Source organism: Amyelois transitella, chromosome 13 (assembly GCF_032362555.1).
Source record: "Amyelois transitella isolate CPQ chromosome 13, ilAmyTran1.1, whole genome shotgun sequence".
NCBI lineage: Eukaryota > Metazoa > Arthropoda > Insecta > Lepidoptera > Pyralidae > Amyelois > Amyelois transitella.
Genome location: NC_083516.1, coordinates 7,603,277 through 7,891,634, shown reverse-complemented (window position 1 = coordinate 7,891,634; position 288,358 = coordinate 7,603,277). Strand labels below are relative to the sequence as shown.

Below are 288,358 nucleotides of genomic sequence, written 5' to 3'. Positions count from 1 at the left end.
TAATCTATATAAAATAAATAAATATATACGACACAGTTTGCACACCCTTGAAGTAATTTCGAGATGGAATTGGATCATGGTTACACATTCAGTTGCCTGAATGTGCAGCTTTTCTCGTGACGTTTTTTTCCTTATCTAAAGAGCATCGGTTATCACTCAAACTAATGTAGACAGCTCATTCAAAGAGGGAAGCCACCCGTATATCAAGACGTCATCTTAGAATTTGGATAGATTGATTTGTTGCTGACTATACTTATATTAATAATTATGTGATCCAACTTTATCTTTGTATTATATTCTGTGGAGACATGAGAGGCTGGGGTTCCAAATGTTGTCTCAAAACAACGGGCGTCATTGCCAATGATGTAATTAATTTATGTTTGCTTTGGAGTACTGTTTTCATACAGGTCGACGTATGATAAATTAATGTATGATTAATTGAAAATTATTGTGCCTGTATTTTGTTGTGAAAAGTTGATTCTGTGCTAAAGTCATGAAAATCAGAATAAAGATGATGAATTGCACGCATTGCATAAAAATATAAATATATCACGTATTTATCCCTTAGGTACGGAGTAGAAAAAGCCAACAGCCTTGAAAAGACTGTAAATGCCCATTAAGCTGGATGGGTTAATGATGGAGTTGAGATTCAGTGCCGTGTGGTTCCCGGCACCAATACAAAAAAGAATAGGACCACTCCATCTCTTTCCCATGGATGTCGTAAAAGGCGACTAAGTGATAGGCTTACAAACTTGGGATTCTTATTTAGGCGATGGGCTAGCAACCCGTCACTATTGAATCTCAATTCTATCATTAAGTCAAATAGCTGAATGTGGCCATTCAGTCTTTTCAAGACGGTTGGCTCTGTCTACCCCGCAAGGGATATAGACGTGACCATATGTACGTAGGTATGTATGAGATTCAGATAATAACAGGTTGCGACTGTACTCGTATCACCAATCAAAACAAGAATGCCAAATATATGAAAAGACAAGTGAGACAAATTTTTGTCAGAAACTTAGTTCCCATAGAAAAAGTTCAGAATTGCTAATTTTATTACACTGTATCGTAAAGTATTTATTGTTCTACAATTGCATTAGGATTAGGGTTTATCGATGACATGGTGATGTATAAGTACACAATTTTTGTGTTTAAAAATAGAAATGTAAAACATAATAAAAAAAATAAAAATTTCAATGTATAAGTACACAATTTTTGTGTTAATAAATAGAAAGGTAAAACATAATAAAAAATCATATAGGTATATTTACAAAGTTTCCCTATTTTGTTTGTGATATATATACATTTAATAATTAAACATAACTCACAATAAGAGTCTGTTTTCGAAAACATTGAAACAATTTTAGAAGTTATAATGTTTTACCAAACTCTTTCTTACCCGAGTTAAATCCCCCTGAAAATTTATGAAGTTATACGCAAGTAATAAAATAACCTTGTAAGCAGTTTCCCCAAAAACTTGGACTTAAACGATGATAAAGTCCCAAAATATTAAACTAATGTTGGCTATGATAAAATTAAAAACTTTTAATGAGGTTCTGTAGTAAATTTGTAAATTCACAAAGTTTAAAAAATATTAAGGTACACAAAAAGTCTTTATCGACGCGACGACACCAAGGCATCACGTAGTTCCTATAGGATATTATTAAAACGATCAAGGGATACAATAACTTAAATACCTCTCGAACTATTAAATAACTAGTAATAAAAAATTAAGAGCATTTAAAATTAAAAACGAAAACCTCATACGAAAATTAATATTAACCAATCTACCGATAAAGGATAATTTAAAAAATATATAATACTTCGGAATAAGCACTTGGTTTTTTAATTTTTTGTGTGTAATTTGTGTGCATGGCATCGCAGTACCCAAATCATCACCTATAAACTATTTAAAACATACTTACACAAATACATACTTATATCACGCCTCTTTACCACATATTTCCACTTGGCACGGTCCCGGCATACAACATACATATGATTATGTCTATATCCTTTGCGGGGTAGGCAGAGCAAACAGTCTTGAAAAGACTGATAGGTCACGTTCAACTGTTTGGCTTGATGTTAGAATATATACAAATACATACATTAAATCACGCCTCTTTCCCGGAGGGGTAGGCAGAACCTACCTCTTTACACTTGCCACGATCATCTTGCCATGTTAGAATTGTGATTCAAATAGTGACAGGTTGCTAAAAGAAGAATCCCAAGTTTATAAGCCTATATACTCCAAAGCTAAACATAGTATTAGATATTCGCTTAAGCCAGCTGTACTAATACCACTGCCAATTATAAACCAATATAGTTATGCATATTTGGATGTTCAATGAATTCGACGGAAAGCTGCACGCATTGGAAATTAAGCTGAATTCGATAAGTCCATGCTTTGAGCGAATCATGTAATGAAATTGGGACACAACTCTGTGGTTAACTGGATTGGAGTAAATTTACGATATTGCGGTTAGTACGCAAGTGGAAATTAGCAAGTGGAAGTGAAAACTAACTGAAGTGGAATAAACCAAATATTATTAGTATCTTCGTTTTCATATATGGATGTGAATTACAGCAAAATCAATAGATTTTGAAAACAAAAAAAGAGAAACTACATAAATGTGTGATCCTCAATAATAAAAATTTGGGGTGGGTTCAGTAATTCTGGAAATCAAATTTTCTGAAAGTTGATAGATCAGACTTTCCTTTTTCATACCACAACCATCGACCTTAGCTGATCTTGAACCCAGACTTTCCATTTCAAAGTTCATAACTTGCCACGGACGCTCTTAGTATAAATATTGGCACGTTTCCTTTCTCCGCCCTTAAAAACTTTGAATTCCCAGACGAGAGTCGGAAATGTTCGCGAATGGAAATTAATTGTCAGCGAAATAATTTCCTATGTTTCGGGCCCGGCTGTTGCTCGACGCCAAGAAATCTTATTATGTGTTTGCGTGTTTGTTCGTAAATATTTGTCCGCGAAGGAAATTGCAGGCGATATTAGATTTTAAAAGCAATTTTTACTGAATGTATTAAGGCGAGGTGGGAAAATATAATTTGAGGGTACACGTTATTTTTGCTTTAGAATGAAGGGAGCAGAAAGGCTGTTCTAAACGGGCTTAATATTGACAAGGATAAAAATTTATTTGCTTACAGAAAATTTTAGAAATTTTTAAATTAGCAATGTTTTGGTTCTCAATTTAACCATAGACGTGAGCTGACCAAGATATTCATCTAAGACTATTCGCTGATACCCTGTCTTTATTCAGAATGAATGAAACCCCAGATACAATGGACAAGATAAACCTAGTACTCATTAGATCTAGATAATAGACAAATAGGCACAACAGCTCATCCCATTTAAAGAGGAATTCGAATATTCTCGATAACCCAAATTATTTTCAACAAAATCGTACACAGCAAATTTTGCCAATCAAAGTCGCAGCAAAATCGCTAGCTCAAGTTGATCGTATACGAAGTCAATATATCACGGTCTTGCAATTTCACAGTTGTCGTCTCATGTTCCTGATCTCGCGTCCTTATTACGATACACCTGAGAAGCCGTCTGTATCCAGTTGCACCCTTTACTACGGTAATCAATCGAGTACGGACATTTTTCTAACACGTATACTTGAAATACGACGCTGGTTGTATCGAGTTTCTAGACTTGATTCATAGATCGAAGGACGATTACTAGTAATGAATCTCAAGGTGGGAGAAATTGAATTAAAGTTTTCATACTTAAACAATGTAACATTTAGGGGAATCTTGAGTATTCCTGAGCACATGATTATGATATCGACTATGATTTTATAGGCTTTTATTATTTAAATTTCGTATAAACTAATTAATAATAACAATGTTTTCTCTCGTCCACATTTCTATTCTAAGTTTGGAATTTTTTTTTTTTTTTGTTGTTTCAACTTTCTGCTGTGATTTTACCGGGAACCTTTTAAAATTATCATCGCAATAGTCCCAGTTGCACCTTCACATCACCAGAGCTCGGGATCTGGCCACAAGCCTACAAAATGAGCTTATTAAAAAATCCTAAACATTACTTTCTAATCAAATATAACTCTTTTATATAAACAACGTGGTGAGGGCGCCCACTGAATAATGTACCCGCTTTCTTTCAAATCTGCTAAGTCATAATATATCTTACTAAATTCAAAAACTGAAATGGTAGGGGCAATGCACCACCGGTTACAGTGCGCGCGAAATTTCAGCTAAAGTAAACTATTGCGACGTCGCAGATCGCGATGTATACACACAACTAGCTTTATCTTGAAACGGAATTTGCCTGGATTCTAATGTTGGTGACGTGGTAGAAAATCGATGGTATTAGAATTACTTTATCCTCTTTGTGTTAGTAAAGTACCGTGTGGTTCCCGGCACCAATACAAAAAAGAATAGGACCACTCCATCTCTTTCCCATGGATGTCGTAAAAGACAACTAAGGGATAGGCTTACAAACTTGGGATTATTTTTTAGGCGATGGGCGAGCAACCTATCACTATTTGAACCTCAATTCTATGATTAAGCTCTTAGATGTTAGCTCTGTCTACCCCGCAAGGGATATAGACGTGACCATATGTATGTATGTATGTCTTTGTGTTAGTACAAGATCATCTCTTTAGAGAGGAGCTCAAGGTACGATTGTGACCATAATCTTGGAAAGAGTATGTCAGGTATAGGAAACAACTTTCGGCTGACCTTCGTAACTTGGGCAAGGTTTCCCAGCATAGTTGCTTCAGTGTTTTCTTTTCAGTTGTAAATGGCTAATTATTTAACTGTTTGTACTTCTTGAGTAATGTAAAAGCTTGTTCTTTTTTTAAAAGAAGCCACGTCAAGCTCTTGTTATTGACATTTTATTATTATCATGAGTCACAAAGACTCAACAGCTTAATAAAGTGGACTCGTGTGAGATGCAAATCACACGGAATCCGAGATAAGCACTTGTAACGCTTTATTCCCATCGATTTTCTGCTGTATTTTTCAGTCACGCGATGCGGCAATAAGGCAAGAAAGTATTTTTTCCAGTCGAATGCGAAATTTGTTTTATTGGTCTACGTGGAAACTGAACCAAAGACTAAAATGTATTTTGTGATATGAATCTAACTGCTGAAACACATTTAGTATATATTGCGCACTGCGTAGAATTTCAACGCATGTTTTTTTTTTTTTTTTTTTTTTTTTTTTTTTCAATCAAGGCAAAATTCAAGAGTCAACTGGCAGCAGATCACGATCACTTGTTTCCTGAACATCATCAACTAGTGACTCGTTACAATCTTGACATAGTGATTGTCATCGCTGATTTTCTCCCACAGATGTATAAAGGTCTATCTGTAGGGTGATCCACTGCGTGATCCGGTCCTGGGGAAAACTATTTCTTTGCTGTGACTTAAAAAAGAAACTTTACATTTGAATGTTAATAAAAAACGTTTTTATCCTGTCCATGTGGCAATGAGGTTTTGTTTCCGCAAAGTCGCGTCGCTCGTTAGACTAAAACGAAACGACGCTACCAAACAAAATGACAAAAGTTAGAAGCAAGTAACTTTAATTAAATCCATTTATCTAACACAAAATAGTACAAACAAACAGATAAAAACAAACATGAAAATAAAAAAGTATTACCAGCCCTGGCATATGAGCTTGGAGCTCTAAACTGGTGCATGTACGACAGGAATCGTCTGATAGCGAATATTTAGTGTTCTTGTTGTACTTAAAAAATCCGAACGCATTTTCCAACCAATACAATTAGACCTCTCCGTCTCTGTTAGTTTGTATCTCTCAAGCGCATTAGAGAGAACATTTCGAACTTACCCCGGATCAGGTAGAAATGGTTTGGTAATTCTAACAAATTGGTTAACGTGTATGACAGAAATGGGTCGTTTGACTCGCGTAGTAACGTGAATGCTGAGTTTCATATTTTTCATTGCGATATTGACGATTTGTATTTTACGAGGAGTAAAGTTAGTTGCCAGGAGAGACGACAGTTAGTTGAATTTTAAATTACAATAAACTAGACTTTTGTCTCTCTTGAGAATTTCCGAAAAAGGAGATAAACTATGATCTTAAGAGACTGAGTATGAAGAGTCCTTTTTACTTTCAATTATCTAGTTGGCCTATTCAAAACAGGTGATATTAAAAATATATACTTATTATACACCAATACTTTTGCGTTGGTCTTTAATGCATGAACAGATATTTAAATAAAATAGATATTTTAAGGTACCTAGATTATAAATATTCCACTGAAATCTAAGAACTAATAAATAAAATCTATTGAATTCAAAACTGTGATTCTCCTGAAGTTTTAATAATCTATAATTGCCAATGTTGAGAGAGAAAACTAGATAGAATGAGTTTATAATAAAATTAAAATATGTTTAAAACATTTGTTTTATAAATTTTTTATATTAAACTAAAATTGGTAACAATAAAGACTGAGGAATAAGTAGATTGTAAATATGAATGAATAATCATAACATTTTACACCTAAAGTTGTTAAATTCAATAAACTTACGTGTTAACAACCTCGTCGGAAAGTCAAATGAAGGGGTTTCAACCAGACATGAAATATTTTAATTAAAGCGACACAATCGCCCGAGTTTATCAAAAAACTACTCGTACTTACTTCTTAGAATTTCATTAAAGTTATCTGGCACGAACTGCATTTTAACAAAGTTGGGCCGTAAGTCACCCTCGAATGAGTACCCGCGTTTTATGATAATATATAATAGCTTTCATTTCACACCTAGTTCTTTCATTTAGCTTCGGTTTCAGGCTACGTTTTATTAAATTGAATAGACTTTTAAACAATTTAATACCCTTGTAGATACCCATTTCAGTAACATTACCACCTCAGCTATAAGAAGTCTAATGATGGACCCCAGATCTTTGCCAAAGATTTATATTTAAACCTTTAGAATTGTAGCATCACACGTATTTTTTCAACCTACCCCGGGACTGCGAGTAGGAGGTGATAGTATTGCTAAGACTTTCGGCGATTTGATCTACCAACTTTCTTTTATTGGAATGAGCAATTGACCACCATATTGTGTAGTAGCCAGTTTTGAATTCGATAAATTTTATTTATTAGTAGTTCTTAGATTTCAGTGGAATATTTATAATCCAGGTACCTTAAAAATCTATTTTATTTTAATATCTGTTCATGCATTAAAGACCAACGCAAAAGTATTGGTGTATAATATATATTTTAGTGTCACCTGTTTTGAACAGGCCAACTAGATAATTGAAAGTAAAAAGGACTTTTCATACTCAATATCTCAAGATGTACTGGAAGCTCATTTATCCTGATATTGTAAGACTTTACACTGTTATAATATTTTTTACTCTTAGATTAAACCCTTTTAAATTTATAAATCATGATAATAATGTTGAAATCCCGGTTTCAAATTAATGTATTTATGAATACATGCGATGTGAAGGCACCTTTTGTCCTGGTGTCATGCGCATTGGGATAATTCGAACCACGCAAGCGTTGACACCAATGGCGTCAAACAAATGACAGTTTTGACAGTCAACCAAGGGGGTAACAACTATACCATAATTTTAACAAAAATATAGTTTTACTCCTTGATTTTATCTATATTTAGCCCCGTGTATAAAACACCGATAGTGCCGTGGATTATTATTGAATTTGTGTGAAATATTCATGGTGTTTTCAACGTACATTTTGATAGTGAAGTTTTTAGGTTAGTCTCAGGATATTGTTGTTTATATTTTGTAAATATTGTTTTGTGTGTGAGTGCTGTGCTCTTTTATTTTATTTGTTGTTTTGAAGTTAGTGTGAGTGCATACAGACAGCGGTTAAAAAGGTAAGTTTATGTACTAATTTATTTTAGGGCATAAATAAGTTAAGGGGAAGACTATTGTCGTAGGTATTTAAGTAAGTAAACGAAACATTTCAAATTAGCTTTTACATAGTTACGGTCGACCAAGCAAAGCTCGGTGTTTAGAAAAACCATAAAAAATAGGTATTTTGTTATTCTCATAAAAATAAAACACAAGAAAAACAAACTACTTCCAGTCGGGAATAGAACCTGGAGCACCAAATGTGATATGCAAACACACTGACTAATGGACCAACAGTTCATTCAACTCTATATCAGATTTTAAGGCCATACAACCGAAAGCTTAGCCATACCAGTCTTCTCGAAATTATGGGCTCTGTCTACCCCGTAAGGGATAAAGACGTGTTTATATGTTAAGATCACTGGCTCGCGAATAATATCTGGTGGTTGGTTTCTACCAATTGGTTCAGTTACTTAAAGCTGGTCACATAAACCAGGAATGGTTCAAACAACATCAACCCATGGTTCTACCAACCTCTCGTACATACGAGACGGATCACAATTCAGTGATTTGGCGCTTACTTCATGCCTCTAACAGCGCAATTTTTCTTTACTCCTTACAAGTTCTCGTAAGTGTCCCTTTATCTCTCACGGGGTCACCAGAGTCAATATTCTCGAAAATACTTTAAGGCCCGTTTCGCTCAAGCTCAATTAAAAGTTATAAATATTAGTTTAGTGACGCGTTGCTACTCGTAGCCCATCCCCTAAAAGATTTATCTATCTCACTTAGCCCATTGATTTGTCCCATTGTTAGACAAGTGGGACAATTTTATTCCAGTAGTCTAATGGAACAAGTGACATCAGATTTGAACGTGGCTATGTCGACCCCGTAAAGGATAAAGACATAAAATATGTACCTATCCTAAGTTTATAAGACTAATTAATAATACTTACTAGAGGGAGAAGTGGGTTATGTTTTTTTATACCTCTGTGTCGCAGCGGTAGTCCGTTTGTCTGTGACACCGGAGGTCCCGAGTTCGAATCCCGGCCAGGTAATGATGAGAAACGTTCGTTGACTTAGTATCTCGTAATACAAGCCTCAAACATACTTCGAGGCTAACTCTATGTGTGTAATCTGTGTAAGTATATTTATTATTTTATACCTGATTTCATATATACGAGTACGTTACTCTCTATATGAGTACTTACTAGGTAAATATTTATTATATGTTTGAACAATTGACATGGCTGCTAGCCGCAAACGAATGTGAACCAATTAACTGGGTCATTGCATTAATGCGAATATATTCGGCGATAAAATTACCTCAATTTACTACATTGTACGAAACGTGAAATTTTATCATTGATGAGGTTTTATTTAAGTCAGCGTTATTACTAACTTGACAAAGAGTTTTCCCAATATACATTCTCATGTTAAGTCTTTTAATATGTTTTGACGTCCTGTAAAAGTGAATTTTTCTAAGTCGTGATAAACTGTTTTAGAATGTTTGTCTAAAACTATAGCCGAATTTGGATTCTTAAATTTTATTAGATATAGTTTTGGTGATTTGTCGGGTAGATATTCATAGAATAAGTTAAATTAGTATAGTTTGTAGTGATCTGTTCTACTCTGTCGGCAAATACACTACAACATGTTTTATGTCAATGACATGTGTCTTACATGTTCTTTTTTGCAAACTCCGATCTTTGATATTCCTCCTCACCTCTTTTTGGAAGAGCCCGGGTACCGCCTAGACTACGATTCTAAATTGAGGAAGTCAGGTTTTTCACAGAAGCGACTCCCGTCTGACCTCCGTAACCTTTGCAGAGTAACCTTTGAATTACGCTCTTATATTCGACAATCCTTTCAACAACCGACAATCAGGAACACTTCTTAGGTATTGAGAAACATTTTAATTAGTGTTTATAATAAAACGAATTGCTTTGATGCTCATGATATTTCTTGGCGAAATTGAGTACTTACAGATGTCTACGACGCTTCATCCTCTTAAAAATAAAAATATTAATTAAGAATTCATTACGCCAAGAGCAACTGGTAGCCCTTTGAGTCTAAAACATAGATTTTAATAGACAGGTCTTGTCTTGAAATTACTGATTTCAAATTTTATTTCATTTATTTTGAAATAAAATAAAGAAATTGCTTTGTGTTGAAAAGGCTTTCAAGGCATCAGTTTTATAATACCGTAGCGTTCGCCGGTGATTCTGTCTGCATAAAAAGAAAAATACAGGTAATTTACTCGTATGTTCCCGCGTCAATTTCGGGAAATCCTAAAGGATTTGATTAATTATAATAATAAAATGATAACTTTATGATTCACATATTCTTACGGTAAATCTTTTCTATTCTAATACACGTGTGTTTACTTTTGTAGCCATGATTTCATAAAGTAAGATTGCGTTCAGCTATTGAGGAGGCGCGCAAACAAACGTACCTATGTTCATAAAAGTTTTCGGCGGTCATGTTCGTATTGATATCCAAACTCGTAATGATTATGATAAATTAAAATGTAATAAAAAAAACCATTATATATTGAAAAAGTTAAAATAAAGATTAATAATATACAAAAATTGTGTACGAAGTGTCATGGATTTGAGATTTAAATAGTGACAGGTTGCGATATCAATATAGCTCACCCCAAATTTATTAGCCATACCCTTGATTGACTTTTAAAACCTATACGGAAAGAGAAGCAGAAGGCTCACACTATGTATTTTCTTCGCAACCAGACCAGCATGGAAGCTTGCACCAGATGAATGTGCTCATATTCTCTTAGTCGTCTTTTACGACATCCATAGGAAAGATTTGGAGCGGTCCTAGACTAAAGTGCCGAGTACCACACGGCACAAATCCTGATTAGAAACTATCCAATTTCTACTTTGTATATTTTAGGATTTCTGTTTATATAGGATTACTTGGTATGTAATCTTAAATGAGAAGGCTGCGGGCACAATAGGCTCTCACTAATTAAGTGAACAAGTGACGGATTTGATTAGATCTAGGGTATTAATATGTCTGTGGTGATATAACAATATTGCAAATTAGTACAGATTACTACGACAATAATGTTTACTTTTATGTACCATCGGCAGAGATATAAAAGCAGTTCAAAGCTGCAGACGGGAGACGTTTCGTGGAAAAACTTGACTTACCTAATTCAGAATCCATGACCAAAGACATACCCCGGGCTCCTCTCCAGAGAAGTGACGCTGCAACCTGGACTAAAGCTAGGTGGAAGAAGAAATTCGATCGATATGATTGTCGATTAATATGATTCAGTAAAACTTACACTAATCCCACAGATCTCGTACCATTTTTAAATGTTTTTGTGTTCAGTAAAAACCAAGAATTGATGAAAAATACTTTATCTTAATAGATAAAGTAGTTGAGAAACCTAATTGCTTAATATCTTTTTTGGACTACTTACTAATGCTCTACTTTACCTATCACTACTTATATGAATGAACACATTCGGTTTCGAACCGAATGTGGTCTTTCAGTCTTTTCAAAACTTGGCTTTGCCTATCTCGTTAGTGATGTAGACGTTATTATAATTATGCTTGTATTTTTTTTTTCATGCGGTAATGATAATAGTCATCTAAATCTTATGATTAGATTCATATAACATTTTTTTGAAACTTTGAATTTGGAATCTTTTCTGGTTATATCATTCAGTCTGTTAATAATCAGACAGTCGATCGTATGTGATAAAATAGATCTCGTTAATATTTCAAATCCATTGGACGATTCAAACTCTGAATATAGAGAGTCTAAAACTGAATGCGCGTTTAGTAATTCATCGCGTTAAGTAATTCATAATGGATTCCATAAAATGGTACTCAAATGTGACAAATTTATATTTCAAATTTTATTCACATATCTTTATAATGAAATTCGCCATCTTTCCTAATGGTGGATATAGTGCATATATTTGGATACATTCATACATATAATCACGTCTATATCCCTTGCGGAGTAGTCAGAGCCAACAGACTTAAAAAATGGAAGATGGAATCGAGATACAAAAAGTGACAGGTTGCCCACAAGAGGAATCCCAAGTTTATAAGCCCATCTTTTAATTGCCCTTTACGTCTTTGGATACTTACTAAAATAAAGGTAAACAATCATTAAATATTTTTGAATCAAACATTACCATTCCTAAAATATTTTTTTATAGAATAAGTGATTTAATTTGAAATCTGTTATTCCATTACATATTATTTTGTCTTGTCATGGTTGTCAAACCATTTATAAAATATAAATGTACTAGATTTTACGCGGGCTTCGCTTTTGTGGGAAATTGCAGAAAAAAGTAGCCTTAATCACTCCCTAAAGTCTATTCTATATTTTTGAATTTATTCGTTACAAACATACAAAAATTCAAATCTTTTATCTTTATAATTAGTGTGGATTTTTCAATTAAAAGACGTTGTTTACTTTTATTTCAGTAGAAAAAAGAAATGGACTAATTGGACAGTTTGATGATGTTAACATTCACAGATAGTAACAGGTTCCTATCACAGTAACTAAAAGAAGAATCTCAGGTTGATAACTCTTTTTTTGATCTTTTACATTCTGCACAAAAAGAAAAGATCAGTTCGTCTTTTTCGATATATTTATTTGCTATCAGACTAAAATAAGAAACTCTTTATTATCGCTATCACAACATAGTATAAGGCAAAGTTGCTTCCCGCGTCTGTCAATATATATCTGTATGTATGCTTAGATCGTTAAAACTAAACAACGGATTTTGATGCAGTTTTCTAAATTGATAGAGTGATTCAAGAGAAAGGTTTATATGTATGAATGCTACCCGTGCGAGCAGCCGGGGCGGGAAGCTAGTCACTACATATTATAAAGTCCCCCTATTTTCTCTGTCCGTATGTATGCGCTAATTTCGGAAAGTTGTGGACGAATTTTGTTCCTGTTTAAAATGTTGGAAAGAGTTTCTGAGGTGAGGTTTATATATATAAATGTTACCCGTGCGAAGCCTGGGTGGGCCGCTAGTATCTTTTGTATCGCTTTAGAGTTATAAAATATTGCTTACAATGACTTTAAAAACATTTGATACAAATATTTCATTTTAAATTTGGCTTTTTAATATACCGTATATTTATTTTGGCACAATTATGTTTAATTAACTCCTTTGTCTTTAATTTAGCATGTTTAATGAATAATGTTGTAATGAGGAACGTGCGGTTCCCGGTTAAAAGGAAAAAGAATAGGACCACTCCATATCTTTCAACGGGCTAAATATACTTACCTAATATCATCTCAAACATATTAAATCTCTCGGAAATCTATATCGTAACACTCGAGCGAGTTACCTGCTCAAGAAAGCATTTTTAGAGCTTGCCATTATTATGCGCATGAATTTTCCATGAATAAGAGAATTCCCCAGACAGCCCATTTTCGTCTTACGAATGTTCAGATGACGTTTTATAATACTTTAACTGACATAAATCATGCTACATTACCGTTGGAACTACATTTAGAATATCTTTCTAGGGTTCCGTATTCAATCAGGCACATTTAAATATCGCCATTGTTTGTCTGTATGTCCACAGATCAAAATCTATCGCAGGTAAGAGAAATGAGAGATTATTTAAAAACCCATTGAATAAGACAACTTTTATTAGGCTTCGTTATAAAAATTTTAAGAGGGCGTGGGTTTAGCTATAGACACGAGATCCAGCAAGTAGCCGCCAGAGGATAGCGAGCTTAGCTTAGCTTAGCGACATAACTTGGTGAGCACTGAAGTAGTCCAAAGGCGAAGACCTGGGGAGCGCGCGCGCACTTATTTAGGGCTCCCGGGCTATGAGAGGGGTACAGGGGAGACCGCAGTGGCACGACGTCACACTATGTACCAGTGACTCCTTTCTGAGTCTGAGACTCCTCTTGCGTTGAGTGAAACCAGTGTGAGGAAAGTTCCACTTTCAAGCAACTGGAAGTGTCACCGAGCCCAGCAAAGATTGTGGAGGTCAGTTGGGAGTCTGAAACCTGGATCCAGAATTACATGTACGTTTTAATTGTCTGGAGAAAAGTTAAACGTAGTTGAATTGTTTAAAAAATACTCATTGTTGACCTTATAACGTAATGTTTCAAGATACAATATTGATTGTTATACCATGATCGGTAACTTCGGAAGCCTACACTCTGCTTGGCCCGATACGCACTTGACCACGTATTTTTCAAGAAAAAGGAATAGAATAAAATTAAATATTTGATTCCGTAATGTTAATCTTCTTCTGTATCATGCTTGAGGGACTTGACGGTCGCCTCAAGTCGTGCAATAATCTCTTTGTAAGCGGTCTTATTCGAAAGGAGGTATAATGCCCCCAGAGGGATGATTAAAAGTACTCTTCAGAATTATGTAGTTCACCTTGTGGTACAGGCCTTTACTTTTGCGTTTAAAGTTGTTTTCGTTAGCACATTAGCTTGGGTTGGTGAGCAAAATTTGTCGTTAATTTATTTATGTACATAAAAGAACATTTAACACCTAAATTGTAGTATAAAGATGCTACTTATTTCAATTGAAATGTCTTCCAGTTGTTTACTTTTGCTTGTTTGAAATTTGATTTTTTAATTTTAGACTAGGTACATACATATATATGAACAAGCCAATGCACATAATGAATCCACTCCGTGTGAGATCCTTCTATTTTATCAAGTTCCATTATGAATCCGCGTCAGGAGCCACTTTTGAACAATTTCCTCTGAATTTGCATAATAAATCTAACCAATTAAGCCATCAGCAGATGGTACACGAACTAGCTAGCAACGATTGCATTAGCCGTCTTAGCAACTTTATCCATTCGGTTTGTGTACTCTTGCCGGCGCGCGGGAGTAGAATTTTAACACCAATTTAAGGTGATGGCGAAATGTGTAATATTAAGATAGTTAATTGTTTTTTATGTCATTTTATACATAGAAAATTGGATGTGATTTATTTATGTGTGAGAGGGGCTTGGGTAAGGTAATGCATGTTTGTTATAAGTATTATTTGCATAGAATTTATTTTTAAAAATAAGTATTGTTATAGTAGTAGTAATTTATACCCACTAATAATACAATAATGTTTTCTTTAAATCTGTTATGTGCAAAATAGATTTTCATACTAACACAAAATATCCTATATATATACTTAGTGTTTTATTGACTAGAATTTTAATTATATTATTGTTATTCTAGAAAACTTCCTTTTATAATAACTTTAATTTTTCATTTTGTTGTATATTTATTTTAGCTCTGCGTAAAAATGTCACGTTACAATGATCATCTTCAAAAAATTTAATTTCATAAAAAAACAGCGCGCAAGACCGACTTAAATCCGACATAATGAGAGTTGATAGGTTCTAACACATTTTATCTCGGAACTTTCCTCAAACCGTCGCCTTAACGTAAATTTAATACGACGAAAATTTCGTTTCTGTAATATTCTTGTAGCTTTGTTTATTTATTGTCCGTGCTGATGAACTAATTAATACCAACAAGAATTAATTAATACTTACTTGAGATGGAATTGCGATCGCGGAGTGGGATTTGTTTTTGTTTGACTACAGTTTGTTTATGTTAGGTACTTTACTGTATTGTTACTGTTATTCTTGGCTGAAGTACCATCTCTTGAACGAAACAATAGTAGGCTTCTCTTCATTATAATTAGTTTAAGATGCTACTTTGCCGTCGAGTGTTTATTATGGTCTCGGTACAATTATATGAATTGCTACTTTTTCTGAACTTTCGACTCGATATGAATGAGCACAGAGCGGCTGTGCTCATTCATATCGAGTACTCAAATAATTTTAACTTTTTATTGTTTAATTATTCTATACAATTAATTTCGTATAATGTTTTTCTCGTTTGTCTTGGGCTATTTTATTCTTTGTAGAGCTATAAGAAAGTTCATTATTAAAAAAAAATACTTGCTTAAATTGGCAAGTATATAGTTAACAGCATGAGAATATCCTATTTAGTGTTTCATTATTTTAATAGTCCAACCTCTTCTCGTTTTATTTAAAGCCACACACACATATTTACTCAATAGCAAGTCTGTTTACCTTTTCACAATTAAACCTTTAAACCGGTCTTCTTGACACATTGCATACTGTAGGTAATATACGGAGAAGAATAAAGGGAACATTTACGTGGGTAAAGCATAATCAGCCATAAATATTTCGAAACAAGAATGCTGTCAAAAATCGTAAGATGTAGCTCTAATTATTTAGAGCATCGTTTCTACATTATTGTAGAAATTCCGACCAAATAACAAAAGAAAGATGTTTCCTAATAAAATAGAAACAAACTAACATTATGTACGCATTCCCAGCTGAATAATTTATCCGATCGTTCATCCCCCACGGCTCGTAATGATCCACATTTGTCCCTCGTCTTTAATAAATAATAAGTAATCAAACCATTGATCCATCTGAATTTCAGTTGACTGATGTACTTTTTCTGCAATTACTTAATACTTACCGAGTGATGGTTTGACAGTCAACATACAGACGAAAATACTGGGCGTAGGAAGTTGAAATTTGGTAAGTAAGTTCTTTGGAGAGTGTAGGTGAGTTTAAAAGGAGGATTTCCCAAAATTCCCGCGGGAACAGAATTAACGGGATTTTAAGATTTACGCGGGCGGATATATCATCTTCTTGGCGTGTCGACATCCACAAAAATATTCTGCCATTTTAGCAGCCTCATCAGTGATTGTCATTAGGTTATCCCGAGTGGTGGTGTAAGGGCAAAGTAAGACGACAGGTGCTCCATTGTTTAAGTAGAGGCATCACATACTCGCAAAAATTTTGAGAGTATAAATCCTCGTCTAGTCAAGCTGTTTTTACGTCGACCCATTTGGGTTCGCAGTCTGTTGAGCGTCTTCAAATAAGCCCTAAGCAGATTGCACTAATTAGATACCTATATCTAATTAGTGCAATCTGCTTACGTACCCTAGTAAGAATACGTATGCTTGCCCCCGTCGCATGAAACGTGCGACGCCATTTTTATCGCTGTCCTGGTTCACGTCATAATAAAAAGCGAAACAGCGATAGTTTTTCGCGCGATAAGAACTGCGTCGCGCGAGCCCTGATACTGGCGCTGGAATCTTAAACAACATTTTAAGTTGAAGATCATTTAAAAATTTAGATTTTCATAATTTCGAGAGCTAGCGAGTCCTGGTTTTTTGTAAATACTTATTTTCTCGAACAGCGACACGCTGATAGTATTATTTATTCATCAGCTATGCAATGAAAGGAAAATAACGAGAGGAACGGCCATCCAGGACACCGTGCATGTCGGTTTTATCACGAAAACGATCAAACATTACGATCCCATTTCACACGGCACATTTCCATATGCGCAATAAATAATGCCGGTTACCTTCCATTCAAATATAGGGATACGCAAGGATATAAATTTCAACTGGATAGTGTATGCGAATAAATCGCGTCGTGGCAAATTTTATCGGATACCTACATTTTAAATTGTGTTGCAAGTGGTGTGTGTATTGTAATTATAATTTCGTGTAATAGGTACACTAATTTCGTAATAAAGTTTCCTTAGCTTTTTTTGCAAATAGTACTTCATTGTTGGTAAAAAGTGCAATAGTGAAGAAGAGTGCAGGTTGTAAAGTCTCCAAAAAAATTCATGACGTGTATACTATTTCAGTTTTTCGTCATAAAATACTCCCAAATACCAAATATACTACTCTGTCAAGAAAGTAGCAGGAAAAGATCAATAATACACAAACTGTTTGTTATTTATCCAAATTTATTTTATCACCTTCAAAATATGCTCCTTTAGAAACGATACACTTACGCCAACGAATAATCCAATCATCAAAACATTTTTTAAACGCTGTTTCCGGAATTGAGGTCAGTTCTCGCCGCGAATTCTCTTTTATGTCTTCTACCGATTGAAAACGGGTGCCACGAAGTGGTAATTTGAGTTTAGGAAAAAGAAAAAAGTCGGCTGGAGCCATATCTGGTGAATATGGTGGTTGCTCGATGGTATTTGTTGAGTGTTTGGTTAAAAATTCGTTCACAATGATGGCCTTGTGCGAAGGTGCATTATCATGGTGCAAAATCTAAGAATTTTCTTTCCACAAATCTGGCCTTTTTCGTCGGATTTGCTCTCTTAAACGCCGCATAACACTCAAATAATATTCCTTATTTACCGTTTGACCTTCCGGCAAGAATTCCGAGTGCACAACACCGCGATAGTCAAAGAAAACAGTCAACATGACTTTGACTTTTGAACGACTTTGGCGTGGTTTTTTCGGTTTCGGTTCAGTTGGAAGGCGCCACTCCGAAGCTTGTTGACTAGTTTGCATGTCAAACTCGTAAACCCACGTCTCGTCACCAGTAACAATGCGTTTCATGAATGTTGGGTCGGAATTGACTCGTTCTAGCATGTCCTCAGCGACTCACATGCGATTGAGTTTTTGAAAAAAATTCAGGTCTTTTGGGACTAGCCGAGCGGCAACATGTTTCATACCCAAATTATTAGTTAAAATGGTACGGATCGACTCGTGAGATACATAAAGTTCGGTGGCTATCTCTCTCAAAGTTGAATGAGGATTTTCAGTCACTATTTCCTTCACTTTTGCGATGTTAACTTCAGTTGCAGACGTTGATGGCCTACCAGAGCGAGGCAAATCTTCCATCACATCTCGACCGCTTTTGAACGCTTTATACCACTCATAAGCACGAGTTTTTGATAAAGTCGATTCACCGTAAGCCTTCTGTAACATTTTCAGTGACTCCGAACACGATATTCCATTGGCAATGCAAAATTTAAGACAAACTCTTTGTTCGATGTTTTTATCCATTATGAAATTAGCAATACACACTAGATATGATATAACTAAAAATAGCACTGTATTTAATGTAAACAACAGATGCAACTCAAACTCCGCGCCAAAATGGAAAACAGTTGTGCCAATCTAACAACAACAAAAAAAACAAAAATTTGAATTTGGAACCATAAATAAATAATCCATTCCCGATACTTTTCTGACTGAATGTATTTCAATGTAACAGTTTCCACAACTTAAGTCATAACATTTAAAATATTTAAATGTAAATTGAGACACATTGCGCCGCGTGCACTGTTTAATGGCAAGTTCTGTCCCCTCGGATAATGGATATCTACTGCGAATGCTGTAAGAGGCTGCATTTGCGGGTTGACCACGTTTGTGAGAATGTTTCCACATACCAATATGACCTATGGTTTAGACTAGATTTGTGGTCACAGTAGTATAAAATGTCCGAGATAAAAGTTGAAATTTTAGCGCAAATCTTTGTCGAGGTAAATAATGTCGCTGAAATGTTTCAGTACATCTTATACATATGTATATGTATATTATGATAAGTATATAAAATTATCTTATATATATGGGGACAGCGGCTGTCTTACATCGCTGAATACATGGCTAAGAATATATGGGCTACACACGTTTGTAGGAATGTTTTAAAGAATACTGTGGCTTAGATCATAGGTCACAATAAGTAGTCGAATGTTGTACCACACCGAACTTCTTTTCTTCAATATAATTTATAACACATCTAGTAAAAATAAAAATAAATCTTATTATTTCCGCGCGGGCACTAACCGAAAAATGGGTGTTTAGATAAAAAACAACAAAACCCCAAGACGATGCCGTCTCACGTGCCGATCCCCACTAGAATATGCACAGAAAACGTTTATGACAATCGTTCAGGACCCATTGCGTTAAAACCAGAGGGAACTTTTCCGGTTAAAGTGGCGGTTTCAACGGGGACGTGGAATTTATATACATTCATACGCAGATAGTTAGTGTCTCAAAAAGGCTGAAAGTCCACGTACAGTTGTAGATATGGCTTAATGATGGAATTAAGATTCAAATAGGTTGCTGGCCCATCGCATTGTAGAAAAGTTATAAGTTTGTCTCCCTTGGTTGACTTTTGCAATCTGTATAGGAAGGAAGCAACTGGCACTATGCTTTTTATAAGCTAACAAGTATAAACCAAGACAGTGTCGAATTTTATTTAAAATTCCAGTCCAGATTCAGATATTTTTTTACGTTAAGCAAGTTGTGTAAAATTTATAATAGAACAACTTATCTGTTGTATTATTTTAGCAAGTAATTTATAATTACATATTGTACTTATAAGTAGACAAATAGTATGTACGGCAGTCACGCAAAAACACCTTTGAATACGGCATACCATGGATCCTTTCAGCATGATTTATGAAAGCAAGAAGTGTCCTTTAATTATAACGGTATTTCATATGTGGCTTATATTACTATGCCCCCTTAATGATAGTGATGTAATTATAAACAAGCGAGCGTATGATTTCGTGTTTTGCCCCCGTGGGAATTACTTACAACGTAACAAAAGTGCAGTTGGTCCAAGAGTCCCTTTATTTCAAATTAAGGGCCTTATAACTTATTTGGGAAGTAAATATACAGCGATAGGCTTTACTAAATAAAGATAAGGTATTAAAATAAACGAAAACATTTTGTGCTAAAAGCTCGTCAACAAACCATAATAAGGATTACAAAAAAATTGGATAACTGACTGAAGTTAACTTTTAAAATGTACCTACCAACATTTCAATATAAGGTATTTGAAGCTAAAACAAAATAATTTTAATCATGAATTATAAATACCCGTCACCTTAATACGTTAACCGAACTGTACAATATAGGCATAATGTATTTAGCGCAGCGTATTCTGTTTGCTAAGTCGATTAGTTTGTATGCACAGCTATACTAAACCATTAGCATATTTACTGTATTGAAACAACGTCGTCTGGATCGCATTATGACCAATAATTGGTGTTCGATGGACCATCCGAGTGGTATTAATTTGTGTACTAATTGTGGCATTATGCCTTTATACATAGGATACACGGTTAATGACCAAATCGTGTAGATCGCTAATGGATATACATATGTGTCTATCACTTAATGTCATGATCTTCTAAGACATACATTACATCCCGATGCTCATACAGTGAAGGAAATTTAACATTCAGGCGATAAGTGCCGTGTGGTTCCCGGCAGTGCCGTGTGGTTCCCGGCACCAATACAAAAAAGAATAGGACCACTCCATCTCTTTCCCATGGATGTCGTAAAAGGCGACTAAGGGATAGGCTTACAAACTTGAGATTCATTTTTTAGGCGATAGGCTAGCAACTTCACTATTCGAATCTCAATTCTATCTTAAAGCCAAATAGCTCCGCTCAGGACTGTTGGCTCTGTCTACCCCGCAAGGGATATAGACGTGATTATATGTATGAATGTAGGCGATAAGATGTGTAACCATGATCGAATATGGGGTAGGTTCCCCTGTAGTGCTTTCGAAGTTAGATGGGAGACGCGTCGTGTAAAACCTGAGACTTAAAACTTTTATGGAAACGCTCTAAAAAGGAGGAAATAACAATTTTTTAAAATTGTATCTATCAACTTATGGTTATATGTATAATACTGTGTGTCTGAAGTGTATTATAATATTCAATTAATATGATAATAAAAGCTTGTTTCGAGACTATAATTATGGTCAAAAGGCGCCCCGGGAGAAAAAAGAAGAAGAATTTAATGACAGTCTGCAGCTTTTTAATATAGATCGCTAAAGGATGATTACTTAAGGGTATTTTGTCATAATCTTATGAGAATTTCTCACTCATTATAACTTTATCATTCAAGCGATATTTTTACCTTTTATGATCATGATCTTATTATTTGCGGGAACATTATGTTGTCACAATTTTCTATACAAAAGAGCTGTAGATGAACATAAAGCGAAAGAAATAATGTAGGGATCATGGCAAGTGGAAAGATGTAGTCTTTGCCTACACTTCCGGGAATATAAGATGAGACCCCTCCAGTAAAACCGTGATTTTTGTGTATGTTAAATTTCAACATTTGCGTAATATACTATAGTTGGGTACCTACGTACTGATATTTATGGATTCAATAATGCCATTCCCTTTCCGGGTCGTCTGATTTTACGACTTAATTTCAAACCCTTTAGCCGAGGTGTTATTTAAACTCACAGACCTATCTAAGTGTTAGGGAGTGATTGAATCACATCATTTTTTAGGACGGCAATGGCAGCGTATAAGTTAGGCGTTATTATAATCTATATTTGTTTGCCTGTTTTTTTGTAATATTATTATTACACAGAGATTTAAACAGTTAAAATAAATAGAACATAGTTATAAAATAAATAAATCACTTGCAATTGGCGGACTTATCCCATGAAGGGATCTCCAAGTTATGGAAGTTCTTACTTTTCACCATGATCTTTTTACACCTGTGTGTAGTGTAGTGTTGTAGTTATGTTAATATCAGTAAAATCATATTCACTTTTTATACTATTAAACACCTGATTTCTGAAGCCTTTGCTTTTTTATATTACAAGTTTGAATGAAGTATAAAAATACTTGTATTTGATTTTTTTTCTGAAGGGAACGCCTTTTTCGTGTTATCCATCGGATCTTTACTAAGAGTGTGAAACCCCTGGCAATAAAATTAAAAATAAATAGATTTATATCAAATAAAACGCCTGACATAAATCCACAAGCAAAAATTTCGACAAAAAACACTCTTTTAAATATACATATCCTATGAAATGGCTGTTGCATTTTAAAATTTCAGCTGGAATACGGCTGGTTCGTAAAACACTGATTGCGATCCGTTTCCCGCAAAATCAGTTTCGGAATCCACTCAATATTACACGGTTAACTATTGAGATACGTTCGGTTACACGCCACATGCATCTACTGTGAAATTGGTTGATTTGGGAGTTAAGTTTATTTACAGCGCTAATTACTTAAGTTAGAAATTGAAGGTTTGAGAACATTTAATAATTTGTCTAATTCTTTCTTTGCCCTTACCTTTTCCAACTTTCTACGTGGGATCGGCACAGTATGTTAGTTTTTTCCAGTTACTTCTGTCTGGTAAAGGGCAGGTCAAGAGTACCCGAAACCGCCGAGCTTGCATGAAGAGAGTTATGAATGTGGATGAAGCGAAGGAAGTGTGCAGAGATCGTGGCAAGTGGAAAGAGGTAGTCTTTTAGCGTAGCATTACTACCGTATTTTCAAGTCTGTGTTTAGTGCGTCGGCTGTTGCTTAATAAGACTGCTCGATAGATCTTAATATTCAGTAGAAATACCTATAACTAATACAATATTCTTCTTTATTGGAGTGTAGTAACTCCCTTGTGTGGTAGACAGAGCCAACAGTCTTCAAAGGACTGAAAGGTCACCTTCAGCTGTTGGGCTTAAAGGCAGAATTGACATTCAAATAATGACAGGTTGCTAGCTCATTGCCTAAAAGAAGAATCCTAAGTATATAAGCATATCCCTTAGTCACCTTTTATGAGATCCATTGGAAAGACAAAGAGCGGTCCTATTCTTTTTATATTAGTGCCGGAAACCACACGGCATCAGAGGTACTCTTAAGATATTCTCCTATGACATGCGTGTAGGTACGATACAATATGAGTCATTGAATCGAGTAAATTGTGTTGGTAACAAGACAAAATATCTCCTTTGACAACAGTGTGTATTAAATTCCTTTACAAAGTATAGTACAGGGTTATTGAGGCGGAGGAGTCTCTAAAATTGAATAATACGACACAGGTACCTTGTTGCATACTACTTATAAGGTTATCTTTAAAAAAAATACATTGTGGCTTTGAGTTTTAAGGAAAAGAGGTGGAGTGGTTCCGTTTTAAAGTGTTAGGAATTGTCCAGCAAATTTTCATATCTAGATATATTACACCTTTTTCTGATTGGCCTGGGTCTTGGATGTTTATCTATACAAGTATTTATTATAAAATATAGTATCGTTGAGTTAGTATCTCGTAACACAAGTCTCGAACTTACTTCGAGGCTAATTCAATCAGTGTAATTTGTCCGGTATATTTATTTATTATTATTATTTATTAAAAATATTAAAAATGCGCATGATTAACTGTTATATCTATACATAAGTACGTAGTTTAGGGGAACACTAAGGATTTCTTGAAATCCCGCGGGATGGGCATTTAACGGGTTTTATTACAGCTATTTTTTTTTAACAATATACTTACCAACAATTTAAGGACAAAAGAAAAGAAAAATAGTACAAAGGTTCAGCTTATTAAAAATAAAATCTCTTCCAGTAGACCCGTGAGTGGAGATGTTCAAAGTAAGGCAACAAGCGTGTGCATAAAAAATGGCGCTAGTTCTCTAATATATTATGTAAATACTAGCTTTCCGCCCGCGGCTTCGCCCACGTGTAATTCGGTTATATATAGCGTTTTTTAATGATCTCGACAGGGCTTTTTCTTCCACAGGCTGAAATCTTGTTACAACTGGAATTAAATATAGCCTGTGTTACTCAGGGATGATGTAGCTTTCTAATGGTGAATGTTTGAAATCGATTCAGTAGTTTCGGAGTTTATCGATTACATGTGTAAACAAACAAACATATACAAAAATAGATTGTTCCTCTTTATAATATTAGTATACATACAAATCTATATAGAAAAAGTAAAGCGAGACAAAATCATCGTCTCAAAAGAAAAAAAAAACAGGATTTATAGGACGAAGAGGCCTTACAGGATTTCCTTGTAAACAATATTTTTAGTTGTTTTATTATTTACTCTCCCTTCCGTTCCACCCAGAGCGGGAGAGGTCATTTGATGATTTCCCATCCTTAAAAAAAAAAAGACTTTGTATGACTAAAACCCACCTCGTTCCTTCAGTTGCCCTTTGCGTTCCGGGGCCACGATATCTCGTTAGAACTTTCCCGCAGGCCCGGCTCAGTTTATCCCGTTTCCCCCCCTTGGGGGTTGACATTCAAAAATCCCTTCTTAGTGCTCACTTATGTTACTAAAGGAACCTCTGTTCAAAATCTCAGACTCCTATACCGAGCGGTTTCGGCTGTGCGTTAATAAATCAGTCACCCAATCGCACCCCCTAAATCACGATTGGAGGGTAGTTTGAAAAAACTTATAATGTCAAACATATTTACTTGCCTATGTACGTGTTCATGCCAAGTTTCAAGTTTATAAACCCAAGGAATAAGATTTTTCATAGAAACGTTTTTACCCCTTTTCCCCCCCTTGGGGGTTGAATTTCCAAAAATCCTTTCTTAGTGCTCCCCTACATATCCCAAGGAACCTACATTCCAAATTTCAGCTGTCTACGACCAGTAGTTTCGACTGTGCGTTGTCTGTCAGTCAGTCACTCAGTAACGGAAGAGTTTTATATATATAGATTGGCGTAGTATCTCAATTCGATCGGCGTAGTATAAAATATGTGTTTTGAAATTTGTGTGTGAAAGTATTATCGAAGGTTTTTATTAACTTAAATGGTGCTATACCTATGTAGTGAAAAACGGTTAAAATTTTAAATAAATTTTGAATTTTTGATATGATATTTTTAGCTCAATTAATAAAAACCAAAGTAGCGAATAGTATGTAAATAAATTGGCTGTGACAAACACAAATGGCCAACACGGATTTCGTTTTTGTCACGTTATCCTGAAATACACTGGCTTAAATTGTAAACATCCAAAAGTTTCATATAAAAATGAAATAAACGAAAGATTTCGGAGTCAAAAATAAGCCAGCTTTTCGCAACGCAAACTCAAGCAAAACAAATCTGCTAATGCTGAACCACAGAGGTAGTAGGTACCGTCTATTGTTTTAACGAGAATGCGCATTATTACTTACGAGTAATACTATGAATATTTTTACTCTTCTTTGTACTAAAATTAAAGATTTCTTATAAGTAGGCTTAATTATCAGTTCGATATTATTGACGGTACGATTTTTTATTTATTCATTGAGAAGAACACATTAAAGTTTATTAGCTCATCATTCGCTGTTTTCTGTGAGTTACATATCTAGTCGTAGTTAAAATGAATCAAGAATAAAAAAATTAAAGCTAATCTAACTTACCCATCAAATGTACAATATACAATATGTTGTATACCTACAGTATATTGTTAAAAGAGAATCTTTAAAAAATAAAATCTCAAAATCATATCTGAAATACTATGCAATTTGTTATTGTCCATTGAATGACAGAAAATGTCAGGAAATTAAGCAGTTGAACTCAAAGAGTCCTACACACCGTTTTTTTTCCAAGTTGCTTATGTCACCAGACATTAAACCAAATGCGCGCTCTCCCTACAGCGGATACCCGATGAGCTAAACTGAAACAGATAAAAAGTGTCGCGTGGCTTAATGAACGTGGCTATTCGCCATCCCGCTATATAATGGAGTCTTTTAGACATTTTAAGACAGCACTTTGGCTTAATGAAGTGCCATAATTCATTTTGACGCTCCCGCCAGCTAGTTCAAACGAGGGTAATTAGATCTACGTGGAGGTATTGATTTTTGTGTTAAGACAATGTGTGATGCTGCACGTTGTATGAATTTATAGAAAGAATAAGAGGTAACTTTGGAATAATACTTGAAAATACAAGATATTTATTTGAAAAAAAAAAAACATATGTATAAGGTAGGTACTTACATTTACACATGAAAAAAACCGATTACAACGCAATATATAAAAATAAGTGATGAAGGTGTACGTTGCGTTTATTTTTTTTTTAATATTATCAGAATACTACTCTTTTTACGAGTATTTTAATAGTCTGCCACAGGCCTGTACCTTAATTCCTTAGAAGTGCAATTAACATAAGCATGAAGGTTCAGCAGGGAGCATGGCACGCGCGACGACTTTTTTTTATCACGCGATAAACTATCGCTTTCTCGTTTCACGTCGTAATAAGAAGCGAAACAGTGATAGTTTATCGCACGATAAAACGGCGGCGTCGCGCGTGCAATGCTGGCACCATACGTCTAAAAGGCCTTGAGATTTATAAACAGTCAATGCATTAGGTAATAGAATAAGCACTTATCTATATATAAAGGGACAACTAAGTTGTATCTATAATTATTCGTACTTATTTATTGACGGCATAAGGATTTATTATTGACATGTTATTAACTTAATTCTTAGAAAAATCTTAGTAAAATTATTTAAACAGACTTGGCGTGGGGCGTGCAAATTGTCTTAAGAGCGAGTGTAATGTAAGAATGGCCTTTTTTAACGAAGCTACTCTGAGTAGGTAGCTAATATAGCTTCTAAGATAACAATTTATTTTTACGAGTGCTTTAAAGATCTTCTGTTTCAGTACTATCTTGTGCAGTGTAAGAATGTACGTAGCTATATTATTGCGCCGGAGTGTGCAACTAGGAACATATAAATATCAGAGAGAAAGTAATTAAAATACATTAATATATCACGCCTATATCCCTTGCGGGGTAGACAGAGGCAACAGTCTTGAAAATACTAACAGGCCATGTACAGCTGTAATTAACAACAAATCTTCCCTTGAGTACTTAAATTATTTTTTAGTGTCCATTTTTCATATTTGTTTTTTTTTTTGTTGCATTTGAGTGCCGTGTGATTCCGGCATCAATAAAAAAAATAGGACCACTTTCCTTCTTTACCCATGGATGTCGTAAAATACGACTATGGGATAGGTTTATAAATATGGGATTCTTCTTTTGGGAGATGGGCTTGCAACCTGTCTCTATTGGAATCTCAATTCTATCATCCAGTCAAATATCTGAACGTGGCCTATCAGTCTTTGCGACTGACTGATGGCTCTGTCTACGTCGTAAATGATATAGACGTGACTTATGTATATATGTAGAATTTGAGTGCGTTTGGCCTAGAACTGCCTAATAGTAAGCAAGATGGTAACCTAAGGTGGCACGTATGATCCAAATAATGCCTAATTACTCTTGCATTGAAAATCCCTAAGTTGTAGTTATTAAATTTGTAACACTGATTAGACCAAGGCAATTTCACCCATTAAGGTAATATAACCTGAAAGTTAATTTAAAAATGCAGACCCCTGTGTAAAAAGAGGTCGTAAAATACTTACCTTAACGGCCCTTTAGATTGCTGATAAGGAGCAATGATAACAGACTTTTACGCGATATACAATCAGTGTCAAAGAAAATTTTTAAAAGTAGGTCGAGTTTTATAAGAGCAAAATGTGGGTTTGTCCCTAAAATTAAGAAGAAAAAAAAAGAAGTAGCTAAGCGGAAAAAAAAATTATACGTGTAATTGTTTTTATTTTTAATTCTACACGTTTAGAGTTTCTTATAGTTTTTAATAATGTCTTATATATTATTCGTCCGCTACCAAGTATTCGAGATTCGAAGATTCTAATGATTTAAAAAGAGTTAGCTTTTATAAGATAGATTAACTTTGACAAATCTTCGCCTCAATATCGGGATGTATCGATCCGTCTGCGCAAATAGACCAAATGCAAAATAGATTGGACCACGCTATGAAATAATAATGTGTGCGAACACACTACTTAATAGAAGTCCTCTCTGCATTTAAATTAGTAATGATTTTATTTGAAACCTTATTAATACTGGATAATTCATGAGATCTGCAGAGAAAGGCACATTGTACACTAAACACACTAGACACAAGAAGTATTCTTAAAATTGCTTTCGTGATCATGTAAAGAAGAAATTTCAACAAACTCAATGTCACAAGTCAAGTCTTTGCGAGACTGTTATCTTTGTCTACCTTGTAAGTTATAAAGATGTGATTATATGTATGTAAACGTATACAAGTTAAATAATCTCAGTCTGACTATCGTCCATTACTTTAGGTAGGTACTTAAATAATGGGTAAACAGTCATCAACTATCATTAAATCTATACATATAATAAAACGGTAAAATATTTTGTCTGTACATTTAGTATTTTGACTGAAACGAATAGAGAATTTTTTTTACATTATTCGTCTATCTGTATGATCAAGATTCAACTCGAAATTTACGCGGACGAAGTCGCGGGCAACAGCTAGTAAACAATGAAATCTTAAATAGACTATGGATAATAGCAAAAGCATTATCCAATACCTACATGACTGATATAAAATACAAACATACAAAAACATAACCCAACAATAACCGCCCCTGTGGCGGTGGGACAAGCAAAAAGCGGGATTAATTTCCGTCAGTGCAGTATTGTGGACAGACGGCCACGTACACTTTTTACGTTAGTTAGCTACCCGATGTTTGCCCGCCGACGAACGCACTCTGTGCATGCGGTATTTACTCTGTGAAATTAACTGATGGGTGCGCTCTTGACATTTGATAGTACGATTGATTTTGTTAATTTTTGTGTGTTTTAATTAAATTTATAAAATGCAATTGAGCTTACAATTTAATCTTCTCGTAAAATGTAAGGTTTAGTTTTATACGTAAGCAATTTTAATTAATACATTTTATAGATTAACAAGGGAGCGCCCGCGGCTCCGGCCGCGTAAAACGAAAAATCGCCTTTCACGAAATCCTCTATTAGAGCACCATAAGATCAGGTCAAGAATACCCTTAACCGACAAGCTTGTATAGAGTATTGAATGTGGTTAAAGCGCAAGAAATATGTAGTCACTGCCTACCCCTCCGGGAAAGAGGCGATTTTTATATATGTGAGTATATACGTAACATCTATTGAAACATGTTTTAATTAGCATATGAATACGTATCCGATGGCATATTGCTTATTGCTCGGACGGGGTTGAAGAGGCTTTCAATTGACACGGCATAATTTACAATTACCTCCTATCTACCATTCCTCTAATCACTCTATTGTAATTTGCCATAATCGATGACGTCATAGCTCAAAACACAGACTTATATCACCAAGAGTATAGAAAACAAGCAAATCGAAATTTTCCTTTTTGTATACGCAGTACAAATCTTGTGTTTTTCACAGAACTTCTTGTTTACATATTTTATTTTAATATATTAATTAATAAAAAATAATTATATATTAAATCGTATATTTATATATATCTTACTGTCGATACTTATTAATAGTGTGACATCACGCGACGCTATCAACCAATAACAGCGAAGAGTCTTGATGGCGCAAGCAAAGATCTCATGGATGAGCAAATATACAACTTCCGATACAACATCGTCGGAGCCGCCGCGGTTCCCCAGGCATAACACCTAGCCTGGCGGAAGATCTTCCCTTTAGCGGCGGTCGAGCCGAATCATCGTTCCCGCTACTATATCTTAAAATATCAATGTATTAATAAAATAAATAAAAATACTAAATTTGCTATTTCCACTAAGAGGTGCGCCAAAGTAAAAGTAATGAAATGAATAAAAAAAAAAGATTTAGTATTTTTGTGTATTGTTTTACACACGCTATTCTCTCTTTTTCGTTATACACTCAAAGGCACGACACGGATATTCTAACAAGCTTCTGTGTTATAATTTAATCTTGTTTGCAACTTGATCTCTGTATTTAACCCGTTTACAGTACAGACGAGCAAATTGAAGCCACGAATTTGTAATGAAGCAATTAAGTGCTCGCCGAGCGTCCAGCGCTGCCTTTTGTGCTCGCTTGAATTATGACGATTGTTTGCTTGCAGGATTGCAGAACGTACTCAAACTACAGACGCATTTGGAACATCCACGTTCAGTCTTATTCTGGTCATTCAATATGGCACTGATTCCAATGCAGCAAATGGAATTGTTAACGTTTGACATTCTATGCTATATAGTGGAATTAGCTTAAAAGTACCTATTTGTTAGCAAGTTATTACGATAGAAAAATACAAAAGGCACGATCAGTTGTTAATACAAAAACCCAAAACATTTTCAACAAACCGCTCAATTTTCCGCCGAAACGTTGAGAAGTTCGAGTGTTCGAATATTCTCCCCTTTGAAGCTCTACCTCGACAAGTTGGAACTTAATGAAGTTGTGTAATCCAAGGCTGGGTATGAGGGGCGGTGGAGCCTAGATCTTGCTGCCTGCGCCGCAGTGGAACTTGTTATTAATAGCGTCGTAAATTCACTTGTACACATTTTAGTTGAAGTTTGGTTTAATGACTTTCCGGTGACTTAGAGCGTGAATGCGAGAAAGCCAGTGTCTGAATGTTATGATGGACTGAACCAACCTGATGTTCTTTGGGAACAAAAACATTAATTGTTTAAAGAATTGACGCTAGATATGAACTCTAGATGCTGAAGATTTACATTTCCGAGCGAAGACAATCAAAAACAAAGTTTCGTACGATAGTTACCCGTATAAAACGTAAATACCCAAATTTGGTTTTCGTCACACACAGAAAACTTTCATTTTAAATTAACGGCACTTTAATAATTCTACAAAATCTCAATTATCTAAACAATCAGACGGCCATTCACAATGACAAACATGGCAATATAAAGAGATGTAACGAATAAAAATACAAAATTGCTGTTATTACGCGATAGTTATCAGACTTTGTTCGAAACTGTCGAATGTTGTTCTGTAATGGAATAAAGTGTTTTTTTTTTTACAACTTTTGCTTAATTGAATACTGTTTGTAATTTGTTGATGGTTTACAGGGAACAATGAAAGTGGTTCACTTGGAAAAGATACTCCTGTGTATTTATAAGAAGTATGCAGGGATTGTGGCGAGTGGAAAGATGTATTCTCTGCATTACCCTAGGGAAAAGAGGCGTGATTTTATGTTTGTATGCATATGATGTTTTGGTAATTATTTCGTTTTACTTTTCTCGCCCTTGGCAAATGGTTTACAAATGTAAGCTTATAGATTGTAAACTTACACGGAACAGCCTGTTTTGAGCAATAGGACCACCCAAGGTGGCAGTTACCGTTTCGTGTCTTTAAAGCAAGGGTAGCTGCTACGGAACAGTTGTTCAACAAACCGTTTTACTGCCAGATAGAGATGTCATTGGAACTAGCACCGTATAATTTTTGATGCAAACGATGGAGTCAAAAGTGGCTACACATTCAGCTTTTTGAAGCTAGGCAAACGAAGGTCATTGCTTAATTTAAATATAGAACTCCATTTATTATATTGTTATACCAGCCCTTCTGACGTTTCTGGTGGCCTACGTGGCGTAGCAGTAGTGCGTTTGTATGTGACACCGGATGTCTCGGGTACGAGTCCCGGCCAGGGCATGCTGAGAAAAAAACATTCTCTGATTGGATGTTTTGTGGTTCTTGGATGTTTATATATATATAAGTATTTATTACAAAATATAGTATCTTTGTCTTTGAGTTAGTATCTTGTAACATGTGTGTTATTTATCCCATAGATATTTATTATTTTCGGAAAACTTTTTTTATCGGAGGCTTTCTGGTGAAAGGTGTATGCAGCACTATACAGGGAAGTGGGACTTTAGCCTCTGCTTACCCCTTCGTGGGAGAGGATCAATTAACATATTTATTTTTGCATCAAAAACAGATATTCTTCAAAATAAAAGCCACAACGCCATCTCATTTTGTAATGACATTTTCAATTAACAATAATTCATTTTGCGCAATCGTTACTTGCAAAAACAGATTAATTAATTATCAAACAAACTGATGCCGCATTTATTATAATGAATGAATGGTGGTGACGACAATGACGAATCGAATCGATTGTATCGATTTCATTACATCGAACACTTAATCGAGGATTGCATTCATTGACTCGGTTTCGCCTTTCTGTAATAACATGGAGTCCTATTATTTAATGTAAATATTCTTACATACATACACACATATAGTTACGTCTATATCCCCTGCGAGGCAGACAGAGCCAACAGTCTCGAAGAGACCGAAAGGCCACTTTTAGTTGTATGGCCTCATGATGGAATTGAGATTAACATAGAGGCAGGATGCTAGCCAACTGCCTACAAGAGGAATCTCAAATTTATAAATGGATCTCTTAGCTTTTTACAACATACACGGGAAAGAATGTGAATGGTTGTATTCTAAGGTGCCGAAAACCACACGGCGCTTATAATCTTTATTCGAGCGTATAGTCTTTGAAAGTTATACTTTTTCGAGAAACTATATTTTATAAATAAAATTACATTGTAAACAATTAAAGTACATAAAATTAACTCCGATGAAAAAGAAAAGGGATGTCATGTGTATAAAGTCTCTGTGAAACCGAACCGATTAAGATTTATAAATATCTCTTTTGACACGACTCCCTCAATATATATTATGTATCGAATAAAAATGCTTGAGTAGTCGAATACTATCCATACACTTTATTCTTTTTTAAATAAATATATAGCGGGGCAAATTACAGAGATTGAGTTAGCCCTGAAGTAAATGAAGAAATAGTAACATTTGTGTCTATTTTTATTATTTTTTTCTATTGTTTTCTATGTAAATACTTAATCAATGGTTGTATTCGCGCCTGTTACAACTGTCAGTCCTAGGCGCAGGTTTTGTACTGACGGAGTAATAACCACAATGACTCAATTACGACCATTCGATTCTCACGATATTTGTAATCGATTGTTTTAAGGCTACATTGGATCAATCAGAGCTTTTTTGTTTAGAATCGGAATTCACTAAAATTCGAACTAATAACGTTTCGACGAGAATCTTAAAATATTACGTCTTCTTTAATACCTAACTCCAATTTTTTTATATTAAATTTATTTTCTTTCAGATAAATAAACTACTTATATCGTTTGCAGTCTTAGAAGGCAATGTTTATCAATGCATACTTTTTACGAATTTATATTATTTATTGTATCGTCAGTTTAACGGGGCCTATCAGACTTTTCAAGACTGTTGGCTCTGTCTTCCCCGCGAGTATAGACTTGATTATGTGTATGTATGAATGAATGTATATCTGTCTGTCTGTATGTCTAGTGTTAAGAGTAAAGTACTTTGAGAGTGCCTTCATTCATAATAAATACAATCTTTACTATTTTTCTAATTACTTACTCGAATATTCTCAAGAGAAAAGACTTAATCTTGTTTCTAAAAGGCTTGTATAGAGTTTAAGAAGTGAATGAGGCTAATTTTTTTTTTGATTCCGACATCAGTGAAAAATGTCTTCGACATTTTTTAATTAAAAACAAGAGGAATAATAAATTACATAGTTGAGATAAAACTACTCTCAACGATGCGATGATCATCTCAAAATCAATTATCACTTCACCTAACAAATCATTACCATCGAAATCGCCTAATTACGTTTAGAGATCGGGGGTTAAAAGGGGAGGCTGGATAAAGGCTACGGGACAATTGGATCTTGATTTACTCGATCCAGATAACCGAAGGGACAATAAGATTTGGACAGATTATCTTTTCATATTAGAGGTAGCGAATAAGTACTAAATAGTATATGAGTAGTAAATATTATGCCAAATATAGTTGGGAATTTACAAATTTCCTTCAAAGAGAACTTGTGATATCAATAGACGAAATAAATTCCAGCGAAATAGTTTAGCAGTTCAAGATATAAATAGAGCATTAGGTACCTACTTGCAAAATTATTTTCATTTATAATTTATACATACATAAAATCACGCCTCTTTCCCGGAGGGGTAGGCAGAGACTACCTCTTTCCACTTGCCACGATCTCTGCATACTTCTTTCGCTTCGTCCACATTCATAACTCTCTTCATACAAGCTCGGCGGTTTCGGGTACTTTTGACCTGACCCTTTACCAGGACGTCCTTAATTTGATCAAGATACGTTCGTCTAGGTCTTCCCACTCCGACCTTTCCCTCCACACTCTCCTTGTATATCTGCTTAGTCAACCTGCTTTCATTCATCCTCTCCACATGACCGAACCATCTTAATATACCCTTTTCTATTCCTGTAACTACATCTTCTTTCACATCACAACATTCCCTTATCACGCTGTTCCTTATCCTGTCACTCAATTTCACACCCATCATACTCCTTAACGCTCTCATTTCCACTGCATTTATTCTGCTTTCATGCTTCTTTTGCCATACCCAACTTTCACTCCCATACATTAATGTCGGGACCAACACGCCCCTGTGCACAGCCAGTCGAGCCTTTTTGGATAGTTTCTGACTGCTCATAAAGGCATGCAAAGCTCCATTCACCATGTTCCCCGCGTTCACTCTCCTTTCAATATCACTATCATACTTGCCATCTGATGTAAACTTTGATCCTAGATATACAAACTCTTTCACTTGCTCCACTTTTTCTCCTCCAATCAAAATATTACATGCTGTCATTTCTTTCTCCATTTCAAAAACCAGTGTTTTAGTTTTACTTACGTTCACTTTCATTCCTTTCTCTTTTAAAGCTTCATGCATACAGTTTACCATCTCCTGTAACTCCTCCGCTGATGACGCCAGTATAACCTGATCGTCGGCATAGAGCAGACATTTGACGAGTAACTCATTCATCCTTAATCCACTTTTAGACTCTTTCAAATCTGTCAAACAGCTATCCATAAATAGGTTGAACAGCCACGGTGACGCAACACATCCTTGCCTAACGCCTTTCTCAATCTTAAACCACTCAGTGTGCGCTCCGTTTATCCTGACACAAGCACTCGAATCCTCATATAAGGATTTCAGTGCTCGTATTAAGAGACTGCTCACCCCATGCATAGAAAGTGCTGACCACAATTCATTCCTCTCAACTCTGTCATAGGCCTTTTCCAGATCTACGAATGTGCAATAGACTTTTTGACTCTTGGCCAAAAACTTTTCGGCTATGCACCGCAAGGAAAAGACCTGATCAGTACATCCCATTCCCTTTCGAAATCCCGCCTGAGCATCCCATATTTTGTCATCAGTTTCATTCCTGACTCTATTAATCAATACCTTAGCATACTAAACCAGTATACATATCTGAGAGTCTTTCTTCAAAAACCAAAAAACTATTTTATTTGGCCAGGTATGCAGCATCGGCCAACGGATATAAGTTCTGCTGGGTCTATAATGGCAAGGTCTTTCTTCGCAAATCCGAGGGTTCACCGCAGATACGCATAGGGTCAGAAGAGGATCTCAATTGTGCAATCACACAATAGTTTTTGTCCTGCTCGTTCATTACATCAAGAAAAACACTAGTTAGTGTTTTTCTTTTTATTATTATTTTTGTTTTGTGTACACTATACTACGTGTTATTTACTTAACATTTTGTAATCACTCCACACGCTCGGGAAAGAGGTATCTCCTTCGGGGTTGATTTGTTCTGCAATTAATTAATCAGAAAAAAACTAGTAAACATATTAAATTTATTCGTTTCCCTACACCTTTGCATTTGCCTATATCTTCTTTTAGCATTATATATATATCTTCTCTTTCTAATTATAATAACTCTTATACAATGGAGGAAGTTCTTAACCAAATAGATGAACTTTCAATAGCTAGGGCCGTAACGTGTAGTCCCGAACAAGTGTCTAATACCATCTTGAGCTCAAATAACAATCTAACTGTACTTACCCAAAACATACGTAGCATTTCTGCCAACTTCTCCCAATTTTTGGTACTCTTAACAAGGATGGGTATAGGAATGGATGTTATTGTGCTCACTGAGTGCTGGCTTTTGTCCAATCCCCTCATTCCCAGTCTAGAGGGTTATTCACACTGGCTTAGTACTAACAATACCCTGCAAAACGATGGAGTCGTTGTTTACGTCAAAAACTCCCTATCAAATGTAGTGACTATGTCATTCGACTTACTTGATGCAAACAATGTGATCATTAGATTGGGGCAGCATACTGTAATAATGGCGATATATCGGTCTCCGTCATTTCAAGATACTACAAACTTCCTCCTTTCTCTAGATAACATTCTCACTAAACTAAGTTCCTTTAAAAACATTATTGTCGTTGGTGATATAAATATTAATATTGCAAATAGCCATGATGAAAGGGCGTGCAAATACTTGGATCTCTTAGCATTTCACGGTCTTCTACCGGGCCACAGTATTCTAACACGTGTTGATTCGTGCCTAGACCACATCATGCTTAAAACTTGTTCTCCTGCCGTAACTATGGTGGTGGATTCTGTGATAACAGATCATCATCCAGTACTACTCGCCCTTTCAACAAAAAAGTCATCTAACTCCAAGTCAAAGCGAATTAATATTAACTACTCAAAGCTTGCTTCTGAAATTTCCAACATAGATTTTACTTCATTATTTGATTCATCTGATCCCGATTTCGCGGCTTCCTATTTAATCAACATTTTAAAGCAATGTATCAACTCCAGTTCAAAATTAATTTCTATTTCATGTCGCAGACGCCCTTTAAAACCGTGGATCACTCCAGGATTAGTCAGATGTATGCAAAACCGGGACAACATGCACAAAAGCCTGAAACTTAATCCTAATAACGAATCGCTTAAAATAACTTACATAAGATATAGGAACTATTTATGCAATCTAATAAAAAAGTTAAAAAGACAGCATGATAAGGAAGAAATAAGAAAAGTTGGTTCAAATTCCAAGAAGCTTTGGGAGGCAATACGTAGGGCAACGGACATGAGCAAACAGACCAACCAATCTGAATCTCTTTTGTCTATAAATTCAACGCCTGGAGAATCTGTAAACTTTGTCAATGAATACTTTTCAGGAGTTGGAGCAACATTGGCATCGAAAATCACTCCAAATTCTCCATCCTTAATTTTGCCAACAACTGCTATGTTAAACTCCTTTGTTCTATCCAGCGTCGACGAAATAGAAATATGCAGCATTATTGACTCTTTAAAAGCAGATGCCACCCCGGGATGGGACAACATCTCTTCTAAATTGCTCAAAAAATTTAAAAAACAATTAGCCCCAGCTATCACACATATTTGCAATCTGTGCATTAAAAAAGGTTATTTTCCTAAGTCGTTCAAAATTGCTGTAATTCACCCAATTCTCAAGTCCGGAGATAGTGATCTTGTTGATAATTACCGCCCTATTAGTATTCTTACAGCACTCTCTAAAATCATGGAACGTATTATTCATAACGCCTTAATTAAATACCTAGAACGAAATTCCGTTCTATCTAAAAACCAATTTGGTTTTCGTCACAACTCATCCACTTCTGAAGCTGTAAACTCGGTGGTTGGTAGTGTTGCTCAGGCATTAGACTCAAAGTTAAAGTGCGTGGTATTATTCCTAGATTTTAAAAAGGCCTTTGATACCGTGTCCGTTCCATTGCTGATCACCAAGCTGGAGAGGATCGGTATCAGAGGCACACAACTCAATTTGTTCAGGGAATATCTAACTGATCGTGTTCAACGTGTGAAGATTGGCATGTACACAAGTTCAGACCAGAGCGTCAATTATGGGGTTCCTCAGGGGAGTATATTGGGTCCTTGTCTGTTCTTGATATATATGAACGATCTGTGCAATCTCCCACTTCATAACGGTAAAATCGTGTCATTTGCTGATGACACAGCCCTTGTTTTTACAGGCACGAATTGGTCAGAAACTTTTAGATCTGCACAAACGGGTTTGGATTGTGTAAAAATGTGGCTAAATGATAATTATTTGACACTGAATGTTACTAAAACCAATTATATTGCTTTTACTATTAGAAATGTAAACCGACCAAACCCCGTTGAGCACTGCTTGATTGCACACTGTCACAAGTCTTCCCAATGCAATGATAACTCATGTCAATGTCCCAATTTGAAAAGTGTGAGCACCACCAAGTACCTTGGCATCACCATTGATCAACATTTGAGTTTTGAAACCCATATCGTATTACTAGCTAAACGTACAAGAAAACTTATATATATTTTCAAAAAATTACGCTATGTGGCAGATGCGAAGGTCCTCCGTATGACATACTTGGCTCTATGTCAGTCCATCATTGCTTACTGCATCACTTCCTGGGGTGGTGCATCTAAATCCCACATTCTTCTTCTCGAAAGGGCCCAAAGGGCTGTATTAAAAGTATGTACCTTCAAACCATTTAGATATCCCACTTCCGATCTCTATAAATTATGTGGTGTCCTTACAGTAAGGCAGCTTTTTATTCTTGCAACTGTCATGCTACAACACTCTCGGCTTCCTTACGTACCCCAACCGGAAATTAGGAACAGAAGGCTCAGACTTCCGTTGCCAGACGTTGAAACCCAATTTGTAAAGAAATTTTTTCACTATCTCGGACCATATCTTTATAAGAAAATTCATTCTATTACCAATATATATAGTCTCAACAAATTTAATTGCAAAAAAACTGTAAGCGTCTGGTTACAAACCCTCACTTATGACGAGACTGAGGATCTAATGATCTCATTGTCTTAGTCTTAGTCCAATCTTTGTCCATGTCAGTGATATGTCCCCCTATTGTCTAGACTCCTATATATATATATTTTCGTTGATATCCCTTGAGCACAGACACAGTTGGGTTACAGTTTTGTCTGTGTACCTATTGAGCAACCATGGTGCTTGTGTGTGCTCACACAGTAACCAAAAGTTATTTTATAATAATAATTTTCTCGCCTGGCCAGGCCATACGCAACACATACACTCCACATACTTTAGAATACATCTGAATAAGTACTAACATAGATTAGTCTTAACTTAATTACTGGGTGAGACCTGGTGACCCGTAACACAGGATCTTCGGAGCCTAGCACGGGCACCAGTCTCCACTCCTACATGTTTTGAATTATTTACTGTAACTAGGTTAATACTTTGTTTATTGTGGAGAAAATAAATAAACTTTTATTATTATTATTATTATTATACAATTTGCCGACGACGCTAAGCAGGCTTATACCACGATAATTTTTGCAGTCCAGCTGTGACCCTTTTCCTTTGTAAAGTGGCACGATAACAGCCTTACACCAATCTTTTGGTACTCGGCCGCTTCTCCAACACAAATTGAAAAGGCAGTACAACTGACTAGCTACTACGCCTTTTCCTGCTTTAAGCATCTCGACCGACACTCTATCACACCCAGCAGCCTTTCCCGCTTTCATACTCTTAAGTGCTTCCACAATTTCGAACATTTCAATTTCGCCTTCCATCTCATTCTCTTTTTCTTCGCTATAGCAGAAATCTTTCTTATTTCCTTCCTTTTTTTCAAATAAACTTTCAAAATAGTCCTTCCATATCTTTAGTACACATTCTTCTCCTTTCACAACGCTACCATCCTGGCATCTGATCCTAGTCAGCTCTCTGGTTATAGTATTTCCTCGGGCTGACCTTACGGATTTCCAGAATACTTTCAGATTTGACTGAAAGTCTTCTGATAGCCTTTTATCAAAATCCTCTTTATACTCCTCTTTCTTTCTAATCACAGCTTTCTTAACCAAATCTTTCATTTTCTTATATTCCTTACGTGCTTCATTCACATCTTCATCTATAACCTCTTGCATTCTTAAGTTAGCTTTTGCTGCTAACAAATCCAGCCATGCTTTCTTCTTTAATCGCACAAGTTCTTGCACATCTTTACTCATCCACGCATTTTTGTGATTTTTTCCTTTCCTTCTTCTACTTACACCACACACTTCAACAGCTACTTTCACAATTCTTTTTTTAAATTCCTTCCATCCATCTTCAATATCGCTCATTTCCTCTAAATCTTCAAATTCATCCTTCAGTCTATTAATATACTTCTTACCTACATCCATATCTTGCAAATTTTCTACTTTTACTCTTTCCAAAGCGCTGGTTTGCTCCCTTACCCTGTGCCGCCAGCGATTGAAGATACCCCTTATCCGGGATATCACCAGTAAATGGTCCGAGTCAATGCCAGCACCGCGATATGCATATAATTTGCATATAATTTATTATTAAAATAAACGTTCAATGAGCGTCGATAGTTAAAAAGTTTAAGCATCGGACTTAAAAAGTGTGATACAAAAGTTTGCTTAATTTTATATGAACTGAGAACCACTCCATATCTTTCTTATGGATTACGTAAAAGGCGACTAAGGGATAGTCGTATAAACTTGGGATTCCTCATGTAGGCGATGGGCTAGCAACCTATTTGAATCTCAATTCCATCATGAAGCCATACCTATAGCTAAACGTAGCGTTTCTGTCTATTCGAGACTGTTGGCTGTGCCTACCACGCAAAGAATAAAGACGTGACTATATGTACACCTGACACTATGACACAATTTACTTAATCCAATAAGTAGACTGTTCAAAGCATCAAAAGTTCGCACAAATGAATGGGATTTAGGAAAGGCAGATTTAAGTCATTTCGGTCAGCGCATCGACCCGTGAAATTTTTAATCACGGTACCAAACAAGATCTCTAAATTGGCGGAGTGGTACTCGAATTGTGTCTAAATCGCACCCTCATACCCATTTGCCATCAAAAATACATTTACCACAGCCAAATTTAATTTTCAAAGCAAGTGTGAATAATTATTAAAGAGGATTAGGACAAGTACGACTGAAGTTTGTACTCAAACAAGATTCATATTTCAAGTAAAGAGAAGTAGTTTTCCTTATTTAGTTAGTATTTTAAAAAGTTACTGGCGCCAACTGATTGAAAATTGCTTTATGTTAAAAATCATTTGATTAAAAAAAATAATCAAAAATGAGTTACTTCGAACGCGTGGGTGCGGAACCACTTTGCTTCAATAAAATTTCATAGCCAACTGTTATATAATGCGATTCTGAATAATTTATCTGTATTATTCATTACTGTGGAACCCTTTCGCGAGCCAAGCAAACGGGAACTTGGAAGTTTTATTGTTTACACCGCTTCTCTTTGGAAACTCGACGCAATTGTTTCTTTGTTCTATTCTTACCGAAGATATTGTCATTTTCCATCCTTGTCTGCCGTACGATTGCTGTACTAACGCGCCGCATTCCCTTTCAGCTTTTTATTGAATTGATATCGCGCGGTTATGTTTTTTTTTCTTCTTCTCTTTAATAAATTGGGCGCGATATATTTTCTAGGACGTTTTTCGGGTCAAATTGGGTTACATTTCTTTTTATTCAGTTTGTGAGTTGTCTTCCTTATTAATTTTGATATTACTTATGTTGGATTGGATAACATGGTTTTCAGATATCATGTTTTGATGTCTGGTATCTCTTGATGGTTAGGAGAAGTGAAAAACCTTGTTCGGAACGCTGTAATTTTTTTAGGGGCATTTATTAATAATTTCTAGTACTGCCACCTTGATATTACAAAATTAGGCTTTTGCAGTGGCAGTTTTGTAAACAGTAATAATACGAGAGTATAAGGAGTATTGATCATACTACCCACTATTTTTTCACTATCTTTTAAGTAATAAAATAATAGAACATAAAATTAACGTTCAATTCACCTTTTTATCTGACTTCGGTAAAGAATGTGTAAATATGAAGTGCTGTTACGCAAAATCGAGTTTTCCGATTTTTATCGCGGTTATAAACATTGCTGTGACACGAATATTGTTCAAGTTCTAGTGACTGAGTTTCAGGGTATTTTCGTTCGACATAAGTAAAATAAGATAATATTTTCTAGATTCCAGATCTAATTCACTGGTCTTTCTTTTGGCTGTGACTCTTGTCTGATCTCCGCAACCTTGCAGATGAACCTTAGATAACCTTTTTGAGTCATGGTAACACATCTGGTTGCCTGAATGTGTGTGTCTTCTCACATTTTTTTAAACCGTAAGAGCATCGGTTATCAATTAAACTAATGTTTCTTCTTTAAAAATAAGTTATTTGGTGTATACATGGCCGTGGTAGCAATCGAACCTGTGACCTTTGGAATCTGTACGAGTTTTGAAGTCGCATTCATTACCGACCGATTACCGACGCTGTTTATGTTATGTCATGAACTTATCTGCATCTAAGAATAATTATGATTTCTTAAAATATAAAGTCTTTCCTCTATAAAGGGAGATAATGACTCGAACTTTGGTATCAGTTACGGTGTTTAGGAAAAACTTTTTTTGTAAAATTCCTCACTCATACACATACTCGCATACATGATTTTCTTGTAACACACCGGTCAAGCATGACTTGATTTCACACCTAAAATTCTACATTCTGTCATGAACGTTGAACAAAATACCTACCATCCGTGAAAAATTGTAAATTGTAATCGAAACATTTAATTCTTTAACTGTAATAGGTATTGTCATGTATTTATTTGAACAAAAAAAAAACTGTGATCCAATGGGCAGAAAGCAAAGAGTGAACGAAATGTAGTGTTAAGCCACAGATTATTTATATTAAAAAATATGGATCTAATAAAAAAAGAATTAAACCCAAAGTTGTATATATGTAGGATATTTTTTTTTTCAAATATACTAAATGAAATATAAACATTATCACATACCTACACTCTCGACGAGTTAAAACATTATCTCGTCAAAAACCAATCAATGTTTTACAAATACGACAAACGTACAAAAAATCGGGACCAGGTAAAATTGGATACTGAACAAACAGATAAGGCTAGGCTCACACTTATTTTATTTTGGTATATATATCTGACGTGTTTTAGACAATAAAGTTAATCATTTGACTGAAAAATACTTCATTAGGTAAGCTTTATAATAATACCTACAGCTTAAACCTGCAGCTCTCTTCACTAAAGTTTGTTATTTATGACAAATACCTTGAGAACAATAGTTTTGTTTTTGTTATCAAGGTACCACTGTTTCATTTTTAATTTTCCTTACTTTAACAATTTCAAATGTTAAGAAGTTTGGTAAAGGAGGAAAGCTTAAAGGGGTAACAAAAAAAAAATGTACAAACACATTTTCGCATTGGTGATACGTGCGGGGAACGAAAGTGATATATGGTGGTCCTAAGTAACGATCCTAAGTAAATGTTTGTTGTTAAATAATGGATCCTCTTTTAGGAGTCGATACCCATCAAACGCATACTAATATGAACATCATCACTTTGGCTACAAGATATTGAGAGCGTCGGTGGTCGAGTGGTTAAGTTTGGTTTCTTATCAAAGATGGATCCCAGGTTCCTCTCCAGGTTGCAACTGGAACTAATGTCAGGCGAATGATAATTACCTCAGCCACTAGTCCACTGCTGAACATTGACTTGGGTAAATAAATGTGAAGTTAAATTAAATTAATGCAGTTTGTAGTGTTCATCTAAGTATGTGTACGCTTTGGAAGCAGAAGGTAGAAGTGACTTTAATTTATTAAATAAATTACATATGTTTGATGTCTTAAAGTGAAACCTTGTATCCATATGTTGAATATATATGTATATATGTATTTTGAAAATAATTAAGAATTATTATTAAAAAATTATAAGTCAAAATTTAATGCAGTCTGATGCGTTAAATTTGATAATAGGTACCTATACACACGTTCCATCCCTCTCGGCATGTTAGGTCCTATTACCGGAATGTCTCGTCGGTTTCTAAAGGCAGTAATCTAAAGTTAAATTTCTAAAGTTTAGTTACCCGAATATCTATAGGTACTTCCCCAACAGCACACGTGTAATCATTTTTCTGGTGCGTTTGTTCTAATTGCTCCTTGTCTGAGGAAGATCTGGGGTCCGACGTTTCTATACTCATATTACAAATGTGAAAGTAAGATTATTTCTCCGTCTTTCACTTCCAAAATTACCTACTGAACCGACTTCCATGACATTTTGGAAAAAATTTAGTGTGGGGCACGGAGAAGGAAGTATGGTACTTTACTTAAGGCGGAATCTAGTAATATGATATGTAGATATGTAGGTACCTACTTCACTAAAAAGCATATGGGTTGTTGATTTTAACAACTGATCCCGAACCCAAACCTACATTAACTTACCTAGGAATTTTAACTGCACAAAACGGTCATAATCGTTAACAGCCCGACGGACATACAAATAGTTGTCTGTTAGGTAGATAAGGGAAGTATATTGATAACAATGCATACCAAACATAATACCTACGTACTATTATTACATACATTAAATGACGCCTCCCAGGGAGGTAGTCAGAGACAACATCTTTCCACTTGCTGCGATCTCTGCATACTTTTAATAATATTTTACTTTTTTTTAATAACATTTCGATGTACTGGCAGAGACAAATTTACAAAAGTTTATTAAAAGGTAAATGAAATCCAAAATGTGTGCCTAAATCAAGCTCAATCAAGTCTTTACAATCTGCGCGCATTAAGAAGCAATTAGAATATAAGATAAAAATGATTTTGCAGCAAGGATTTCAAAGTTAACAGCCGGCAAATGTGATGAATAGTAAATTCCTACTACGCCAAAATGACTTATTTCTAAATGTTCCGTATAGAGAGATTTTAGCTGTAATTATTATTAATGTTATAACCGTCAATGAATCAACTGTATGCAGGACATTGACAGAATACTGTGCGCGTTATCAAGTGGGCACTTCCCTTATCAACAAAGCACATGTGTGAGTGCCGCAGACATGTATTAAGCTAGACATTAACTGAATCGTGACAAATCCCATAGTTGAAATTAACACTTTATAAACCAAGAATGTGACAAACATTTTTCAAAACTATTACTTTTAAAACTATTTCTATAACTTTATAGCGAGTAAACGAAGCCTAAAAGCCAGCAACATGCATATAGATTTTTTTTAAATAAAATTAGTAAAAGTGCCTTTATTTGCCTATTGACTAATAACCATTTAATCAAAATAATAAAAAGAGGTAATACAAATCACAAAGCATTTAAATGAGATAAAATCTTTTTTCAAATAATACATTTTTATTATTATGACCATTACCACGTTCGAGAATAGTTTCCTTAATTTTATCACCTTGCTTATAGTAAAACCCAAAAAGGCTCTTTAAAACAGGGGTTTCCTCTTTCTTTCGCTCTGTTGATTTCGCAGTAAGGTTTTATACCTTGCTGCGAAATATATATATTTATATTCCCACTTGGTTCTTACACAGATGGGTGAACTTGCGGTGTCTAGTTTAATCTATGTCTATGGTGAGTACCAATGGTACATACTACAGTTGGCAGTTAACATTATACATATACAGTACAGCTGTACCGCATTTGTTTGTTCAAGAGAGTTGGCGTTCTGTCAATATTCAGTTTCTAGTCTGTGATGTGTCAACGTTTACCAAAATTATAATTGCTAAGTTACAATTTCTTTGAGACTTCATTAATATCCGCGTTTTCATCCGCATCTCTTATTCACAATGTTCGCTAAAAAAAACCAAAAAAAGATATTGTGAATAATTAGGTATTACATACATATGTACATACTTGGTATTGACTTTAAAGTAAAAAAACTTATTTAGTTTAGTCTTTTTAAGGAAATAGGTATAAAAACAATTTGGTTCCTTTTCGAAATATGAAAATTAAACACGGTCACACAGTTTCCTAGAGGAAAGTTTTTTAGTTTCTCAAAGCTCAAAATCAATGCATGGGTCGGCCGGTATAAACTACAAAATATAATTTTAAATTAAATTGAACACGTGTATATTTATCACTGTAATACGATCTCAAACAAAAACCTTCTTTTGACTTATCAAAAACAAATCCGACAGATAACACAATCACAGATAATGATACCGTGATTAAATAATTATCACAATACTACAGTCGTGTTCGTAGATGCGTCACAAATTCTTCTGTAGTTCCAAAAGATAAAGAGTCCGTTCCATAGCGCAATTTTTTTTTATCAAACGTGTCGAACGGAAGCTAGGCGATGCGCACATCTCTTGCCGCATCCCGTTTCACTCCGTCCTCCAATCGCCTCCGACCTCCGACCAAACGGACCTCCATACCTCAGGTCGCCCTCAGTGTGAGTTTACGCGTCGCGACGCACGGACGTACGCTCCCTCCCGACGATTTCACTTCGCGAGCTTTCGAATTTACCTGTGGATTTTCAGTGACCAGTGTTACATCAAATATTTTTGTGCCACACATTTTACTGGATTAGTCCCGTTCCACATCGACGGCGGAGCAAACATCTTCGCCAATTTTCAAGGTTGGTGCATATGCTTTGCGAATAGTAATGCGATTCGATGCATTCGGAATGTCACTTAGCCGGTCTTATGATGATGGTGTGAAGAGGTTCTTGAAGCGGGGAATTTTCAAGTTCATCCAACGGGTTCATTGACTCAACGGCTGGAGAGTTTTTTAATTGTTTTTTGTTGTTAGACCGGTGTGCGGCGTGGGAGGAGATTCTGCGTATGGGCAGTTTACCGGTTCATAAAGAACAATGGGCAAAGTTGAAGACCTTTGCCATAAACGATGTGCATATCCTGATGATGTCAAGATTAACATTGCTTTAGTTCCAAGCATTACTCTTAACTCAGCAAGGATTGATGAGTCATTCGTCGGAATATACTATTCAATTTACTTTGCAAAGTTCAACAACAAGGTTATTCCGGGTGTACTCTTAGCCTATTTGTATGGAAGTAATAACAGCTATTAGATTAAAATGTACTAGAATGGGTTCGCAGGTATTAATTTGATACAATTCCATTAGTTCAGCTATATCAACGACATCTAGAATGTTTTTTTATTTTACGAAACAGCCATCAAACTTACATTTTGAATTTCAAATTAGCCTTTTTATGGTTAGATATTGAATATTTATAGCTCATACGAGTTTTGTAGTCGTATGTAGGTATGTAAATTTATAGCTTATCCAGTTAGGTTTTCTTATATTTGCTTGGATATTTATTGATATTCTTAAGTTTTGGATCAGAGTAGTATAAAAGAAAGCTTTTTCTTAAAAAAATATCTACTTTTTACTCTTTTTTTTTAATTTTTTTTATTTAAGATGTTACTGACACCTACCAACATAAGTATTTCATTAAGTTCATAATAGGAGTTTCTTTTTAAATATCGCAATAAATTTCCAACTAATGAACCCGTCTCTTCTTTCCCATTACACTTGAACCAACGGTTACCTACTTAATTGCATAATTCAGCACCATTGTCTAATCTAATATCAAGATACGTAACATCCGTATCTTCTTGGACTTTCGAGATGCAAAAGGTCAATCGAGATGAGATAACAATGGAGTTACAATGAAAAAAGGAATGTACACTATAATTATTGATCTACGGATCGTTAAATGAAATGTTGATGAAATCATTTATCACATCTTAGAAATAGATGATAATCAGTTCTATTATACGCATGATCGTGACTATTTCATATTCAACAACTGCCTAATCGTAAACTGCGTCAGGCTGAACACACAAATCATAAACCATTGTTGGTTATTCCACAGGTTTATTGTCCAAAACGACGCTAACTAAATACTAGGAGATTACTGTGATTACACGGCCTATGCGCTGGCACACAATAAGCTATATGGAGGTTACAGCTGTGTCAAGGAATATCGAAATAACATGTCATAAGTCATTTTTGGTATTTACAATTGATACTTCTGCTGTGAAATTTATGAACATTTATTATTGGCAATGTTTTTATATTTTTTGTTGTACTTACACGATATAAATATGCATGACAAGTATGAGTATGGTGGAGTTTTCCGCTTAGAATTAAAAATGATATCTAAAATCAATATAAAACTAGCAGAGATAACTAAACAAAAATAATTTTACTCAAATTACCTATAGGCAAAATTAAAAATAGAATCCATTTGAAACTACATAAATTTCATTACAATTTTGCTGATAGCTTCAAGATTGTCAAAATAAACTGGAACGCTTCCGCAAAGTCGTTAATTAAAATTTTGAACTACTCGAGAGGCTTCAAACGAATCGTGAAAGTGGCTATTCCTTTTGCTTCATTATCCTGAAAACTTTGAAATACCAGTCATTACTTGAACCACTAGAAAATTAGATTTACGAAGTTGCCAAGGGGCTGAAGATTAGCAACCGAATAGTTTGTAAAACTTCCTAAAATGTGAAGGGCCTTGGGGCTATAGCTAATTATAAAGGTGAGATGGTGTGAGTCATCGACTCGTGTCGGATAGCTGTGGGCTTCCGTCAAGGAGAGGATGCTGGTAAAATTTGTGGACGTCAATTGCAAACTCATGGTAGGAAAGTCGTAAAGAAAACGTAAACATAATTGCTACTGTTGAAGCAGTTTCTACGCCAATCCATGTAGATTGTACGAGAGCGGTTCCACTTGTTGAGTACTTATTTATAAAGAATTTTTAAAGATTTATTTTACATGAATTAGAAACTAATTATAACATTTAAATTTCTTAAAAGCCAGACACGCTACTTTAAATTCATTGATCTTTGTTCACAATTGAATAATTGTAAATTTTAGATATTCTAAAGAAAATCTTATGTTTAGTAATATAAAATGGCCTTGGTTAATGTCATTGACTCAAAAAACCACAAAGTTTACTTCAGTAATGTCAAGTAAGGTTACACATTACACCAGCTCAAGCTTGGCTATGTACATTAAAAATTTAGACATTGATTACATTGACAACCAATTAAACTCATACTAGTACATAGAAAATAATAAAAAAGATTTTCCTGAACTAAGCAACTATGAATCCAAATATGTAAATGTGAAGGACGAACCAGCATCGTTTTAAAAGACGATCTTTGCAACCAGTCACTTCTGTATGCATGCATCTTACGTTCCTGACATTTATTATTAAATGTCATGTATTTTGCATGCATTAAAATACACGGTTTTTTATGATCAGTCTTCTACATCGACAGTCAATTTATTATTCTTTTTTAAAACAACGTTTTTTATTACATACGTGGATTATTGGACGTTAAGGGTTCGTTTAACAGCACGGCATTAACCGACTTGCGCCATGTGACCTAAGTGCTGGTACAATGGTAAACATAAGAGCCTTTGTTTAAGTGGCAATCAAAATAATGTATGCTTTATGGCGTCGGTTGGTTCCAAAACTTACGGAGTTGTATTTTATAGAAATGCATTTAACCGAACATTTTATTTGGGACTGTTGGTACGTTTCAATTTGGAATGTGTCATTCCGTGGAAATATCAATACAATTAACATCATCTTTTTTCTATTTTTTCTATTTTTTATAATAATAACGAATGTATTAAGTACCTAGTACGTTAGGAAGTTAGTTTACCTTCTGAAAAGTTTTTATTTTAGGTCTGCAATATATTATTCAAATATATTTTTTCAAAAACTCTGAGAAAATTTATAATATACAAAGAGATACAACGCTTATAAGTGATTTATGACAGTGGGTGGAAATAAAGCGGTGATCTGCTAAACTTGCATGAAGAGAGTTACGAATGTGGATGAAGCGAAAGAAGTATAAAAGGATCGTGGTAAATGAAGGGATGTAGTATCTGCCTACACCTCTGGAAAGAGACGTGTTTTGTATGTATGAATGTATCTGCAAAACTGAGAGCGTTCAAAGCACAACATTCATAAGTCACTCATAGCCATGTGCGAGGCATATTCAGTCTTAGTTTGTTTGCCCCTTGTTTGTCAAACCTACCATTGTTTCCTGAATCGGTTAGGTAACTAGAGATTATTGTTTTGTTAGTAGAGGTAGCTACGGACTGCGCTGCAAACGAAGTAAGATTTGAAATGGTTAATTGTGTCTTAAGAAATGTGGGAATAAATCTATAAACTGTATGTTTTATTTTAAAATGGCGTCGTAAAAATTAAAATTTATAAATTATTATATAATTATGAAAACTGATATAATAATTTGAAATAAATTAAATATTCTTCTTGCAAGTAATTTTAAAGCCTCAGACGCATACATTTTATAATTAATCAAAAAGTAAGTACATTTTATAATGAATTAAAAAGTACTTAAATTAGACATGGTTAAGTAAGAAATTTGATGAGCTAACCGCGTCTACTTAGAATACAATAACAATAAAGTTGAAAGCCAAGGCACCGTTTGGCGATGCAAATTTTATCGTATCCCAAGCTGATACGTTTCACGTACGTAACGCTCCGAAATTTGTTTCTTAAGAGTATGATGAAATTTAATTATTCCCAGCCAAATTCGGTTTTAACTTTTAAGTCAGTTCAGACTTGTTCATATTTTGTTTCATGCGTGTTAGATGAAATTCGTGGAAATAATGTTTTTTTTTTACTATGTTATGGATTCCTTATTTGTATGTAACCGTTGATAAATTCTGTTTTGCGGTACACATTTAAGAATGTTTTATTTAAAGTTTATAGAAAGAAGGTGCGATTTTGCCGTGTGGTCCCCGGCACCAATTCAAAAAGAATAGGACCACCCCATCTCTTTTCAATGGATGTCGTAAAAGGCGACTAAGGGATAGGCTTACAAACTTGGTATTTTTTTTTAGGCGATGGGCTAGCAACCTGTCACTATTTGAATCTCAATTCTATCATTAAGCCAAATAGCTGAATGTGGCCATTCAGTCTTTTCAAGACTGTTGGCTCTGTTTACCCCGCAAGGGATATAGACGTGACAATATATGTATGTAGGTGCGATTTAAGAGTGTATTTGATTTGATTTCATGGCAATATTGGGTTTTAAGTATTGCAAGCAAACAAAAATTATTACCTACATTCACTCTTGCCTTAAAAATCTCTGAGTTGTATGTATGTATTGGAGAAAAAGACGCGAAGTGGGAATTACAAATGAACGCGAAGTGCACTGGGTGGAAATGATCTAAAATTTAGTATGCCATTCATAATGCGGAAGAATTTCTCTACAGCCACAAACGCATCCCACCAGATTTTTGTGGCAATGAAGCGCTTCTTTCTGGATTGCGATAGCAAAATTATAGGTCAAAGAGTGCAATGATCGATACAATATGTTGGCAATATGCCAGTTCATTCAAGTACACGGCGAAGAAAGGAAAACAATCCAATCAGACCACGTGATTGGAAATATTCTAAAAATAGTCCGGTAAGATTAAGAATTCCTACATCGGTAATATTATGGGCAAGTCTGGTGTTATTCTCATATAGAATAGATAACTCAAATTAAACCGGTTTTAAAAACAGTAGATGCTAATTCTAATCAAGTTTAGCTTTTAAGTAATTTTGTACTGAACTTCTGAATTATTAAGTAGGAACGTGTTACAATAATTGAAAAACTGGCGTCAGTGCTATCAACACAACTGTAAAAAATTTCTAAGGTGTTAACTTGGAAAGATGAAGAGAAAATAAAAGAACAATTACATTATCACATGGTTTTCTATGTTCGCATGAACGCGGTTAAGGGTCAAAGGCTTTTAACCCTTGTGGACAGGTAGAGATGACAAGTTGTGAATCACTCTAATTGGCAGGTGACGCAACAAGTTTTCTCGCGTATGCTAGTGATAAGTGCTTCTATTCTGTACTTTCCGTTTTTTCATGTGAGAAATAATAATGATATCTATGTGATTTTATTTATTTAACTGGGAGACTAGATTCATAAATTACCAATTAAGCCATCCAGCTGAACGAAACCTTTCTGTCTTTTCGATGCTATTATTACCTTTGTCTTCTCTATAACGGATATATAGACAGCATATCGTTTACGTATGTATAATTATATTTTTGAGTTATTTGTTTAATTTTGCTCTATTGCTTATGTTATATTAGTATATAGTACAGTTGTACTTCACTATAAATTAATTTATTAATTAATAGCATTCATTCTGTACATTCATATAATAATAATAATATATAATAATCACAAATATATAATGCATAAACATACAAAAGCAACCCGCAATCAGATTGTTTCTGCGTTAATCGTGTGTTTGCACTTGCCTCAAACATTAAGGGAAGTATAGAAATCTTAACTTGTAGAAATATTTACCTACTTCACCACCGTCATCATTTTATGGTGACAATATTTTAATTTTATCGACCAAAATTCAAAAGGCTATTAAACAATAGCAGTTGAACTTAGTGCTAATAGTTTGACTAATCAACTATTTGTAAAACAGGTATCATCTAAGTTATTGAGAACGACTTGCTTATGTAGTTGAAACTATGAAATAAAAAAAAAAACTCAAATTTGCCGAAAAAAATGCTGCACGAATGACCTATCTTTCTGCATCCTCTTTAAGGAGGTTATCATACGAAACAATTAGTTTGTGGTCAATAACACAAGCAACATTATCACGTGTGCACACTATAAAGTTCTAAGTTGTTGACTTGTATAACTAGAGTCAGTTAATTTTCATTTTGTCATAACATTTAAAACAAAATATATCTTTATTTTTTCCAAAGGATCATAGTGTGTACTTTCATTGTAGATTTTACTTGGGATTCCTACAAACTTGATATGATTTTTTTTATATTGATTGATTAACATTTTAATTCATGGATCAAGAGACAAGACGTTTTGTCAACAATGAATCTACTCTTTCAGTATTTTTTTTCCTTGAGAAATTGAGAAAATTGTCAAGCAAAAATTGTAATCAATGTGCGTGGGTTTATTTAATGTCCGTAAATAAAAATAACACATAATCAACAATTAAATATTTCAAGCGTAATTTAACGCAAAATGCAAAATAAAAATAGAATTTGTAAAAACAAAAAATCAGTATAATCGCGTAATGATCTGTGTAAACTCAGCAAAACTTGAAACAATCGATTAGTATGGTTCTTGTTTGACTGGATCTTAACTTGTGTTTGTTTTTTGCATGTAATGCTTAATTAGTTATGGCTACGGTAATTTTTTTTTTTTTTAATTTATTCATTCCCAGGCATCAAAGGCCCACTGTTACATACCAAATAGACATAACTTAAATATAAAAAATGGCGTCGCGGGTGCTACGGGGGATGGATGACATGAGACAGTGACAGGTTGCTAGCCCATTGCTTAGAAGAAGAATCACACGTTTATTAGTTTTCCATAATTGGCTCCTATAATCTGAGTGGGAAGAAGCAGCTAAAAGTGCCAAATACACACCTTCATATAATCACGTCTATATCCCTTGCGGGGTAGACAAATCCAACAGTCTTGATAAGACCACGGTAAAGTTGTATGATTTAATACTGGAATTGAGATTCAAATTGTGACAGGTTGCTAGCTCATCACGTACAATAACATATAAAAAAATATAGAATTTGTCGACAAAAAGCTATTATCTTCAAGCGATGAATGCTCCTTCAAAATTCCTACTCTAGCACCAATAGAAAATAGAATAGGATCACTCCATCTCTTCCCTATGAATGTCGTAAAAGGCGAGTAAGGGATAGCCTTATTAATTTGGGATTCTACTTTTGGGCGACGGGCTAAGCAACCTGTCACTACTCGTATTTGAATCTCAATTTTATCATTTAGTTTAGCGGAACAGTTGAACGTAGCATATCAAGATTTTCCAAGGCTGTTGGTTCTGTCTACCCCGCAAGGGATATAGATGTGATTTTATGTATGAATTTTTGTAGGTACTACTCATTGTTTTCAGAATAGAAAGTCACTTTCCTTGAGTCTGCGCTACATGCCTGACCTCTGGTGTTTGGCAGGGAAAGTAAAAATATTCCAAATTATGCAGTGTTAGAAGTTTCTTAAATTAAGATGTATGGAATACAAAAAATAGAAATACTGTGAACTCGAAACGAAATAAGTGAAATTATCGATGATTTGGTAATTTTATTTATTTATTAACGTAAAAAAGGCTTGTGAGGTTCATAAACTAACGTCAACGAAAGTTCTGGTATTCCTCACACTCTTCTGATATCAATACATATATGAAAACAGTAAAAAAAATTGTCTTTACATTGAGTATATTTAAAAAAAATAATTTATAACGATTAAGAAATAGTAACCAAGCATGAATTTGAAAAAAAAGTCTGTTTGTTTGTACACGCTAATCTCCGGAACTACTGAACGGATTTGAATGAAACTGTTTTTGTTGTAAAGCTCTTATGCCTGGCCAACATATAGAGTATAATTTTGAAATCTGGAACAGCTGCTTCTGATCCCGTACATATTGTAAAAGTCAATCAAGGTAGTGGCTAGCAAGCTGTCACAATTTGTATCTCAATTCCATCACTAAGCTAAACAGCGGTGCGTGGCTTTTCAGCATTCAAAACCGTTGGCACTATCTACCCCGTAATGGATTAAGACGTGATTGTATATGTAACGCCCGATGCATTCGTCTATTGTCTATCAGATGTATGTACGTCACAAGGAAGCTAGCAGCTGCCTATCTTTCTGCGATCTCGAATGTGAGGGTCGAGACGAAGGTTTTTGTTTTAAAGCCCATTGTTACGTCAATCTGAAGCCGTGTTCGATAACCTACAGGCTGCTCAAGGTAAAGTGATTTAAAGCTAGGAAAATAAAGATAGGTTTAAAAGAAGAGACATTAAAATTCAGCCGTAGTTAAATCAATTATGAGAGCCTCTAGATTTGCTCTGGAATATGATGTAGGTACACGTGGAATTGATCAAAAACAATGCTTGATTTTACTAGAAGGTCGGTAATGTATAAAAAGAATTATCTTCTTAAGCTTAAATAAAAAGATATTTAACTATCCCTTCTAACAAACAGCTCACTTATCTGAATAAATTTCGCTGGTATTAGAGAAAATTTGTTTTTAACTTCTCAGTTACTTATAAGCTTCTAAATCTGTGATAAGCTAAAGTTATCAGACAGTTAACTAACCTTTGTGTTATTCGGGAAATTAAGATAACAATTTCACTAAATTTATATGAAGCAATAAGTAAAGTTTCAGTCATTTAATCACATCCTATAGAGTTCATAACGAACGGTCTGGAGTAGTATCTGGAATAAAAACCAGTTCTATTCTATTTTGCCGGAAACCACGTGGTAGGCAACCATTAAAAAAATATTGATTAAATTTTGTAACCAATTTTCTACCAGCGAGTTTATGCGTGATAGTGTGTAAATAAAACATAGATACCTAAAGATAAGATATGAATGTGTTGAAATGATTTAAGCAGCTTATTTTTGTCGGGTAAAATAACAGGAAGTAGTATTTGATTAGACTTCTACATTAAATTACACTATTATGAAAATGTCTGTTTAAATAAAATGAAGAATTGTAAAAACCCGTCTTCAAAAGAATCGCGCTAAACTTGGCTTTTCAGTTTAAGAGATTGTTGGCTCTGATCTACGTGCTAAGTGTTTGCAATGTACTCGTATGATAATCAAATAGTATTCTCTTTTTAAGAGAAAATTCACTTATCATCTTTCTATGTTTCTTTATATGAAACATATTGTTGGTTGCGCTAAGAACTGCTTTTTGCCAACACTGCAGTATGCAATTAAAAATATATAAAGATTGCCTTAATTGTTTAAGATTAAAACAAAACATCGTTCTTCACTTAGTATATTTATTTATTTACTTAAGGTGTACACTTGTTGGTGTATATGTGTATTTGTTACAATCGAAAACATTGTCTAAATAAATATAAACTAATTAATATTAGTATTCGTGTTGTTAAGGTGCTCAGCATTGATATACTAATATATCAACTATGTAGCCAACTGTTATCTGCAACACCATAGTCCACATTTAAAAAAAATGCAACCACTCGCATCAAAATAATTGAGTAGGACAATTGTGCACAAAAAAACATTACCTGAAAATATTTGCCGTCCAATTACGTGGAATGGGTTAAGCCAAGCACACACTGACAATGATATAAATATTATTATCTTTTAGACTTACCATTGTTTTGTAAGAAGATTGCATGTATATCATCATGTCACTTTGGGCAAACAAAGTCTTAGACAGCCTATTTACATGTCTGTAGGTAGATTCTTATGCTGTCAAAACTATTAAAGATATACCTAGTAGATAAATGTGATGACTACGCGACAGTAGACTACACAACATTTGTTCTTTGAGTGGAAGAATGCGTCAAAGGCGCACCCCGGGCTCCTCTCTCGAAAAATTATGTTGTAACCGGGATCTAACCGGGACTAATTAGAAAAAAAAATGTGATATAATAAATATGTAGTTTCAAATAAGTCAATATTTTCGCCATTCGTATGAGGCTGGCCTTATTTAAATATAAAATTCCACCGTGATTCCAGGAAGCGCCACAGACGACTAATAGAGTGGAGTAAACGTACCAATTGTTGTTCGTAATCGTGCTGGATGTAAAATGCTACCGTATTATATTTCCGATGCTGATGCGAGCTGTAATGGAGTAGGCTTTTGTTTTAAAATGGCAGGATATTTGTGTTGGGATATTTTGAGTTCCCGGTTTTAAATAATGGGAATATTAATAAATAATTATGACTTGCATAATTTATTAAATCCTCAATTTTTGTATTCTACGCACGCATACACAACACATATTTTATCTTTAAGGGGGTAAACATTCTATGTTTTAATATTTTAAGTCTATCTCATGACGTATGATGAAATAAATATGTTTTCAGACGATTCAAAGTAATTAATACTTGTAAAAATAGGACAATCATTAAGGCTTCCTGTTAGATATGGTTTTGTAATTTTCGGTAAGTATTTATAAATAAACGTACTAAATAAAACCACTAAAAGTCAGTCAAGTAAAATTTTTCTTCCTGCTTTTCACAACCTGGATAAATGAAAAAATCATTAAACTAACAAAAATAAAATTTATCTATTACATTTTTAAGAAAATCTGGTACACTTTCATCTAAAATACTTCAATAATAATATTTCTATAAGCAGATAAAGTAAGTTAACGAAAGCAAATGACTATGACGACCTAGTTTCCGAATAATCTTTGATACTTACTGAACTATAAAATCACGCTTAGCCGACCAAGAAATACGTCAGATTACACAAGCAGACGTACAGACAGACGCAGCCCAAGTGTTACACACGTGTTGAATACGTCACTTACATTTATTACGGCTTGCTTGATGCTCATCATACGTCCTTAATATTTTTTTATTGGTTTAAACTGTGTTAGGTAATCGGTTTGTAATACATTATGTATACTACTTAAACACTGTTCAATAAATTAAGAAAATAATTTCTGAATTTAAGACACTAAGCGGAAATTAAACTTGCATGTACAAATAATATTTTAGGGCTTCTAAAATTTTGTGTAATGTTGTACTATACATATATCATAGCTGCCCAAGTTTTTCCTTAGAGGTAGACAGAGATTTCGTCTTTCTTCTTGTCACGCTGTCTGGAGAAAGTGGTTATTGTGTATAGGCCAACACATTAATACATAAATGACGCCATTATCCCGGAGGATTATACAGTATTTATTGTAATAACTGTCATAATCTACAATACTTTTATCCTGTGTAATCTATCCCGAATGTATTTTTTTTGATATTTTTTAAATTTATTTCCACCAAGGTTGCTTCTGTTTGCTTCACAAACAGTGATATTGAAGAAATAAATTCTCACATTTACAGCATCGCGGTACGAGACTTTCATAACATTAGCATGACAAAATTCATCCTACCAAGTGTCCGGAGAGACGTGTGAATTACGCTTTCGATTTTACCACGCACTGTTGAAATATTTTTCAACGTATCAACGATGTTTTACAATAGTAAAAGTCACCAGTTATCATGAAACATGCGACATATCCGCTTTAGATTACGCCCACACGACCACCACATCGGCGGTATAAAAAATGGCCGCCAATAGTTTCACGCTGATTCTGAACGAAAGCCGTTATCTGTGCTATTTATCTTCGTCCTTGCAATTTCACTTTCTGTTACCGATACCGTACAGTCGGTTAGTTTGTAATCTATTTATTTATTTATCGGTGGAAATGCGATATGTAAAAATTAAATTAGAATTTTGGTCTCGTGTTTAATATTTGGTTAATTTAAATTATGGTAATAAATAAAAAGTATATTTTCTTTAATAACAATTTCAATGGAAGTCTGAACTTTCTGCGCTAGTTATGTTCTGAACCAATTTGATAAAAAAATATTTTTTTGAAATAATTTCACTGGAGTGTTTTTTTGCCGCGTCAATTTGATAAATTTAAGGTTGTTTATTATTGAGACAAGCATAGGTTCTTTTTTTCTAAACTTTTATAGGTAGCTGTGTCTTATTTTAACTTGGTGATTTTCAAGGCAAGAGCGAATAGGCATTATTTGAGTTTGCGTGCACCACCTTCAGCCTCATCTTGCTTACCATCAGGCTGATTGAGGTAAAACGCATTCAAATTATTATATAAAAAAAAAACTTCCCAATATCCACTAAAGCTATAGTGAAATAAATGACGGTTCCATTTTGAAGTAGCAGTTATTCTTGTCTGCTAAATTAGACTAATTTGGCGAACCATTTCGGACATCATAGCAAAACATGCCGAAGTTTAAACTTAATTACGAAGTTAGTGAAAATAGCCCGGGGGACTGTCATAACAGCGGACTTGCTTGCAACTTAGAACTACAATTAAACGTTAAACTAACAAGGAGTTTTTCTTATCATTGAGTTTGAAGTGGAAAGATACCTTGATTTGAAATTATCTGATCTTAAATTTCAAATCTTCTGTTTGTTTATTTATGTAGTGTATAGTTTCATTTATTTTAATAAAATAAGATTGTAAACTCTTACAAACTTTTGCATTTTGCATTACTTTTCAGGGAGGTGTGAGGTGTTCAGACTTATCTCAATTACTCACATCTGTATTTGACACAAAACGTGACAAGACCTAATAAAAATAATTTGAACGCAACTTAACAACATTTCACCTCATAAAATGTACTACTTACCAGTATAGTTATACTTTAAGGGTATATAAGACAATTATAGTTTTACTACAAGATTATTATAAGGGACGATACGTTAGACATGATAACAAAAAGTTGTCGTAAAATAGGTCGTAAACGTACGTACATTACGTTTCCGAGTTTTATGGTACCATCGTAAATATACTCGTATTTTACCGTTCGTGCTAAGTACTAATTAACATGTTATATTTACTATTTTATTTTTATGGTTTTTTAAAACATACTTTTTTAAGTATCCGTTTTATGTCTATTTGCCACTTTATGATGAAATAATTATGGTTTATGTATTTTTTTATTTGCAAGATCCGAGCATTTTAACGATGGGCAGGTACTAACTGTTTTCCACATCCGCTTCCCCCAAAATTGTAATACTAGACTCTTGGCAGATTTTCATTGATTTCTAATTAATATTGCTTACTTTTACAATAGAGATGACTGTATAAGTCGTTCAAGTCTGATGTTACATTAATCAAACAAAGACTTTAATTGTTATTTTAATATAAACTTTTTTTCTTGAGAAGTGACAACTGCTCACTCAAAATTTTCCTATGATTAAAACGAAACGAACGTGCCGTGTGGTTCCCGGCACTATTACAAAAAAGAATAGGACCACTCCATCTCTTTCCCATGGATGTCGTAAAAGGCGACTAAGGGATAGGCTTATAAACTTAGGATTCCTCTTTTAGGCGATGGGCTAGCAACCTGTCACTATTTGAATCTCGGTTCTATCATTAAGCCAAATAGCTGAACGTGGCCATTCAGTCTTTTCAAGACTGTTGGCTCTGTCTACCCCGCAAGGGATATAGACGTGATCATATGTATGTATGTATGTTAAAACGAAGAATAGTCATATTTTTCTTTGTTTTCTTTCTGAACGATTACATAATAATTGTTTTGTGTTACTAAATGAAGTAGTACGCTTATAAATAAGTATTTTTGTTAAATCTCGCTGTTAACGGTTTAAGGCTGTTATGACTAGCAAATTGTTCCAATTGAGGTCAAGTTTATTTACGCTGGCAGTGATTTTTACCAGAGTTATTATGTTAATTTGTTCTCAACTCAAATTAATTCTTGAATGAAATCAAAAGTGCTAGTCAGTTCGTTTATTTAAATTGCATTATTCATTATTTGATGTCTGGATTTAATCGAACTCTCGTTTTGTGCAATGTTTATAATTTTTCTTTATTATTTATAGTGAAGTGATACACGTAAATTCGCATGGTTCGGCTCGAAAAAAAATTAATAATCGACAGCAGATCTATACGTAATCACATACCGCAGATAATTGAAACCTCGTTCGCACGTTTTTCTTTGTGGAGTAATGATTAATTAATTAGAACACTTTTTGCGTAGCTACCAAGTGAATTGGGATCTCCTAACATTATATCTGTTGCCTAATTGATTTATTACACCTCGTATTTTTACCTCTTAGAATAGGTTAAAATTTTTAGTTATTTATTAAAATAAATATTTTTATTTATCAGTTGTCATTGAATAACAATAAGGTATTAGTTAGCACACAAAAATTATTTATTAATAGTTTCCTATTATATATACAATATTAAGACTGACCTTTCGAAATATTAAAAAATTGTATGTCACAGTGTTGTGTAATATAGTCTTACGTAATATTTGAAATTCATATAAGCTAATTAGTAAATTACTATGTAAACACCCACCAAAATACATACAGTGTATCACCCACATATTTTCAAAGGTCTTATGTTACCTAAATGGATTAAAGACTGTATGTTATATTTTTTTAAGAATTTTACACATCAAAGAACAAGGCTACCAACTTCTCTATATCAACATATGGTGCTTTGAAATCACGTTGGATACATTTTATTTTATAGGTACAAGTAGTCATGTAGGCATAAGTTAAACAAGATTCATTATGGTAGAATAATAATTCGTCTTCTTCTTAAATTTAACTACTAACTCTTATTTGTTGGTAATAACATATGTTTTTCGTTTGCTTTTTGCTTTATTTGATCAAAATATTTTGCCACTCCATGTAAATAAGTAATGATTTTAAGCCTATCGGCTGTATAGCAGCTTCATTTTGTCTGAATCTCAATTCTTTCACTAAGCTATCCATCTGTACTCGGCCATTCAATCTTTTCAAAACTGGTAAGAAACAAAACGTAGGTACTTACCTTATATATATGACAGGTTAAAAAAATCTTGAGATTTTTAACATGACTTTTTATATGCATTGTCAAAATACTTAGAGTTCAACCATTGTTCACATAATAGGAAATGATTTTTTTTTATTGAAGTATCACTAGATTACCCCTTCTTATGTAAAATTGTAAGTGATTATAAAATCGTGTGGTTCCCGCCATTTTAGAATATGAACACTACATATTTTTCCACGAATGTCGTAAAAGGCGACTAGGGGAAGGGCTAATAAACTTGGGGTTCTTTTTGTATGCGATGTCACAATTTGAATCTATTCATACAGCTGGACATGGACTCCAGCCTTTCCAGACTGTTGACTCTGTCTACCCCGAAAGGGACAAAGACGTGATTATATGTATGTAATTATAAAACTTAGTAAAAGGTCGATGTCCGGCCTAACATCTGCTTTGGATGTACTCAAAGCATTTATTATGTATCCAGTATACATTATTATTCAGCTATTAAGTCGACATGAGAAATGAATGGGTACTCAAAGTGTAATATGAAAGTGTTTTGTTCTTCTGCGCGCTAATTGTTCGTCCTTTTGTCGAATTAACTTATGAAATTTATAATTTTGACTCTAATTTGTAATACCTAAGTTAGTGCTTAAATAAAGTTCTTGGATTTATTGATTTATTATTCTCTTAGGAATTTAAGCTGTAGATTTCTTAATACGTTGAATTATTAAATAATTGTGCATCGGCCTATCAAAAAGAGCGTTTCTACATTTGTCTATGTTAATGTAAAGTTAGGCCCTAATATCGTTTTTTAACATTCACATTTTTACATCCGCACCATTCACACTACTGGACTCAAAACCTTGGATAAAATGGGAACACATCCTCAATGCGTATGCGTCGAACAGGTTCCGTCTTAGCCTCTTACCACGAGTCGTTCCGAGCGATTAGCGATGACAGCATCGAGTCTTGTTCCTATGAAACCGATCGGCGAAAACTGTAGACAGGTGTCGCGTGGTAGCGGTAAGCCATAGAGTACGTAGACTCAATCGAGTTCCCATTAAAATATAGCGCGTAATTGGCTTGCAGACTTAGTTGTCTTGAGCACCAGTGTCAAGAAACTTAGGTGCAGGCTTATTTGTCTGCATTGTTACATACATATATAAAATCACGCCTCTTTTCCGGAGGGATAGGCAGAGACTACATCTTTCCACTTGCCACGATATCTGCATACTTCCTTCGCTTAATCCACATTCATTACTCTCTTCATGCAAGCTCTTGTTGACTTAAGGAATGTATAAAATATTCCTAACTCAATTAAGTTTATTATTAAGTAAAATAAAGAAATTATAATTATTAACTTGCTAATGAAGAAACACATTATAAAAAAATTAGGTGTCGATATGAAATTTTGCAACAGAGTGGTTTATCGATACAGATGCATGGCACCGAACCGTATTTTTTTATACGTACGAGAATTGCTCGCGCCTCTTTTACGCACTTAATGCGCACTTTTGTCCAAACGTATGACTGCCTCTGCGGTAAACTCCGATGTCACTTGGCTTGGAGCCGAGCGGTCAAGTGTACATACCCGTTTAACCGCATATGCACGTTAATAGTTTCTTGTTATTTCCTTCTCGTTTCGATTTTAATGCGTCCTGCTCGAAGACTGGAATTGCGAAATACTTGTTGTGTTGGTACTCAGCTTTTTATGGGCTATAAAATATCGTAGACGTGGTACGCTTGGGAAAAAGAGGTTGAACCTCAATTAGAAACAGTAATACGATGTAATGTTTACTATTTGAAGTAGGTATGTCCAAAGAAGAGCCTGGTGGTATTTTTGATAAAGCTATCGGGTCTTAGCCAAAGATATCAGAGCCAAAGATATCTCATTACTACAAAAAAATTATTTATATACTACGTATGTTGAATATATTATCTACCTAAGCAAAGCACTGTCTAGAAAATGGTCTTTGTTGTGTTCAAATTAAACAGGAGTATTACTCGTTACTGATCAAGTGTGTCATTCGATACATAAGATTATTTTGTAGGTAACAACATGAAAGTCCTCTAAGATAGTATTCAATTTATACATATATTTTCGTTATATGACTACCTAAACAAGTTTTATTATTTGCCAGTCTGTTGGTTGAAACAGTATGTTGTAGTTTTACGGTTTTAATGTCGGCTGTGTGTCTGACCAGCTACCTACATCCGTTCTTTTAACATACATTAGGACTTATAAAAAAATTGTCTTTGCTCTATCATGAAATTTTATAGGTCTTAAACTTAGTCTTCAGACCTACTACTACAGAATCATCTTTGAATTTAATATTATTTGCAAATGTTTCAATAACAATTTTCAAAGTAGCGTAACGTTTATTTAATATCGTTTATATTATTATATATTGTGCGTAAAACGAATTGTTTCAACACGATGTTTTGAATCGAATCCGTATCGATAACTACATCCATATCAAAATGGTACGTTGTAAAATTTCGATTAAATGCACTCGTGCGCATTGTAACGTAAAACTACAGCTATTGTACCGTACTTAAGATTATTCGATACTTTGTAAGATTTTGAGAGTAAAATGGTATTTTTGTTGTTATGGAAAGTTCTGAGATAGAATATGGAAAAATATTGTACAGCTTAAAAGAACGTATGGGTCTGTGGTGCGTTTTCACTAAACTTAATTAGGATGTGATGCATGTAGGTATATTTCCTTCAGCTTTAAAACAAATTTACATAAAAAATTAAAACATATATCTCACTCTTTTCTCCGAAGCGTGGGCAAAAATTACATCTTTCCATTTAACATGGATTTATTACGATCCGGAAATAGTAAATCAAATCTTCATGACATGAGTGTAATTATAGATGTTCACTAACTTCACACTTCTCGTACCCTCAAACCTCAACCTTTACTCGAAATCTAGCTGTAGTACATAACCAAACCATTTACAAACTAACTAACAATGAACTGAATGGTCTTAAGGGAATATAAATGTCAGAGTTTACAAACACAGCCATTGGGAAACTCAAACATGCATGGGATAGATTTAAACTACATGTCGTGTTCCGATTATAACCGTATTGTGGGTAGCAAGTTTCAAATATCACAAATTTTAAGTTACATTTAACAGTGACCCGTTAGTATTACAGAACTTGTTAAGTCCATAATGATAAATTATGTGGGCGAGACATTTATCACTTAAATGCTGGCTGCTTTATACTTAGGTATAGGTATGTAGATGCAAAATAAAATAAAAAAATTATATATATCAAATTTATGAGGCCTTCAAATTATGTGACTATCAAATTGGCTTTGTCTAGTAAGGGATGGAGACTTAGCACAGCACTATTTTGTTAAACTATTAAAGCTTTAAATTTCAATAAAGTTAAAAAAATTTAACCGAAGAATTCATAGATTTTCATAGGTACATGTAAAAAGGTACGATATTGTACACGTTTAATTAATGGAGAAAAGGAAAATATATTCATAGCACAAAATATGAAGAGCGAAGTTGCAGAAGGGCAATCTTTTTATAAAATACTGCGGCATTATCATGTCCTGTTACAAATTAAATTCTTCTTATCATGACGTCCCTTATTAAGGAAAACGTTTTATTAAAGCAACAGGCCTATTTGAGTCCAGTTTATTTCCTTTATACCAAGCAGTTTTGTCGCATTTTTGTAATGAGGTTATTTTATCACGATATTTCGGTACGCATCTTTCATAAAAATATTATATTTATAGGTTCTCTTGTTAAATCAAAGCTTTATTTGATATAAAACTACATTTACTTGTGTTTTATTTGTTACTATGTACCTACTTGAGGACTCAGTTCTCTTAGGAATTCAATTCTTTTTAAGCCGATTTCTGCAAGCGAAATTCTAAATTTCAGTTATACTACATTATGATTGACGTTTCCTAGATAATATTTTCTAAATGTAATAAAAAAATACATTTTTTTAATGCCAAAATAACTTATTTATTTGAAATGTTTATATTAAAAGTTAAGTGATTTTGTGTACTTACTTACCAACATTTAAGAATGATTCTTATTTTTTTCAGGTAACCATCACTTTCTATCGAATCAGATTGCTTCGATGATACTAATGTAAGTACGGCAAACATCTAAATCAAATTAAGTCACTTTAAAAGTAAGTCTCCCCATTCTTGCTGTAAATCTTGTAGGTAGGTACTTGTAATAAAAAAAAAAAATTTTTGTTGGTTACTGTTTCATTGCAGTTTATTAACATTAACCGCACATATACCTAAATACAGATTAAAGGAATCCCTAATCGTACATTAAGCCGGAACTTACCTAATCCCCGGCTTAACTCCACTAAAACCTAACAACGTAACTAAAACGAAATTTTGCGTCAACTGACGCAGAGCGCTTTTCCATTATACTAGTATATATCCGTTCTTAACTTACTAATATTATAAATGCGGATTTCTGTCTGAGTCTCACGATTTCACGGCTAAATTGCATCACTGATTTTAATGAAATTATGTGTGAAGTGTGTGATGTAGTAAGTCTGTCATTCTAGGAAAAATTCTAGAAGCTTCAAGCATAAGCATTTCTGTTGAACATGGGCGAAGCTGCAGAAAAAGGGTTGTTTATTATACCTCTCGTTTCATCATCATTCTTTAACGTAGGTTAAGTGAAAAAATAGTAATCGTGCCAAGTGTAAAGTTGTAGTCTCAGCCCAACTTACACGAAAAGGAGAAAACAGGCGTGATTTTATTATATACTAGCTGTTGCCCGCGACCACGTCCGCCTTAAATCTTATAAAAAAAAACATAAAAATCCGTACGTAGTTTTCAAATGAAAGAGTGACACACACACACATACACATATTACAAACTTTCGCATTTATAATAAAAGTAGAATAGGATAAGTAGGACAAGTAACCGCGTTTTTTTTTACCATTATCACAAAAATATCGTGTCGTCACTCGCAGTGGAAACAAACGAGTGTACTACCGCGAGATTCAGCGGGACCAATTACCAGCTACATTACTTCCCAACCACGGCCCCGGTGGTCCTAAAATATCTACCCTTTGGAACCATTAGTGGCCCGTTTCATCCGATAAGCCATATTTGCCTGTTACGAGTAGGTATATGTGATGTTACGGCAATGATTTTAGAAGCGTATGACTATTTGCGTTTGGGACGTTTAATTGAAAGTTTAATAGCAATTGATAACTGTTTGTTTGTTTGTTTTTAGTGGTCAATAAAGGGTATCACAGAAAACTGACACCCTTTAATGTCGATACTGATTGATTTTATTTGATTGATTGATAGCTATTATAGAATTTAAATTAAAATAATTCATACGTACATATAATTATGACTAGTCTTGCATACAAAAATACTGTTTATCAAGCTAATTTTTATTTATTGTTTCTGATGCGGGTGGATAGACGTAGGTACGTATCAGGTATAATATTAAAAAAAATTATGAACATATAAAAGTTTTATACATTTTCGTACCATAATGATTTGAAATTCTATTAAAGTTTAATGAACTTCCAATCCAATAGATGGGGAATTTCACGAAAAAATAATTGCTTTTTAATGTTTTATAATGTCGTTAAGTAGGTATGTATATGAATAGGCAATTTATAAAATACCGTTTTAAATATAATATGCAAAAACCTAATCAGCTTTACAAAACTGTTATTTTTTTTTACCAATTAACTGGTAACGGTATTGTTAAGAAAATAAAATTCAATCATAAAATTTTGAAGAAATATATATTCCTACGGGACATATAAATACATCAGCAGATAAACATTAGCTTCTAAGTTCAAAACAGTTAAAAGTTCAATAAAACTACATTTTAAACAGAACGTGTTCAAAATGTATGTAGTTTTATTTTTTACATGTGTACTTTGTATCTCACAGAAAAAAAGACAATATGTGTATATTCTTTGTCCTTCCGCGCTTGTGTATTAGTGAAGAAAAAACATATTGTAAAAGTCAATCCAATCAAAGAAAGCTCATAAACTTGGGATAATTCTTTTAGGCGATAATACAATGACTATCTATAAAAAATACTTTCCAATGCCAACACATGAGAGGTCAAAGGTCGCATTCACACCAGCAGTCGCTGACCGCCAATTACATTGATTGTTTAGAGTTGTCTCATCCAATCTTATCCATTGTTCGCGCTCGCCGAAGATTGTTTGGAAATAATGACTCACTAGCCATATTGTGTGAATGTACCTTGCTATTATTATTAGTACTTTATTTTGTTTTTCCGTTCTTTATTTCGTCATGTCGTTTATTATTTATTATTTTGTTTCAATCGCCTTTAAAAATAGAGGAAGGATCGCATAACTAGAAAATAAAAATTCAATAATTCCTTTGCACCTAATCAGGGTATTCTATAGAATCCTTTGCAAAACCGTGTGTAAAGTCAACAGAAAATAATGAAACAATTACTCGGGCCCCATAATGTTACCTCTGTACAACAACAAAGATGAAAGAGTTTAATTCATATAATTATACTTTTTATACGGTCCAATTTTGGGAATACTTAGAGATTTCCGTAAACAATAAAATAAACTTTTGCATTTAAGCTGACCATAAAAATAAGATGGGAAATTTTAATTCACCCTTTGGGACGCGTAAACTTGAAATTATGTGAAACAATTTGTGTGAAATTTTGTTTCATGAGTACCGTGGAAAAATGTCCTGTTAGCTTGAAAAGAAAATAAAAATGAAGACCTTGCAACACAATTTTATACATAGACAGGTGACAACACCGGTGTGACAAATGCGCAAACTTAGTTTGAGTTACATAAACAAACAATACTCGTAGTGTTAAATTTCTACACAATCGGTCCAGCCAATTCTTAGAAATTAACATAAGCAAAAAAGGTTTGCAAGTGTTCCTATAAGCGTTCCAGTTAACAAACTAAAAATAATTAACCTTAATATAAGCTTTTTCTCAAATGAAAATTACTTAAAAATAATTTAAAGCACCAATCGCCATCAGCATCAATCAATCAATACAGGCAGCAATTGTCAATTCTAATCGTAAACAAATTTTAATCACTTGAGCAGTTCCACACATAATCACTACACACCAACCTCCAAAAAATTCCTCTTTATTAAGTCTAAAAATCTGACTTCACGCGTAATCTGAATATTTATAATATTTCTATATTATTCCTTATTCATTTCCAATAACTTAAATGTATTAGCAAAGATTTACTTTCATAATTATATTGACGATCAATATTTCGGCATTGATATAGATGTGATTGTAGATAACCAGTATAAAACTCCTGCAGTAGCTAAATAACCGGAACAATGCCCTCTTCTTAACAATGTAACGTCCACAGTTCTTTCTTACACCTCGAGTGTCGATACAGCACAATGTATTTTCTGGGCATTCTCTTTTTTTTTCTTAACCCTTTTCAAGTACGGGAATCGATACGCGCCTTTGTTGGACCAGATGGAAGTGTAAACATTTAAAATTTATATTATTTAGGGGCCCGTATAGGTATTTTAGAGAATGTGCTTATGATGTCGTTAAAGGCGACCAAGGGAATAGGCTCACATTAATTTAGTGCAAATTATATGATATTCTGGTTGCGAAGAAGAAAGAAAAGCGTACTTGTATGCCAACTGCTTCTTTTTGTGTGCAGATTGCTTAATCGATTGCAGATTGTTTAACTGATTATCTCAATTCCATCATTAAGCCGGTTAAACGGAAATGAACTTTAAGTCTTTTTCGAGACCGTTGGCCCTTTCTACCAAGTAAGTGATAAAGACGTAATAAACTGAAAAAAAATTGTTTACGAGTTTTTCCACATATTTGATAAATGTATGTTAACGTTGTAAGGAACCCTCAGTATGTAGGCTGTGGTGCCTTGCCCAGATTTATATATGTATTATGTTCCCAGTTTAATTTTAACTGGTAGCCGTATTTTGATTATACAGCCTCTTTTGATAAATACGTGCTCGACAGACAAAAGGACCGAGATTGTATCTGCATTGCAGACAAATGTGAGAATAATATACCTATGTGATGTTTGTTTTGCTTTTATTGCACACACATATAATCTATTCATATAATTACTCTGTTGAAGTTATTGTGTTTAGACTAAAAGCAGTACCTATATAAGCAAATAAATAAATTAGGTATACATACAGACATACATAAATTCACGACTCTTTTTCGGAGGAGCAGGCAGAGACTACCTCTTTCCACTTGCCACGATCTCTGCATACTTCCTTCGCTTCATCCACATTCATAACTCTCTTTACGCAAGGTATATACAGGACAAATTACGCAGATGGAGCCAAGAAGTAAGTTTGACACTTTTGTTACGAGATAATAAAATTAACGATACTATTTCTTTATAATAAATACTAACATAAATTAACTGAAAGACCCAAGACAATCAGAAAAGTTAGTTTGTCATTTTGCGCTGGCCGGAATTCGAAACCGGGACCTACTGTCTGATATACAAGCATACAACCGCTGTGCCACAAGGGTCGTCAAAGTAGCAGAGATGTACGAGTAAGTACGTGATTCGTGAAGATTGAATAAGGACAGACAAGAAGAAATATATCTTAATCACTTTCAAGTTCTTTGTCAATCTGGTCCAACCAAAAATCTATTCTAATTTTTCTTTTTGTGTACATATGTTTGTTTAAGAGTCACGTAAATACTACAGGTTTTATTGCGGTTAAACTTATTGATTTTGATTTGATTGCCCACGACATTTAAGAATAGTGGCCACCATATTTTATACTTCATATGGCGGGAAAGTATAAAAAAAGAACTTATTTTTGCGGATTGATTCCTTTATATGATTGAATAAAACTGTCACCCATGGCAGGCTTTTTCTAACTAAAGATACGCCATTACAAAATACGACGAAGCCGACTATATCTCTTATGGGTGGACAGAGCCAACAGTCTCGAAGAGACATTCAGCAGTTATGGGTTTATGGTATAATTGAGATTCAGATACCGATAGGTAGGTTGCTAGCCGATCGCCTAGAAGAAGAATCCCAAGTTAATTAATTAGCCTTACTAAATCTAGTGCAAAATAAAGATTTACTCTCAAAATGGTTCACAAAAACTTCCTTACATAAATATTTTTATTAACATTGTCAGTTATTAAGAATGCAAGCCGTAACAGAAAAGCGGTATCGCGGTGGATCAACATAGTCATAATTTTTAATTAACAAGGGATCTGCAAGTATTTACTCGGATGCAACAGTATGTCTACCTTCCGTTTTCCTGTTAAAATATTTTTTTTTATTGTTTTCATTGAAATTGTAGACGTTGCTAAGTTACCTACTATTTGTTTTATATTGAGAGAGATACTCGTAATGATATAAAGATGGTACATTTGACAAGCCAAAATTTTTTCAAGACCTGATTCTGTTCGGCCAATTTAATACTCAACTCTTGCGAATTTGACTTTTATTTACATGTGATCTCTTAATATTTGCATAAGGAGTAGTCAAGTTATACTCGTAAGAAAACAAGGAAAAGGTGCTGGGTAACTGTCAATAATTAAAACATTAGTTTATTATTATATTTGTTACTATAACCTAATGAACCTACGTTGAATAAATCAAGGAAAATGTAATTTAAGTAGGTGAGTAAATAATTAAGATATCAACAGTGCAAAAGCGCCATAGACAACTGTACAGATAGAATCGCCTTAATATGCGTCTATGGACGAACAAAAACTAACACCGTTATACCATGTGGAATCTCCAACTTGACCGCGGCCGAAACCGTTAGGTTGGTCATTTGTATTGTATCGACGTATGTGTGCTATTGAATACTTCAAATGTTATATATTATTTTGTATACATCATGCTTTGGTATCTATTGATTCTTTTTTGTGACGTTAAGTTTCTGTCAAGTATTTGTTTAATTCATATAGTCACGACTATATCCCTTGCGGATTATACAGAGCCAGCAGTCTTGAAAGACCGATAGGCCACGATCGTATTTGTTTCTGTTATGGTTTTTAGGAATTTTATTTAGTGAAACATTTTTGATTAGATTTTTTTGTCTTTGATTTTAGTAGAGATGATTGACCATAAAGTTATAACAAGTTTTATCAAATTATTAGTTTTAATGTAACTTTTTGAATAATATTTTTTACCATGCTACTTGACATTAGGTAAATTTAAAATCATAATAAATATAAGAATGTGCCACTTAAAAAAGTGGCAACATTCTTCATAATATTTTAAGGTTTCAACTTCAAAACACGTAGCGTTTTTTTATCATGAAATTGTCCAGGAAGGAATACTTAAATCTAAAAATAGCTATTTGATTATAGTCTTCATTTGTAACCGTGACCCAATGTATAGTTAGAGAATTTTTTATTGTTCTCATATCATGTTGTTAAGAGGTCGTATGTTTTATGTTATGTTTATCTATGTTATGGTGTGAACTTGTTTATTTATAACAAAAGAAAATTTGGAAATTTTGGTAGACATTTCCACTTTAATGGCGTTTTATAAACTAACCCAAACCAGATACACAAGAAGACTTTTATGTCGCTAGTTTTGGGACAAGTATTTTTTCTTCCTCCAAAGGAGAGTAAGATTCCTTCTTCCAAACAAATCTTGTCAATTCATCATTATCTTGTCTTTGGCGAGCCACACGCGCAGATTACGAAGGAAATTTTCTAGGTCAACAAATATATTTGTTGTAGCAATATATCGCTTTATCGGTAAATACAAAGTTTGATCGCAAATCATGACATAATAATTGCATTGATTATGTAAAAACGAATCAAATAAACATTATCGCTGTTCTGTATTCAGTGTCCACGCTCTACTGACCATGACGCATCGCATTCAACTCGTGTTATAGAGTATTAGTTAAAATTTCATGCTTTTATTTGCTCTTTATATTGCCTTCTATGTGTTATCCCACGCTATATCATTAGTTAGTTTTCAAATTTCTACAACCAATAGTTTAGCCTGTTTTTTTGACAGAAGACTTTATCATCAGTTAGCACTATACGATTAGTATCCTCTATTGACAACATAAATCTAATAACAAGCTACTGTTGTCTAATAACATAATTACATTTGTTTATCTAGATCGAAACGTGGACGCCTAGAGCAACTGTAATCCGGACGATTAATTTTAAACTTTGTTGAACGACCATAAAGATCAAATATGTAATCCGAACCATGTTATTGACCGTGAAACGAACAATGCGCCTTCTCGAATCATTAATAAAGATTTTCCATTCATAGTGTATTAGGTACATGGACCGGTTTCGTATTGTGAAATCATTTGAATACGCGAACATAAGTAGAATTATGATTAGTAGCTTTGTTAGTTACTTGAATATTTATAGGAATTATATGTTATTCACATAATTCATATATTTAAAATAGAAATTGGAAGTGCTTACATATAAAGCATGCAGTTAAGATATACTTTATTTGATTGACTGACTGAATTCTTTGCATGATACAATCATTACATACATTGTTGTTTTTAAAGTCAGTCAATCATTATTTCTCCAATCAAAGTGAATTTTCTCTTAAATATTCAGCTCTTTGATTGAAAACTTGGATTGAACTTATTTTGATAGTATTAAATTTTCAATTAATATTGGATACCTATTTTACTTTACCAAAAATTTTACTTACGTCATTGGATTTACATCTGGACAGTTAGAATTTTCTCCCAACTGGTCGCCCATATTCGGAAACCTGTTAAATACCGTCCCGTTAGTGAGGTCGTCTCGGCACCTAACGCTTGCTTTATTGGATTAGTCCCCACGGCCATTGACTCAAGACTTTGGCGCACTAAAAGCTATAAGAACAATTTCTGTGGCGTCCAATCGCTTGCATAAATACATACCATCACGCCTGTTTCCCATTGGGATTTAGGTAGGCATAGACTATAGATTTGCCCTTGCTACGATCCCTACAGACTCTCCCGCTTTCATTTACACTCATTACTCATATCATGCATATTCGACAATTACGAGTACTACTAGCATCTCCCTTTTTTTAAGAAATTCGAAATTTGTTTCTTAAGAGCTCGACAATCTGTCCCTCTGTCGTGTTCTGTCCTCATCCATTCTTTCCACATGTCCAAACCATCTCAACATATCCTTTTTAACACAAGCGTTCATATATCTTTATTTTAAAACCATGTTGTATGGTTTCTTATATTTCTGTTGTTAAAAGCTTTATTGAGCTGTTAGTCTATAACAGGTGAAGTTTGTAAGTTAAATCTGATACACTCATACCTTTTATTTATCACAGATGAATGAGAGTCAAAAGCCATAAGACCTGAAAAGAAGGCCACAAAAACTATTTTTAATGGTGCCACGTATTCCTAAAATTTATAACACTTTGGATATCCACAGGTCGTATAATTTGCTAACGACGCATTAAAGTTTCTAGTTGACTGCCTCTATTATGAGATGTCGTCGTATTTTCTAGAATTGATAATGAAAGTTATATTTAATGTCTGTTATGAAATAAAAAAGATCTTAAGCTAAACATTAAAGTTCATGCTTTTGATGTGCCGATGTCTTTATATTATGAAGTTCGTAAAAAATGTGCCGCTAGGTATAATAACCTTATAGTGTTGTTAATATTCGAGCAGGTATCATTATTTGATAAGGTTCGTTCGTTCGTTCGTAAGCTAATAAACTTGGGATTCTTATATTAGGCGATAGGTTCGCAAAATGTCACTATTTTAATCTCAATTCTATCATTAATCCCTTCAGTTGAACGTAGCCTCTCAGTCTTTCTCCAACAAACTGCTGACATAGGCAATAGGCAGTACTCCGTAATGGATAAAGACGTTATAATATGTATTATTTAATGTTATATTGATATCAAGTTCTGTGAATTCGTTATATGTTTTGGATATTATATTACGTTTCGTGGAACTAATATTTGATAACTTTCGTTCCATCTAATATGCCTATTTGATTTTGTTTTATTTGTAACGAGTTATTGCTATACGAAACATCCCACGGCCATGAATAAAATGAAAACAAGATAAAAGTTTTCTAAACCAGTATACTATAAACAAAAAAAAATATATAAAAATGATAGAAAACAAAATAACTTATTTAAATAACAATTTAATTTTATTTACAAATAATGCCAAAAACTATTGGGTCGATTTTCATGATGTTTGGCACAGAGACAGACGGAGTTTATGAAAAAAGTATATATTTATTTAATTGTATTAAAACATATATAAAACAACATTATAAAATATTTTTTATTCTAATCAATAGTTTGTTATAATCAATATAAGTAAGCACATCGTATATTCTAAATGTGCAATCGCATTTGGCAATCAAAGATCGCGCAGACTTTCACAATAGCTATTATAATTTAATGAAATGGGAAGCGTCACATCTCAGCTAATTGTTCTACAATCTTGCATCGTCCCGCTGTGCCGACATAATCATAACATAACGCTCTCGTTGGGTAACTACTTCATTGTGATCTGGGTGTAATGGGAAAAATGGAATGTGCAAGAAAAAAAATAGACGGATTTTGTCGGCATCGAGGTTGAATAATGAAAAGGTGAAGTCAATTTGATGGTGGGTTGATTACCTGAGTCTGGTAGTCCTGGTAGCGAAGACTAAGTACCGAATTTAGAAATTTCTTTAATTTTAAGAAGAAATTTATATAGTCAGTCATGTATTTATCCCTTGCGGGGTAGACCGAGCCAACATTCTTGAAAAGACTGAAGGGTTCAGCTGTATGGCTTTATGATGGAATTGAGATTTAAATAGTGACAGGTTGCAATCCCATGGCCAACAAGAAGAATTCCAAGTTTATTAGCTTTTTCACAGTTATATTATTTAAACATCGTTTTTTTCCTTTAAATTAATTTTATAAACAGCTTTCACCTTCGGCTCCAACCACGTGTACTGTAATCCCATGTTGTCGTATTTCAAACTATGTGTATGCAATGTTTCATGGAAATCGGTTTTGTGATTTAGACCTAACAGATAAACTTACCTTTGTGTATATAATATAAGCTGAAATTAGGACACAAAACATGTTAAAGTTGAAGTCAAGACCATAGGAAAGCATTCCTTGAAATACAATCCACGCAAAATGAATTTATGAGCCTGCATTTATCAACACGATTACATAAGCGTTCGGCTACACAATCAGATTAATTTCAATGTGGTTTTATTGTCACTGTTGCATCTAGTGCAGCTGCAATCATTTCCAATTCAATGCATATTTGTCACACATTATCGTATTGACTTTATAAGCTCAGTTTTTATCTGGTCTCAGAAAACGAATTATTGGACAACTTACAAGACATGAAATATTTGTTTAATTTTTTTTTATATCTGTTATGTTATCCGTTTTATATTGCATAAATAATAATAAAAAAACATATTGTTTGTTTAGTTACAGTTCTATAGAAACCTACAATGTTTTAACAGTCACTGTGCCTGATAAAAATACTTGTTAAGGTATAATTTTAAACAATTTTACTTAATTATATGAAGTTCTATGTAGTTCTAATGGTTTTAAGTATGTAACTTTTTAAATAGCAGTAACTTAGCGCCTTAACAGGTTCCCTCTCCGATAGATCACATATGAACAAATTATTTGTAAAATCTTTTTTTTTTTTATATGTTATGAACAGAGAATCGGTTTAATAACAATAATTTATAAATAACAATATTTTCAAACAAATTAATGAGTAGTTATAAGTGGCTTTATCAAGGCTTTGCAATCTTTCACATCTTACTTTAATCACAACCCTATAAACAAACTAAATTAGCAGAATTAAACCCGTTTCTAACGTTTGCACAGGCATAAATTTACATTAACGACTATTTCGTGTTACCTACTGTCGACGGCTGGAGTGTTTCGGAACATTGTAGTGGCATAGATGGCGAATAGGGAAGATACGTTAGTCAGTCGTCCTGGCGAAAGGTTAGGTCAAGAATATGTTTAAGCGACAATTTTAAGGTTACTTTTATGAATGTTATGAAGAAAGTTTTAAATTTGGATGAAGCGAAATGTGTATGCAAGCGGAAAGGTGTAGTCTCTGTTTAATAGACGGGCTTAATGTATGCATGTTAGGTAAAAAAAATACACCAATAGTGATTTAATTTTCAGAACATATGTAATTCGTCGCGTGGTCCGTATAACAAACTTTATTGGAGAAATATTTGTAAATGTTTTTTATAATATGTTATAAAAATTATTAACTACAAAAAATCTGTATAAATATTTTTATTAGGTACAATAGTGAGAAAGTATTGTTATGATTAGAGTATACAATAAAAATATCATGAAATAAAATTTAAAAGATTCACACCCATCGCATCTAACATTTACACATCATTGTGCGATATATGTTATTTTCTCTGGGTATGTCGCATACCTAATTGCAAACTTGTGGACCTTTAACTCAAACAAGTTATGCCTGTATTTTATACTACATGTTGAACAGATGTGTTGTATTTTGATTTGTTTTAAAATGAAGTTTTGCTTATTCTGTTATATTATTTATGTTTCCTTTTATTAAACTAAATTTTTCGTTGTTATTCTAATACTTTTATCTCATAGCTGCCGTTCAAGGAAAATTTTCGCCATTATTAGTATGCCGCTATATTTTACCAATTTAGCAGTTCTTTTGCGTTCTATCGTACATACATTTTATTACGTTTGTATTCCTTACGGGTTAAACAAAGCCATCGTCCACAGAAGAACCCCAAGTTTTTTAACTTTTCCCTTAATTGGCTCTTTCGACATCTATGGCATTTCAAAAAGCCGGGAACCACACGGCCTTTTGCTCCCTTATAAGAGTTAATATCAGCCTTTTCCTTATATATATTTAGGTAAACTGTTTTTGAATAAATCTGTGTGTATTTACAGTGTGACTTAAATTAAATTCCTTCTATAAAACTTGATAAATTGGTATTCAAGTAATAAAGACGTGATATTACTATTTTCTAAATGATGCGCTACAACTACAGTTAATCAAGAAAATATTTTACAATATGGCTGCATAGTTTGCAATCGCAAAAGTAAATGTCCTTAATAGCTACACCGCTTACTATAGTCAAGACAACTTGATTACGATGAGTCATGTCAATGCACTGTCCGGTCTAACTCGGTTGGTATATTTTAAATGGTTTAAATAATGTGATTGTAGTCACTTATCAATTCTATTGACTATTCTGTTGAGTTAGATTGTTTTTTTAAAGTGATATGATGTATTTTTAAATAGGTAATCATTGTTATCACATTTTTAAAACTGTTTAAAATTGTAAGTTTAGGCTACGAGATTATTTTCTTCCTTTCTGTGTACCGCTGCGTCATTGAAATTATAATGCTAACAAAAAGCTCACATTAAAACGATTTCAATAATAATTGATTGAGAAGTTTCTATACTAATTTACAGCATGGCAACGGAATTAAATGCTTAAAAGCAGGTTATGACAACTAGTTTGTACGAAACCAGTATTTACAAAAACAAAGGCTTTTCGAAAAAAAAAATTACATATTCCTTGTAGGTATAGGAACTTTTTACTAATGTGAATATAACGAGGCAAAACGTCAAATGTAAATGGTGATATAAAAATATTTTTTATTTTAAATTGAAAAGAAGTGCCGAGTGGTTCCCGGCACCAATATAAATAGAAAAGTACTACTCCATCTCTTTCCCGTGAATGTCGTAAAAGGCGACTAAGAGATAAATTTATAAACTTGGGATTCTCCTTTTAGGCGATGGGCTAGCAACCTGTCACTATTTCAATATCAATTCTATCATTAAACTAAACAGCTGAACGTGCCCTTTTTTCAAGACTTCTTGCTCTGTCTACCCCGCACGGGTATACGTGATTATAATATATGTATGTATTTTAAAAGAACTATAATAAAATCAAACACTCACGTTCTCATCTGACGGAATAACATGAACTGTTTATCTAACCATAAGATCATGTTATTTTGAAAGCATTCTCCTAGTGTTTTGTACTAATGTGCTCAGCTGTTCCGCATTAGAGATTATATTTTTAGCTTTATTGGCTTCCGAGACTGCACTTAATGCGTTCCCTTGTACCCTTTCAGAGTGTTGGTTGACGATCGACGATATCAACAAAAGGAAACACGATAATGCTCTATTTTAGAACATATTTCCATTTTACACAATAACAAACTAATTCCAACCATACCAGGAGGTTATAGTGTTCAATTTTATCTGAACATGGACAGATACAAATGGACTTCGAGTCTAGAAAAACTTTTTTGCTCTCATTCTGATATATTGTTCACATTACAACAATCTTGTTTTAGAATTAGTTTTATGACAAAGAACCTTTTCTCTTTTGATGACTGTAGGGAATTTTTATGAACCTTGAACTTCTTTACTATGTTTTTTCATTACGACCACTTTGCTCGAATATTTTTGTTATCACTTTTCGTATGAAATGTAATTTTCGGAAGAAAAGTACCTACATAGATTATCTTTAAGTGTTGTTTTATCTTTTTTCATTTAGCGACTATGTTATTTAATATTTTAGTCACTAAGTGTAAACTATATCTGAGTCTTGTATATTTTTGCTATACTCTTTATATGTTGTTCCATAATAGTAGTCCTTACCTTAAAATGTTCATCTTGGTCAAAATGAAATATTTATAAAAATACTAATAAAATACAGCTTAAATTGATATAGATTCAAATCTGTTTTCTAAATATCGATGCTCTTTCTATTCATGTCTAAAGCGAATCTATCATCTACATTCTACATAATGTGACCTTTCGCTCTGTGGTCTATGGCTTTGAATTCTCAGACTCATGATTCGATCTCTTCGCTTGATTCACGCTTTCATGCAGTTTTAGAAGTCGTGTATTGGGTACATTTATGTAGAAAATGCTATTAAGTAATTTTTTTAGATGCCTTTACTTTGGTTGTGATTGTTTTAATTCTCGTCAGTGTTTCGTTTGGTGCCACTATATGAAGAAAATAAAGTTAATTTCACTACTGGCACTCTATAATGCAACCACAAGAAAATTAACCGTAAACGCTTGCGGGGGATATAAAATAAAAAGATAAAGAAAATTTTATATAAACAAAAATGTATTTATAATAAAACAAACATATATTTAATATTACGTGTTAGCATTTATACTTAACAGTATAATTAAGTGCCAACGTTTTATTTAAACCACTCCTACTCTACTATCAATCGTTTTAAATGTATTCTTTGCACAAAGCATTCAAGGAAGTGGTCAATAAATACTCGGCAAATATAATGTCCATAATGTCTATTTCTGTCGCCGCATGTACCTTCCGTGACATTAAGCATAGGACACAAGTGCGCATCGGACCGCCTAGCGAAAGCACACCAGCTTTCACAACCTGTGACCTTTGACTGGGCTCTATTTCCGACCACCGACGGGTCGTAACTAAATTCCAAAATAAACCGTAACTCTTTAAAGATAGAGCCCAATTTCGGTAATTTCGTAGTTAGTGTTCAAGCCGATGAGAATCAAATATTGTTTCCAATATAATTTTCACCGAGTCTCGTTAAAGTGATCACTTGTATTCATAACCAGTCGTTAATTGCTTGTAGAAAGTTTATTAGTTAAATAGTAATGTGCGAGGGCTTCAAAGGGCTCGGTTATTAAAGTCTCATTTGTTACTTAACAGGTTGGTGTATTTTATCATTTGTAGTAACTTCACAGTTAGTGTATTAATATTGATGGCTTTTGTCATTATCGATATGAATTTGAAACCACGTGGCATATTTCAAATTCAATGTGTTTAGATAGATCTTGATAGAGTTTTACAATCTGCGCGGGAAGAAAACCCGCCGGCACAGATAATGTTATTTTTGGAATAGAAATAGGTAGCTTTAATATGAAAATAAAATAGGTACAATACCCCTTGATGACGTCAACAAAATCGCTACCAGATCATCATTATGTAATAGATACACACAAATAAACACGTCTATATCCCTTGCGGGGAAGACAAAGCCATAATAATAAAAAATAGGTATATCAAGTGAAGGGAAGACTTGCCAGAAAGCCTGCAAACACAAACAGTGACAAAATAAGTGCCACCCTAGTTGGTTCTTTCTATAGGTCAATGATGAACCCGTAACACAATTTCAAACTTACGGGTCTAAAATACGGTTTAGTTTACCTGCAAAGGTTGCGGAGGTCAGATGGGAGTTGCTTTGTGTAAAACTCACCCAATCCAGGATCTATGGTCAAAGGCATATCCCGGACTCCTCTCAAAGTCCTAAGACTGCATTCATGCCGTATTTACTTATTTACATACATACATACATATGATCACGTCTGTATCCCTTACGGGGTAGACAGAGCCAACAGTCTTGAAAAGACTGATAGGCCATGTTCAGCTGTTTACTTATTTCGGTGTGATAAAATGTAATTTCTTTGTTTCAGGTTGGTTCCTTCCTGCGTTACAATTTCTTCGAGATGACATTAAAGGCAAGTCGTAGCCAGTCAGTTAGCTCCCGCAGCGTAGCACGATTAATTATTGCTATTTCGCTTTTTATTATGACGTGAAACGAGACAGCGATAGTTTATCGTGCTATAAAAATGATTATTTAAACTTAATAGGCGATAGTTGGTTGAGTTAATTAACTAGTTTAATCAAACTATTAACATTAACTTTTTACTAATAACATAAATGAGAGTATTGTATGTATTTATGTTTGTTAACCTTTTGCTTGAAATCTACTAAACTGCTTTGGATAAAAAGTGAAGTATCATTGATTAAGTTCTTCCATTGGGTCTCAATTCCACATAAGTCATTTAATGTTATTTGTTATTAAATTCAATTCAATTCAACTCAATTTATTTATTATGTGTATTAAACTACATTTGAATGAAAGTAATTGTAATAATTTCTGAATATGGATAACGGTTTTCAGCCTAAAAGCGATTATGAAAAACATTATTGGAATGATTAATATTGCAGTATCACGCGACTTATAATTGTTATTTATGTACTTGTTAAAAACTAATTGCTTAATGTTTTTATTGGAACAAAATTTGTTTTGACGTTAAGAAGAGTTTAGTTTCTCTAGTGATTAACGGGCTTTTGTATTGTTTGTACTTGAAGAGTAATTTTGTTCTATAAATACTTCTCAACAAAATTCTAATTTTTAGAAGAACGTAGGTAGTTAATATTTAAAAAGTTTACTTATAGTCCTGTTTATTTGTGTAAGGCATTTGAAAGCTCTATTATTCATTTCTTTTTCTTCGGGTCTTCTGAAAGAGATTTCTATTGAATAAGTTTGACGACCAGGGCATGATGAGAAACATCTTGGATGTTTATCTATATGAGTATTAAGTTTGAAATATAGTATCGTTGAGTTAGTATCTCGTAATGTGTACCTAACTCGATACTATAGTCTCAAACTTACTTCGAGGCTTACTCAATCTGTGTAATCTGTCCCGTATATAACAAATAAATTAGGACCCTTATACTATAACATAATTTTATTTTTAATGTTTTCGGAACACAATGTGTCCATAAGTATTCTTAGTAAAATTATATGATAGGCTTGAATCTTGATTAAAATTTTCTTTAACCCACTTTATGGCATAACAGAGCCATGTGGGCGCGAAGCTCCACTAATTAATTAAATTTTCAATTCATTCAATTTTCAGATTTCATTTCAAAATCAGTTGGGAATTCTTCAATTATTTTCTGACTTGCTATAACCGATTTGGGAAATAGCAAGGGTGGAATTTACAATATTCAGGTTTATTCCTGGTTTAAAACCAATTAATTTACGTTAATTTAGCTTGTGGTTGATTAATTGCATCTGGTGTCTTGTTAGTAATGGTTATGATAACAATTAACGAATTATTTATGACATTATTAAACGCTTAGACGATACAGAAAAACTGCGATGTGTAGAATTTGTCGTGAATTTTGTTTGTGAATATTAACAGTTTTGAGCTCAAATTTTAATACACTTATACAAAACATCACGTCTCTTTCCCGGAGGGGTAGGCAGAGTTCATCTTATCAAGAATACATCTTTCCATTTGTCACGATCCCTGCAAACTTATTTAGCTACATTCACGTTAAGAACTCTCTTCATACAAGCTCGGTAGTATAGGATACTATTGACCTGACCTTTCGTCAGGACTCCTAAGAATATAGCCTGTTTGTAATACAATTGTGCGATATGTTGTACACAACAAATTGTTTTTAAACGGTACAACCGGCATTCTTTTTTCAAACTGTGTCACAGACTATAGACTGGCCGTGTGTCTAGCTTTAGTATTGAGGTCGACATTCAGGTTCTTCATATCATTTAACTATTTCTTTTTATTGTGGCCGGTTTAACCACAGTGCCGTGTGGTTCCCGACACATACATAAATACATACATAAAATCACGCCTCTTTCCCGGAGGGGTAGGCAGAGACTACCTCTTTCCACTTGCCACGATCTCTGCATACTTCCTTGTTTTTTGTTCCCGACACCAATATTAAAAAAGTATAGGACTTCTCCATCTATTTCCAATGAATGTCGTAAATGCGACTGAGGGATAGACTTATAAACATAAGATTCTTTTTTAGGCGATGGGCTAGCAACCTGTCACTATTTGAATCTCAATTCTATTATCAAGCGAAAAAAGCTGAAAGTTGCCTTTCAGTCTTTTCAAGACTGTTTGCTCTGTCTACTCGGCAAGGGATATAGACGAATTTTTGAACGATACCAAGTAAATGTTATAGAAAATGAATGTGGCGAGACTTTGACGAATTAGATGTCATTTGCATATACAAAGCGATAAGGTTTTGTGGCTACTTAATATTGTGGTAAAATTGGAAAAGCAGGTCAAGGTTGTATATCTATATATATTCATGTTTTATTATTCGATAAGTATATATGACTATTGATCAAAAGTAGGGCCGATACTTTTTATGTCATTATTGCCTTTTATATATTGTGACAAACAGCCTACCGAAAGTCTTAAATTTAAGGCTCTCAACAATTTCTAAGTCAGTCTCCACGAAAATATAAATTGCCTTTAACATTAAAATGGATCTTTGGCCTTTAATTGTGCTAATAAAAGATGATTCATATCGAAATTCGTCGCGCTCCAGGAACTCGATTTGAATTTAAATGTAAGAAAATTTATTACTCAAAAATGTTATATTGCCATGTCTATTTTTATGGGAGAAAGAGCGCTTTAAATTTTGTGAATAGAAACCGTTGTCTGTACTTAATTTAATTATTTTTTTGGTTATTGTATTGAAGTAGACATATAAATTACATTTGATTTTTATTTTTATGCTCTTGTGTAGGCAAAGTAGTGTTTTTATTATAGAAAAAACGTATTTTGCCCCGAGCCCCGAACTGATGACGATTTCTAACAGAATTTTTTGTTAAGTTGGAAAAGTTTCTGATTACTGAAAGGCTAAAAAATAGTCTCTGACTTCCATTTCTGTTTTAAATGTCATTAGGTACTATTATCACTACATAGTATAAAACAAAGTCGCCCATTTTGTCTGTAGTCCCTTCGTATGCATAAAACTTTAAAACTACGCAACGGATTTTGATGCGGTTTTCACTAATAGAAAGAGTATTTTCTCCGACAGGTTTTTATATATAATTGAAATACATTGAAACTATATTAGCTGAGTTATAGCGATTTATGTCCAAGAAGTCAGAAAAAAAATCTAATTGAAGATTGCATTTGTGCGTGCGCCGCTTATACCGTTGGATACAAGTAAGAACAATGTATAGCAAAAACATTGGTCTTTATTAGTTCTACAAAAAAGTCCGCGATGACATATATCCCGCTTTTTTATTTAAGTCACAAAAACTACTTTTCTGTATTAAAAAAACATTTAATTCGTTGGGTGATGTTTAACTGGTGATATAACCAATAATACATATATCCATATCAAAATAAGTAAGTTCATCATCACGAGCATTTAATTTAGATTATTTTTGCAGTTTACAGTGTGTTATTTAGACATATAGTTTAGGAGATATCACGATATTAGTATTGCGTCCCTATAAAGAGTCACAGAAACCAAAAAACATTTTAATATTTTAAACGCGGTTAAGGGAAAGAGAAGTTAGTGTGAATTGAAAATTAGTATCCAATATGTGTTGGTGCGTTGACTGTATTTGTCGAAGTAGCGGGATACACGCAAACGAAGTTGCGCGGGTCAGCTAGTTATATATAAATGTAAATTCCATACTTTCCAAAGCAATCAAAGTTAGCTCCACCATAACGACTCATTCATGATCAATCTTGTGCATGCAATTTATCATGTTTCTTCATTAGTCTCTCTCAGGGATAAAAGACTGCATATAAATTAATAATGCAGTCTTATATTTCTATAAAACTAGCAATTTCTCCTTAACGTGTCTTAAGTATTTACATATCTAAAAACGATTTTAGCACATTGATGTAACATCAGTAAGTAGGCACTCAACATTCAGTTTTTCTTTTTAGCAATTTTCACACGGTTGAAATCTTGTAATTGTCACGACTATATTTTAGGCAATGTTCCTTCATATATTTTAATAATTCGACTATGCTTCTACACCTTAATTGAATTCAACAAAGATTACAAGTTGTGATACCGCTCGCAATATTGAACGTGGCCCATTGTATACCTATTCGTAATTCCATCGCAATGAGCCACCGTGAATTGTGCTTTTAGCCACACCGGGTTCGAACCCTGCATAATTCACGACTATGAAATTGATTCCTAGCTTCAATTTCACCGCGTTCTACGGAATTATTAGTAGTGTTATTGTTATATTGGATGCTAGGGAAAATTATATAAACACACTAGGGAGACCGCCTAGCTTGCATGAAGAGAGTTATGAATGTGGATGAAGCGAAAGAAGTGTGCAGAGATCGTGGCAAGTGGAAAGATTTAGTCTCCGCTTACCCCTCTGGGAAAGAGGCATTATTTTAATCATGTATTTACGAGAAACAAAAAGTCCTGCTAATTTCTGTTCTCACGAGAATTTCGGCAAATCGTCTCTTAGAAATGAAAAAAAAAAAACATATGTATTATTTATTTTATTTGACCTCAAGTATTTCCTTATTAGGGGTAAGAGGTGTTCTTTGGCCAATAATGAGAGTGTTCGGGATGAAAAGGTATTTGTGAGGCGAATTTGTGAAGTAGGGAATGAAATTTTGAAGGGACGCATAAGTGGTTCCGGTTTTAGAACTGAATACGAGCTGTTTAAGGTTTTTAAAGAGCGAGGAGCCCCCTGTATTCACGAACATTGAAAGGAAATATATCTCATCTTCTCTCTCTTTCTACCACTGCTGTTAACCTTTGAGGTTTAACATTGTAAAAATAAAATAAGAAGTTAGAAAATATGTCATAGTTTTAAGTACTCAATTCCTAATAAACAGTTATTCCTAATATACAGTAACAGATTGGGAAATAAGTGTAACATTTATGTAACATTTTTGTTTTGGTAAGTTGGATGGGCTGTTGACACTGCTTTTCGGACGGTCATAGTCTCCAAAATACAGGCTAGACCTAGTCTGGGTGCTTTGTCGACAGTACGTCAGGTTATTTATTAGCATTTACTATATGTATTTCGTTAATGTCACAATATCTAGCTACCTATGGCAATAAACGTTATTTTTAACTCGGAAAAGAAGAACCATTTCTTGCTCTCTGTTAGTTTTCAATTAGAACGCATGCAACATTATTTTCTTCATAATTATGAGCAGTGAGAGTAGTTAAGACAAATACAAATAAAAACAACTAAATTGCGCAATTTCATTTTTAAATAACTTTGTAAGCTCAAGTAATTCGTGACAGTAGGCGGTAAGTACAGAATATCACTGCCATATGATTGCGGTTACATCTTCACATCTGTTATACTCATCTTAATTGATTCAATTGCTTGCAATAACTACCAAGCTGTCTCTGTATTCGATAGCTTATATGTATGTTTGCGGGATATAGGTACTTTACACTGAGCACTGATGTCCACCCTGGACGCATCAGTCGTTATATTCGACACAAAGCACTGAAGTTTACACCGTTCACCGAACGGTGTGTTCTGAGCTCTGTGATAGTCGTTGTTCGGTCAACGGCTTTAAAATGGTAGCAGTAGCGGTTGGAGCAAATTCGTTGGTACATTTTTTTAAAATTTTGTAGTTATATTTTTATGTTTTTTTTAAAGTATTTTTTCCATTTATCTTCAATGTATAATGTATTTAAAGCATATTTTATTTATTAAATGTCTCGTAAAGTGTTCAAAATTTATGGGAATATAAAATAATAAAAAAGACAAATTTTAATTTAACTATTTCTACGAGAACTTATCATAGTCATATAAGAAATTAAATTTCAATAAAATTGACATAAAAATTCGTTCGTTTTGAATTATATAGCAAAGCTTGACTATTCATGGTATTGTATTTGGTTGACTATTAAATAAAAAAAGTACTGTCTATATCTTTTTTGTCCAAAGACATCTGCATCAACTCGACGAAAACAATTGTAATTCTTCAATCAAAGGTAAAAGTCTCTGTAACTTAAATCAGGTTTGTGATTCACGCAACCTTTTAAACCATGACTTACTCATATAACACCAAAATCAAGTCGTGTGTTAGATAATAGTAATATGATTGATTATCAAGGTTCTTCTCTATCAGTGTTGTGACGAGTGTTTTTTACTGGCCGTTTTACTTTCACTCACAGTCACGATCTTTGGACATTGACATTTAGTATTGAAATCTCTATAAATGCCTTCAATCGAAATTCTTGCGTTCAAAAACTTAGAATAAAACTCGACAAATCTTGGAAAAAGTAAGTGATACTACAACTACATTATTCACGCATAACTTAAAGCATTGATCGTTTCCAAATCAAATTCCATCATCTAACCATCTCGCTAAACGTTGTTTTTAAGTCATGTGATTGCTAGACATAAAAAAATGGTATTTGTATTGATTTGTATTGTCTTATTCTTACCGTTTTATAAGCAGAAGTGATCTTAACTCCTTCTTATCTCAGCCTTTCCAAATTGCACCTGTTATACTTTTTCCACTTTGTCCAGTCTGAAGCAATTTCAGTTTTTATATCATGGAAGGAGGATGTAATCCTAACATAAGTTGATTCATGTTTGATATTTTGTACTCGATTTCACTTTAATTGTAAAACTTGTTCTTATTAAGGTAAATATTCAATTTAACTTCAACAATATCGAAAATAACTTTTCAGTTCGTGGTCTTTGTTTTTGATAGCCCTTTTCGTGTTCCGAATCACAGAAGATTGAAACATCTTGTACTTTGAATGGCTGATTACAATAACAAGCTTGGTAATTATAAATAACAAGGGTCACAAGATGTTCCGACTTAATGTCTTGAGTGTTTAATTAAACCTTAATTTAACTAAACGAAAATAAAGGTACTTATTTTATTGATTTGGATGGATATTCAGATAGTGAAGAAAAAACATAATATGTGGCAGCCGCTCCGTTCCTCTCAGATTTTAAAAGCACGTGATCGAGGGAAGAACCAAAAGCCTAGAACTTATTATTTATATTTCAATATTATCGCTTAAATTAATTCAGCCCTTTTGCCTGAAATTATAATAATAAATAGATGAATCTCGGCCAAAAATGTAATTGTCGAATGAAGAGGAAATCCTTAAATCTGAGCTATGTCTTAACAGTTCATCTCTACTTTCACTTTCACGTTACTTCCTGAGTCATAAATAAAACACAAGTACTATAGATGTGAAGACTAACAAGTGTAATCGATGACCATTCTCTTTCATGATCTAAAAGTGCAACTCCCTGTTACATATAAGCTTTATTATGTAATAGAGCTATTGGATAACATTATTGATAATAATCTAGATGATTCAGAAGCTCTAACATTAATTACTAAAATATCGGTTAACAAACTTATTGCAATTTATTTTTGATCTCTGATCATGATACTTGAAGACGAAGATTAGAACTTCTATACTTTTAATCAAACTTTAATCAAAAAATAAATGCATTTGTAACGCGCGTTTGGTACCAGACAATGGGTGAAATTGGTAAGTAGGTATGCTGAACATTTTCACAAAATACTTACCTAACCTGGTGTGACTTGTAAGTATTTGAATCTCAAATTCATCATTGAGACATACAGCTGAGCGTGGCCTTTCAGTATATTCAAAACTGTTGGCTCTGTTTATCTCGCAAGGGATATAGACGTTACTATGTATGTATGTAGAACGGTACAGAAATCCAGTGTATCTACGAAACGCTCGCCGGCGGAACTGAGGAAATAAACCTTTGGAATTAGATTTTGCCCGTGAATATTTAATTATTCCAACTAAACACGTCGAAATGAGAAAACTGTATTGATAAATTCATATTTTTCACTAGATAACTATTATAATCATGTGTGAATAGATAGCGGGGTTGTTGATGATAGTAAGCAATAGGAATGTAATACGAGTAATACCTGTAGACTAAAATAATATTTTGTTAAAGTATTGCGTCGACTTGATATCCGATGATACCAAATTGAAGCTTCATAAGTTCTAACTGGCATGAGTATAGCAGTTTATCGTTTTAGTAATACTAAAGTAAAGAATAAAATATAGCCTAGCGGTTACATAGGTCTTATTACCAAAATGTTTTTGTTGAAGTGACCAATGACTTTCTGTTGCACTGCCCGCAATTAATATCAACATACATACATACATACATAAAATCACGCCTCTTTCCCGGAGGGGTTGGCAGAGACTACCTCTTTCCACTTGCCACGATCTCTGCATATTTCCTTTGCTTCATCCACATTCATAACACTCTTCATGCAAGCTCGGCGGTTAATATTAAGATTTTTAGAATGTCCGTTCCAGAAATTGTTCACCAATGGCGTAGACCCGTATCTGACCTGACCTCTTGTTTGATTCCCTCCAGGTGTTTGATTTATCCAATTTCGTATTCACTTTGCTGTAGTACACTTCAATTTAATATTAAGATCCTCAAATATCTGTGGCCAGATCTGCCGAGTGAGATTATCCACGAGGATTCCAGATTAATCGTTTCGCTATTTGAATTTGGAATTTGATAGAAATTTCTCGCTAAATATTGCATAATTATTATATGTAAATTTAACGAAATACTTTGAGTAAAAATTAGAAGTTTTGTTAGAAATATAGTCCTAACAATGAAATCATGCGTTTATTAATTATGATGGCTTTTAATGTCATTTTCTTCGTTGATAGGAAATGATTTGACACCACATTCAGGTAAGTTGAAAAGTTTAGTTATTATTTAAATGCATAGCAATACATCTATGTACATGTCAAAATTAGGCACGCGCGTTACAAACTTCCTTCACTTTCTTATGAATGATTGATGTAAAACAGCTTTACCTATATTTAGTCTGTGTTTTTATTAATTAGTTTACAATCTAAAAAAACAAGCAAAGAGAAGGTTTACGTAATAGTAGCAACGATTTGATTATACTAGTTGTTGTACCTGTTCCGCACTTAAGATGCGACTTTCTAAGCAAATACGAGTACATGTTTCCCCATACTTGGTGTCTCCAACTTGCCTGAGCAATTGCTTTTGCAAATATAAGCTTCCGAGTGTTGTGTCAGAAAAACGATTGTTATAGCAGAACTGATGAAACTGACGGTATTTTAAATGAAATATTTATTTAACGGGTTTAGTAGTTTATTATTAGGATTATTGAATAAAATGGTTGCCTATGAGCAATTATGCGAACCGATTCCAAATAAATGCAATTTGGCTAAGCAAATATATCGTTCTACTTGAATGAATAAATTCATACATACATACATATGTATGTCTAATTTGTCGTCCGGAATTATCAATTTTTTTAACAAATTTATATCTCTTTCTTATCGTAACATACATATGTATATGCATTCTATTCAAAACTATCACATCACAATAGTTCATTACCATATTTTCTTCAAAAAAATGTGGTTTATCAACGCCCCGGCTCTATACGAACAAACTTGGAAGACACCAGGTATTCGACGCACGTATTTTTGGCGTCACGTAATTACAACCTTAATTGACGGCGGGCTTACTAGGCTCTATAATAAATGCCTCCGACGGAATAAGTCTTTGAAATATACACTCTTCAAAGCTTTGATAATGATTGTTCTGTGTGTATCAGAAAATGATTTGGTAATTTGAAAGAGTGCATGAGTGAGTTTCGTGTCAAGTTTTGTAAATATCTCGCGTAATGATCTCAGGATGATATTATTATAAGAATATTGTATAAAATGAAATTGAAAGAGCACTTTTTATATGTTTAGGTATATATGTTTGTTTTAAAAATGTCTTTTTTTCCCGAAGCCATCTTCAGTTATGAAGTTTGGCAATCGTAAATGGTATCAGTACTTTGGAGTCATTGAAATGTAGTTGATTAAGTATCTATAATTTAAAATATTACTTTGTTATTGTTTTGCAGTCAATATTAATTTTAATCAATTTATTAGTATAAAGTTACATATGTAAAAATATTATATAATCGTGACAGAAATTATAATTTCGTAGTCCCATATTATCGTATCCATTGAGTCGTGCAGTTTCTCTTGATCAGAAATCTACCCGGCAAGGAGAGAACTAGACAGTTTTTGGTATGTTAAAGCGTGGGATGTCACGAATGTTCGAAGAACAAAAATAGATATCTAATAATAACTCGATCGATTGAGGATCAGTTCTTGTTCTGTCACGATTCCCAAGATTATGATCGTAGCATCGCTATTTGTGACTTTCGAAATAAAATAAAAAACAGTGGATTACATCGGAGTCTTTACTAAATAAAGTAAAAATTAGGCCCAACCGTATTATCAAGAAACGTACGTACGTACGTACCAGGAAGAGAAAAACGGTCTTGTTCTTATCCGTCTTTTGTCCCACAGCTGGGTTTAAAAAAAACGGAAGAAGTTTATAGGAGTAAAGTTTCCCCTAGAACATACTGATATAATTCAAAATAACCCCCGCGGGCAGTAATTATACTACACAACGGCTGTGAAAGATATCCTTTTTCATTATTCATTCAATTTTAAGCCGAGACAGAGAAATCGTATCGCAAAATTTATGTTCAGTACTTTGTATCTTGACCCGGACGTAAAGGCTAATGTTGTTGCTTCAAAGGAATAAGAAGCTTATGTCATGCTACAAATAAGGCGATTGAACGTTTTTCAAATGACGCATCCAATAAGATTTTTGTATCATTGAATTGAATAAGAATGAATAAGCGCTCGCTTTTATTTATAAGTACAAGTAAGCAAGATTTTTTTCCTCATAAGAACGCTTAGATAATAAGATGTAGGAAGTTTTATATCCATATAAATTCCACTCGTTAGTCTGAAATTGACACAGTCTTTTTCGAGGGAAATTCGAGAGCCGAACAAAAGCTAGTTTCAATTTAAGGTATTGTCTTGAGGTCTCATAATTTCACCTAGCCACCTTTATATGTTTGTGGGATAATGAAATATCCATCCGGCCATACAACCGTGGTTTATGGGATTACACGTTGTCAGACATACTCAGTAACCTGTACTTAGGTGAACGGTATAAGATATTAACCCTTACATGACCATAAGATATCCAAGACGAATTATGAGTGTGTGATTATTTATTTTAGTTTAATTGCATGTAAAAAAGAGAAATAATACTGAAAATAATTTATAAATCAAACAGATTTTATAATATTTCATGGGAAACATTTTTCCCTATGGGCCATATGGGTAAATAAAGAAACAGTCAGGTTGATTTTATAAACTCTTATTTATTAGTGCCTAACATAAAAAATATAAATAAAAATGAAAAAAAAATGTTAGTTGTGGTACTCCGCGAAACAATTTCGGGTACTTGTGTAACATAAGTGTACATTGCACATGACACATATATTATATGTCCTATTTTCTATGCGCCGTTTAGCGCAGTTGACACACCTTTTCATTTTCTCAGCTTTTTGCATATTATGAGCTGGTAAGTTGCGTTTGTTGCCAATACGTAACTTTTCAGAGGACACTAAAGTTGGCCTAGATCGCTGCCTGCATGTAAAATTATTTATTAGACCCCGTGCTATGTGCTGGCGAAACTCTAGACTAGTCAAAAGTGGCCCTTCCACTCGGTGAGCTTCATGCAACTTTACGTAGACTAGATACGCATTATTCATGGCAATATCTAGCATATCAAAAAATAGGCGCAAATAATATTTAATTTTTGCTTTTCGATCAACTTCATAACAGGCTTTGCGCTGGTCCATGAGGTCCACACCACCCATGTATTTGTTATATTGCATAACTACCTCCGGACAAGTAACGTTTATTTTTTGGGCAGTTCCTGCTTGCCTCCTCTTTATTGTACTAGTCTGCACTGGGGATATAAAATTTGTCAACATGTGAACTGCTTTAGTATCCATCCATTTGGTAAATGTTATTCCATTTGAACTTACAGCATAAATGTTACCTCTTTGCATACTTTTATCCGTCGGCAATGATTTGGGCACGCTTTTTCTATTTGTGCGAACAGTACCACATGCTTTTGTATTCTGAGTCATTAGTTTATGTTGTAAAGCAGGCGAATTGAAAAAATTATCAAAATACACTTCGCAACCTAGACCCTTTAGCTGTTCCGATAGACTTAGAACAACAGACTCGCCAAGTCCGACTTCGGTGTTTGTTTTTTTGCCCGTGTACAGATCAAATTGGTACAAGTAACCTGTTGAAGACTCGGCTCGACACCACATCTTGAACCCCCATTTTATTGGCTTATTTTTGATGTACTGTTTCATTATGTTATGCCCTTTGAATTTGATCATGTGCTCATCAATAGATTGTCTTTTTGAGTTATTCATTGCTGCTTGAAAACATAAATTGAAGTGTTGCATAACGGGTCTAATTTTGTATGCTCGATCGTTTGATTGCCGGTTATTATCATTATCACTAAAGTGTAGATTTTGACGAATTTGCTCAAACCTAGTTCTAGGCATAACATTAGCGACGAACGGGACACTCATGTCTTCATCAGTTGACCAGTAATTTCTAATGGTTGGCAAAACATGGTAACTCATAACAAAATTCATGCCCAAAAACGCCTTCATTTCGTCAAAACTAACAGTAAAAGGTCTGCCATTCTGTTGTGCATATTTGATACTTTCTTTTACTATGATATCAGATACTAATTGATCAAGTTGTGTAACTTCCATGAAAATCTCCATTGGTAACAACATGCCCTGCCGGTCAGAGAGTATATTTATACGCCCAAATTCATACTCACTTTCATGAAACTCGTGTGGTACGTATGAGTTCTTTCTCCAACCGAAAATAGGGATAGTTTCTGAAGAAGAAGATAACGCGCTTTGATTGTTCTGGTCCCGTTCATTTGAAACGGAATCTTCAATAACAACTACAGCAGTCCCATTTTCTACATCTTGTTCAATAAACTGTTGGTCTTCTTCGTCTAACTGTAGGTCATCTTCTTCGTCGCTATTATCCGCCATCAGCAGCTGTATTATATCTTCATCACCAATATGAAATTCTCTACAACCCTTTCTAGCCATTTCTAGAAAAAATATAATATACTATTAGAAAAAAAATAGTTTGTAAAATTTTAGCGTATTCCTGCTAATTTCCACTCAATCATAATGAAGCATCATAATATAATAAGTCATAATATAGCTCTCCTGAATAGTCTAGCTTTTTGTTGTGTAAGATTTTTCATTATCGGTTTAGTATTTCCGAAGATTAGCCCTTACAAACAAAGTTACAAACTAACACAATACCTCAGAAATACTACACAAATAAATACTTTGCGGACCACAGGGAAAAATATTTCCCATATAATAAATTGTTATTTTCAGTCACTGCGGCTTATTATCTGCAATTAACATTATTATAATATAAAATTGTACTTACCAAATTATAAAAAACTCGGGATAAAACAAAGTTATTTTATTTTTATTATTTTACAAAAGTGTAAAATAAGCAGACGTTCCGCCCGCGAATATTCAGATATTAGCGCCAAGAAATTTTGACAGTTCTTTTTTTTTTATGCGTTCAGAAATACATTAAAGGCCTTGAGCATACGTTTTTATATGACATAGATAAAAAATATTATTGACTAGGCAGTTATTGAACAACAGATTACGAATTTTCCAAAAGGGAAAAATGTTTCCCTTAGTCTTGAAAGGGTTAAGGTGAAATTGTGCGAGGTACCTCTCAGATGGAGAAGTCGGACTGAGTTGAGCTGTTAAGGTGACGCCATATGTTCTTGGTCTGATGGTATTCTATTCTTAATCTCCCTTCATCATCTTTGCGTTTTTTTTTTTTGATGCATCCTCCCTGCGGCCATGTTTAGGTTTTGTTTGGAAAATTTTCAGAATTTTTATCGATCTAAGATTTATCTTATTTATTCCCTTCTCATTTTCTAACATAAATATAAATCTAAGTAAGACAGTACAGCAAAGTTTCTTAGTTAAATTATATTTATATTGGCAGGTGTCAGTTTTTAAATATTTATGACAAATGCCCAAGTCTATATTTCAATTAAAGTAACGTAATAACAAGAGAGAAAGGGAGAGATAAAAGAAAAGATAAGTAATATAATTTTATTTTACAATAAGCAAAAATATAGAAAGAAAATGGTCTGAAAATTCGAGATTCAGACTCAAATAAGTGTTTCCACTTACTAACCTAGATTTATAAGCGTCTTTATTGAAAGCTGAATCGTTTTTTATAATCAGCAGAATTTCTACTTCAAAGTATAATAACATCTTAATAAAGAAGGTTTGAGCATCGTTTTGTTAAGAGGAATATAGCAGAAGCAGCCTTAGATAGAGCTTTGGTGTTTCAAGTACTATGCAAGTAGAATGGGTTTGTTCTCAATGGTGCTACAGTATCGCTTCCATTATTAACGAAATATTGTGTATCTAACTTCGCCCGCACCCCGGCATGCGTAAACTACAATTCCTGTTTTTAGTCACTGTGAAGAGTCTGTCACCATTACTGGCTACCAACAAATAAACTCATTTTTGCATTTACAATGTTAATTGGGGTTGGAATCGTTTTAGCGGTCGGTGACAACTTCCTGTATCGTCCTCTTCTTAATATAGAAATTTATTAAAGACCATTTATGAAGTTAGCGCATTAAAAGGTAGATAAGTATGGGTAGCTTACTTTTATTTGCATTAATTTACCTAATTGAATTCATTAAATTGTTTAAAAAAAATATTTTTATCAATGTTAACAGGATTGCAACGATACATTTAGATTTCATTAGAAAGCCATTAAAAGGTCTATTGATATAAAATCTAACGTGTATCACCTGTACTTTGCGGTTTCACTTTAAGATTACAGATACAAATCAGAATCAAATTTTACGTTTAATAATGAAAATTATCATTTTAATATCAGATAGTTCCAAAGCGAATAAACTTCAAACTTGGCAGGGGTGGGGATGAATAGTCGCGGAAGGGGAGGGGAGGAGGGAAAGGTCAGTTGGTTGCCTCACCGGAATGCTTGAACTATGCGGTCTTCCTTGCCAATAAATACGACCTCTCTTATTAAATATTGCAATATAGGTACTTATTAATAAACCATCACGTAGTTTTGTGGTATTTTGATCATGTTTTTACTTAGGTGATGAACTTTTAAGGTATATAATTATGGTGATTAATGGTGGTGAAAAAAAAAACATTATGTGTTCCATCTGATATCACGCCTTTTTTTCCGGAGAGGAAGACGGAGACTACAAGTTGCCACATGCCATGATTGAACTTATATTTTAGGGACACTTATGGAGATTTTGCAGGGTGTTAAAAAAGAGCGTGTTACCCCATCCCAAGATTCCATTCGTAAACCTTGTATCTTCTGTGCTTCATCTATATATTCATCTTTTTATATACGCTCTCCGGTTTTAATTTCTTCTTCAGTTTTCATCAGAAAGTCCTACAACTTTAATAATTATGTAACATAAATCATTTTTAGGTAATTCAATTGCTTTTGTAAAATCAGTTGATGAATAACACCAAAGACATATTACGCCAACATTACATGTGGCACACGTTGGAAATCAAGTTAATTGCTGTGGCTAGTGGTAAACCAGCAGACTATTATTATGGTTAATTGGACGGATTTTGACGGTGACAGACGTATCTGTTATGTGTTGTCCACACTATGTCAGCGAGTGTGCGTTTACTGGGTTTTTAAATTTTGATATATGAAATTGAATATATGGTTTAAATGTATTGAAAAAAAAATGGCCAAAATCCAAAATGGCCGCAGTGCATTACAAGTCCCGTGGGAATGGAAACCCGATACAAAAATAGTTAATTTAAATCAGCTCTTTTCCAGGAGTCTATATTTATTAAAAAATGCTGTATTGATAACGATGAACATAATTTGAAAGATGGAAAATCATCCATCTTTACAAAATTATGTTCAGTGTTCACATCGAAATTTATCCTGCCATTAACATCCAATTTTATTACGTTCGTTTGATCTTCGTTTAAAATTTGTTGCTGTATCAATTTCTATTCCTACTAATTAGACCCATCAAAAGCGCCTTCAGAAGTCAACATCGTTCAATTACCAGTTGATTATAGTATTAGTAATCGATTATATGGTATTGCCTTTAGGCATAAATTGTCGTAAGTACAGAAATATTATAACGAAGTCATGTTGTTGTTGTATCAAGAAGAACTAGATAATGGATTTAGCATCAAGTCCGCCCATTGTATCAACATTGTTTGTCCAATAAGGTTTAAATAAATAAAAAGTAAATTTTCCTTCTCCAGTCTAATTTTTCTCATCGCTTAATCTTTGTTCTTAACTGTGCCTCGTTTTATTTTTTGTGTTATATAAATAGAATGAAATGTGAATCCTCCACGCACGAAACGAAACATCCAGCTGATTTTCATTCTAGTTTTGTTAATTTTATAAACTGTTAATCTAGGACAGTACGTTGATATCCCTGTCAATTAGTCATTTGGTGTCGTTTTTTCAATGAAGTTTATTAACTGGCATTAATACCCTTGAAATAAATTCAACTTTTTTGAGCCAAATTTATTTTTATTCTCATAAGAAGTCTTATCTGCTTTTTATTCAATTTATGCCTCCATGTGGAGGCAAGGGGCAATTAGAAGAGCAGCTGTTGCTCTGTTAGCAATATAATTATGATCACATTCTGCTGCGTTGTTCTTGTAATACTGAAATTCAGAATTGTATTCTGTATTAGGAATATGCTTTTCTACATAATGTGCTTGTAAGATGCAAGCTGAAAAAGATGTTTTCGTTAAAAATGTATTCATTGTAAATTTATTTGCTGGTTGTTGTTTCTAAAGCAAACATTTTCGGGTAGATGCAAATAGACATCGTTTCTTTTTAATTTATTTTAAGCTCTCAAATCACAAAAATTAAACAGAGTTGGTAGGTAGTGGTTTTGAAATGTATAGCATTTATATCACATGCTTCTATAATTTTTCAAAGAACTATTAAATTAATTCGGATATCTTCCTTCTTTCTGTGATACCCAAATATATTTATCACATTTAAACTTGCTATGGGTAGGCAGAGTCAATTAGTCACAAGACTCGAAGGCCACCTTCAGCTGAGTGGCTTTAATGAAATCTTAATTTCGGATTGAATGTCAATCCAGATAATACTCTATCACTGTTAAATTAAAATCCCACGGGCTGAAAGCAATCTCAACCGGAACATACCATAATAAGCATCTAGACTCGAACCTGTGACCCCAGTGAATCGACTGCGGTCATTGCGAGTCAGATACCGTAAGATCATTACCCCATTTGGGTACCATTGTTGCTTCCATACAAATACAAAGGAGCATTGCCAAAGAAAACTATGTTGAGATTCAATGCCGTAAAGGTTAATTTCATAAAGTTGGTGGAAAGATGAATACAGGTTTGTGCGATAGTCAGTGGTCATCAAATAATTGCTTGAGATGGGTGCTCATGCGCATGTAATGGTGTAATAATTTAGATCAATATCGTCATCCTCATAGCGTTAGTCTCAATTTTGGCATCACCTTTACTTTTAGGCTATTTAGCCTCTACCTACATAGGCATACCGACATAATATCTGTGAGTTGACACGTTTGTGCTGTCGGGTTTTCCCATATTATATATTATCAATGAATTTCTAAAGAACTTCATACTACCTACGCATCGTATTAGGTAAAAATATATTTTCAATGTATACATTTTCCGTGAGCTTTTATGGTTGACTGGTATGAAAGCCTTATCTGATGAAACAGCTCGCAATAAAAAAACATCAATAGAATTATCAATCAAATTTACGTTAGTGGGCGACATGAAAGAAGTACAACATAAGATGATTTACAAGTAAATGTGACTTACAATAATATTAAAGGATTTACATACATACATATATATATATACACATAATACACACAACATATATAATCACGTCTATATCCTCTGCGGAGTAGACAGAGCAAACAGTCTTAAAAAATCTGATAGGTCACGTTCAGCTGTTTGGCTTAATGATGGAACTGATATTTAAATAGAGACAGGTTGCTAGCCCATCGCCTTAAAAATAATCCTATGTTTATCTTCCTCTTAGTTGCCTTTTACGATACTCATATAATTAATTACCTAAAAGATTATCAAAGCAATTCTTAAACAAATAACTATGTTATTATTTAGAATACAAGAAATAGAAACTGTCAAACGTATTTATAACATTGCAAATAAATTTTCAAAAACAGAAGTAAAAATAAGATTACGAAGAACATACAAACATACATTTTTTAAAATCCAATTCAAATTTTTAACTACTACTTATTTAATTAATCAGCTTAAATTAATTATTTGCTTTATTGGCACAATCTTATTTATATGTAAATATAAAAAAAAAACCTTATTTGTACGTATATTTAATTATAAAAATCTTAAGTAGCATATCTTGTAAATGACTTGTTGCTCACGTAAGCCTCAATTTTGTATGCGATCCTCTTAATGTCAGGTTGGTTAGAAGAGATCCCACTTAGGGATACACCCGCTTTTGTACTGTACAACTGTTTTCTATTTGTAATGTGCTCCATTATTGGACAATAAAGTATTTACTTACTTACTAATATTGAATCTAAGCAAGGTTAGAATGTATTATTAATGTACCACACTGAACTTTGCACACCAAAGTTTATAACTTCTCTGCCAAATAGTTATAGCGTTCGTAAACCTTCTTAAGTACTACTCGACCGCCATATTGTTGTGTAATTAAAATCAACTCTGTAGTATAATATGAATGTAAATTAATTCAATACTTGTATTTTACATTTTGCCGTGTGGTTTACGGCACTTTAGAATGGAATAACTCCATATCTTTCTCAGTGGGAACTCGGGATTCCCCATGTAGGTGATGGGCTAGCAACCTGACACTATTTGAATCTCAATTCCATCATGAAGCCATAAAGCTGAAAGTGGCCTTTCAGTCTTTTCGAGACTGTTGGCTCTATGCCGTAAGAGATATAGACGCGATTATACATATGTATGTATGTATGCATCAGCATCTCTCCCTCTCACTCTCTCTCTCTCAGTTACACTTTGTTTTAAGTTAAGTTTTTTTTTCCATTTAATCCACCGTTGTATTATATATGTGGGATTTAAAGGAAAACAGCGCGGAATTATATCGTAAATCTTCTTATTTTATTAGACTTCTTAAAATACATCTTTTAACGTCTTACATCGTACCACAGACTCACTATTCTCTCTGTTAATGTTACCAGCGTAAAAATTAGAGAAGCTAACAAAAAGGATTTATATAAAAACGAAAAACAAAACTTACTACCCAAATATATTTATCACTAGCTGTGCCCGCGACTTCGTTCGCGTGGAATAGTGACTATGAGCAGCGTTTTTTTTTAAATATATACTTATTTTTATTTTGGATCATAATCACAGTCATTTTGGGTAGCTAAAAAACCTACTTTAATGGCGCGGCGCGGTTCTCGGCGCGCTTTATATACCTACCCGCGCGCGCAGTCGTCGTATGCAACCGACAAACGTCCATCCTAAGCTGAACCGCGATTCCTAAACCGATAATTTTTATTTAACTTCTCTATAAAGATATTTATTATAAATAAAAATTATTATAAAGTTTCAGTAAATTCTACTAACAGAGAAAAAAAAAGTAGTTATTCGTAATAGAATTAACTCTTACTAATAATATAAACGCGAAACTTTGTATAGACGCATATTTGTTAGTCTTTCTCGCAAAAACTACTGAACAGATATGGATGAAATTTGGCAAACAGTTAGTTTAGGCTTGGAAATAACAACACTTATGTTACTTTTTACCGCGGGATAACATCTCAGACCCACGGGAAACTGGAAGGAATCTGTTCGACATTATTCTTAAAATTCAACAGCTTACAAACTACCTTCAGCCGTAAAAGAACAATGTTTTTTCATTCCCATGGGAGTACTATGATTTCCCTCGGTAAATTATTCTTATAGTTTATGATATCAGCCTAAACTAACTTAAGTAGAAAGAATTTAGATGAGCCCTTTTAATTTTTTTCCCATGGTAATCCAGTCAATTCCAAGGTAATAAGTAACTATAACATATTCTATTAATGATTGTAATTTACCTATCTAGTAACAATGATCGACGTCGTTCGTTGACCGGAACAGGCGTTAAAAAAACAATATACTACCGATTCCCATGGGAAACGGATGTTTTCCCGCGGTAAAAAGTAGTCTTTATGTTGCGCCAGGCTCTAAAATATGTCGGTACAAAATTTCAACCAAATCCGTCAAATAGTTGCGGAGATTAATGGTGCCTATGTATAAGCATAGAATAGTGTTCGACGTGATTCTTTAATTTGACATAACTTTTTTATTTATGAACCGATTGACATGAAACAAACACTAAAGCATAACTGAAGCATACCACAATATATTCGTGAAAATTGCATCCAACTCGGTTCAGCCGTTTCTGAGATTAGCGTGAACAGACAAACAGACAAACCGACAAACAGACAAACCGACAAACAGACAAAAAAAAAGTTAACCCTGTACCACCTACCACCTATATTTGTCACTTAACCACCTACGTGCGGTCTCACAGACTCCAGCAAAATTTGACCTTATTATTTAAAACTTAAAGGAATAATGAAATAACTGATAACATTTACGAACTGTGTTTATTCTTAACTTTAATTTTAGAGCCACAGCCAACAAAAATTACGTAAAAATCTAGCCATATACTCAAAAAACTAAATAAAAACATTATTATAAATTTTTCTTGACTTATCATAGAAAATGAGATCTAGAATCTTAGGAACATAAATGTTTAACATCTCTTTATTATTTTTAGTAACTTCAATCGTCCAACTATAATACTAAACAAAAAAAGTAAGTAAAAGTATGAAAATAAACAAAAATTGCAATGCCGTAACATTTAAATTTTTTCGATGCAATTGCAGCACATTTTATTGGAACACTCTAAACAAATTGGTTTCTTACACATGAAACATAAGAAAGCAGTCTTGCGCTTTTTTTTTCGGATCACAGGTGATGCATGTTTTGCGAACTTCAAGTTTTTCCGTCGTGAAAGAGGTTGGTAGGTCTTCTGATATCTGCAGAACACGACGGATAGAATTTTTGACATCTCGTGTAATGTGATCATTTTTTACGCGACGTTCCATGTGTGGTTTCGTAAGCTGTTCGGCCAACTTCTTTATGAATTTAAATCGACTTTCAGTCTTCTGTGCTTGGTTGCTACAATTGATGACGTAAGCGTTTGAAACAGAGATGTCCAGCATTCTATAAAATATAGCCAAAGGCCACCTGCGCGTCCGACGAGCAGTGGAGTAATTTGAACATCTTTGGTCCAGTAGATCTACTCCAATTTTAGTTTGATTGTAGTATAATATATTTTCAGGCTTCTTTGTACTTTCATCAACACTTGCAGTGTGATGCATGCTTGACACCATAACTACTGCCTTGTTTTTCTTTGGTACGTAAGAAGACAACGTGATATCTTTGGTGAAACCGAAAATTGAAGAGCCTGTTGCCCGCGCTCGAGATGGTTTAAATTCTGGCGGTATTTCTCGCTTATTTTTTTTCAAAGTACCCACGAAACTAAGGTGCTTCTCTTTCAAAACATTGACCAGCTCGATCGAAGAAAACCAGTTGTCAGCAGTGACGTTTCTATTTGAGTTTTCGATTGGCGGAATCAGACGTAAAACCGCTTGAGTTGGTTTTGATAGACGCTTTTGTTCTTGGGTCAAAGTAAGCCCATCAGAATCTTTGCCGAGATATATATAGGCATTAATAAGGTAGCCATTTCTTGCATCTGTAATGCACATAATTTTTAGGCCATATTTAGCTGGCTTTTTTGGCATAAACATTTTGAATTTACAGCACCCACGGAAAGCCACTAGCATCTCATCTATACAAGCGCATGTTCCAATTGAGTAAACGTCTTGAAAGTTCTGTATTAAAGACTGAAAGAGCTCTGAAACAGGAGCAGCCAAATCCTGTTCACGACGTTGTTCTCTTGTTTCTGCATCGTCAAATCGAATAGTATTTAGCAGAACTTCCAATCGATTCTTACTCAAAATACATCGGAAAATCTCTCTCCCAGTGCCATCACTACTATACCATGACGTGTAATGCTCATGATTTTCCTTAAAAATCGCTGTGTAAAACAAAAGCCCAATGAAAGCTTTTAGTTCTATAAGGTCCAAGTCTTGAACACACGTCTGTTTTTTGTATTTCGGCCTAATTCTTCTTATTTTCTCATTAGTATGAAGCACTATTTTTTCCAGCATCTCATCGGTAAACAAAAGACTCCATATATCCAATGGCATGGTAGAATTATTGAGCATTGCACGGAAAACTGGTTTTAGACCTGGCGTTTGATTTACAATATTATGCTGTGGTGTCCTTGAGCGAGCGATACTAGGCACAGAAGCCCAGCGAAACCGATTTTTCCCAAAATAATTTTTCTTTCTTGGCCTACTTCTGGATTGTAATTGCGCAAGCGGAATATCATCTGAAGAGTCACTATCAACTTGAGGCGTCCTGGAACGCGAACGTGACCTTGAAGCAACTGTTGGTTCAGAATGAACTGTATTGTTGTCCTCTTCATCTCCTTCCAATTCCGATTCAGATTCACAGTCTTCAACCTGAGCGTAATCCTCACTTACATTATCTTCCACATCACTACAATCTTCATTTGGTAAATCTTCTTCATCTGATATCTCCTGCTATAGCCACCTTTGAATATTCTCGTCGTTTTTATTCATATTGCCACTAAAACAGATAAAATGTATAAGAACAGTAAAATCCCGCAACCACCTACGTGCGGTCTCTGAGACCGCTGGCAAAAGATTTTCACTTACCTAGAGCGAACGCGCGCACATGTTCCCTCGCCGAGCGCAAGCGCGATACTAAGTGACATGTAGAAAAGGTACTTGGAAGCACGCGGCCGTACGATACCAACACAAAGAAAAAAAATGGTTCAAAAATACGTTGCGGTCTGAGAGACCGCACGTAGGTGGTTAAGGGTTAATTACGTTTTTGGGTTCGACATCGACATAACAATAACCCCTGCTATTTTTTTTATTTTTATTTTCAATGTACAGACAGCACTTTTCTACAATTTTATTATATGTATAGATTTTACCATTTTAAAGTGGCATAAAGTGCAAGGAAGCTTTTGCATTCCGAATGTTTATTATGGATTTACGACGAATGCCAATACTGAAACTATGTCAGTTGACAACAAAGCTTCTGGGTTTACGGCGTTATAAACATTCATACATAATTCGCTTCGGTCGTTCGCGTGTAAGCGATGTTGCAATGCCATCAAATTATATTCTTGCAAACAGGTTAGTGACTTCGATCGATTTTGATTGAATCGGAATGACATATGTATGTATACGTTGAGAATACGTCATTGTTGTTTTTGTGAGAGAAATTTTGTCATTTGAGAAAATGATTAGTAGTAGGTACTTATCACTTGGGTGATTTTATAAGTTATTGTTTTTTTTTACCATACTAAAATTAGCTTATGAAGATTTTTTAAATTGCTAAACTAAATTTATATTTAGGTCACAGAGGCCTGGAAATTTCAATTAAACTTATTTGAAAAATCCTGTTTAATTACGAGAGCGATTCGTTTAATTAATGGTACTTACTATGTTGATTGACGATTTTATTCATTACACATATAGTATATTTTGTTTCTTTTCTCAGGTAAATATCATGCAGTGATCCGGAAATTGGTAATAGATGGGTAAAGTAAAATTTTTCATTTATTTCTACAAGATATTTATAAGATTTGGTAATAATTATCCCATCTACAAAATAAATCAAATGATTTAGTGTACGGATGGCCGCGTGACCGAAAACGAACATTTTCAATTACCCCCAACAACCTTATTTACTTGTTAAATACATAAATTCAGTTAAGTATAAAAGCCCTGTTTATCCAAATAAAAATATTGCTCTTTCAAACAAAAAACTGCTATAAATAAAGAGCACCGACTCTGAAAGTCAGATTTTTAAACGGCAGTACATTAAACAGCCTAAATAGGCCGACCGCACGCTTTCTGAGTAATTTATAGACGGATTTTATTCTTTATGTAATAATTGTTTACTTGTTGCAGTTGTGATTCTAATTTCTTGACTTACAAAAGAGTTCTTGTCAATTGTATGATTCTTTTTATGACATCAAAAAAATGTTATGTCTTGCTTTTTCTGACTTGAACGCACTATTTATGTCACTTTTAATTTTGGAACAGCAGAACTATCTCGACAAATAAGGCTTTGAATTAATAGAACCGTTTTTAAAGAATTCATATTTCCAATACTTAATTTTTCCTTTTCGGCTTTTTCCCCGGGAATATTTTAATTTCAAGTTTTTACTATTAAGCGGCTAATTTATTTTTATTAATAGAAGTTACTTTTGAGTTTTAATTCGTTGAAAACAAAAATTCACAAAGTTTTGGTACTACTTTTGTAATGTATTTCTTTTTTTTTGTATTTCTTATGTGTTAGCAATTTTTCGAAAAGTTGTCATAAAAATTTAAATGAATAATACTAATATGATGATGGAGCTTGCATGAAGAGAGTTATGAATGTGGATGAAGCGAAAGAACTGTGCAGGAATCGTGGCAAGTTAAAAGATGTGGTCTCTGCCTACCCCTCCGGTAAGGAGGCGTGATATATGTATGTATGATGATGGTTTAAAATAATATGTTATGTAATTATGTCAGTCGCCGGTGCTGCAACTTGCAGTTTGGGAATATAAACTGTACGGCTGCCCTTATAAAACTTCAGCAGACCACGGTCTAAAAGAAAGTTAAGCTAGCGCCCTCGTTAATTATAAAGGTACAAGGCTAGAGATTTTCATAATTATGCCTACAGGTTCAGTATGAAAGCATTTTAGAGAAATGGGCACATATTTCATGACGGATTTAAGAGCTCAGTAGCGCCTCCTGCAGAATATTTATTTTAACTAAAAAAAATATCATATTGAACCAACATATTTTTTAAACAAAATTAGTTATACCTTTAAAAAGTCAAATTCAATTTGTTTAAAACTCAACGACCCATAAAAAGTAAATTATTTGTGAATTCATACACTTTACGTGTTTTAATTTCGCGTCATATCAATTAGCCGAAATTGATGGGTAGTTAACAATAATAATCAATAATTTATCAGTATTCTCATTAATCGCGGTAATAAACGAACGTTATAGGTGGATATCGGATTTAATTACACAATTATCGGATCAGATACGACGTGTGAGTTACATTTTTTTAGAAGGCTATGATGTGTTTGGGATTTTACAGCAGCCTTCATGTCTGACCATGGTACACAAAAACAAGCCACCGCCGCATACGCCTACACTCGACGACTACTTCTTTGTAATATTTTTATCTTTCTATTTTTATCTTTCTTTCCATAAACATGAACAGGAGAAAAGTTTGTCGTGAAATATCATAATTTTCATATCGTCTCTCTTCTCATGCACGGCCGGTGATATGTGTATAGTGTTTCCAAATGTTAGTTTCGGTAGGAATAATAGACAGCTTACTGCTGCTATCCTACACAGTTTGTGTATAAACAATATTTTAAGAAAAAATGTTTCGAGCCGCGTAAATCCCCCACTTTCATTTACTTAGTGTGTAATTGTAACTGATACGTTTCGTTACGATGCGTAGTCCTTATAAATGGTTGGCTTTACTCGCATTTTCCGGGTCAGCCTTTGCTTTACATCAAATGGATTTATTTATAGAAAACATTCACGTTTATGCCGAGAGGGATTACGGTATTTGTATTGTCGTTTTTGGTGAGACAAAATGTATTATCAATGTGTTAATGCGATTGATTATTTAAACGTTGCATTTATTTTGCAGGCTCCTTGGATTGGGCAATTTATTTAAAGCTATATTTTTGTCACAGATCTGCCTGTGTTAAAATAAAATTACTTGTTTCCTCGTTTACTTTCGTCTTATTTGACCGATGATTATTGATGATGATTACTTATTACACTCCATCTCTTGATAAATTGATAGCTTTGATGATGCCGCTGTCGTTTGTCGATAGACATTTGGCAGCCACATGGCGATTGCATATTAGACTTACCCATCTCATGAGTCGAAGTCATAAGCGGACCCCGATCTCTTTCCCATTTCGATCGCGACATCAGAGAAAACTGAGATAATTTAATTATTATCTCACATGATCATAAAATTTTAACTTAGAGCTGAAAAACATCGTAAAAGTTTAAGTAAAAATTGAATTCTCGCAAAAAGCTCTACTAAGCGAACGAGTATCGCTAGAAAATCCTTAAAGGAGGAATCTCTTTAAATTGTTTCTTTCCGATATAAAAGGCACCAGTCTCGCCGGAGTTATGAACGTTTCCGTACACCGGCGATTGAATCAGATTACGGTTATTTGTAATAACTGGGAAATGTCCTTCTTTTACAATTCCGTAATTGATTTCGCGACGCGGTTCTTTTTCAACGGATTAACGGTGATTATACTTGTTTTTTCAGATCGATAGCTAATCAGCTTCACAATCAAGAAGGGATAATTTTTTAATCTGCAATATTTTACTCATCACGACTAATTTTGTCTGTATTTACTGACTCTCTCTCTCTCTCTCAGTTTTGCCTGTTCCCGGTGCCACTTTATGGAGTCCTAGGATCACCTTTTGACAGTTAATTCCGACGTCTTTGGGATCGATTATGTTTTTGAAGCTGTCTTATTCAGTTCCATTGGTTCTTATATTTGTAATGGAATAATTTTAAGACTTCAAAACTTTTTTGTTCTATTCATTGTTTCGCATAAATTATATATTTAAAATTGTGCTATTCATTTTATTAACCTTATTAGACATTTACACGGGATCAAAATCCCAAACAAAATCTAGTATTGTTTATATTTATATAATGAAAAGTATACTTTACATATATTGCAAAGCCTATCAAGTGACCAAACCAGTCGGCGAATCCGCAGACTAATGATATCCTCAACTTATCGGCTCGCCTGACGCCCGCCATTTTTACGGATTCACCCGGATTTTATGTAAATTTGTTTTGTCAACGAGGGGCCTTGCTGCGGCCACGATTCTATATCCGATTGAGATGTAAGAATAACGGAGATATGATTTTTTTTTATTAAATAGGTATGATTTTTATCATAAGCTGGGTTCTATCAACAGGGTCACAGAAAGCCTACGGGGGACGCTTTTTATACATACATACATATCGTCTATATCCCTTGCGGGGTAGACAGAGCCAACATTATCGAAAAGATTGAAAGGCCACGTTCAGCTATTTAATGATAGAATTGAGATTCAAATAGTAACAGGTTGCTAGCCCATCGCCCAAAAGAAGAATCCCAAGTTTATAAGCCAATATCTTAGTCGCCTTTTACGGCATCCATGGGAAAGAGATGGAGTAGCCTTATTATTTTTTCAATTGGTTCCGGGAACTACACGGCATTAAAGTTATAATAAATAAACCTGACTTGTACATCGGTGTTATAGTCAGACCCCAGGCTCTCCCAATTACTTAGCAATAAGCCCTAGCTGGATGACTTAGTTATGGAATTGAGATTCAGAGATAGTTAGACATAGCCTGAAATGAGCTTTTCCGTTTATTGAATTTTACAATCCGCGTGGGGAGATACATAAGTAGCTGGCACACTTATTCTTTTCTAGCAAATCCTATACCTTATAGTATTACCTTAGTCGTCTCTTACAATATCCATAGGAACCTGATTGAGTGATCCTATTCTGCCAAAGCAACTAAATTTATCTCCAGGGCACACGAAACTAGGACTTATACCAAGAAGATAATAAATTATAGTAATTTACACAGTTCTCCATCTTTCCGTGATCTTAGACATCGACCAATATTGATATTCGACTCGTTTTTCGAGTGTTTCGCTTTGATAGATTTTGGTGGTCTTTTTTTACTGTATCAAGTTTGTTTAGAGATAACAGTGACGATCTTGTTTCGTAAAACAATATTTTTGGAATACGTTGATGAATTTCAGTATTTGGGCTTTGATGTTGAATGAAGCAGAGGCAAGCTTTTTTCGATAATAAATAATGAAAGATAATAAAAATACGATGGTATTTATAGGTTCGGTGAGTTGATAATAAGAGTCTTAACATCAAAAGTATAGAATTTTAACGGACATTCTACAAAAGCTGCGAAAAGAATTGGTTAGCTTTTATATATATATATATATATATATATATATATATATATATATATATATATATATATATATATATATATATATATATATATATATATATATATACCTACCTACATACATATGTAGCCTTCTCTATAATTATTGCTTAATTTACAAATAATTAAATTAATCCAGAAGGTAAGTGGAACTTTCATTATATAAAATCAAAATTCATTTGCATACGCACATGCGTCGTTTGTGACACGCAATGCACAACACATTGGCGATTTTGCAACTAAACCCGCTTGTCTCAATGCATTTATTATTACTCGTAGTGCAACACAAATAAAAGCATGCTGCTGCATTAGTTGCTTTTAAAAAAAAATTGCAAAATTTTAATAGTTAATCAATGGCTCAGATTGTCTCTGATGATTTGATGATCCACCGGCTACAATTGGACTAAGTCGTGGTTACTGATAATGCAATTAGAATTTTATTTAAGGTTTATCTTTTACAGGTACAGAGTAGAAAAAGCCTACTGTCTAGAAAGGACTCGAAAAGAAAAACTTGAGATATGGATAGTGATAGGATTTTTTATTTTAAAGTTCGTTTACATAATCAGAAGCATACCTTGGTCTAGATTAACCGAAACGGATGAAACGAAAAAAGTAAGCAAAGTTCGTTACAAGTGGAAAAAATCATTATTCCCCACGGGAAAGTGATTTTATGTATGTATTATCAATATTTTGATATAGAAGAAGACATTTGCATTCATGACAGTCATTTTGTTGAGTAATCATAAATTAAAAATCTCATTGTTCGTTTTCCGAAGAATTGAGCAGCGATAAGAACAATCGATGTTTTCATTTGATCGAAAAATTTATATCTGATGCGCTTTGAATGAGTTTTATTCAATCATTCAACAATTCCATGTACCTACGTGTGATTTTGATTCAAATCACGTCGTACAGAGGATAAGGGCTTTATGTGTTCACATTTATTTTTGGAATGTATTTATACTTATTTTTATTTGTAAAAGCTGATTGATTTATTAATTTATTAAAGCAAAACTCGCAATTAAAAATGCGAATCGCTGGGTTTCCTGTTTTGGGATTTCCCGTAATTTCCGCTAAGGGAAATTAGTGAGATTTTAGTTTTCCTGCTAACAAATTAATGAAAAAATTGTTAAAAACATTCCTTAATAAATTACTTTTATTTTTCTTCATTCCTAGCATGAACGCTTATTTATTGGTATAACCACAAATGAATTATGGAACGGTAACGGATGCGCCGGCATTCAAGCGCCCACATAATTAATTCTAATGTGTCACAATGAGCGCTCATTATGATAGCTCACGTTTTGACACGCACCACTCACCTGAGCTGCACAAAATAATAACTTAACAGAGGGATCAATTTCGAACCCAATTCTGTGAGATTATAGTCTTATAAAAAGCAACGGGTTGCACCCCAACAATGCTGGCAGAAGTGAAAAAGTTCTTTTTTCTATGCTGACACCGAATTTACTTAGAATTTACGATCAGGTCATGTATACTGACGCGAGTTTAACATTTTCTCCCTACCATAAAAAGTGCACAATGCTGAGTGAATGCTACCTAAACATGTGCAAATGACTCTTTCCTAAGTAACATAGTTTCATTGCTTCTGACGGTCAGGCCTATTCAGCAATGTTGATATTTTTTTGATTGTCTTATTTTATTTCTTTATATAATCATAGAACGAAAAACTTATTTCAGGTTTTCCTGCAAAGGTTGCGAAATTTAGACGTCAATCATTTTATGTATAAACCCGTTTCAAACTACATACTTTTTCCACTTAGAGTATCAAATGCTTAATCAGCTTTCATAAAAGGTTTTCTTCATCAGAATATTAAACAAAGAAAAGGTTTATGAACTTAATATTTAAGCATTCAAACTGTATCTATTTGAATGCGTAGGCTTTATGGAAAGTGTATCTTTCTTGTGACGTACGTACGTCTTCATTGTATACCTAACCTAGTGAAGACTTGTTGGTTTATTAAAGTGGGTTTGTGGGATAGCATGATATCTTTGCCTTTGTTCTTTATTTCTCTGTCGAATGACCTAGTTCCTCGATTTGGGATATTTTGACCTGACCTTTCGCCAGGACGTCCCCAATTTGATCCAGTTCACGTGGGCATTTTGCATTGAAATGAACTGCAATAATTAGTCTTTTATTCGACAAAACTGTTTCGAACTAGTTATTGAATCAAGTTGAGCAGTCAGACAAATAATGGTATTTCTCCATATCTTGTATTGTGAAGTAATTTAGAGTCTATCTAGAAATTTAAAGATTGTGTCCCCGACATTATAATCTATATTAATCGTTCGACCAAATTTGGCCTTATACCTACCTAGATCTTTCTAAAAACAGTGAACAGAAACCAATATTATTTATGATCAAATCAAGACTGAATACAAAGCGCTTCAGCTCTGTCCCAATTCAATAATGATTTCCAGTTAAATGCATCCAGTGTCATAGTGACAAAGTTACTCTATCTCGTCCTAGTTAAGTCCGTGATCCACCATTCTATTGTGTTCGCAAATTTAATCGTATGTGACTGGTTTTCAGGCCTGTACACAATGCGACGTCGCATCGCTTAAAACATGCTAGCTCGCACGACGACGTCGCAAGTACTTCTTTGTTTCTTTTTTTTTGTATCTTTGAAGCAAAAAATAACTGGCCACTTCTTTTGCCAATCCATATCTCGGTCTAGTTTTTTCAAAATAATACCAGTACTATTGATGGTCGTCGATGGAATGGAGATTATAGACGTTTTGCCGCACGAAATTTCGCATCGCAGTTTTGTGTACTAGCCCTAAGCCAGTGATCCACGATTGTATTCGCAAATTTAATCGTATGTGACTGGCTTTAGTAAGACGACGACACAATCCCCGAGCTACACGTATAGAGGTCTCAGACGTAGGATAAGCAGTTTAGCATTGATTCCGTGTGATTGATGCCCGGCTCCCAACGATAATCCCATTTGATTCGCTGACCGAATAAAATAAAGAGTTTACAGGTAGATAGAATATAATACGAGTAGCAAGTATAAGAACAAGAAAAATCGAGACCATGCCATCTCTTTATAAGTATTTTTTTTATAAATTATGTTATTGATAATCGACCACGTCAATTATATTTATTGATGTCTTTCTTTAAGTTCTATAAAACTACATTCCAGTTTACTCAGTTAGAAGAAGTTAAGCCATCACGTTAAAGTCTCTATTATCGTAGTAGAGTACGTCACTATTACAAATTCTAAGAATTTAATATCTTTTAATGCTGTTCTAGATTTTTCACATATTTCTACGAGCATTTTGAAAGTTTTTTCTGTGCTGTCCTTTGTTTTGTTTCCGTGTTCAAACTAACTGCTCCGAATGGAACCTAGTGTGATCGATTTGGACATAATTTGCTATGACCGTTATCTGGATTCGTGATTGGATATGTATTGATTTACTGTGATAGTTATGTATATATAATTTAGTTATCAATAGGTATTATTAGTTCGACAATTTATCATGGACAAATAATCTCATTTAATATAATTCTATTTCCGCATCAAATGATAGTTACATAATTTCATATAACTTGTCATAAAGCATATAAGGTCTTAGAATATTATTATCATCTACTGATACTCTACAATCGCCTTTTATAACAAGTTTCAGTTTTATAGTCTCAAAATATTAGCTTTTTTGGTTATTGTGGTTTCCAGCACTCGAGAATAGGACCATCTCTTTCCTATGGATGTCGGAAAAGGCAACAAAGAGAATAGTTTTGAAGAGTTTTGTATACATTTAAAGTTACAAAATACCTAACGATATTCGTATTGAAAATCTGTAGTCAATAAAAATGTAGTCACTTACTCAACCGACCATCTTTTGAAACTAAGAAGTAGTTGAAGAGCTGTTCAAGATTATAAACAGATAGGAAAAATAAATCGTTATACAGCTCATTATAAAGTTTCAGTTCCTATCTGCGATGTACAACTTTTCCCAACATTTTGTTATTATTGATACATTTCTACCCATTATCGCAACTAGTGGGCGTAAACGTTCAGATAAACTATCTACCAGTTTGTTACACAAATTGCCGAGTTTTATAATATTATTTTGTTTTGCAAATACGCTTTGATAGTCAATTTGAGGTTTTATAATGATGCGAATGTTATCAACTATTGAATAGTTTAAACTTGGATTCATTATAAAACCTTCTGAAATCGGAATTTCACTTACGATAGTTTATATACATATTAAGATCCTAATGGCAAGAAAGTGTGGTATTAATCATCAACTTATTGTTGTTTGTTTTCAGGTACTTTACTTATATAAATTGACTTTAGCTGAATGCACGGTAAGCACCAGTTTCTTTTTAAGTCTTTTTTTTTATTTTAGTATGCGTAGGGGATAAACACATTATACTTCTAAAATTGAGAATATTTCACTCAACTTTACCTAACTTTTTTAAATTAATGTTAATTGAATATAGCAAAATATAATCTACGTCTTTGTTACATCCACTATCCTTACTATATCGATAGGAAGTAAATGAAGACAAATAAAATTAAAATCTATATTTTATGTATGAGAAATATCCCTAATTACAGAAAAATAGGCAAATGAATCCGGTTTTAAAATTAGTTAAACCAGCACACAAATGGCATAGGAATTGAACTCATTCACTTCCAATAACAAGCCCCAGATGCTGTAATTATCGACGAACTTGGAAACTCACCAAAACGATTGAACAACTTGACTGGCGTAGAAGTGAAACGTTGAATTTAATTATATCCAGAAGAAATAACAGAAACTAAAACAAAATTATTATTTATTTAGAAAAAAAAAAACCTTGCCCAAATATAAATGTTATCTGCATGCTGGAAATATAAATATTATGTTCATTAAAAAAATTATATATTTTTTTATTATAATTATCCAGCCAGCAACAAATATTAACATCTTTAACTGTTGGTGTTTTGTATCTATGCAATAAATGATTAAAAATAGCCAATATTGCTCCAGATATTTTGTATCTCTCAATATTTTCTGAAGCAAACGGTTCGCCAGATTTGTAAATTGATTTATAACTCACTTATTGTTTCAAGATTTGCTCTGCGATTCGGATGAAATAATAATAAATCAAATTTTGAAAATGGTTGTGAAATAATTGGATTATGTGTTGTATCATTTTCCGTTTTGTTTTCTCTTTTAAATTCACCATATCTTTGGAGAGTTGGAAACAGAATGCTTATATAGATTACCTGATTTCACGTGAAAATTTGTTTACGAAAACTAAAATTTCTTTCGTAGTTGTTAATTCATAAAGATATCGTCATTTGATCTTGGTATTTTTCTTTTGAAAATGCGCTTCATTACTTTTACAAACTCTCTCTATACATAATCCCAATTAATTGAGTAATGATGTAGGTATTATCAAATCAAACCAAACGAATGGATTAAAAGCTTTTAAAACTTTTGATTGATGAGGACACAATCATTCGTGATGAACTTTAACCCTAATATCATTAAAAATTAAATAGGCAATTATTAAAAATTTCAACGCTAATAATATTATTTATGTGTGATGTGTATTACTTTAAAACTTCAGAGATAAATCACATGCTTTTAATATTTTCCCACGCTCACTTGATATGTTTTTTTTTTTTTTGAGATTATTTACAGACTTTCTTTTAATTTTATTTTACTTTTTGCCTTAAACGATCACTCACTGCTACAATAGGAATAGTTCTTGCCTTTCAAATGTTTATTATTATTCGATTCGCGGTATAAATTATGAAATCATGTAATTTGACCTTCGCCCTTCAGAACTTCAGACGACAGGTAACTGATTTATAATTTACGATATTTTAATTGGTACCGCTAAAGTTGCCTATCGAATTGCCAAGCAGTTTCCAAACTTTGGCCAAATTAATTTATCCCGTATAATTCTCGCTTTATTACAGATAATATCGGATACAGTTTAGCTAACTTCTATGCTGATCTAGTTGTAAAGAAAAAATCTAATGTGTGCAAACTGTTTCTCTTCCCTTGTAGATTGTAAAGACTATCAAGGAAAGCCTAATAAATAAGGATTATTTTTTTTAGGCGATAAGCTAGCAACTTTTATCACTATATGAATCTCAGTTTGGCTCTGTCTAATCTGTCAGGGTTAAAACGTGACTAAATGTATGTTATTCGAGAGAGATAATATAGAATACAGTTTATTTTTGTTTCTATAAAGGTTTTGGTGAATTTAGCTTGATGTTGCAAAATTTAGTTTTCATTTTTCGCGCTCCGTTGGCATCTAATTAACTGAATTGCAGTTTTTGAACGGTTATTTTTGGATGGCATGTGTTTCAGTGCGAATTTTAAATGGTGTTTCTGTTATAAAGCTTAATGACAAAAGGAAATTGCTTTGGTTTAGCATTAATATTTCAGATGCTTATTTGAATCATTTTTTTTGTTGGTGCAAATATCTATAGTTTATAGGGTTGGTCTAGATTTTTCGAATTAGTCGCTGCTCATATATTTCGATAGATTTTAAAGATAAAGTTGAAATAAAATATAATTTTTTTTAATACTATGAATCTTTAATGATAATAAATATTTAAATAAATATTTTACAGAACTTTTTCCAAGACGTTGAAATTGTACCTAATGTTGGATGATTTCAAGCCTTGTAAAATATTCAAAAGGCATGATCCCAGTACATGGATGGGAAATGTTTCGAGAGACTTAGAAAGTAATTTTGTGGCCGCGTCGTGACTTGGATGACTGAAATTGGCGTAGGGCATGCGGTCACCCACTGCCCTTCACCTTTAGGACTGGTATGCACTCCGTACAGTGGGCTGTCAGTCTTTTTATTTATTGAAAAACAAGGGATATTGATTGAATTGATAGGAAAGATCACGTTTAGGGCAACCCACATTTTCACTGTTTTATTTATTCATACTGCTCTTTTTGCACCACAAATAATAGAATTTCTACCTTATGTGCCGCTAACATTTTATTGAAAATTTCCGTATTTTATTTTTGTAATCGAGTAATAGTTCTTTCAGAGAGATTGTGGCCTATAACAGTTTTGAGTAATCCCGTAGTGGCTCCAAATATTTGCAACCATTTAGTGTACACCTCGGCCTATCGCAGCGATGACATGACAACCCGACCTCGGAGCGAATAGTTGTCGGGTCGGGATACGCACAGTTATTGCTGTGAACCACGGAGGAGATATCCAATGGAGAATGCACGTAGGGACTCAGCAAATGTTAACTTCAGTGTATGCAGCTTAAATTTTACTAAGTTGGAACTTGATCTTTGGGGGTCATTAAAGTGTTGTTGACTCAGATGAATATTTTTTTTTGCTTTATATTCCCTTTTTCATTCCTCTGGACGCCATAGAAATCAACAAAGGAACGAAAACATTGCTAAGGAAAAGTTTTCAAATAATTAAGGCAAACAAAAGTGGAGGCATACGAAAAGATAAAGAAAATCTTTTACGTATAAATAATTGGGATTTCTTTTTTCAGTAATAGTTAATCAATCCTTCCTCACCCTCCTCTTCTCCAGCGAGTTATTATACTCTATGTTGTGACCCAAATAGATTCACCTGCCCCACCGTATGTGCTGTTTACGGTAGCACCAATACATGAATGATATAACTATCTCGGAAGGTTTTAGTTGCAGATTTATTGTGGGTTGGAGTGATAAAACCGACAGGGACTCCGGTATGAGTTTCATTCCACGCAATAGCAGAACCTTGAATGCACATGGATACATATTATATCACGTCTTTATTTATAACTTACGCATTAAACAGAGTCAATAGTTTTGAATATGCTGAAGAGTCACATTCAAATTATTGGTGGATAGAGATTCAGACAGCACCAAGTTTATGAGTGAAACCCTTGATTGACTGTTATGATGACGACAGAAAGAGTTGCAGTTAAAACACAGTATGTACATACTCGTATTTTCTTTGCTTCCACATTATGGACGCGCTCGCATTAGACGAATGTGCTTACAACCTTACCTTTGTCGCCCTTCCACGGGAAAGAGCTGAATGGTGGTGGTAGACATCTAAAAATGGAAACCACTCTGTATTGACTTGAACGTAAATCGTTTCAATCGTCTAACGATTAAGCATGAAACGCTGAGGCATAACGAACCATTCGTTAAAAAAAATCTTGTCACCCACGATTTAAATAGATTGATAAATATAATAATGATAAAATACTTTTCGCCCTAAGTATTAAAAAGACGGAAAGTACATTAACATTTTTTATTTATCGTTAAATTTAATGAGTTGCTCAAAAATATTTAATCAGTTACACACATGGTGTAATTTTCATTGCTAGAATTAAATCAAATATGATGATTTATGTTACGTAACATTTCATTTCAACGTTTTAAAATAATATAAACAAATGATTACATGACTTGAAAGTTACGGAATTACGGCTAAGTGAGAGTTGAAGGTTCGTAACAGGTCATTTACTAAGACTTAGTTATGGCGAATATTGCCTGCAATTACTATGATGACACATAACTTAGTTTTTATAACTTTCTAGGAGATATTTTTAAAAATTATTCAAATTGTTATCAGTGGCATTTTCTAAGAGACTTTGTTAGGGTGTTGGTTGAATCTTGTCCGCTAATCGATTTCTAATATTTCTATTTCTGCAATATTCTACTTCATAACATAGGCACGAGTATATATGTATGTTAATTTTAACTTACTTAAGATGTAAGTCAGTAACGAGTTAAAAATACTTGTTTCTGGGCTTCGCTGAATATATATAAAATATATAATATAAAATACCTACTCAGTGTGTGTTATGTACCTGTTCTTGGGGGTTATTTACTTCAATATAATACTTCAACTTTTTGGCATATGTTATCCCCCTCTCTCTAACTTCGAAGTTAACAGAAAAGACAGAAAGAGAGAGTGCTAGAGAAAGATAATATGAAAAATACCAACACAGGTGGTAAGGTAAGGTGGTATATATTTTTAAAATAAATGCTTATAGTTGTTTGTTCTGAAAATCCAACTAATCATTTACTGTTATAGGGTTGCCATATAAGTATGGGTGATACCATGTTTAATATTAATTCTAACTACATACAACACTTGTGCAACGTAAATTATATCATCATGCATGCGCTAGTCCCATTTGTGATCAGGTTTCGTTCCGGGCTGTGATTTAGAACATTGCAATCAATAAATTAATGTACATTATATCAATCATAATTATTTATAGCAACATTATCGAATTTGAAATCTGCTTTGTGTATGAATTACAAATAGAATGAAATATTATGTTGTGCTTCTATGTATATAAATCTAGATGTAGTTATCAGTTGCGTCAAATATTACATATGTACACAAAAAGAAAGAAAACATATAAATTTTAAAGTTTTAAGTAAGGTGAATTGTGCAATCTAAATAATTCTACAGTTAGGTAGATAAACTCTTTATTTAATTGCCAAGAGAAAAATGAAATCAAAACATAAAAAAGATAGGCGGTGATAGCCGATTCCATAAAAATTAAATAACTCCGCCCGCGAAAATTGTTTAATCCCGTTAGCTTCCGTTGCCGTAAGAATTTCCAAAAATCCTTTCTTAGCAGACATCTTCTGGTCACAGTCTAGCATCCTGCCAAATTTCATATATATTTTTGTAATAATGATACCTTTGTAATAATGTACTAATAATACCTTTTGATAAAATTATGCAACATTTTAGAACGACACACAGAATTACGGTGCGGTGCCATAATCGCCATTTACGAATATTGCGTTCGCTTCATTGTCATATTAATTACCTACCGTATAATTAATTCGAATAATATTTTTACGGTGTCATGAACACACCATCTGTGTGTTTTCACCGTGAAAGTTAAATTGCATTATACCAAGTTAGAAATTATGGCAGATTTTAAATAGCCATGCACTTTATGATTTTATATATGGAATACAGAATACTAAAATAAGGTCTTACTACAGTTTCCCCGAGAAAAAAAGAGTTTTGATTTGTTCATGCATATAATCACGTCTATTGCCCTTGCGAGTTAAACACAGTTCCCCGGGAAACTCGAGAATTCATGACCAAGTGCGTTCTTAGACTACATTTCAAATCCTTTAAATTAACTTTGTAATAAATATGTATAAGAATATTTTTTACCAGGATTGCACCAGATCTGTGTATCAGACAGACAGATAAAATAAACTGAAATCCTTATTACCTAACTGGTTCTTACATACTAATTGTAATGAGTGCTTTCATAGTAAATGCGACGAGTTCCTACATAGAGTATGTAATTAAATATCATTAAGTATTTAACCAACCTTCTTAATTGCAAGTTGAAGGCTTCTTAGAGCAAATCTTTGGACTAGAATTTAGGTTTAATTAAATGCAGGGTGGCTTTTATGTCAGTCTGGTATTTAGCTAAACACAAAGACGAGGAAGTTTTTTTTTCTGGTGATTGTTACATACAAATAAAGGTTAAGTGTTGAAACGAGTATCTAATAAATAAATTCGGCTAATATATTATGCTGTCAAACTGAATATCTCGATCAGTTCTTTTCTATACTCGGGCATGTTCTACCACTAAAAGATACTTTCAAACTATTTTATCATGAACCATCAAAATGTGTCATCTTACTTCACATCATATTAGCCATCATAAAGTCATGTAAGAGCATGCAAACGTGACGATTCTTAAATTGTCAAGCTGCGGCAAAAATTCGAAAGTAATTACAAGGAGAATAGATAATTAGTCGTTTCACGCGACTTTGCTCCCACGCTTCGATTGTTATGTCTGTTATGTAACCGCGTTCTCAGCTTATGAACGCATGCGCAACGAAACTATACGACATAAACTGTAAGAATACTCATAATCAATCTTTGCATTATATAAATAGGTTTCTAGAGTAGATAATTAAGGGATGATATAGAGCGAACAATCTTAATCAATTTTTATAGCATGCAATGTACTATGAAGCTGATAGATAGTTCAGTGTAAAATTTGGAATATACTGTTATACCAATATGTACTTCCCTTCACATTATATATGTTTCAAAAGAGCAATTTTTGTTTTGTTTATGATGAATAAACTCGTGACTCTACTTGAAACAGATTCTAATAAAATTTACCCTGGAATCAACCATGCTTGCAGAATTAACATTGCCATTTATAAATACTACAGCTATTAAGCACGCACGTAACGTTACTTTAAGTATTTTATCTCGGACGTTTCGAATATTATGTTACAATGATCCGTAGACACCGAACTGGCTGGTTTACGTAACTACGTTAGGTACCTACGTTACGCGCGTTTAATACCTATAGTATTTATAAATAGTATAATGCAACTCGAAAGTTTAAAATTAGTTATTAACATTGCTTTTTTCATAAAATGGTTAATTGTAGATAACTTTAATAAAATTAATAATTAATCTATTGATTAAAACGACACAGATAGAAGCCGAACCGCGAACTCATTTCGCACATGTAAGTACGTGATAAGATTACGTTATAGGTTAGTACACGAGTCAATGTGTGGGCTGCATTCATAGAGTTTGCACCTCCAAGCTGCATGTCAAAATGCAATTTACAACTTTCCTATTGCTTGTACAACGAATGGGTATTAGGAGCATACACTTTTAACTACATATATATACACATTTTACTTATTTATTCCTTAATACACTTGAGGATCTCTTATGGAATAGACGGAGTATCAAAAAACCTGAGAGGCCACGTTCAGCTGCATGTCTTTATGATGGTATTTAGGTTTATATAGTGACAGGTTGGTATCGCCTAAAAGACATGCACGCACAAACATACACAAATTTTACTAATTTATTCCTTAACGAGTAGACAGAACCATTAATTACAACATTTAAGGTCAAGTTTATGTGTGGATTAATGATAGAATTGAGATTTAGAGATGGTGACAGGTTACTTGACTCAATAGTCTGAAACTTATTTAAACTAAAACTAAGCAATTATGGTGTTTGCAAACACGTGAATAACTGCCAACGTGTCACCGATTTGATAAAGGTAAGTAAATTTAACGTCAGTATACTCAGGCCTTTCCCTTCCAACTTCAACTTTTTGACATTCTCCATGTATTTGAACTATTAATTAAAAATCGTCTTATAACAACCTGCTCGTCATAATTACACAACGCAAACTTTCTATACACAATATAGCCTTGAATGCAAGCAATCACAGACTAAAAATTAATGAAAGATGTCCACACGACACTTCCATAGATGTATGCCCTCCTTGACCCACATTGCCCGACAATAATACGAAATACTGCGCATGGCATTTCCATTTATAAGTTTATGAGGTACTTGACTTGACCAAGAATCTCCGTTTACATATTTAAGTAAATATTGTTTGATGTAACGTCCTTGTTCTTCTTATAATTTTATTTGGTTTATAATTTATTTGCTTATACGTCTTAAATGTTTAAAATAAAATAATAAAGTCTAGAAACCGAATTACAGAGGTTCTTGTTAGTTGTAAAGAATATTTTTCCAATAGACATCAGAAAGGAGGTATAATGAATTAGTGATTTGATTGAAATTTATTCGAAATATCTTACAAATATTTAGCAACACCAAGAAATACTTAATGAATATATACCAGAAAGTACCTTTCACCCAAAAAAGAAAACAACGAGTACAGTCTATTAAGTAGAACAAATGCCTAGTAAAATCAATTATGAAACTGTCAGTAATTTACAAATATTTCCTTGATTTGTTCAAGTCTCTAATTAGGAAAGGACATCGCATCTGTTAAACACAGTAATAACAAGTGTTTACTTGTCGTCAAATCTTAACATTTTTGATCAGTGACAAATTTATTTGTTCCCCATGTAAAAAGCTGCGTAATCATTTCAGACGTATGTGTTTTCCTTTCACGAATGTGTTAGTACAAAACGTTTCTTTTGTTATCGTGAAACCCTTTTACTGTGTTGCCAGCACAATGGCGGTGTTTAGCGCTAGTGATCGCGACCTTTACATACAATTGGGTGTTTTCATGAATGACATGGAAATTGGACATTTGTAAATTGTTTCTAGCATTGGACATGTTATGTTTCGATTCAATTATTTTATTGCATGTTGTGTTTGTTTAGTTTGGCGTGTTATTATATTTAAGGAAGTTAAATTTTTTTTTGTTTTTGTTGAAGAATAAAAAATTGAAATAGAATCAAACAAGTCTAAGCGTCCCTTGTAAAGGTTGTGTATATTAATATCTTCTTAAAACGTAAATATATTCTTAAGAACATCTTTCAACTACATTTTGTTTGTTGCTGTTTTGTGTAAGTATAAGTATATAAGACTCACTAGTGACTCTTTTCTATAGTTGTGTAGTTTTTAAATTTTTTTATAACCAAATAATAAATATGCATGAAAAGAGTGATGAAAAGAGAAATGAGTGTGGAGGAAGCGGAAAATGTCTGTAAGGATCGTAGCAAGTGGATAGTCTCTGCCTACCCCAATGGGAAACAGGCGTGATGGTTTGTATGTATGTAATAATACGTATACGCTGTTATGCATATTATATTTTTATCACATTGTTTCTGCGGTACTGTTATTGTTTATTTAATGAATAAAAATACATTTATAAAATATATGTAAATGCAGGAACCCAGTACAATAACAATAATTAAATTTATAAGCCTGATAAGGAACGAATCCTAAGATGCCGAGACGAGTACTAACATTGCAACAGACAATACATAGATACATACATACATATGGTCACGTCCATATCCCATGCGGGGTAGACAGAGCCAACAGTCTTGAAGGCCACGTTCAGCTATTTGGCTTAATGATAGAATTGAGATTCAAATAGTGACAGGTTGCTAGCCCATCGCCTAAAAGAAGAATCCCAAGTTTATAAGCCTATCCCTTAGTCGCCTTTTACGACATCCATGGGAAAGAGATGGAGTGGTCCTATTCTTTTTTGTATTGGTGCCGGGAACCACACGGCACGCAACAGACAATAATACAAATAATTCTGTTCTGCGATCTGCGAACGAGCTATCCTATGATATAACTATGAACAGTAAGACATCACATACAGGAAAGTAATAAATTTACCTTATTTACAGCAGTCGTCTAGTTTGGGCAAGTTCAGTAATATTGAGTTAGTTGGTCCGACCTCAAACGTGTGTAGTTTTGGAACTCATAAGTGTCGGGGTTATTCGGTGTGTAGGTACTTGCGTCAGAAATGTATGTTGTGCTGTATGTAAAGTTTAAAATTGGTTATATATAAAATTAAAATTTTAAGTGATGATAATAGGCCTGTAAAATGTTAATTCCAGTGTACGTAAAAACTAAATATAATTCATATTATTTTTATAAATGGAAAAGATTTTTTATTTGTTGTTATTGTTTATTATAAGTTGTTTTTTTCCTTTTATATATGTATATTATAACGAGGTTTAAAGAATAAAAACAGGCTATCGATATTAACACGTATGTAAATCTTTATATATATTAATCCTACTACTATTATAAAGGCGAAAGTTTGTATGGATGTATGGATGTTTGTTACTCTTTCACGCAAAAACTACTGAACCGATTACCATGAAATTTGGTATGTAGGTAGCTGAAGACCCAGAATAACACATAGGCTACTTTTTATCCCAGAGTTCCCGCGGGATTGATAGGGTTTCCATGCGGACGAAGTCGCGGGCGGCCTCTAGTCTTTATATATAATTAAGTATACGGATTCAAATAACCAAAATTGATTCTGGTTTTCACGCTACTTTTTACTGTAGCACAAATGACATATTTCTTTTCTATTTTCCAAATTGAAAAATTGCCTGCGATTAAACGGATGAAAAACGTATCCATTCGCCGATCGTGACGGACGGCGGACACAACATAATCCCGCCGGCGGATCTGTGGAATTGTAGAAAAAAACCCACGTCGATCAGACAGCGTGACGTGAGCGGAAATGCATATGCGAGGTGAACTGACGAGGGTGCTGTACAGGGCTGTCCAAACCGTGGTATATCTTACGCGGTAGACAGTCAATGGTCTAAAGACTTGAACGCTACGTAACTGAATGGCTTAACTATGGAATTGAGATTCCTTAATAGCGAAATGCTACTAGTCTGTTCTACCTAAGAAGAATGTGCGGGAATTAAAAAGAAAATGTATTTTCTACAAATGAGCTCATATACTATCCGGAACTGATTTTGATGTTTTTAGTATAGAAAAAGACAAAACGTAGTAACGTAGTGCGAAGTAACGCTAATGCTAAATAAAATATTTTTTTTAAGAAATCTAATCATTTTACTAATAGTTTTTCGTTGTAACCACAACACATTAACAGCGATAGCTATAGAAATAGGTAATCGGGATGATAATGGGTGGTAAACGTAACCCTATCGACAGTGGAGTTATTTTCACTCCCTCCCCAAACATGTCTGAGATCTGAAATATGATTTATGTGCCGCTCCGCCGATTGGTAAGTGGATAATAGGGTACTTATCGATAGACGCGCAGAATTCTAAATGCCAGAAGATTCTACGCGTATCTTGGGCATTAGTGTTAAATGTGTTGCCATTAGCGTTGTTGAGTTAAACTATGTATGGATATAATTTATAAAAATAATTATTCAATTTATTTATGGAAAAAAAAAATCTCTTAGAAAATGAAATAAAGTACATAACACAATTTTCTAGAATTTAAAATCATTGTGTATTTCTTCTTTTTCTTTCAGCCTTTCTATTTCGGAATCAGTCACCAATGTAAAAAGGGAAGAAAGGATTAGAATACAGTGAGGTTAAAATGGGTTTTGGGGATCGCAGACATAATAAACATAATCATGAATTTAATTTATGAGCAAAATATAGTTAAAGTTTTGTACTATGAAAATATTATGGTAACAATACAGGTTTTGTAGGTATCTATTAGTAAAAAAATATATAGTGATAACAAGAACAAAATGACTTCTCAAATTTGTTTGTCAAATGAAAGCGAATTCAAACGTTTTTCACACAACTTCAACAAATACTCACATATCTCAAATAGTTTAGGCCACACGTTGTTGATATCTTTTTTTCTTGTAACTGACAAACACGTACAAGTAATTTATTAGGCGTTGTTTTTTATGCAAAGGTCAGTTTGAAGAGAGCTAACAACTGTGCACCATAACTCATCCAATTCATATTATATATGTATCCCACGGGAGGCAATCTAATAAACATTGGTCTCATTGTACGTTTGTATTCACGAGGCTCAAATACGGTTATGTATATTAGATTGGATCTAATAAATTGAACCTCGTTTATTCCGATAGGTTCTCGTTATGGAAAAGGGTTACCAAATATAGAAAATTGTTTATTGTCTTAACGAAATAATATGTTTGGAACTGAATTAGTTGATTATTTATTGCATTGACGAAAGGAATCTATTCATATCGAAATATGTTTATACTGTTGCAGCAACTTTTGCACAGAAATTATTTCCTAAATCATGTGACAAAATGAACTAACTTAACAAAGTTATTTATGCTACAATATCACATACAAACAAAAGTATAGTCACCTCAACAAAAGTATAGTCACCTCTATATCCCTTGCGGTACAGATAGAGACAACAGTCTTGAAAAGACTGAAAGTTCACGTTCAGCTGTATGTCTTAATGATTGAATTGAGATTCAAACAGATTGATTTTCAAAATAAATTAAATACAAACAAAATGAATAGTAATCCAATATGTCACTTAAAAAAAAATGTTACAATAATAAAAAAGGCAATCTTGTTCAAGTACATCTAGGTATGTTTATTTTACAACTAAACGTAAAACTGAACAGGATTGCAGCTCAATCGTATCTCAATCGTATACGAGATGGACTTGTGTCAACAACTGTCATAAAGTTAGCGTAGCACCGGGCTCCGAATGGCTGGGAACACGTAGCGATACGTCAGTTCCATTTAGCATAATAGAGGTGAGGATTGGCTGTTCAGGTGAATAGTTTTGACGTTGATTCTACGTGTGTACGGGGCCTTTATAGTTTCAATATAAAAAGTTATGCTATTATGTCGTACTCGAGGACTGCTGAAGATCTGACTACTGATTCGGCTGACTTATTATAGTCTCGTCTGCTTGACACAAAATTGGCTTCGAAATTTTTTTACGCATTCTATTGTTAAATTTTTTTACCGTATAGTCACTTTATATAATATCGGTTAAAACTAAGAGGCATTATTTTTTATGCTAGTCTATTTTTACCTTTGTGCGGAAAAAGGACAAATGTTTGTATAACAAGACTATCAGGTAAAGTTGAATATCGATAATTATAGTACCTATTTGTAATTTTTTCGTTCTCCTACTATACCAATATTCTCACATTAAAAACAATTTTTCTGCAACTTTTATGTTATTCCACCAGAAAATTATTACCATATTGGTAAAGTAGTAGATATCTCGAACAAATTATTAAATTTTAACAAACTTAATAATTTGATATCCGAAAAGGAAAATATATCTTAGAAATTATTTGAAAGTAACGAAGTGAATGTAATAAATTGATGCCGCAATAAGAAGTAAAGTTTCATGTTTGTTTACAACCAAAAGGGGAAAATTAATTTCCACCAAGTTTCTACGAGGATTACAAATTTTGTATATTATTATGTTCTTTATGTAAAAAGTATGTTTACAATATTATTTTCTTAGAATGCGCGTTTAATTATTGGTTTGCTATATTTGTGCGATTTTTACCTTCTCTCATTTGATTCTGGTTAGTTTTTGACTGACCGCCTTTTTTGCAATAGATTTTTTGTTAATTTATTTTTAGCTTGTAATTATAATATGTCAGTTTTAAGATAGTCCTAGTAGCATCCTCATCTCTAGAGAGGGGTCGAGATGCACATATTTATAAATGATTTAACCGAAAAATTGTTTCAAAGTAACTTTAGTTTCTTTTTTCATTTTTGAACATATTTTAAGTCGCCTTTATTCAAACACAATACGCTGATCAAGTGTGACCGTTTTTTACTAGTGCTTTCATGTTTAGATATAACCGATTTAGTAGGCTTATGTTACGACAGAGCGGTTCCTCGTAAAATTTTATATTGAAAGGAAATATTTCGTGAATGCGTAAGCGGACTCCGAACGGCATTTCAAACGCGGCTGTGTCGTATTATCCCGTAATGTATGAATACTTGTGAACGCCGCGCGCCGTCTAGCTTTTTGTTTCAACTTGTAAAGGCAACGAGAAAAAGGTGCCCAACTAGACTAGGGACCCATGTGATGTTCAGAAGTATGACAAAGGTTTCTGATGCCCTCAAGTTGGTGCGGTTGGCAAACGATATAAAGAAAGTATCGTAGACGTATTGTTGTAAAGTTTTACTTTTCTCTGCAGTCCACCATACATAAAGAATAATAGGCGTAGCGATAGGTACAAGAAAGTAACTCAATTTTGCCAAACAGCCAATTCCAAAATCGTTATTTAAAAAAAAAATACATATTTCTCATGTAAGTAGATATTTCTGTAAACTTTTATGTGAATAAATTCTTAAAACAATTTTTTTTTTTAATTTTCCTACCTGCAACAATAATTAGAATGATTTTTGGTGTCATTTATTTCCATAAAATGCATAGGTATATAAATGTAAGATAAATAAATGTAGACTATTCCATCAGGCCTTCATCGTAATGTTTTATTACTTTTTGCAGGTACATAAAAATTCACTTAATTTGGTCCGTAGGGAGTCCGTTACTTGTATGGGTAAGTAATAATACTCTAATCATATTTTTTTCCAGAATTGTATGCATTGATGTTTGATTTTTTTTTCTGTTTCAATGATAATCATACGTTATTCTTCCAACGATCTCATTTACATCTATTGAGCCACTTTCTCGTAACATACCAAAAATTTAAGTGAGACTCACAGAGTTATAATAAATAAATATATACGGGACAAATTACACAGATTACAATTAACACACACACAGATTACAATTATAAAATAAAATCACTAAATTTAGCAAACACAAATGATCTAGATTGAATTCTGGTAAATTCTCTATTCTCAAACGGGATGATCAATTTCAAAATTAATCTTTTGGAAGTAATAAAGCTAATCCAGAGCACTGCTGACACACACGGAGGGCTTAAGTTCTGAATTCCTATTAAAGTATACTACATGCTAGTCATATTTTATTAGAAAGTACATATTCTTCTCTTTCTGCTTGTCTTCCCGCTTACAGAAGTAATAAATGAATTATCTATCTATCTATATCATAGCTTATTTTGAAGTTCTTTTGGACGATGAGCTAGCAATACTATATCTGAATCTCAATTCTATTATTATGCTATTTAGCAAAATGTGGCCTTCAAGTGTGAGATTATTGTAACTTGTGGTATTATTAAGGGGTTACTTAAGCATCGATTCGTTTTGAAAACTATATACAGTTAGTCGTCAAAAAACCAAAAGAGTAAATAAATAAATAAATAAATATATACGGGACAAATTACACTGATTGAGTTAGCCTCGAAGTAAGTTCGAAACTTGTGTTACGAGATACCAACTCAACGATACTATATTTTATAATAAATACTTATATAGATAAACATCCAAGACCCAGGACAATCAGAAAAAGTTCTTTTCTCATCATGCCTTGACCGGGATTCGAACCCGGGACCTCCGGTGTCACAGACAAGCGTACTACCGCTGAACCACAGAGGCCGTCAAAGTACTCCCTAAAGATAAGAATTTAATTAGAAGAGAGATAGAATCTACAGACCAAGAAGAAGTGTAATTCTCAAAACATGGCCATAAACTCACATAACCATAAAATTTCACTAAAACTCGCTTTCATAGTAATATCACAAGTAATAGTATTCTCAATTACAACACTAACGACCGACGATACACTAAAACAGCTATTTAAATCTGAAATATTAAACAACACTTTAATCTGCCGATAAATTGGAGCGTTTCGCTCGAACAAGATTCCAACCTACTAATTTAGGGGAGCAAATATGCCGGGGTAAGGCAAGTTTCAGCCGCGTAAATACGACACTTTAACTTTGTGGACTAGGTGTGAGTGATCCTACCAGTGGTACGAGGCGAGTTTTTGGTGAGATTCAAGTGCGAAAAGCTTGTGATTATGTAGAAGACATGCTTTTTTTTCCAAAGATTTATGATGAAAATTAATACGAGTAGCTTTTGATTGAAATTTAAAAAAAAAGAATTCATAAAAGATTTTTTTATAATGTATTGAAATGTATTGGGAATAAGAATAAATTATGAGTGACAGCCCTCCTGGTTAGGAGGGCTGTCACTCATAATTTCGTCGTCATCATCGTCTTATTTTAAATCTATCTTATTTTAAATTTTCTTTACAATTACTACATTCTACAACTATGCATATAAACCTAATTGATTGACCACTTAGCACCTATAGTATTTATAAATGTGCGACTGTCTTGGAAATGTGGTAAATGCTGAAACACCCTTTAATAAGTAAATAGAAAATTGTGAGTATAAGGCTTCAATAAATAATAATCAGTTGAGTCTTTTGTCTGTTTCTTGTGTTTTGATGTTTTTTTCTACTGGAGAACCATCGTAGTTTCTTAGATTTTCTTCAAGAACACTGTCATCTCTATAAAGCTTCCTTAGTAGGAAATTAATATAGAAAAGCCGGTACAACGATACAGTCCAAGCCAGTAAATTCGGTCTGCGAAGTACTTTCCTTTATTTATAGTCGCCACAACTAAGTGCAGAATGCTTCCAGTGTGGTTAGCTTTTATGTTGCTTGGCCTTTCGTTTGCTAAATCCAATTAGGAAAAATCTGTTAACTCTTTTTTAATATTACAAAGATATTGTTTAGACTGAGTAAATCACGTTTTGATGTTGTTATTGTTAATTACAACATTTAAACGTACGTAGTACGTACGTATGTAGTTTATGGCCTACATATTGAAATTTAGGTAGTCCTATCAAATCTACTGATAGAAACACCAAGGTTGAAGAAAACTTATTTTGGGGCTAGCTCAATTTGTTTAACTTCATGTTAGAAGCATAATCAACAATTTAGTCAGTTTATTCATATATGTATTTTAACTATAAATTGAATAGTGAGTTAGCAACTTAGGTTCACAGTTTATAACAAGGCAGTCAATTTTAATGGCTACCTTACATACATACATACATAAAATCACGCCACTATCGCGGAGGGGTAGGCAGAGTAGTAGTAGAGTAGGTAGGTTTATTACCCTGGATTTGTTTGTATCAAACGCAGAAATAAAACTTAATTCTTGATTTTCTGCTCGTTTGAAGAGAACATTGTAATCTCAATTTTTAGGTCAACCCTTTCCATCTAAATAGTTTGAATTGCTGCTTTTGGTTTTGAGGATCAAAGGCATGATTGATCGGAACAACGCAAACATTGAAAGTTTTCTTATTGTGGTTAACTTCAACTATTTCTATTTAGGAGATGTTCGAGGATTTTTCTCTTGTGAAATACCGACGTGACGTAATAAAATTATTATTTAAAAAAAGACAGATTTAATCAACAACATATAAAAAGTATTTTCTGCGTTTGCCTTTTTAAGAAAATCTCAACACTTTTAACCTTTTGCTTTGCGTGATATCAATGTATGTTTGCAATTGGGGAAATAACGCGATCTTACCGTATTTTCCTGACATTTAGGATGACTGGTTTTGTCATTACATTGTTAGGCTCCTGACGTAGAGGCTCTGCTGCATCCTCACCTCTCTGGAGAGTTCGTCTGTGTTCTAGCTTTGTGCCGAAGCATTACTTCAACAAAGCATTGTTACTCTATACGGACATTTTATCAAGTAGCAAACCACAAAATGGTTATTGTACTTATGTACAACATCTATAGATATTGCGATTTCAGATATACCTTCAATGTATTTTCTCTTGAAAGCATTTTCATATTTGTTTTCATTCAGTTCGTTACCGATAGTATTCAGTTACTATAGTGGCAAGCTATTTATGTTTAAGTTCGATTTTCTTCCATCGTGTGAATTTTACTGTTTCACCGCTGCCGATATCTGATTATAAACACCAATGCAATCTCGTCTTTATTTTCAACGACATAAAGTTTGAACAGTTTTCCACGTTATTGTGTAATCGTGTTTGGTTCTGTGAGGTCGGTTAGGTGATCGTAAAATTGGTCAGCGTTATGTTTGTAACAATATGTGGAATACGACGAACGTTCGGTAATAGCATTGTGACATTTTTACGAAAAGTACTGGTATTGTAAGCAGCTTTATTTTTCTCCGTTTGAATAGTAAAGACGTTGGATTTAGTACCCACGTTACGATTATGGCTACAAACGTAAAAAGGATACACAATCGTTTTCATTTCTGTATCCCTATTCACTGAAACATTTACACAATGTCTGTTATATTATTTAGTTGTGTTTTCATTTTCTTTTTATGCAAATATCACTGTATAAAGGATCAGTATGATTTCTTCTTTCACTGTTTGTTCTGCTTTGTTCTCTTCGTTAGGTTTTGAACGTATTTGATCTTATTCAACATCAGTAAAGAGTCAAGAAAATGTAGCATTTAATCTACTATACATTCTTACCATGCATAATGTAGGTACTGTAGTTCAAATGTAAAAAGTACATACACATATATGCATATGGTCACGGCTATATCCCTTGCGGTGTAGACAGAGCCGTAGTCTTGAAAAGACTGAATGGCCACGTTCAGCTATTTGGCTTAATGATAGAAATGAGATAAAATAGTGACAGGTTGCTAACCCATCGCCTAAAAAAGAATCCCAAGTTTGTAAGCCTATCCCTTAGTCGCCTTTTACGACATCCATGGGAAAGGGATGGAGTGGTCCTATTCTTTTTTGTATTGGTGTCGGGAACCACACTGCACTGTACTGCACAAATGTAAAAAGTGGCAAATATAATTTGTCAAATTACGTAACCGTAAATATACGTAATTATTACGTAGATAACCTATAATATTTTTTATTAAACTAAGTTTTTAGTTTTTCGCGAGATTGACCATCACAATTTGCAAAACAGCTGGCACACTTTATTTTTATTTTTGCCACCGGAACAGCATGAGCATATATCATATTTATAGTTCTAAGCCATTTGGGGCTGAACATACCTTCTATGTTATGTCTGAAAGACCCCATACAACTTAAGATGTGATATGGTTATCGATCTATGGTTTTCCTCACCTGTTCGAATCCTCCACTCTTTGCCATAGGCAAATAATCACACCGCAAAACGTTAGAAGTAGCCTACATTACTACCTACCATGTACTAAAAATTGTTCTCTGCTACAATATACAATAGCAGTTTAGTCATAAACTTTAAAGAGTTTGTTTTAGAAACTAAGGATGATAACAATGCTTTATAAGAAATTTTTAAAAATCTCCTATGAACAATAACCAAATTGCGATAATTTATCTGAGAAAGTGTCGCTTTTGTCCCATCTCTTGTATATAATATTTTGTAAGGAACCTTTTTAGTAGAAAGTTTCCTAGGTTTTAGTGGTTTTGTATTCCTTTAATATTGTTCGTTGTGGCTAGGAAGTTTTCAGATTTGTCCGTTATGAAACACTAGTCGAAGTTTGTCGTAAGATGCTTTTGTTATTGACACAATCTTATAAGTTATTCCTTTAACTCATTAAAAAAGATAGCTTCGGGCAACTAATTTTACATAATTCCTTTTTATTCTATTCAGGCATTGACTTAAATATTATTTGATAAATTTATCATTTAAGGTTAAGCGTTAATATACGATTACTACAAAAAAGCAATAAATAATTTTTCTATCTTGGCTTCGGTTGCTATATTTTGCTTTTATTTGTGATTGAACTGAATTATTTATTGCGTATTATTTCGTGCTATCAAATGATTTACTTGGACACAGAGGTTAGTCACGAGGTACTCCGGGTAATCAGTTAAATTTTTATACTATATCATGGTCATATGTATATCCCAGGAATTCCATTTCTACCAAGGAAGGACTGGACGAATGGGATAGGATATTAAAAGTATAAAAAATATGTGCTATTCCCTACGTTAAATCCAAAAGCGATTGTTTCATTTTAATACCCCGCGAACTCATTAAAGAAGGAAGTCAGTTTGCGTACACCAGATTAATAAGCTAATATGAAAGGAGATCTTCGAAGTTAACATCGTAAAGGCAAACAAACTAATTTTAAACAAAGTTTTCGAATTCCGCCGCAAAGTCGACGGGTATTGTCGGCGCCCCGCGTTGTTATTTTATACGAAACGTAACTTTGATACATGGCCAGGCCATAAAACCCAACTTCACCCGCGTGTACGTCTAAGAAATTGAAACATTTAATAAACCTTAATGCTATTAAGCGTTCATAAAAATGGCTGTGTAATGTGCAAAATTTTTCGACGTGAACGTAGGTACTTAGCTTGAGAACTTATATGCGGTATTGAATAAATGACAGTAAAAAATCAGCACCCAGTTTTCTTTAATGTACTTATTATCATGTTTTTTTTTTATTGAGAAAAGAAAGTTATTTAAATTTTAAGTAGGGGAAAATAAGCGAACTCTACCCAATCGACGAGTTTACATGAAGTTAGTGATAATTTGAATGAATTATAAAATGTTTTCAGAGATCTTGGCAAGTAGAAAGATGTTGTCTTTGCTCATCGGAATAGAGGCCTGAATTTATCGTATGCATGTGAAGAAACTAAGCTGAAGCTGAAAATTACTAATAACCAATTGTAAAATGAAATATTAAATTTTATTGAATTTTTGTGTTTGTTTGTTCGGCCGTTTGTTCAGTCAATTCTGAAAGTGTGGACATGCAAAATATAGATATCATAACCAACAATCGTTTGTTGTCAGTGCACCGCTGTTTTTTTTTTTTTTTTGCAATGGCAACAATTTCCCGCTTGTTGCTATGTTTATGTGACAAATATTTATATAAATGTTCACTTTGACATACTTACATAGCAGTGGCGTAGCGTGCATTGGCGGGACCCCGTATAAAAAATTGTTTGGGGGCCCTTGTATTGTTTGGGGGTAAAGATTTTTCACAAAAGAAAAAAAATATTGTGAAAAGAAATATTTATTTATCATAACATAATTTAACCTTAATTTAAAAATTTAATTTTACAAATAAAAATCAAATTTTAAATATTCATTCGCCTTTCCTTTTTTTCGGCAAACTGATTTATTAAATCATTTATGGCTGATGATGATTTTAGTTTTTCTAAAGTTTCTACCTCTATGGACAATAGTGAGAGGTCTGACAGCCGTTCTTGTCCCATCGAAGTTCTTAAGTAATTTTTTATCAGTTTTAATTTTGAAAAACTTCTTTCTGCAGTTGCGGTTGTAACTGGAAGGGTCAAGAATAAAAAGCATGCTGTGATTACCTCGGGAAAACTAGATGCAAGACTATTGAATTTTAGTAGCAATAATTCAATGAGTTCTTTAATGGAATAAATTTTTTGAATTTCAGATTTTAAGCATGTTTTTAGAGCCTTTAATTGGTCACAAAGATTAACTGAGATGTCTTTACTGTATTTAACCGACAGTTTTTCGGAAGCGATTAATATCTCTTCGTTTGAAGAAGATAGGAGTTTCTCCGGTTGTAATATTTCGAACATACTACTCAGGTCGCAAAGGCTCTGAAGTCTTTCTTTAGTTTGAGAAATTAATATATCTAAAGAGCAATAGTATACATTGACTTTGAAATAGGATTACGGGTCGGAAATTCTCTCATCTTGTGATAACTCATCAAAAAAACGCTTCGTTATCTTTCGCCTACTGTTTTTAAAAACAGTTGTTACCCCCCACTCTTTTGCTAAATCTTTGGACTCATTTAGCAAACTATTAAATGAAATCTGAATTCTTAATTGGCACAGTCTATTTAAAAGATTACTTAATAAAATACTAGATTTCTGTAAGTCATTATTTTCATGCTGTAGAGCTTTAGAAATAGGATTAATAATTTAAAATAGTGAAGAAAAAAATGTAACGAGCACTAAGAAATTATAACTCTCTAAAATATTAATTATATTTTTACATTCTTCACGTTCATCTTTTTTATATGAAATTAAATTTAGTTGGTACAAAGTTTTCATGATAAGTAAAAAATTTTTCTTTACCGATAATAAAGCATCGTTCCTAGAAGACCATCTGGTTGGACATACCTTTTTAAGGGTAATCAAATATTTTTCAGATGGATCGTCACTTAGCATAGCCCAGCGTTTTATACTATTGCCAAAAAAAGTATATATTTTTTCTAAATTATCGAAAAAAGTCGATACTTCACGAACGTGTCTCGCAGCATCGTTTAAAACTAAGTTTAAAGCGTGCGCAGCACAATGAACATAATCGGCATTTGGAGCATGCTCTTTTATTAGGGTTTGTAATCCTCCATAAACACCCGACATAACATTTGCTCCATCGTAACCCTGTCCTCTACATTTAGTCAAATCAATTCCATATTCTTTAGTCAAATTTAAAATGTCAGTTTTCAGACCTGCAGCACTGCAATCGGTTACTGCTATAAATCCTAAAAAGGACTCACAGATTTTTATTTCTTTAGGCACATTATCATCATTTTCTGTAACCGAGATATATCGAAAAACTACAGAAAGTTGGTCAATTTTTGACAAGTCTTGTGTTGTATCCAGAATTATTGTCAGAAATGGAGCTTTTTTAATTTCTGAGATAATATTGTTCCTAACGGTGGTACCAAGCAAACTAATAATTTCGTTTTGAATCGTAGGGCTTAAATAATTTATTTCGCCTTTCGGTTTTAGAAGAAGTTCTTTTAAAGTTGCATCATAGTTAGATAGCAAACGTAAAATTGCCATAAAATTTCCAGAATCAGAATCATGCCCTCTCAAAGATAGATTACAAGATGCTAAAGTAATTATAACATTAATAATACGATTCAGTACATCTCTCCAGAATGTAATTTTACTATTGATTTCACTTTGCAATAGAGTATCGATGGTATTTCCTTGCAACCAATTATTATAAGAGAGTGAGGCATTCATATGCTGCTGTGACTTTTCATGGTCAAGTATAGTTTGCGTAAAATTGCTTCTAACCGAAACACCGTTAACCCAAGCAGAGGAGTACGATTTGTTTTGACGATCTGCTAATAACCAACAGAAGTGACAGTACGGTTTGTTTAAAAAGTTAGAATAACATAACCATGGTCTTACAAGTTTTATGCCTGCCTGATTGAAATATGAATAATAATAGGCCGAAAAAGGTCGGTTACTTTCTGGATCTTTTGGAAATGGTCCTTGTGGTTTAAATGGACCCAATTTAAAAATTATTTTTCGTTCGCATTCAGATAAATTGTCACCGAAATTTCCTCTATCTGATGAAATTATATTACAATCCTCAAATATATCAGAATCGTTGACTTGGTGTTCTTCAATTTCTGGATGGACATCCGATGAAGTATGTGCTTGACTTTCTTCTATTTCCGAATGGATATTTGACGCAGAACGTGCTTCAGAAGAATCTAAAAATAAACGAGTATTCGTTAAAAAATAAATACGAATGCTTTGGTACTAAACTAAAAAGAGTTATATATAAATAAATAACTTTACTAAGGGTTACAGTTAGTGTTTTCGCGGATTGTGTTCGTATTAGTAGATACAAAATCACCTGCAGCCCGTCCGTGCGTTACATTACACCTGCGTGCTATTTGAACGCAGCGCGTAGTGTAGTGGCCATACAAAACGAGAACAACCCGAAAGCGAGTCTGCACATCTTCTCAACACGCAATTTACGATACGATACAGACTGATAGACAAACAACAAAACAAATTGATCCTATAGATAAGTTAGTTTCGGTTTTTTTTTGTTTCGAGGCACCCTAGAAACAAAATTTACCCTTCGCTACAGGTAAATAATAAACCAACCACGCGTATCTAACCACGCAGATCCACATTAGCGTCGTGTAAAATAGTACTTGTGTAAATTAGTAAGTACTTCGGTTTTTCGAACAACTAATTTTACAATTTGACATTTATTTTTAAACCTTATCCGTTTTAAGATTTTTGCCAAACCAATTTCATGTAAAAGTTTAATTAGTAAGGAGTCTCCAATATCTTTTTTAGATTTTTGGACCAGTAGTTGTGAAAAACGAAAGGGGGGGGGGGGGAGACCACTTTTTGTGACGGACAGATTGACAGACCGAAATTAAAAGATTTCCTTGTTAATCACTACGGACCCCGAATAAATGGGTTGGGTAGAACTTACCTTTCCAATCTAAATCACTCACAGTATCTTGTCTCTGAAAAAATGAAGAAATTTTGGGCACTTTTTTTATAACCTCTTCCCTTTTTCGTTTACTTTTTCTTTTCTGAGCACCGCTGGGATAATCTATTTTCCTTTCACTCATTTCTTTTACAAATCGCTACTAATATTGTTAAACCAGAAGAACAATATTGTTTGTACTGAATTACAATGTAGGTAATGCACAATTACATAAAACGCGTAAATAAACACTGCACTGCACTCCGTGGTTTAACATCAAATGTAGAGTATGGACGTACACGTACATCGTGATATCGATTTTATTATTGAGGGATTCCCCGCTGAGTTGCAGATGAAGTAAGTAAAACGGGGAAGTCCCGCAGCCCGCCATAACGATGTAGAGTGTTGCCAACTTTTGAACGCACGCTTAAGGCGGGGTAAAAAGTAATTGCTTTATAGAATTTTGTCATTTGTAAAATAAAATAAATTAGGAAGTTTTTATTTCTTTTTCCTTACACACTTTGGGGCCCCCGTGGCTCGGGGGCCCCGTATAATTGATACGGCAGATACGGCGGTAGCTACGCCCCTGTTACATAGCTACATATAATCACCTTATTCCTTATGAGATAGACAGAGCCAATAGTTTTCGAAAGACTTATGATAACATCCATGGCTGGGAGCCACATACGGCACGATTTAATTTGTAACAAATATCTTGAAAGTAAATAATTATCTAGGTTCAACACAGAAAACTTTTATTGTTGTCCATAATTTTGAATATCTCAACAACTACTTAACCGATTTTGATGCCCCATATTCAAAAGTCTATTGACTCTTCATCAACATGGGATTCTTCTTTTTGCCAACGGGCTTGCAACCTGTCACTATAAGCATCGCATCGCAATTATATCATTAAGCCAAACAGCTGAACGTGGTCTGTCTTTTGTGCTCTGTCTACCCTGCAAGGGCTCTAGACGTGATAATATGTATGTATGTATGTTTTGACAAAATAATACCAAAAAGGGCGGGAAACCACGTGTTTCCATAAAAGTCAAAAATATTATCACTTTAACGCGACAACAAACTACCAATTTGCCATCGCCGGCTGTTGGCTACACCGTCCCATATTGAGCGTAGATGTCAAAGCGCGCAGAGGAGATTTTATTTTTTTAAATTCCGCGCTCCAGTGCGATTCGCGCTTTACTTTGGCCGCCATTTTTTTTACTATTTTTCAGGCCACTGTCGGTAACGCTCTGTACATGGCTGAATTGTTTGCCAATGAAGTTCGGTGGCGTATTTTGTTTTTTTTTTTGCTCGCGGTACGGGAGTATCCATTGCGTGAAATGCTTTTTATACGGTAGTGGTCGAGTTTACAGCGTGGCTTTGCAGGGTGTCATTTGGTTCTTTATGAAGTAAAAATGTCTAGAATTTATAAGGTTTAAGTGTTTTACTAAGAAAATATCTACGTCAATCAATTAAAACATGTCGGTAAAAGTTGATCTCAAATTCTTTAAAATAGTAACAAGAGGCATGGAGATAGTACACTTTACTTGTTTTACTAGGTTATCGTTTCCTAAAAAAATATTGAACCTCATAAGTTACTTGTATGAGTTAGGTAAAATTTATATCTTACATTTTAAATGTGAAAAATTAAAAGACTTTCTTAAAATAAACCATGAGCCTTGGTCAACTGACCACTAGAATGAAGCTGTAAGTCGTAACAATGTGTATTTAGTGCCTTCAGCGATACATCAATCACTTGACCTTTGCTAAGCCTCATCCATAAATGTCTACCTATATCAAGAACTGGGGGAGACGATTAACTTAGCCATAATTTATATCACCGATAGTGTACTTCGACTCGAATCGAAGACATTTCGCAGACTTTGATTTATTATGGAAAGGCCATGCGTCGAGAAAGCTGGATGAATGGTATCAGTGCACTAGAAATAACTATTAAGAGATTGCGTAAAAACCTTTTCAAAATTATAGTTTAAAACCTTTTGGGGAAAAAACCTAGGGACTTAAAAAAAATTCCCTTTGTCATATAAATTTCATCAATACCGATTGCCAGTCTTCCGGATTTTGAGGTATAATAATATATTAGTATGGCTAATCAAGTAAGAACAGCATATGGTAAGTGTCGCTACTTCTTTTCGTAAATCAAAAGATCTTAAGTCTTTTCTTTAGTTACGGAGCAAAATTAAAAAGGAAAAATAACAAAAAAAAAGCAAACCCTTGTATTACTCCCAGGGATCATCTGAGTTAATTAAGTAAAAAAAGGGGAAAATATTAAGCGGTATATTTACCGAAAGATGTAAATTTCACATTTAATCATCTCCTTTCAAAACGTCTATTCATAGTAAATCGGGCCGATGCTCTTTTGGCTCTCACGCTTTGATTAAGTAGACGCCCATAGACGGAAGTGAAAAGTAATGAGATTACAGATGTGAAACATTAAAAGGCTTTAAGCTTTCGTACAACCTTTATAATTTTAGAGTAATTATTATTTAAACTTTCATGCTGGTCTTATATTATAATAAATAAAACCAAACGAATGTGTACCAACTGCTTATATCTGTGTCCGTATTATAAAAAGAAAACGATTAAGGGAAAGATATTATTGATATTCTTATTTTAGACTTGCAACCTTTCACACCTTTGAATCTCATTTCCACCAACAAACTACTCAGGTAAACTTACCTTTTGACTCTTGTAACTATGGCTCTTAGGTAATACTCCTAATGAGATAAACAATTGATATAATATGTATCTAAATGTATTAGTCTATTAATGGCTTTTGATCCTTATTTTGAAAAAATAGTTAATAACGCCGATATAATGATTTTTTGGTTTCACACATCACTCTGATTTTCGCTACCTGATATATGTTAAGAATTTTAAAATAGCATACGTTATTCACATATTAAAAATTCTTTAATTATAAAATGTTCGAGATTGGTATTGTTTCTGTTATATCTGTATTTTCTATGCCGCAAGGATATTATATCAGTCAATTGACTTATCTGAATATTGGGGTCGGTCTTCGCTTTGAAACTGAAAGCTGATTCCGTTTTGATTGCCGCATTTAATTCGATAATGAGTACATCTATATACTTATGCGTAATTAATTGGTCTTTGAAGATTAATTTGAACATTTAATAGTGAAGCAACGAAAACATCAAAAATATACAGAAATTTTGTAAATGTTAGTCTTATATACTACGTAACTTTATTTAGACGTATACTATTATTTTATAATTTTAATCATTCTGTATTAAAATTGTCATCCATTTTTATGTGTCACATAAATAACTCTGTGGTGTTAAAGCCGATGATTGTTGGCAATCCACAACCATCGGCTAATTGTTATTCTACTAAACAGTTTATAATTGTTTTTTTTTTTTTAATGTATACTTATGTATTTTATTTATTTGGGTATATAGTGCAAACAGTATACTCCCATTTTGCCACATCAAACACCGTTGGTGATAGTAAATTTATTTAATTTGTCACTTGCCACGGCTTGCGGTGGCTGCGGTCTGGCAGTCTTCGCGTCGCTGGTGTAATGTCCTTTGGTAATTTTTCTTTGTTTCTTATTTTTTTTTTGTTGTTGTTACAAAGATTCTTGTGCCGCGCTTTGTTTGCTTTGAATTGTGCTCGTTACTGCTTTGTATTTTATGCGAGTATTATTTATGAATTTATGTATCCAAAGAACATCAGGTAAATACAAGAAACGGAAGTACATAGGTTCCGCTTTTTCTAAAGAAATCTCTTCTAGCAGACCCGAAATAGGAGACATGATGGAAACCATAATAAAGCGTGTACTCCACACATTTTTTTATGAACAAATACATAAATATTATTATAACATATATTTGTAAATACCAAATAATAAACTTACATAAAATATAGCTACATAGAAAACCAAATTAGCTAGGCTTGGACGGGTATTAATTTTCAATTATTTTTTTTACTGGGACAGGGATTAAAAAAAACTAAAATAATCTTATTATGATAAAAGAAATCGTGGCAAACAAAACAACACCACACAAAAAGAAAACAAAAACAGCAATAATTGGTTTAACGAAAATATGTTCATTATAAAAAAGTATACCTACGCGAAAATTGGACGACTACAAACATGCGCAGAATTCCCTCTCGAAAGTCATGTAACACGTAATCATAAATAAACTGCCGTAGAGGGAAGACAAAAAAGGCAAAATGAAACAGACCCCGCCAATCAAGAAAAAGGTAGAGACGCAAACTCCACGGGACAGTGGCACAAGACGTGAGCAGCGTCGTAATCGCAATTTTCACAGAACGCTCCCGCACCATTAAGCACGAAAGGAGCGATCGAATGGAAGAGATTAACTTACACCGCAGCCTTTTAAACGACGTCCCGACTCCGGCTGCTTTGGCGGAAGGCGATGGAAACACCGCTTTTTGTTTATTGCAGCTTCTTGGCTCAATGTTCCCCAGTTAGGATTGATTTATTGTCGCTTCGGAGACAGCGGCAGACGGCTTCATAATAGAAATGACTTTGCGGTTCCTTTGATTTAGTAATTGTTTTTCTTCATTTTTTCAACTTTTTTCAAGGAAATCCGTAGTTTCCTGAAAAGGCATGGTGCGAGTTTAAGATTTATTTATGTGAAATATGTACGCGATGTCGATTTTGATTTTATTAATAAATAAAATATTTTAATTACACAACAGCGCAATATAGTAGGGTTACTTCTTCTTCCTGGGTTAAGTCCCGATTGCATCCTCACCACTCAGGAGAGAAGCTCGGAATATGCCTTTGACGGTAGGCCATGGGCTCTGGATTTGGTTAGTCAGGCTTTTACACGAAGTGACTTCGATCTTACCTCCGCAACCTTTGCTGGTAATCCTAACCCGTATTAGATCGATCCTGGTTACGGATCCTGAATGTGTAGGTTTACTCACGATGTTTTGCCTCACCGTAAGAACATCGGTTAGTATTTAAACTAATGTACATAACCTTCGCAAATGGTCATTGTTACATGGCCGAATAGGATTCGAACCTGTGCCTTTCTACGCATCACGCATTTTAAGCAAGGCACCTTACCGATTCGACCACCGACGCTCACAATATTTTCATTACTGATTTAATATAAAATGATAGGTATTTTTTTGTAGAAGAATGATATCGTCAGGAAAAATAATGGGTTCGTAATCGTATATCACATTCAGGTTGAAGTGATAAGTATTGATGAAGGCGGAAAACATTTGTCAGAATAGTAAATTTACATCGTTAGTTTCCGCGTAATCCTCAGAAATGCGCGCGTCATGTTATAAATAGGATGTGAAATGGAATACAATATAAAATAGCATTTCTGGTACCCATTTTTGGAATCGTGACATGGGTAAACCCTTTGCATGCTATGATGAATTGTGGGTGAAAATTATAATATTTTCGTTTCACAGTAGCTCGTTGTTCCAGCTTGGTTTAACGTTTTACGTACGCTAATGTGAAAAAAAAACAAAATATTTTCTGAATGCTAAGAGTTTCCATTTAAAACTTGACTTATGAATCAACAACTATCAAAATGTTATTTTAGATATACTGAAGAAACATATAAAAATATTTGAGTTACATTTAGGATTTTATAGTTTATTGAGTCCTAATTAAAATAGCAAGTATCTATATTTAAAAAAGATACTACAAATAAAGAAGTATCTAACTATCGATCTATACGAGTTTCCATAACTTCTTCTTATATCGAAGCCTGGATCATATTTCCTGTAAAATTCCAATTAAAGCAAAATCTACTACGATCATGAAAGCATCTGCAAAATTCTTCACACCATGCGTTGTCATGAATAAAAATTGTAGTGTCACCCTGTGAAGATAGAGCATAATGTCCCGATATAGATGTCGTCCGTCCCAATACTAAATCAGGGTGAAAGGCGCACAATAGTTCCCCGGAAGGTCGCACCCCATTAAGTGCCCGAAAGGTGACTGCGTGGAAAAGATTAACTCCACGACCTTCCGAACAAATGCGGAGACTTCGGATTTAGCTCAATAAACAACTATTGTCGCTTAATGTTCTGTGAGGAAATGTGGTGCCCTCTAAGAATTTCATTACGGCCATAAGGATAAGTGTCATGAAGTTTCTGATCGGGAATAGTTTGACTCGCAAATGTCTTGCAAGATAACGGAAATGGCTTCTTATTTTCACGCGAAATGAGAACTTCTAGTATAGACATATCAGAGATTGTCTTGTCAGTGAGTAGTAAAAACAAATTCTTCTGATTTAACGTAATTCGTATAGCGCAGAAAACATCGTGACCTATATAAATGCACAGAAATAGCAAATAATAATGATTAAATTTAAATCAGTTAAAATAAATCTTGATGTGGTGTACAAATCGTCCAACTGTCATTCAATTTCACAGACATGTAAACAGTTATTTTTACCGCCTGTAAAATTTATACAGCTCCATTACCTCGCACGCTTCATAGCGAGAGTTAACAAAACGCTTGTTTTTCGCTTCTCCCTTCTCGTCACCCACATCCGGAACTATACCTGTTCCACAAAAATCTACATCACAGAAAGGTAGCCTTACATTCCTGAAAAAAACGAAATATGTATTATTTTTATTTTATTTTAATAATATATTATAAGTACTTGTCATGTAACACGGCTTTAAATTGTTCAGTTTCTTTTTTGTTGTTTTTTGTAGATTTTAATTCTAACATAACGCTTATTGAGTGTGTTTATTGAATATTTTTAGTAATACACCTCTTTTAGGTAAAATTATTTTATAATTTTGTTTTATAATGACATATTTATTACCTTTACTCTCAATGTTTTGTGTCTTGTGCTCCCGTTTTATTTACGAGCTCTTCAAGAAACAGGTGTGTCTTCGCTGAAACCCCGTTTCCTTCCTTGCAATATACGTTGCAGAGTTTTTTCGTTTAATCCGTGATTTGTGGTTTTACTTTTTCATTTTTCTTAGTAGGTTTAGAGTTATAGTGTCCTTCAATAGCAAATGTGATTCTTAGCATCTATTGTTCTTTTCAACGAAACAACATCAAGAGGATCTTTGAAAACACAAAGATCCGAATTTGTATTAGGAATAAAATTAATTAACAATGAACGAAAATGTATTAGTTCGGATCTCCTTTCCCGGCCAATAACATTCACTAATGAAAGAGGGCAACAACGGTGATACAATATAGTATCAAACATAACGAAAAAATGTCTATGGTACAAAAGGAAACTTTCATGTATTGTATATTGGAATAATCTTTGTACTTACTTTTCATACAAGTTTTTCCAAGTCAGCACGATTTTAATTTTATTGCTTTTTTTACTAAAGCTATTTTAATTTCTATTATTTCCCATCAGACAAAGATAAACACATTTTTGGTTAGCGACATTTTATCTTCAATTTTTTAATCTCCTGTAACTATAGATTTGGAAATAATACAACTTTCTCGTCTGTTTTTTGATAGTAATTACTTAATTTGATATTAATCTTCATCATACTTTTCGTGGATATTGTCTCTGTATTCCTTATATTACAAACAGTTATTAAACTCTTGTATTTTTTTCTGGCCTTTCTAACGAATTGTTCCAAAATAAAGTCAAGCTACATTGAAAATGAAAATATTAAGTGTAGGTGGAAATGAAGACTACATGTAATACATACATTCTCGATTGTAAAATAACCTTTATAAAAATACAACTTGCGCTGCCCAGGGCTTCGCTCCCGTGCTTATTTCGCGATAACAATGTTGTTATTAGGATGTTATTCCAGGTTATATTTTACCGTGTACCAAATTTCATCTAAACCGGCCAGAACAGTAACAAACATATTATATCCTCATCCATATATTATCCTCACAAACTTAAGCATTTATAATATTTATAAGAGTAGGATCAAATTCTATATGTTCAAAGTTGTATGTAAAAGAAATGGATGTACGATTGTGCAAAGTTTCGTTAATAACCATTGAGTTTGAAACTTCCCCAGTCTTATCGAATCAGACTGACACTCGGGAGAATAACTTTCACACGTAGTTATGCCTTTTGTCTTCTAATTACTTTTGATCTTGTAAGTTTTGCCACGTTTCGTACTCTTGGGTCAGGAATTAGTAATTCTAATCGCCTGAATATTATGTTATAAAAAAGTTTTAGAATGAATTATACAAGTGTCAATGAGGTTTGACGAAATTAAGTTTCTTCTTATCACAATGGTTAACATAAAATGGAACTGTTTAGTTTTTTAGGATTTTTATTTATTACTTTAATTTCGAAAGGTTCTATGAAAATAGAAATCTATTTTCTTTTTGCATTATGCGTTTCTATAAGGTTCCACAGATTGCTTTGTGTTTATTTTATTTTATTCTTCTTCAATAATTTATCCTGTAATACGTGATCTTCGAGTTTTGTGGCTCTTAGTCTTTCATAAGACAAACAAAACAAAAAATGAAAGATAAACCAATTGCTTTATTTTCTATTCCCATAACATTTTTCTCAAAACACTATTCATTTTGCAAAAGTGCAACCGAAAGGGTAATTCCAGATAGAAACCTCTTATACACTCTCAGTGTCATAGCGGGTGGCTAAAAGTCGTTTCATGTCTCCCCTTTTTTGTAAGTTTCGTAATCGCGAAGCCAACAATGAAATATATACGAAACTGTGTTTGTCGTCGAGTGGGACATACTCGGCAAATGATTTATGAGCCACGAAGATATATTTATTCTCTTTTTTTATATTGTTGTCTCCCTTGTCCGAGTGCCGGCTGCTACCCGAACGAGCGCAGTCGGCGTTGTGCGCAAAATGAACACTGCGCAAAATGTGCGCTTAAAAAGTCTTTTGGTTGTAAATTCATATTGTGCGAGATACTCAAGTAGAGCCAATCTAATCGAGCCCACGGGTCTAATAGCTGGATGCATTTCCATATTATTTATTAATATGTGATAATAAGGCAGTTTCATTAATATGATATATTTTTAATGGGAATTTTCGCATTACATAAAGCTGTGAAGAGTATTTGATAAGCCTACTCTCAATTTATTCCTAATGTTAATTTGTTGATACAAAAATATTCTTATATATTCTCATAAAACACTTAGCGATCTGCGATTAATTAATTATTAAATCGCAGATCGCTAAGTGTTTTATGAGTGTACATTTTGCGCATCGCTCGTTTTGCGCACGTCGTAAACATCTTTGCTTTGCTATTTTTCCACTCTCTCGTATGTTACACAGGTTTTCCTGCCATTTAAATATTTTGTGTACACGCAGACGGATGCATTGCATATGATTTTAGTGGAATTGGTTGCTCTTATGTTACGTATTTGCTTGTATTTATGCTCGTTTCATTGATTTCAGGAATATCTTTTTTATGCAAAGTTGGCATTAGATGTACCTAATTGAAGATTCCTTTCTTTCTGAACTTTCCGAAAAAAATATCTTATCTTTTTAAAAAGGCATCTCACTCCATTGTTTAGCTGAGAAGGACTAGGCAGAATTTTGTAAACAAACAAAATGCTAAAAGCCACTTATTTTACAAAATTAAGATGAACTTTATGATAAGTAACAGGTGTTTCGTAATACAATTTCAAAAGTCCCAAATCAACGGAGATTGAATATAATGTCAGACATTTTTATCACATGCCAAGTAAAAACCAAGAGACGAGTATGAAGAGATAGCAATCTGCGGAATATTACAGGCTGCAATCGATTATCAAACATAATCATCTCTCTCTCCTTCCTATAAAATTAGAAAGGGATGGTTGTTGTATTGCTCTTGTGAACGAGCCGGGCCGTGGGCTCTCACGACACGAGGTCGTGAGTAGTCTTTTGTTTTATTATTTTACTAATATGCACAGAGATTGTAATGAAAGGAAGTTGGATATTTCGCACAAAAAAGTAAACTTCATGATAAGATCTTATTTCTGTCTGTTTTTAATTTTTGAAGAGACTGAGAGACCTTTAAACATAAGATAAGGTACTGATACTCGTTTCCCTTGCGTTAGTCTCAGTTGCGTCCTCACTTCTCTAGAGAGAAGCCCGGGGTCTGCCTGCAAATATGATGTCTGCTCGACTATTGACGATTACAATATAGATATTTATATATTACATACAACTGAATGGAAGAAAGCCAGGGCCTGTGACCATGGTTTAGTCAATGACGTATCATGTAATCATGAAGTGTCTATCCCATTACGAGACTAGTTTAGGGGAAATAGTGATGTAGAAAAATACTTAAGTACTGATAAATAATGGAGTAGTTTAAGGTATGTATATAGACACACTGAAGTAAAAAATCAAGTTATAAATGAAATCTTATATTTACATTACAATAACAATATACATTTACCAATTTGTTTAATTCTGAAAACAAAATGCACGAAATATTCCGACTCTGGCGCCGGATTAATTTTATTTAACTCTCACTGAAATAACTTATTGAATCACAATTTAAATCATTCATGAGAGTAATAAACGTGGAATAATGGAGCGTACATATATCGCCGATGGGTTTTTAATTGAAACTTGGTACATTAAGCCGGAATGGCTAAACGATAATTTAATATGGGAGTGAAGGGTCGGACGTAGAAAGTTACGATATTACGCCATAGCACGCTAAATGGGGCGACTTTAGACCCAACGTATGTATAAATTGGGGCAAATAGTCCCCGTTATGGGAACGCAGAGTTGTGACAAAACTGCACTTTCCGAATTCGTGATATTAGAATTGATCATAATGGTATGTGAGCAATGCGCTATATAAAGTGGTTTTAGTATCAATTCGACACGTTATTACGATCATAAATAGGTATAAACTTACTATTGTAGAAACTACTAATGATTACTTTTTGTATACTCCAGACACTCAACCGTTTTACTGCCATCGTATACCTACTGCTCGTTACCACCACGTAACACGTAATCTTGTTTAATTTTAAACACTTACAGAACCTTTTACTACGAGTAGATAGCATTCTTCTCGTTTTTCTTCTTCTTCTTTCTTCTTCTTGGGCCGGGAAGCCGGGGTGCGTCTTTGACCATGATTGGACAGGATTGGGTGAGTCCGATTTTTACCCAAAGCCACTCCCGTCTGCCCGTCACTAACTTTACGGTACCTTACTGTTATAGGATTAGGGTGATACTGCACAAGTTGAAGTTGGCCTATTCTCATTGTCGTCTTTTACGACATTCATAAGAAGGAGATGGAGTGGTCATATTTTAAAGTGCCGAGAACCACACAGAAAAATCTTAAACTACCGCGCATATTCTAAAAAAAAATCTCCGTAAATTATAACAAGAAAATGACGAAAATAGACAAGAAGCGAGCAATTTTACACGGTACCTACGTGGAAATAATAAAGCGTTCTTTGTGTGTTCGCAAATGTAAAAACAGCCCTTAGCATACGGGCGCCCGCCTGATAAATCGTCGGGAGGATACGATTTACTACACCTTCATGCCTTCAATAAGCGCTGTAAGGGAGTATGTCTGATGGGCGTATGGGTGCGACAGATTTTATTGTTCCTTTTTTTAATCAAGATTTTGGAGATTGAGAAGGTATTTTTTGGGAATAACTGAATTGATTCAAATATGTTGACATGGAATTAAAGATGTAGTCTCAGCTCAACTCTTTGGGAAAGACTTAAAATAACGAATGACCACTTACGATACTTGAGTGTTCTCTTTATTTAATGCTAGAACTTGCCGTAAATGATTTGTGTATAAAATAATATATATTTAAATGAAGTAAGTATATTTTAAGTTTACCAATAAACGTTTCTTCTTTTAACTTCGTGAAATAAATCATCTTTTGAATTCTAATTCAACGCTTAATAAAATTCAATAAAACCTTATTGCTTTGAAATAAACGAACATACAAAAAAGGCAAGTCTTTTCTTATATTTGAATTTATCCGACAAAAGGTAATTTGGAGGCCTATTTCCTAAGCATAAACAAATTACATACGCCCACGCCTCGGCTCGAGGGTAACTCGAGACTCGGAAATGAATCGATTGGTCCAACCCTTTTCAAGGAGAAATAATATCGATTCTAAATAAGAATGATTCGGAAAATAGATTTTCGGTTGATTTGAATATACCTACGCATATTTAACTACATATATTCGGTTATACATGTAAGCAGTCGTAAAATATTTTTATTTTATTTAAAATCCTGTCGAGTACATGCTTGAGGTGCCTATGATATTTTCATGGGACATACACAAAAATAATCGCGTCTCTTTTCCTAAGGGGTAGACAAAGACTTTATTTTTCCATTTGCTTCGTCATACAGAGTAGGTACCTACCTTCTATACAACTGACCATACACTTACAGACTAAGAAAATTTAATTCCATTTTCGTCGACCGTTCCAAATGTGAACGCTGACAAAAATCAAGGAGAATTTTAAATTTGGAACGTCTCGGTGTCTAGTCAAAGACGGAACTGCTAGCGAAGCCGCTTTCTGATTTATTGGCGCCCGATTTCGGATATGAAATCGGCAACAGTCCTGATATCGGTATGGAAATTGAAATATTTTACACATTTTTTTTTGTGTTTGGTTCCCGGGCACCAATACAAAAAAGAATAGGACCACTCTATCTCTTTCCCATGGATGTCGTAAAAGGCGACTAAGGGATAGGCTTATAAAATTGCAATCCTTTTTTAAGGCGATGGGATAGCAACCTGTCACTATTTGGATCTCAATTCCATCATTAAGGCGAGCAGCTGAACATGGCTATTCAGTCTTTTCGAGACTGTTGGCTCTGTCTACCCCGTAAGGGATATAGACGTGACTATATGTATTTTAATACATCCGTCGTCTTTCTTTTTTAACACTGGTGGCTCTGTTTAGCCTGCATTGAATATAGACGTGTCTTTCTGTATGGTTTAGATACATACATATATTAGGTATATTACGCCTTTTTCTCGGACAGAGACAAAAACTTTTTCACAGGGACAAATCTTTTCATACAGTTTGCATATACTTAAAAACAGTTTTCAATAATATTTTAAAGATAGTTCTAAAATAAAAATAAATAAAAAAATGCCTTCTTTGGTTCTGGTCTTAATGTTATTAAGGAACCAAAATTTACAGATTCTTTTTTATACTCTAAGGACTCTAGGTACAGTTGAATTTTTATCTTATCTCCTACAAAAAAAAATAGATTAAAATTGTTCTTCAAACGTAAGCATCAGAGCACAAATAAGGTAGATGCTTCATTGTCATGGCGAAAATGGACAATCTCGCCATATCAAAAGAGGCCTCCGTGAGAAAATTAACTGTATAAAAAATGGAGGTAACCTCCCGGCTTATTCAGAGGGCTGGTCGTAAATCAAAACGTTGTCATATCTACCTCAACGGAGACAGACGAAAAGACGGACAATGGAAATCACTGGCGACGTTTCCTTTCATTTTCTTTTCATTACAAAAGCTGCCCCGAAATTCAGGTGCTGAAGATGAATTCAAGTTATTTTGTTACGCCGAAGTTTTAATTGATGAATCTTAGGAGTGGATAGCTCTGGGCGAGGGATGTTCCCCGACTTGTAAACAGTCAGATGCAATGTTGAAAATTGAAACTTAATTGTAACAGAGTTGATGAGTACAATAGATGCTGTTAAGAGTTACAGGACATGTTATTTCTAACTACGATAATGATTCTTTGAAATTTGTTAGTAGGTAGGTATATGTATGTGTGTTGATTAAAGGGATGTTGTAAATAAAATGATTAACATATGCTTACTATATATAGGGGTCCCTACTTTTTAAAAAGATCGCCCTGTAAGTAAATCTGTTTGGTATACTTATACATAAAAAACTTGTGCCTCTTTATGAATGTACTTTGTTAAATCAAGATTATTATGTAGTATGTATTTATTGGTACATGCCTTAATAAGTTTGATATTTGTGTTATGCGATAATTTAACTTTTTTTATGAATCTTACAACTATTCAATGTGATATACATACAGTTAATTTTTAAATGGAAAGAGTTCCGAATTCCTATCTTACCTAGAATTCCCGCTTATTAAAACGGGTTATTCTCAGCTCTTCAAGACATCCTTTGAGACATTCAGCTCCCGTGAAACTTAAACTTTAGAACCAGCCAAGAGAGAGCGAAATGTACGGCCTACAGCATATGAACCTGCCCGGATTCAATGCAAATTCCCTTCTATTACCGCGTTGTAGAGTGCTATAAAGTAACTCGATATGCTGTTCACTGTACGTAGTTAGAACTTCAATAACTGACCGTCAATTAAAAATTGAACAGACAGAAAGTTGGAACGTCCAACTTTTATCTTGCTCAATGTTTAGTTTCGCTTCTATAGGGATTTAATGGTTAAACATTGAGTTTTCAATTGGACTTCGCCGAATTGTGAGTTTGCTTTAGTGGACGAATTCTTTGAAAGTTGAAATGAATTTTAGGTTCCTTTTTCCCTCTTTCGCTTTCCAAAAATCTGTGGCAATGAAGACCATGTTACAAGAATATGGGCTGAGATAAAGCTATCCGATTGCATACGATAATTTTGAATTAATTGTTTAACTATTTATGTGTCTATGGGGCATGTCTATTTCATATATTTGCCATAAAAAAAATCTATCTTGGCATTTTAAGGGTTGCACACCACTACCTTAAGTCCCCTAGCACACCAAAAGCAGTTAAAGAACGAAATGTATGGTTTAAAACTTGTACTTAATACAAAAAACTCGTATACTCGCCTTTAAATTTGATATGAGAAGAATTCCTTGTATAGCATCTTGGTGTGGGCCCGCTTTTAAACTATATTAGGTACTTCTGATTCTGATCTGCTGCTTTTGATGTGCTCGGGCCCTTAGCAATTCTAATTCTTATCAACGTTCTAAGCTAATAAATAACATTGCCATAATTAGAAATCATTGAATTCACCCGTCCAAATATCCATCACCAAGCACATTTCAACCCAAATCGTTATGAAGGCAATGTTAAGTCAATTAAGATCCGGGGCCCCTTATTAGATCCGGACATATCCGGATACGGCCGGATATAAGTGGTTCAGGGCGCGTCGGGGCGGAAACTAAAATCGGCGCTGGTCTAATGGTGCGCTGGTAACGAGCGACGAGGGCCCTCCAGGGCTTCATGCATGTAAGGGCACTCGTATACTAGAGTTTTATAATGATAGTATAAATTTAATTAAATTCTGGAGATAGGTCAGGTCAAGTATTTAAAAATACACTTACATACATACATAAAATCACGCCTCTTTCCCGGAGGGGTAGGCAGAGACTACCTCTTTCCACTTGCCACGATCTCTGCATATTTCTTTCGCTTCATCCACATTCATAACTCTCTTCATGCAAGCTCGGCGGTTTCGGGTACTTTTGACCTGACCCTTTACCAGGACGTCCTTAAAGTGATCAAGATATGTTCGTCTAGGTCTTCCCACTCCGACCTTTCCCTCCACACTCTCCATGTATATCTGCTTAGTCAACCTGTTTTCATTCATCATTTCAATACACTTAATTATAGAAATATGGGAAAAGTCTGTGTGTTTCAGTTTTATGCTTTTTTTCTCGTGGTGCTGAACCGTCTTTGTCTGGTGCGTCTTTGACCATAATCTTGGATAGGGTAAGTTGTCTGGTTGTCATAAGGAGCGAGTCCCGAGACATAGACATCAATCGGTTACCTGAATGTGCAGGTTTCCTCGCTTTACCTCACCTTACGAGTAGTATGTTTGTTTGTTTTTATAATATTGAAACGAATTTTGTAACAAACATGTTTTTAACAAGAAATGTTGGAGTCATTCATACATACATATATTCACGTCTATATCCCTTGCGAGGTAGACAAAACTAACAGTCTTGAAAACCGAGAGGCCACGTACAGCTGTATGGCAATAAGATGGAATTGAGATTCAAATTGTGACAGGTTGATAACCCATCGCCTATGAAAGGAATCCCAAGTTTATAGTTGGAGTCATCATGAATGTTAAGAGTTAATATTCTTTATTGTATAATATTTATTGTATTACTTATCATAAACGATATTTTATGTATTACAAACTACACAATATTGGATTATTTTGTGGTCTAGTATACGGTAACCTTTACACCAATCCAAAACAAATTTGGCAGAGACGCCTCACGTTCTTTGCGTATTGCAATTTCAGTGATTTGAGTTGTGCTCTGTTATTTTCATTGGTATTTGGGGCGTTTTGTATCTTGGTAAGAAATTCAAATGTTTCCCACATTAAACTCAGAATAAATTTCTGTGAACTCATAGAAAATAATGTTCTGACCAATATCATTTAGAATTTAATCAATCGAACAGTTATGTGCAGAAAAACTATATAATAGATTCATAAAATATTGTAAATCTCATGTATATATCATAATTTGTAGAAAAAATAGAAAGATATTAACATACATTTTCATTCTTTGTTACAGATTGCCAGCGACGATTGAATTAAAGGTACATAATATTTTTTTTAAACGTAATTGTAACTTAATGCTTAACTGCAAAATGGTGTCACAATTTGTGATTTTCTTTTTACATAATTAAGTAAACTTATTATATATAAATAAGTGATATACATTTTCGTGTCCTAAATCCTTATCATACCTATGTCAAAAGATAATATTTAAATAATAAATGATAAGTGGGCATAGGCAGAGTGTCTCACTCAAAGCGTGAATGGTACATTTAGAAATGAACAAGAAATATTTTCCTTATTATTTTTCTGTAGATTTATTTCTTCTAGAAGTGACATAAGTGACATGACTTAAGATGAGGTCAAGTTTATTTGATTTATTAATATAGGCTTATGTCTGTATGTATGAAACTAGTTTTGGCTAGCACGGGGATACTGCTATCTGAATTATATGTAAAAAATATAGCAAAGCACTGATTGATTGACAATATTAATGCAAAGCTCTCGTTAATCTAACTAAAGTAACCAAATTCGATCTACTACAAGTGACTGCAGGGCGTGCTTTAGAAGGCAATAAAAGTAAAAATAATTGTTTCGCAATTATTTCGTTTGATCTTAAAAAAAACATCTTGTTTTCTATTCTTTGATGTTTTTATCACTTATTAATTTTTTGTAATACATAATACACAGTAGAAAACATATTTAATGACATCAGTTTGGCATAAAATAACATTATTTTATCTTTCATTTAAGCTCAGTTCTTCACAATGTCGTTTCCATTCACTTTGTTTCAATGTTAAGACAAGAAAATATTCCCTGCACCCTGCCATCCCGCTAATGTGATGATTTAGAGGTATATAAATGAGGGAAATGGAGTGTGAGTGACTGAAACATTAATCTGGTTGTGTTGCGGCGGTGAGATAAACCAGATTTTTGGGGCAGTAATCAGGGGATGTTATGTATTACTTAGAGAATTTATATAGGGACAGGCTTTCGCATGCGTCTTCGTCGGCGTGAACTTAGCGTTACACAATGTACCGGACTTAACTGCTGTAATTCTATCGTCATTTTTAATATCAGGTGGTTTGTCAATTTTCTTACAATTGTATTATTCATTCATATGTGCCGTGTGGTTCCCGGCACCAATGAAAAAAGAATAGGACCACTCCATCTCTCTCCCATGGATGTCGTAAAAGGCGACTAAGGGATAGGCTTACAAAATTGGGATTCTTTTTTTAGGCGATGGGCAAGCAACCTGTCACTATTTGAATCTCAATTCTATCATAAAGCCAAATAGCTGAACGTGGCCATTCAGTCTATTCAAGACTGTTGCCTCTGTCTACCCCGCAAGGGATATAGACGTGACAATATGTATGTATGTATGTATTATTCATATATAAGTCACACTCACTATTGCTCCTTCTGCACTAGTGAATTCTATAAGTAGTCATTTGTTCTATCTTAGAAGTCTTCAGATGTTCGTAATTATGAACTCTGTTTTTTAAGTTTAGTACATTCGAAAATATGTGTACCTACCTTCTACGGGTACGTTTTCATTTCTGATATTTGTCTATTTACGCACCAATGATATCCTGTCAGCAGTTCAATGACCGATAACGGATGCCGACACTCGTTCTATTGATCTTGTAACGTGGTCCGATATAAATTTAATTCCATTGCATCCAAATTTATAAAAAAAGAACTATAGGTAAAAGTTTTAGTTGTCACTCAAAATACTTAAGCGTTTTAGGTTGTCATAAAATTTCAGAAAAAAAGCTTAAGTAGATTAGGTTGTGTATTTACATATAGTTCAGTATTACCTACTTTTTCCTAATTATGTGACGAGTGGTTCAAGACACGTTGCTATACTAAACAATAAATGAAATAACTAGTTTTAAAGAAACCTATGGTCTAATCCTTTCCCTGAACCAATTTGTCAAATCCCTTAAATAACTACTACGGACAACTCCAATTGTAAAGTGGATATTTTACGATGTCCTCATGTGTACAAATAAGACCGTTTTACTGTAACTGTACCTTTGCCATTTCTCCCTCATAAGCCCTTTCAATTGCCATGGAGCTTAACGGGTGATCCCGGGAGATTTAACTGTATGGCTGTGTTTATAAAAAGATTATTTAGCTTTAGATATACACAGTTACTTTTCAGACAGTGGTTTTAGAGAATTGACTATGCTTTTGTTATTGTACCGGCCGCTGTTTAAGAAACTTAGCATTTGATTATAGATCTGAATGGTATTTTTATGCAAAGAATACCTTGTGATTTTCAAGGTCGAGGTGCGATCTAGGATTGCGTTTTAGTATTTGTGACGATACGTTCATACATATAATCACATCTATGTATCTATATCCCTTGCAAGGGTACGTACGCCAGCTTCTTTTCGCATCAATTAACTCAAAATATTGTAAACTTGGGTTTTTTAAGCGCACCGCCCTGACAAACTATCACTACTTATTTCCAAATTTAAATTTCAGAGTCACCTCTTTTTTTTGTTTACCTATTTTTGGCTCCGTCTATCCCGTAATGAGTAAAACACTATTATCTTAAAAATATGTGTAATATTTTCAAATTAATATGTACCCAATATAGTTTCGTCAGCTCAATCTAGATCTAACGTTAAATTTTATGAAATCGCATTACATTTTCCCCCGCGCTTCCAATGCAATTCGCGACTTGCATCGAATATGTCTGGAGGCGAGGGGTTTTATAACATTGAACGTGTCGTCTGACTGCTCAAACTTAGATCGTTTAATTAATTAATCGTTTATTTGCATACTCAAAATTTAATATTAAAATATGTAACATTTAAATATTAATATACGTATGTACTTTTGAGCATGGATGGTCTAACGATCCAAAAGTAACTATCATCTACCATTTAATAGTCATATATGCATTGACAAGTTATATGTACCCTAGTTTTATTTCAAAGTGATGTTTTTACGGTAATAGTGATATTGTGAGAAAACGAGCACATTCAGGCCACCAAGGGAACCAAATCTCGCGGTGTATTTCCTATACGCTGGACTGGACTGATCAATTGAAATCCCAAGTGAGGAAACCGTATATTAGACTGCGCCAGTCTGTCAAAAGATTCTGAGATATACATCAGGAATTCGTGAGGAAACCAGTGTATCCTGACACTACCAGAGGCACCTTAATATGACTGCGACCACCTGCAAAGAATGAAGCGACACAGAAGAAAAAAGAACTGATAACAATTGATTAATAGTTATTCGTCGCCACGGTGCAACTTGGGACTACGACGTAGCCACAAAACAAGACGCTGAGAAGGACATAAAGAGATTGAATGCTTGTATATTTAAAGGCCTCTGTTGCGCACCGGTAGTGCGCTTGTCTGTGTCACCGGAGGTCCCGGGTTGGAATCCAGACCAGGACATGATGAGCAACGATTTTTTTTTTTGATTAGTCTGGGTCTTGGATGTTTATCTTTATAAGTATTTATTCTAAAATATAGTATCGTTGAGTTAGTATCTCGTAATATAAGTTTCGAACTTACTTCGAGGCTAACTCAATCTGTGTAATTTGTCCCGAATATATGTATTTATTTATTTATATTTATATATAAACATATACCTTCTCTCACCGTAATCTAACCTCAAGAGCCTTGACACAACATCGCCCACCGTATTTGCGGTTTCATCACCTAGAAAGTGAATAACGTTCCGGGAATGCAATAGGTAGGTATATAATGTATCTATTACCGTTGCACTTGTACCGGCGTTTACTGCAACGGTCCCCGAGACACATTTGTGGGTAACTTGCTCCACTGTTCTGGTTGACGCCGTGGAACTGTTAAAAGCATTTGTGAATACGGTTTAAATTCGCCTTTTGCAATTTGCGCGGTGTTAAATGTTTGCGGTAACAAACTCTGAAAAAATTTATTGGTATACAATTGCAGTTATTTTAATACTAGTGTATCTCAATGATTGATACGTCAATATATTAAATTCTTGTGCTAAAAAAATTAAGAAATTTTTGGTACGAATAGTAGCTTTGACGTTTTTTTTTTTTGAACTAAGTGAATCACTGTTCTCAAAATGATATATAAATGTGGTAAATGATCAAATAAATAAACAATAATGAGAAGTGAGCTAGACAACATGCTACTCGTAACAGCTATATATAATCGTAAAGTCATAAACAGATGCAGAATCGCTTCATCAAATTTGCAGCTGTCGATTTGAAGCCAACTTCTCTGTAATACATACCGGATGGTCCCATTAGCAAATAATCGGATTAAGCCCGCATTCAGATATGTCCAATCGATGTTGCACTGACCAATCAACGAGCGATTAAAGCTCGCTTTAAGCATGTTATAAGCCTACATCACAGAGTAAACACGAGACAGAAAGGAAGCATGATATTCTGTAAGATTATACAATAAATATAAATAATCATATATGGGACAAATTACACAGATTGGGTTAGCCTTGAAGTTAGTCCGAAACTATATTTTATAATAAATACTTATAGATAAACAGCCAAGACTCGAAAAATTCGGAAATGTTCGTTTCTTATCATGCCCTGGCCAGGATTCAAACCGCTGCGCCACAGAGGCCACCAACATCAATAATAGAAAAGGAGGCCTTAATTTTTTCCCATAAATGTCTAGTTAATCTAGTGCAGCTTTTGCTATCAAATATTGGTCAGCTTCTCCTGCAAAGGTTGCAGTAGTCAAACTTGGGTCGCTTTGTGTAAAAACCTGACTTACCACAGTTCTACAGAAAAGTAAGAATGTAACCGAGACAAAGAAGAAGGAAACGTTGTGTAGGAATGTGTTTCTTAAACTGTCAAACTGTCATACGATTCGCGATTCACTACGTTTCGTTATTACTAATTTTTTTTCACGTGAAAAACCCTTATTGTAACGGACACCCTAATCTTCCCTCGTACCAAATTAATTTTCTTATCGTTTACAAAATACTTTGCAATTTAGCATATTTTATTCATTTAAATTTTAACTTAGAAGAGATATAAAAGTTTCCAAACTTTCGTTATTTTGTAATGAAGCCTACATTTATAATGTGTCGTCCGGTTTATAGATAGACCACTGGAGAGCAGTTGTGTCTGCTTTTTGTTCACTGAACTTATTTTATAGGTCATTCTGGCAGCGTATTGACGTTCTTTTGTTCTTAATTATGAAAATCCATTGTTGAAAATACTAGATATAAAATATTAAAAAAATTGCATTTTTCATGCGTTGTTGAAGTTATAAATAGATTAATATTATAAAGGATGGACTAAGGAAACGTTTAATACTTCCCTATAGGTAAGCATATTAGTAGCCATTTTTAAAAGTTTTTATTTTCTAAATTGATGTTTATAAATATAACCTAGTAGTAGTAGTCTTAAAAATTGACTTTATTAAGTTAAATATATAAAAGTTAAACATTTTCAAAATTTTGATTTTAGAAACCAATCACACCTTACTTGCCGCAATATCATTGAAAAATATGCACTTTTATGGAAAAAAGCGACTTATTCAAATATACCTTACTCTTTAGTAATTACACTACAGACAACGTCTACTTACTAAATAGATGTGTTGTAACCAAAAAGTTCTTCTAATGAAGAACCCAAAGAAACAATCCCTCCTCTTCTATAAGTTCTGTAACATGTTATTTTTACTAACAGATAGAGGCTACATAAATACGTGAGTCAAATTGGATAGCAAAAAAAGGTATAAATGGATTTCGTTCGTCATGGCCAGATCAATCATATCTTTGGAACGTGTAATCACATATGATGGGCCACTCATACTGGATTACTTCCGGTAATGCTTAATGTGAATTTGCAAACGTAACGATAAAAAAAAAGTAATGTATAAAAATTGTGCTAATATTTATACATTAGACTCTAATCACAGTTTAAATTGTAGGCTTCTAACAATCAAGCGGCTATTTAAACCTATTCTAGGGTCGGTTTTGGCGTAGTTTTTATATTACGGAGGTCAGGCGACCTCTTACTCATCAATTATAAGACAAGTTTAGCGTATGTATTACTTCAATGTACAATTATTTATACAGAGTTGATGGGTGCTTTCAACACGGCATGTTTGAATCAATGAGTAGATACATATTTATTGTCGACGAAAAATAACCACTTAGTACCACTAAACTTGTCTGTTAGTGTACACGTTGTGCCTGATATTACGACCTTGACTCATTATAAGATGCGTGAGCTCTGTGCACGATTTTACAATGCTGACATCACTATCACGGGAGTGAGGGAGGCGTGGATTAATTTGATGTTATTTTTTTAATGAATTGAGTGTCAATTATTATTTTATTTAATATATACTAACCTGATAATCTTGAGACTGTTTTAACATCGTCTTTATTAAAGTATGTTAGTTTGTATAGTACTTAAACACATCCGAGGTCAAGGGTATATAATATCCTTTGTTCTTGTATTAAGCAAAACATTACATAAATAAGTTGCATTACCTTCATAAGTTGGTATAAAACTGGCCATCTCAGGGATCTGTTTTTTTTGGTGATATAATTACTGACTAAAATGCAATAAAATGCACAACGAAGCCTTAATTTTCCCAAACAATGTGGGCACAATTCGTTGCGGTGTTGCTGCGGTCTTATTAAACGGTCGAATCGTCCCGTCAGTGGGCGGTGCGGGATTCGGGAACGACGCGGGAAACGGCTTTGTGTTAAACGTGTGTAATATCATGTGTGCTGAATGAACGAACGGCCGGAATACAATGCATTAGGATAACAACAATTATAATCATTATATTAAATGTAGGATGATGTCATAAACTTAATAGGATTACGTTTTTGTTTTTTTTTTAGTAGTTGAACACTTTATTATTTTGGATTAACTTCGCCTTTTGTAATTTACAAATTGTAAATGTTATGAAGAATAAATAAATAAAAATAACCTTTCCGGAATTCACCATTTTTTTCTTTTTTTTCCCTAGTTTTTTTGCTTATAGGGATTTTATTTTAACAACTATAGACTAGTAATAAAAGACTTATTATTACTAAAATATAGATTGGTGATTAGTCCCTTTCGATAAACAAAAATCATAAACCTCCTATTTTCCGACATAGTCGGGTAAAGAGCAAGATGTTAACATCGATCTAGTTAAATAAAAGCCAATACATCCGTTGTAATGTATTTTCAAGTTAATGGTCATAAACATTTTAGATATAAGTACCAAAAGCACCAAAATTGCCGAATTCACCCACAATGTATAATGAAATAAATTGCCTGAATTACCTTTACCATCGAGTGCAATTACGTGTGCAATGCACATGAAATTAAATAGGATCTCATCAAGGTTGAAATTGCATTCATTGTAATAGTTGTACAAACATTATATTGAATTTGAATTATGTGTTATTCTTATAGTTTTCCTAGCATTTTACAATATGACTCTATCTTGCCGGTGGAACGGGTGATTCTGTTCTAGTGCCAGGTTGTAAAACGATTGCTGATGAATGTTTTTTTTTTACTGAACGTTACACTGTGATCCTTTTGTCTATGCCTGTTGATAACTCACCTTGAGCGCAATGCTTTGGAACAGGACCCAGAACCAATTTCCAAAAATTTACTTTCTTGTTTGTCTGGATTTCGACATCTATGGAATTTTCCAGGTTCCCTTACTTACGTATTGAATAGGGAATTAAAGTTGCAATCATAAGTGAACATGAACAATTAAGTGCGCCTGCGTCCACGTGACCTAGATTGGATAAGTTGGGTTTATACACGAAGAAACTTTCGTCTCTCTTCACATGCAGTTGCCTGCATGTACAGGTTTCCTCACGACGTTTTTCTTCATCGAAAGAACATTTGTAAGCAATGTAACTAATTTATTAAACGTCGTTTGATTTGAACCTATGCTAATGTGCTTCAATGTAAATACACTGTGCACTATTATTCGGACACCTTAACAGGTCGACCACCGACGATGACCTCTTGAACAATGCAGTGCACCTATTAAAAGGTGTAAATAAAAGGTACAGTTGCAACTTGTAACGTGTTAATGCAGGAAAGCATTCATTTAGTATGGCCGACTCTTTTCAAATTGCCTTCTTTTGAAATGCTCACACGTCATAACAGGGAAATGAAATGAAAACAAAAACTGTTTTACTCGCCTTTTTTTGTGAGTTTTTTTTTTTAAATTTTGAGCATTAGGTATGTGTACCTAATGCTTTCATAAAAGTAATGGTTGTTAAAAAACTATTGAATCTTTTCTTTGAGATGTAGATTACCTTATTCTGATTTCAATGTAGGAAAATCGGTCTCTTAACAATATAACCAAAAAGTCAAATAAAGATGGAACAATAATAAAATTATAGAGTTTACTTATATAGGAAATAAAATAATAGTAATAAAAAAAATCTAGTGTAATATTTACATGTCACTATGTTTTATTTTTAATCACTAAGTTATTTATTCTTTGAATTTTGTGATAAATAGTACTACTTAACAAATTTTTATCTATTTATGAGTAAAACGTTTAGTTAAGTATGTATAAGACTGTACATAAACAAACGATATGTATTTAATCCGCCATTTCCACTTGACTTAACTGTTTCCAATTACATTTCTGGAATGAAAACGTCGTGTAGTGAGGTAATTTCAGCCGTTACGTACGTACGTGTCAGTTGCATACTCGCGACACTTTGTCTATTCTCTGAAACAAGGCCATTTTTTATGGTGGGGTGATATGAGTAAAGTAAAACAATTTAAAGAAGTAAGTTCCACTGCTTTTAGTTCACTTGAGCTTTGGAAGCAGTAGTAGTTTGAATTATAAGCTTGGAATATACATAGGTTCTGGTAGAGTTAATGATAAAAAATTGTCACAATGTGTTCTCAATAAAAGTACCCAAGGAAGATGTAGGGTTATGATAAACTGGCGTGCCATTCGAGAAAGAAAGGTATTCATATAATGTAAAGGTATATATATATATATATATATATATATATATATATATATATTTCATTTAAGCGTTAAAAGAAACTCAAACTACGTGCGCTCAAAAAAATTTCCCACTTGAGTTAGAAATATATTCGCCCGTATAGTACACGTAGTATTCTTTAATCTAAATGATTTTATAAAAATGTGAACCTACTGTTATATGTAGGTATGTATATGATTACCCGCGTTTTGTTTCTCCATCCTATTAGCTATGTCAGCGAATAAAACGCCGCAAAGAAAAGCAATTTAAGTGATGTCACTGGCACACCGCCGCTCACATCATAGTCGTTGCATCAAAAAAAAAAAAAATTGCATCGCAGCTCACATCACTCGTTCTAAATTTGAAACGGTAATGAGTTGCGAACAATTTTAGTTTGCATGAAGTTTTGTTCAAAACGTACCTACGTGCGATCTTTTTAAAACCTTTTTGACACGACATCGTTTAAATACTTGTAAGGATATATAGCTGTAGGTGTCTTTGTGACAGTTTAACGCCAAATCCATTCGATGAAATTTATTTGTTTAGATCTTGCTGTTGTGTCCAAGATAATTATAGACACGACGTTAATATTTATTAAATAATATTAGCCAATATCTTAGAGTAATCACATAAATTGAGAACACTCATATTATGAGCGATTCTTAATAAATGGGTACAAAAAACTGAGTTCCAAATAGCCCTCAGGTTATGATCTTATTTGGAAAGTATACAAAGAATATTAATTTACGAAAAAGGCAATTCTGTGCCTCCGGGATCTATCGCATGATATTTACTACAAATTAAGGAAAGTACTAGAATAAACGTATAAATATTAACTTGTATCATCTCACAGAATTATTCGAAGTTCTTATAATATTTTTAATAAAAAATCTGATATCTTATTTTGAGACCATGGACTTTTAATTGTTAATATTATTTGCCGTGTGGTTTCCGGCTCTAGATAATAAAACCACTCCATATATTTCCCGTGGATGTCATAAAATGCGACTATGAGATAGACATATAACTTGGGATTCCTCTTGTATGCAATGTTTGTACTAACTATATTTTGCTCTTAAATTCTCAGAAAATGAGGTATAAGCAAATTGCATCCTTTGATGTTTACAGATTAGGTCCTGAGGGCGAATTCGAAACAAAGATAGGATCAATACCATGCAAGTACGAAATAAAATCTGAAGACCAGAATGGTGTTTTGGTACCTATAAAGAGAGCAAACGTTACATGCATATAAATACGTCTTTATCCCTTGCGGGGTAGACAGAGCTGACAGTCTTGAAAAGACTGTGATTCAAATAGTGACAGATTGCTAAGCCCATCGCCTAAAAGAATACGCCTTAACGTTAGTATATAGTAGGTAATATGGTGTTTCATTGGGCTGGCGTTCTGTTATTATTTGAATTTCAATTCCATCATTAGGCCATATATACTTATAGCTGAGTGTGGCCTTTCAGCCTTAATAAGACTCTTGACTCTGTCTACCCCGCCAGTGATTATATGTATGTATTCTAGAGCTGTAGCCGAGACAAACAATAGGGTGTACGTGATGCAAATAAAGCATCGTATTAGTACAAAACATAGTCAATGCCTATTGTTCAGTTACGTTGTAACAGCCTTTTTAAACGCCTTAAATTATTTAAAACGGCAGAAACACTTGGTCTAGATTAGTATTTCTTGGAAGGAACTTCCGTGTGACTGAATAATTTGAAAACCGAAATTCAATTGCAGCACGTTACATAAGTACAGCGCCTCCCTCCCATTCTGTAATGAATGCAATTACCGTTTCTTGAGAAATCATATTATGACATATTATATGCTCTAAACGGTTGTCCAGTGAGTGAGAAAGCAGTCATATTTTGTACAAGTTTTTGTTTAAATAATTTTTATTCTCATCGGGTTCGGTAAATAAAATATATACTTTACTAAATAAAAATAGCTTTGTATATTTTTTTTAAAGAAGAAACTATATTGTTTCATATGTATGTGATTCAATGTGTATATATGTATGTAAAAGCTATAAGCTAGAAAATCAGCGCAATATTTTTCTCATTGTATTGTCAATTGAAATCAGCCACTAGTTTTTACATTACCTAACACAATTTTTTTTATATGATTTTGTATTTTAAGTAAAAACTATATATTGTACACCTATTTTCATTCAAGTATTATATACTTTTACATCCGCAAATAATACTGTTTGCTATTATCTGTACACGACCAAAGCTTGTAATTGTCATTACCATGGTTATTTTGCTGTGTTCATGTGAGTACAAAATAAGGAGAACTTTAGAAATGGCACTTTTTATATACCTACTAAACGAAACGAAAAATCTATACATAAGTTTTTCATACCGACGCATGATTTTCCTTAAAGAAAAAAATTATTATATGAGTAGTGTAAAAAACATGTTCATCTAATCGGTATTTCGAAATATCGGTATATATAGGTATCGATTCTGCCGGTTAAGAAACTACTGTTGATTTCCCTTCCAGCGCGAATTTTGGGAATTTTCTCTTATCACATCCCTAAACTACGTAAGAAACCTACATGTAAATTTTAAGTCACTAAACCCAGTGGTTTAGTCTGCGCATTGATATGTCAGTCATTCAGTCAGTCAATGGCCTCTTTTATATGTATCGATAAATAAGCATAAAGCCGCTATAGTTCTGTTATTTTCTTATTATGTAATGTAGGTGTTTACGCCGTATTAATACTACACATTTAGAACTGTAACACGCCATACAACCATCACGTGCATACAAAGGAACACATACGGATTAAAGCTAGGAAATAAGCAATGAAAGCTCGAACCTAGACAGTAATTTTAAGCAGTTGCATTAGAAATACGTGTGCTTTTATTTTTTTATTTCGTAACTTAATACATACGTATTATGTGTGTCATTACTGAACCGTATAAATTTAGTCGTGGGCTAAACAAGTCTATAGATTTAAGCCGAAATATTTCTGAATTTATTTACTTTTTATATCTTTTCCTTGAGTCATTTTGAATGCACATAATGTTAAACAAAACTTCCAGTGCTTGATTTTAACGGCATTTTGTTAAACTTTTTAATTGTGGTTCTTTCGAAAAATAAATAATAGTGCCCTCTTGCGATACTGCAACGCGGTGCGTACGCGCACCCTTGACCTATGGCAGACGCCGCAAGTCTGTCACGAGGTGTTGCGGTTAACCATAGACATTACTTCATCATCACTCACTACCTGTTATTGGTGAGAGGCGTCAAGGTGACTAAACCTAATAATGACAAAGACTTTAAATTATATTAATTTACAAAGCGGTTTAAATTGTCGTGAACTTCAGTTTTACTCCATTATAAAAAAAGAAAAAATAAGGCCAATAAGATTGGATGCCGGCAAAATTGATTTGGGTACTTTTAATGCACTTGTGACATGTATCAGTTAGACATAATAATTGTATAATGACATGTGTCGTATGAACGAATAAATGTAAGGCGTCCTGGTAGAAGGTCAGGTCAATAATCTTCTCTTCTTCTTCAGAATACATATATTCGCCCACTGCTGGGCATACGTTTCCACCTAGCTCTATCAAAGGTTTTTCTGGCCCAGGTTATCCGGACATGGCTTATTAAGGCGCCGAACTAGCGGGTATCTGCCAGTAAACTTCTTTCCAGCTCTTGGTCACCATTCTAGGACTGATTTCCTTCATCGACCGTTTCCCGCCCTCTTATGGGAAAAAATAAATCCACATTCATACATGGGACGTTATCATTCATGTGAAGCGAGAGTATGCAGTGATCGTGGCAACTGAAATGGTGTAATTTCTGCCTACCCTTGTGGGAAAGGGACGTGATTTATGTACGTAGATATTAAAATGACAAGTTAACAAATTGATGATAATCATAAATGATCACAGAGTTTTAACGGCGAGAAGTACATCATTCATTTATTTTATTTCCAGTCAAAGCCGCTTGCGACCTCTACAGTAAATACCATAAGCAAAATAATTTGAATATTTTGCGAGCGTATTTTGTAAACTGTTTTATGACATAGTTGCTATTTAATTAAAATTGTTCGTGCAATTCTGGTACCTAAGTAGCAAAAATAGTGATCACGTTTCCGTCTGTGTACAAAGGCAGGAATTTTTTTAAATGCTTCCGAGCTGGAACGCTAATGTTTGAAGAAGTCCTGTCTGAAATACAAGCCATTAGAGTCGTGTATAGCAAACTAAGTTTTCCAAATGCTTTTATCTAAATTGAAAAAGGTACATAAAAGGGTTAAAAATTTGCTATTATAAAATGAGCTGCAAAGTTCATTAGTATTTATTTAAAACTTTATTGCACAAAATAAAATTTACAAAAGGCGGACTTAATGCCGTATGGCATGCTCTACCAGTCTGCCAGCTTATCAAACAGAGAAGTTGTAGAAGTTGTGGGTGGTGTGATATAGTGCACATGCATATTTCTTCTCTCTCTTTAGCCATTTTCAACTATTTTTGTGCAGGCATCCTCAAGCATAGGAGGTGATAGAGGAGATGCCAAGAGTCCCACACTCTCCCGGGTGAAGACCCGGGGGGTTGTCCGTTAGAAATATGCATATTTAAAAGTAGAAAAATACATACAAAAAAATATACGTATTATTATAGTTTTATAAACTTTTTTATTTTTACGAACAATCTGTCCGATACAAAAAGTGGACTTTATGTCAAAAACTTATCTTTCGTTTTTATCTGAAATCGTGTTTTTTAATTAAATTATTCATTTATTGCAGATTACGTGAACACGACACAATAAGGTGCCCAAAAAGTGAGTATTGTTGTAAATTCCACCAATATTGTAGAATTATTTCTAAAAAAAAACCACTGAGATATAACAGTTTCTATTGTTTATTTACATTTTATTTATTTACATTAACATTTAATACTATTTAAATAAAAAATCGTTTCACAATTTCAGGTTAAGTGTGCATTCATAATCTGATATCTAGGCCAAAAAATGTAATCTTATTTTTCCTGCGCTTCGCATTTTTCAGCCTCGCCGGAGGTAGTGGATGGTACTTTATTAAAATTGTGAAGTTCAATTACGCTAAAAGATTTTGATATTATTTCCTCATGAAGTAACAGCAAATTTATTTTAAATGCATTTAGCGCTTTTATTTACTTAAAAAAAGAAAATATTATTGACCATACTAAGTAATTTGCAAATGTACGTAGTTCAAACGTAAAAACGTACTTTTGTTTGTAGAAGTTATACAAAAAAAAATCTTATTTAGGAAAAAAGATTTATGCAAATCAATGACATAATCGATATACAATGGTCGATTTACAAGTCGAATACATAAATATTTTACAGACCTAAAGATGTAATTGAGATTCAAATAGTGGCAGGCCTTATCGCCTAAAAGAAGTGAGATTTTTCTTAGGTTAGAATCCATTCCCTTCACTGAATCAAATCTGTGCACTCTTACTTTACTCTTCTTTGTTATTCGCTACCATGTCAGTGTGAGTTTTAATAATTGCTCATCTATTACCCACTCTTGAAATGATTCGTATCACTTAGCCACTAATACCACGGGCGACCGAAAAAGTTGGCACTCCGGCCTACAAATAGCGGCGCCGGCTTGAAAAATGGCGCCCCATCCAGCTCGATAATGTACGACTCTGAACAATCCATCAGGGTACGGAAACGCCCCCACTCCACCTTAGAAACGTTCCGTACTTACTGTGTTTCGGTATGAGTATTGTTGAGTTGTTGAGAACTGAAAAATACCCATATTCTTTTTGGCACTAGGTTGATTTTGTTATTGATTAATAGCGGATTATGACCTCGAAGCTTAATGGTGGCGAGTGTGATTGCGAGGTAGACAGAGGCAACGAGCTAACAGTCTTGAAATTACAGATAGGCCACGTTCAGCTGTTTGGCTTGATAAGGGAATTGAAATCCAAAAATATATAGGTTGCCAGCTCATTACCTACAAGAAGAAAATTTGTTAACCTTTCCTTTAGTTGCCTTTTACTACATTCATGGGAAAGATATGGAGTAGTCCTATTCTAAAGTGCCGGTAAACGACATCTTTAAATGTACCATTGTAAAATTTGTGCGATTGTTACCTCAGGCAAGTGTTTATATCTTTCTGATTGACTATCTATAGCAGCCTGTATCCAAATCTTTACACAATCTTAACAAAGTCATCTTACGATTGCTTCGCTGTACTAGCTATTCTACTTATTATAATAGTTTTTCCCATATTTTATGTCTATTTCATTTACAAAAGTATGATTTGCTGGTTTTCAAATATCCGTTTATTAAAATGTAGAAGAGTTTCACATTCATCCAAATTTAGATACTAAATAAAAGTTTTCGTTTAAATTTGAAAATCTAGGAATTTCAAGAAATAAATCTTGAGCTATGTCAGCATTGTTTTTGTTTTCTTTTATACGAGTTTAAGTAAGACCTGGTTCACATTAAGGACACTGTCAGGAGTTTTTCAGGTTTTTATTCTTAAAGCTTTTGACTGTTTAGAAATGTTTTTTTAATCTTTATTATATAAAAAAATACATCTATGTGATTTATTACTCTTTACAATGAATATTAACTTTATAGATAGGTTTCAATTTAGATGAAATAAATCATTGTTAAAAAATTGCCTTGATTGAGTCAAATGACATTTGATTTTTAAATAACTTGTTTACGATATAAGATTTATGTTTTAAAAAAATATTTATGGTTAATTGTACAAAAACGTTGTTTCTTTTCAGAAAGTAGATAATCTAATAATTGTGATTTTGAAATTTCAATAATATTTACATAATCATATAAATTACGTATTTATCTCTTACGATAGGCAATATAGTCAAAAATATTTGCCGAAACAAAAAAACAAAATTATTTCTTCATTCTGTATGTACTAATCCTAAAGATTTTAAAGCATCGCCAATTCAGACTGCGTATTTACCTCGAGGATGTCTCAGGATTCCTATTTGCATTTGCTTTACTTAAAGATCTCTCCGAGAATTTTCGGAAGATACGGAAAATCTGAACATCGCATCTATGTTGTTTTCTTTATTTAAATACCTCCATGTTTTTACTTGACTCTGCTAGTTTATTTCTTTTTGGTTCTTGTCCATTCATATATTGTTAAGAAGGATGAGTTTGATTTGATTATTATTGAGCAGAAGTTGGCCTTTGAGTCTTGTAGCTTTTAGTTCTTTCTACCCTATAAGGGATGGAGATTTTACAAAAATACGCTAAATGTTGAGCGGAAATAGATTATTTTTTATAGTTTTCACTTAGTTTAGGTGAACGATTTTGTATCGAATGTTTTTGTAACTTGCGATTTGAAATTTCACCATATTATTATTAAACACATTAATGAATCTAGATGTGAGATGAATTCTAATAGTCTTACTATGCTGTAACATTACTTCTTTCAATTTATATGCGATAGATAGATTTTTAAGTATACTATATACCCAGAAATGCTTTTTAGAGGCACCATGATAACATTTCCAATATCCCTTTATGTACACTAATGTAAGAAGATGATTTAGTGTTCCCTACAAACAAATTATTTTCCTCCAAATCCTTACCTGTAATAACAAGAAATAATCGCTTTAGGATGAGTGCATTAATCTGAAATCTGTTTTCATTTCCGTAAGATTCAATGACTCTTCCGTTATTACGCTATTGCGTATCGAGTTGAGATCAAATAAAAAGCTTTACTATAAGTAATGATTTGAGGATTGAAGGTAAATGAGACAAAAGGCTAATATAATATGTACCTATCACTATCACGTTTCAATAAAAAGCACCTTAAACAGCTTATAACATTATTTCTTCAAAACGGAGAGACAAACGAACATTATCAAACTATACAAGTTCCATTCTGCCAATTTGGCTACAGAACCTGAAAAATATATTTACTTCTTTCCCAAAAACTTATCAAGTTGATTGAAAATATAAACGAAATACTCAACTAGGTTTACGGTTTAACGTTGCTTAATAAAAACGACGCTTAGTTTTCTAATGTTTTATGTTATGCCAGCACTCTACAGCTCGGATCGTAACTATTTGAAGAGCAACACTTTATACTAAAACTTAACGATCTCGCACACGACTGTGTTTTACACGTCGTTTAAAATGTCAATAGTTACTGCTGTTGTTGTTTTACTGATTTTTTTTTGTCATTTATGTCATGATGCTAGGGGTTCTTGTTTCTAGAGATCAACATGTATCAATTAGAGGAGATATAGCTAGAAGATAACATCATCCGTGGTTCATGTTTGATATTATAAAAGAGAATTAATAATAAGATAAGGATAGAAAATATTGTAATTGGTACTATCTAATGTCAAGCATATAATGAGGAAGGAAACTAAATACTAACCGGAATTCTATACTCAATGTTTGCAACGCAACACCTCCATTGCAATTTCTCGCCGTTTTTCTGTGGATTTCTCATAAAGCTTTTTTTAATATCATCTAAAGCCGGCCATCGACCATTATGACCGGAGAGATTCGTTTGACTAATACGAATTATCTTTCACAACTTTTTTTATTACTCGTATTATCTTTTCTAATGGAAATCTTTTGGTTGCTAGAGCTCTTACTTTTTTTTTAAATTGCACCTTTTATTTCTTACACAGATAACCATGGATGAAAAATGTCCGTCGACGTGCGAGCAATGAAACAAAAGGCGAGGAAGAAACCGACGAACTACTGGCATAAAGTGGCGAAGTTATAGCCAAAACACTCACCAAAGTCATGTGAAAAAGAATAATTCATATCCAATCTACTGAAGCATATCTTGCTAAACTGAAGGAAATAAGAAAACATATCTCGTTTTATGCTAGTCACCCTTTTGTGATTATAGATAGTGAAAACTGAATTGCTCAAATTGTAATAAATATATATTTGTGTTTAGATCTAATATCAAATGCACATGTTGTGAAACAATCGACAACAAAAATAAAATATCGAAGCTGAAGATGAAATACTACAGCATGTTTTTCCTAAGAAGACGTACTTTGATTTTAAAGGCTGTGCTCGTACTAACCGCACTATGGTTTATGATTGCACTTTTAACGACAAATGGAGGAACGAGAAATGCTATTGTAGAATACGATGATGCTGAAGCAAAGCCACTGAGGATGGCTAAACCAACTTCAGTAAAGAGAAAAAGTGACCCGTATGGAAATAATCTATCTGATGGTGAGTGTCTCACAAACTTAATTTGCATGAATTCACAATCCTAATGATAACATATATTTTGATAAAATATTGATTGTTTTAATTTTTTTATAAATCAGTCATTTTTACTACTTATTGGTCACAAAATTACCATTAATAACAATAAATTTTAATTTCGTGTACACAAATGTAGATGGTGGTTCTTTATTAATTGCAATATTAAGTTTATCTTTTTTTCCTTGATGCATGTAATATGATAATGCTTTAATGTTTCGTCTGCTGTTTTTTATGTTATGCATGGTATCAATGTAAATTTTGTCATCACTGCAGACAGGAAGATCGATTGGATGGCTCGCATAGGCGCAAGCGAAGGTAATTTTAATGCTTCTTCTTATTAATGCACGCTTTTTAAGTTGACTATACAAATGGTAAAGTGTGTAGTTTAAATCAATGATAAATGTATGATACCTCTTTTAAACATTGAACTTTTAAATGTTCCTAAAAACATGGTATATGTTCCTGCATTTGTGCTTCTTACTTTTTGCATCGTCAACTTCAATTGTTGGATATAAAGATGTATTAATATTGGTGATGGTACAATATTTCAACTTCAGATGAAAATTTACTAAAAATGAGGGTTGCATAGAGTTTTTATGTTACAAATCTATGCCATTGTACGCAATGCCTTTATATGACTGGAACTATTAAGATTATCACTCCACAGAATTTTAAACAATTATAAATCCGAAACTTTATTAAAACAAAGACACCTTATTGACAAGGAAGAAATCAATCACTTCGTTATTTTTTCATTATTTTCATACTGAAGCATGATTCAAGCCAACCTTTTTATTGGCAATGAACCTATCAAGTCATTACACTCGGTTGTCTTTTCCCACGGTTTTCTAAAGGATGTCCTCCTATTAAAACTTGTATCCGCAGGGCTTGGCGTCATAGCCGCTCCTGGTTCGGACAATGCTCCCGGGGAACTAGGGAAACCGGTCGTCTTACCCAAGAACCTCAGTGTTGAAGCAAAAGAAGCGGTAGCCGTAGGATGGAAAAAGAACGCATTCAACCAATACGTTAGCGATCTAATATCGATTAGGAGGAAACTGCCCGACCCGAGGGACGAATGGTAAGAAATTATAAATCGCAAAATGAATGTTGCAAAATTGCGAAACTAGAGAAAAGCGGACAGTTGATTTTATTTTATTAAAATCTTAACGCAACGTAAACAATAATACTCTCAAAATCCATTATTCTTTTATGCGCAATGAAATGATGTGCTCAAGCTGGACACAGACTAAATTCAAATGGGATCTATTAAGTCACTTGATCATGTTATATTTTAACATAAATGAAAACCGCATTTTTCAAACAGATTAAGTGGCAGACATCTGCGTTTGTCTTATTTTATATCAGAACTGAATAAAACAGGATTAAAAGGTATCCCCAGAAATATTAATGTGAGATGATGTTACATTTTTATTACAAATTTTATTGATATCATTACTCTGAACTTTTACTGCATTAAGTCTAAATGGAGCACGATATAATATTGCATTTTTTTTTTGTAAGAAGCCATAAGCTTCTTACAAAAAACGAAATTACGAAGCGTACGAATAATTAAGTTTAATTAAGTTGATAGTTTATTTTTAACTTTCTCAAGATTTGTATTTTTGTAAAATATTTTTTTTTTCCTGTGTAATTTTTCATCTCGATAATATTTCTTTAGAATTGTTCGATGCATTAATTTACTTTTTTTCCTTTGAGTTCATTAAGTCGTCCTTATCGACTAGTCTATATGCTTCGGACTGAGTCTTTGCGATACGTCGAAATTGCTTGCAGATTACTATTATTTTTTTTCCAGGTGTAAACAACCAGGACGATATTTGAAAGATCTACCTAAGACATCAGTAGTGATATGTTTCCACAATGAAGCGTGGTCAGTTTTACTCAGAACTGTCCATTCAGTACTGGATAGGTCTCCACCTGAACTCATTCAAGAAATCATTCTAGTTGACGACTTTTCTGATATGCGTAAGTGTATAAAGAATATCTTTATGTTTTGTTACTATTGGGAATTTGATCTCTATATAACTGATACATTTTAATGATCTGTAAGCAGAGGCGATCTTCTAATTATATATAAAGATAATTTTACAAATAATAAAAGGAATTTTTAATTATTTCTGCCTCTGCTGCATTTCAGATAGCTGGAAATTTATGCAACAAAAAACTTAATTTGTAAATCACTTAGACAGCATCAAATTTTGCACGTGTATAAACATCGCAGCTGATCTGAAATCAACTTAAGTAGATATTTGTGGTGACGCTGAGAAACTTTAAATCTCTAAATCGGTGTTTTATTAAATTTATTATTCGTTTTCCTCAGCTCATTTAATGCAACAACTGGACGACTACATGTCAGCTCTCCCAAAAGTCCGGATTGTTCGAGCACCGCGTCGGGAAGGTCTCATCAGAGCCAGGTTGCTGGGAGCACGTTACGTCACCGCACCTGTGTTGACTTATCTCGATAGCCACTGCGAATGTACCGAAGGCAAGTATCTGGCAAGTTATAATCCAAAAAGTAAAAAAAATAAAAAGTAAGCATATATCATTACCAAGCTCTCAGCAAGATTTTGTTTAAATTGAATCGTCAATATAAAAGAAAAATTGTTTATAATATTTCCAAGACTAAAATAACATAATGGGTAGTTTAATGGGCGATACAGTAGACCAGTAGATTACTACAATTTTAAATGTAAATTACAGGATGGTTGGAGCCGCTCTTGGACAGAATCGCGCGAAACAAAACGACAGTGGTGTGCCCAGTTATTGACGTCATAGACGACAACACCCTAGAGTATCACTACAGAGATTCATCGTCAGTGAACGTTGGTGGATTCGATTGGAACCTGCAGTTCAATTGGCATCCTGTACCATCAAGAGAGAGGGCGAGACATGAACACACAGCTGAACCAGTTTGGTCACCAACAATGGCCGGTGGTCTTTTTGCTATCGACAAAGAATTCTTCGAACGATTGGGCACTTATGACAGCGGATTTGATATATGGGGTGGGGAGAATCTAGAGCTGTCTTTCAAGACTTGGATGTGTGGAGGGACCTTGGAAATAGTTCCGTGTTCGCATGTCGGACATATATTCAGAAAGCGTTCGCCTTATAAATGGCGAACTGGAGTCAATGTACTGAAGAAAAATTCCGTTCGGTTGGCTGAGGTAAATATTTTGTGTAGTTTGGTGGTTCTTTTTGAGAATGATATGAAATATTACTGCTAATTTCTGTAGTTTGAACTTGCAAGGAAAAATCAATGTAATTTGACATAAAGCATTTTAACAGTTATAATTAAAAATATTGATGCCCTATCATTGTCAATATCGTCACAACTTTGTACGAGTATGTATGCTTTTTGCCCAAGAGAAATACGAGTAAATAAGAGAGAAATAACTTACATGGCTAGTTAGCACTCTTCAACATATTTCCCTTTGGTTATGTAGCTTAAAACTTTCAATATTTGCTGGATTTAAGGTTTGGTTGGACGACTACGCTAAGTACTACTATCAACGTGTCGGCAACGATAAAGGGGATTACGGAGACATCACTAGCAGGAAAATGCTGAGGGAATCACTGGGTTGTAAATCTTTTGAATGGTACTTGAAAAATATTTACCCTGAGCTATTTATCCCAGGGGAATCGGTTGCTCATGGAGAGGTTCGTATAATAATCATATATTTTAATGATGTAATGATTTCAATATTGAATAAATTCACTTTTATAAGCAAACAGGACTACAAAATATTACGAGTGCATAAATAAAATTTTGTTCCAAATTATTACTTGTACAGATTCGAAATGTCGGACTCCAAAAGATATGTCTCGACTCGCCGACCCGCAAGTCAGATCACCATAAAGCAGTCGGATTATACCCGTGTCATCGGCAGGGTGGAAATCAGGTCTTTTATCGTTCACAATTCCAGCAGCGGCAGTACCATTTTGCTGGAGTTTGCAACCAGATGTTGTTCACTTTTTGTTACACCTGCACTCTAAAAAGCACTTTAGTTAGCTTCTCTACCTAGCACGTATTCACTATAAAATACTCATTTTATTTTATTGTTAGATACGAAACTATGCGTTCCTTAGACGTTTTTGCCTTGACGGTGACGACGATCTCAACGTAGAGTCTGGAATCAGAATATACCCAAATAAATGCCATGCAAACGATGCTAATCAGGTATCTCCAATGTTTGTTTGGAGTGAAAATACAGGGCCTGGCGTAAAAGTAGCAATTTTTTGTGTGTCAACTTATTCTTGTATGAGGAATAAGTGTTTAAGTTTGTTTATTTTGTTTTTCATAGCCATTACTTTCATTCGAATCAGCATGATCATTTGAAGGAGTATTCGCATACATAAGTTCAATCAAGTTTATCCGTAAAAGCATTTCACTCGTGTACGTTAAACTCTCGATTTGTAATTACTATTAGACTTTTATCTTCCTCAATTTCAAATGGTGATGCTGCCTTATCACGCTTGCTTTCGGCACGCCTTTTTAACTAATGGATGGCACTAGATCGCGAATCAATGGTCATCAATGTGCATCGACTCGGCGGCTGGCCCCGAGGACATGAAGTCACCAGTCAACGTCTGGCCATGTCACGGGGAGTACGGCAATCAGGTTTGTTTTGGCATATCCTCTTCGTTACTGCTTTGCTTTCACCTTATAGAGATTACTGGGTGACCGTCGTATGAAGGGTAAGTTGGAAGTTAACATGTACCAAGTGTTAGTGTTGCCATTTATAGGTTTTGATGATTATCAATGGAATTATTTCTGGCGCAACTTTAGAAATTATGTTGTTAAATTTATGTTTAGATTAGATTAATAAAAGATTGGCAACACTAATCGGTACAATTATTAATATTAATATTTGTAGTAGCATAGGAAAAAAACAGTCAGACTATCACCATTAAGAAAATGGGTTTTATAAATTATTATTTCGATGTTGAGAACTTGTACTAATAAAAAAAAATCGGACCATAATCATCGACAGATAGAAACTATCATATTAAAGAATGTATTTTTGATGAAATCAATATTACTGAATGTATCAAAAATGGTGTTAGTGCGACTTTGCTGTTTTTAAAGGTGTTGCTTTCGCTACTAATGCTGTAAAATACACTAACCACGTATTCTGTATTTAGATCACCTTGTTGATATTAGGAATTGTATTTTAAAACATGACGTTTATAAATAAAATGGTTTTATTGGTCAAAGAGTTTTTTTTGTATCTCCCTCAAATTTGGTACTGCCGCTACTACCTTTCTAGTTTTAAGTATATTTTCTTTTATTGTGTGTTCTAATTTTAATTATTTTTCTGTAGATTTGGTTTTCTTTATAAGGTTTATTAATGGTGTTGGGATTAATTTTTTTTACCTTTAATTTACTATGTTTGTTTCAACTCATAATGACTACTTAAAATATTAATTAGCTATTATTAAAAGTTCCCCTTGCCCATAAAATTGAACTAAGAACTTATTAAACTTTTCACGTAACGTATTATATTCAAGTTTATAAACGAGTTTCTCATGTTTACGGTTATTTTGTCTTTAAGGTTTTTTTTTTGTTCAAATTAAATAACCATTTTGATAATGACTTAAATATGACACACCTGAAAAAAATCGTAATATAACAAAATTTATTCTTTTTACACATATTACCAAGAAAATTACTAGAAAACCAATTGTACTTACAGGGTTACGGTAAGAAACGCCTATTTCATATAACTAATGAATTTTATATGATTTTTCAGTACTGGATGTACTCAAAGAACGGTGAAATCCGTCGAGACGAGACATGTCTCGATTACTCCGGGCATGATGTCATTCTGTACCCGTGTCATGGAGCTAAAGGGAATCAGTTATGGCTGTATGACAATACGGTTAGTGTTTTGTATTTTCGACCACTATTTGACTGACACTTTGCATTCGTTAAAATTAACACAATCACATATGTTTATTGTCACGCAATAGGTCCAATAACACACACATCACACGTAAACCTAATAATGTTTACCCTTAAAACGAAAAAATCGCATATATAGTTAGATATTTATTTATCAATTTTTATATATATAAATTTTCCTTACAGAGTAAGTTACTAAAGCACGGTTCCAGTGAAAAGTGCATGGCGATATCACGCAAGAAGGACAAAATCGTGATGGAGACATGCAATGAGGCGGAACCGAGGCAGATGTGGAATATGGAGAACTTCAACCCTGAAAGACTGTCCCCAGAGCTAATACCCGAGTAGCCGGAGGCCTACGATGAGATACTGTTCATCTAAGAGATAAAAGACTCATTCAGTGTTGTTATATCACTTGTTTTTGAACGCAACGTGTGCTTAGTGTTTGTGATTAAAATTGCACAGGACTTTGACGTTTTGGCTGAGGTTTTGAGGAAATGGCGACAACAGCATGATATGTTTGATTCAAAGAAGAAACATAAGATAGAAAATTCAATAGACAATGATCAAGTTATGATTCATTTTGCCATTAAATGTTTCCTAGGTCTCGCCTATGCCCTCAATCTTATAGCTTATAGAATTCGAGAGGAAATGAGGCCATTTTTTATAGATGATAAGGCTGCTAGATTAAATTTAGAAATTGATCTAGATATTTTAAAATTTCAATTACCAGCTTCTGTAGAAGTTAGTAATGTTTAAAAACCACATCTCAAATGTTTTGAGATGTAGTTTTTCAAACAAAAGAGAACATATGTTTGAAAAAGTTAACTTAGAGTATTCATAATTGTCACTCGTTAACCCCGCCACGGTTTGGCCTAAATGTGTCTAGGGACTGATTTCCTAATTCCGCCAATTGATTACTCATTACACGTGTTCAGTTAGAAATTTGGAGAATCTGAACGTTAATTAAATTAAGAGTTGAGAATACTTTGAGACGAATAATTATTCTTGAGGCATATTAGAGTTTGTGATATAGTGCTTGCTACAGACTGTTTGTTGACTAATATGTAATAAGTCAACAAATTGTTTATTGGTATCTATTGAATTAAATTTACTCACATCACTTTATTAATATAAAATAGAAAATACATTTTTATGAATTTACACATAAAAAAAACAGCTTTCGGTATTATAAAATGAAAGATGATTAAAATTAAACCAATTTTAGTAATTTATAACAAAACAATCACTGTTTATTTTAATTTCAAAATTCCAAAAACAATATAACAATATGACTAATGAGGATAAATGTTCAAAAAGTTTTTATATGAAAGCGGAAAATTTATAGACACATTTGCATGAATGGGTCTGATGAAAAGTCTGCAGCAAGCACTTTATAGATAGGTATTGTTTGTATTTTGTAAATATTACATTGCATATGTGTATAGATTCGTATATCTTTTCTAAAACTTTAATAATAAAAATATCTTTGGTGTTATTTTGGTTAAAATGGAAAAGTCAGTTTTTCTCCTCGTTAATTATAACTAATTCTTTAAATATTGACTTACAGCAAATTGTAGATTCCAAATTGATTAGCGACAACGGCACGGTGCTGCCATCTTCAATTTTGTGCAGGGAATCTATTATTCATTACTTTATAATGTAAGATTGTTTTTATCGAAAAAGATTAGTTGGATTTGTTTTTAATTTGGTATTTCATTTTCCGTCAGTAAGAGGTATTTTGTACATAATCCATTTTTGTATTGAAATAGTATTCTGTATCCAAGTATTATCTACTACTGTTTAGATAGTTATTAGCCAACATTCGTCTGTACATATCTATTTTGCATATAAAAGTAATTATCTGTGACGTATTTACATGATTATATTTGATATAACTAATCGTTGCTGTGTGCAGTGGTTTTTAGATTACATGCAAATTATTGTGATTTATTTTAAAATGTATATTAGTCATTTTGACTTAACATTTAGGTACGTAATCTTATTGTATAGAAATAACTAGTTAGATGTGTATTAAAAATCATGTTTTATGTTAATCAATATTGGGGCGAGTTTGTATTTTTGTTAGTCATGATATTTGAAACGAATTTATATTTATTTTAGTTTGATTTCAAAAGAAAAGAGATTTTATCGAAAATGACTGAGTATTAGAATATTTCAATTGCAATGGTGTTAAAATCGATAGATATTATTTTGATACATTTCAATAAGATTGTAGTAGTTTTAGTATCTGAAATATTTTTTTACGTCTGCATGACTATCGGATTTATTTTGCTAGAAATAGGTAATTCCATTTCCGTAAAACTTTTTTGGGGTTTCCTTATAATTATTAATTTCCTTATAAGTACCTATTTGTGTCTATTTTAGTAAAATTAATTGTGTAAGTCTTACCTATACATTCCTTTATGTGATTTGCCTTTTATTGAAAAGGGAATGCAATTTTGCATTTTTATCATTTTCAAAGTTTAATTTGATAAACATATCGGAGATATTCAGTATCTAATATCAAATTAGTTTTTTTCACTGCCAAATACACATATTTTTAATACCTTTCTTGTATGTTGGTCTTCCCATATTTTTTATGATCTTATATACAAAAGTATTCTTGCAAAATTAATACTTTGAGCATTTCTCTTTGCTCAAAAATGTCAACGCACACTTTTTTTATCACATGAGTCAAAGATTTAGTTATTAATAGGTGCTAATTATTTTAATAAAAGTTGACGCAACATTAAATTAATTAAATTATTAGCTGATCTTACAAAATTAGCTGATCTTACAATTTCGAGGAAAAAATTATGTAATAAATTATATTGACGTATTTTTCACATCAAGTTGAAATTTGACCACGCTAATAGCTTTTTGTTGCTTTCTTATTGCAAAAATATTTCTATTAATTATATATATTTTTTAATCGTTGACAAAACTGTATATAAAATTTGTAGTTTACATCGTCGATGTAGGAATATTAAATGTGCCTTATATCTTTACATAGGTTATATTTGAATGTTGAAATTTCTGTATATAATGCGGTGTCTCCACTTGTATTATACATAGCATAGTAAATAGATGGCGATAAAATAGTATTTGTAAAATAAAGCATTATGTTGGATTTGTATTTTGAATTTTATTTCTTATTCCAATACTTACATCCATTTTATGAACTGAGTAATGAGATCAATCTGTACTGCCCATCGTGGTGTCAATTGCATCCTGGTTATTACTCACATTTAGATTGATTAACTCTGATAAATCAGAGTTAGTTGATGTCCATGACAAAACCTAGACTTTCATAAAAGCGTGCACTAAAAGACGAGAATGATGGCTATAAAAAAGACATCATTTTTAGAATTTCGCTCGAGTTGGACGCATGGTTTGCATTTTAGGGTCCCGCGAACTTATTTACTTTGTATTTTATTTAAAAGATTTTTACTTTGTTTTCCCCTTTTCGGAAGAAAGACTAGTAGGAGAGACTACTAGGAGTATTTCTATTGCTTAAGCAATTAATCGAATTAGCACGATTAACCGTGGACATAGTTTTTATCACTAGATGTTGGTAACTACTGGAAGGATAAAACCAGGACAAACTTTTAGACGATAAAAATAAAAATATAATAGTATAAGATAATAATCATGAAATAATCAATAATGTCAATATCCGAATAATTAATAATTTTTTATTTTAATTTCCTTGCACAAAATACAAATGTTTAGCACAATTGGCGAACTTAATGTTAGAAGCATTTTCTACTAGTCAACTATTGGATCTGACAGAGAACTAAACACTAAATATCTGCATCAAATAACTAAAACTAAATATCTGCATCAAATAAATAAAATCTACATAACGCTTACCCAGTTGATATCCAATAGGCCTCATTTCTGTTTTCCAAAATATATTGCGTCCATTTTTCCTACAAGCTCTGTAGTCTTTGTATGCCCTTCGTTAAGACTTTAGAATGTGGTGACTAATTGCTCTCCCTACCCCTAAAAGAGGAAAATCTTAAAGTGTACCTAAGATTTGTATGCGGCTGAATCATTTTTTTTCATGAAATTATATAAATTAATACGGAACCATATTCGATTCGTCCTATTGTCCATTGGCACAGAGGTTTATTTTTAGCTGCGGGATTAAAGCTTGTCTTTGACACCAGATTTTAAGCTGGAATCCAGTGACACGTGAAAAACAGAGGAGCAACAAAAAGTCTTTCCTAACAGGAAATACTATTTTGCTCAGTCATTTGTTGTTAAAACTTCTTTTTAAAATAGCATTTCCTAGAAATACAACACAACTAGAAATACGTACAAATAATAAGTATAAATAATTGAATAACAAAGAAACGTACTATACGTTTCTTTGTTATTAAATTTATAGTTATTAGTCATATAAAAAACGAAATTTATTACATTGCAAGTTTCCTAAAACTGTGAATCTGCAAATATAATACAGAAAATGTAGACGTTAACAGCTGTTCGTTAACATCCTTAAATAAATCAATTAACAAAATGCATAAACATTTACGACTTAAGTTTGTACATAAGACGTGAACCCGCCATTAAACAATACGAGTCTATGTTTCAAGTTTAATCAATTTGTGGTTATATCTCCATCTGTTGGTCGTAATGGAAATGTCAGGGGTTGCACGAAATGTTTAGATGTGGAGGTAAAATGGAGCATCTTTTATTTTTAAAAGGGCCCCATTTTTCAAAGTTTAGTAAGATTATGAATCTTTTAATAAATTTTAACTGAATTTTCATATATTTCGGAATAAAATGTGAATTTTGTTTGATTATCTCACATATACAAACTGTTCTGGAATTTAAATGCTAGCTCATGGCAGTGGAGTTAATTTGGTTATACAAAAAAATAAAACAAAATAAATAAAAACAGTCTCGTTTTATATTAACCTAGGCTGGGATTTAGTAGACAAAAATGTTCCGAAATTAATTAGGCTATATATTTTCATACCTAAATATGGCCAGTACGTTATTGTTTCAAAACTTTTACATTTCGCAAACAATTCCGCGGTCAGTATCCGAGTTACAAGTATAATAATAAATTGTGATGTCCCCAAACAAAAAGTCATAATGTTGAAACGTGTTCGTCGTTTGTTCAACCAAAGTTTTAATGCCGCTGGTCTGTAGTGAGAGCATCGTGAATGAGACCGGTTAAGGGGTAGTATTATGACATGGGACTGACATGGACTCTATATAATATATTATATTCTTCTATGGAGTAATGGTATCTCTATATATGTATATTTCACTTAGAATGATGCGAGGTCTTCCGCCTAGACAAAAGCTTCTACCAAAGACTAATATTTATAAGTACATATATATATATATATATATATATATATATATATATATATATATATATATATATATATATATATATATATATATATATATATATATATATATATATATATATATGTGTGTCGTTATAAATATTAGTCTTTGGTCTTTGGTAGGTATATTAGATAAAAGTGTATGTATACAACATACTCCCAAGTGGAACGATGAAATTTCTGCCAAACCCGCAAAGAGGTGTGATTATACTTATACCAAGATTATCACTTACTGGGTAGACACAGCCAACGGTCACGAAAAGACTGGAACACCACATTGAGCTGGAAGACTCAACGATGGAATTAAAAAGGCGCAATCATACCCGTTTATAAACTATGTATAAATTTAGAATTAAAAATAATTCTGAAACTAATATACTTTAACACCGCGTGGTATCTTGCCCTTAAGAATTTGAAATCACAATTCAACAGTTGGGGCCTCAAAACGTTCAACATGTGCTTTTAGGGAAATTAATATGCTGAAAAATTAAAAACAAATTGCATAACTTTTTCTTGTATCCTATGTAACAGACATAATGATAAATTACTTATTGTCATTTCAAAATACATAGATAGACTTTGAATTTTTTTCGAATTATCTGTGAAAATCTTAACAAGCTTTAAGAAAATATTATGTATGACCCAATCAGAGTCATTACAGTTGCAATTTCTAAAAGGAGTAACTTTGTTAGTTCTATATCGTGGTCATAAAAGAACCCAAGGAGGCAGAGACGACCTAAGCCGACCATCAACAAGAAGTCAAATAAGTATTATGCCAAAGCTCTTAGGTGGTATGTTACCTAAATACTCGGAATAATATAAACCTATAGAAATAGTAAATACTGGTGAATATAAAGTCGCAAGTGATGATTGTGATACCATCACGAGATATATGGTGAAAAAAGATATAATGACAGAAATAGAAATGGCAATGCTTAGATGATCAAGTGGAGAGAATGTCTATGTGTAAAGTCTATCTGTACGCCTCCACAAAAGAGGCGAGATTTTATGTATTTACATTACACAGAAAGTTGCATGCTATGCTAGACGATGCCACACAAATCCTACAGTTTCAAATACAATATGGAATTTCTATTGTTCTATTATTCCGATTTCTATGTAAGTAAGTGATATGTTAGGTCTCAAGATAGATACGGGTTAATCTTCACAGTGCTAAAGCTATAGCTCCAGTCACAATTAGCATATCTAGGATGTTCTAAGGATTTAGTGTACCTATATGCAAGTATTTGTATGCAATCGGATAATGTTAACGATTCATGTGAACATAATAATATTGTATGTTGACATGAATCGTTGTTGTTTGTTTATTTTGATGGCATGTTTTGACCACTGATAGACTTAAACTAATGGATGTAAAACTTCAAGAATTTAAATTAAAAACAGCTTAAATTTAATTTAAAGCAGCCTATGATCTTATTAAAGGGCATAGCTGATGAATTAACAATTATTTGAATAGATTTCATTACATACATATAATCACGCCATTATCCCTTTCGGGGTACACAGAGCCAATAGTCAGAATGACAGGTTGCTAGCACATCACTTACAAGAAGAATCCCAAGTTTATAAGATTTTCCTTTTTTCGCCTTTTACGACGTCAATTGTCCTATTTTAAATAGTCGGAAACCACATTCCATAATTTCAGTATAAACCGTTATTTAAGAGGAATCATTATTTAATCACTGTCTCGTTTGTGTGATCTCCCAAAATGGTTCGATCGTGACTTACCTCTCTTAAGATGTAAGGATGAAACCGGGACTACCGCCAGGAAGAAGAAGGAAAATGATTAAATCCAGGAGTGAAAGATAATAAGGAAACATATAGACATTGACTGCAGTTATAGAAATCATATAAAAATGAAATATTGCACTAATGTGAAGGTGTATAGCTACTTGTATAAATATTATTAAGTAGGTATTTCAAATCATACAAAACCCGGTAATAAAGAGCTTAGAATGGACATTTCTATATTAAATCTGGTCACGGTCCGTCGAGTAAAGTGGAATCAACGGCGATTGAAAACTTTTCAGAGTTGGACACGATTATTGGATCGGAATGAAGATTGGATATTGCTAAGAGTATTTGATGATTATATAAAAAAAATACTTTATGTTAATAGTAGTATAGATATAATAGTTTATTAATATTTATATAGGTATAATGTTTCATGTCAATAAGGTGTTTAAGAAAAAACTTCTCAACTTTAAGAAATATTTCAAAAGTGAATATCAAAGAAATAATCTTGATTCCAACTAATAATATAAGTGCAAAAGTAAATTCATTTTTTTGTTTATTACCTCTTCAGGGATTATATACTAAATTAATCTTCTCGAAATATTGCGTTTATAGTTCCCAAGGTATATGCGGAAAATTTGTATCTTTTATAGGTGGCGCTAAATTAGTTCCATTTTGTAACTAGGTGGCGTTTAATTTTGTTGCTTTTTGCAGGCCGTGCTAATTTCGTCGCATTTTTTGTGGATGGTGTTAATTTTAAATTTATGGCTTTTTTATATGGCGCTAAATTCTCGCAGGCAAAGCTGCGGGTAAAATCTTCAATAATGGGTTCCAATTATTATTGAAGAAGCAGTTATCGTTTGAGTTCCATCATTAATGTTACTATTTGAAGCATGATTTAAAAATGTTGTTATAAAGAATGAGAAGAACCACATTGCGTGTCTGTCCATACGGGTAATCCGATTGATTGGGCAGAAAACGAAGTTAGCTGAATGCCTGCCTTCCGAATTTGGATGAGTAAGAGTTTCTTGGTTTTTCAATTATTGTTTAATAGAAAACACGATGTAAAGTTGGATTCCTCTCACAATATATTAGGTAAAGGTGCCTACGTAAAGAGGTGTATGGTAAGTAGAGTTGCGTGGGTGGCGTAAGTAGTGTACAATTTTTTTTATATGATTCTGATGATCATTTTTGCTTTAAGTGTTTTTCAATTTTATTATTCTTGTAGATTAACTCAAATCAAATATGGTTCTGCACTCAGTACTTAGGTACCTGATCCACCACGCTACGTAATTAAACCATCTAAGCACTCCCTTTTGTCTTACTGTCACTAAATCTTCTTTCACATTACGCTATTCCTTATATTGTTATTAATTTCATACATATGTATATACATAAACCACGCCTCTTTCCCGGAGAGGTAGGCAGAGACCACATCTTTCAACTTGCCACGATCCCTGCACACTTCTTTTGCTTCATTTCATAACTCTCTTCATACAGGCTCGTCGGTTTCGGGTACTCTTGACCATACCTTATTAATCTCACACCGATTTTATCCAAGGATTTTACTACCTTTCCATATACAGATACATAAAAAGCAAAACAAGTGGCAAAGAACAAATACGTTGACCAACCAATACAAAGGTCAAAGTCCGCATCAATAATATTCATAGACCGCATGGTATGAACTTATTACGATGAACTTGGAATAAAATGGAATTCTTTATTTTGCTCACCCGTAGTTTTGTTATGTCTGGACCCGAGTTGAAAATGCAGCCGTATTTTACAAGTCCGTTTGAGCGCGGTGTGTAATCCAATTCGATTGGGACAAAACGAAATTTGCCTGACGGTCCGTTGCTACTCGGAATTTTTAGATTAAATCTTATCTATTTTTGGTACAACGTTGATGCGAAATTCTCCTTAAATGTATTCTTATGTGTAGGAGAGGTCAGCCGATCTTGAAACTACTGATATTAAAATTTAATGTGAACCATCCCATTGCCTCTGCGCATTGACAGGTAAATAATTTTTAAACTTACGAGAATGATATTTACACGTAAATATGATAGTGTTATTCAACGCTGTGATCTGAGTAGATGTTGCACTCAAAATGTCTTTCAATATATTTATTGCCATATTGTACAATTCAATTCTAATTACTACAATAATTTTAACTACTAACTTTTAATGTAAGAATTCAATATACATACAAAGTGGTACTGTATGTACATTTACATATACAATAAACTTTGAATCAGTACAATCTTTACAGATCTCTTCTTGACTTTGGTCTAAAACAAAAGAGAGTTCTAAATCTTAATTTAAAGAAGATCCGCAAAAGTAAAACATGTAAAATTATTCAAAGCGCTCATATCAATCCTATCAAGTCTCCATCTATTTTTATTTCGCCCGTAAATCCTTCGACTGCGACGCCATTAATTCACTTGGAAAGCTTAAAAAATCCTCAAAGCCTCGGATCCGAAGACCCACGACGTTCATATATTATTCAGTGGGCGTCCGACACCGTAAATGAAAAAGTTTCTGTATTCAATGACTATTGGAACACCACCGAAATACTGGGAAGTAGAAGTTTTCGAATCGAACCGAAATTACCAAGCCCTCCCCTGCGTGTTAAATATTCAGCCGGTGTCTTCGTATGAAGATTAGGAGGTACTAAAATTTGATTACAGTGTGTTATGGCTGAGTTTTGACAAAAGCTGTGGTCAGGTGTTCTGTATCATTTTTCGATTGTAGCAAATTCTTATATTTTGCGTGAACGGAAATGATAGCAGTGTGTTGACAGCACTTCCTAATTTTAAAAAGTAAAAACAAACTAAAATATCTAGAAGTCTAAAATTCAATTAAGAATTATATTGTAAGGGCTTTTATTTAATTTATTTTTAAGTATGTAATTGGAAAAAACTAACGTACTGTGCCGACCCCACGTAGTAAGTGGGAAAAGGTAAGAGTTTTTATACTTCTAGAAGTGATTCGGTAAAAAAACTAAAATAAATAATATAAATAAATAAATTAACATAAAATATTTATGACAAGATAGTCAACTATTCGTGCAACAGAAAGTGTTAACATACTCTATAAAATTTCCAATATCTATTGTGCTAGAACTAGGGGAACATTTTATTGCTATAAAAAAAAAACAAAGGAAAAATAAAAAGAAAAATTAACAAATGGAGATACTCTAAGAAATGAACACTCTGATTTTTATCAAACAAACATAATGTTGAAACTATCTATGGTTTCAACATTTTCTAATTTTCTGATTTCTAATCAGAAAAAATAAAATATGTATATACCGTCACAAAATTAGTATTGCAACCATAGAATTTGACAATTGAACAAATTAAAACACTTCTATTTCTGTACAAATATAAACATTTATGATCATTATCATCAAAATCACATTTTGACTTTAGATCGTGGTGAAAAGTTGGACCCCGGGCGCCTCTCCAGAGAGGTGAGAATATAACCGGGATTAACGACAGGAGGAAAATTCTCAAAAGCATATTTTCAGAGTATTTCAATAGAGCAAGGATAAATTGTTCCTTCAAATGAATTGCCACTAGTTCAGTTGAATTTAATGGAAGGATAAGCCAGACTATTCACTCATTAGTACTTCTCTAGACTATCTCAGTTTTATGGGTCTTAAGCAATTAGTACCATGATAATGTCTTGACTATTGACATAGAAGAAATAGACAAGACAATTATTTTCGAGATAATTGTCATTGAAACTTCTTTTAAACCTTTTCAAATAGATAAAGGATAAATTGATATAAGCGTATTTTCTTAAATTAGTTGTAAACTTTTGAGGTAAAGATTTAGAGACCTTTAACATTTTGAAGCCTAATATTTACTTCCCTGTTGACTGGTTTTAGCATAAGTGAAATGTTAACTTATTGACTCAAAGTCGGGGTTAATTATACAGCTTTGTACAGTAAAATTTTCCTAAATCGTTCATATGTACGTATGTCGTAAAAGGCTTATCATCGATAGATTTAGATTTTTATTCTTGGGAACTTGACACATTTATCTATAAGGCGAAAGCAATAATAACCTCAACACATAGTCCATCAAGGCACAATATAGTATCAATACTTTAATTTGAATCAAATGTAGAATAACAGACCAACTTTTTTATATTCCGACCTCCTTTAATAACTGCTCAGGTGCGGTACTCTCTAGGGGAGTGATTTTGCACCACTCAAGTATATCCTTTGTCCGTTTCATGTGTATTCAAAGGAATTTTTCATTGAAATTCAAATAAATTTAGCTTTGATCTGTAAGTGTGTAGAAATCAATAACCGAAACGCTGGTTTAACTGATTTATTTAAATTTTTCCTTAATGTTGCTTGTTTTATGTCGTGTAGTGTATATATACATACATACATATTAATGACATGGCTTATATCTAAATTATATACATGAAGAAGATCAGAAAATTTTACAAGATTACCATACATAGATATAGTCTCGTGTATATCTCTAGTGGGATAGACAGAGCCAACAAAATCGAATGAACTGAAAGGCCACCTTCAGTTGTATGGCTTAATGATAAAATTAAGATTCAAATAGTGTCAGGTTGCTAGCTCATCGCCTAACAGAAGAATCCCATGTTTATAAGCCTATCCCTTAGAGTCGCCTTGTACGACACCCATGAGAACTAGATGGAGTGATCCTATTCTTTATATTATTAGTATCTACCATAAGTTTTTCTAATATCATCCATCAAAACATACAACAACGTACCACCAATCCAAAGGCATAGCCAAATTACAACCCCTCGTGAGCAACATTACCCAATAATTTATGACGGTTCAAACGGGCGGATAAGCAGATTCTCGCTAATCAATTTTGTTTGTAGCGATCTTTATGGCTCCAGGGATTTATGTCGACAAGTAGACGCTGACTTTCTGTGGAAATTTAACTCTTTTACTGAAAATGTCTTCCGTATTTGTTGAATTTGTTAACTGTAGCTTCCATGCGCTCGTCTGTAAAAACTCACATTTAACACGCCAGAAAAGGGCGTCCTTTGAGTACTCACATTTAACACGCTAGATAAGAGTGTCCTTTACTATTAATCCTGTTTCTGTTCATGCGCAGTTTGTAAAGACAATCAAAGGAAAGACTAACAAACTTGGAATCTTCTTTAAGGTAGGCTAGCAACCTGTCACTATTTAGTTAAACATAACCTTCGATTCTCATGTCTACTTGCTCTGTCGAACCAGTGAAGGATAAAGACGTGATACTCCAACGCGTTATTTATTTATTTATGTATAAACACACTAATATAAATAAACAAATATATAAGAGACAAATCACAGAAAGTTTGAGCTAGTCTCAAAGGAAGTTGGGTACTGAGATTCGGTAATGAGATTCTAACTCAAGGGTAACTCAAAAATATGCCCAGACATTATTGTTTGCTATGTTTAAGCGCATATTAAAGTTAAAAACTCCATTCTTAATTCAAATCTTCACTTCAATGCAGAATACAATAACTCTTTATTGGACTACAATAAATTACAGCAAATTCACATCTATGTTAAAAACATTCCAGGAATAGGCGCCATTATCATTAAAAGCGATCTATTTCAGATAATCTCTAAATTTTGGATAGAACTTTACATAGAGAATAGATTAAGTGGCGCTGAATTAAGTTATGGTCTGTATAAGAAAAAAACAAATTTATTAAAACAAATACCACGGCTTGCACTACCAGCTTGTAAAACAAATTCCCTTCGACCATTCCGTAATACACTTAGTCGTATTCGAACTCACAGAGCTTAATACTCGGCTAATACGTACTTTGACCTGGAGCTTTCGTTTCCTTCCCACAGCCTTTCAGTTTTCAGGCTTTACTTACCTGTCCGCCATTTTTATTCACAAAAGCTCCGCTGCGGCTTTTCGATTCGTATAGAGCTATCAGTTGCACAGATATGGCAGTGGATTTAAATTTTGTACAGTTCCATTATTTTTGCCAACTGCTTCTTTTCCAGGAAGATGGTAAAACTAAATTAAGGGAAAGATTATGAATTTGGGATTCTTATTTCAGACGATAGACTTGCAAACTATTATTACAAACTCTAATGTAATATGATATTATGATAATCGAATCTCTCTTCTGTCTTAGGCCAAGAGTACCTAAACTGACATTGGATGAAACCCACTATACCAAAAAAGAGGTACTCGTATGCATGAACATAAATAAAAGAGTATCTGATAATTTCAACCTCTACTGCAGTTGTATTAGCCGGCCTTTAGTGCCTAGTTTGTGTGGATAAACTCAGTGATATTTCTTAATGAAATATAATTAAAATGCAATTATTATTATGGCTTTTGAGTGTTATGATTCTTGCCATTGTTTCCCCGTAATGAGAAAAGACGTGATTGTCTACGTCTTAATAAAAAACCACTTTTAAGTAAGTTCGAGAATTATGTTACGAAATACTAATCCAAGGATATTTTAAAATAAATACATATAATATAGAAAAACATCTAAGACCCAGGCTAATTAGATAAACTTTGTTTCTCATGATCCAGCCCTGGCCGGGTTTCGAACCCGGGACATCCTCCAGACAAGCGCACTACCACTGTACTACAGAGGCCATAAAATAAAAATGCATATCGCAGTTAAATCTGAATCGTACCATTTTCTATATTAAGCTAACGTGAGATCGAACCCAGTTCTTTTCTTGTAATAATCACACGGAAACAAAAGACGGTCATAGGGGCGAGTATTTATCCTGATTAAAACTTATGTGGATTCAACGTGGGCCGGCCTAGGTAATGGTATTAAGGCCATAATCCCTGGAGACGGGGGCTTTGAACCTTTAATGAGATATTAGAAAGGTATTTGATGAGGTAATTAAGTCCAAATATTTAATTAGTATTAAGAATATAATTAAACAGATAAAATATGAGAAACGTAAGTGTGCGACTGATTACGTCTCTTGGAAAACGGTTTGCAGAGATTTCATAATTTCAAAATTTTTTTTTATCCATTTTATTTAATAGACAAAAATAGAATAAAAAAAGAACCCTAATTTTGATTGATCCCTTATTGTAATACACAGCATACACGATATTTTATCTCAGATTTTCTCCAATACCTTTTTGGTCATCACGCATCTTTTTTGATCAATCATACAGGATTTTCTTATTATGAAGATTGATGGATCGACATAACTTATTTATTTATTCTTTTCTCTCGTTCGCTATGGCGGCGGCGACAACAAGTAAAAAATATTTTATCGCCTTTATTTTTAGAATATAAAAAATATTTTAGAACGTACTTCTAAAGTACTGGAGCAGCTTAAATCAGCCAAGACAAGAGGAAAAACATATTTAAATTCTTCCTTTTGAAATTTTTATTTTCTGGTGAAATTGGGATTTGAGGGTTAAGCCATAAAGCACCGATACATTGTCGGATATATTTTAACCCCACGTTTGTCGAAAAGATGTTTTCTATCAGTACAGTACTGACGAGTATTATACTTCTGTGAATTGGTTTGATGTTGGTAGGATAAAAACACATTTGTACCAAATATTGATTGTAAGATTATTATTTGAAAAATAATATGTTGTTGATATTATTGTCTTACTGTTCTGCCTTTGTTATGTTTGCTCAGCCCACTCCTGATATTTTGTTTCCCATAATTGGTAGTTACTACACATTTACGTCTTTGTTCCTTACGGGGTGAGATAATTGTCACAAAACGTTTATGAACGTGGTTGCTACAACATACACTATGTTGATCAAAATTCCAAGATTCGTTTTCTAGTTTGAACTAGCTGCCTATCGTCTCTTGATGCGAACTGTCATAACCACCTATGAACTAGCAAAAAATAATTTACATTTAAATTTATAAAAAAAAATTAATCAACAGTTAGGAAACCTATATTAATGTTAACCAAGAGAGTTTTAAAGTAACTACTAACTTTTAACCCCTAAGCGAACCGCATCCATACTTAATGAACGTCCAATAAATTCCGTACTGCACACCAAGTCCCTTTGTTCGGCATTATAAATAATTTACAGACACTCTCCTTGGGCGTCCCTTTCTCGAGTCATAAAACGGGACACAAAGCAACGCTGAAAGATGTATCCATCCATCTTATCGTTGAGGGTTTACGCACATCCGCGGCCTTGTAGGCCCAGTAGCGGTATCTGCAGTCACAGAGGTAGGAAACTTTGATTAGGTATATTTGGTTGGAGACGCCTATTTTATATAAGACCTGTGAGCCAGCGGTAACTACAATCAAAGAGCTAGGAAATTTAGATAAGGTATTTCTGCTTGGAGACATCTATTTTATATCAGCTCTAACCATAGCCGTATGGTTCCCGGCACCAATAGAAAAAAGAATAGGACCACTCCATCTCTTTCTCATGGATGTCGTAAAAGGCGACTGAGGGATATACTATTAAACATGGGATTCTTCTTTTAGGCGATGGGCTAGCAACCTGTCACTATTTGAATCTCAATTTCTATCATTAAGCCAAACAGCTGAATATGGCCTATCAGTCTTTTCAAGACTGTTGGCTCTGTCTACCCCACAAGGGATATAGACGTGACCGTATGTATGTATGTAGCTCTATACATTTAAATGGCTTTTATTCGAAGACTGCATAATATTATTACCTATATAAAGGTTAGTTTGATACGTGGATCAAAGACCTAGAAATATTTTATAAGGTTTATTTGCTTGGAGACACATATTTCATAGCAAATTTGTAAGCCAGCGGTATTTACAATCAATGAGCTAATACATTTAGATTAGGTATTTCTACCTGGAGACATTTTTTTTATACCACATCCATAAATTTAATTGGCCTTCTTTGAAGACTACATTGTTGGGGTGCAATACGAAAAGAGTATTCATTTATTTTCTATAGCTATTAATTTCAGGTTAACTCATAGTTTCAGGTTTTATGTAATAAATAAGCCTTCAAACAAGGCTGTTTCAACTGAATAAACCATTTGAGGTTAACGGAACAAATGGTAGGTGATTTCAGCGTGGTCGTTGCAGGAAATGGTTGTATTGTATATTTCTCCTTTTTTACCATCCGCTTTGTTTTATTTTTAATTTTAACCATCGATCCCCGCGAAATATTATTATTTACACGCTTTTACGCTTGTCTGTTCGAATGATAAAAGTTTACACAGTGGACCACTTATAAAAATCAAAGGAAAAGATAGATAATGAAACTATTTTATCAATATTTTATCAAACTTAAGTCTCGTTTGTAGGAGTTGTTCTTTACTGTATTTCATGGGCGGGCTTAAAAATTTAAAACTCTAGATAAATGTGAAATCGTATCAAAATATTATAGAAACAAAACGGTATTTATGTATCAACTTTCTAGTTCAGCCGTTCTAGTCGTCAAAGACAATCTTAAGATGCGATTTGAAATTTGTTAGAACAGTATTGCCAACTAATTGTAATTGGAAAACAAAAATTTAAAAATAGCACAACATGAAAACATATTATAAAGTTCATACATGCGGTAAACTCGGTTGCTCAAATTTTGTCTCAAAACATCCCTATCACTTTTACTTCTTGGCTCGCAGTCAAGAAGCATTGTTTCTCAAACTGGCGCGTTCCGGAGCGATAACGCTTGGAAGACCCCACGGGACCTCGATAAGGTTCGTCAATGCCCCGCGAATTGTCGCATCGGTTATGGTACATAATATTTTACCGGAGATTTAGGGTGGCTTTTTAATTCCTCAGAACATTTTTTTTAAATATAAGACTGTTCATAAACTAAAAATTATTTTACCTGAGCACAGGTTTAAATATAAATACGTTCACACGTTAATATAGTCACGTCTTTCACGTTAGTATATGTACTTTATTTTTCTTTTAATTGCTTGAATTTTCTATATATTAAAGTGTGTCGTGTCGTGTCGAAGTTTCGGGCTATTCCTAACTCACATTCAATAAAATTTAAAGTATATTCAAAATCAACCTGTATAAAATATGACAAACTACTAACCCCTTTTAAAACTAATAGAAGTCAACTAGGAAACAAAGTAGAAGGCAAGCAACTAACTTTACTTTAACATGTTCGCTCACTTTAACTCAAAAATAACAAAAGCAATTCCTTGGTGTAAAAATTCAGTTCAACGGAACTAGGATACAGCAAGTTAGTCGTCTAGTTCAACTTTTCCCGCATTCAATTGCACTTTTTCTTTTTGTCAATCCGAACTCAAAAGTTAGGCGAGGTACACGAACAATATAACTCTAGAGAGTGTCAGAAATCAAATGGCTGTATAAGATACGTTATAGTACATTATATTACTAGGTTATTTGAGTAGATTTATAAATACGTAAATAAAAATATGCCGTGCATTTCTCGACTCTTTAAAATAAGGCCACTCCATATCTTTCCCATGGATATTGTAAAAGGCGACTAAAGGTAAGGCTTATCGCAGGATTTCTCTTGTAGCCGATGAGGTAGCATCCTGTCACTATTTTAATCTCAATTCTATTATTAAGCCAAACAGATGAACGTGGACTTTTCGAGACTGTTGGCTCTGTCTATCCCGCAAGGGATAAAGACGAGATTACATGTTTGTATATCCCCGAGGGGTAGGTGGAGACAACACCACTTGCTACGATCGATTTCACGATGTAAAAATATTTGAGTTTTAATATGTTATTGCTCTTCACTATTTGAGAAGACTGATCTCTAGCAATTTAGAGGATTTTGCGTAATACGCCTGCAAACATGAAAAAGTTCATCTAGATGAGTAAAACTAATTTCTTAATTAATTCAATTTCATAAACATATGTATTTGTCCATAAACCATAAAGTTTACAGAATGCTAATGCTATTCTTCACTCTGATATTTTCTAAGCTTTTTTAACTTTCTCCATGGTTACTTTGATATTGCGACATGTACGAGCAACCCGTGACGTCACTACGTGTTCCTGTAAAACATGAATAAATGGATGACAGAGGTGAATTAAACCCCAGCAATATCTCACGATACGACATTGTCAAGTAGCTTTTTTTTATTATTTCACAATATATATAAAAATTAAATATATCTAGTACATACATATATAAGTTGGACATACATTCATATAATCACGTCTTTATCCCTTACGGGGTAGACAAAGCCAACAGTCTCGCAAAAATTTAAAGGCCACGTTCAGCTGTGTTGCTTAATGATGGAATTGAGATACAAATAGTGACAGGTTGCTAGCTCATCGCCTTAAAGAAGAATCACAAGTTTATAAGCATATACCTTAATCGCTTTTTACGACATCTTTGGGAAGATAGTGGTATTACTCTAACGTACCGGGAACCGCACAACACACACATTATCACGTCATTATTCCTTACGAGGTAGACAGAACCAACGTACTCAAATACTACGTTTAGGTGAAAGCTTACATAATTATTAAATTAAAATTCAGAGAGCTTAACATGTTAGCACGTGAGTGATGGCATTAAAAAAGAATTTCAATTTAACCTTTTTCCTTGTTACACTATGATTTTTCTTCGGTACTAAACCAACGTGAGTGAGTGAGTGATCAACTGTTGGCGTATAAAAATCGAAGATCTGGAACACCTGATGCAGAATCATTATAGACCAGCTAAGTCATCCGAATTATGGAGAAGACGTCTTAACAAAAGTTATTCAACCTGATGAGCATCCAAAGGGGCCAGCTACTCTGTAATATGTACCAAAAGAGTGAATTTAATAACCTCAACCTTCGTATTTCCAATAACACGCAAACGGGTTTGCGGGCAACAACAAGCATATTAAATAATTTCTTGATGTTTTCCGTAAAATCTACATACATAAATAAAAATCTCGCGTCTTTCCCAACATACTTTCACAAAATCTGTTACAATTTTTAGGAATATTCCACTCAAAATCGTCACATATAAACCCCCCTTACCATCTGTCTGTAAGCTGTGTTGACATATTTATTTCCCGTGTGTATTTGCAGCGACGCCTCGCAAGCATCTCTTTGAATTCACCTGTCATATTACTGCATACATTCTGAGGTATGATACGTGTGTATAAAGGTATGGAACTAAATTGTGTATTTGCAGAAAATGGCAGACGTTTTGTTAATACGCGACAGAACGTTATTTTGGCGTAGTAGAAATCTCTTTCCTATGGTTGTCGTAAAAGGCGACTAAGGCTTATAAACTTGGGATTCTTCTTTTAGGGGATGGACTAGCGACCTGTCACTAATTCTATCTTAAAGCCAAATAGCTGAACGTGGCCCATCAGTCTTTTCAAAACTGTTGTTAAAATTAATGAAATGCAATGCATTTATTAAAAAAAAAAATTATGCTAAAGGCTTTGTTAATAAGAAAATTAAACCTTTTGAGTTTTCAACAAATGAACAATTAAAAAAATGTTCCGTGTGGTTAGTAGTCCTGCAGAAAATGACTATACTTTCATTAAAATGACACACGGGAGGGTCTGCTAACGAAGGAAGAAAATTGTTTGTCCAATTGTTTCTTCTCGTGTAAATTAGGGAAAAGTCAATCAAGAAAAGCCTACTAAACTTGTTTTCTTGTTTTACAAGACTCATAACATTCGTCAGATGAAGAAAATCTTGCTAAAAACATATCAATTGAACCATGACAGATTAAAGATAGGCTGCGGTTCAATCTGGTTGACCAATTACCATGCAAGTAATAAAAAAAAATGCAAATCCCGAAATTCAATTCGAACCGTCATCGTTTTTCACCGATACTGCTCAGATTTCCACCGTCAGGCTTGTCATATGAAAAATAAAATATTCATTTCCCAACACTGAGTCTGATAGTGGAACAGTTTTTGTGTTAAAATCTCCTGGATGTTTTAAATTTCCGATGCATACTGACGACTGATGTGTGAAATTGTTTCCCGATAGTCTATTGTTTTTTAATTGTGGCGAATTTAAATGTGTACGGTAACGTTTGTGTTTTGTTTTTAAATGATATTTTGTCTTGTGAATTCAGTACAGATAAGTAATAGACCTATGCGTAGTGTTCTTTATATGGTGTCGTTAATTATTTTTTATTTATAAAATTGCAAGGAACGCGATAAGTTTATCGATCGATCATAAAGCGCCATCTGCCTGTTTATCTTCGTACAAAAGGAAACCTAATCATGCTTCAAGTTTAGATGAAAAAGTAATGGATCATCTAGGAAAGGTTTCTTAGGATTCCTACAGGAAAGAGATGAAGTTTAAAGTTTTTCTCGTAACTGACTTTGACTTTAACATCTATGTAATATAAATCTTAATTTTATCTATACAAAGAATTTTATTGCCGAACAAAAATAACGCAACTCCGTAAAAAGTACCAGGATAACATAAAATACAGGAAGTGTCGCGATATGCCTGCGCTCGACTTACATATCAACTCGTGGCTCACTGGTTCCGTATTTAGCTGAATAGATTCTCCCCGCTGGAACTAAGCCGAGTGACCAACTTTGTTCAGTTGCCACTGTTGTTTCTGTTCCAAACATTCTCATAGTTGTTTTTGAATGAACTGAAAACATAAATTTTTCATGATCCCCATTTGGGGAATCATCCTATTATGGGTCGCAGTCACAGATTAGTTTATACCTTCCTATTCTTCTTTATTTCCTTATAACAAAAAGATGAGAGATCCAAAATTACTAACTAAAACATAACAAAAACTCTGTACAAATTTTTAAAAAGCAACTAAGAGAAAGACTAATAAACTTGGGATTCTTCTTGTGGGCGATGGGCTAGTAAACTGTCACTATTTGAATTAAAATTCCATCATTAAGCCATACAGCTGATTGTGGTCTTTTAGTCTTTTCACGACTGTCCGTTCTTTCTACCCCACAAAGGATTGATTGTTTGTAAGTTTCTCGAGGTGTGTTCCTAAGTGAAGATATCCTGGTATTCTCACGGTAAACGTGAAAAATACCGAGATGTCGTTTTAAGCGGAGTTAATCCAGCGTCTAAAGTAAATTTCTGTTCATCTAAAATAAGCTCACTGTTCAATTCAACCTGCGCTCGACATTTGAAGCTCGCCAACTGGAAAGTCCAAGTTGAGAATCAGTGACAGATTGTTTCCACAACTTGCCGGCTACACTCTAACTATTGATGACCGTTTTGTTTGGTTATTTGGGATTAGCAATTTTGTATATACAATTGGTATTTTTATAGAATCTCAGTTCTTGAAACTGCGTCCAATCACGCAGTAGTAAACCCCAAGATTTGAAGCAACACCTAATGATGCAACCGCGAATATACTCACATGATGATGATAACGAATCATTAAATTATAAATGGCGCAGGCATTATTGCAAAAAACACATAATAAAGTTATTTAAAGAAAAAGACAAAAGTTTTTCCAAAATATATTGGCTTCATAATATTGGAAAAAACGTTTACAGTAAATTTGAAATGAATGATTTACTTTAAGAAATTAATAATAAAATAAAAAAAAAAAAACCACAGACTTTTGATAAGTTTTTGGAGCTATCATTAATCCAAACATTAATTAGGAACAAAATATATAAATTATAGAACGATGGTTCAGACCGACCACAAAGAGTAGACCTTCCGCCAGGCTAGGTGTCATGCCTGGGGAACCGCGGCTGTGATGATTGTGTGCTGGAGATTCTATACATGCTCCAATCCGTGAAATATTAGCTTGCGTGATTAGGCTCTTCGCTGTTATTGGCTGATAGCGTCACGTGATTGGTTGTTGTGACTTCTTGGCGTAGAGATAAATATTATATTCTACTAGAACTAGTTAAATTATTTCCATTTCTGTTCCCTACTATTTGAAGATGTGAAAATGGAAAATTGAAATCGTTCTTCTCGTCAAATAAAACCACTGTGATCCGACAGGAAATTAAAATAGGAACGCCAGTGTCGGTAAAGAATCGATACTTTCTGCATGCCTGTTTGGAAATGAATCGGGGAACTTTGTTTTGGTTTTAAATATTGTATTACTAGCTTTTACCACCAGCTCTACGCTAAATTAGCGCCACGAATACAAATCCTATACTTTCTCTCTTCTCCAGACTCTTTATTATATGAACACGAAATTTCAAGAAGACTGGATAAGTAGATAATGGGTGAAGATTTAACAAACAAAATTGCTTTCGCATTTGTAATGTTAGTTGGGATTAACGCGCAAAAGATGTTTGATGGAAATAATATAAATATACCTATCTATTTACTCTGCAATTACTGGCACTTTAGAAAGAGACCATTGCATCTCTTTCCCATCCTAAGGTTGCGGAGGATAGACAGGAGTCGGGTCGCGACAAAACCTGATTCACCGAGTCCAGAATCATGGTCAATGGCGCATCCTGGGTTCGCAGAATTATGTGTATTATGGAGTCCCAGAATTAGAAGCTCCTTTTTGATTATTATTGAAAGGTACGAAAAACAAAGCGTAAATGTCGGAAAAGGCGACTAAGGAATAGGCTTATAAACTTGCGATTCTTTTTCATTAAGCCAAACAGCTGAACGTGGCCTATCAGTTTTTGCAAGACTGTTGACTCTGTCTACCCCACAAGGTTTAGACGTGATTATATGTATGTATATATGTATCTGCTATGAATATATATTAGTTTTGTGACGGATAACTATCTCATAAGATTATCAGGATCTGCATTGAAGTCTTACAAAAATTTCATCTCTTTTCTCTTCCAAGCTTTGTGGGATAAGGCTTTGAATTATGGTATTAAATTTTTTAATTTAAAACTTAAACTACAAGCATACATCTACGGTTTCGGTCATCAATTATTAATATTTATCAGGTCAAACATTCAGTTGGCCTTTGAAACTGAAAATGCACCATTTTTTTTTAAACCAGGCACCAGTAAAAAAAATCTGTACTCTGATTTACCATGAGACTTGTGCTTACTAAAATGGTTTCAAGTTAAAGAAAGGTAGTATATACGGTGCTTAAGCCATCAAAAGTTCAGAGGCTCTCACTAGTACTGTCGACAGGGGAACGAAATGCAACTCGACTGCACTCGGTACATGTACTCGTTACGCTTTATATGCAGACGGTACGCTTTCGTGAAGAATTTTCTGGAATTTTCCCAAGTCTAAGGATATTTATGCTCTTTTGAATTTCGAAGAGTATTCGTATAATTTGTTCATGTAACTGAATTATTGAATGGCTAATTGGACTTTTTCTTTATATTATTATTAGCTTCAAGAACAGTCAGTTCATCTTAATTAGACTTCACAATTAGGCAGGATCAAGAGATAGTACCCGTAATTTTCAATACAACAAAGAAAATGGCCGGAATATTGGCTCTGACGAGGGAAGAAAATATTTAGTAGAAACCCGTATATTCTGGCAACTCGATGATTGCCCATACATTATATTATGTAAGATTTCTCTGGAAAAATTGTGGACGTCTTCAAATCTCTCTAGAGATCTGGCAGGATATATTAGCAAAAATAATTACACGATCGTCGATGCTGTGACTGCACAGTAGGCCTTATGAAAAAATGTGGTATACATATAAATGTATGTAAATGTGTATATATAAATATACCACACTTTTATATATATAAAGTGGTATACATTTCTATGAGGATCACTGTATCTACTATAAAACTCCGATATATTCAACTTGCTTTTCTTTCAAATTCAGAAGCAATTCTTAAATATTTTGTTCAAATTTTGATTAAAATACATTTCACATCGAATCGTATAAACAAAGTTTGTATTGGATCGTTCGGTTCGGATTGCTGCTATTGTTTCAACTTGCTTTTGTGCGCTGAAGAATGACGCCGATTTTGAGGAGTCGAGATGGTAGCTATTGGGAAAGTTCAGCGAGCTACTATTTACATCGAAATCTTAAACTGCCAGCAATATAACAATATATGTAACTTTAATTATAGTTTCTAGCTACAAACAAAACATATACGGAAATATTACTAAATAGCTGCTTACTTAAAAATATATAATATATTTTCTTAGAAGAAACTTTACTTTCTTCCACACTTCGATGCAAAGACCTTTAAGAGTAACTGAAGCTACATTTATTCCTGGACCTTTTAATGGAAATCAGACCTAAAACAAAAGTCTATTTATTATAAATAATATTACCAAAATTTTCTTGAACACATTAAAAAATGATAAAACCACAAACTTCATCATCGCAACATAGTCATATTTTATAGGATCGTTTTGCTAAACCTGTGTGCTATAAAACCTTTAAGCACATACTTGGGAATTACTCCTAAATTCGTGTTTATTCATTGAAAGTACAGAAGGCAGGCTATTAAGGAAGTACTATACGGCTTTTTAAGAAATGAGGTGGTGAGGTGAATGGGTAAACGGTCCCTTTTAGGGTTTCGTAGTCAGCAAGGACTTCTTAGAGCTCTAAGTAGGTTATGTGTCTGTGTGATACCTTCAATACCAAAAAGTTTATATTTTGCATGAATGCACATATGAGTAACAGTAGTATAAAAAAAAAAAGTAAAAGGGTAGAAAATTTAAAAAAATATTTGTATACGGTATTCACAAACATAAAAAATTAAATATCTCTAATATTATTTCGATTTATGAGTAATACAGATAAAATGTGATAACACTTCACACTATAGCAAAATCGTTGGCGTCGTCAGAAAAATGAGCATTATAATAAATTTTCCCTTCCCCATATTTCCTGATATTGCAAAATTCAAGGAACATTTTAGTGGGCCGTACAGTAATTCGTACAGCGATTTAATAACAGCCAAACACCATTAAATGCACGCCCAATATGGGCCCGGAGCGAGGATTCCGCAAAACCGGTCAAGCGTAAATTCATGTAAAATAAAACATAAAAAGAAGATAGGTATTGGAAATCTTCCCTTGAGTTTACAGTGTGTTTTCGATGTTAATAGAATTAATTTGTCGTTTCATTATATTTATTGACCTGTAGCCTTGTCGCATAAATGTTGCCTTGTGATCAGATGATTGTTGATTCATATCCCGTGGAAAATATCCACTTTTATTCATCTTCTATTCTACTGTCGTGTGGTTGCTGGCACCAATTCAAAATAGTACCACTCCACCTCGTTCCCATGGATGTCAGTAAAGGCGACTAAGGGATATGCTTATTACCTTGGGATTCTTGTTTTAGGCGATGGGCTAGCAACCTGTCTCTTCCTTCTATCATTAAGTCAAACAGCTGAACGTGGCCTATCAGTCTTTTCAAGACCTCTGTCTGCCTTGCGAGATATAAAGACGTGATTATATGTATGTATGTCTAGACTAGCTTGGTAGCGAAGAAAATGTGCTAGCTAGGTTTATTCCCTCACAGAATGTTATAGTCAATGTCAATGGGTTATACATATTTAAAGAGGTGGGCTAGCAACGTGTCGCTATCTTAATCTTAATTCGATCACTAAACTATCTAGCTGAACGTGGCTTTAAGAATTTTTTCAAGACTGGTGATTTTGTTTACCCTGTCAGGGTAATGATCTATACATATAATAAAACAGTAAAAATATTTTGTCTGTACATTTAGTGTTTTTGACTGAAATGGATAGACATTAGTTATAGAATTGAGATTCTATCATTAAGACAAATAGCTGATTTTCAGTCTTTTCAAGCCTGTTGGCTCTGTAAACCCCGCAAGGGATATAGACGTGACCATATGTATGAAGTCTCGACACCACCACAACGGCCTCGATGGTCCAGTGGTTAGCCCGTGAGACTGTGAAGTTGGCGGTCCAAGTTCGAGCACCAAAAACACAAGATATTTTTTTTAATAATTTTTTTTTTGTGTTGTTTGAGTATTTTATTTAAAAAAAAAACTGAAAATCAAAAATATTTTGTCTGTACATTTAATATCTTGACTGAAACGGATAGAGATTTTTTGTCTGTCTGTCTGTATCTGACTGTATGATTAAAATTCAACTCGAAATTAACGCGGGCGAAGTCGCGGGCAACAGCCAGAATGATATTTTTACATAACTTTTGTATGTTTATTGTAATATTTACATAAATACTTACCATCACGCTTGTTTCCAATTGGGGTAGGCAGATACTATGGATTTCCACTTGCTACGATTCTTACAGATCTCTCCAGCTTTCTCAACACTCATTGCTCTTTTCATGGATATTCGACGATTACGGGTACTTCTAACATCTCCCTTTTTTAAGTCATTTTTATTGTAATAAAGTGGTCGATAGATAATAAACTTTTTTATATATAAAAAAATCGTGGTGTATGTACAAAAGTTTGTTTGTTTTTCAACTTCAACAATGAATATTGTGTGTTCACTAAAAATATCCTTCAAAGAATTTTTTCTAACCGGCTATGTAATCTCGGTTTTAGGCCTAAAAATATATTCCCAATTTCCTTGTATCTCACGCGATGACAGGATGATGCGGGTTCAACGTGTAATAACATAGTATTGTTTGATGTTTACGTCAATATTGATGTTTTGAGTTATAGGGATGTATGATAAACTTTTTGGGAAGAAGAGTTTGACATGAGATTAATTACAAGTTATTAATTCAAAATCTGAATGTATGTAATTATATACTTACATGATTCAGATACGTGAATATTGACCTTACCATTAAATTACCTTACAGGATAGACAGAGCCCAAAGTAAAGTAAAAAAAAGTAAAGTATGAAAGACCGAATTGTGATTTAAATTTTTTATGATAAAAACGGAAAAATGAGGTCTACAATGTCTGTCAGGCACTTTGTTCTTTTATGCGAGACTTTTTTGAATTTTTTTTCTTTAACCTGATAGCTTCGCAGCTTCGATCGTTGCCAAGAAGCATATAACTGAAGAAGATTTTCAAAATGTACAAACATATCAGGACTTATTTACACGAGGAATAGAGACAGTAGTCTCTCAGACTCGACGGCCACTACCTGAATATCTTAAAATGATGAAATAATTATTAAGATTAAAAAAAAGTGTCCATTAAGGAATGCCAAGTTTAACCCTTTGATTAACTTCTTCAATTTGCGCGGAAAGAGAACCAGTTGGCAAACACTATGTTCTTTCACATAATTTTCGCTAGCTTGACTTAAAATTTATGAAATACTTATAATTGTATAATTAGCTCGTCAGTGTTTTTTGGAATTTTTCAAGATTAAGTTTAACATAAAGAGGAGTCTGTAGTTGGCTATGACCCCGAATACTGAAGTGGAAAACTCTCATATGATTAAGATAGAAAAAAATCTTGATAACTGATACCTGGTTCGGCTTGTATCGAAGATGTTGCACCAGATAATGATTTTACAGATACAGATAGGTGCGTTAGTCATTTCTCATAGATCGTTCTCGACAGTTGTACTACAACCATTTTTACACAACCAATCAAACTCGACCCGCACGATACGACCCTATTTGGTTCAAAGCTCTTTGATCCCAACCAATACAGAATCTTATACGAGGATTACGGTACTTGGCGTATCGCCAGCTGCTTTATAAAATGCTGTCTATAAATTATATTCTCGGTGTCTGTACTGCGGGGGAAAATGCAATAAGCTGGAATTTATCGGGTGTTGACAACGGTCAATATGAAAATTCTATAAGACAACGTAGATAAGAAATTGTAAGGTGTTTGGCGTTTTGAAAGACAAAGAATTCAAGAATATTTTTGTTTCAAAATAGAAAATGTTTTTGACAAGTTTTGTTTCTGAAATTTGTTTTTGTTTTGCAATCTGTGAGATTGTTTACTTTAAAAGGGTGGTTGTGGAATACTGGTTGTTTGTCTAGTAGCCATGAATTCAGATTCCACAAAAAAAAAACTTGATTAACTTGTATACAGTTTCAGGTGTAAATAATATGGATACCCTTAGAAGAAAACTATAAATACTAAAGGTTAAGTTTTAAACTTCGAATTTTTTAGCTCAAACTTTGAAATGATTTTGCATAAAAAGAACTTATTTTCTAAATTGTCTATAATTAATTATATTCAGCTTTCGTATAGTTATTAGTTTTTTTCACCTTTATGCGAAAAGCCTCATCTAAACAATCTGCAAGCCGTCAAAAGGGAATATTTGCGCCGACGTGAAAACAAGAGGTAGGCCGATCTCTTTCACATGCAAATAGGTGTGTGTCCGAGGATAATAAAGCTATGTCCAGCATTACATGAGCCGTTTCTAACCCTGGTGTACATACACCGAACGATAGGAACCTTCATGATGAGAGATCTTTTGAACTGGATAGGTCTGGAGCTGCAAAGCTGATTCTGATTGAGCCTAGTTTTACTGAAGCTTTAGTGATATTTATTTATACAAGTAATGTTTACGTGGAATGATCAATGAAAGAATTTAAAGTTGTAAATGGATAATATAAGGATATTCCGTCATTATAAAAATGCATGCCAAATTTCTGTTTCCAATCCTAGGTTAGGTTAGCAGCTGCACGTTTTTTTTATTATTATTTTGAAAGAAATGTTTTAATTCCATGCGATGCTAGCCCTAAAACTGAGAACACTGTAGAGCCAACCGCAAGAGAATAAAGTCATCATATCACTAAGTTCTGAAGTAATTAGTGTCAAAAGCTATCACCGCTTAGTGAGAAAGAAAAATGTGAGGAGATAAAACGGAACTGCGAAGTTGCAAATTGAAAATCTATTACAGAATGTGAAATCTCAGCAGAATTGTTAGCCCGGGACGGTGCCGTATGATTAATGGCTTCACCAATAGAGGTCGCTAGTGGACCGCGTCACAGTGATGTATTGGGGACTATATCTTGATTCAGGACCTTTTTACTTTGAAATTTCTTTATAGAACTCTTTCACTTAGTAAGTATCTCTCTTTTAGCATTGAAACTTTGTAACATTCAAACGGTGAGTGATATAGTTATACTTTTTTTTTTGGTTTATTAAGCTTCTATTTTTATATAGATAGTTATTTATTTAAACATACAGTATTTTTATTTATTCCAAAACAAGCTATACTTTCGAGAATTTTATAACTCAAAATGAATTTTCTTCACTGAAATGATAATATTGCTTCATTTTCAATCGTCAATGTAAGAATTCCAATGAAAGCACATTATTGACCGATATCTTTCAAAAGTCCTCTTACTTTTAATTAAAATGTTGTCAAGTTCACATTTTTCCTGAACTCCTAAAGGAAAAGGAAAATGCCAAGACTAAGTAAGGAATACAAACAAAATTCTTTTGAACAACAGTTGCGCTGAAATATTCAAGTGTAGCCCGTAAATTTGTAAGAAGGACAACCACGCGGCGCCGTGACATTTTTAGCAGATATGCCCAGAATAGAAGCGAGGAAGTGTGGGTTCTTCTTGTATCTCATGATATAGTCCTTACACTGTATGACACATATAGTCTTTATCCCTTACAGGGTAGACATAGCCAATGATTTTAAAAAAAGAACTGAATGGCCACGTTTAGCTTCATTATATATATTACAAAATTCATAAGTAAAGTCATCTATTTATTGTGATACTAAACAATATAACATCTGAAACTTTATCTGTATTATTAAATTATAAAAAAAAATAACATAATAGATAAAGTCAAGAGTGTAAGTTATCAGAGGTAAATGGAATAAACTCAAGGAAATAGCTCATTTAAAATACAGCAGTGTAGCCTAAGCAAGGAAACGCAGTACGCTACTACGGAAAAGTCTTTCGCGCTTTTTACTTCCATTGAAATTCTTTGAGTATGTGGATTCGCATACAAAAAAAAAGATCAGGCAGTTTGCTTTGGTGGTCAATAAATTGTGGAAAAACGTTTGGAATAACTTTATGGGTATTATCTCATACCGACTAAAAAGTCTATAATATAATAGTTTAACATAAAGTGGACACAAGGTTTAAGCAATTTAATCTTTACGTATATTTAGAACTTAAACGGAATTCTTCATTAGTGTTCCATATCTTACCTGTTCACTTTATTATTATCTGCACTAGCAATGTCTAGTTAATATAATGATATCTATGGTCATATCACTAATTTTAATAATATTACTGACTTTAATAACAAAAAAGTTGTCAAGTCTTTTTAAATGTTAATGTTTGGACCAATTGACACTGTTTAAGATACCTACATAGATCACTTTGTTCTATATTTCTCTCTGTCTTTATTCTTTTCATTTTATCCGTGGATACTGGTTCGGTAACTCATCCAATTGTTGTTTTATGTTATGACTGCAAATGTGATATTCAAATTAGAAACGTGAACCGACTAATGTTACCTTTTTGGAAGCTTTGCAATATGTTTAAGCGAATGATAAATATGGAAACATTTTTATTTATTTTCCAATGAGAATTCATGTACACGAAATGATTTAGAAATGGTAAATACAAAAAACAATAGTATATAGGTTCTCCTTAAGATTGTTAGACATAGGTAAGTATATAATTTTTTACTGATGCATTACGCTTGCAGTTTTTCTTCCGTATTAGTTGGAGTTCATGTATAACTGAAAAGTTACATCGAAATCTATTCCGTTGCATTTCATCTTAATTTCGAAAATATGTCCTTATTACGATAAGATCGATTGAGGTAAAAAAGTATATGGTTTAATATATATAAAAAAAGGTAATCTTTATTATTAATTTTCTTTTTCTATAAAAGATAACTAAATATGATTCAGTCGCATTAGCATATATAAGGTGATATCGAAAAGTTCGATAATTGTAGACCTATTGTGCTTAAACCTAAAAATATTTCAAATCGACACGTTACGATTATACACTATCAATTGACGAAAATTTTATTTCATTTATAAATTGAACATGTACTCCAAGTTGTATAAGTAAAGCCTTAAAAATCACATTAGTGCAACGAAATGCAATAAAAATCTTCTTTTTTAAGACTTTTTAAGACTGTAGGCTCTGCCGACCCACAAATAGGTCAATTAGGTTGCCTCTTCAATCGGGCAACAGATGTCGCTGTACGCCGGTATAATAACGAGAAGGCACGTGCCACTTCGATCGCTCGTTTGCCCAGTTACGTTGCACTTTTTGGCCATTTCCAGGGTAAGTTGGGAATACCGACAGCAAATTCCCTTGCATTATAAATTTTACGTGGCTGACTGCAGATATGTGTATAATTTTCATTTTGATTTTCACTTGCGTGCTGATCGCGTAGCAGAGAAATATATTTTTAGAAAAAAAAAGGAAAAGTGAATTAAGCAAAAGATTTGGAAACTTAGGATTCTTCTGAGAGACGATTGGTTAAGAACCTGTCACCAATTTTAAAATCGCATCTCATTATTTAGTCGTACAATTAAATGTGGCCTTCAGAAGATGCCACGAACTCTAAGCCATAAAATATAGAGACATAATTTACGTGTGTGTAAAAAAGCCTTAGTACGGTATAATTCCGCGGAATCTAAGTGCATACCCACAAATTCTGCCAACAAAAGTGGAGATAACCATTGAAGTTAAAATACTCCACTGTGCTCCTAAATATATTGCTTTCATCTCAAGTGGATGTGTACGTCGGATAGACATACGATTTAAATAACAAAGCTACTAGGAAGACTTTGAATATATCCGCTTCCCTCGCTTCTCCGCCCGATTTGCAACTTATAAGTGATTTTGCTCCAGCATTTGGATTTCACAAATTTAATGTGGAAGATAATACTAAAGATCTCCAACTTAAGTCAAATCTTGCTTCCTTGCTGGTTTGGTAGCGAAGATAAAACATAGTATATACTTCCTGATTTCATAAAGTTAATCAAAGGAATGGTTTTGATTTAGGAATGTTTTTCTCAGCTAGCGACCTGTTACTAACTGAAATAATTTTATCAATAAGCCAATAAAAACCATCTATCTATACGCGCTCTTGACCATCTGTCTTGTAATTGTTGGCTCTATCTACCCTGTAACATATTATAAGGATTTTTGGCGAATCATAGTTAATGACACGGCATTATCTCTAGTTTAAGTTAACGAGTTTAACTATGTTACAAATAAGAGTGTTTTCACTGCTGATAATAAAACTCCCGAACCTCTTTTCTCTATAAAGTAGTTTAGTATCAGAAGATGTTAAAGAAACTCTGTTCCCTAAAGTCGAAATGCGCCAGCAAACTTTTCAGTGCCATTTCGTTCCCTTCTATTTAGAGCACATGCAAATTTGTCCGACCACTTTCCACGTTAGGTAAATTATCTAGCCCAGAAATGTTACCTCCACGTTTCGTGAATAGTTGTCGATATCCAATGTCTACCATGTGTTTTAACTCCAAATAAAACAAAAGCTAACTGGCATTTGTGTAACTTACTTAAGTAGACATCTGTTTCTGCTAGACATTGATATCAAATTTAGATATGACTCCGAATACATACGTGCAGCTAACACCGTGAACCGTAAGAAAAGAGGCTGTCTAGCTCTCGTATGTTGAAGTACGTGTAAATCATCAATTGAAACGGGAATAATATAGAATTTATTATTCTGCTTTCTGTGTATGTACCCCATCCACACCATCCTTAACACTCTGGAGAGGAGCCTGGGGTGCGCCATGAAGCGATTCCCTTTGTCCGTGACTTTTACAGGGGTACCTAACTCATATTGGATTATGGTAACACATCTAGTTGCCTGAATGTTTAAGTTTCCTCATAATGTTGTCCCTCATCGTAAGAGCATCATTTAGCACTTGAACTAATGTAGGTACATTAGTACTTACATGACTCAAAAAAGAATGATCGAGATAGAATTTGTGCCTCCATGTACATTACTTACGCATTTTAGTCAGGCACTATAACCGATCGACCACCGAGCTAGGCCCAGTTTTCAGGGACTTAAGCACATAAAACTCATGGTACACCTACTGTGTCATGTGGTTCCCGGCACCAATACAAAGAATCTCTTTCCCATGGATATTGTAAAAGGCGACTAAGCGATAGACTTACAAACTTGGGATTCTTGTTTTAGACGATGGGCTCGCAACCATTCACTATTTGAATCTCAATTCTATCATTAAACCAAATAGCTGAACGTGAGCCGATCAGTCTTTTTAAGACTGTAGGCTCTATCTACCCCACAAAAGATATAGACGTGACCATATGTATGTATGTACACCTACTGTATTTCCTGCACATTTACCTTTAGCTCGAGAACAATTAAACTTTAAACCAGAACAGTTCAATTGTGAAATCTGTGACCTACTTTGCTTAGTTTGAGTAAAACGGCGCATTCAGGCATTCTCTAATATAATGTATGACTTGGTAATTAAATTCTGCCATTTTCTTCTCTGAAACTGATGGTTTTTGTTAGTACCTACCTTCTTTGTTTTAATATTTAAGGTGTTTTACTTTTTCAGTTCAGTTTCAAATGACATAAGGAAAACCACAATTATCGTAAAACGCTACATATATGTATGTACAAATATGTATAGGTTATAAGGTATTCTATCTTAAAGCCAAATACGAGTAGCTGAACGTGGCCTATCATTCTTTTCATGACTGTTGGCTCTGTCTACCCCGCAAAGGATATAGACGTGATTATATGTATGTATGTTATAATGCATTTCTGCTGGTCATCATAATCTTTTATAGGATTAACTTTGGTTAGTCTCGGTTGCATCTTCATCATTAGTAAATTCAGAACACGAAGTAACTAGTGTGTAGTGCCGTGTGGTTCCCGGCACCGGTACAAAAAAGAATAGGACCACTCAATCTCTTTCCTATGGATGTCGTTAAAGGCGACTAAGGGATCGGCTTACAAACTTGGGATTCTTTTTTTTTGGCGATGGGCTAGCAACCCGTCACTATTTGAATCTCAATTCTATCATTAAACCAAATAGCTGAGCGTGGCCTATCAGTCTTTTCAAGACTGTTGGTTCTGTCTACCCCATAAGGGATATAGACGTGACCATATGTATGTATGTATGTAAGTAACTAGTATCTGGCTTCTGCAATATTTGCAAGTGAATCTGTCATGGTCACATGGTACTCGTACAAACATTTGATTTTCTGAATATGTAGGTTTCCACACGATATTTTCCCATATAAATTATTTCAATGTCTCATGAAAGTTAATAAAAAACCAACGGTTTACTAAAAGCTGTAGAAATGAAATTCAATGAAATAAAGTTTGAAATTGGATTAAAAAGATTGAAAGCGGATACGGAAGTTGTACTACAGGAAATAAAAGTTAGTTCCTATTAATTTCTACCGCAAAATCCTTAAACTAGTTGGAGTGCTCGGAGGAATTTGAAATTGTATTTGCAGCATATTGTACAATTGGTTTTAATCTTGTATACTTTTACCGATTGACTCAACCTCGAAGTAAGTTCGAAACTTTACAAGAAACAGAACGATATAATATCGTATTATAAATACTTATATAGAGAAACACCCAAGACCTAGGTCAATCAGCAAAAGTTCGTTTCTCATTATGCCTCGGCCGGGATTTGAACTTGGGACCTCCGGTGTCACAGACAAGCGTACTACTGCTGCGTCACAAAACAAATTGACTGACATACCCAATACACAGTCCAAACTGCTTGGACTATAGATTTTTTGTCATGTAGGTTCCTGATATAACCTAGGGTTACACTAATAGTGGATTTCCTGAAATTCCCGCGAGAATGGAAATTAGTGGGATAATTCGTTTATAGCGGGCGAAATCGCAAGCGAAGTTCTACTATCGTGTGAATTTCTTAAATTAAAACTCTTTGTCCCATCTCTGTGAAGTTATATTTATTGAGTTTATTCGCTACAAACAAATATACCAAAATGCATATCTTCTCTTTATAGTATATGTATGGACTGGCAAAGTCCTTCACAAATATTGTACACCACGGAATCAATTTGAAAGTAACTATTCAACTTACGCGGTCACCCGTATTTCAGACCGCACAAAAGAACTGTTTACTCAAGTAAAGAGCTTTTGCATTTTTAACCCGTCCGCTGCCGGTTGCACTGAGCGGCTCTATGTAGGGGTACCTTTTACTCGTTTATTTCCCGCCTTTAATGAATTTTCTAGTTTCCTTTTTTTATTTAATGAGCGCCATTCATGTTTTGATTTTGTGGTATTGTGCGTTTTAATGATATCGTTAGATATAAATGTTCAATTAAGTTTTTTTGGTATATTTTTTTGTATTAATTCTTAATGGTATGTATATGAAGCGAAGGAAGTATGCAGAGATCGTGGCAAGTGGAAAGAGGTAGTCTCTGCCTACCCTTCCGGGAAAGAGGCGTGATTTTATGTATGTATGTATGGTATATCTGCCTGACATAGAGGCGTGTGCTTGTGAGATGCTAGGTCCCGAGTTTGATTCCCGGTCAGGTAATGTTGAAATAGCTTTATGATACAATTGATATTTAGATGGTGAATGGGAGAATTTATGATAATTTTACTTTACCTTGATCGATTTATTTATATACAGACAGAATTGTTTCTGTCTGTATATAAATAAATCAATGATGAAATCGAAAGTGATCATTACGAAAAAGTCATCAACTTATATAGAAACTTTCCTCAAACCTTCTAATGCAATACGCTTCAAAAAAGATTTCTTGAAAATGATACCTTAAAATTAGGAGCATCTATCATCCGACTAAATTTTCAGCTTGAACGGTATTTCCATTAGATTTTTTCCGATCAAAAACCCGCCGTCGATCAAGGAGTAAATCGAGATGAGAAATTTATCAGGAAATCTCAATCAATCAATCTTGATTCACAGCTGAGAGCTGTTTTTATACCTCTACCTTGACATTAAATAAACCTTTTTACGCTATCAATTCACGATCGTCAGTCAGTTTTATTATTAAGCGATTGCGAAAATTGCAAAGCAGGCTTTTCGTAGTTATATATTTTAGTTATAGGTACTTTTTATTTTTATTCATTTATACACCAACTTCTGTTATATCCATTGTCCTGTATGTCAGCAATTAAGCAATCCAATTGAAGGTTGCCTGAATCATTTTGATGCTATTATCTTTGTCTACCTCACCAGGTACATACTATCGCCCCTCTAGACAACAATCCTGAAAAGACTGTAAGATCATGTTAATGATGGTATTGAGATTTAAATAGTGAGAGGTTGCTAACCCAACGCCTAAAAGAAGAATCTCAATTTAATAAGCTGTACTTTTGCTTGACTTTTACAATCTGCAGGAGGAGAGAAGCAACTGACTCACATTATGTTCGTTATCAGACTAGAGTTGAAGCGATACAAACGAGGTATAAAAACTTAATGTATTTGAATAAATATAACAGTCCAGTAACAGTGAAAGTATAGCTTGAAAAATTCGCTAGCTTCAATCCAAGAATCATATTTTCATAAAAAAATAACACCGATCCACCAAAGCGGGCTGCAGGAATCCAATTTGTTGCCACCGCTCCCTTTGTCTCCAGAAATAGCTCGTAGAAATTTCACTTCATAAATTTCATCTGCGACGTAATTACAGTTCATACAGTTACAGCATTAAATTCTTCGGTTTCGTTTTAACGTTAACAAATTTGATAATGAAATGTTTGAAGTTGTTCGTGGTATGACGGTGTCTTTTTAATCAAATATCTGTTGGTAATTGTTTCGTGGATTTTAGAAATTGAATATTCTTAGCATTAGGAATTTATGGACTATTTTTAGACTAACGCTCATTCTAAACTATATTCAATATAAAAGTTTCTTTTATATAAGTATTTTTTTAGTATATTGTTATTGTCATAAAATTTCTATTTGTTAATTCTATGTAAAGTAAGCAACTTTGTGATTTGTGAGGTGTCTGATGTCTATGCTTTTATATGTGAGGTCACTAAACTCTGCTTCATCGAACAACGTACTTATCAACATTGTTATACAGTGAAAAATCTCTTTGCTATCTTACCACAGCGGCCATTTTTGGATTTCAATTTCTTGTAGTTGAATTCTATTTTTATTTTTTCATTAAGTTCTTTTTTGTAAATGCAATTTAATTTATAAGTAATTATTGGTTTTGTTTATCTATAAATAAGATATTTACTAAGTCGTTGCTCCAAATATAAGGTACCTGCGTTACTCACATTGTAAAATTATTCTAAAACCAATTATTTTAAACAACGCCCATGCTTTACTAGTGCTTTCAACATTAATCAAACTTCACAAATGCAAACTACAAACATGCACAGATTCAAAATCCACTACTTATAATGAACAAAGTTTTCACAATGGGCATCTGAAAGCACAAGTCGGAACGCATTTTGTGTCCAGTGACCAGCCGTTATTATGCGAAGAGACTGAAATTATACTCAGAAATGTTATTCTGGAAATTTCGAATATAATCTCATGAATAGGGTGTGAGATTCGACCGCGAGTGTTTTTCTTTTGAGGGTAGCTTAATATCAAAATCGGTAACCTTGTATTTACGTCTTGTCTATCTGTCTCAATGTATTGGTAGATTTATTCAATTCAAATATTTCCCTCCATCTCTGCGTGTTTCCGGTTGCATATTCCATTGCAGTGTTTCAGGGTCCAGTGATAGTCTTCGGATCTTCGTTATCCTCAGTTATAAGTCCATTAACTCGCTACCATTAATCGCGACTTCTAGCCAGAATTTCTTTGGTAAACAAAATTTCTTTTCAAACAAATTCATTTACTCAATTTTTTGCTTTTACAAGATACGACCGCATAACTCTATTTTATGTTATCTGCTTTGACACGGATATGAAGTTTACCGCGTTAGCACGTTCCTAATGAAGAGGTCTTCACAAATTTCACATCCATCCAGCGCATCATCCATCTACGTGTCTTGCAGTGGAACAGAACTGAACTATGTAATGTTGCGCGTTAATTGTAACTGAGAATAGGAAAAAAAAAATCAGAACATGGTTTGCAGGACCTGTCAAACCATATTGTCCAGTAAATCATGTTCTCAATGTTTTTTTCCTTTTTTTAAGATAAGATTTCACTAAAAATATTGTTTTGTTATACCCATGTTAACAGCTACTTATGTCGATAAAATTGAGAAACCCAAAAATCATGTATATGAGAAAATTTATGGAAATCTCCAGAATAATCCTGTGTCGTTAGAGTCCACAACAATAATTGGTTTTTGGACCACAGCATGAAATTACTGATTGTTATGTTCAGGCGGACGTGCCGGTTTGAATTCTCTCCCTTGTTCCGAGTTTGGACTTTGATTACTTGAGAATTATTCTGGATTTAGTAATAAGTATATACCTATAAACATACATGTACAATTCGTCACGCCTTTCAAGTTACATCGTAAAGATAAGGAACTTTTTTTAAAAAGTATTGTTATTTGCTGAAGTGTAAGGAAGAAAAAAAGGAAGAAATTTTTACAAAGATGAAATAGCTTTCATTATCTAGCGTATAAGCAAATATTTGATGCGAAATCCTGAATATATTATGTTCTTACTCTTTCTCCTAATATTTTGATTAAGTATTTCATCTGTACTCACACACACTAAGTGTACATTTTATACCAAATAAGTATTACTTTAACCCATGGTGTGACTTTAGCTCTGACTCAGGCACAAACGTCCATAAAGTTAGTCCTTGAGACAAGAATTGGGACGCGCCACGGGTTAAATAAAGATAAAATTAAAGACCATTAAACCCTATTTGGCTGGAAAGACTCACGTCAATCTCGAGAGCAATACAAAATAAAATACACATAAAAACAGATTCGATTCGGTGAACAACTTGACGGCTGACAGCCCAAAATCCATTTTACTAGACTGACAGGCGATAATTCGATATGACGACGGAAAATCGACGAAACAAACAATGAAATGAGCATTTTGTTAAGTCTTTGGCAGTTCAGTAATCCCTTTTTGAATGAAAATATTGCGGTGAGTTAAATTTAGTGGAATCAAATATTCTATCTAGCTAATTTTGGTTTTTATTAAATAAAGCATTTGTGTACATTTTTATTTAACTGAAATGCGAGGGGAACAAAAGTTTATCGATGTTTTATTTTTTGAGATAAAAAATATTTGGTCATTATTAAACGTGTACAAACAAACAAATACACTTCCATATTTATTATATTAGTACTTCTTTAATTTTTGCATCAAAAAAATATAAATAGGGGACTAAGGGATAGGCTTACAAACTTGGGATTCTTTTTTATGGCGATGGGTTAGCAACCTGGCTCTATTTTAATCTCAATTCTATCAATAAGCCAAATAGCTGAACATGGTCATTCAGTCTTTGCAAGACTGTTGGCTCTCTCTACCCCGCAAGGGATATAGACCATATACTTTTGTCTATAATCACATAATTCTGATAAGTATGTACAATGTAGGTAAGTCAAATTAAACAAAGTTTCCATCTGAAGTGATGGAATTGGACTAAATTGCCTAAAAATAATTCTAAAAAGCTTGTTTTTAGAAATATTTTTTTATACTTTTGTATGTCTTCTGCGAGTGGTATAATTAAAACAAGAAAAATAATGTCTTCATCTTTCGTAACCTGTGAGACTTGATTTTAAAATAGTGTCCCGTTTGGCCTAAGCTGCATCTAATAGCTAAAACCTTTGGCATCTTTTCAAATGATAATAGAGTTAATGGCTTATGAATTTCCAGATTTGGCATGCATTGTGCAAAAATCATAAGGGTTTATGGTTTTGCCTAAATCCGCTTTCAAAGCTTATTATATTACTATTATTACCTATACATACATACATTATGATCACGTCTATATCCCTAGCGGGATAGACAGAGCCACCATCTTGAAAAGACTGATAGGCCACGCTTAGCTGTTTGGCTTAGTGAGATTCAAATAGATAGATTCAAATAGTGACTGGTTGCTAGCCCATCGCCTAAAAGAGAAATCCCAAGTTTATAAGCCTTTAGCCCTTAGTCGCCTTTTACGCATCTATGGAAAAGAGATGAAGTGGTCCTATTCTTTTTTGTAATGGTGCCGGGAACCACACGGCACATATATACATATTACCTATAATAACCAATTTTTCATTATTATTAGTATTTGTTGTTATAGCGGTAACGGAAATACATTATTTGTGAAAATTTCAGACGGACGGACAGACAGACAGCGGAGGTTTAGTAATACCCCTAAAAAGGAGTCCCATAACCAATCAGGAAGAAATGTATGACAATCAGTTTAAAATGACAAGCAAATAACTACCTTAAGCATTATCTTATATCAATACAAACAGCTTTCTATGTCAACTCAAGAGGCACAGATATATTTCTACGAGAAACCTAATACTCGGAACGTTTCAAGCCAAATACATAGATATAGATATCTCAGAGCTGGCATTACCGTTTAATCTCAAGTGTGACAGCGAATATTAAACGGGGGTTAGGTCACCCCGGATTAGGTAACCCCGAAACTTTGGCAAGCTCCCACCAACTTTAATTATGGTTTAATCGCTGTTTGAGGCAAATATGTTTTTGCAATATTGACAGTTAAGGATTAAATCAACGGGCTAGTCTATCTCGTTAATTGAATTATGTCGGGTGCGGTGCTCCATTAAGAAAGGGTCGGTTTGGAGTCTTAATTACTCTAATTTACATTTCATTTGTTACTCAACCTTAGCTTGGTAGCTTTTTTTTGATGAACGGAAAAATATTGTATGTGTAGGAAAAACTAGTTTGAAGATAACGTAAGAATTTCATGAAGTTGACAAAAATAAAAAAGTGACAGGTTGCTAACCCATCGCCTTAAAGTAGAATCCCAAGTTTTTAAGCCTATCCCTTAGTTGTTTTATAAGATATCCATAGGAAAGAGATGGAGTAGTCCTATTTATTTTTCTATTGGTGCCGGGAACCTCTAAGTAATACATACATACATACATACATATGATCACGTCTATATCCCTAGCGGGGTAGACAGAGCCACCAGTCTTGAAAAGACTGATAGGCCACGCTCAGCTGTTTGGCTTAGTGATAGAATTGAGATTCAAATAGTGACAGGTTGCTAGCCCATCGCCTAAAAGAGGAATCCCAAGTTTATTAGCCTATCCCAGTAAGTATCTAAGTAATAGTATAATGAAATCGAATAAATTATTCATTCATCAAAATTTTCAACGTAATAACAAACATAGCAAACAATTCTCAGTGTACTGTTTATAGCAAGCGCTTGACGTGAATCAACCGCCATTGTGCGGGACAATAGCACTGAAATAACTTTCCGGAAGAGAGTTTTCTTCAGGAAATTACTCGGCACAAAGTAATGTAGGTGTTTCGAGAACCAGATTTCTCAATGACAACTTGTTTGGATAGAAACAGTCTTTTCAACTTCTATTAAAAGACGTGTTATAAAATGCAGTGTTTGCCGCTTTAATAAATATTTATACGAGTATACGGAACAGATTGAGTTAGCTTCAAAGTAAGTTCGAAACCTGCGATACGAAATACTTACCCAACGATACTATATTTTATAATAAATACTTATATAGATAAACATCCAAGACCTAGGCCAATCAGAGAAACATCGTTTCTCATTATGCCCTGACCGGAATTTGAACTCTGGACCTCTGTTGTCAAAGACAATACTTTTTGCCGCTGCGCCACAGAGGCCAATCATATCGCTTTTTATTATTACGTTTTATTATTATGAATTGAATTCATCATCCTTCTACATCTAGTGTATAGGTACCAGTAGCTTCTCTTTCCTAACGGATCATAAAAGTCAACCAAGGCAAAGGCTATTAAGCTTGGATTTCTTCTTTTATGAGATGGGCTAGCAACCTGTCATCATATAAATCTCAATACCATTAATAAGCCCCACAGCTAACTGTAGCCTCTCACTCTTTTCGAGACTGATGGCTAAGTCTACCTCGTAAGGGATGAAAACGTGATTATATGCATGTTTACTCCTGGCGTAACTAGGACAGTAACTTACTTCTGAAGAGAAAAGCCACATAGCCCACCACGATTTTGAAGTCAGTCAAGATTGGATAAATCAGGTTTTTATACGAAACGACTCCCGTCTGACCTCCGCAACCTTTGCACGAACTTTACCCATATTGGGGGTCGATTAACGATCGTGTATATAGATTACATCTTATCATCCCTCTCTTTCCATCTTTGAGGTTTACAGAAGTAGTAGGAAGAGAAATAAAATAGACGTCTTATCGTTAGTCATTAAGATGACGGATCATGGTTAAAATGCTGAAATTCTCGACTGAACATCTGAAATAAATGACTGTATACTATTCATATGATATTTCGTAAACACGACTGGAGTATAAGATGATTAATAACGCCCTCGTTTGCCTGCGAATGGCAACAAAGTGAACAAGATGTCTTTATTTGTTCCAAAACATTTGAGCCGCATCTGCACGAGATTGCAAATTTAATGTGCGTGGTTTTGTTTGGTTTCTGCTCTTGATTTTCTTACATATTTACATACATAGGTACATATATATAGTCACGTCTATATCCCTAGCGGGGTAGACAGAGCCAACAGTCTTATAAAGACCGAAAGGCCTCGTTCAGTTGTTTAGCTTGATGATAGAATCGAGATTCAAATAGTGACAGGTTGCCAGCCTATCGCCTAAAAAAGAATCCCAAGTTTATAAGCCTATACCTTAGTCGCCTTTTACAACATGCATGGGAAAGATATGGAGTCGTCTTATTCTTTTTTTATTAGTGCCGGTAATCACGCGGCACTTACATATTTATTTTATTTATTAATTTCATGTGGAACAATGTATCAATATGTGTAACATTCATCTGCAAAGTTTACTCATATCGCTTCTGGTAAAAATCTGACTAACTCGGTTAGCAAAGGTACTAACATTCCAGCGAAAAAAATCAAAAGTAAAGCTATCTCACAAAATTAGCCATCTCATATTTTTTTTCAATAATTATCTAGTTCCTTTATTGTTTGCCAGTTAACTGGAGGAGATCTCTCTTAATGGGATAAGTCGGCCATTGCTTGTGATTTTTTTCTTTAATAACTATATACAATTTCTTGTAACTGTGTATATTTCTATGCAATAAATATATTACAAACAAACAATATTTTTTCCAAAACATATAGGACCCAATTACATTATACCGCTAATTAACATAAGAAATCTTAAGCTTCGCCGCGCTTAAATAAAATGGAAAGTAAATGAATCCAGGAAACTTTTACTTTACCCTAATGATCTCCATTGTAAGACTTCTAGTTTTTTTTCCATTAGTACTTTTAATTGAAAAGGAATGTGGAGGAAACTGGAAGAATAAAGTGTAATAAAAGGTCGGGAACTATCTGAGTTATTTATTAACTATGAAGCAATTTAAATTGCTTTTTATTGCGAAAGTATATTTTAAATACCTTATTTCCTCGCAGTAAAATTAAAAAATCTCATAAACCGTCGCTTTTCCTTGTGGTTTACCCAATAAATGTGCATCATATTTTGTTATTATTACTGAATTAATTTACTTATAAGTATTTATGTAATAACCTCTCCCAAACCTTATTAAAAATCTGACTTTTGATTATCCTGAGTAAAAGATCCTAATTAAATGCGTCTCTGTAAACCTTGCCCTTTAAAAAACTTCATTAGATTCATTACGTGCAAATCTCTAAAATCATCTAAGTAAGAAAAACTCATACAATTTTGAACTCTAATGTCAAAAGCACAAAAACTATTAACTTTTGTTTGAATACAAAGAAGCAAGGGACGAAACAAAAAATGGTTTCTTCAGGTTTATTCTACAAGGTAAGGACCATTTTAGACAAGTAACAGGTGGGTAAACAAATACCTACTGAGCAAGTACAGTCAGTAAAAATATTTGTAAATATTGTTAGGTAATAATGTTTATAGCAATCATTTTAAAAATCTTATTTTGTAAGTAGTATTTAAAAAAAATACTAAGATACGATTGGAAATATTTCTTAAATTTTCATGTAAGAGATGACAGAAACCTATGGAGATGTATAAGATAGTTGGCAATAGTACCTCAATTTAATATTTACTTATTTCAATTATCAGTAAAGTTATAATTCGTTTTTTATTAGGTATACAATTACAAGCAGGCAGTTTTTTAATAAGATCAAAGAAAATGTTAGAAATGAATGGTCGAAATAAGTTTAAAAAGTTACACCTTGTATTCCAATAAAAAAAATTAACAAAAAAGAAATGTTTTAAAATAACATCATATTCTCTAGCACTATACAAAAACAAAAAAAAGGCCAAAAAATAGGTAAATTGATTGCTTTTATAAATGTCTGGAGATTTGTGTATTTTTCGATTTAATTTCCAAACGCTTTCAGAACTTTCAATAGACCTTTGTATCAGGTTTTATTTGAAGTATAAAGAAAGAAAGAAAGTTTTAATAGTAATATTTGAATTTCTATGATTTTATTACTTCTGTTGATAATGTTTAATTTAATGCCTTTTTTGACGTGTAATGTCAAACATCTAAAATTATTTCATAATAAACAAAGGTGTCTGCGACATTAATTAATTGAACCTGTTAACTTTGTAGGAAATAAGTCAAAACCACAATTTATGTCGAACTTCTGTGAAACCCTAAAAGTATAAATTCAAACTATAAATTTTCGACATTTTTTTATGTGAGACAAATAATTTTTAAGATTCAATCACAAAAAACCGAAGTCGCGGGTAATCGCTACAACCATGACGAACAACATCAATTTAACAAACTAATTACTTCCCCGAATAGTACATTGAAACATAAATATTGAAACTTAAATAAGTAACCTTAAACCGTACAAGTCAAACAACCCATAACTAGTGTTGTTATCTAATAGTCAATTATCAAAAAACAATAGTATCGGTTGCTATCGCTATAATGAAATGTATTAATAATATCGAAAGCATGTACCTAACTATCGAGTATGCAAAACTGTCAAAAGAATCGATTTTTATAGAAATATATAACAATTCAAATTATTCCTATTATATATAGCAGTCAGTTACATGGTATGAAAACTTGATACTTTACTTATCTAAACGATAAATTTCTAAGTTCAACTACCGATATTGAAAATATCGATAACTCGGCAACACTACATAACCATAACGTAGTGACACAATCAAAATCCATATCGTATTGACTACTATTGTGTTGTATTGAGCAAACATTTATTTGGTTTGTGTGGGAACTTCTGTGTTTGAATTTATCGACAACTGTTTTCTATTCGAGACACGTTTTATAAACGGCAATTTTGGGTTCCGTACTTAGGAAGTAAAACCTTTTCTAATTAATGAAACAAATTGTATGAGGAAAAGTATACTTTGTTTGCATCTTGTACAACGGAGGTGAGGTAGAAATAGAAGGAAACCAAATAAATAGGCAGATTAAAGCAATTAAAAAATATCAACTCCGAACTTGATAAGGTATACATTCATACAATTTAGTATAATCACATCTTCTACCCTTGCGGCAAGACAGAGCCAGCAGCCTTAAAACGACTGATTGGCCCCGTTTAGCTGTTTAGCTTAATAATAGAAATGGGGTTCAAATAGTGACATGCTGCTTTTGTTAGCTTATCGACTAAGAGAAAGAAAAACAGTTTATAAACCTCTCCCATAATCGCCTTGTTTGACATTTATGGAAAGTGATGGAGTGTTGCTTTTCTCTTCTATTGGTCGGCACCAATAGAAGAGAAAAGCACACCACACGGCATACTTGAAAAGGTTAAACACAAAAATGACGCCTATTGCCCGGACGAGTAAGCATGGGACTACATCTTCAAACTTGCCACAATACTTATATACTTTTATCTTATTCAAATTCATCAGTTTCTTCGTGTAAGAGGCTTAATTTTTCACATTAACATGTCAGTAGATACGTGTGTATGTATTTTTTGTCCCTTACTAAGCAATCAGAGCCGGCATTTTCGAAAATACTGATAACGTTCAGCTGATTGAATCTAGATTAAGATACAATAAGTCACTGATTATCACTGCCACTCACAGGTTATAAAATCCATTCTCAATCATATCACTTTTACCTTTGCAATGTTTACTAACATGTTCGGTATGCGTTAGTCTTATCAGAAATCTTACTTCAGTGTCTTTTGAAATGCAAAAACCCACAGTCGCGTGGTCGTATTTTGCTCCTTTAATATGTTCAAAAAAGTTTTTAAAACATTAGGCTATTTTTTTCTAATGTGGATCGTGTCTATGATGACTATAGAACATAATTTTAAATACAAATACACGTTCTTATTGCACCAAGAGAATCACGTTTATAAACCAATCAGAAATGTGTCAACTGAATCCGCGTTTGAAGGTATATTATGCTTTTATATACATATAATCCAGATTCACATATATACATATAATCACGTCTTTATTCTGTCTGACCTCAGTAAGCTTTGCAGCGGAACCTAACTCTTATATCGATCGTGGTTACACATTCAGTTGCCTGAATGTAAAAGTTTCCTCACGATGTTTTCCCTCACCGTAAGAGCATCGGTTAGTATTCAAACTAATGTTCTAATAATGTTCTAAACTAATGTTTCTAAAGTATTCAAACGAAAATATTCATTGGCACATGGCTGAGGTAACATTCGAACCTGTGCCCTTTTGCGCCACTAGCATTAAACCGCTCCTTACCGATTCGACCACCGACACTCTCGTTGGAAAATTTGCCAAATGAATAATTAATTAATGTTGCATTTGGCCAATTTTCACAATCTACGTTTTTCCCGACATGAACTTTTCTTGAATTTTTTTATATGCGCCATCGATAGTACTTCTGTACATCAGTCGCCTTCTACTACAAGTAAAGGCGAGACGGAATAGATGTTCTCTCTTATTGTAGTTATTTTATTTTTACAGTATGGAGATCAGTGCTGCCAATTGAACACACAATAAGTTTTGAAGATGAAATCGAAGCATTGAAAGACACGCCTACTAATTATTTACCAGGTACATTCTAACGTATTTCTAAACAAAAGTATTTTTAAGGAGTATTAATTGTCGGCTATTTCAAGCCATAAATATATGAAAAACAAATCCTACATTTTCTGATTGCTCTATGGTATAAATTATGTTTTATTTAAAAGATATAAAAAATTTATAAAACTAGAATTAATTTTGCGTGAGAACCAAGTTAGTCTTTTGAACAAAAGATATTTTAATTTTAATAAATACATACATATTGAACTACATCTTTAGAGAAGAGTTACAGAGCCAAATAGTCTCAAAGAGACTTAAATACCACGTTGTACTGGATGACTTAATTTAATAATAGAAAGATGAGATTTAGATTGACAGGTTACAAGAAATGTTTAATAATTCCCAAAATATCTAAAAATAATGTTACAAAAAATTGTTACCTACGTTTGACCTGCTTATCCTGACCTTTCCTGGGATATTTGTCTGTCCCCATTGATTCTATCAACAAACAAACTTACTAAGTCAATTACCATGGTATGGAAAAAGTTTCCTTAACGAAAATAAATTCCTAACTTTGTGATTCGTTTTACGTAATTTTGGTCATATTTCGGTGGTTTAATCTTTATTATTACGTTACTTTAATGAAACAATATTTGGAGAAAAATGGTTTTGAGGTATTACTTCTTGTTTTTGATCTTTCAGCTCAGTTTCGTTTACCTTAAAGCTTGACGTCCTCTTTACAAAAATGATTCGCGCACTATTTACATACAAAATAAATATTTGGCTTAGTTTAAAACGGTCGTCAGCCTGACTTTTATCCAGATAAGAGAAAAAGATAATCTGCTATTCTTACCAATCTTACCAACATTACTATCACATTATGGCACTAAAACCTAGTGGTCTGATTAAAACGACAACACAAGCAACTAAATGATTTGGCAAGATTTTCACTAGGTCAATATACTCGCACATTCTCGTAGCATTATCAACAACTATGTTTACACCGCTAAAATCCTTAATAGCAGGAAATAAATTTGGTCTTTGTTACAGATGTCAAATGATTTTATTTTACGGACTGTCTTTTTTGCACCTACTTCATAATAATCGTTCGCTCCTGCTATCACAGAGATCACGTTATATTTCATGGACGCTAAATACAGCGTTTTATTATTAATTAATACATAAGTAATAGAGTTAATTACATTTTAGGTGAAAACGGTACGGCCGTATTATTGCAAAACGATTTGAAAAATTACATAAGAGTACGAGTAAAGCAAGGGTGGCGCAATCACGCATTCAATCAATTTGTTAGTGATATAGTACCTTTGAATAGATCCTTGCCTGATGTTAGAGATGATTGGTAAGCTTTTTAAATCACCATCACGCTAGCGGCGTACAAATTATATCTTGTAGTATTTTGATTCCTAAGTTTCATTCAAAACTGAGTAATATACATTATGACAAACATTCGCATGTATTTTGATTCTTTCTTATTTCTCTATTAAATCATAAATATTAATAACATTATAACAACGTAATTCTTATCTGATAAATGAAAATCTATTCGTTAAATCTTGAAACTTCCTTTACAAATTACTGATGCAATACGTTACCAATAAATTACCAAATTTCCCAGTTATGCCCTTCAAAGCAGAGACGCCTGGAGTTTGCTCATGACTACGATTCGGGACTCGTACATATTGACAGGTAATTACACTGAGCGACTCCCTATCTGAAATCTGAATTTGCATTCACTAGTTAGAATGAATTTTAAATATTACTACCATACTGCATAATTGGTTTTGGTGATATAGAAACAGATTGATTAATGAAAGACTTTATTAAAATTATGACCGAAGAACGTTGTCGATCGAAGGGTAATGCATGTAGGGTACAGGTTCAAATTCTACATGAACAAATGACTCTTTTCTAAGGTATGTACATTAGTTTGAGTGTTAACCGATGCTCTTACGGTGAGGGAAAACATTATGAGGAAACCTGAACATTCGAGCAACTGAATTTGTAACCGTGCTCCAATATGAATTAGGTTCCCCTGAAAAAGTCAAGTCAGATGGGAGTCGCTTCGTGTAAAAACCAGTCTCACTCCAGATCCAGGATTTTAGTCGAAAAAACATTCTCAAGCCTCTCCAAAAAAAGTTGAGGGTGTAACCGATTAATACCAGAAGGAAGAAGAACAAACTCGCAGAAAGAAGAAAAAACTAGCATGGTAATAAAAAAATGTTTTTTCCAGGTGTAAAATACAAAAATACTCAAAAAATTTACCAGCTGTCTCCATAATAATATGCTTCCATAACGAAGCGTGGTCCACTCTGATAAGAACTCTGCATTCAGTTTTATCAAGGACTCCTGCTCATCTTATTAAGGAGATCATTTTATTTGACGATAGATCAACAATGCGTAAGTAATGTGTAAAATTTATCTATACATACTTAATTATTTGTTGTATTCCATAGTTTACATGGTGATATAAATATATAAATACTGTATATACTAAGTCTTGACATAATAAAGTATTGAAAACAAAAATTACGAACTTAAAAATACGTTTTAGCATTATTTTACTCAAGTACAAAAAAAAGTTAATTCTTATCTTTATTGTAATAACTTAATTTCAGTACACCTTAAATCAAGTCTTGAAGAATATGTACGACAGTTGCCTAATGTAATATTAGTGAAAAGCATTCGACGTCAAGGTCTCATAAGAGCTAGACTTAAAGCAATGGAATATGCTACTAGTCAAGTTTTAGTTTTTCTTGATAGTCATTGTGAATGCAATACAGGTAAGAATTTTTTAAACTACAGTTGTAATACTAATATTTTATGAAATACACCTTATTTAACTGTTAGAATGCCGTGAAGGACATTTAGTGCCCGAAAAACTATTGAAATGCTATTTACCAGTTTAAATATTTTTTTTATTAAAACTTGGTTTATCCGTCGATTAGTATTTTCAGCCAAAGATAAATTTATAGAGAAGTAAACATTTCATAGTGATATATTTTTTAGATGAAATGTGATACTCGACTTAGAAACAATTTGAATTTGTGTAAAGCAGAAACTAAACAAAGCAAAAGATATACCAATTCATTCCTCGGCAATTTTCATCTCGATATTTGAAACTACATACTGAGTTTACTTAGTCTTATCGTTTGATAAAACAAAAACATATTTCAGGATGGATTGAACCTCTTCTCGATCGTATAGTCACAGACCCAACAACAGTTGTCAGTCCAACAGTAGATCTTATCGACGATAAGACTTTAGAGTACATTGCTCAGGATATAGGCAACTTACGGATCGGAGGTTTCACTTGGGACCTAAAATTTATATGGATGGGTATACCACAAGAAATGCGATGGAAAAGACCAAACCCTGCAGCTCCGATTAACACACCAACAATTTCTGGTGGTCTTTTTGCGGTACATAAAACCTTTTTTGAAAAGATTGGAACTTATGATAAAGAGTTAGAACTGTGGGGTGGAGAAAATTTGGAACTGTCTTTCAAAACGTGGATGTGTGGAGGGTCTTTGGAAATTGTACCATGCTCGCACGTAGGACACATCTTTCGGAAATTGATGCCTTATAAGAATGGGGATCCGGAGCGTTTGTATAGGAATCTAATGCGCGTGGCTGAGGTATGGTTAATTTAATTGCATATTTAATTCTATTTTCATGATATTTTTAAGTAGTAAAACATAAAAATGTTTCGCTGTTTTGCCTTTAAAATGTTTTTTTTTGCAACAGGTTTGGATGGACGACTACAAAAATTATTTCTTGGAAAAAATAGGCAACCCTAGTATATCCCTCAAAGACATCAGCAGCCGAAAACAGTTGCGTGCAAATTTAAATTGCAAACCCTTTGAATGGTACTTGAATAATATTTATCCACAGTTAGAAATACCTGACAAGTACGTGGCTAGGGGTCAAGTAAGTACTCGTCCTTCTTCTAGATAGATATATTATTTACAAAACGATTGAAATTTGTTTTTTATAAAATAGGTCATCATATCAAATGATTTTTTTTTTCTTTACGTAAATTAAGTGTTGATTATTACACTATTTCAGATTTATAATGGTGAATACAACTTGTGTTTTGATTTCTCACCAGATGAAAGCAAAATAGAGCGATTTGTTCAATTAATGTTTTGCCATAACCTAGGTGGTAATCAAGTGAGTATTACAATTCTTTTAGACTACCCCTTGAGAACATCAAAGTCAGTTGTTTTTTTATGCAATGTTTTCTTTTTTCTAACGTTTGTAAAAGAATTGATAGGATTTTGATTTTTGAAATTTTGCTATGGCAGTGATCACATTTTATCTACATTGTTTTCCTTAATTCACACCACTATTTCACCATTCCAAACACCACTTAAATTTATATACTTAACTGTCATACAGTTCAAAAATATAATATTAAGTAGGTAATTTGTTGTTTGGTTATTAAGATATTTTTTTTAATCGTCGAAATTGCAACTGGACATTTATTTATTATCTATTTAAAACTTTATTGCACAAAAAATATTTGCGGAAGTTCGGAAACGGGTGGTAAGTGAGAGGTTAACACAATATTTTAACACATCAAATTTTCTTGCTTCAGTATTGGGTTTATACAAGATATGGTCAAATTAAAATGGAAGAGTTTTGTCTCGAATACATAGCAAATGTGTTACAAATGTTTATATGTCAAGGAAAAGTTGACTCACAAAGATGGTTGTTTAATAACTTGGTATGATTTTTTCTGTATTTTTGATATAAATAAAGAGATTTTCTATTTTGAACTAGCTGCAGATCGAATCAGGGACTTCGTCACTCAGAAGCAAGAATTTTACTAATATACAGACAGCCGGACTTATGGTATTGTCGTGTCTTTTTTCGAATAGGGAAAGTAACGTCGGTGAAAGTAGAGGCGATATAGTACAAAAAAAATCTACATACATATTTTTAACATAATGCTGTGACAATATTATACCGTTGTATTAGGATCTGGTTATTAGGACAATTTCTTCAAATTAGATTATTTTAGCACATAAATAAATTTATCCATAATTATATTTAATTGATAAAGTTCGTCTTGGTTTTGTAACAAAAACTTTTTTACAGACTCAACACATCAAGCATAAGAAAAGTCAAAAATGTCTTCAAATAACAAAATATCCGAAGGGATATATTTTAACTTTGAACGATTGTACAAATCCAACCATTCTGGAACAGAGGTGGACTATGGAGAAATTACGTTTCGAGAGATTAGAACCGGATTTATATACACACTAGCTTTTGTCCGCATCTCCGTCCGCGTGAAAATCCTTCTTCGTACTCCACACTATTATGTACGCTAAATGTCATAAAAATCGATTCCGTGATGGTGTGGACTCGAAGACGAACAAACTAATACATAAACACACTTTGGCATTTATTTTATTAATATGGATAGTATTTCAAAGTGTTCCTTCAAGATTTTTATATAAATAAATGAGCATTCATTCAAGTTCAACAATACGAAGTACAACAAAAAGTAGTTGTTTACAAAAATATTCAAAATAAAAAACACTTCCCATTTTATCAAATTAACAGAATATTACACGTAGAAATATATTTTATCTGCCTTCAAATGCCATGTTACTAAGAAAATATAATTGTGAATCCTAGCCGGATTTTATACATAAATTGGGTATATACTCAGCTCAAATGGCAGTCATTCAGTAGCAGAAGGGTTTTGTTTATTAATTATCTGACGTCAATAATTGATACCTACCTTGTATCCTATTTTTAAAATAAATCTATTCTATTCAATTTAAAACAAGGAAAACATAAGAATATAATACACATTATTATAAATGAAACTGGAACTACATACATTCGTCCTTCCTACTTTGTACAGTGCCGCTGACCACGTCGTTTGACTAACATCATTGCGGCTGGTAGGAAAAAGGTCCGGGTAATTCGCTTTACTTTGTCTAATATGGGAATTTCAAACGTACATTTGGGGTTTACCTGCAAAACTGGGACCGTTTTGTTGTTTTTTTTTTCGTTTTTAATAACATTTTAGTTTTAAATGTGATTAAAAATTATAATTTTTTTTATATTCGTAAGTAAAAGATTTTTTTTTATAATATTTCGTATGTATTTTTATAATATCTATATTTTTCACATGCAGATTTTTTTATTGAACAAGATACTTAATAAAAAATATTTTTACAAAACAATTATTTTTCATTCTGTTTTATTAAATACTAACTGTAGCCCGCGACTCCGTACCTACGCGAACTACAATTATCCATACCTTATTGAAGCTAATCTGAAAATATAATCAACTGCTCATAAACAGTTTTCCTTAAACCTTGATTTCAGAAATAGGACATTATGATTCCCCTGAAAATCTACAACAGAACAGACGGAATATCAATAAAAATAAAAAGTTAACTAGAATTTTCATTTCAATCGCCCATAACACCATAATTCCGCCGCATAATTACCATATTTATCATTACGACAAACTGAGATTATGACGTTGAGCAAAATTAATTTCTATTTGCGCGATACACTTATTTACATTGAAATATGTTTACGTCCCATTTTATCACCGTCAATTTTGTAAATGAGTTTATTTTGCGCTGTTGTTCTGTAAACGAACGATGGAAAGATAAATATTGCAGTGGGCGACGCAAACTTTAATATCTGTAATGAGTCTTTTTCATAATTCATTATCATTGCTTCATTCAAGTAAGGGTAGTTCCATTATTCATGAATTATGTATCAGGTCTCTAAAAAGATATCGGATACCTGATACACGGCGAGACTGTAAGCTGTTGGCTATGTCTCACAAACTGGACGTTGGCAGAGTCAATTTCTAGCTATGCCTTAGCATACATGTAATCACATCTATATCCCCTGCGAGGTAGACAGAGCCAACAGTCCTGAAAAGCCTGATAGGCCACGTTCAGCTGGTTGGCTCAATGACAATGTTGAGCAAAACGTAGTAATTTTTATATTTCAAATGACACCAAAAAAAATATAACGGCCCATTACGGGGTAGTCAATTGCCCGAAGGCAATACATTAGATAAGGTTTGAACATCTTAAACATCGGGCATAACCGTAAAAAGGCCGTAAAACCTCCGTGCCGACTCAAAGGGGAAATGTCAACGCAATAATATCATCGAAACCGTAATTTAATGGGCTATTTTTCATGAGAAATATAATTTGGAAATGATCTTTGAATCCAAATAATTTCTTTTGCACATAATCCTTGAAGAACTTTTTCATGAAAAAACTAATTACACACTACATACATATTGACACGTATATATCTCTTGCGGGGTAGACAGAGCGAATGGTCTTGAAAATATTGAAATGCCACGTTCAGCTGTATGGTGTTATGATGGAGTTGAGATTCAAATAGAAACGGGTTGCTAGCCCATCGCCTACGAGAGGAATCCCAAGTTTATAAGCCTATCCCTTTGTCGCTTTTGACAGCATCTACGGGAAAAATATGGACTTATGGAGTGGTTCTATTTTTAAGTGCCGGAAATCACGCGGCATCAAGCTCTTGTCCCATTACTCAATGTTTTTTTTATAATTATCAACTACTTTTTTGAATTTTTATTTAGTGGCATGTTTATTAATTTTGTAAATAAATCTTTCCAGAAGATTTTTAAGTTAATAAAATGGCTACTTCATAAATACACATAGTTTAAGTGTGCTTCTCTTGTTGCGCAAATTTTAATAGTCAATTATATCAGACTACGACTATCGGCTCTGTCTATCTCGTGAGAGACGCTAACGTGATATCAAACTTTTATACAAATGTAAAACCATTGTTCAAAACTGGAACAATACTGATAGTCATCAAAAATCATCCGAAGAACATTATCTAAGATGCCATTACTTGATTTTTTCCCATAAAATCTGCAAACGCCATGACTTCGGTTTAGCTGAACGGGTATTTTATATGAGATGCTGATCATAAACCAAGATTCCCTCATTCCCCATAAACCAGACCGACGATTTACGACCAAGAAGACGTATCTCCTGAACTATACCGGGTAACTTTTATAACACTGATAACTTAAAAGGACTAGACACCTAACATTACATACTGTATGCTATCATATCTTTATTTCTTGTAGGGTAGACAGAGCCAAAAGTCTTGAAATTTGAAAGGCCGCGCTCAGCTGTATGGTTAAATGATGCAGTTGAGATTTAAATAGTGACATGTTGCTAGCTCATTTGACACCTTTAGCACAGCCAATAGCAGCGAAGAATCTAAATGGCGATTACGAAGATTTCACGGATTGGAGCATAAATACAACTTCCGATTCAACATCGATTGAGCCGAGGTTCCCCAGGCATCACACCTAGACTGGCGTAAGTTCTTTCCTTTGTTGGCGGTCCGAACCGAATCATCGCTCCCTCTACACAGCTAATAAATTTACAAATAACCAAAAGACGGAGAAAAATGTTATTATTACTGATGTATATCAGCTATCTACTCTTGCAAGTTTGTCAATGTATTAAAAGTTACCCTATACAGATGCAACACTGTGAGTTTCATCGGAACTTGTTTTTTACAGCGGTTTGCGGATCTGCGCTAGCGATTTGGTTAAGGTGTTTCTATTTGGATTCGAGCTGAATATAAATCGAAAATAGCTATTTAAAATACGTAGTAGGAAATAGGATGTCTTTTTTGTTGCTCAATATAACTAGGTCATGTAATTTAATATTGCGTTCCGATAAGAGTGCGTCGGTAAACACAAATTATGTTATTGTTAATTTATATAAATTTAATTTTTAAAGTTCGCTAGTTCTAACTTATTATATTAATTAACTATTAATTTATTTCGGTTCTAAAATATTGACAGATTGCAAGAGTCAATCTGTTTAGAAGAAACATTTAACAAGGTAATATTTCTTTACAAAAACATATCTAATAGACGAAATGTGTTCAAAATACAAGTTGAGTCATAAATTCAGCGCACCCCTAACATATTTGTTAACCCTCCTTCAATTCTCGCTGCGATCAGTTTTGCCAGTATTAAAACGATGCAATTTTGTACCTTGTGCATTTGTAATAAGACCTTCATTGAGTTTCGATGTAAATTAAAGGTTCTAGTTTTCAGGTCGCAACTCCAAAGCAATTTTTCTTCATCCCCTCCCTCCAATATGTTGTGGAGGCTTCTAAAAGGCGCCATCTATCTTATATGGCCGGCTATTATGCAAATCGGTTTGGTTCGGACAGAACTGGTAAAAACTGGTTTTCTATTAGGAAGATTGTACAGCGATATATGTATACAAACGAACATGAGTAGTGAAATACCATTGTAAGTGGCGGTTCCCAATTAGCGATAAACTATACTGGCAACTAATATGGTTCTATAAAAAAAAAAAAAAACAAATGTATTCAATTTTGCCCCCGTAGTATGCAAAAAGTTATCGCGGTCTCGTTTCACGTCATCATAAAAAGCGAAACAGCGATAGTTTTTCCCGAGAAAAAGGGTGTCGGGCGTGGCATGCTATGGGTGTTGATATCCAATTTATAATTGCGAAGTGTGCCTAATTGAGGAACTAGGTTAGTATGAATTTCTTTGATTTTTATCACACAGCCTTTCAGTTCCTACATAATTAGCTGAAAAAAATGTATAATCTTTTTGTGTTGAAAAATAAAGTTTAAAAAAATAGGTGTACCGAAACGGTCTTAAAGTTTAGTAGAACTTAATAATTTAATAAGATAATTCTACGTATACGACAAAGTTCTGAATGAACATATACCGAAAAGTTCTCAAAATTACTTGAAAATTGAACATAATTAGGAACCTAAAGTAAATAAACATTTTTGAGTTGAATAATATTTTCTGAAGAGGAAAAGTTATCTTTCTCAATATACTCCTAAAAGTTTATTGGGTTCATAATAATTTTAAAGAATCCCAATTTCTTTCCACAAAACTTTGCGGAATTCATTGCAAATATTTTTTTATTGTTTTCGCACCTCATTAAGACACCAATTATTATAATCAAATTGAAGTTGTAATGAACAGAACCTGGTAATAAATTTACGTAGCATTTCAGTATTTTCAAGACTGTTGGCTTTGTCTACTCCACAAGGTATAAAGACGTATATTCGTATAATATTTTGTACTTTATGAAAATATCAATACAAGGAATTTCAAAAATCTCCTGATTCTTTAAAATCTGCGGGTGTTTTAATGAAAGAGATCAGGACTATCAGTTGCTTCCATTAAAAGAAATAAAGTTTGAGACGTTGGCTTTATACAATTTCCTCTTTGCGGATTTCATTACTTTAAGTAACAGCGGATCGTATAAAAATCAGAGGAACTGTTAAAGTAAATTAAAAACATTACAAATCTTGATTCTACCTACGAAATATGATGAAAGTAGAATAGATTTAATTTAAAAATCAGTTATAGTTTGGCTCACTAATAATATGGCCCAATTGAAATCCTGCTCGTTATGTGAAGTCGCTTTTAAAATTGAGTTCGGCTGAGGCGATTTAGGTGATTTTTGTTTTGAAATATTTGTCTCGGGATAGTTTAGATATTAAGAATATTCCAATAAAGGTTCCAAAAAAAGTACTCAAGATCGTCTTGTATGTAATAAATCTTTTGTGTTTTCTTTTTTAACTAAAAGTTTACAAACTTTTCAATTTACAATTTACTGTACAATAAGAAATTATCATCTGCTTTTAAAATTACGGAACTGCTTTAAAATTAATATCAACATTTAAAAAAAAAGCCGATGCAGGCCATTTTTTACGTCATTTCACATTTCAATAAATTAAAATTTAGTTATATCTAATATTTGTCAAAAAGCTACAAGCCATAATCTACGTAAGCACTTAACCCCCTTGAAGGTAGCGTAGCCCTTCTAGGAACATAACGGAACGGTCTACAAAACTGACACAGTACCCTTTCCTTTAAAGAACGGAACTAAGCTCTCCTCAAAACGGCACCCTCCCCAAAAGGGTGCTAGAAGTTCACCCAAATAAATCGCTCACTCGTAAGAGAAAATGCACCAGCTGAAGAAATCTTCCAGTATTGGTCGCTTACAGTATATTCATTTATCATCATTTCATTTACCCTTGTTTTGTAAAAAATTACACACAGTTAAATATTAATTTTTCTTTGACAGGTAGACAGAGCCAACAGTCACATAAAAACTTATGATAGAATAGAGTTAAGACATATTGCTAGCTGATTAGCAAAAATATTCCCCTTCATGGAATATTTGCGCAAGAATCTTAAAAGAAAAATACATAAATGGAGACACAAAACGTTTTCTAAAACCATTTAAGTTACAAATACCAACATAAAGTTACATTATCCTTAACCGCATAGTAACTCACTTAATCCCCGACCACTCCAAAGGTCTGACCACATAAACAGGTTTGAGATTTATTTACATAGCGAGCCACCACTCTGTATTATCCAACGGTTTTATTTCAAAGGAAAATACTCGTATACTCTTAAAATACTTATACCTCAATTTTCAAATACTCGTTTCATTTTATATTTTCGGACTTTAGTATACCAAAGTGCTATCGGTGCGTGAAATTTTCTACATTAAAATCAAAAAAAAAATTCGATTAAGGAAAAAAATATCGTCAATATAAGATAAGGCCGTGTGGTTCCCGGTGCCAATAGAAAAATAATAGAACCACTCCATCTCTATCTCTCGGATGTCGTAAAAGGCGACTAAATCAGTATCGTCAATATAAACTTTCAGTCGTCAAGCTTTTCAACTTGGGATTTTTCTTAATAGGCGATGGGCTAGCAGCCCTTCACTATTGGAATGTGAATTCTATCAATATATAATATGTATGTAGTCAATATTGTCATCGTATTTCTTGTTGCATTCTTTTTTGTTGAGTTATTTTTATTTTGAGGTGCGTTAAAGATAAAACATGTATTAAAATGGTAAATTACATGCCTTCAAAGACTTTGTCAAATGTTTTTCTTTGGCAAAATGTGTATTATTCTTATTTGAACCTGTGTGACCTTATAATTATTCTAGTCTATTAAAAGCCAGCCACTTGTGATCCGGCCTGGCTTAGCATGGTATCTCAAAGAATATTTTGATATATTAACCCTTAGAAATAAATTGACCGAATAACAGTAAAAACTTCATCAACATTCGTTGCGTCGTTTAAGAGAAGAAAGATTAAATATCAACATAGGCGGAGGGTAACTTTATTCTATACTCTACTAGCTTTTTCAAGAAGCGTTACTTCTATGAGAATTTCCAGATAAGTTGCTGCAAGGCTGCTGCAAAGAATTTTATACTACTTTTATGCCAAATATCATCGTAATTGGTACAAACAAAAGTTCAAATATTTTTTTTCTTGATAAAAGTATTTATAGTATATATCGTTATATCACAACAAAGATTGTTTAATGAAGCAACTCATTCAAACTACGAGTACATCCGAAAAGAGAACGCACTGCAATTGAAATCCGCCAGCAAAGCGGAAAAGTTGTTTTCTCTCGAAATATTCAATCAAACTTTGTCCTTACCTGTACCAAACTTTTCGGTTGTAGACATATAGAACGTGGAGTTATAAAAAGTCTAATTTCAATAATAATCATTTTAATCAACAGCAAGAATTGAAATGTCAAATATGTGCTTCTGTAAATCTTTTTCGCGACTGACTGATTGATGATCAACGCACTGCCCAAACCACTTGAATTTTGAAATATGAAATATATTTTGAAATTTGGCATATATTCTTTAGCCTCTGGTGCCGTGTAGTTCCAGGCACCAATAGAAAAAAGAATAGGACCACTCCATCTCTTTCCCATCAATGTTTCAATCGTAAAAAGCGACTAAGGGATAGGCTTACAAACTTGGGATTATTTTTTAGGCGATGGGTTATAAACTTGTCACTATCAGTCTTTTCAAGACTGTTGGCTCTGTCTACCCTGCAAGGGATATAGACGTCACCATATGTATGTATATATTCTTTAGTCTATGCTCTAAGGAGCAATAAGATCACCCGAACAGAGACTCAGGCAAACTATAGTTAACTCATTAAGTGCGTGCGTTTAACATCATTAAAATATCATCTCACGATCATTCTCCGGACGTAAAAGTAGATTATAAACAATCATGGGAAATGCTTATAAACTATTAAATTATCTTTTAGGCAATAGGCTACCAATCTATCACTTTCTGACGTGATACGAGTATATGTCTGCAAACGCATACCTTATTTGATTTAGTACTAAGTATTATAGTATCAAATTTCCTCATGAATTATCTCTGTGGGACGATTTATCAACAAGTACATCCTAGTAGCATGAATCACAGAGCAATTCGTTACCCATTTAATCATTCTCCTGAGCCTCGTTACGTCAGGACAGATTGACGAATGTTAACTGCACACAGAGATAATAATGGGTGGACCACTATTGACCTCCTGATTTTTTTCCTCAAATAAATAAATATTCCTGAACAGTAAGGCAAAGACTTCATTTTGTCACAACCTCCTATTTTGCTTGCTTAATCAATAATTTTAAATCTTTCAATGAAGATTCTTAGGTTCAGGTTACACTTAATCTGACCTTCTACCGGAACCATTACTATTTAAACATGTTTTTTTCGACGTTATTCCTCGTGTGTACATACATAAATCACGGCTCTGTATCGGAGGGAAAGGCAAAACCTACATCTCTCCACTTACCACGAACCTTCATACTTCTTTTGCTTCATCCATATTCATAAGACTCATCATATAAGCTCACGAGTCTCGAATAAAAGTCCTGATCAAGTCGTAAAATAATCTACGTTTCTTATGAACCTGAGACAAAACTCAATTAAAAACTAAAATTAATTTAATTTTAATCGATATTATAGTCCCTTGTGGTAAAATATATGTACATCAATAACACAATATTATAATAAACTAGCCACATCCTACCCGTTTCATTATTCACTACTCTTTGTAAAAGTTTTATCGTAAGTTCCTAGAAGCCGACGAGATTGGGTCTGATAAAAGCAAATTTTGACGATTGTTGAATTGGACGGTGCATAAATAAAGACTTTTTAGAAAATGTGCATAAATAAAGAAAGATTGATTAACTTTAACAATAGCCGTGTGGTTACCGCCACTTTAATAGAATAGGACCATTCCATCTCTTAACCGTGGATGTCGTGAAAGGCTACTTAGGGAATTGCTAATGAACTTGGGATTCTTCATGTGGGCGATGAGCTGGCAACCAGTCACTATTTGAATTTCAATTCCATCACTAAGCCATAAAGCTGAACGTGGCCTGTCAGTTAAATCTCCTCACTTAATATTATTATATCCAACCCGTAAGAAAATTTTGTTTGACTTTTATTACTGCTGCTACCTAAGTATTTAAAAAAAGAACTATTTGTTTTCGTCCAATCTATTCGTGGTCGTGGCCTTAATTACCATTGCCGCACTCAAACTGGCCATTTGAGGCAGAAAAAAAAACAAATTACTGAAGATTTTCCTCATAAATAGTCTAATTAGCCCACTCTTAGAAGACCCTGTCATTTACATTTTAGTTCATTACGCCATTGATGGGACGTAAAGTTGATTAGTAATTATACTTTTATACTTTTTTTAATTGAATTTTCTTTTGTTTGTTTCTGTAACTAAAATTTACGTTAATATTTACTTAACGTGACTATACTTATGATTATCCTTTCTATAGTTAAACGATACGATTTTTAAGATCAAATTATTGCTTGCTTCCTTTGCCTTCTTGCATGAACGTGATCTAAACATTATACTACCACCTCGCTGTCTCCACTGTTAGGAATACATTTCATTTAAAATATAACATCTTATCAGTGTCTCATTACACAACCCTGTAAACCCTAGCTAAATATACCACCAGCGTCGATGACAAAACTAATTCAAATTTTAATAGAATACCCATTTGGGGCAGCCTCAACAAGTCGGGGTAGCGAAAGGTTATCGAGTTTCGTAAAGTTAAGGAATTATGTTCTTATAGTAGTTTTGGAGCTGACAGCCTAGAAAATAGGGTTCAAAGCTCATCTTAAGGGTATGATTTAGAACTAATTTAACTGCATTTATTGGCAATTATGTTTAAATTAGAGTTACAGCGAAAATATATCTTGAGAAAAGATGAAGTCCTCTTTATGGTTACATTTTGACTTTGTTTTTTCAAAGTTGTGCATCCACATTGTAAATAAATTAGTGAACATCAAAGTCTAATCGATGAAAACATAAATTGACGAATGACGATTGACGAATAAGGAGTAGATAGAGAATAAAATGTCACCTCTGCCTATCCCGACGGATATAAGGTGTGGTGTATATATTTACATCAACGACCTGCAATTGACTGAGAGCTTCTGTTAATTTCACGATCAATAAAATAAATGAACCAGACCAAAAACCTTTACCTTATCGATGATGCTAATTGTATAATATTTTTATAATTTCTAAGACTAACGTTTCGATACTTCCTTTTTTGGTTCGAGTAGTTAAGGTGTAATAAGTACTGCCTGCGTCTTTATTCCCAGACAAGTACTGTCACATTGAACATTCAAAAGTAGAATAAATGGGTATCTTTGGATACGCAATACGCGAAGAAAATTGCCTAATCTAATATTGATTAAAAAAAAGACTTATTTTCGAATTATTGTACATTTGCACTTGCAATGACAACACCATATATTTTGTTTGCCATTCTTCATTGTTTTTTCTTGATTTTCAGCTAAAAAATTTAAAAAAAGCAACACCAGCGCTGCCTCGCCCCATACGTCAGCTTGACGCGCCATTTTTCACAGTACGTGTTCCAGTCGATCAGATCATTGGCACGGTTAATTTATCATGTAACAACTGTTATGGTATTTCCAAAACAGTTTGTCAAATTCTGCTCCTATTTCTAAATATCTTGGAAAAATATTACTGTATTTACACACGAAAAGTAAGTTTGCGAACAAGATTTACCGCCAAAAGGAAAAAGTTTTATACATATATGTTTATGTGATTCATATTGTTCAATTTTTCAAATCGTAAAAGGCGACAAAGGGAATTAGCAGTTTAACCTATATCAGATATAAGCCACTTTGATATTTATCTGATTAATACACTCCTTCATTTTGACCATACGCAGACTCTCTAGCATTTCTCTGAGAATGATGCCGGGATCCTAAATTTACTTATTCCAGTCATACTATTTAGTTCTAGTTAAGTCACGTAAGTCAATCACAATTCTTAAAGAAAAGAAAGAGAAGTAAAGCATGCATGATCATAAACTTTATCAAATTTTTCAGACTATGTTTTATAAAACCTTTCTTCCTTCTGTTTTTGAGGCCTAAGTCGATCAAAAATTCAGTACGAGAGGGATATTTTTCGTGTTACTACAAATTATGACGTACATGTCATAAGATATAATATTATTCTCTTGAGAAATAGTAAAAGCGCCATTAGTGTAGTGTAGGTAGGTATGTAATATAAAGGTGGAAAATAAATTAGTGCCGTGTGGTTCCCGGCACTCAAGAATAGGACCACTTCTTCTCTTTCCCACAGATGTCGTAAAAACGACTAAGGGATAGGCTAATAAACCGGGAATTTTTCTTGAAGGTGATTGGCTGATAACCTGTCACTATTTCGATCTCAATTCCATCATTAGGCCATACAGCTGAACGTAGCCTATCAGTCTTTTCTAGACTGTTGTCGCTCTGTATACCCCGCAAGAGATAGACGTAATAATAAGTATGTATGAACAATAAATTATGACTTTAATAATACAAATATTAAATCGTTGCATTTAAAATATTAGTTATTAAATCGCTGCATTTAAAATATTGTTGAGTGTAAATGAAAACCAACGTCAAATTATAATATATTTTATGTCATTTCTAAATTATAATAAATCAACTTGACACGTAAGGTACTGCCTCTCAAAGACGAAAATTCAATTTTCGTTTGAACGTGAGCCGACGTGTTCCAAAAAAATTCAAATTTTCTCTATTTGGTGAACGTTGTATGCGTTCCGAATGTTTATGAAGTAAGCTGAATAATGAATAGGAAGAAATGCGTCGTACTAGGGAAAAACAATGCCCAAACTACGTTTCCTATAAAAACTATATACGCTCAAAAAAGGACAAGATATCAGTGAAATTAAAAATAAAAATACAAAAAAATTAAATATTTTTTTTAATTCAAAATTGACTTTGGAATCCTCAGCATTTAGCAAATTCAAAGAAAGCGATAGTAGGAAGACAAGAAAAATCACCACGTGTAAGTGTCATCGACTGTAAAATGTATTTTTTTTCAGACTTATTTTTCAGCCAGTAATCCATAAATAGAATGTAAAGGACATTTAAAGTTGGAATTTTACATTCCTATTTTATTTTAATGAATATAAAAGACTGGTAGTAGTACGATCTGAGCCTAGGATTGAAAAAGACAAACACACAATCACTGCACCATAGAAGCTGAAAGAAGAAATACATAAGTATAAATTTAGTGAACCCTTTCCCAATTCAACTATTTCAGGCCGAATTTGAAGATTCTCTCTCTGCATGAAGATTTCGAAGGTTTGAGTGTTTTCAAGAAGGGTCAAGTGTCTGTTGGTAGGACTAAGAAGTGTGCCTTAGTAGGTATTGTTGGCTGATTTCGTACAGAAGTGATGAGAGTATTTTTATCAAAGGCTTTTGTATATTAAGGCTATTATCTTAAAATGAAAATGTGGAACTACAGAAAAAAAACATATATCTACGATAACGCGTGATAGATAAGTTTACAAACAAACTTACATTCGCATTTTTATTATAAGTTGGGATAGGGATTTTCTCATTATTCTTTAATCACCAACAGTTTTCAGTTCAAATTTCTCTCGCTACATAATGAAAACCAAATAAAATGATGCAATATTCCTGAACGAATGGTTAAAAAGTTATTCCATGAAATATAATATTTAATCAGAATCAGTTCGTTTCATTACAAGATCCTTTGATTTTGTGAAAAGCTTTCAGTAAATATTCATTGCTTGATTAGAAATGGAGTCTTTTTTATCGTTATATTACTTTTGATTTATGAAGTAGTAATGTCTATTATAAATTGCGGAGAATGAAATTATTACTTTTTAAATTTAAATTTAGATGTAGAAAATGATGTGTGCATAATATGGTTAATAATTAGCTGCCTATCTAGGATATAGAAAGGGTATTATGAAATTATATCTTATAAATTGTGAAAAATTGCAACGTTAAAAAAATATTTAACTTTTGACTTCATTGTTTTCTGTAATAACAAATAAAAATATGTAAATATTTTTTTCGTAATGTGTGTTCAAATACACAAATGAACAGTGGTTCTAAATATAATAATCAAAATCAACCCCCGCATCGTATTTACAATTTTTTTTTAATTATTTGTTTAAATTTCCTCTCCCTCAGACTACTCTCAAATAATTTTTCGTCTTAACTACCGCATAAAAATATTTCTTATCTTTCTTACACCTGCAAAAAAGTGTACCCTTAATTTTTCTAATCTAAGTTTGTTACGCCTTATTAACCCCAGAAATTTTGTGGACGGCCTTAAGTAGATAATCGCGGTGTCAGGAGCCAACTTAAATGGAAAAGTTTTTCGGCCTGCTTTATGCATGCCCTCAGGACTAGTATTGACTCGACTAAATTTAGTACACCATAAGAAATTATAAATCTTAACTAGACAAGAATCTTATACAAGTCACTTACGATGTATGCAGGCTTTTAAATAGAAAATTTATTCATACATATATAAAGTTTTGAACCGTATAGGACAGACAGAGGAATGAGACAAAAAAGTTACAGAAATTGTGAAAATATACAATATGTTATGAAAAGAAACTCATGCTAACTAAGAACACATGGCAATGAAGAAATAGTCAAAATATTATTTCAAAAGGAAATTAGGGCTTTAATAGCTCAAACATAAAATAGAAGTAATAAAATAAAATAAACTAAAAATGATTCATTTTCTTATCAAAAGTCTTAAAAACCAACACATATAGTTCAAGAATAAAAGAAAAAGTTATCTTACAAGACACGAGACAAAGTGGTCTAATCTGAACCACACTTGTCTTTCAAAAGTTGTCCGGTCGTAAAAACTTTCGTACGGTTTGAGGTTAGTAATGTAACTTTATTTTCCCTATTTCGTCACGCATGCCTGACAATATTACACGAAAACATTACATGTGTACTATGAATTTTATATAAAAGTAGCTCTTGCAGGGCTTCGCTCCCGTGGAAATTTCCAAAAAGGAAGCATAAACATTTAGGAATAAATAAGCCTTTTCCTAAAGGTTTATTCAATCTGTGCACCGAATTTCATCAATACCATGTTATTCCAATGTCTGAGCTGATAAAGGAAAAAGTTAAAATAAAGTTGTACATGCAAAGTTTCATTAAAATCAGTTCAGTAGTTATTGCGTGAAAGAATAACGAACATATATCAACATATTGTATTACATACTTTCGCATTAATAATATAAGTAGAATTATTATTATGCATATAGTATGTATTTTTATGTATAACGTTTAAGTTTTCATTTTAAACCGGAATGCGTTTTCAAAGTAGGTTTAATTTTTATTACTTTAATTATTTATAGCTTTATCATCTTACTGACTTTTTGATGTTACAATTCACAAATCATATACATTCTAGTAGCATGATTGAGTATCTTCGATAGATTATAAGGGTTTATTCCAAATAAGGACGTCAAAGTCCATAATGTTAAGGAGAATAAGTTCAGTATTATTTTCCTTGATTGAATTTCATACAAAATTGATGATAGGTTAAGTTACTCTTCAAATGTTACGGAGTTCAAATGGGAGCTGTTTCATGTAAATATCTAACTTACTATTAAGCGTCATGGTCGTCAGCAGACATTGAAGTCATCTCCAAAGAGTCGATGACAAATGGGACTAACAACGATACATATGTACGTACAGTCACGGCTATATCCCTAGCGGGGTAAACAGAGACAACAGACTTGAAGACTAAAAGGTCAGGTCGGCTGTATGACTTTATGATGGAATTGAGATTAAAATAGTGACATGATGCTAGCCTACAAGAGGAATCCCAAGTTTATTATTATTTCCAAGTCCCATAGTCGCCTTTGCGACATCTATGGGAAAGATATGGAGTGGTTCTATACTAAAGTGCAAGAAACCACACAACAAGAATGATGATAAAAAATATATATCAAATAGCCTTTCAATTAAATAAATTTTCTTACTTTTCCACACAAATGTCATCACCTTAAATTCTTTTTGGGATACAGGCATTTCGAGCAAACCTCCTTCGATCAATCATTCAGATTGAATATCGGCTAATTTGGTTACCCAGAACCCTTTCGTAAAATTTCTCATGGAAAATGTCTTGAATAAAATCTTTTACGAAAATCTATTAATATAAAATAGGGCTTCTTCCGGATAAACTTCTTATTTCTAATTAATTCTTCTTTTATTCATGGAAGATTTATTTTTTATTTTAATGCAAGCTTTATAGGACTGCAAAAGATAAAAGCAGACTTTTTTATACCTAACTAATGGGCAAGGTGTTATAACTTTAATATGATGATTCTTCTTTTTTTATCTAAAATGAACAATAAATAATAACTATTCATGAAACTCGATTTCTAAGTCACGTGTTTGAGAATGAAAATCTAGCAAGCGAATAATAACAATTAGATCGAAAAGATTAATTAAAAAAAAATAAGATACAGTTTTAATTGGTTTGATAAATTTTTTTTTATTCAATTATTAAATTTGTGAAAATGACTTTTTTTTTTTCAAGCATTCGTTATAATTTCTCACCCATTTCACTACACGAAGATTCGAATTTCACTCACGTATTAGTTCAAAGCTGACCAAAATGGTTTTGCGACATTGAAAAATATACGATTGTAACCTTTCAGACGTTTTACAAATCATTCCAGCCCTTCCGCATTTCTTTTTCTTTGACCCAAATCGACACCTAGGAAGCCTTTTCATAATGATTTAGGAGAGGAGAAATATTGAAGAATAAATTAATTCGGTGGGTAAGTTCTTAGTTTTAGTTTTGATATATAAACAGGCCAATAAAAACTTTTTTTTTCTCATTTTCTAAGCGAAGAGAAATGTTGATATAAAAAAAAATATTTTCTGAAATTAATTAATTCTTTCAAAAGAAACCGAATATGAAGAGAGTTATGAATGTGGATGAGGTAAAAGAAGTATGCAGGGATCGTATCAAGTGGAAAGACGTAATCTCTGACTACCCCTCCGGGAAAGAGGCGTGATTTATGTATGTATGTTTCAAGAGAATTACATGTATTAATATGCGGCCTCTATCCTGAAGGGGTGGACAGAGACTACATCTTTCCAGTTAACCTGGTCCTTGCGTATTTCTTTTGTTTTACCTACATACTGCAATCTTTTCATACAGGCTCGCCGATTAAGTTCTTCATATTAGATCAGGATACTTTCGTCTTAAACTTATGCTTTCAAATTTTCAATATAAATAGTTTTTTTTTTAATTAATTTATATTCGTTTGCATAAAGCTTTAATGTGCTTTATTGTACAAGAAACTCACAAATGTCTCACTTTTTTTAACTTAACAAAAGTGTATTTTATAAGCATCGTTTTTATTTATTAAGTACGTAACTACATAGAATAATTTCCTAAACTCAATACAATATATTTTGTGGTTGAAGTTTAAATATATAATTTTAATGTAGGCAATTTCAGACCATAGCAATATTATATTAGCGAACGCTTAGCTGGCTTTGCGGTTAGGGGCGGGTGGCATAAAATATGATAAAATGTTTCATATTTCATTTTATAATAGATATTAGCATCCCGTGTGGTTTTCGGCACTTTAAATTAAAACCACTCCATATTATTCCCATGAATGTCGTAAAAGGTGACTAAAGGAGAGGCTTATAAACTTAGGATTCCTCTTGTAGACGATGTGCTAGCTACATGTCACTATTTGAATCTCAATTCCAGCATAAAGCCATATAGCTGAGCATGGCCTTTTCGTGACTGCTTGTTCTGTCTATCCCGCAAGGGATATAGACGTGGGATGTATGTGTGTAATAAGTAACATTGTGACTGTGATATATAACGAAATTTTCTTAATAAAAGTGAATATTAAGTCATATACCTGGTAGGTAATCTGTAAATAGGCACTAGAAAAGGCCCGAAACGTAAATCAAAATTCGGGCTTATTCCTGTTTTACTCGGGTATTTCATGATATCCTCTTTTAGTACTCCTAAAAGTTCTCTTAAGAATATACATGGAAAATCTCAGCTTCATACGTCTTGAAGTTTCGGTCATACTTTGTCATTAGTTAGTCAGTAACGCATGGATGTCATATCCAGACGAAATTAATTAAAACGTAAATTTGTAGTTAGTATAAAAAGCAGGCCGAAGATATCCTGGCTAAACGTCGCGATGATACGCGAGCGATAATTCTTATAGCTAATGTAACATCATTCCTCCTTCATTAAACAAGGAGTCTTTTACTCCATCCCGGAGTAAATCCTGGTTATATCTTCACTTCTCTGAAGGGGTGACCGTGGTGCGCCATTTGGAAAAAATCCTAATAACTCAGGTTTTCAAAAGACGCGACCCCCATCTGACCAAATCAATATTTGATCATATTAAAATCTGCACTAGGTGAACGTGCCTATTCTCTTAGTCGCTTTTTACGACATCCACGGGAAAGAGATGGAGTGGATTTATCCTCTGTGAACCACACAGCACATATCATAGAGTAACGTAACTATTATTAGCTCATGTAATGAATATCGATTGATCTGAAAACAAAGTGGTCTGAAACTTACTCATCGTGATTTATACAAACTTCAGGCAAACATTCAAAACATTATCTCGAACTAAAACTCACTCTGCGTTTTAGAATCCAATAGTTAGTCCGCTCACGTTGCTTGTTTCTAGACGTCTGTATTGAAAACGTCTAACTAAATAACTGAATCATTACTTTCATTGGTTCATTTTTCTATCAAATATATTTTAATTATAACATTAAAAAATATAATCCGATATCGTGGAGTCAAAAATTAATAGAGATATGTTTACGAACTTACGAAATTATGGTATCTTCTGGAATATGTTAAATTTCAGTGAATTCCTTTCATTTGTTTTGGTTGTGTAGTGTATTGATAGATGTACCAGCAACTTTTCTATACCGAACTAGCTTTTACTTACTTTTTAATGCAGCGCCAACTACAAAAGAATACAGGTTCTTCGCAACGCCCACGGGAACTATGGTATTTAACAGGATGTAAGATGAAACCCTATGACCGTCTCCCAACTCTTAATTATATATGTGTATACGTTATTTTAGAATTAGTAAACTATTCAAAAGAGCAATGCGTCTAACTTTGGCGCTTTATTAGATTTTGCAAAAAGTTTGATCTAACCTTGATTCCGTAGATACTTTATGGCTGCAAATATATAAAACTATTTTAAATTTGGTTATATACAATGTTTGACATAACCAAAACAGAAGAATAGATTGATGTTAACATCAAAATGATAATGTGATTCGAAAAGAATATTTATCAACTTTTGTCGCAAAGCGTGCAAGAACCTCAGATAACACGTCAAGCAAACTTTCTCCAAACTCGTTGGAACTTCACAAAACAAATTCGAGTCGTGTCGATTCGTTTCAGGGAAAGGTGCAAAACGTTGGTTTATCTCACTTGTCACCAGCACTATAGATCCTATTAATCAGTTGTTTGGCACCGTGCTTAAAGATAAACATATATATTCTTATTAAAAAACGAGGTTTATCTAACTAGTCATAAGTTTACATACATACATTGAAGTGAAAATAGATTTGTTTTCAAACTAAAATACAAGGAAAAACTTAATGACATCAACAACTTTTAAGTAAATTTACTACCAGTTCCAAAGTGCGAGTGTAGAAGTAACGGTGTTACAAACGTATCACAGTCCTTACGGAGTAGATAGAGCTGATAGTCAGAAGATTCAAAGGAAAAATTTACGTTTATGACGGCTTAATGACAGCATTTAGTTTGAAGGTAATTATCGTCTGAATCTCACGTTCATATTCAAAGGTTTGAATATGATCTTGAGGTGTTTTTAGTTTTTTAACCTTTATGTCAATAGACTTTTATAATTTTCACTGAAAGTAAAGACAATACACCTACACATAAAATGTACCAGTCCAATATTCGCATTTATAAAAAAGATAGGTACATAACAGTCGCAATACAGTAACCCCAAAAAGAACACATCAAATCGGTCATGTTTTGCAAAATTCCGCTGCTGAAAATTTCGGAGTGTAATCGGATTTGCGGACGGCGAAAACACTCTGGTGCCATCCACGTTCTAAATTACATTTGTTTTTGTAATGTATTAAAATACTTTCCCTCTGTATTTAATTGCGAAATTGGGTTTTGTTTTGAATCATTTTAACATATTCATTTTAAAGGTACAGAAAGTTATCAATTTACATACATACATATGTACATACATATGGTCACGTCTATATCTCTTGTGGGGTAGACAGAGCAAACAGTCATGAAAAGACTGATAGGCCACGCTCGGCTATATGGCCCAATGATAGAATTGAGATTCAAATAGTGACAGGTTGCTAGCCCATCGCCTATAAAACGAATCCCTTAGTCGCCTTTTACGACATCCATGGGAAAGAGATGGAGTGGTCCTATTCTTTTTTGTACTGGTGCTGGGAACCACACGGCACAAGTTATCAATTTTAATGATATTTTTAAGGTACAGGTAAGGTTTTAACATAGTTGATTAAAATTTTTGGGTCTCTAAATTCTGAAGTTATGAAAGCCCTACAACAAAACTACGCAACACACTATCGTATTCTTCTTCATCCTTCTGGTTTTAGTTACGGCTACTTATTCACCTGGATAGAAGCCTGGAATGCGCCTTTGACCAACCTGGATTTGATGAGTCAGGTTTTTACTTGAAGTGACTCACATCTGAGATCTAACTTATGTTAGATCATTGGTGCCGGTTTGGCCATATATTTTCACAAAAAGAAGAACATCGATTATCACATTAATAGGAATGCTATCCGTTAACCTTACGATAAGATAATGCACAATTAAACCGCATTTACTCGTACATAGACATAAAAAAGTTACTTAATCGCTCTTAGGTCTTAAACTATCTTAACTCATAAGAGCTTAACAGACAGTTGTATGTACATACATACATACATATGATCACGTCTTTATCCCTTACGGGGTAGACAGAGCCAACAGTCTTGAAAAGACTGATATGTCACGTTCAGCTGTTTGGCTTAATGATAGAATTGAGATTCAAATAGTGACGGGTAGCTAGCCCATCGCCTAAAAGAAGAATCCCAAGTTTATAAGCCTATCCCTTAGTCGCCTTTTACGACATCCATGGGAAAGAGATGGGAGTGGTCCTACGATAAGACAATGCACAATTAAACCGCATTTACATACATATAAAAATATAACTTATTCGCTCTTAGGTCTTAAACTATCTAACAAGAATTAATAATAAATAATACATACTACTGGTGTGTATTATTTATTATTAATTTTTGTTTTTTCTGTACCCTCAACATTTCGTGCCGGCTTACGCAAAATATTTTTCACGTAGGCATTATCTTGGGCTGTCAGTCACTTGGGTGATAGGGTAATGGGTGATGCGCCTCGGAATTTTAAATTACCTCAGAGTCTTATTTGACGGGGAAATGGAAAAAAGAGTTATCTCTTTGCTGATAAAAAGTTTTTTGTATTCATTGTCGTACATGGCATAAAAATTTATATTAAGGGCTTTAGCTTTCTGTAGCACACTTAAAAAAATATATAAATGAAAAAAGTTGCGATGGGCTAGCAACCTGATACTATTTGAATCATAATTACATCGTTAAGCCATACAGCTGCAAATGGCCTTTTAGCCTTTTCAAGATTGTTGGCTCTATCTTCCCCGTAAGGGATAAAGACGTGACTATATGTATGTAATAACCTGTCACTATTTAAATTTCAATTCCATACGGAGCTGAAGAGTAGTCTTAATGTTATAAAAATATATTTTAGTTATCTTGAAAAATATCAACTAAAAAGAGAATATATACTTCAAAAACTTTCAGCTGAGCATTCTAAAACAGAACTACAGTCATTATTCAGTTTAATTACACCTTAAACACAATGTGGAAAGCTTTATCCATTAGTACGGTCCGGAGTTGTTAATTTTAACTTTAATTAAAAATAATTTCTCTTCTAGTGGACACTGCCGAGTGATGTATGAAAGACTTGGTGAATTTATTCTAACTTAAGTTACAAACAAAATAACAGTTTATTATAAAACAAGCTTTTATTTTCATATAATGAAATTGATGTAGTCCAATAAAATAGTGTGAAGCACGACAGGTGATTTAAGTCTTTTAAGAAAGAGTTTTCTTAACTTATATGTTTTTCTTTTTCTTATGGTGCAAAGAGTCTATCTATCTATATGAGTCTCAGAAGTCTTCCGAAATCATAAAGAACCTCATTGGAAACTGAATTGCATCGTTGGTAAACCTGACTTACCAAATTTAGAATCGTGGCAACAGATTAATCTGGTTTCTTTTTCAGAAAGGGGAGGTTGCAACCGGGACCACAACCAAGAGGATATTATAACCGGCCGTTAAAACTTTTTTAAGTCTGATCAAAGCAAGTTATTTATAAAATTGTCGTAAACATTGTGAAATATAAATATCCTAAAATTTTGTAAAGACTGCAAAGATTCCTTAGCGAAAAAGAGTTAGGTTTATTTTTCCAAAAAGTTTAGATTAAGATAAAAAATACGCGACCCACGAGCAAAATATTATAATACTAGTGTGGTTTAAATTTTCGAGTTAAAAATTTTATTTAATTAAAATATTTGTTAGTAGGTATCACATCCACCAACTTTCATTCGTGGGAAGCACGTAATTAATGTTTCGCGGTAACAAAGTATCCGTTTAAACGTAGTAGTGGTTTTAATTTCGCTTGTAACGCCACTGTTTCGTTATAAGTCTCGTTCATTTTGCTATCAATCTGTCTATTTATAAATACGGTTGAATTGAGAACCTACTCCTTTTTTGAAGTCGATTAAAAAAGAAGAATCTCACTGACTTATCGGTTCCATATTGGGTTTAGAAGTTTATTCCAAAATTCCTCGGCAAATGAAATTAACTGGATTATTTCGAAGACAAAGCCGCCGTATTTTGAAAGTAAATAATTTCTTTATCTCCTTTGTGTAAGATAGGGTTAAAAATATCAAAAATACTAACTGATGCTCTTATGGTGAGGGAAAACATCGCGAGGAAACCTGCACATCCAGGCAACTGGATGTATAACCATGGATCCAATACGGTTGCGGAGGTCAGATGGGATTCGCTCCGTGTAAAAACCTGACTCACCCAATCCAGGGTTCATGGTCAAAGACATATCCAGGATGCAACCGGGACGGAAGCCATGAGGAAGAAGAATTGTCAATAGTCATTAAAAGGCCCTAAATTAAGTTGGGGTGGCTTAATGTAAATAATGCCAGGTTGCTAGGCCATTGCCAAAGATATAAAAGCCAAGTTAATAAGTATTTTCTTAAATTTGAGTGTCTTTTATAATTTGCACGAGGTGAGAAGCAGCTGGCACACACTTTGTTTTATATAAGCACAATAAACGTGCATGTTTCCTTAGTCACATTTTACGACATCCATGGGAAAAATATGCTAAAGTGCTAGGAACCACACCACATCACAGGTAGATAATTTATTTTTCTGTTAAATATGTGTATACAGTTCCACATAACTCAGTTTTATTTTATCATCTCAGCAATTTAAGTTTTCTAAACTCTTAAAGTGCTTGAAAGACTAAAAGTAAATAACAATAAAAACAAAAAGTAACTACAAATTGTGCTCCAGACACACATCGAAGGGAAACTGTCACAAACTGCAATTGCTGAGTTAAATGTGTCTCGACAGGTGCATTGCGACGGAACCGTGCAGATAACAGTTATGACTACGGAACTCTATTCAGGAAACTACAAAGATTGCATTCTGCAGGAAGGTGCAACGGTGGCATACCATATCACCTTAGTTCATTACTTAAGTAGTTGATATTCACCTATATTATGTGAGTAGATTTTTTAATGTGAACTGCTATAATCTTGAACTTAGGGATTTTCAAGGTAAGAGTGAATAAGCATTATTTGAGCTTGTTTGCAACACTTTCTGACTATCAGACAACGAAAATAATTCAAGACCTTATTGAAATTTCATCTTATGAATCTTATGTTATACAAAAAAGAAAAGAGTGTTAAAATTTTGACAAAAAAATCCGCCCCGAAGCTTACCTGATGAAAAGATTCTGTTAAATCTGGTGAAATAACAAAATTTGCGTGTTCCGGAATCTTTCGCATTTTTTGATATCTATCTGCATCTGCAGTCTGTTTTCAGACATTTCTCTTTCCGGTTAGTCCGGTCTAGGCTTTTTTGTTTTAATTGGCTCTTACCGTTCGAAACATAAAAAGATTTTTTGTCAATCAAGGTTAATATTGAACGGATTTTGATAAAATTTGCCACAGATATATCCTAGATTTTCAGAAGCAGGATTGTCTCGGGCCGAAATCTAAATGATTAATCTTAAGTGACCATCAAAAGTAGAAGGCAATGCGAAACACTAATTATTTAACAGGAACATTTCTGGATACCAACAGTTAAATTCAGGATACCTCGCAGACACCTATTGTCTTGAATTGTAGATTGTACGTTGCAGTCACTGTATACTTGATTTTTTCTGCAGAAATTTCCAGAACTAGAAGTTGCTAATGTTTGTTCTTGGAGTTCTTGAAGCTCTAGTCTTTACCATATTAATATCAGTCCAGTTATTAGTAATCATGTCATCATGTCATCAGTCCAGTAATTCATAACAACAAAGAAATATTTACTCTTTAAAATATTAGTATGGAAAGTAAGGTTTAATGAATGATAAGTTTTGTTTTGTATCCGATATGTATAACGAGCTGTTAACGTGTCTATAACTCGTCTTTGTCCAGGGTAGTCAATAGTCGAGGGCTTAATTTGGTTGCATGGCTTTTAAAGATTAAATTGAGATTCAAATATGGCGAAAGCCTTCTCTCAAAAATGCCTTTTGACTTTCCTTTTTTCTATAGCTGCCACATTATCTTGTTTTCTTTACTACCAGACCATAATAAATGAGTAACAAAGAAAAAGAGATATCGCTTATTCCTGGCAACAATTTTAATTCAACATTGTTACTACAACATTATTTCTGGTACTAGCGACTACACACGAGCATGCATTAATTACGACATGTTTTGTGCCAACTCCGGCGAGATAGAGCCTGGAAATATGACTTAAGCATGTAGACACAGTATACATTTACTTGGGCATTAAATGGAACTTTTTCGTATATCTGACCGTGTTTTCCATAACGTTTAAGTATTTTTTTTAACAGTAGTAGTAGTAATGCATATTGAAATCTATTTATCACTAGATGATTTTTCACCTTTTTTGATTAAATAACCTAAACATATTTCCGGGGCCTTCTCTGACGCGCTATAGTACAGAATATAACTTAACTATGTAAACACTGTATACTTATATACTTGAAACTTAATCTGTACACAACTTTTTGCTGACTTGGTATACTTCAGAAACAGCAAAATATTGTACATTTGTACAAACAGATTTTGGTTTAATTTTTGACAAAACTATTAATAAAATTCACTTAATATACTGTTGACTCTGTCTCTCAAGGGAATATAGACGTGACGTGATATGTATTTATGTAAGTTTTTCCACTTTCACATAATACTTGCCAATAAGTTGGCCACCCTAATGGCCGCTGTCGGTATTTAGTCGCTGTAATTAATCTGAGTTCACCGATAATCCGTCTTTTAGAGGGTTCAGGGAGAACATTCATCTATCGCAACCCAGTATTTATCTTGTGATCATGCATTAACGCTTCCATTTTTACTTTCATCTACAAACGTAATTTATATACAATCATTTTATTATAGGGAGGCCTACACGAACGTAAGTATCGTGAGCAAATCCGGGACGCCCTAGAGAAAGGTCAGGTCAGGGGTACCCTAATCCCGACGAGCTTGCATGAAGAAAGTGGTGAATACCCGTGAAACGAAAGAAATTTGAAACGTTTGTGACGAGTAAAACGAAGAAGTCTCTACCTTCTTCTCTAGGAAATCGTTAGCGTATTTGCATTTTCAAAATTAATATCATTGTTGCTTGTGGTCGGTTGGTAAAATATAAAGAATTCATTCAAAAATATAGTAGGCATTTTATTTATTTTTCTCAGTAATCCAAAAGACTAAGATACTGTAAAGGAAAAGATTCACGGAGAGAGGATATTTAATAAATACGGGTCTCGTTTACAAGGCAAACAACTCATCAGCCAATACAAACACGGAATGCTTTGAACTGTTTATTTTTTCCGAGTTTCAATGGCTGTAGACGGTGGGGACGACAATTTTGACCTTTGTTTAGAAAATTCTTAGAAAAGGAGTTTTCAAGGTTGTTTTTATCATCTCTTTTCAATCAAGATGGTATCGTGATATGAAATATTTTATCTACCTTGCTTTTATCTATAAGAGCCTCAAAATTTTATGACTTTTGGCTCTGGCGGACTCATATACGGATAAAGCTTTGGTAAGTCATTGAAACCTTTATCTATCATCAAATTTGACGTACCTTTAATATCAATTTTTCTTATTATCTTACATATATTCGACGGGCTGAAATTTCTGCTCGCATTAAGTTTGTCTATTGCGGCTTCAAAACTTAATAAAGTTTAAAATAAATTAATACAAAAAAGCTAAATCATAGGTAAGTCATAAGGCCTCCAATTTCTACCAATCTATGACCATTATCAAACTTGACATAGTGATGCATTTATCATATCGCGATTTAAATAGTTTCGATTAACAAAATTTCATCTAAGATTTTCAAAAGTAATTTCAGCTGTTCAAATACCGCTACGATTTCGTAATAATCCCATCATTATTTGATTGCTACAGATATCTTGATCCCAGGGGACTACTCCGATATCCTGACGTGACGTGACCCCATTTCACGGTTAATTGCTCGGGACATTTTTTGTTATATTCCATTGTGGATCGATGGATGGAAAGTTCCTTCAAGTATTACTTGTATATGCATAAATTCTGAACTAATAGTGAAAAAAATGTAATGTGTGCAGCCGAATAATTCATAGCAGCAACCTCGTAGTTGGTAGTACATGGTAACCCATATCAGATCCAGTATTGCCATAATATGTAGATACACACACGATAATATCCCTTACCCTTTTGAAATCCACTTAGTCATTAAAGACATAACATTAAAGAATATATTTTATATCGGACTAGCTTTCCGCCCGCGGCTTCGCCCACGTGTAATTCGGTTATATAAACAGGCTCCATCTTTTTCTATATCTACCACAGCATGAGGAATATAATTCCCATTAACAAACAAAATTTCTTGAACCATTTTAATTAGAAATTTTTTAACTAAAACTATATCTATGAAAATTAACTAAGACTAATAAAGTAACAAAGAAATGAATAAAAAATTAAGAATATATTAAAAAATCAACTCACACTATAAAACTTATCCAACACTAACTAAATATACCTACTATCAAAAATATCAAATCTAATCAACAAATCAAAAATTAACTGAAATAGAGAGTAAAATAAGTTAAATAAGTCAAGTTAAAAGTTAATGAATCAAACGAATAATAATTTCAAATCAAAATATTTGTAGTGTGTAATATGTAGTTTCGCGTATGTCCGCTAGGGGCGCTGCTAAAATTACACGATAAATTAAAATATTTTACGCTACCTAGCTAAATGACGGTAACGAAACCATAGCGCGATCTATCTCGATGCCAACGCCATCTATCGAGCATCGAGACAACGTGATAGTTAATAGAAAATAAAATTCGGGTGTTTTATTTATGCATACCGATTACGCCGAGATTTATGGACCGATTTACGTGATTCTTTTTTTGTTCGGTAGAGTATACTTTCAAGTTGGTCCCGTTGTTACCTAGTCAGGATCTGATGATGGTATTCCAGGGAAATCAAGGGCAAACCTCAAATTTACAGGCAATTACGTTTTTGACAATTTCATAGATCTGTTTAAGTATTTGCGTCTGATAGTCATCATCCCATGTGAATGAGCTGATGATGGAAGGTACAACTCCTCAACGGTTAGGAGTTGAAAGAAAATTCTTACGAAGATATACGTACATGTGAGGCTATTAGGTTGACCTGATAATAAAAAGTAAATCTCATTAACGTTAAGAATTTAGGTGAAAATGGATGCGGACAAATTTCGTAGCTGTTTGTATGGGTAGTGTTAACACAAAATAGGGATTAAAAGGCGTGATGTTATTAATGTTATGCATGTATGTACATAATTATGTATGTTATTATGTATGTTAAAGAGACGACTGAAAGTTGTCATACAAAGTCTTTTTTTTTAAGGATGGGAAATCATCAAATGACCTCTCCCGCTCTGGGTGGAACGGAAGGGAGTGTCAGACTTTTACTGACTAAAACCCACCTCGTTCCTTCAGTTGCCCTTTGCGTTCCGGGGCCACGGTATCTCGTTAGAACTTTCCCGCAGCCCCGGCTCAGTTTATCCCGTTTTCCCCCCCTTGGGGGTTGACATTTCAAAAATCCCTTCTTAGTGCTCACTTATGTTACTAAAGGAACCTCTGTTCAAAATCTCAGACTCCTATACCGAGCGGTTTCGGCTGTGCGTTAATAAATCAGTCACCCAATCGCACCCCCTAAATCACGATTGGAGGGTAGTTTGAAAAAACTTATAATGTCAAACATATTTACTTGCCTATGTAAGTGTTCATGCCAAGTTTCAAGTTTATAAACCCAAGGAATAAGATTTTTCATAGAAACGTTTTTACCCCTTTTCCCCCCCTTGGGGGTTGAATTTCCAAAAATCCTTTCTTAGTGCTCCCCTACATATCCCAAGGAACCTACATTCCAAATTTCAGCTGTCTACGTCCAGTAGTTTCGACTGTGCGTTGTCTGTCAGTCAGTCACTCAGTAACGGAAGAGTTTTATATATATAGATAAACGAAGCTACTATCAAAAGCTAGTATCCTGTAATTGGCAAACATACATACATTACTTACATATAGTGACGTCTTTATCCCTTGCGGGGTAGACAGAGCCAACAGTCTTGAAAAGACTGATAGGCCACGTTTAGCTTTTTGGCTTGATGATAAAATTGAGATTCAAATAGTGACAGGTTGCTAGCCTACCGCCTATAAGGAGAATCCCAAGTTTATTAGCCTATCTCTTAGTCGCCTTTTACGACATCCATGGGAAAGAGAAGGAGTGGTCCTATTCTTTTTTTTTATTGGTGCCGGGAACCACACGGCACCAATAAAAAAAAACTTGGCAAACAATTTCTTATTATTATTTTGTCCATGTCAAGTCACAAGGTAATCTACTGTACAAAATAACTTGGCACATGCATCAACGTCTGCCGTCTCCATGCTCCATTACGCCACTAATCGTATGGGATTCCACGTTGATGCCTTTAATTAATAGCTTATATGCCACGGACCCTTCAAGATTGTCTAAGATTGTAAAGATTAAATCTGGGTAGGATTATGCCTGAATTGGCAAGGGAAATTTTGCTTTGAATATGTTAATCCTCACTAGTTTAATGCGAAAGTGTACTTGTCTGTTGCTTGCTTGTGAAATAAATGCTTATTTAAATTATTAAATTTCTTAAAATATACTTCCAAAGCCATTTAATTGCACGTGGCTTTCGAGTCTCTTCAGGACTCTTTGGCTCTATCTTCCACTCAAGGCATAAAACATGGTATTAATTTTTATTCCCCTTCCGAATTAATCCGCAAATAAATACGTATGTACATGAATTTCTTATAAAAGTATCTAATCACAAAATATTGTGATTCTTATGACTTATGTACTAAAGTATTGTAAAAATGATTGGAATTTCACAATATCTAAGCTAGTCACTGGAAACAACTAGTAAAATTTACTTCGGTAAAGCAGAATTATTTCCCAACGCCATCTAGCGCCGTCTCAAAACGTCTTGTAAACAGAAATGTTCACATTTAGATTGTGTCAGTGCTTGGTTGGGCGGGCGGATAAGTTATGAAAAAGTTCCTTACATTTATGGAAGTCACCGACGATTTGATTTAGTTTCCAATATTTCATGTAGATAACGCTTGAAACATGAGTAATGTTATTAATTTGATAGACACACATAAATTTAATAATATTATCGTCCTTTTTTATTTCTCTTCTTTAACGTATAGAATACGAATGTAAGAACATGATCATTATCAAATAAGAATAAAAATTAGATAGGTTGTTTTCAAATAGCATTTCATTCATTCATTTTTGCATTTACACAAATATTCAAAAAAGTTGTTCAATATTACCACCAGTTAAATAAAAGAGGTACAGTTACAAGTAATTAAGGATTTGTAACTAAAAGCTTTATTAAATATACGAAAATATTTATTAGCGAAAACTATATTTTATCAAAATGTTATCATAGCGTACATAATTAATGTGTTATCATTGAGATTAAATCCCGAAGCCGGTCTATTCAGATATGAATTAAATAAGGCCATTTCATTCATAAGTTTCACCTTCATCCATTGAACACCTGGCTAAGACCGTGACGGTGTCATATTGATGTCAACTTCGGACATGCGCGATAGACCTGACGCATGCGTATTACCAAATGCTCACTGTTGTATACATCGTATTATTTTATGCAACTTAAATAGTAATTCTTTACTAATAAGCTGAAATACTATTGATATGGTATTATAACTACATCGACGACAGTAGTTTTAGGCGTAGTGGTTCATTTAGTAGATTTTCAGTTTATGTAGATGATGTTTTAACGTATACTTTTCTGAAGTGTATTAAAATACTTATTATCTGTGCTTCGGTAGATAATTGAGTATCAATCGAATATCTTTTTTATCGAGAACCCGTGACAAATTTGTAGGTAAGTTGTATGTTTATTCAATAAAAACTGTTAACAGATGTATAGATTTAAGTAAGTACGATTTATGTGGGCGTTACTCCAGACGTATCTGCGTGGGCGGAACATCTGGTGTGTCGTAGACTAAGCGTCAGTAAATATTCGGTTCACAAGTTCTTTTCATAAAAGAAAACCTGCTTTTGTTATGTTTCTTTACAATTTTTTAAGTTTAGTTTTACCAAAAATATGAATATCTATCTCGTTGTAGTCCATTTCCACATTTATTTGTTATCCATCGAAAATATTCGATGTACAACGTTTGTTACTTTATACCTCACATAATTGGAATTTTGCGTGCAAAAGCTTTGTAACTGAGATAAAATCGATATTGTCTACGCTTTGCGAACGCTTACGGGTCGCTGCCCGTGTCCCATATATGCTAACTAACAGGAAATTATTGACAGGATGCGTCCCAGTCAATATTTATTTGCATATCATTTTTGAGCAGTAATAAAGTTACTGCTTTACTTAAATTACAACGGTTTTAATATAATACTTATAGATATGTAAAAAGGACGAAACAAAAATAAAATTAATCTTTTTTAAGTTATAAGATAGCTATTTTCGTTGATAATTTTACAAAAATATTATAAATCAAATATCTTGGTTTGGTTGATATAGTAAGAAGAACATGAACCTTATTACTCCTGCTAATGTCATACAACGCAATTAAAGAACCATACATACATACATACATATAATCACGTCTATATCCCTTGCGGGGTAGACAGAGCCAACAGTCCTGAGCGGACTGATAGGCCACGTTCAGCTATTTGGCTTTAAGATAGAATTGAGATTCGAATAGTGACAAGTTGCTAGCCTATCGCCTAAAAAAAGAATCTCAAGTTTGTAAGCCTATCTCTTAGTCGCCTTTTACGTCATCCACGGGAAAGAGATGGAGTGGTCCTATTCTTTTTTGTATTGGTGCCGGGAACCACACGGTGTTGCCGGGAACCACACGGTGTTTTTATTAAAGAACCAATTTCTCAAATTTAGAGAGATCACTGTTACCATGGTATTGACACGACATCTACTCGTAAGACATTAATTACGAATACTGTCTTTGCGGGCTTTCAAGCCATCATCTGAAAACGCAATAGCTAAACTTTAAATAAAATATTGAGAGAGTCATAATTAAAAATTTTGTATTGACTTTATGAAAATTGAGCATATCCTGTTGAAAACATTATATTTATTTATTTATTTATTTATGTACACAAATTATATACAGAAGCATTTATTACAGTAATTCTAGTACAAAGGTGCTACTTATTTCAAAAGAAATCTCTTCCAGTAGACCCATGAGAGGAGAGATTAATTTTGGAGCGGTATGGCGTGTGCATAAATAACGTTTAACATATTTAAATAAACATACATGCTAATACTTACATAATTAAACATGGAACAATTAAATAAATGACAGTAATAAACTACATAAAAATACCAATACATATACCTTATAAGACACATTATAAATAATAAAAAACTGTAAGTCCGCAGGTAAAACGGCTTTTTTTGAAAATCCATGTTCCAATCCATGTCGTAAATACATGTTTCAATCATTAATTTTAAACAAGGATAAATAAACTTAAATATTAATTAACAAAGCAATTTTTGTTTTTGTTTGATATAATTTTCGATATCTCTTTGATCTTTACCGAGCAAACACTGAATATCCAATTTGAACGTCTTTTGAGCACGCTACAAATTAATCTTCTATTCATTCTACATAAGAGTATTATGAAAATGAGCAAGATTAAAACTGTAAGTGAAAATATTTGAATAAGTTTGAAATTATTTCATACCCGATAAAATTTTCAGTTGTGTTAACTATAAATAGGTATTAGCTTATAAACTTGGGATTCTCCTTTTAGGCGATGGTTGTAAAATGTTACTATGTTGTCTCTGTCTACCCTATAAGGGATAATGACGTCATTATTCTATGTTATATGTGGGAGATATGAAGCTAACCCATAAACCCATATTTTGATATGAATAAAATTTTTGTTTAAAATTACAATGTGGTCTGCAAAATATACGAGTATATATTATAAAACAAAATACAGACCAAGAACAAGTCAAATTTGAAGGATGCAACCGGGATGTCAGAGAAACAATTCATCGAGTTTGAGTCCATGTTTTGTTTCCATGACTAAGTAAACAGTATATACAAGAGAGCACGGATATATATGTATAAGAGACTTACTCTTACGGATCAAGCCATCATTAGTAATTAATTTTACCATTTACTGAGAAAATTTCAATTTTACAACTATAACGGTTGTATGAAATACAACCTGATGATTGGCGGACGGGTGGAAGGACAGACATCGGAACTTTACGAATAGGGATCCTCTGTACCCTCTGGGTATTGAACAGTAAAAGCACTTAATATAAAATGAATACATACTAAAAATTGTGGGCATTTGTCAACAATTATTGCTATGAGTAGTAATTATTGCTATGTGAGTAACATAATATACAATTATTCAAATGATATCTCTAAAGCATACACAATAAATTGTACTGTCAAAGTACTATTTCAGAATAAACTTGTTATCATCGAAGGGTTTAGGATGCGTAAGCTAACCTTTCGACAAAGCTTTTATGCAAAAGTTGTACAATCCGTTTATGAATAATTTAAAAGAGAAAGCGAAACATATAGAGTATATACACATACGCTCATATCACGTCCGTATCCTTTACGGGGTAGACAGAGCTTGCTTATTTAGCTTTGTATGTAGTTGTGTACTAAAAGAGTAAAAACGGTACACTATTACTGAGGCTTCGCTGTCTCGTTGCACGTCATAATATAAAGCAAAACAGCAATAATTTTCCGCGCGATATTAACCGTGAGATCTAGTTAAAATGTTCACCGATGGTATATTTCTGTTGCCGCTACAACAACAGATATAAATATTTATAAAATACTGAGATAATTATAACAAATGTGTTCTTTTTCTTATTTTTGCTTAAAATTGATGGTACAGAACCCTGCGTACGCGAGTACACCCCGTACTTAAATAGTTAATATAAAATAACATGATACAAAATAAAATTGCATGACTAAAAAAATCTTTTCCTAACAATTTTAACTCTGGTAGATCTTGCTAGTCATAAGGCACAAACCTAAACTAGAAATATTTTTAATTCCTGAAAACTTTTAACTTGGACCACGCTTATTTCATTTTGCGTGAAGTCACGCGTCCCGTCCATTTCCTCTTCCCTGTTACCCTTAGTCGACAAGTGGGAGCCGCCGCGGTTGGACGCGGGTACATTATATTGTAATAGTTAAAAAAAAAACGAAAATGGATATCAATATAACAAGACATTTCAGCTTGGACGAAGTAAGCATTTAAATTATTTTTAGGAAATCGAGATTTTTTTTTTCACATGTTTAAATAATTTTTTTTTTGTGATATGTTGATTAAATTTTGTGCAAACTTATGTTAACGTTATAATTTATTTTCTTACTAACTTAACATCATATTTTAATATCGAATCGATTTTTATAATATGTATAAATTTCTATCCAGATTTTTCAAGTTAACTTTTGTATAAAGATAAAATATTAAGACATGAACGGGTGAAAATTTATATACTTATATATCACATAATGTCTTTCATTATATATATATTCCATTCTGTATATCTTTGTCCCATGTCACACAGCTAAATTTTACTGGAGTCGAAAGTTTAGGTGATGAAAATGAAATTCAGCAACAGTTATGCATTCAGAATTTACAAAGAACAGTACTTAACGTATGTTCTATGCCCAGTAGCTAAACTCTTCCTAAGTCACATATTTGCAAGTATCTAGTTGCATTTTTCGCAACTTACTTAGTGGCATGAGATCTGCTTTCAGTGAACTTTAAGGGTGCTTCAAAAACGTATCTTGAAGCACCCTTAAAGTTCATCGGCTCTCACATTATCTTGCCCACTGTCCCGGCTTTTGGACCTACCTAAAGATATATTAAGTTCTACTTTCATCACGTTCTTGACAATAAAACCCCTCCAGACTTTATGGGTTTCCAATTTCTTAAATCGTTACTTTATTGCTCTATAAATCTATGAACCAATGATATCGCTGGAATAGCACTTTATGGTATGTAAGCACTCGGTATTACTTGAACGATGTGGTAGGTATCACATAATAACGTGATGGCGTCATAATTTACAGTTATAGTTTATATAAATTATAATTATTTTATGTAGCCTCTGAGTCTTTTAACTATTGGCTCTTCATATCCCGTAATGGATATGGTATGTGTCAACTAAATGCGTATCAAATCACTCTAAAGATTCTTAAGAACCTTTGCTAAAGGCAAATCATACCAAAACAATTATCTGATAATCCATCATGATAAATCGTATCTTTTTATTTTCACAAGTTTAACTGAGAACTGACATATCGCGAGAAACGAGCTAATTAGCGCGAAAAATCCTTATTAATGTCAAAGCACTGAAATGTCTTTGATCACGAAGTTAACGTAGCGGAAGCAGATCTAATTGCTAGATGCTTTCAGCTCGCTTGTGGCTTTAGGCACTCTAGCTGTCCTCCTCCACTCTAGTTAAGTTTAATTTTTGTGGTCATAATTATGATATTATAATTATCATAGTATTTGGATGCTGCGAAACATAGAATGAATTTCTTATCGAAAATAAAATAAGTGGGATAATAGGACAAAAAAATTTTTTTTGTCCTATTTTTGTTTGGCATAATTGGTTTTGCCATACTATTTCAATAGGCATAAATATAGTTTAGACTAATTTATTTTTTTGTGCGGAGAAGATGTAGTGTAATGTGCTATAAGACGAGTACTTCTTAGGTTAAGTTAGGTTATGCTAATAGTAGGTATGCTTAAAGAAATATGCCTTAAAATTTATGCCAAATAATATTATGCGTAACAATTATTACGCTAAACAAACATATGCCATGTAAAATTGTGACACAAAATTTTATACTAATAGATAGAGAACCAAAATAAGTCATGTCTTAATCGCACGTTAAATCTTCTCTTCGTGTAGTAATCTTTTTTCTCCAAAACCTGAAATGACCAATTTTACATATCTTTTCTGCAACTATTCACTAGAGCTTTTGTCCTTTTGCCGTTTTCTACGACATTGACAAAAAAAAACTATTAGTCTATTCTACGTGTAATCAGCTAAAATATTTTTTTCTATATATTAAACCTATTATTCAATAACAAAGCCATAGAAATATATATTTATCTGGTTGTAAGCAAAAAAGTTTTTAATTACGTCCATGATAAAAGAAATGTCTACGCAAAACACAATAAGCGTACTTGCTCATCTGAAACAACTCAAGTACGGTTTTCTGTCATAAAAAGTTCCTAATTTGTCTGGGATAAATTGTTTCATCAGAGATTTCATGTTCTCATCAAGTGTTGCTCAAGCCAGATGTAAATTAAAGTTGGGGCCACGGATAAAATCGTTTTAATTTGAATCCTCCATTGTGTAAGCGTTTAACTAGGAACAAATTAAAAGTGTGAAAGGTGTATTTCTATTAAGGATCTGAAGAATTGCCTTTTTAAAATGTCGCTTTAAAATTTATGAAATCAACTATTTGTTTAAAGGCGACTAACAGATTGGCTTATAATCTTGGGATTCTTTTAGGCGATGGGCTAGCAACCTGTCACTACTTGAATATATCACTGTCATTAAACCAAACAGCTGAACGGGGCCTTTCTGTTATTACAAGACTGTTGGCTCTGTCTACCCCGCAAGGGTTATAGACGTGATGATATGTATATATGTAACTATTTATTTCGCAAACCGCCAACAATTGAAATTCCTTCCTCGCTATCATCTGTGTTGCCCGTTTACAACATTGCGGATTTTTAAGTCAACAGTGAAATGACATTATTTGAGCTTGCGTGTCTTAAACCTTACCTTGCTATCAGCCATATTGAGGTCAAACTGAGGACGTTTGACCTCAATCTGCGCGATAACACGGTGAAGAGGTTTTCCAATAAAAAAAACTTTAGCTATACTCTCACCTATTCAAATTATGATGGGTCGGTCCATCAATATACAAACAATTGCTTTACGTGACTTTAGATGCCTATAGGAGCTCAATTGATGGAGTCGAACGTAACTATAGTTATAAAATGGGTAAAACTTTGGCACAAAATTTTATGATATTCAAAATTATCATATCTTAAATTAAAATAATGTTAAAGAGCAAGCAATATTATTTGGTTACAAAGTAGTTTATTTCTTTCATCTATATCGTTCATTGAAAATTCTATATTAACATACATATACAATTACATAAATAACGCCCCTTTCTCGAAGAGGCAGGCAGAGACTACATCTTTCAACTTTTCACGATCTAGGCACACTTACAAACTGTAAACCCTATTTGACTCTTATCATGCTTGTCGGTTTAGGTTACTCTTGACCTGACCTTTTGCCAAGGCGATACCGATTCTGCATTTTAAAAAAATTCATGTTTTATATGATAGGACACATGCTATACTTAGTTCTCTTTAAGAAAAAGTTAACCTCTTCATTGTATTGAAATGGCAAAAAAAACATAACTATTATTGTTATTATTAAAATTTAGAACCTCCTCCTCTTTTAAGTACAATCACAGAAGTCGCCCTACGTAAAATCTTTTTCGCATTAAGGCTGTTAGGATTTAGCGGACTGTGGGTGTGATATTAAAGTTCTAAACCATATGAAACTGTTTATTGTCTTCAACAATAGTTAGTGATACTGTAGTAGGTACGAAGCCAGCATAAAAACAGAAAGAACCTATATCTCAGCAATAGACAACAATCATAGACATTATATAGTACATGAAATAGTACATAGCAATGTTGCCACTATAATGTTAGAAATCTTGACAGCAGTATTGATTAAAATCTCGACATTAATTTGATGTGCTGATTTTGTCAAAGACAGCATATAATGTAATACTTTACATACTGTGTAACGATTTGGCAAAATTTTTACGGTCGGTTGCCTGACGCCTACCCTTCTGCAGAATGAACATTGTATTGCCTTTGTCTGAGAATAAATACTTTTTAAGGATTTTTTTTCTCCAACATCTAAAGAAATGCTAAAAACCTGGTTCTTATGTTCGGTGTTTTATCTTCACATATTAGCATTAAAATTGGTTTGATCAATTACTTAAATTGTTGTACTGACTCAACTGGGCGGCTGAACCATTTTCAATTCTATATATTTTTTTTATATGATCGTCTGCCGAAATTGCTATTAGGTATGTCATAATTATTATCCTGAATGTAGACGCAACCAAAGGTTTAAACATGACATGTTTATTATACTTTGACTTTTATAAAATATAGTATCGCTGAGTAGAACAAACAAAACACAAGTCTAAATTTGTTTGGTGTAAGGAAAATGAAATTGATCCTTATATATTTTTTTATAAGCATTTTTCCAGAGCTTTGCTACATTTGAAATTTACAAAAGGAGTCAGACGGTAATCACTTCGTACGGTACGGTAATTCACTATATACTCCAATATCGTGGTCGGAAGTGAACCCTCTCCCTAAATTTAGTAAACTTGACTGAACCACTTCAATATCGTTGTCACAGGCGGGACCACTCTTTAAGGTATAGACGCTACCAGGACTGACGCCAAGAGGCCGATAATATATATTTCTATCATGACAAATGCTCCAATTTCTCAACATTGTTCCAGTCGTCAATGCGAAGCGGGGCGTTAGCGGCTATGGAGGCGGAGCCCGACCTCAGCACCTTCGAGAACAAGTCGGGCTTGGCCGAGGACATGAAGTTCCTCGCGTCGATGCCCGAGCTGTGTGACGTCACGTTCCTAGTAGGAGATACTAGGGAACCAGTTTGTGCGGTGAAAGCCGTACTTGCTGCTAGAAGCAGGTAGGCCGTCATAAATATAAGGGTAAGGATTGCACCTCTAGTATTTATAATGAGTCTACTTTGGTCAATGATATGAAGCCTTCGCATCCATGACAGACTTGGGTGACGTCACGTTCCTAGTAGGAGATACTAGGGAACCAGTATGTGCGGTGAAAGCCGTACTTGCTGCTAGAAGCAGGTAGGCCTTAATAAATATAGGAATAAGGATTGCACCTCTAGTATTTATAATGAGTCTACTTTGGTCAATGATATGAAGCCTTCGCGTCCATGACAGACTTGGGTGACGTCACGTTCCTAGTAGGAGATACTAGGGAACCAGTATGTGCGGTGAAAGCCGTACTTGCTGCTAGAAGCAGGTAGGCCTTAATAAATATAGGAATAAGGATTGCACCTCTAGTATTTATAATGAGTCTACTTTGGTCAATGATATGAAGCCTTCGCATCCATGACAGACTTGGGTGACGTCACGTTCCTAGTAGGAGATACTAGGGAACCAGTATGTGCGGTGAAAGCCGTACTTGCTGCTAGAAGCAGGTAGGCCTTAATAAATATAGGAATAAGGATTGCACCTCTAGTATTTATAATGAGTCTACTTTGGTCAATGATATGAAGCCTTCGCGTCCATGACAGAATTGAGTGACGTCACGTTCCTAGTAGGCGATACTAGAGAATCAGTAAGTACAATAAGAACTGACGTAACGCAAGGCGGGGTAGTAAGGAGTGAGGTAAATTTATAAATTCATAAAATTATATTACTATCCACACCTACTCCTTTTTCTGTAACAATAAATTACAGAATAGAATAGAATAGATTTATTTTCAAAATTGGACACAAGGTATCACTTATTGACGTCACATCACTTAAATCTAATTATAACTATTACCGCTTCCAAAGCGCATATATGTAGAAGAAGCGGCGGAACAAACTACACTGCAGCATTTTCATCGGACGTCAATTTACAAATATAGATCTCTTAAAACTACATCGTTGACGAATGCACATTGTCTACATTAAAAAACATGAATGAATGTAGAACTAATTATATCAATACGAATATTTCGTCAAATAAATAAAGATAAAGATAAAATAAAATATGTACACACTGTACAAATTATGTCAACATCACACTACCAGTTATTCAGGTTTACTTCTCTAAAAAATACTTTAATCGGGTTTGTATTCCTACCTATTCCTTTTACGGAATCATTTCATTATTCGGAAAAAGACCTACATAATATTTAGCCGTCGTCCGTACCTTCTTAGATTGGGGATCTCATTTCCTCCCTTTGATGGATTTTCTCGTGTTATCTGATTACTTCACTACATTCTTTGTGTAAAAAGGATGATCTGTCAAGAGCAGAGCTTACAGTAGATTAAGTGTAAAAAGATTTAGATTAGGTGTTCGAAATTTACCTATATGTATGTTGAGTATATATATTTAAGATTTTATCACGAAAAAAAAATATTCGAGGAAACTCGTTTCAGACAAATATCTATTTATCTATCTTCATCGATTGATATCCTTTTTAACCAGATTTTCATATTGAGACTTTCAGTATAAAGTCATCCAATCTAGTGTTTATGCGTTTTAGCTTTATGTTCCTTTTTTAGGCTTTTTTTATTAATTAATATTCAAAATTATTTTACTTTTCGCTTAAAGTTATGAGATAATGTAGTCATTTATTATCATTGTTATCAAGTCATCTTAATTTTCTAATAATTCTGCGAAATTGTTATGTGGTAACCCAAAATGCCTAAAGGCCGTCAAGAATTCTTCTCATAAAAGGGCAAGTATGTTCATGTTCAACCCTGTTGGCAAAGCTTTGTATATTGCTTTATTATACCTACGTAACATGACGGACATTCTGTGGCTTCAGGACAGGGTACATGGTGAAAAACATTATTATAACTACACTGGCTTTTGCCTCTGACTTATTACGTGTATAATGCTAAAATAGATCTTTAATAGTGGAATTTATATTATTATTTTTATTAGGTTATATTCTTAATCAGTCTAGTTAAGTATATAAAAAAAAATGATGGCAGAAACAGATTCCTTTTCTCAGTTTCCTTGCAAACTCAATCAAATGGATATGAAAAAGTAACTTTTTATGTCCCTTGAGGAAAGTTTCTTGCTACCCCGGGGTAATTTCTTGTTTTGCATCAACGTGTACCAGGAAAAGGTCTTGATTGAGTTTGAGAAGGACTGTTCAAAAGTTTATGAGAAGCATAAAGATGGTATTACGTAATGTCGCTAAAATAAAAACATCTTTTGTGTGTCGAAAATTTTATAACATAATAAGTTATCTCTCTGTCAAATAATTATGTATGGCGTATTTTCAATCAAATTCCAATCCCCATCTTTGGCAGCTTTGATGCAGTCGTAGTTAACACTATTGCCAAATTTGCTTTAACAAAAATGTTTAATTAAATAAAATCAAATATAAATTAATTAAATAAAACATTTCTTAATTTTTAAGATGTGCATACGTTCGTTAAATCACGCCTCTTTCCCAGGGGGCTAGGCAGAGACAACATCTTCTTTTGCCATGATCATCGCATACTTCTTTTGCTTCATCCACACTTATAACATCTTTAAACTTTATATTGAGATTTATAATACATTTTTTTTGTAAATGTCGATGATTATTAATTATTTTAACTATTTTTGCTAAGTTGGTCATTTTGTATTTACTAAATAAAAACGAGGTTATTATTGTCTTCACAGGGTATTCCAAAAAATGCTTTACCAAGCCCCCAGTCCCCAAAGGAAGAAGGAACCAGCTCCTAGAGAAAATAAGCTTCGTCTTTTCCTCAAACGTTCTTCTGAACCTCTTCTCAATCTCCAAAATGCCGCACAACAGGTAAAATTATGTTTTTACTATCAAAACGGGTAATATTTTGGAATGCTATATGTTCGTCCTCGATCATATTAAAGTTTGAATGTAACATGGTTATAATACAGTTTATTGTTTGGTGATTTTATATCGTATGACAGATAAGTGGTGTGAGTGTATATCTATTCAACGTGTCTCAGACGCCGAAAATAGTAAAATTTTCGCTCAGATTACAGACTGAAACAAGAATAAAGAAAATGGCGTCATAATTCATTAAAGTTTTGGTTTGATAAAGAGAAAGTTTATACAAAAAAGTAACAACATATAATTTTTTTTGGAATGTTGAACAATTTATATTTAACGATATGAATAGTTACCATTGTATGTTATTTTTTTCTACTATCTTCTTATAACTTAAAACACTACTTATTAAAAAAATTAATAAAAAATGGCAACCGAGAACAAATTTAATCAAAAGAGGTCTCTGAAGCCCAAATGACAACATCACGCCAGTAACAAGAATATTAAATCCAAAGGGAATTCTCAATTTATTGCTTTTTTGTCGTCCTGAGAGTTTTCCAATACCTATTTTTGAAAGGCCCAAAGATTTGTATCATAAGCCTCGTTATAAAACTGAGGGATATTATAAATTAAAGACACGATTAATTATGCTTAAATAATTCATTTTAAAATTGTACTAATATTTAACTTTCAAGCTCATAATAACGACATTAAATAAAGATAATCTAACACATGTGATACGCTAAACCTATAACTATAATATAACTATACTCAATTTTTTACACAAAAAACTCTTTTGCAGGTAATTAGGAAATAATTCACCATCAGTTAGTTCAAAATTTATCGTTTCGCTTTACAATGACCTTGCAGAATCAAAATGAATAAAAAAAAATATCATTTTCATTTCTCATGTTTTCATTATGTATCAATTACTTAAACTGAAAGGTCTTATTCGTCTTGAATACAGGCACAAGTATGTGTTTATTTTATTTGAGACACTGAAACTATTTTAATATGTTCACTGCAGAGGTCAACATTCGCGCAGCAATTGGCTCCGATACAAGAGGTAAAATGCCGTTTCTAGGGTCAAATCATTTCATCGGTTAACTCGGTGTTCATATTGTAAATTTTTTCACTTACACTATGTAGATAGGTGATTTTCTCAGCTAAATCTCAATCAATTTTGTATTAGGTCGTCGTCACGGTTGTGTTGCATGTTTTTTTATTGTTGCAATCTCAATTTCTAATATTGATGTTATTAATATTTGTCACAAGTATCAAGGGCTATCGTGAGGTTGACTTCTTATGATTGGCACTCGAAACGAACTGAGAATAGAGTTTTGATTACAATTTCTTTATAAGCAATGTCTACAAAACAATCAAGAGGAACTTCGAATTTATCTAAAAATGATTTAACATATGACCTCATTATTATTCGTTTGGAGTGTCAATTTAACTAGCGAAATATAAGGCTGAGATTCCAATTTGCTGACTTATATCATCTGGCAACTAGCGATAAAAATCAACTAATAAAAAGGCAGAGGACCTTGAAATACAGATATCTAATATCACTTGAAATACAGATAGCCAACAATAGGGCTATCTGTATTTCAAGTGATATTCTTTAGTTTAGGTTAAATTTGGAATAAGATTTTTAGAGAAATAAATATATACGGGATAAGTGAACGGGAGAATTGTTTGTATAGTCTCTAGCAAAGAAAATAAAAAAAAAACTCAATAAACTTCTATAACAGACTAATAATAACAGACTTGTGGGAGAAAACCTGTTGTGTTTTCATTGCTATTCGCTTTTTCACTAAATTATGTTTTAAATTTTATGTTTTACGGAACATCAGCCTGAAACTTCTAATTATTTACTTTTTAAACTATTGGCTCAAATCAAAAAATATGGCACTAAACTGCATGTCTATCAAAATGTTTACTCTTGACACAAATTAAATTAGTTTTATTTTAACAATTGGAAGCATTATTTTATTTTCGCTGATAGATGCTTTTTCTGATTTCTCTGGGCGCATTTTGATTTTATCTTTAAAATAAGCGAATTGTACAATTAGCTATTGATCTTTATCTTTGTCGTATATTATTGCGTATAATGGTTCAACCAATTTATTGTTACTTACATAATATGTAGTGATATCTTAATCACTTTTTTTTCTTTTATTAGCCTTCATCTCAACAACATCAAACCTTGATTATTGAAGAGTTTGAACCAGATGTGTTTCGTCAACTGATCGAGTACATCCATACTGGCTGCGTTACTCTGCAACCAAGAACACTGCTTGGTAAGTGACATTGATTTATTAATTTCATTTTTCGTATAACTAAAAAGGAAACTTGATATTAAATGATAAGTTTGACTTATGTGAGTCATATCGAGGATGGTAGTTCTTTCATTTAAACAAAATATGATTTAAAGCTTCTATTAATCGAACCCTTTTAGCCATACTTGTTAGTAATTGAACAGTTATTTCAGACTTCAACGTCAATTCAGCATTAATGGTTTTTTTATCAGTATAAAGATAATGCGTAAAATTCATACTTAGGAACATTAACAATATCAATTTATTGTGCCCAAAAATCAAATATTCAATTTCTGAAACGAAATATTTTATTTGATTGTTATTTGTATTAATGGTTTGTATATCAGTATAAAGAAAATGTGTAAATTTCATACTTAGGAACATTAATAATACCAATTTATTGTGCCCAAAAATCAAATATTCAATGTCTGAAACGTAATATTTAATTTGATTGTTATTTACAGTACGAAATTGATTTCGCCTGGAGGTTTCACGTTGCCAAGTATGAATGATTTATTGCAAAAGAAATGTAAACAATTATAAACGTGTACATTATGGAGTATTTGAAAAGTCGCTATATCATATCATATTTATTTTCTTATTTGAGACAGAAATATAATATTGTAATTTAGCTTTGTAAATAGATAATTTTTGTGCTAATAATTGATATTGATGCAATTGAACGTGGACTTTTCATTTAAAAATATTTTGTTTTAAATAATATTAATTATTATATACATTTTATATAATTTATAGAATATTATCACAATCACGCTACGCTAATTATATTATTTCCAAAATAATAATTGGTTTTGTTTAAAAAAATATATTGACTTTGTTGTTGAACTTTAATAAAAATAAAATTAATAATATTTTCAGGAAAGCAAAATATTCATTAATGTAATTTCATTCTCACCATTCCTGGTGCTAAATAGATTTGTTCGGTCAACCGAGGTCAAATGAAAAATGGATGCAAAGATTCAATTTCTGATTTCACAATGGAATTAACTTTTGTCAGTAGTGTTGTTTGCGAGTGGCTCAATTATTGTTTTATAAAAGTTACAATCTTTTACCTATCTTTTACTTAGTAGACAAAACCAATAGTTCATGACTCGAAAGCCGATACTGTTATTTATCTATCGTATAGAGTTAGGTAATATGTCAGTAGTATTTGCAAGGAAATTTAACAGATAGTCGACCTTCAATATGTTAATAAAATCTTTATATAAAATAATAACCATAATATAACAATTAACATAAGTTATTTGCAAGTGCAAGATATAGTAATGAACGAGGGTGAACAATCACTCTGTCTTCAGGTTTAATACTAAATCGATATATATATTTTTTTCATCAATCATCTTCATTTTTGAATTCGGTTTCGTCATTTACATTTTGAGGTATCAAAGATTTATTTCTAGATCCGCCAACTGTTTCTCTACACCCACTTTTGTTGGTTACAAAGCAATTTTCAAAGTCTCTTGAAAATATCCCTACTTTGAGTATTGTAACAGATAAGCCTGTACGCCTACTTACGTCTAAAGTGTCCAAAGTTACACCAATACACAATTCATTCTATATTAAAATGAACGTAAGGATGCTCTCTTTGATGGTCCGTCACCATAGGCGAACACACGACTCAGGAGTACCTGGGCCACCTCCCCAGAAATCAACGTGAGATGATCTACTATAAATATAAACCAAGACTTTAAAACTTAGTAATATCACGGTTGCTTAAAAATATATTCCAAATTTTATGCTGTTGCAAGTAAGATATTAAAAAAGAACATAAATTAAAAAAAATATAATCAGTAAATTAAGAGTGAAATTAATTGAAATGGTGAAATTAAAATACTCTAGATTTTTTTATACATGGCAATCAGGTACAATTTCAATACTTCTAAACAAAAAAAAAAAAAGAAAAGTTACATTAATTTATTAAAATATTTTCCCGAAACCTCATGAGAAATACATTTGTTACCTGCTATTTGCTATCTATTAACTGCCGAGTTTCGCCTACAAGGAAAATGATTTCCGAAAAATCATTGATATCAAATCAAATATAACCTTAGAGGCTAGTTTTCTTCTTGACATGACGGGTTAAGGGTCGTCTCACGTCACGACCGGACGACCTCCGTCACGTCACGATATTGGGTTTCTACCACAAATATATCTGTGGTGATTATATTGGTTTTGGTGGTTTGTATAGACTAAACTTATTGATGTATTATTGTACTGTAACTTTTTGGACTTCCATTGAGAATGTATGATAAAGATTTAAATTACATGTTTACTGTTACCGAATAAAGTAATAGTAATTTTATTATTGTCTGGTACAGATGAAAAAAATTGTTATCATCAAATAGATTAGTACTATTACACACAACAATTGAAATGATGGAGTATTGAAGCCTTAAAGGATTGAGTGTAAATTTCTTCCTTTATAGTACTTTGTTGTTATATTATTAAAATATATTACGTACCTAAATATTAGGTTGTTATTATCTCAGTTAAAGTTATCTCAATATTTTGGATTTACTTTGTCACAATTAAATCGGCTATTTATACTCTGCTATTTTTGAAAGGGTTGGGTACTAATTAAACATTAATTGCAGTCACGTAGGATTAACTTATTGTTCTACAGACTGATCGGGTTTAAACATATTTTTGTTTAAAAGTTTACTTAAAATATTGTATCATTGGAAAGTCAATAATTCGTAGAATAGCGATGATTTATTGTATAGTTTTGAGTTAGTTGAATAACACCTATAATTGTATGAGAAAGGACACAATAATATTTATAGTTCTCATACAATTATAGGTGGAATACTTGGAACCTTAAAGTCTGCAAAAGTATACATAGGTAAAGAGATTTAATAAAATAAAATAATAAAAAATCAAAATAATTGAGAGTAACATTCAGCTGCATGTCTGAAAACACGAATTATTCACATTCATGGTTTTATTTTTCAGTTGCCTCACATTGCATATACAGAAAAAGTAAGAATGGTCTAACTGTACTCCCTGAATCAGTATTAATGTTTCCTGGTCTATAAATAGAAATTTTCCAACAAGAGAGCTGGTAAAGATATAAATTTATTCCGATTAAATCTGTGCAGAATATGGAAATTCCATTAGAATGCATTCCCCGGAGGTGGGTGCATAACTGGATTATGGCTGTTTGCAGAAAAGCTAGTCTACCAGCACCGTTAGATGAAATGATATGGTATAATGGAATTATTGAGTAAAGAAAATTGTTAAAAGCATCATCGATAAAAAGTTAGGTAAAGATGAACCCTAAATCGACGAGCTGAATCAAGAGTTTTGAATTAGGACGATAAACAGACTATTTATATATAGGCTACCTGTATAAAACTGTTTTTTGTAATAGACTTGACACTCGTGATAACGACAAAGTTTGAAATGAGAGGTTACCACCATCCACACCTTTCTACTCATAGTTGTATAAACAGTTGTAGTGCCGTGTGGTTCCCGGCACTATTACAAAAAAGAATAGGACCACTCCATCTCTTTCCCATGGATGTCGTAAAAGGCGACTAAGGGATAGGCTTATAAACTTAGGATTCCTCTTTTAGGCGATGGGCTAGCAACCTGTCACTATTTGAATCTCGGTTCTATCATTAAGCCAAATAGCTGAACGTGGCCATTCAGTCTTTTCAAGACTGTTGGCTCTGTCTACCCCGCAAGGGATATAGACGTGATCATATGTATGTATGTATGTATGTATGTATGTTGTATAAATAGAGGATTCAATTTTATTAGAATAGTATAATAATAGAGGATAGAGGATAGAAGATAGAGATATAATAATAGAGGATTCTATTACCTTTGTTGTATACACTTGATAATTAATATTCTTAATTCAACAAATATGCGAATAAATTCGCTAAGATAGTAAACGAAAATGAAAAACTGGAACAGAAACCTTGGACCAAATCCCTACACATTGTACCGTGGAACCGAATAATTTCGTTTTGTGAACATTATGAAAGAACATTTTCTTTTTTCACATTCTGTTTCAAACGGAGTTTTAAATAAAGAGCTCGCGAGTGTTATTCATAGAATATATTTGCATAATAAGAGTATCTCATATATTCTCGTTATGTGAATAAACATTCGTGAAGATTTAAAAAGATAAAAAACTTAATCGACGTTTAAACTTAATAACGTGGTGAAATAAGTACGGTTATTGCAAAATATGGCAGAGTTTCATAGAATACTTAAAATTTTAAAGTAATCTTATGTGACCGTTTTTACTAGACAAAAAAAAATCAATATTTATGGAGATCGTGGTTTTGTTTTGTGGTTTTAACATGAAAGATGGACAAAACGACCACTATGAAGCTTTGGTAATTCAACAGTACTATATCACTACATATTATAAAGTTCCCTATTTTCTATGTATGAATATATGCGTTAATTTCGGAAAGTTGAGGAACGATTTTGTTCCTGTTTGAAATTGTAATGAAGGTTTTGTGAGGAAGATTTAAACCTATAAATTCCAACCGTGTGGAGCCGGGTCGGGTCGCTAGTTTTAGAATAAATAAAGTAACTTGGTAATTCTTAATAATCATATTTCCAAAGTTCTAAGTAATAATATCATCCATCAATTTATTGGAAAAGTTTTGAGAATTCAACGACCACAACTTTTATAATTAAACAGGCAAACATTTTCTCAATGTTGGAAGAATATTTTAACATTCCTTAATTTTTTCAATAATGATCCTAGCTTGTTTTGCCTAAGGGATTTTGTTCTACATTACGTATCAGATTTCTTTTGAGTTTCTTTGTTTTCATAGCAAAAGTTTTAATTAAAGCCCAGACTTTGTCTGCCGTGTCGATGAGTGAAGTCTTATGTAACAAATGTGTCTTTTTTTCTATGCGAATAAGTCAGACAAAATATTAGTTCGTCAATCAATCCTGTAGATGGAATTCTTTCGATTCGGGTCTTTGGAACTTTATGTCTCAGACATCGTTTTTAGGATTTGGGCGTTATGAAGCCACCTACTCTGTTTTCTTAATAATGGTTTTTGTGCGTCGACCATCTTATAAACAGAAAAATAATAACTTGATCGACTGAATAATAAAAATCTCACAACTCTCAAATAATATTTGAAACCATTAAAACAATAAGATTAAGAATTGTTCTCAATATGTTACATTTTTATATTTATTTTCCAGGCGTAATGAATGCTGCCGACTACTACGGTCTGGACGAGCTCCGCCGCGCGTGCGCAGGTTTCGTACAATGCTGCATCACGGTGGATACTGTGTGCGCTCTCCTGGCTTCCGCTGAGCGATACATACAGTATAAGTGCACTAAATCGTTGGTGCAGAAGGTGAGTGCCGCGTCTATACTTATTACATTTTGGTACTTAATCCTTAAATAAGGTTTATATGGAATTTATAATATACGTAACCGCGAAATGGTTTCTTTAAAAGTCGCTACTTTGTAGAGATAGATGGAAAGAAGGAATATAAAAATAAATTAAGCGGCATTGGTTGAATCAGTAAGGTGCCTGATGACAGGTTCGAATCTCACCTCAACCATGTACCAATGAATATTTTCGAAGTTATGTACATTAGTTTGAATACTAACCGATGCTCTTACCGCGAGGAAAACATCGTGAGATGATCCAGTTGCCTGAATGTGCAGGTTTACATTCGGGCAACTGGATGTGTAACTATATGATCGATCCAATACTGATTAGGTTGCGGAGGTCAGATGGGAGTCGATTCGTGTAAAAACCTAACTCATTCAATCCAGGATCCGTGATCAAAGGCGTGTCCTGGGCTCCTCTTCAGAGTGGTGAGGCTACCTGGTAATGGTGAAGTAAAGCCAAGAGGAAGAAAATAATATAAAAAAATCTTCACTTCTAGAAAGAACTGAAGATTTTTTTAGGTAGGCAAAGGCTAAAGGCAAAGGCCCCTTTCCACTTTTTGATTGCTAGGCGAAGGAGCTATCGATGTCAATAACACGTTTAAAAGAATTGATTTGAAGAATTCATTGATTCTCTTGAATGATAAATTAGACTAATAGATGTGAAATTGTCCTTTGGGACAAATATTAATTTCAGGTCTTAGAATTTGTGGATGAGCATGGTAATGAGGTGCTGAATCTTGGATCCTTCACGCTGCTGCCTCAGCACGTCGTTCGACTGATACTAGCCAGGGATGAACTGAGAGCTGATGAGTTTACCAAGTTCCAGGTATAAAAAAAATAATTAAATATGTATGTGTTCGTGTATCATTAAATTAGTACCTGTTTACTTTAATAGGACCACCCCATCTATTTCTCATTGATGTCGTAAAAGGTGACTAAGAGATAGGCTCATAAAGTTGGGTTTTTTCTTTCAGGTGATGGGCTAGCTTTTGCTTATTTTAAGACTGTTGGCCCTATCAACCCCGCAAGGGATATAGACGTGGTAGTATGTCTGCATTTACTTTCTGTAGTAGGTACACTGCGTATTCTTAAAGTTCTTTTTAATTCTTGATTATGATTATTTTACTATACTATACTATACTAAAATCTAGTATTACATTCTAGTAATCAGAATTATTTTCTAATTCCAGGCAGCCCTGATGTGGAGCAAGAAATATTGCGATACCAACCCTAACATGTCCCTTAAAGATGTCATCGGCAACTTCCTGGAGTACATCCAGTTCCACAAGATCCCCGCCAATGTGCTGATGAGAGAAGTGCACCCCCTGGGCTTGGTACCGTACTCCATCATCATGAACGCTTTGGCTTATCAGGTGCGATGTTGTGGATAATTTGTGTTTCTTATGTTGATATCATAGTGCCTCCGCCTTGTCTAGTTTAGACAGTTATGCGTTAAATCATAATTGATTGATTAAGCGTCCCGCCCATTTCAAAACCTGGCTGCGCAGCGGCATTTTATGAGAGCTAGCGCACTAGGCAGCCATGATGTTTTAGCTGCGGCTGCTTTCAATTTCAATGTAGACAATGAGCACGTGTACCCAATTTCTAGCGATTGCTGATCGAATGACGCAGTTTCTGAATTATTATTGGACTAAGGTTTATCAAAGTTACAATATTAGAAAAGAAATGACAGAAAATTATGAACTTACAGTAAGTAACAAAAAACATAGACGTAACTGACTAAATAGATCAAAGGCTGGTGTTACAATTGCATGTGCATCTTTAGTAAGTAGTTCAAAAGTTGACGTAGAAACATTGAGTAGAGTGCTGAAAACGCTCTTGTTGCAGGCAGACCCGGCCAGCATAGATCCAGGGAAGCTGTCCCCAGCTCGAGTCCGGCGCGCCGGTCGTTCGATGTCTGTCCAGTCTTCTCTTGACCCCTACGGGTCCAACACCACCCTCTCTTCCACCGGATCGAGCGATGTTCCGTCGTCAGACTCTCGGCACAACTAACGCGAGGGGAACTTCCCCCGTCCCGCGCCCGAACCCGTCCCTGGCCCCTCCACTGCCCCTGTCGCTCCTCTTCCTACTCTTGACAAATCCGATAAGCCTACTGAAAAACTCGGCTTGTTCTCCTCTATCAAAAGAGCCGCTAGCAAGAAATTCGGTGATAGAAGATCCCCCACTCCTAAAACTAGAGAACCACGATCTAAATCTGATAGCATCAAACATGCCGCGTTGACTAGACAAATCTCCGAAACTGTAGCCGCATCCGGAGATCCAACGTTTGAAACATGCCGCCCGAGAAAGCGAGACAGCGAAACCGAATTCCCCGTCCGCAAGTCTACTTCTGAACTATCTGAAAGTTTTCCGTTTGTGAGGCGTGCATTAGCTGAGATAGAGAATGGTTTGAATTATTTCAGGAAATCTATAGCGTTCGATGATCCAAAACCGCTATTCACAAGACCTGAACCCGTGGTGGTTGTCGCAGCAGCAGAAGATGAACCGCCATTGTCTCCCCCACCTCCAATGGGATTAAAAGAGCGACGAGGTTCACGTGGTTCTCCCTGTGCCAATCTTCCTCCACTAATGTTACCGCCGAGCACACCAGAAGCATCACCTAGTCGCTTATCTCCAAATAGATTGTCCCCACAGCCAAAAGAGCCACAATCTGCTCCTTTGATGAGAGCGAATCCGCCCCGTCGTTCCAGAACACGTTCGGAAATGCCTCCCGATCCACCACCTCGTTCGCCTCAAACGCCTCGCCCAGCATCTGTGTCTCCGAAACACACGTTTGCTTTCAAGATAGTTTTGAAAAAGGTGGAGAGCACACCCAATACCTCCTTTGATCGCCCCGACCAATGAGAGTACCTCCTCTAAGCGCGACCGCTGTAATGCGGTGGAGTACTCGAGGTAAAACGCGCTTCTCTCCTTTTTCTAGAAAATGCTAGCATAGATTAGTTAGCGACGAACATTGGTGGAGTTTGTCAAAGAATTTAAACATGACGCTTCGAAAATCTTAAATTCTTATGAGGTTGGGGGCTGGCCCTCTGATCAATGTTTACTGTCGGCAATAATGTCGATTAAAGTTAAGTATAAAATATACATTAATAATAAGGGTTCATTGTAAACAAATGTTGTATTATTAAAACAATGTATGTTAAAATGTTTATATTGAGTGACTGTAAATTCCTATTTTATAATGTTGCTTCGACGTTGTGAAGATTGAATTGAACATTCCCCGCGAGTTTCAATATGTTATGTTGTCATATACTCGTATATTTTCAAGTTAATTATTGGTTATGAATTGAATAAAATATGATTTGATTTCTGAGCACTTCAATGAAGTGTAGAATAAATATAAAACGTTTCATTGCGATTTTAATAGATTGAAGAAATCAATAATATTCTTGCCAAGGTTTTCAAAACTTTTCACCTCTTATGAAGAGAATTATAATTACTTTGTAAAAATAAATGTGCCTAAAATTACTCTGTCTCCGAGATTTGACCTGTGTGTACATAATGAGTACTTTTTATATTATCTATCCAAACAATGTGTGTATTTTCGATGTTATACAAAACTTAGTGTGAAAGTATTTTTGTATTGGTGTATATTAAGTATCGAGTAATTTTGAGAGCATCATTTCTACCCTTGCAAACTTAACTATTAATTGAATAAGTTTAGACTGGTTTAAAGATCTATTTACCTTATTTTTATCGGGATATACTACTGTTATTTTTTTTAAATGCACAAATTTTTACGCCCTTTATGTTCGGCTGCAGATTGTCTGGCAATCAAATTATAATGCAATTTTTTTTTTAATTTTTAGTGATGAATTATAAATACATACAATACACATTTTTTTATCTTCTTAAACCATCTTCGTGTGTCGAGGTACACAGAGCCAAAAGACTCGGAGGCCACATTTATCTGGATGGCTTTAAAGATTTTAATCATGAAAGTTAGATTCAGATATTGCGAGCAACAAGTTGCTAACCTCTTGAAGAATCTCAAGTATTTAATAAGCTTTTCTTTTTATTTTCTTTCTTTCTTCTTTTGGGAAAAGGAGAAGCATATTCTTTCTTCACTTGCAGACCAGCTTTTGATGGCTCGATTCATCAAAATGCTCTCAAAATTATTCCGACCATCCCAACCACAATAGCTGTTGTACTCGTACGTTGTGGAGTGATAATGTGTGATCCTACTATGTCTATGTTCACAAAAAAAAATATTTTATGGTATTGACAGCACCAAATATCTGATATATATCTTATGAAAAAATTTTCCGTAAGCACAGAGCATATGAAAAGGATATAGTTTCAATAAGAAATCAATAAAAAATATTATTTTAAAAATACAATCTGTATAAGCCTGGTATGCGCCATTTGATCATGACAATGAATTTGGGAAGTCTGATTTTCGCACGAAACAATACCCAACCAAACCCATACTGTAACATGGTAAAGACTGCGCTAAATGAATTCTTCTTTCTCCTGGCTTTAGTTCCGCTTGTATCCTTACCTCTCTGGAGAGAAGCCCGGGGTATGCCTTTGACCATGGATCCTGGATTGGGTGAGTCAGATTATTACAGGAAGCGACTGCCATCTGAACTCCGCAACCTTTGCAGGTAAACCTAACCCGTATTGCAACCATGGTTACACATTCAGTTGTCTGTATGTGCAGGATTCCTCACTATGTTTTCTCTTGCCGTAAGAGCATCGGTTAGTATTCAAACTAATTTACATAACTTTGAAAATAGTCTTTGGTACATAGCCAACGTAGGATTTGAACCTGTGCCTTTTTGCACATCACGCATTTTAACCGTGCACATTGCCGATTCGACCACCGACGCTCTACGCTAAATGAATGTGCCTATTCTTTTAGTCATCTTATACGACATCCCTGGGAAAGAGATAAAGTAATCCTATTCTATTAATCTGTCGGGAACGGCGTTAAAAATAACGTTCTTTGGATGACATTTTTAAAATGGTTTTTTCAATCAACTGAAAGATCTTTTTTTAGCTAATTTTAGATTTTTCTTTGCACCGTGTTCTTATGACAATTTTGCCATATCACACCCCAAGCTATACATTACCTTTATTTTTTAATATTGTTGTAAGGTATTTATATGATTGAAACGGATACTATTATAATATCTTAACGAATTAATTATTTTATGGCTATAATCACGTGTTTTATATTTTTTGTACAGCAATCATAAATTTGTATTTGCAACTTAATTACATTTCCCTTGGTTTAAATCGCAGTTAAAAAATGCACTAATATTATAACAACAACATAATAATTTTTGATAATATTGTATAATTTTCGAAGGTATCGATGTCTTGACTGGTCTGTAATAAATATTTGTTGTATTGAGTATTTGTGTTTTCTATATTATACATATTATATATGTAAATAAAAATGTTGTCAATCGAAATGATGTAATTATTTATTTCCTGTTAAATTTCAATATCATACAAAAAATCATATGATCATGCTTTTTTACCAAGGAGTAGGCAGAGACTACATCGTTTCACTTAGCATATATCCAGCATAATTTTTTACCTTCATTCATATTACATTTATTTAATTCCTTTTCCATTTTAAGCTTTTTGCACAGAGTACCTACCAGTCGCTAAACTAAACCAATTGGGACTTCAGTGTTCTGTGTCAGAAGTTTTGTGCTCTAGGTGATAAAGACTGTTAAAGACTGCAGTACATATAATATCAGATCTTTATTCCTTAAGAACATATACTCTAAATACTTTCGAGCACTTGATTTTCATGGCATTTTCTTCATAAGTCAGCGCCATCTAGTGGAATTTATACAAATTAACATTATTTTTACAACCAAACTTGCATTTAAAGCAAAATTGGTTTTGTGCTGTTTTAATGTCTTTTATTGAAATTCTCACCCAGATGTCCTCTTTAATTTATCTTTTTTACTTTCTTCAATTGACAATATGAAAACCTAAGAAACATTCGTCAAGGGTAAAAAATTTAAAGGAAAACAACACACTTGTGAAGCTACATCCAGCCAACTGGATAACCTATTATTTGATATTAGGTTCGCCTGCAAAGGTTGCGAAGGATAGACAGATTTTTATCACGAATAAACTATCGCTATCTCGTTTCATGTCACAATAGAAAGCGAAATAGCGATAGTTTTTAGCGCCAAAAAATCAGCGTCGTGCGTGCCACACTGCGGGGTGCTAAATCCTAACTTACCCACAAAAACATGTTGCTCACAAACAGACTACTGGTTTATATCTAATGAAAATGCCACAACTAACGCCATGAGAATGATAAATGTAAGATTTTGACTTAACTTAGAATTTTTAATAAATTCCTTCCCATTTATAAAAGTATCTAAAATATGAATAAGGCCCAAGGGCTGCTCTTGTAACTGTATATATCAACGTTTGAGTAGGGTTTGTATGCGTAATGATATTGACCTTATTGTGAGGACAGAGATGTCACTGTCATAATCTGATTCTTCTATTAAATTCCGTAATATTTTTTTAAAAATTTTTGACAAAAATGTATTTTTTTTTATAATACACAATTTTTGTATTTTTTTACTTACATATATTTGGTTATCGGAAGTTAGGAGCTATATTTTACTCTTAATTTCTAGGGGGCGAAGCCCCGAGTAGGAACTAATTAAAAATATACGAATTACATCTATCTAATCTAACATAACGAATAGAGAAGTTATATTTTTGTATACAACATACATACAAACATGTTTTATATACTTTATTTTAATATACCTACTCAAATTATTTACGAGTATTTTGATATAGGTACTCAAATTATATTTGGGAAGAAATTTTGAGTAGTTAAATTAATACCTAACATGCTTCTGTCAATGATGACCTGCCATTTCCACTCAAGGGCCATATCATAGGCGGACCCCGGGCTCTCTCCAGCTACGATACAGAAAACGGTAAACACGGAATTCGTAAAGTTTTTCATATAAAATGTTTCATTCATTAGTTGAACAGCTAGCTAGCTTCGGAGCTACCGTTTGCTGTCTTTAGTTATGATGCAAATTATATGGTAAACAGTTTTGTACTTATAATTTTTTTAAAGAATATATTTTCCTTGTTAAACTTGTTTCGTTTGAATGCTGATTTAATGAGTCCATAGACAATAGAAACGTTATAATAAAAGCTAGGTGTATTATTATACTAGCTTCCGTCCGCGCTTTGACTTACAGTTTTATTCTTATGCATAAGAAATATAACTGTGAAGTTGCTTCAGGAAGAGAGGAGAACAAATATACAAATCTGCGTACAAACGTATATGTGTGTAATACGTATATGTGTATAAGTAGTAGGTAACTGGCATGTACATACAGTTCATACCCGCAATTTTCGCATGTTTAATATACTATTATTATTTAATCAACGAAATTAGTACGCATAGTAACGATGAATTATATATTGCTACGAAAATCGTAGCAATCGTAGCACAGGCTCTACGATTGTAGCAGAGCTACGACAATCGTACCGTAGAGGCTAAATTCTGAAAAGATTAAAATTTATATTTTATTAATATTTGATAAAAAATCTATTTTGGAAAAGAAAAAAGCCAAGACGCGGGCAAAGCCTAGTGTAATCTATATAAAACCAGGCAAAATTATTGAAAAAAATTCGTGAAATTTGTATCTCTATATATTTTTTTCCAACTTTTTTATATTATATGCAGATAGTTGTAAATTATGATTTAAAAACCGTCGATGAATGACTTTTGTAAATACCGAGTTACTAAAACTATCGAAGAAACATTTACCTAATCAAACATTTGCAATTTTTCATATTTTTGAACACGATTTTTTGCTTTGAAAAATTAACAGGTCTTGAACTAAAATTTGTAACGTGTTTCAACACAGAATTATTTAAAACATACCATACACACACATTAATAAATATTATATCTTAACAACTTAAGCAATATTACGGTAATAAAGACAAAGTGCAGTTATTTATTTGTTAAAGCATTTTCGATGTAACTATCGACGCTAGCGAATCCGCGAGCGAAATCTAGTCATTTAATAAAAAACTTTGATATGTTACGAGAATCTATTGAGAACTTTATGAGATACGTTCCGTGCTTTGGCATCGGAACAGATGTTTTACACAACTTGGATCCGATTCAAAACTTGAGAGCACTTTGAAATGCAGGCACGTAAGTCAAACGGATTGTATAGACAAACGATTTTAGCCTACGCTTGAAAATAGAGGTGCTACAATTCGTTGGGATGAAATCCGTGTGAATGTGATTAGTCCATAGGTATCTTTACTTTTAAAAAAGTATTTTAAATAATACTAAGCGATGTATCAAGATTTACATTTATTCATATTAATTTCTTGAGTGTAAAAATCAATACAATACGAATAATACTATGTGAAATAAACAAAGTTAAAAATGTTGACAAATTTGTCCTGTATTGAAAATGGGATCAGGCATTAAAATATGGCTGTATTTTTCAATACAAATTAATAAGTGGCTAAATGATGGTATATTTAATTTGAATTAACTAGTGCTGTGAGGTTCCCGATACTAATAGAAAGAGTAGAACCACTCTATCTCTTTCCCATGGATGTCGTAAAAGGCGACTAAGAGATAAGGTTGTAAAATTGGTATTCATTTTTTAGGCCATGGGCTAGCAACCTGTGACTATTTGAATCTCAATTCTATCATTAAGCCAAAGAACAGCTGAGCGTGGCCTATCAGTCTTTTCAAGATTGTTGGCTCTGTCCACCCTGCAAGGGATATAGACGTGATTATATGTATATATATTATGTAACTAGGTATTCTGTTCTGAAAATGTTTCACTTGAATAAATCAACTGACTAAATTTCAAGACAAAAAGATTTTCAGTCTCCTAAAATAACAAAACAACACGAAGCTGAATAAGTAGTTTCATAATTATACATTCCGTTGTAAATCTCCCTTTGTCTTTACATTACATTACAACGAGCTTCTTTGTGTTGTATAATAAGTTCAGAAACAAGTTCTTTCACAGAGGGTTTTCATTTTGTGACACTCGTTAGTTCTAGAGGGCTCTCGTCAGACCCTACAGTTTTTGACCCAAAAAGAATTACTCTCCTCAGTTTTATTCATTGTTCTACTACTCAGATTGTGTGACTGTGAGTGATGTGTTTTTGTATAAAATGTGCGAGTTTTGATAAAATTTAAAGCTGGATTTATATAATGATATACCTTTCATGTTTGATTGGTTTTAAACTAATAACAGTTTGACTTAAATTAATCTCTTTAATATATATAACTGTGTGACTGATTCGCACGGATTTTTGTCGTTAGTAAATTAAGTTCATATTATAAGTTTTTTACTTGTGAAAATATTGGCTCTTTTTCAACATGAGATATAAAGACTTGATACATACATATGGTCACGTCTATATCCCTTGCGGGGTAGACAGAGCCAACAGACGTGATATATTTATTTATAAGCCATGAAAATCTGAATATGAAATAACAAAAATGATAACGTCCTAAGTCGCAATGCACGGCAAATTCCTTCAAAATTTCTCGCATTATTCGCAACGTTTATAGGCAATAAACCGACTGCCAATTTCATTGAGAACGTCCTCCGTTTATAGTATATTTATTGAGTCCCAACATATGGCGTCGTAAATGCTGCATAAGGATTTTATGAATCATCGAAGCCGTAAAAGGAAATCAATTTTAATTGCTTAATTACGTACATGTTTGGTATATTTGTCTTACTCACGAAGTAGCTAAATGGTGTCTTGGTGGTTGAATGCCACCTAATGTTACAAACGAATAACGGTCATTTTCAAGTATTTTTTTAGTCTACGTATATTTCCAAGAGCAACATCATCATAGCGTAATTAATACACGAAGTATGTTACATCTCACCAATCATATTTAAAGTTAAGTTAGAGTATGCTTGTCCGACAGCGAAGTGAATTGTGTGAGCTAGCTGCTTTCTTGTTCCCGGCACCAATAGAATAAAATAATAGGACCACTCCATCGCTTTCCTATGAATGTTGTAAAAGGCGAGTAAGGGATAAGCTCA

General features: G+C 33.6%; 7 protein-coding genes across 7 annotated transcripts; 4 read left to right on the top strand and 3 right to left on the bottom strand.

The window, feature by feature from the left end:
* Positions 1-46,131: 46,131 nt before the first annotated feature.
* Positions 46,132-180,986, top strand: LOC106129267 (putative polypeptide N-acetylgalactosaminyltransferase 9). Its single transcript, XM_013327777.2, has 14 exons — positions 46,132-46,519; positions 153,737-153,761; positions 167,453-167,487; positions 171,327-171,891; positions 172,201-172,242; positions 172,813-173,005; positions 173,741-173,910; positions 174,266-174,430; positions 174,646-175,109; positions 175,420-175,602; positions 175,737-175,844; positions 176,459-176,563; positions 177,696-177,824; positions 178,034-180,986. The coding sequence occupies exons 4-14, from the start codon at positions 171,669-171,671 to the stop codon at positions 178,193-178,195; spliced, it is 1,944 nt and encodes a 647-aa protein (XP_013183231.1). The 5' UTR covers positions 46,132-46,519; positions 153,737-153,761; positions 167,453-167,487; positions 171,327-171,668; the 3' UTR covers positions 178,196-180,986.
* On the bottom strand, positions 92,126-93,856 carry LOC106129390 (piggyBac transposable element-derived protein 4-like). The gene has a single exon (XM_060947413.1). It carries the CDS (start codon positions 93,854-93,856, stop codon positions 92,126-92,128), a length of 1,731 nt encoding a protein of 576 aa, XP_060803396.1.
* On the bottom strand, positions 101,800-107,860 carry LOC132902429 (piggyBac transposable element-derived protein 4-like). The gene is made up of 2 exons (XM_060947410.1): positions 107,768-107,860; positions 101,800-103,551 (listed from the first exon to the last, which is right to left on the bottom strand). The coding sequence occupies exons 1-2, from the start codon at positions 107,858-107,860 to the stop codon at positions 101,800-101,802; spliced, it is 1,845 nt and encodes a 614-aa protein (XP_060803393.1).
* Positions 134,036-137,727, bottom strand: LOC132902456 (zinc finger MYM-type protein 1-like). Its single transcript, XM_060947506.1, has 2 exons — positions 137,311-137,727; positions 134,036-136,567 (listed from the first exon to the last, which is right to left on the bottom strand). The coding sequence occupies exons 1-2, from the start codon at positions 137,450-137,452 to the stop codon at positions 135,033-135,035; spliced, it is 1,677 nt and encodes a 558-aa protein (XP_060803489.1). The 5' UTR covers positions 137,453-137,727; the 3' UTR covers positions 134,036-135,032.
* A 42,884-nt stretch (positions 180,987-223,870) lies between the features above and the next one.
* Positions 223,871-230,759, top strand: LOC106129255 (putative polypeptide N-acetylgalactosaminyltransferase 9). Its single transcript, XM_013327756.2, has 10 exons — positions 223,871-224,071; positions 224,623-224,712; positions 225,892-226,042; positions 226,934-227,100; positions 227,319-227,483; positions 227,878-228,338; positions 228,448-228,630; positions 228,769-228,873; positions 229,301-229,429; positions 229,804-230,759. Exons 1-10 carry the CDS (start codon positions 223,906-223,908, stop codon positions 229,972-229,974), a joined length of 1,788 nt encoding a protein of 595 aa, XP_013183210.2. The 5' UTR covers positions 223,871-223,905; the 3' UTR covers positions 229,975-230,759.
* A 28,847-nt stretch (positions 230,760-259,606) lies between these two features.
* LOC106129257 (serine-enriched protein) lies at positions 259,607-280,318 on the top strand. Its single transcript, XM_060947581.1, has 9 exons — positions 259,607-259,772; positions 267,505-267,698; positions 270,428-270,563; positions 271,585-271,623; positions 272,743-272,860; positions 278,081-278,238; positions 278,977-279,108; positions 279,473-279,655; positions 280,131-280,318. The coding sequence occupies exons 2-9, from the start codon at positions 267,511-267,513 to the stop codon at positions 280,293-280,295; spliced, it is 1,119 nt and encodes a 372-aa protein (XP_060803564.1). The 5' UTR covers positions 259,607-259,772; positions 267,505-267,510; the 3' UTR covers positions 280,296-280,318.
* A 258-nt stretch (positions 280,319-280,576) lies between these two features.
* On the top strand, positions 280,577-281,147 carry LOC106129233 (uncharacterized). Its single transcript, XM_013327731.2, has 2 exons — positions 280,577-280,620; positions 280,706-281,147. Exons 1-2 carry the CDS (start codon positions 280,577-280,579, stop codon positions 281,145-281,147), a joined length of 486 nt encoding a protein of 161 aa, XP_013183185.1.
* Positions 281,148-288,358: the final 7,211 nt, after the last annotated feature.

Coding starts and splice junctions, on each gene's coding strand:
- LOC106129390 (XM_060947413.1), bottom strand. CDS start 93,856: ATGGCTAGAAAGGGTTGTAGAGAATTTCATATTGGTGATGAAGATATA.
- LOC132902429 (XM_060947410.1), bottom strand. CDS start 107,860: ATGGCGGGCGTCAGGCGAGCCGATAAGTTGAGGATATCATTAGTCTGC. Junction 103,552..107,767: donor TGATAGGCTTTGCAATATAT/GTAAAGTATACT, acceptor AGGTGGCTATAG/CAGGAGATATCAGATGAAGA.
- LOC132902456 (XM_060947506.1), bottom strand. CDS start 137,452: ATGAGTGAAAGGAAAATAGATTATCCCAGCGGTGCTCAGAAAAGAAAA. Junction 136,568..137,310: donor GAGTGATTTAGATTGGAAAG/GTAAGTTCTACC, acceptor GTTTATTTTTAG/ATTCTTCTGAAGCACGTTCT.
- LOC106129267 (XM_013327777.2), top strand. CDS start 171,669: ATGAAATACTACAGCATGTTTTTCCTAAGAAGACGTACTTTGATTTTA. Junction 174,431..174,645: donor CCACTGCGAATGTACCGAAG/GCAAGTATCTGG, acceptor TGTAAATTACAG/GATGGTTGGAGCCGCTCTTG. Junction 175,110..175,419: donor ATTCCGTTCGGTTGGCTGAG/GTAAATATTTTG, acceptor GCTGGATTTAAG/GTTTGGTTGGACGACTACGC.
- LOC106129255 (XM_013327756.2), top strand. CDS start 223,906: ATGTTCAAAAAAGTTTTTAAAACATTAGGCTATTTTTTTCTAATGTGG. Junction 224,072..224,622: donor AACTGAATCCGCGTTTGAAG/GTATATTATGCT, acceptor TTATTTTTACAG/TATGGAGATCAGTGCTGCCA. Junction 228,631..228,768: donor AGTACGTGGCTAGGGGTCAA/GTAAGTACTCGT, acceptor ACACTATTTCAG/ATTTATAATGGTGAATACAA.
- LOC106129257 (XM_060947581.1), top strand. CDS start 267,511: ATGCGAAGCGGGGCGTTAGCGGCTATGGAGGCGGAGCCCGACCTCAGC. Junction 267,699..270,427: donor GTACTTGCTGCTAGAAGCAG/GTAGGCCGTCAT, acceptor TTGTCTTCACAG/GGTATTCCAAAAAATGCTTT. Junction 272,861..278,080: donor GCAACCAAGAACACTGCTTG/GTAAGTGACATT, acceptor TTTATTTTCCAG/GCGTAATGAATGCTGCCGAC.
- LOC106129233 (XM_013327731.2), top strand. CDS start 280,577: ATGCCGCCCGAGAAAGCGAGACAGCGAAACCGAATTCCCCGTCC. Junction 280,621..280,705: donor CGAAACCGAATTCCCCGTCC/GCAAGTCTACTT, acceptor GAATTATTTCAG/GAAATCTATAGCGTTCGATG.